This window comes from Lonchura striata, chromosome 2, assembly GCF_050655825.1.
Source record: "Lonchura striata isolate lonStrDom1 chromosome 2, ASM5065582v1, whole genome shotgun sequence".
In the NCBI taxonomy this organism is placed as follows: domain Eukaryota; kingdom Metazoa; phylum Chordata; class Aves; order Passeriformes; family Estrildidae; genus Lonchura; species Lonchura striata.
This window is the reverse complement of record NC_140704.1, coordinates 3,336,850-3,625,207: the sequence shown is the minus strand read 5'-3', so window position 1 is coordinate 3,625,207 and position 288,358 is coordinate 3,336,850. Positions and strand designations below refer to the sequence as shown.

The 288,358-nt window shown below is 40.4% G+C and overlaps 2 protein-coding genes and 1 long non-coding RNA gene across 14 annotated transcripts; 1 reads left to right on the top strand and 2 right to left on the bottom strand.

The window, feature by feature from the left end:
* Positions 1 to 58,083: 58,083 nt before the first annotated feature.
* ADCYAP1R1 (ADCYAP receptor type I) lies at positions 58,084 to 210,783 on the top strand. 11 transcript variants are annotated; one of them, XM_077789654.2, is made up of 19 exons: positions 58,084 to 58,224; positions 58,767 to 58,996; positions 90,210 to 90,370; positions 116,606 to 116,711; positions 144,708 to 144,815; positions 158,956 to 158,991; positions 159,602 to 159,643; positions 161,945 to 162,048; positions 163,054 to 163,151; positions 163,634 to 163,766; positions 166,432 to 166,585; positions 171,776 to 171,836; positions 177,132 to 177,201; positions 179,701 to 179,792; positions 190,783 to 190,836; positions 193,608 to 193,691; positions 198,925 to 199,054; positions 199,261 to 199,302; positions 202,294 to 210,783. In XM_077789654.2, exons 3-19 carry the CDS (start codon positions 90,320 to 90,322, stop codon positions 202,501 to 202,503), a joined length of 1,575 nt encoding a protein of 524 aa, XP_077645780.1. In that variant the 5' UTR covers positions 58,084 to 58,224; positions 58,767 to 58,996; positions 90,210 to 90,319; the 3' UTR covers positions 202,504 to 210,783. The 11 variants fall into 11 exon arrangements, with proteins under 11 accessions (XP_077645780.1, XP_077645772.1, XP_085418985.1 ...); XM_077789646.2 differs by lacking the exon at positions 58,084 to 58,224 and adding an exon at positions 58,348 to 58,486; XM_085562859.1 differs by lacking the exon at positions 58,084 to 58,224 and having other exon boundaries at positions 58,371 to 58,996; positions 193,611 to 193,691.
* LOC146768093 (uncharacterized) lies at positions 58,719 to 76,047 on the bottom strand. 2 transcript variants are annotated; one of them, XR_014950394.1, is made up of 2 exons: positions 70,239 to 76,047; positions 58,719 to 65,628 (listed from the first exon to the last, which is right to left on the bottom strand). It is a non-coding gene; the product is annotated as an uncharacterized LOC146768093 (long non-coding RNA). The 2 variants fall into 2 exon arrangements; XR_014950395.1 differs by having other exon boundaries at positions 58,719 to 61,934.
* LOC110474504 (vasoactive intestinal polypeptide receptor 1) lies at positions 202,866 to 242,843 on the bottom strand. Its single transcript, XM_021537953.4, has 13 exons — positions 242,546 to 242,843; positions 232,626 to 232,725; positions 229,203 to 229,310; positions 228,350 to 228,459; positions 225,914 to 226,011; positions 223,889 to 224,021; positions 223,306 to 223,459; positions 221,580 to 221,640; positions 220,681 to 220,750; positions 220,053 to 220,144; positions 219,620 to 219,749; positions 218,165 to 218,206; positions 202,866 to 216,075 (listed from the first exon to the last, which is right to left on the bottom strand). The coding sequence occupies exons 1-13, from the start codon at positions 242,741 to 242,743 to the stop codon at positions 215,887 to 215,889; spliced, it is 1,485 nt and encodes a 494-aa protein (XP_021393628.4). The 5' UTR covers positions 242,744 to 242,843; the 3' UTR covers positions 202,866 to 215,886.
* Positions 242,844 to 288,358: the final 45,515 nt, after the last annotated feature.

Here is a 288,358-nt window from a genome sequence, read left to right as displayed (position 1 = left end):
CTGAGTGAATGGGAATTCCCAGATTTCTAGGGCAGACCTGTGTGTGCAGGAGATTTCCAGTAGCATCAAGCCTTTATTTAGGCTGGTAAATCTGAAAGTATATTTTTTTTCAGTTCTCTCCAAATCTGCCCAACTATAGAATTAAGTTAACTTAAACCTGGTGCACTGACATCCCAGAAATTTTTTTAGTCTTTTGAGTCTTTTAGTCTGTTGCCCATTATCCTCCCAAGGATTTATGTAACAGCATGAGAAATGAGGTAGCAGGGTGGTTATCACAGTGTGAGCTGTCACCTTTCTGTTCATGGAAGTGGATGATGTTTGCATCCCGGGGTGCCTGAGCAATGATCCTGTTATCCCAGCTGACAGTAAACAACTGCACCACTTCTCTGGAGAAGCAGACGTGCTCCTGTGTGCCAGCAGGGTGCCTGTGGCTCCTGCTCCTTCACCCTCTCACACTGAGAGCTCAGCACTTCTGCTGCTGCTCTGCTGGTTGCTGGCTTCTTCCCACTGGAAAAATGGGAACTTTCAGTCAGTGCATCAGGAAAAAAGACACAGTGAGATATTAACCAGCTTCCAAAATGCTTGTAGATCTGTTTGATAACTTTTCCCTCTTCAGTGAAAATTAGGAAAGGCTTTAGGGATGTTTTTACAAGTTGGGGAGGTTTTAAACTCATTTTTTCATGCTTTCTTTCATGCCATAGCTGTGGTACCTGCTGAGCTGCAGTGTTGCTGACTGCTGGGATGGGTGGGGCAGGGAGGAATGCCTGGCATTAAAATTTGCTGTAGCAGGGCAGAGTTGTCAGCCTTTGCATTGTATTTACCCCGGGTTCAGCTGTCCTTTATAGTGCAGAGTTGCCCATGAAGCACCCACATTCCCATAATGTACAAACACAACGTGGCTCCTCTGGGGAACCTCAGTCCTGTTCCTCTGGACACCTGGCAGCTTGTATGAGTGATGTTCTCTTTAAACAGGAAAACCTTCAGAGGAAGTGCTGAGAACTGAGATGGAGCACTAAGGGAGCCACTCGACATCAATGTAGTTACAGCCATGCTTCACATTAAAGTGGTTTGCCAGGAGAAAATGTTATGGATCTGGGGAATCAGCTGGAGAGCTGCTAAAAATCAAAGAGGAGCTATTAGTGTGTAGCTAATAGGAAATTATTCAAATGTCCTCTCATCCACGTGGCATAAAACTTCCCTGGAAGGCTTCAAAAAGTGTTTGGATGTGGCACTTGGGGACGGGGTTTAGTGGTGAATATGGCAACACTGGGTTAACTCTTGAAAAATCAATGATCTTGGAAGGCTTTTTGGATTCTATGATCTGTAATCAGTTTTGGGATTACCATCTGACCCCTTTCATGTGCTACAACCTTCACCTTTTCATAGCATTTTGTCCTGAACATCAGTGAAGTGCCTGACAGTGGAAGTCAAAGATGTTTAGACACAGACTCCTTTGTCTTGAAACATCTGTAGCTGAGGGATGTTGCTTGTAGGTGCCTTGTGTTTTGGGGGATCTTGCATAGAAAGATGTAAGGTACTAGTTCTTTAAAATTTTCCCAGTTTTATGAGGCTCAGAAGAAAAGGAAACCACTTTTATCCATGACTTCTAAACACATGGCTCTCTTCCTTGTAGAACTCCCCTGAGAGCAGATGCATCAGTGCCCAAATACCCTTGAAAGGCATTTGCTCAGAACAGGGATTTTGACACAAACAAGATGTACTAAAGGAACCTGAAATCTTCCACTTAATTTAAAATGAATCTCACTGCCTGGGCTCTCCCCCTGATGCCTCCCTGCTGCTTTCATAGTCTCACCAGAGATCTGAGGAGCTCAGTGCCTCCAGGAGCAGCTTTATTCCTTGCCAGAGCTGGTTTCTCACCTAGTTCTAGCTCAGTGTGTGGAGGAGGCATCATCAGCCATTGCACTGTTCAATAAACTCCAGCAGGATCAGGAGAGGTGGGGGATTCTTTGGAGCAGCTATTGATGTTTCCTAGGCAATGCTGACAAAACCACACTGCCTCTAATTGGCTCCACTACAAATATTTACAGCTGTGAAAAGAAGTTTGCTGATCCCATGACGGTAGCCATGGTTGCCTATCTTTTTAGCTGCTGTTGTGCTGGTGAGAAACATGAATAGGTTGCAAGAATCCCTCTCTGGCTTTGTAGCAGGAACATTTGCTGACCCAAATGTAGAAGCCAATTAAGCTCTAAAGCTTCTGTGTGTTTTTCTGGTGAGCTTTGCCATTTGTTCTGTTTATTAGTGAAAAACCCAAAGCTAAAAACAACCAACATGGTGAGTGAGGGCTTGCAACAAATTCAGGGCTTGTTACCGTTTATATTGGTTGTGTTACCATTTTTGTTGGTTGTGTGGATATAAATAAAATATGATGTTTAAATATCATATCAATGTATTACTCTGTGAATCTGAATTCCCATGCTGGCAGTGTCTGTTTGCAGCCCTGTGTACTCAATCAACCCCTTGAAGTAGAAATGTGGATACAATATGTTCTAATATTTGTTCTGAAATTACCTTTCAGATTGGATGTGTACTTACTTCTCCTGTTGGGAGAAAGGGGAGAAGGTGAAATTCTTCTCAGTGGTAACGGGCACAAACAGAAATACTGGAAATTGCTTTTAAATGTAAGAAAAGATTCCTAACTATGTGGGTGGTCTAAGACTGTTACAGGTTTCCCAGAGTGGTTCTGGAGTCCCCATCCTTGGAGACATTCAAAACCTTCCTGGACACTGCCTTGGAGCAGCTGCTGTACCTAATCCTGCTTGAGCACAGTGGTTGGAGTAGATTGGAGCAGGAAACTCTGCCAGACTCAAATATTTTCTGAATATGGAGTGAAATCTGTGTCTTCTGTTTGTCTTCTTGTCCATTTTGTTTGATGTGTGTCTCATTTTAGATAAATAATGGATCAGAAGTCCTGCAGGAGGAACCTGCAGGCCCAGGACACACATTGACTCCTTCTTCTAATGGAAAAGGGCCATGCTCAGACTTTAAACTGAAAGAGAGCAGGTTTTGCTTGGATATTGGGAAGAAATTGTTTCCTATGAGTGTGGTGAGGCCCTGGCACAGGGTCCCCAGAGAAGCTGTGGCTACCCCTGAATCCTTGGAAGTGCCCAAGGCCAGGCTGGACAGGACTTGGAGCATCCTGGGAAATTGGAAGGTGTCCCTGCCCATGGCAGAGGAGTGGAACTGGATGATATTTAGGGTCCCTTCCAACTTAAGCCACTCTATGACCCCATAATTATATGAAATTGTTTGTTCTGCTTTCAAGATTCTGAAATAACGCCTCATTTTCCATCAGAGGAGTGCCCCTGGGGGTTGCTATTCCTTCCATGCTCCAGGCTTCAGAAAAAAAATCCCATTTTTCTGCTTTTAAAATCCAGCTGCAGAATTGCTTAGCAGACTTAAGAGCTTTGCTTGCTAATCAGAGACCATTAGATTGAATGTTTGTATGAGCTTGTCACAGGCACTGTGAAAGGCAAGACTTCACATTGACACTCAGAGCTGAATGTGTTTCTTTTCAATCAGGTAAAATGTGTGCTGGTGTTCGTTCCCCTTTTCCCAGGCACTTCTTGAAAGCAGCTCAGTGAATGCACGGTGAATTATTTACATCTGTTTACTTCCAGCAGAGCTCCAGAAGTTTCTCATGAGGTTTGTTCCTCCCTGCCCAACGCTGTGCTTGGATGGGCTCTGCCTGCCCTGTCTTTGTGTCACTGCTGGGGCTTGAGCTGAGATTGGTGCTGCTGAAGCCTCCACACATGGCAGGATCTGAGAGTTTTCTGTAAATATTTGTTGTCTACCCAGACAGCAGATTGAAGATTAAGGCTGTGTGTTGGTTTTGTATGGCAGCAATCAGCCAGGAAGGACTTCAGGAGTGATTTAGGATCCATCTACTCGGGGAAAATGTGAATTAGGGTTTAACTGGTGATGGGTGACCCAAAAGCTGCCTGTGTGAGCAACCATGATTTTGGTGGTGACTCAGAGCATGAAGAAATGAGATCATAACGATGGGTATCTCGTTAACTAATTAACAAGATTGCACTCCATTTTCCCCTAAGCTTCTCTTAATCTATTAATATGTCTAATGGCATTGGAAGTCTTAGGAATTTTTCACAGGACCAAAATTTTGTCTTGACTATGAGAGGCTGCATTTAGTTGCAAGAGTTCATTCTTTCCTTTGTCTCTTGGACTATCTACTCTGACAAGCAGCAACCAGAAGACTTTGGGAACCTAAAACAGTCATAATCTTTTTTTTTAAATTTAATTTATTTTCATTTTTTCTTTTGGGTTTTTTTTTCCTAATTCTGTGCTATCATCCAGATTCTTTGTTCCTCTAACTTGAATTCATTCCATTCAAAATCAAGACTTAAACTTGACTTGAACATCTCCAAATTACCCTTGCTGCTGGAAGTCCCAACTCTTCTTGTGTAATGTAAATGGAAATAGAAACCAATTTGACCAGAGGGAGAATCAAACAGTATTTGCTGAGGTATTGGCTTGCTATTCATTAATTCCCAGTTTTGATTCAGTATCTGCCATACGCTCAACAAAGCAAATACAGAAAATGTATTTAAAAGTTTAAAATATTGGGGAGTGAACTCAGCTTTAGATGCTCACAAAGATCCATTATAGCAATGGGATACCCAAAAATTTTGATTCAGGAGAAGAAAAGCAGTGTAGTGATACAGATTTTCACGTGTTGCAACTTGATATTTCTGTTTTGGTTGAGTTGTGATATTTGTCTTGAATTTAGATGTTAGAAACCTCTCAAATCTCACTGAGGCAAGACCACATGGAAGGGTGGTGTAATTTAATAATTCATAGAGGAATTTAATAACATCTGAAGGCGATTCTGAAAGATTCTGAGTTTGATGAAAATCACCTCATCTCACAATAGCAGAACTTCTCTGTCTTCATTTATAAAACAGACAATAAATACACTTCAGTGCACACTTGGGTTTTAGCAGCTTTTCAAGCAAGGTGATTTCAGTGCTCGGAAACCACCTTTTTTTTTCTCTTTTTTTTTTTATTTTTTCCTTTTTTCTTCTGTAAGAAAGCTCTGTGAGTGGGCAATTGAAACTAAAACCTGTTGTGGGTCTTCAGAAAGCAGAGAGAAAAGCTTTTGAAAAGCCAATGCCAAGTGGAGGCATTCCACAGCAGCACAGAGAGGCCTTTGCAACAGAGCCTTGCTTCCTGCAGCGAGGCAATCCTGGGAACCAGGGAAAAGGAGAACGATTTACAAACCACGGGAGAGAAATCAATACAAGGAGAGGCAGCATGAAAACCAACAGCAATTTTTTTTCTGACTCAGTTGTCTGAGCAAGGCCAACAACAACATTGGTGGAAAGACAATATGGTGTATGAACAGTTCATGGAGAGATGGGATTTTCCAAGCTTGTGGAACCAAATTGTTGCCTGCCTGCAGCTGAATTTCTACAAACACACATGAAAAATAAAAAAAAAAAAATCAGGCTGGTAGGAGAAGGCAGAGCCAGGTCCTGGGCTTTTTAGAAGACTGTTTTTTGGATGAGACCCTATACAACTATAGCAAATAGATATTACCAAATACCCAACTTTTAGAAAATTTAAAAATATTTATGTGCCTGTAAATACTTTTTCAGATGCAGTTTTTACTTCTGCACTCACAGGGGAAATGGCTAATTATGCTTATTAACATTTTTTACAAAATTTGTCGGATTATACCCTTTTCTGACCCGAAGATGGGGCAACTGAGAGGTGTTTTAAGAACTTTTATTCTATTTTCAGTCTCATGAGAAGAGTGAGACAATACAGATGTTATAATGCACACCATCACAATCAGAAGCCAACTATTTCCTAATTACAATACATTATAAGTATTTCTTGGCCAATCAGCTTTAGCTACACCATGCTTAAAATGCCTTAAAGCCAATCATCTAAAATTACCTCTTGTGGGTCCTATTACAATGTATTTTTTATTTTCTCTGCTTTCTCTAGTTCTATTTCTTAAAATATCTAATATTATTTACAAAGCTATCCTCTAAAACTTGTTTCTAATTTAATAATTTCTCTTTCGATAATGTCTATCCCATTCCATAGCATTCCTAAGTCAACATTTCTTATCTCAAAATTTACATATAAATACACAGTATGTAAACCTTCTGTCAAACTTTAAAAATTTTCTATAAATCCATTTCCCACAGATGAGACCCTTAAAAACAGTAGCCATGCAGTATGAGCAGCTTAATTAGGATAGAAACAATGATGTAAAACAGGTCTGGATCTTATCTTGGATACGTCCCCTTGTGTGCCCGGTGCTGGTGGTAGAAGTTCTGTTGCAGTGCTCTGCACAGATGTGGGGTAATGATTTCATTTGTGTGTCTTTCAGTCCTGTCGTTCAGACTAATCATCTCCCCAACTATTTATAGATTTCAGCTGCCAATTGGAAAACCAGCAAAGATGGGAATGTGAGAAAAAAAAACATCTTTTCCTAAGTGCCTGTGGACTGCAGCTGAATGCTTTAACTGATCTTGAGGCAGAGGTAGCTGTTCCCTTGAAGCACAAAAAAGAGTTTCCTTGACAAAAAAGAGTTTGTAGTAACACCACAATAATCCCCACTCCAAAATACAATTTTGAAGTTATCCTTCCTTTAGTATTATATATTTCCTCACACTTTTTCATTTAAGGACAATGTGTGATCTGAAAAGAATCATGCATAGGAGTAGTAATGAAAGAATTTCCCTCTATCATTGCAGTTGATGGGAAAATGCAAACATAAAGATGTTATTTTGACTCTTTTTCATGACTATACATTGTGTTTGCCAGGAATGTAATCGGATACATACAGAAGTGCTACATAAAAATGCTTTTATGCTATGTTCTTTCAAAGAAAGTGGAAGAGAATGCTTTTGGGTTTTTTTGTTCTGGGAAATTATTTTCAGGACCAAGGTCCAAAAATTACTGTTTTTTCTTCAAAGCATACCAAAATCATAGAATGACTTGGGTTGGAAGGGACCTTAAAGGTCCCTAGTTACAAAAACCCTGCTGTAGGCAGGGACACTTCCCACTATCCCAGGTTGCTCCAAGCCCTGTCCAGCCTGGCCTTGGACACTGCCAGGGATCCAGAGGTGGATCAGCTTCTCTGGGCACCCTGTGCCAGGGCCTCACCACCCTCCCAGGGAACAATTTCTTCCCAATATCCCATCTATCCCTGCCCTCCTTCAGTTTGAAGCCATTCTTCCTTGTCCTGTCACTCCAGACCCTTGTCCCAAGTGCCCCTCCAGCTCTCTTTAAACCCCTTCAGGCCCTCAGAGTGGCTCTAAGGTCTCCCCAAAGCCTTTTCCTCTCCAGACTGAACAAACCAAGCTGACAATCCAGAATGCTGATTTTGAAGGTTATCTTTTTGTGAAGGGCAGTGGTGCTGCACTGCCAGTCCCTGTCAGGACTTCAGATCTTCCTTGGCAAGTCTCAGCAGCTCTTCCCTAAGCATTAAACTTAAATATTGTTGTTTTGAACCTTTTCTTCCTCAACTGGAAGGAACAATCACCATAATTTCTATTGTTTACGTTCATACTTGAACAACTGGTACAGGAATCAGACCCAGTCCCTCTTCCCTCTTTGACTTTCCATTCCTTTCTTTGTTGTGTGACAAAGAAAGCAATAACCAAATCTGCTCATACTTACATTCAGTAGATCAGACCAAAAGTGGTTTAAGATCTTCTAGAAGCTTCTTTGCCTTATTGACACAAGTGTTTGGCACTAGGAGATAAATATGGTTTTTTTTTTATTTTTTTTTTTTTTGCCAGATAAGAGGGATAAGACTGAACCTGATTCTGGGACTGGGATGAAAAATATGAAAAATTTTTGGAAAGGCAGTCCAAGAGGGGAGATATATCTGCAAGAAATCAGCTAGTGGTGGTTTTTTGGGTTTTGTCAGGTTTTTGGGGTTTTTTTGGGTGATGTCCTGCTTAAAGCAGAATTAAAATTTCCCTGTTCTCTGCTTCTTCCAAAGAACTTTTCATGGCAGTAGTCGGGACTTATTTATTCCCAGTCAACGTGGGCAGCTTCAGATCTCCGGTGGCATCACCACCATTTCTATTTTTGCCTCAAGACACTACCACCAGGCTGATGAGTCAAACCAATAGAGAGGGGACCCAAATTCATCCAAAATCCAAACCAATGCATGCGAACCAAAATTTTGAACTTGGCCGTATAACCTGGCGCTTCTCCCTGCTGAAGTTTTCATTTCTGCCTCGAGAAGGTGACCGTGGATGTTGGGTTGAATCAGTCAATGGCTTTATAGGCACTGACTAAAGACCTCCTGCCTGGCTGTGGGGGGAGAAAGTTGATTATTTTATTAACTGAGAACTCAATGCTGTGTCACCAGACTTATTGTGTCCTTCCTTCTCTTAGAAGCTGTCTAGAAGTTCCCACAACTCTTGGGCTCAGTGTCTGATTATGTGACATGTAGGGTGGAATCAATTTATCCCAATTTTAGGATATTGAAAGTTCAAGGTCAGTTTTTAAGTTTACTTTAGAGACAGATTTTTTTTTTTTTTTGGGAATGAAGCAGTTTCTTTTTTTGTAAAACAGGTGATTTTGGACAAATCCTCCAAATCAGCTCTAGTAGTAATTATTCCAGTGACTATAAATGAAGTCTGCAGTGACAATTCAAAACAATTAATAAACCAGCTGTGCTGCTATTTTTCCTTGCTTGCCATGTCTGAATTCAGGAAAAACATGTGGATTAATACCTTTTTTGCTTAAAACTACTTGTTAAGCAGTCGAGATACACATGCCTTTAGTTCATTCTCTTTTCCAGCAAACGGGATGGTGATCATAATTTTATCTACTGATCATAATTTGTCTGCTTTTGATCATAATTTTACCTATTCCCTCTGCAGATCACAACTCCATTCACAATTTATATTGGGAATACCACAATAGGGGAAAATAGTAGATCTAACCAATTACCTTGTGTGTATGAACATGGAATAAAACTGACAAGACTTAATGATGCTCTCGACATTTCTCTTCCTGTAGTGGTGCTCAGTATTTTGTTTCTTCATTGTTTATTCATAGTGAGGAACATGTGTTCAATATGCAAAATAAAAAAATATGTGACGTGTTTATGAATTTAATAAATAAATATTTTTTTAAATAAGCCAAGAAAAATAAATGTAAAATTCATAAAAAAACTTAAATAGTTGCAAAATGTGTTTTTATTTTTAAAGGTACTCTGGATAAGTAGCCTTCACATAATCCTGTTGCTGTGCCAACATATCAGACTGCTGAAGATGCTGATTTGTCTGCTTTAAATATTATTCCTGAGCTCCTATTAATAGCTGTACTCATCAGAGAGATGAGTTGAGTACTAACACAGACAAGTGTGGGCTGGTTGTACAATCAGGCAGGGGAATGAGCAGGGCACACGCTCCCTGTGCTTCACAGTCAGCAGAGGCTTGTTGGGGACAGAAATGGGAAGGTGAAGATGCTCTCCTGTGCTGGTTTGAAAAGCCAGGTGTCTGCTAAGGAAGGCAGGAGCCTTCCTTGTAACAGAGAATGTAAACCCCCTCCCTCTGAATTATTATCATTTTTAAATTAAAATACTCTCAGGCAAAGATATGGGAATAGGAATAACAGTTCTTTACTAGGAAAATTAAAATACAAATGCAGTAGTACAAACAAAAAAACCCCACTGCCAGAGTCAGAGCAGGCCCTGGCAGCCTGTGGGTCAGGGAGGTGGCACAGCCCCATCCCAGGGTGGCTCAGCCCTCCTGCAGTGCCAGCTGTGCTTCTGCTGGAGCAGGATCCTGCACAAGGGGGGAGTTTTCCTCTGGAGCTCCGGGGCTGGGGGAGATGGGCCTGGGCTCCTCTGGGAATGCAGTGGGAAGAAAGCTGCTCCTCTGGGAATGCAGTGGGGAAGAAAGCTGCTCCTCTGGGAATGCAGTGGGCAAAGGCTGCTGTGCTGTTTCCAGGTCAGATTGTATCCAGGTAGGAATGCTTGGCTCCTCCCCTGGGCAGAGCATCTCCCCATGGGATGATGGAATTTTCTCAGCCATTCAGGGACACTCAGTGGCCATGGACAGAAGAGATCTCCTGGAGGGAGGATTGGCTGTGGGAGAGATAAAGAAAACTGTCCCATGGACAGCAGAGAACTGCCCCAGCTCTGGCAGATTGATTACTCTAACAGTAATTGAATACACACCCAGCTAAACCTGAGACATCTCCAAATAAATTAAGGCTCTGGCTGGAAGGATTGTCCACCTGGCATCCAACTAAATACTTCCCTGCCCTTAAAGCTGGTAACCATGCCCAAAGGATGTGCAAATCCAGGGAAAGGTGTGACATCAAGCTTTGGGATACAGCAGGTTTTTGAGCCTGTAGGAGGTTGTTTTTATTTTTCAGTTTAGTAAGAACACATCCACTCTTCCCATCTCCCCCATCCATGATATTCTGAGCCATGAGCTTCCTACCACATGTCTTCCAAAAGCCTTCTCCAGGTGCCTGTGCCAGTGCTTGCTGCTGAAGATCTGGTTTGTTCACTGCTCTGTGGGGCCACTCAAGGGTGGGATTCACCTGACTGAAGGTAGATGTCCCGATCTCAGGTATCTGCAGTGGGCTCATTCACAGGAAAGGACTGGTCAGCATCACCAGTGATTTCCAGGGAGGGATTTTTCTCAGCTGTGTGGAGATGTAGAGAACTCAATTACATTTAGGTGCTCTTCAAGCTGTAGGTTCAACACTGTAAATGAAGAGGCTTCTCTCTCCTTGTACATCTTCTTTGGGAATGTGTTTATATAATTCCAATGAAAAGGGCTTAGTGGGTTTGCTTTTCTCATCGATGAGAGTGCTTTTCTCATTGTCAACTAAACAAAAATTCCTCTGGGAAAATCTCTTTTGATTGTTAGGAAAGATAATTTTGCCTTGTAAAGAAATTAGCATTGTAAACATGCCTATAAATGTTTGATATGTGATACAGCTAAAGAAAGATTGTAATCTGAACCAGCATTATGTCAGGATTTTCAATCTGGCTGCAGGCTCTGTGGGATGTGGGCTTGAAAAAGACCACCCAAGTTATGGCTGAGAAGTGCTGCACATGATCTGGGAATGACTCCTACAATCCAGTGTTCAAAGAAGAGCATTACATCCAGCAATAAAAATACCAAAATTACTCCAAAAGTCACCCATTTGCTGCAGTGTGTTCAGGGAGGCCAGTAAGGGGATCTCCACCAGGGAGGGAGAAGCAGATCTTGGAGATCTCCCTTTTAGAGAAGCTCCAGGGGTGTCTTTTTTGATCTCTTTATGGCTTCATCCCTGCCTTAAGATCTGGGGTTTTTTGGTTTGTCTGTTTTGGGGTTTTTTGGTGTTTTATTTTTTTTTTATGGTTTTTTTGTTGGGTTTTTTTTTGGGTTTGTTTGCTTGTTTGTGTTTGGGGTTTTTTTTTTGTTGTTTTTTTTTTTGTTGTTTTTTTTTTGTTGTTGTTGTTTTTTTGTTTTGTTTTTGTTTTTGTTTTTTTTGGGTTTTTTTTTTTTTTATGGTTTGGTTTGGTTTTTTGGGGTTTTTTTGGGGGGCTTTTTTGTGTTTTTATTTCCAGACTTTTTCACTGAATGTGTGAAGGCTGGTCCTACTGTGGGCATCACAACACAGGCTTTATTGACATCTAGTGACATATCTGACATATCTTCAAGGCATGATTAGCACATCAAATGTTTCTTCCCCTGTCTGTTCCAATTTTTCATACCCTAGCTAAATCTCCCTATAATGCCTCACAAATTGAAATGCAGTAGGAAGTGATCTTTGTATTATTATTGTTAAAATGAAACAAAAAAATTAGATAAATGCATCATACCAAGGCTAAGTTACTATCCTGCAAATTAAATTGGATCCCTGGTTCATCCCTGGTTCACTTTGGAAATCATAAGGAATGGTTGTGGCTCTGGAAATAAAAAGCAGAAGCCTTTATTTTGGGGAGTTTAGCAAAAGTTGAAAGGCAGAATCTGCTGAGATAGTAAATGTGGTATGGTCCATAACCCAGATATTAATCCCAATGGCTCAGTGCTTGGGTTAGGTGTGTGCTAACACAGCATGGATGTTGAGGCTTTGTTTAGCAGGGAGCCCTAAGTCAGCCTGTTTGTCCCTGTTTGGAGCTACATTCCCTTTGTTCTCTGAATATTCTCCCTGCACAATTCCAGCACCGCAAATGCCTTGTTGGTATTGAGCAGGGGAATTCAATCTGTCCCCATGTATTGTAAATGCAGGTGAACCCAATGGGAAGAAATTACAATGTCTGACTCAATTCAGAAGGCTGAATGATTTCTTTATTGAAACTATGCTAAAATACATTAACATGCTATATAAAAGGAGGATACTAAAATTACATACTACTTTCTCTGTCTAACTCCAACACAACTCATGACCCTCTCTAGAGTCCAGCCCCAGGTGGGTTGGATTGGCCATCAGGCTCAAACAATCCTCACCAGAATCCAACCAAGCAATCACCCCAGGTAAACAATTCTCCAAACACATTCCACATGGGAAAAACGAGGAGCAGAAATAGAAATTGTTTTCTCTTTCATTTCTCTCAGTGCACCTCTATGAAAAATCCTGAGAGGGAGAGAAATGTGCTTGCCACACCCATGTAAGAAACAAACAGAACAGGCTCACAGCAGAAAACAGCAGCACAGGGAGGAGCAAACAAACCTGGGCACACTGACCCCACTTTATTCACTCTCTGCTGCTCCAAAGGGTTCTTCCTTCTCAATTCAGCCCAGAGATGAGCAGAATAAAAATACTGCTCCGGGAATATTGAAGTCAAGTTGTTCCTTTCTTCTGCTTCCTCTTTTGCACATTGCTTGGAAGAGGAAAGGAGTTGGAACAGGGCCAGGTGTCACTGCAGAGAGGAGTCCTTAGCTAGCAGGGAGCCTGAAAAACATTTCCTACAACCTGGTTTAGTTTTTTCTTTTTTTTTTTTTTTTTTTTTTTTTTCTGATGGGATTCATCTTCCCTAACCTTCAACATCCAATAATTTGGCATCTAATCCAAGCCCTTCATTATGTCTCTCTGGAGCTGATGCAGAGAGGCTGGATGAATTGCCCTCTGGGGTTACTTGTCTCTGTGTGTTGACAACAGTCAGCCTAAAAGGCTGGCTCAGAACAGACAGCAAACTTGTTGGCAGCTAAAATTAACAGGGATGAGTCCGAGCATCAGCTGCACCCCTGTGACTGACAGACTGACTCAGAGCAAGTCACAGCTCACTACAGCAATGGAAATGCTCAACAGGAACCTGTGCATTCCTGCCTCTGCCTCACTGTGTACATCCTCAGCTCTGCAAAGGCTGGATTTAACATATATTCTTTATGTACACTGGCACAGGTTGTCCAGAGAAGATCTGTTTGCCCCTGGAAGTGTTCAAGGTCAGGTTGGGTTGGGCTAGGAGCAACCTGGGGTACTGGAAGGTGTCCCTGCCTGTGGCAGGATGTTTGGAACTGGATTTTTTAAGATCCTTTCTAACACAAACCATTCTATTATTCTATGATATGCAACTTTTGGGGGCAGCTGATCAGACCCAGGAGCAAATCACGGAGCAAAGATGCATGGACTATGACCACATGAACATGGAATATAAATATACCTTCTAGGGACACCTTCTACTCCAAGCCCCATCCAACCTGGCCTTGAACACTTCCATGAAAGAAGAATCAGCTGGATCTGACATATTTCACACTTTGTAAAAAATCAATTATTTTGATGCCAGTTTTATAGAGTGTGCATAAAAATATGCTCACATCCACTGCTTCCTTTGGGTCCCTGCCTGATCTTCTCTAATTGTTCAAAGCTAGTACAGCACTGGGGCATAAAAACCTGATGCAGATGACAATAATGAATCACATCTAGAATATGATGCAAATGACATCACAGATATTTTGGCAGTTAAAATCAGCACTTGTTCTGACAGGTCCTTGTACATATTTGAAATGTTTTTCCTTCCAGATCTGAAGTTTTTGATCCAGAAATTCCTCTCTGAATTAATTCATGCTATAAGGATATTATTTTTTTCTAACTAATCCTCTCCAAGATTATTTATCTCATCTTGTTATATATTTGCAGACAACACTTTTAGTGTTGGAATGGGGGAATCTCTAAATTCCCTTATATCCTAAACCATTCTATGATTCTCTTCTCTTTCTGTTGGGTCTAGAATGTACCACAAGACATTAGAGGTGTAATATCTAGAGTTTAATTCACTTAGTGATTCATTTAAGCCTTTAAACTCTGATCTGAGGGAATTTCCCCCAAAACATTTTATTTCAAGTCTCAGAAATGCTTCCTTTTCTCCTTCAGGGTTTAAGCATTCACTTAAAGTCATTAAAGCACCTGTAGAAAGGATTATATGGAACAGGTTAATGGTGCATCATTTTTTGCTAACGATAGCTGTGACTCTCATTTTTAAATTGTAGGAGCAGTTTTAATTCCATACTGCTGCATATATAGTTTTAAGATAATTATATAATGAGTAGATTAAGCTCTTACTTGCTTATCATGCCTGAAGATACAATTTAACAATTATTTAATATTCACCTAATGTAGAACTGCCTTATTAGTTTGGTGCTGAGCAGCAAAGATCTTTCATTAAAATAAAATTTTCACAACTTTATGAAAGAATAGAATTGTCAGATATGTGAAGCACATGGTTTTTATCTATTACAAATTAGCTTGGTTTACTTAAAAAGAAAAAAAAACAAAACATGTGATGTGTATTTATTGGTACTGAGGCTGACTAAAGGGATCTCGGAACCAATCCCTTCCCATTTTTATGGGGTGTGTGGTGTGTGAGCTTCCAGCCATAGCACAGAAACTCCTCTGACACTGCCCGGTGACATGGAGTGACCAACTCTTTGCCCTTTGAACCATCCAAAAACACCTCTCTGAAGGGCTTTTCCACTCATATAAGGAGCACAGAGACAAAGCAACAGCTTCCCTAGTAATCACCTGAGGAGGAGAAACCATCTGTCTTGGTCTGAAAAGACAGGTGTGTGCTGAGGAAGGCAGGAGCCCCCCTTGAAATGGAATGTAAAACCCCTCCCTCCAAATTATCATAATTTTGGAATTAAGGGTCTCTCAGGCAACGATATGGGAGTAGGAATATAATTCTTTATTAGGGAAGAAAATAAAAATAAAATAAAAATGCAGTAATACTAAACATCACTGCCAGAGTCAGAGCAGGCCCTGTCCCCCTGTGTGTCAGGGAGGTGGCAGCAGCCCCATCCCAGGGGGGCTCAGCCCTCCTGCAGTGCCAGCTGTGCTTCTGCTGGAGCAGGATCCTGCACAAGGGGGGAGTTTTCCTCTGGAGCTCCAGGGCTGGGGGAGATGGGCCTGGGCTCCTCTGGGAATGCAGGGGGAAGAAAGCTGCTCCTCTGGGAATGCAGTGGGGAAGAAAGCTGCTCCTCTGGGAATGCAGGGGGAAGGAAGCTGCTCCTCTGGGAATGCAGGGGAAGAAAGCTGCTCCTCTGGGAATGCAGGGGGAGAAAGCTGCTCCTCTGGGAATGCAGGGGGCAAAGGCTGCTGTGCTGTTCCCAGGTCAGATTGGATCCAGGTAGGAATGCTTGGCTCCTCCCCTGGGTGGAGCATCTCCCCATGGATGATGGAATTTTCTCAGCCATGCAGGGACACTCAGTGACCATGGACAGAAGAGATCTCCTGGAGGGAGGATTGGCTGTGGGGGAGATAAAGAAAACTGCCCCATGAACAGCAGAGAACTGCCCCAGCTCTGACAGATGGCAATAGAACACACACCCTCAGCCACATCTTGCAACACAGGACACCATCTCAAAATTAATAAATACCCTTTTAGGTGAGGCAAACTCCAAACAGAGGAGGTGATGCAGGTGATCAGGGCACCACCATTTTCCCACTGATGCTCCACAGATCAATATCTGTTCTTCCTTCATGTTATCCTGCATGCTGTGCCACCTGAAAGGTACCTCCAAACCTCCCCAGGACTGGAGGGGGGTGCAGGAAATCAGGTGAATTCAATCCATTTCTTGGTGTTTATCTCTGGAGGATTAATGCCTACTATGAAAAGAAAAGCAAACTGAAACTCTGGAGTATTTCCGAGGCATTGAATGCCCAAGAAATAAGCAGAATTTCACATCCTCTGCTTTGAGGGCTTTATGCCAGGTAGGTGAACAAAAGTACACTGTGATCAATAGAGTGCTCGTAGCTCAGATTTTATATAAGTACATGGGCAAATTCTAGTCTGAGTGTTTCAGAATTTCAGTGATGTCAAGCACCCAAAGATTTCTGTAAAACAGGCACTGGGGTTCGTTTTTAAAGCCAGCCACTTGTATCAAAGAGTTCAGGGACATCTACTTAAAATTAAAAAAAAATCATCAAATTCATTATTAGCACAAATAGGATGAAGACTTTGCACTTTAATTGTGTTTCGGCTCTATCCAATCCCAGATGTGATAAACTGTCCTGACTTATTTTTAAGGTTCATTTGCTTTTTCTGCAATTTAGATTGTTGAATGAATCCATTAAGCAGATGACAGCTGTGAGGAAAGATCTATGAGCAGCAGGACCTTTCTTCTGATTAGACTGGAGCCTGCAGTCCTGATTTGTGTTTTACATATAAGTAATCTACTAAGCCATGATTCACTGACAGTGGCTAAAGGACTTAATTAACCAATTAATTCTAGTTTTATCCTTTCATAGAAGAATTTAAATCCTGGTGATCTATGGCCATACCTCTAAACCTTGAATAAATAGCCATGAATCAGCACAAACCAGGCCTGTCCTGTTTCTGTCCTGAAGGCACAGGACTTGTTGACTCAGTCATTTGTGCAAGCTAAGCCTCCCAAATCATGTTTTCTAGAAACAAAGAGGGCAACCCGAGCATTCAGAGCAGGAAGCACAAGCTAATTTATAAAAGGATTAACTTTGCTCCGTCACCCTCCCTGTGGTATTGCTGGATTTTCTGTGTTGAGATCTCTACTGCAGCTGCTCTGATTGCAATTCTGTCCATGTTGCCTCTCTCCTGCAAAGCAGGGGCTGTTTTGTGTTTATTTGGGTTGTTTTGTTTACCCCAGTGACCGTACACAGCCCCCTCTACGACAGATGAACGTCTCTTAGCAATGCTGGGGAAAATGGTGATATTCACACAGAGCTCTTTGGGAGGCACAAGTGCTGCTCTCCTAATTTTCCATGCATGGACTAAGTTGAGGGAGTTCCTCTGTGCAGAGGAAATGCAGCCCTGGGAGCTGCTGAGGGTGTTAAGCTTGGATCTGCCTGAGTGACCCTACAGGCACAACAAGTGTGGTGGGATTCAGCCAAAGATGAAAACAACTAAATTTAATTAAAGATTCATGTATTAGGTGTGTGTATCAATTCTCTCTGTGCTCAGTAGACATTGCAATCTGATTTATTTGTTTCCAATTTTGTGTCTGTTTGTCATATCCTGCCTAAACTTCATTTGATTTTCAAGAGGATGTGGATCATCCCTATCTGTGGTGGATCTGCCACCTCTGTGGGGCTGTCCAAGCTATCACAGCCAAAAAACTGGTGTAAGTAAATAAACCTAAACCCTGATCTGGGTAGTTCAGCTGCCCAAATATCACCCTTTCCAAGAGTGAAATTAAAAATAATCTCTTTGGTTAAAAATTTCTCTGGTAACATTTCAAAGCCCTGGCAAACATGGTCTTACTTCAGACCTTTGTTGATTTTTTCTGTTGGCTCATGAGAAATTATGACAAGGGAAGTATGATTGTGACTTTTTTACTAACCAGGGATGAATTTTTGGTTCACCAAACATAAAACCCTGTGAAATAGCCTAAATTATCTTATATTGTATGTGATATTTAGCAGTGCCATGCAGTAGTTGCATGTAATACAGCACTCAATGCCATGGTTTATTTGAGGTGTTGGGGCATGAGTTGGACTTGATGATCTTCAGGTTTCTTCCAATCTAGTGATTTTGTGAACTCTGTGAATTCTGAAGATTCTGTAAGAGTTAACTCTTAGCAATATTGTTCTTCTGTAAAGGCATTAGAAAAGGAGAGTGAAAAATCTGTATTAGTAGAAAATTCCAAGTAAAGGCTTTCTCAGGGTTTTTGAACACCACATCTCATCCTAACTCATGTCTCATCCTGACTTCATGATTGCTGTAAAATGAGTAAAGGGTTTCCATGTCCTTTTGTAACTGACACTGGAGTTTAAAGGATTATTTGAGGCACTGTAGGAATATTTTCTCTGCTCAGATGGAAGTTCTGTCTAACTCAGCATCGTGTCTGACAAAGTTCAAAAGAAACAGGGCAAACATGACCTTGTCTTTGTGGTATTCTTCAGCCATTTAGGGAAGATGCCATGTGCTTTTATACAAGAAAAGTGATTATTTGAAAGTATTGTTTGAATTCTGCAACTCGGAAGCTAAATAACCTTCCTCTGTCTGTAGCCTGAAAATGCATTTTCAGAGAAGAAAACAGAATTCCCCTTTGGTTATGTCTTGAAACTACCAGGACACCAAAGAATCCAAGAAAATTCTGATGGCAAAAGTTTAGCCTTTATTTTTTTCCTGTAAAATAAGATAACAACTAAGCCTGTCAATAACTGGTTATAATAGAAACATAGTTATTTTCATTTTACCTGTATCAACACTATCGTTGTGATTCCACAGACATTTTGTGCTGTCAGAATTTCTATTTAAAGTGTAGCATGGATGAATCTTTAGTAACCTTTTATTACTTATTTTTTTTTTCCCAGTACTGCAGTGAGAAACTAAAATCAAGATTATTTCACTGAAGGACATGAACAGAACATGGGCTCAGCTCCTGGAGATACATTCCACAAATTCTCAGTCATAATTCTGGGGTAGGACTTATATAACACTGCACAACTGTTCAATATTTGAGTTAGTATGATAGAATCATCTTAAATAACCATCTTAAATAAATAATAAATGTTCAATAACCACCAACAGAAAATATTTCAGGTTGTGCTAGCCCAAGTACCAATGACACCAACAGACTTTTAGGTACCCTACATATCTCCTTTTATAAATAAAAAGGGAGTCAGGAATGATCAGCCCCAAAACAAAGATGTACTTTTCAGGAGCCCACCTTGCAGTGGCTACATCTCATCTTTGGCAACATCACAACATGGAATTAAAAGAGCACTTTGACCACCCAATGTGGAAAATGAGGGAGCAACCTGAGTGTAGGAGTGGAGATAATGAAAGGAAAAGTTTCTTGTCAGTCACTGTGCAGAGATCATTAAGCAGAAAAGAACCTTAAAGAGATTTTTTTCAAGGCAAGCAGAGCAAAAAAAAAAATGAAATAAATTTGTCTTGAAACAGGGATAAAAGGGAGGGTTAGAATAAAAGGAAGGCTGGATCAGAGGAGAAGGGCTTAGAAATGCTTAGAAGAACTGCCCATACTGATGAGGAATATAAGGCAGGAAAATGTTTGTTCCTGGAATAAATTAATTTATCTTTTAAACTACTTGAATGGAAGTAATTAGGCTTGGAATGAAGTGTGAAGTGCCCTGAATGAACAACCTTAAACGTGTCTCCCACTGAAGTTTTGGGGATGGATCTCAGACACATGGTGAAACTTCACAGGCTGTCAGAGGGGAGCCTTTGTTCTGTGGAGGAGCACAAAAGATTCATCATTACTGTTCTACAGCCTGGTCAGGCCCAAGGAATGTGGGAGGGGACAAAAAAGAATCCACATCCTCAGAAATCAGGACCATGGTTGAATTAGGAAAGCTCTGTTCAGGTTGTGTCCTCTTTTTGGGCAACTTTGGCTGTATTATCTCCCTGTGAGCCCACAGTTAACTCTGGTTTATGGCAGAATGGGAAAAATTACCTTTATTATTTTCATAAAAACAGAGTTTGCAAAACTGGCTGTCAGTGAGAAGAGTTTCTTTTTTAATAATCCCCTTGCAGGGAGACATGCACATTCCACACCTTTGGAGCCTCCATGTTTAATTTCAAATCCATGATCATAGCATGGCCAGGATCTCCTCCAGCTGCATTTGTAGGGTTGAAAATGAGCAGATGCTCCAAGGAGATGCTGCCATGAGGGACATCTTCCAAGACTTCAGCTTAGAGCTGGTTTTCTGCAGAACAAACACAGAGGCATCACCATGCCAGCCACCAGCACCTGATCTCCTGTCACCACAACCACTGGCTCAGAATTTGGGGACAGCAGGTGTTCTTCCTGCCAAACAATGGTTTTAGTGATAGACCAGGCATCCTCTGCAGCACTGAGCCCCAATGTGATTGAAAAGCACACACTGCAACTTTTTAAAATTTCCGAAACAGGGATGAGTGGGAAATTGCTGAAATCTACAGCCATGGTCAATGCACCACATAGAAACAGTTAATTTTTCTGTACAGCAGAGACTGCCTTGTCAAACTTACTCTTTGCTGTGTTTCTAGGGCAACATCTCTGCTGCTGAGGCAAGGCATGAAGCACACAGTTCCTCCTGTTCCACAGGACTTTCCTTTTATAAAAATATTCTGGTTTGGACCCTGAGGGCAATCTCAGAGTTACCCAAAATTAGTGGTATGTTAAGAAAAGGTTATTTTAATTGTTTATTGTTCTTTTTAATTGTCCATAAAACCTAGGAAATTCTCTAGATTCAACTTACCCGCAGTGTCAGAGCTGCAGATCAGACCAAACATGTCCTAGTGCTCATTAATTTGAAAATGTGACAATAGATGGCAAAGCAAACCCAATGTTTTGTCATCTGTGCTACCACAGTTCTCTGGGGCTATTTGAATAATGATCATATTTATTGGGCCACTTCTTGTAGCATTGCTTCAGCTGTTCTTCTTCAGCTCTGTCTTGACTGGTATAGCTTTGTACTCATTAGGAATAATGAAATTCATTTAAAATATCTTTTATAGAAACCTAGAATGGTTTGGGTTGGAAGGAGCCCTAAAGCTCATCTGAGTCCAAGCCCCTGCCAAGGGCAGGGACATCTTCCACTACCCCAGGGTGCTCCAAACCCTGTCCAGCCTGGCCTTGGACACTTCCAGGGATCCAGGGGCAGCCACAGCTTCTCTGGACAACACATTCAAGTACCTTCATCTGTGGATCTCAGGCAATTAACAAGTATAAAATATTCTATTTTAATTCAGTGCAGTCTATGAGACTAATTAGCATAATGGCTCAAGAGAATTTTTTGATAATTGAAGGTGAGAAGGGACACCAATTTCTTATAATTCTGAAGGAAGAAAGTGCAACCAAACCTCCACAAAATCAGACCTTTCAAGTCCAAGACCAATATGCTGAAGCTCATTTACTCCAGAGGGGATTTTTGTGACTTTTATTATTCAGAAAGTATTTAAACAGATTCCTGAGATGGGAGACTTAGAGACATATAACATTTTATTTTTCTATTTCTCTTTCAGTTAATGAAACAGACATACAAAATAATTTCTAAAAACCAAGAGATAAATGGGATGCAATTAATATCTTCATATTTGCTGTTCCTGGTAATAACTTCTAGCTGAGTATTCAAAGCAATCCTGGTTCTAAACACAGTGAATGCAGTGGGTCAGGTAAATAATTCAGTAAATATTGAGGGTTTCATGTGGCAGCATAAGGAGCACAAGAGGACAGAGGCACCAAAGAATTTGTTTTACCCAGTCCATAAATAAGGGCTCATTTTTCATGTTCAGCTCAGCTCCTCTGGTGCCCCTTATCAGCAGTGTGTAAGGAAAGGCAGAATTTCAATCCCAAGATTTGCTCAAAAACAGTTGTTTACCAGCAGAGCTCAGGTGGAAAAAGCAGGCCAAGAAAGGAATGATGAATGCATGGACAAAACTGCAAACATCTGGACAGCTCTTGCAGTAGGATCTGCTTGACAAGAGCAGCCCAATATTTATGTCCCTAGCACCAAAGGAAGATTATCCTTTGCTATCTTTTCAAGGTGTATTGATCTCTTTTCTTCACACTTAATCACTGCAACAGCAGCAAAGCAAAATATAAACCTAAAAAATGATCAGAAAAACTATAGCTGAGGCTGATATATCTTTTTTTGTGATCTCTTTGAGAGAACTTTTCTGACAAATTCCAAGTTATTTGAGTCCTAAAAATTACCCTCGGGCTGGAAGTTTCTGAGCTTTGAAGCAGGATGTATGTAAATAAGTTTTTGTGGCAGAGTCTTTATCTGGAAAATGGATTTAATGATACTTTTTCTCTCTCTTTTCTTTCAGTTCTGATGCTTAAATGCTTATGTGGTGGTTCCTATGAAATCACTGGGACAGGATCAGGCTACTTGAGAGGCAAATAATATGTCTTTACTAAGTGACCATGTCAGAGTGTTATCTTTCCTTCTGAATGATCTTGTAATTATTATTTTTTTAAAACGCACTTAATGGAAAATGGGAACAAACGTTTCAGCCTTGGGTCTCATCTCAAGGTTGCACATTGCACAGAAGTGCTTTATGAAAACTCTTTTGTACCAATTGCAATTAGAGATAATTGCCAGCAGCCTGGCTGTTCATTTTCAGGAACTAGGTACAGGTTATCTCTGCTCAAAATGCCCATTTCATTGTGCCTGCTCTTGTATTTTCATAGCAAAGACCTCTCCAGCTTTACTTCAGGATGTGAAGGGATAATTTATAACCTGGCTGAACACAGGGCACTTAAAAATGCACACTGTGGAGAGCCCACTCCAGCTCTGCTGCTTGGGAGGTGAGAGTGGTGCTGCTGCATAAAATTAGATTGTGCCTGATCAAATAAATCCAGCTATTGATTCTACTTCATGAGGCCTGTCCTGGGGTGTAAGATACGGTTTGGGGTTGTGTATTTTATTTCTCATCTGCCAGAGGTGGGGCAGTTCTCTGCTGTCCATGGGGCAGTTTTCTTTATCACCCTCACAGCCAATCCTCCCTCCAGGAGATCTCTGCTGTCCATGGCCACTGAGTGTCCCTGCAGGGCTGAGAAAATTCCATCATCCATGGGGAGATGCTGCGCCCAGGGGAGGAGCCAAGCATTCCTACCTGGATACAATCTGACCTGGGAACAGCACAGCAGCCTTTGCCCCCTGCATTCCCAGAGGAGCAGCTTTCTTCCCCACTGCATTCCCAGAGGAGCAGCTTTCTTCCCACTGCATTCCCAGAGGAGCCCAGGCCCATCTCCCCCAGCCCTGGAGCTCCAGAGGAAAACTCCCCCCTTGTGCAGGATCCTGCTCCAGCAGAAGCACAGCTGGCACTGCAGGAGGGCTGAGCCACCCTGGGATGGGACTGCTGCCACCTGTGGCAGTGTTGTTTAATATTGCTGCATTTTTATTTTATTTTTATTCTCTTCCCTAATAAAGAACTATATTCCTACTCCCATATCTTTGCCTGAGAGCCCCTTAATTTTCAAAATTATAATAATTCAGAGGGAGGAGGTTTACATTCTCTATTTCAAGGGAGGCTCCTGCCTTCCTCAGCAGATACCCGTCTGTTCAAACCAAGACAGAGTTTCGGGAAAGGAACTTTGCTCTTTGTGGAACTTGAATAAAGCTACTCAATTCTGGCAGTATTAATTTGCACACAATGGAAAAGTCAGGTTGTACCTCCTGGACATCATGTGGGGATAATGGTGATTGAGGATTTTGAGATGATGATAATTAGGAGATAACTATCATATAGTATATAGTGATATATAACTATCATAACAACCTCCAGCAGAATGTTAGTTATTTTTTTCTGCCAGTCTCTCTGATATGCTATGAAAATAAAACCATTAACACAACCTGAAAGTGAAAATGCAAAATACATTTTTACCTGTTTTTATATCTCTACCTGGCTATAGAATCACTTAATCCTGGAGTCATGAACGTTGGAAAAACCCTCCAGGATCACTGAGTCCACTCTGCCAACCTCACTCTGCCAAGCCCTACCACAAACCCTTGTTCCTAAGTGCCACATCTAAAAATATGTCCACATCTACTTTCAAACACAATAGTACACCTCATATTTCTGCTGTCACTGACTCTTCAATGTAATTAAATTTCAGATCAATCTCTTACAGTTGTGAAAATGAAAAAATGTAGCAACCTTAAAGAACTTGAATGGGCAAATCGTGGAGTCATTATTATGGTTGATATTTATTTCTTTTACTTTGGAGCAGGAACTACTGTTTCCTATGAGCTGTACTTTAAGAAGAAAAAAAAGATTAAAATATTATCTGGTGAAAAATCTCTTACAAATGAGTGCTCAGGAAATGTAGAGTTCAGGGACAGGAATGAGAAATGGAGACACAACCTGTGACTAAGGTATTGGCAACAGAAAGGTGAAAATTCACATCCCTTTGTAAGTATCCTTTTATCTTTGCCCTTAGGAAAGATCAAAGGGAGTTTATGTTATTTTATTCATGCTCACAGCTTTACAAGTTGTACAAATATTTTGCCTAATGCAGTGTTAGAGCCCTTTGGGAGCTGGACTGAGTCCACTCAACACATTGCTCATGATAATTTTGTCCATGCTTTTTAATCTCTTTATGAAACAGTTCTTAGTCCTCAGGACAAATTCTTTACCATATTATTGTACAAAGCCAGAAGCCAAAGAAAGCAGTAATTAAACAGAAAATGAGCACATTTTTAGAATTTATTTGCATAAGACTTTTAGGAAATAAGAGCCTAAAAAATAAAGCCCCAAAGTTCACATCTTGAGCATTGCAAGAGCTCTTGCCATCATGACTTTCAGAATGCAACACTCCTGGAAGCTTCTAAGACAGATAGGTCCTGATTCCTGTCTTTAATTAATTAAAGATCCTTAAATGAACTGCCTTCTGCTGGGAATGTCCTTGAGATTCATGCTCGTTCAACACTGAAAATGGATAGCTTCAGTTTTTTGCAAGATGTTGCACAGTGAGGGGCAAAATGCAACCTGAAATTTATAGTCCTTGCAGTCACAGAGAATCAGTAACATTTGTGCAAAGCAGCTGAAGAATCACATTTATTTAATATAGAAAATATTAAATAAATTTAGAGCAAAATTATCTGTGTCTGCCTCCCTCTCTTGTGACATGGTGAACCTTTTGCTGCTCCAGTGCTTTATTCTGCATCCCAGTCAGCCCAGCTATTCATTTGTGCTTGGAAAGGATTATTTCTGTCCATTACCTCCCTTCATCTCCATGTGAGAAATATCAGATCTTGAAATCCTATCCACCCTCGATGCATGAAAAAGTTGCTTAATGAAAGCTTTAGTAAGACACTAATTATCCAGTTGGATTTCTGGCTTGTGCTTGAAGTTCAGCTGCAGGAGGAGGTTGAAAACTGCAGCACAGAGCAGAATCTGTGACTCTGGTTCAAAAGGAAAGGTAATCTACTGAGCAAATGCTTAAAGTCTGGTTGTGCATTTGCTTGAGGCTGCACACAGGTTGTGGTGGCCTGAGGAATCACATGTGGAAAGCAATCCCTTCATCATTGAATTTCCTCATTCAACCAAGTGAAATGTTTGCTGCATTCTTATCACTGGAAAGAGCAGTTAAAAAATATACAATCATCTGTTTTAAAAAAAATTAAGAAATCCTCTGTTTAACAGATAAGAGTTTTTATTATGTTAAGCTCTGCAGTTAATTAAATTTATGGTAATTTTAACTTACATGACCATACTATTACTTTTCACATAAAATAAAAATACAGAGAAGAAATGGAGTTCATGAAATTACTGAAAATGGCTTTCTTAATGATTTCATTCCAAACGTCTTTGGAGACAACCTTGATAGCATTTTGAATAGGTTTTAAATATTCCAAAGCAATAATAGAAGACTTAGCCCTACACTGTAAAGAAAGGGGAGATTATATAGCTAGAGAAATAAGGAGAACCTTTGAGGTAATTCTGATTTCTGTGTCTATGCTGGAGGAGCAAACATTGTAAGTCTTAAGTAACTGCTTCAGTTTAATGAAATTAGGAATATAATATACTGATAAATTAAAAGTATCTTGATGTGGTTTTAGCAACTTGAGGGAACATAGTAATTAAATAAATAACTTTATTTATACAAAATGAAAAATAACAAGTCTAACCATAGAAATGTTCAGCAGATTGTGCTGGTTGCCCAGGGGATTTAAAAAGAAAAGAATAAAGATATTCATTAGCAGAAGGCCTTGCAAAATCTGGTTTCTTTTCCATTCTGAAGATTCTCTGGTGTCAAATATTATGATTAAAATCCTGAATATCCAATTCTTCTAATTGCAACACCAGCTGTTGCCCATCTCCTCTTTCTTCCTAACCATCCTTAGCAGACTTTAATATCCTTGAAGCATTTACCTCCTGTCTAATGATGATTGAACCTGGCCAAGGTATTTGATGAATAGTGGGGACTGGCAGACACGCAGCAGGGTTGCAGAAACTTCCTTTCCCTTAGGAAATCAATTAAAAAATGATGAAGACTTGGTTTGTGCCTTGCATTTTATGTGCTGGTGGTGCTGGGCAGGTGAAAATGGAGCAGGAAGCAAAGTTTGCTATGGCATCTGAGAGAAAAGAGGTGTCCAGAGTTGTTTGGAAGAGTTGCAGGCCAGCAGCCTGGTCCAGGGGGAGGTGTCCTTGCCCAAGGCAGGGAGTGGGAGCTGGGTGGTGTTTGAGGTCCCTTCTAACCCAAACCAATCTGTGTTTTGATGCTGTGAGTGGGAGCTGGGTGGTGTTTGAGGTCCCTTCTAACCCAAACCAGTCTGTGTTTTGATGCTGTGAGTGGGAACTGGGTGATGTTTGAGGTCCCTTCCAACCCAAACCAGTCTGTGTTTTGATGCTGTGAGTGGGAACTGGGTGGTGTTTGAGGTCCCTTCTAACCCAAACCAATCTGTGTTTTGATGCTGTGGCTCTACTTACAGGCCAATAAACAGGAGGAAGTCCAGGGACTGTCTAGAGTGTGTGTACCTCCAAGAACATCTCACCTGAGCAAGAACTGCTTCCTAAAGTCCAAGTGAGGGGTGACTGAGAAGACAGACAGGTTTTTTAAGTCTCTGCCAACTCCTTTCAGCCATGGGAGCCCTGCAGAAACAGCTGCTGCCTTCAAAGCCTGACATTTCAGAGCTCACACAGCCCCGGTGCTGGGCAGCCCAAAAGCAGCTGCTCTGAGCAGCCTCTCCAGGGGCAGGGACACCTGCAGAAGGTTCTGTTTAACTGGAATAAAAAACTAAAAAATGAAACAAAATGGAGTGGAGAATCAAAACCTGTCAGACACATCTGCTGCTCTTCTTCCTCCTCACCTACGCTTCTGCAAAGTTTTCTGTCAGTGTAGTAACCATGTTGACCTTGGTAGGCTGGCTTAAAAGGAGAAGAAAAATGGAAAAGTTTATCTGATATTCAGGTGGTTCCCACCATTTCAGCATGGAAACACACATCCTGGGATGTCTGTGAAACAACCATTCCATTAGAATTCCTATACTGCTGTCTCAAAAAATGTTTATGTCTCCCTGTTTAGTCCATTTCTCAGGTGTGGATATTGCTTCCATTCCATTCCACTAAATAAAACAATCCCCAAAATACACAGAGTTTGGTTCATGCCATAGCCAGAGATAAAGATTTCCTGCTGCTTGAGACTCCTTTTGCCACCTGCATGTAAACAACTGTAATGATCTTGAAGGGTTGATAGCTTAATCTCCTGGGAATAGTAAGGGTGAAAGGAAAATGTCAGGCTCTGACAGTAATTGCATAAGTATGATTAAGCTAAACTGCTGCCTACAAACTTTGATTGTGGTACAGCAAAGGAAAATGAAAATTATTTCCTGCTTCAGAGCAGCATGGAGGGGAAAATACATCCTAATTTTTAATATACCAAATGATAGCGGAATGATACCTCAGCAGTTTGTTTATACAAATCCATTTGGGGATTTAGAATCATAGCTCAAGGAGAGTATTTTCATTGTGCATTACCCAGAGCCATCAAGGCTATAATTTAATTTGGGAGAATTGGAAGAATGGAAGGAAGAGGAAAATGTGGATTAAAATGGTGCTGTGTGTGTAAATAAAGCAGTGCATAGTGCTAAATTACAGAAGTATTAGGAGTAAACCATGATTGTTTTGGAAGATGTAGAAAAACAGCAGAAACATGACCTGCTTTTCTTTTTCTTCTCTATTCTGGAGGGCAATGGGAATATTTAGTTCAGTTCAGCAGTGGTTTCATCTGCCTTTGATTCAGCAGTGCTCTCATGAGTTTATCCTCTTCAGTCCAGATCCACAGCTCAGATTAATTTGACCCAGCACCACTGATTTTAATGGAATCTCACCAATTTATTCAGAATTTGGCCTGCCCTGATTTCTTCTTCTTCCTGTAGCAGTTTGTGGTCTCTCGTTGCCTTGAGTCTTTTTTTTTTTTTTTTAATTAAATATGTTCTTTCACAGCTTATTAAACCCTTTTTTTTTTTTTTTTTTTTTTTGCAAACATTTAAGGCAACAAGGGTTAATGTGTCAGGTTTTGCTTCCTGATATAAGACTTTAGGCTTGACCAAGGCCACCAGGGAATGACTTGTACAAATTGCTCATTGTTTCTGTGAAAAAACCTAATAACTTCTGAAGAATTCAGCTAATACATATCAAATAAATCCCCATGGTAAAACAAATGGTTGATATAAAAACCAGAACACACTCTCTGCTGGAAGATGAAAATAGTTCACAGTTTTACCCACTCTGATCAGCTCTGTGTGTGCTGGAATGCTCAGAATCAAATATTTCAGACAAAAGTGCAAGAAAACCTGAAGCTGACAAATGTAGCAGAGTTTCAAGTGTTCAAAGAGGTCCTGACCTCTTTTCCTGAAACTCTGTTATACATAAGTTTTCCTCAAAATTCTCAGCTCCTTATCCTACAAAGGGCAGCTGGGTTGATAAAGAGTTGGGAAAGTGCAGAAGCATTTGCTAATTGATGTATATTACACCTAAATTTTGCTTTTACAAGAAAGACAAATTTTCCACAGGAGAAACTTGTAAAATGTGAATATAAATCCAAGAAAAAGAAATCAAAAAGCCTGATTCAAGAAGAAAAGGTCAAAATATCTTTTTTGAGGGAGAGAAGAAGGAGAGAAGGAGACAATCTTGTCAGGGAAGAGAAGACTCCTCCTTTCCCTTTCCTGCAGCTGAGGTTTGATCTGGAGCTCAGCACTCAAAACCCCAAATGTCTTGGAATGAGGTAGTTAAATCCTTGGGCCAACTTCTGTGTGTCGCAGCATTCAAAATAAGGCAATTTTATGACAGTGTCATAGTCTGGTCATTTATCCAGCAACCTTTGACAGGGCTTGGAGCAGCCTGCTCCGGTGGAAGATGTCCCTGCCTGTGGCAGGGGTGCAACTGGATGATCTTGGAGGTCCCTTCCAACCAAACCATTCTGGGACCCCATGAAACATGAAGCATGAAGAGAGGTGGTATCACATTTTTATCTTCTTTTTCTGCCTGGTCAGGGTTGGGATTAAAGCGCTTGAGATGATATTTCATGTTCAATCTCTGATGTTTATTAATTCTCATCTATATCACAGTCTTACAAAGAGTGAGTTCTACAGCATTTCACTAGCAAGCTACAAAATGGCCTCGTATCTATCCCTACAAGGCCTTTTAAGGATCAAATGTCCAAGAGATTACACCTGAATTATTTTTACTTTTAACCCAATAACCTACCACCCATGCCTGCAATGGGGTCTTTTTATCCAATTACACAAAACCCAAACTCATGGAGAAGGAGGAGGACGAGGAGGAGGAGGAGGAGGAGGAGGAGGAGAAGGAGAAGGAGAAGGAGAAGGAGAAGGAGAAGGAGGAGGAGGAGGAGAAGGAGGAGGAGGAGGAGGAGGAGGAGAAGGAGAAGGAGAAGGAGGAGGAGGAGGAGGAGGAGGAGGAGGAGGAGGAGGAGGAGGAGGAGGAGGAGGAGGAGGAGGAGGAGGAGGAGGAGGAGGAGGAGGAGGAGGAGGAGGAGGAGGAGGAGGAGGAGGAGGAGGAGGAGGAGGAGGAGGAGGAGAAGGAACCTCTACCCCAAAACCTCCATCTTGTTTTATATCTAGTCCTGTATTCTAAACCCTCAAACTCTGAGTTTCCCAGCCTGTGATATCACACACTTCTATTCAAACTCCACCCCCACAATCCCAGTTCTGTCATTCCATTTTGGAAGCTTCTCCACGGCCTCAGGTCAGTGCAGTGTTCTCCTGGGGGTCAGTGCCTGGCAGCACAGAAAGTCTGAAATTCTCAGCAACCAGGATTCCAACAAGGTGGCACTGATAACCCTGTTTTATAAAGTGTTATTGGCTGGTCCTGCTCTCTTTCCTCTGGTGGGATTTTCCTCCCCTCTCCTCGGATGCCTGAAGTGCAGATGTGGGTGGGAATTTCATATCCCAGGGATTCCCTGACCATCAAGGGACAAACCCAGGCAGTTTTTCAGCATGGCTTATGTCACCTACACTGGATGTCTAACTGAGGATGAGAGGATTGGATCTCACTGCGCATTGACTGAATTGATCAGACCTTCTCAAGGAGCTCCGCAGGAGCAGCTCAGGCAGAAATGTCTGTTTTTCAGGTGCTTGTGAATACTAAAAGTAAATCCTTTTTGATAGATCTTGTCTCTTGTTTCTTTTCTCTCTTGTCTTTTCATCACACAGACACCCAAAATAAGCTTTTAGCCCAGAAGCTTCTAATTCCTTCTCTTTTCCCCCCATTTTTTCTCCTTCTTTTTTTTAATTATTAAAAAAATTATACACAAGACCTCTGTTACTCTGGGAATTTCTCTCTGTTGCTCTGGGAATTTCTCTCTTTCTTTTCCATATCCCCACCTAGAATTGCCTTTTTTTTTTTTTTTTCCCAGGACTCATCATTATTTCTACAGCAACCAATGGGAATTCTCAAACAAAGGATTGTTATTTCATCTGAAAAATCAGCAGCAGAAGCAGATCCATGACTGCAGCAGCGCAGGTACATTCTGCTCTCCCTTTCAGAGTTTTTGAGCATCCCTTGTCCTGTTTTATTCAAAAGGTATGATTCCAATGTCAGCCTGAACAAATAAATGTTTTCTTACTTATCCTTGCTACTAAAAATCTATAATTCAGTAGACTGTGGACAAAAAAAAAAGTCTCTTGAATGCTAAAATATTAACTTGAAATTTAAATGTGGACTTCTTGTTCAAATAAGCAAGAAAACTAAGGATATGGATTCCATCAGTATGGAATTATTTTAATCCAGTTTATTTTCTGATATGGTTGGGAAGGGGTAAGTTATGATGCTGGTGCCAAACATTTGTTAGACATAGAAGGTCTAATAAAAAAAACCCTACAATTTCACCAGAATGACAGTGAATGAAAAAATACTGCTTTCCATGGGTGAGGAAACCAGAGTGTTCCCAGTTGTTGTGTCATTTATTATATGTCTTAGAAGGGAGAGTGAAATTAATTTCACTGAGCTCCACAAAAGCATCCAAGCCACCTTCCTCAGATCCCTCCATAGTCACTGAAAGAAAAAAGGTATCTCCAGGTTGTGATTTTACCTAGACAAATTATATATAATATAAATTTATCCTGTAATATGAAGAACTAGATTTAAATGAATGCCCAAATTATATTTATTTTTTCTCCTTTAAACCCCAGTTCCTGTGTCAATATGCAGAGAGAAAAAAATTACCAATAATTTAAAAGGAAAATACAAGTTTTCCCCTTTCTTGATTGTCACAGAACATCTTTAAAACGTGATGTGATGTCTCTGTAGAAATCAAGAAGCAAAATACAAGGTTTTAACTGCTTTGAAGGTTTTATTATTTATTTATACTTGTGAGGGATTTCATACCAAGTAATCATATCCCAAGGAAAAAGTGATAGACAAAAATAAATTGCTTCAATTTGGGCAGGGGAGGTTTAGATTGGGTATTAGGAAAAAATTCTTCATGGAAAGGGTTGTCAAGTGTTGAAACAAGTCCCCAGGGAGTCGACATTCTTGAGGGCATTTAAATGTGGTACTTGGGGACAGGGCTCAGTGGTGACCCCCACATCACTGGAGTGAATACTTTTGACACTTTTTCAACTTCAGTTTACCAGATTTCTCCTAAAAAGTTTGCTCCTGGCATTTCCTGTCCAGATGGCAGCGTGGTGACCTGGCTGGGGACATGAGTGGGGACACGAGTGACAGATCAGGTAAAGGTTGGAGGGGGCACCCATTTTACCAGGAACAGCCATTGACTGTCCTTGTATGGCTTTGGTCATGGCAGTGGCAAATTAAATAAAAGAGCTGCTGAGAGGAAGCTTAGCTGGAGCTTTGCCCAGGGTGAAATTGCACGTACAATTGGTACGGGTCTGTGACCAGGGTTTGGGTGGTTTTGTGTAATTGGATAAAAAAGTCCCCATTGCAGGCCACAAGTGCCTGGTTATTGGATTAAAAGTAACAATAATTTAGGTGTCATTTCTTAATAGGACAGATGATCCTTAAAAGGCCTTGTAGGGATAGATACGAGGCCATTTTGTAGCTTGTTAGTGAAATGCTGTAGAACTCTCTCTTTGTAAGACTGTGATATAGATAAGAATTAATAAACATCAGAGTCTGAACACGAAATATTATCTCAAGCGCTTTAATCCCAACCCTGACCAGGCAGAAAAAGAAGATAAAAATGTGATACCACCTCTCTTCATGCTTCATGTTTCATGGGGTCCCAGAATGGTTTGGTTGGAAGGGACCTCCAGGATGGTGGATGAATGCTTTGAGGCAGTGCCAGGGCATCCCAAATGTCTGTGGTTGGAGGAGTTTTCACCTTCTGTGGCACAGCTGGCTGTGCTTGTTGTCACTCCAGTGACGTGCAGCCCAAATTGGCCACATCAGGACCAAAGATGTCCCATTTTACTTTGAATTGTCAGGAATTACGGCTGGACACATCTCCCATAGTTACTTCTCAACTGTTAAGGGGGTTCATCAGCAAAGATTTTGTGTGGGTCTGTGACCAGTGACCATGGGCACTTCTCAGAGAATGGGATGTGCTCATTTCTCAGCTCCCACACTTTCCATACATGTTATTAACCAGGACAAATTCATGAGCTTGACAGATCAAGCAAAAGACCCTTGAGAATCCCACACCTCTCCTTGATGCCTCAGGTTTGAGCTTTTCTATTTTTCAGATACTGTACTGTGTGGGTCTGGCCTTCATACCAGGGGATGGTGAGCTCTGTGCAGAGAGCAGGGAGACAAAACAATTCCTGCTCCAGCTGGGCACCAAGGACAAATGATCCAAACCTCAGCCCAGGAGCACAAACACCGTGGGCTGGAGAGAGAAAAACAAGCAGGATGGGATTGCCTGGGCTGGAGCTGGAATGGGACAATGAACTCCAAGGTGCCAATGGAGCAGAACTGATCCCAGGGAGAGCCCCGGGAGCGCTCGTGCATTTTGGGACCATTTTGGTTCATCTTGGGTGGAGCCCTGGCTGGGCTCTTGTGCTGCCCAAGGTGGAACCATGAAGGCATTTTAATAAATCCCTGCTTTATTCTTTAGCTCTGTCTGGTCTCTGTTCTAGGTCAGCCTTCAGAAGGCATCACCCTGAGCTGCTGAGGGAAGTCTGGCAGTGTGGAAACAAGGTGTGGTTAATTACAAAACACCCAAAAGCTTCAACAGAGTGAGGCCAAGGAGGAAGAAATCAAGAACAGTGAGAATCAGCAACAGGTTCCCTCAGTGCTGCGTTGTACAGTCTAAGACAGCATAAATCAGGTGCCAGACTGTTTCTTCTCATCACAACTTGGTTTTGTAGTCTGTGCGTATTTTAAAACAGAAGAACTTGGAGAAACATGCATTTTCCAGGAGGAAATGAGTAAATTAGAACTGTGGAGCTCCTGGAGCAGGTCCAGAGGAGGACTATGAAGGTGATGAAGGGGCTGGAGCAGCTCTGTGGTGAGCAAAGGATGAGACAGCTGGAGCTGCTCAGCCTCAGGAAGAGATGACTGAGAGGGGCCCATCCCTGTGTGTCCCTGTCTGCAGGGACCAGGCCCTGCTCTGTGGGGTCCAGCAATCCACCTGAGGAATGGACAGTGTCTGATCCCAGGAAATGAGGGAGAGTTTCTTCTTGTGCAGTGATCATGGGAAGGTTTGCTTCATTCCCAGGGATTGTGGTAAGGCAAGTGCCACACAGCTCTCTGAACCCTCTTTGTTTTTGTTTTTTAATTTTATTTACACTTGGAACATTTCTTTAGCACAGAAAATGTTCATTGAAGATGGGAAATGGCAGAATTTTGTCAGCCAGCTCCCTGCTGGATACATCCCATCCAGCTCCAGCACTTGTACATGTCCAATTTACCAGGAGCAGGGGTTTACTAGACTCCCAGATCCCCAACCCAGTGCTTAAATGTGCTTCTCTCTGAGAAGAGAGACATTTTTTTTTGTTCCTCTCTGAATCCATCAACCTAATTATTATGAACAGCTACAGCTGAGGCAAACATCATCTACAACATTTCAATTAATGCTCTATTGAAAACACTTAGGACTGCATGTATCCACTTCAACCTTCCCATCCAGTCACATTTTCCCCCTCCCAGCCTTTAAACAAGCCAGATGGAACAAAAAATTTTGTGCAGCAAACCTCCAGGTCACCACCTTGGGGCATGGAAAATGGATTAACATTGCACACAGCACAACAAAAGCTAATTTTGCTCATCTTTTTAGTCCCTGCTGAGCAGCCAAATCTGTGCCTGACAGAAAACAGCTCACAGTGACAAGTGGTTTTGTCTCTCAGTGTGGCCTGATGTTTAGCTCACCTTGCATGGTCCAAATATTTATTCAGAACCAGCATGGGTTGTGGATGCTGTTGTTGATGAAGATTGGGGGATTCAGTGGAATTTTCTAGTCCCAGCTGGCATGTAGCCCTCAAAGGATGTTGCAGACCCAAAAAAAGTCATGAAGTGAAGCTCAGCTTGGAAAGGGAGCTCCTCATCTTCCTGAAAGGAGGTTGGAATGATGTGGGATTGATCTTTTCTCCCAAGTAACAAGAGACAGAATGAGAGGAAATGATCTCAAGTAGCACCAGGGGAGGTTAAATTGGATTTTAGGAAATACTTATTCACAGAAAGAATGGTCAGACATGTGGCTCTTGGTGACAGGGTTTAGTGGTGGACCTGGCAGTGCTGGGTTAACATTTGCACTCATCAATTTTATAGGCTCCTTCCAACATAAATAATCCTTTGAATCTACAAAATCTCACCTTTTCTGGCTTGGGACATCACAGAGAATGCAACAATTTTTTCTTGATATGAAGGGAAAGAGAAGCATTGGAGCACAGCATATTTATTTTACACCAGAAAATTCCTTCCCTGAGGTAAAGAATTTTCAGATGAAGTGGCCTCTGTGCCAAAGCTGCAGACTGAAAGGGCCAAAGCTAAAGAGGAATCTGCTCCATCACCTTCAGATGATGTTTTGCACAGTTGGAAGTTGGGGATGAGCAGGATCCAGCTCAGTAAAAATGAACACTTCCAGACATTTCACCCTGGGGTGGGCACCAGATCTAGCATAGAGTTCTCATTCCTAAACCAAATTTCTTGCCCTGTCAGCTTCACAGCTGTGCTCCAAAAAATTCCTCCACATCCTGCCAGGTTTGCCAGGCTTCTGTGGATGCCTGATACCCACAACAGGTGAGCATCCCTAGAGCCAACAGGCACTTCCAAAAAGGTAAATAAAAGGATTTCTCCCCTAAAGTCTGGCAGGGTAAATCTTACCCACATCTTACCCTCATTCACTCCCATTCCTGCCTGTGTTTTGAATCTGTCCCTACAACATTGGAATAAAATTCCTGTTTGGTCAGAAGAGACAAAAACTTGCTTCTTGTTTAAGACATTATTCAATTCCCTAAATGAAACCAAGCTGAAAAATTAACAGTGACAAATGCAATTAATATGTTGGAAGAGCTGGTAGTTTTATTGTCTACTGGAAAAACTTTTTCATCCAAATAATGGAATGAATTTTTAAAATACATTTTTGGTGAAAAATTAATCAGTGGTACAGTTCTAACCAGCTTCCTTTTACTTCCTAGAAACATTTTTTTTTTCCCCATAAAATGGGGGGAGAGGGGAATTATTTATTTCTTTGTCATTCTAGGTCATAATTTCATATTTTTATTACACCCTTATCACACTGAGTAATTTGCTTGTCGTGGAAATGAGATATTAAATGCATTACAAGAAAATACTTGCAAGCAACATCTTACAATACTGATATTATTTTCTTTAGTGAACACCTTAAGAAAACCTCACAAGAAGATTAAATCAAACCTCTCTAGCAATTTCAACAAGGTTCCCTGATAAGCACAGAAACCCCTTAGACAACAGTGAAATTCACTTCTACTTAAGGACCCCATAAATACTACCAAACCACAGTTGGATTCTTTATCCTTCAATTATTTCAAGAAGGGACATGATATTGATTTTTTTTATTTTTAAATTGTAATGATGATGATCCCCAGTTCCATGGGGATGTACATCCCAAATAACCTGGTGTGCTGAAAAACCATTGGGATCTTGCATTAGAAACAAAGCTCTAGGAATTTAATGTGTGTTAAAAGTATTAAACTTTCACAAAAAATCATCTGTTCGTCTAATAAAGAGCCTTATCAAAGGGGATTAAGGAAAAAAAATTACAGAAAAGTTAAAAATTCAATATTAGGGCAGACTGAAAAATTATATTTAAAGAGGGTGTGCTCAAGGGCTCTGTGCATTAGACAAACCTTTTGAAAATCTTATTTTCCTCGAGAACAGGACTTGAGTTTGAAAAGAAGACAGAAGTAAGAGGAAGTTCTTCAAGGGAAAGCAGCAACAAGGTGCCAAAATGTAGAGACAGGAACTAAGATGATGACAATAAAAACTTCCTGTGCATGTGAAGTTGGCAACATAAATGTTATTTATAGAGCACAGGGGTGTCTGGAGTGCTGACCATAACTAAGCATTGTGCTGTCGATTTATTGGCAGTTTAATGAACAAAGTATGAAACCACAAAAGCCATTTCCTTCCAACAAACTTCCAGCCCTTTTGATTTGATGCCTATTCTGCACCTGTTTGTTCCCAATAAAAATGTTGTGCCCAGCATGGATTGAATAAAAGCACTCACTTCTGGATAAGGTTTCCAACCTTTTCTGGTTGAAAAGACACTCTTTTTAAGCATAGAATTCTAAACACCAGAAAATACTTTCAGGTAAATTTTCCTTTCAGAGGGAAATGGTGTTGGCAGCCATAATTTGAACTTTTCATGACAGAAAGATGTATGATAAATTGAAAACATTCCATAAAGGTATGACCTTTTTTTTTTTCAGACCAGGATAAAACAGGGGAAGAATGGGAGAGGAGAAATAATATGAGCAGGAAATAATATGAGCAGGAAATAATATGAGCAGGAAATAATATGAGCTCATGTTATATGGTCATAACTATAAATCCAAACCCTGGGACAGTAAGGTCTTAAGATCCATCAAGTTATTCTGCAAAGAGAGTCAAAAGTCTGTTGTTTGAAGAAAAAAAGTGAACTTGATCTCCAAAATTCACATGTGGAGGCCATCACCCAGAAGTGATGAAAATTCAGAAAGATTTAGAGTGACCTTCCCCTGTGATCTTTTGCTTGGGCTCTCCCTTGTGCTTGGAAAGAAGTTCTTGTAAGGATCAAGAGTATCTCATTATCTTGCTATAAATGTTCTTTTCAAAGACACCTATGAATAATTTGTTAGTCTGGTCAACTGGGGATCATGACCCATGCTGCTGATATTTAATATTGACTAATAACTTATTTGGAAATTAAATAATCTTCAAATAAGATTTTCTCTGTGTTCTACTGTTTCCATCATACCGTCCTAAAACGCCAGTGTCAGGAGAATTGAGGTGACCAGGCAGAGGAAGCCAAAATCTGCATTTCTTGTTTTCACAGGAGTTTTAGGAAACACTCAGCTCTCAGCAGTACAAAAAGCTGTGAAATATTCCTGCAGGCAAGGGACAGATAACCTTGTTTATTGTGATGTCAGGTTTTGCTGATAATGGCACAGAACACACACATTCCTCTAACAAAGTTAATGGGTTTGACAGAATGGCAGAACCAGTCTTGTCAGACACGAGGCTGCTTTCCTAATTAATAATTAATAGCAGCTTATAGGAGATTTAATAACACTAGCCAGTGACAGAAGGGAGAAGAAGTAAATGTTTAGCTGAGACTTTGAGATGTGTGTAAGTAGAATGGGCATTATCCAACTAATTCTGTAATTCCCTGGCATTCAACCCACTCTGAGCCCGTGCTCACTGATTTGTCTCAGCTGAAGCATCTCCTTCAGGAAGACATTCTATATTTATTTGAAGGCATCAGAAAGGATGAGTATTTGACTCAACGTGGAGTGGTTTACTGAGTACTAAAAACATGCTTTATTTCTAATGTGAACTAATCTGGCTTCAACTTCCAGCCACTCCTCCACTGTCTTTTACAATTAACTTGAAGATTTTATCAGGAGGCCTTATTTCCTTCCAAGATGTTATATTAATATATTATCTGACCATTATAAATCTGATCTAAGTCATATTGTGATAACCAAAATGGACTTCTTTATTTTTGTTGTTTGTCTTTCTGACCATGATTTATACAACTGAATATCTATTTTTTTCAATAGAAATATCTCTTCTGGATTATTCCCTCTTGACTCTTGGTAGCCACTGAAGAGCCAGTCAAAAGGGTCAGTGGAAACCAGGACACATTTTATCTCACCCTAAAATAAATATCTGAAATATCTTCACACCTGAAAAAGGCTATTCCTTCCCACTGACTATAACATGAGGTGGGTCTGACCTGTTCAGCAGCAAATGACAGTTTTGCACACGAGTAGTGTCAAACATGTTCTGTATCTTTAGTAATTTTTTTTTTTTTTTTCAGCAGCAGTGCACAAGGACTTGCAGTTTTCCTGGATGAATTCCACAGGAACAGTATAGAGAGCAAAAATAACACATTATTCTCCTCTTCTCACAGCCAATAACCACTCCCACTATTTTTTTTTTTTTCACAGACAAAGAGCATCACATTGTATCTTCTCTCCCTCTGCAACCTTTTTTAAATAACTGCTTGTCAAAACGCACACATACACACACACACTCTTCTTCCCTTCCTGACTGTCAGGTGTGGAGCTCTCCAAACTCTACAAGGAATCATTGCACTGGTCCTCTTGGGTTCAAGTGCCTCATTTGCTGTTATTTGATTATTTGCTGGGAAAGAAACATCATTTAGAAGTAACTCTTCTTCCCTCTTCCCATGAAAGCACAGATTTAATAATGGTCAGCATCATTGTTAATGATGGTCATTAGAGTTATCTTGTTCCATCTGTCTCTGGGCCTGCATTTCATCTTCCATCAGCTCTTATCAGGATGCTGCAGCTGTCAATTAACCTCATTATCTGCCAGGGGAAGATAAACCCAGAACTGCTGGCTCATGAGATATCTGCAGTGGCGATTGAAAGAAGATTTGGCCATGTGAAAACAACTTTGTTTACAAGTCAAGAGTCTGCATTTTGTATTGCAGCCCTGAGCTCCCTCCCTCCCTAATCAATCCCTGTGTGTGAGGCTGGGGATACCTTCACACTGTTTGAAATCATACTTATCATCAGTGAGAGGAGAGCAGCTTTCCAACCCTCCCTCTTCAAGCTCTTTTATTTGTTGGCTTATGAACTGAAATGCTTTCCACATCCTTAATCTCCTTTAATAGATTTTTAAGGCTGCCTGCTGCCAGTTAGGATAGACAGTTGAGGTATTTTAATGTTTATTATATTTAGAAAAACCTCCTCATTTTGTTTTAATGGGAATGACGTCTTTGATTCCTTCCAGACATCACCCTTACATCACTGAACCACTAAATACAGCAAATAAATGCTGGTACTACTCATGAATGATGTGAAAAAGGAAAAAATATAAATTAAAAAACCCCACCAGAACCACAAACCAAAGTTGTCTGGGCCTTGGGGACCCCAGGGAGCATTTTTGTGCCATCATTGCTCTGCCCTTCCTCACGCTGATCTGCACAGGCTCGTGATGTGCAGCTCAGGGATGTGGCAAGGTAAAGATAACAAGCCCAGCTTGAAACTGCCAGGAACCAGACAAAAAAAAAACATCTGTAACAAATGCCAGGCACTCAGGGACAGCCCAGCTTCCATTTGCTGTGTGTCAGAGCTGTTGGCTGTTCCAGAGTGGCCGCAGGGATAATTCCCTGATTTTAGGGATGATTTTTTTCACAGTGAGGGTGGTGAGGCCCTTGCACACTGTGCCCAGAGAAGCTGTGACTGCCCTATCTCTGAGTGTCCTAGGCCAGGTTGGAGCACTCTTGTCTAGTGGACATGGTCCCTGCCCATTTCAAAGTTTTGGATGAGATGATCCTCAAAGGTCCTTTCTAGCCCAAACTCTTCCCAAACTCTCCATCCATCAGCTGCCTGAGATAAAAGAAGCTCTTGTGATACTGGACACATTTACCAGGCCCTTGGAGGACAAATGGATATTTTTCATATTCTCCTGGTGCAGATTCAGGTGTACATGCCCTTTGCTTACAGTCTCACCTCTACCCACCTCCAGAAGGGTTTAGGTGTGGGTGAGGAGCTACTGCTCAGCAAGGTACAGCTGGATGTCACAAATTAATCTGTAAAATACTCTAGGAAGTGTTGCCCTGAATTTTAAAAGTGTTAAGTTTTCTTTTATAGTTCTTTTGAAAGTCTTAAAGTTCTCATAAAACTTCTTCAGCCTTCTGATCTGTTTACATATTTCTACTGGAGTTCTCATGCACTGTTCATGTAAATAATGATTGTTTTGCATTCTTCTTTGTGAGAAGAAATAATTGATACACTGTTGGTTTGACCAGTGGAGTTGGAGACATGGTAATTCCATCCTCCAATCCACAGTCACCTCTGGAATTCTATAAATACCAAATGCTCCAATAAAGCTTTCTCTTTTTTTCTCCTTTGAACTTACCAAGCATCTGTGTACTTACTTTGTGTCCAATAGTGACAGGGAAGAGGTGAAGATTCCCAGGCCTCACTGGAAGGCTGAAAAACTCCTTGAAGAAGAAATTTGCCAGAGTGAGAGGTTTAGAATCATAGAATCATAAAATCATTGAGGCTGGAAGAGACATCTGAGATCATCGAGTCCAATGGTTAATCCAACAAAATATTCAGAACTAAACCCTGTCCCCAAGTGCCACATCCACATGTCTTTTGAATAATTCCAGAGATGATGGTTTCACCACAGCCCTGGACAGCCTGTTCCAATGCCTGACCATCCTTTCAGAAAATAAATATTTCTGAATATCAAACTTAAACCTCCTGTGATGCAACTTGAGGCCATTTCCTCTCATCCTGACACTTCTTACCTGGGAGAAGAGACTGACTTCCACCTTACTACAACGTCCTTTCAGGGACTTTATTGCATTCAAAGAAATTAAACTCATTTGATTGACATTTCTTTGAGATCAGCATGTTCAGAATGCTCAGAAAGAAGAGGCTGTAGGAAAACATGTATGGAAGGAGCTGTTTTTCCAGTGAAGTGATGATGAAGAGAAGAAGTTGGGTCCCTAAGTTACACTACTGAGCAAATGTTATTTGATAAGACATGTTTTTCCCAGAGAAAATTTGCTATTCTCAAAAGCTGTCTCAAGTGTTGTGTATCCTCAATGACTTGGGTTCTGGAGTTTTGTCTCCCCCCCACCACCTTTTAATTAGCTAATGTTCAGATTATGCTGCTTCTTCCTCCCAGTCTGAATGTGATTAATTTGCAAATGCAGTTTAATTGTCCCTTGGACACACCAGCCACAGCCATTACACTGAACAGAGTGTGTTTGAGCCCAGAGGATTTGTTAGCATTGAGCCAGAATGAAGGGAGTGATGTTCCTGATGCCTTCAGGGTCACCTCTGGTCCAGGAGATTATTGGAGCCCACGTTTATACATCTGGAGGACCAAAGGCTCTTGGTAAATCCTTTCTGTTATCTGGAAGAGGAAAAAAAAAATAAAAAAAAACCACCTAGGCAACCTTCCTCCCTCCTTTCCTGGTCTTCCTCATAATTTTCCCCTTGGAAGAAAATGATACTCAACTGTTTTGAAGGGGTGTTTTCCATGCACATGGACCTGAGAAACCTTTGAAGGACTGGCACTGCGGCTGACACCATCATTTTCTGGTCAAGTCTTCATCCCTTCCAAATTTTCCACTTATTATTCCACTCTCTGTGCAGCCATGGATGTACAGTTCCCAATTTCCACACAAAATGTGACTTTGAACAGAGTTAAATCCATCTCTGGTTTTTTGGCCTCCCTGTCTTGAAGGTGGGGTTGGTATCATTATACTCTTCCTTTCCTGCCTCTGCAGTTTTCCTGGAAAAAATAATTTTGAATTGCTCTAAAATTACTTCTCCTCCATTTTCCCTGATCGTGGTAATTACACAGCTGAGATGTTTTTTAGGCTTAAATCTGCCACATAGCACTGGAGAGGGAAAACATACCCAGGGTTTCACAGATGATCAGATACTGAAAATCACTGCTGATGAAACACACTGAAGGAAACAAGGAAATTGGAAAACTGCTTTCTTGGGTTTTCTAGGCTCATTCCTGATGCAAATTAAACATGGGCAGCATTACTTCTGGTTTCCAAGGCCAGGCTACTTAGGAAATTCTAGACCTCTAAATGCCGTTTCCTAAAAGAAATGGCCTCTTTTTCCATGGGATGTTCAGGTGGGATTTCGGGGAGAATTTCTGCCTTGAAAAGGTGGTCAGGCACTGGAAGGGGCTGCCAGGAAAGGGGTGAAGTCCCCAACCCTGGAAGTGTTCAAAAAACAGCTGGACATGGCATTCTGTGCTATGGTTTGGCTGACATGGGGGTGTTTGGTCAAAGACTGGACTTGATCTTGGAGGTCTTTTCCAGCCTTAAAAATTCCATGAATCCTTACAATCCTTTTCTGGTCATCAGCAATCTCAAATCCATAAAACACTCCCCTCTCCTGCTGTTTTCATTCTCTACCACATTGACATTTGTGCAGGGAAAGTACTTTTCTATTTGGAATGAGTCAAAGCACAAAGGAAAGAGGGCATGGGGCTGTCAGAGCTTGACCTTGACCCTCTATCCCTTCTCTAACACTAAATTATCATGTGCTGGTGTGCTGCTTGCAGGTTCTGTGCTTCTATTCCCACACAGAGCTTTGCAGAGGAGCAGAACACAAACCCTGCTCTGGCTGCCTGAGGGCACTGCAGGGCTCTGTGCTGAACCATCTCCCAGGCACCGAGGGTAATAATTATTATTTCACCAACACTCTGTTTGTTATTCAGGAATCCCCAGGCTGTTTTTCTTCCCCTATAGAGCCAATTCCCACTCACATTGCAAATTTCTGCCTAGGATTTCTGAGGAGATGCTCTGAAGTGCTTCAAATGAGAATGATGGCTGGCAATTTCACTGGGAGACAATTCCATGCAATCTAAATGATTGTGTTAAGTCAGCCTGCTTGCCTGTCGTGATTTGGAAAGCTGTTTAAAAAAAAAAAAAAAGACCTGAAAGAGATGCCCACAAAAATTGCAGCTCTAAGGCTTATACTCATTATTATCAGTGCTGACTTTTCTGATTGTTTTTTTTCCTAGATTTCCAATCCATGATCATTCAGAGCAGTTCATTATGGCCCTAAAGTGTAAAACAGCAGAATTGATAGAATGATGGTTTTTATTGCTCTTAAAAAAAGAACTAGAAATGAATAAAAGGAACATTCAGAGGCTCTGTAGCTGGGTTGTATTTGTGTAGTTCATTGCAGAAAACTGGCTCCATGGCTCATTGAAATATCTTTCAGCAGAGCAGATCCTTCAGAATTATCTGGGACAGTCACAAATATATAGAAAACCAACTTCAACTTAGGCCTCTCCATGCTGATGGCAAAGCCTTAATTAAATGTAGGTGAACCTGGGCTGAAGTGTCCTGGGAAAATATCTGTGCAGTTAAAAGTCATGTGTGTGTAAGCATCTGCTTCCAAGAGATGGGGGAAAAACACTCTGCAGTTCAGAGTTGTGTTGTTGGTGTTCTCCAGGGCAGATCAGCACCACCACTGCCATTTCTAAATGGGGAAACTGAGGAAGAGAAGGAGGAATGAAATCACACCATCCTGTCACAACTTCAGCTCAGATTTTCTATTCATCAACACAGCCATCACTTAGAAAAAGGAATAACCTCAGCTTAATCCTTAATGTATTTGCAGGATGCATATTTATTGCTTAAAAAAAAAATCACATGGATAAGATGTTTTGGAAGATGAAATGGTGCTATAGCAATTTTGTAATATGTAAATTCCTGCTGCCTGTAGATCTAATGGTATTAAGTCTGCACGTACTTGGTGAAAAGCCAAGGATGTCATGGGAGACATCTGAGGGATGTACTTTGTCTTTGGCTGTAAAAGCACTTAAAATCAGCATGAGCAATGTGTATTATTACAGGAATTATTGACCTTATTTGCACTGGGTGGGTGTACATATGGAAGAGGAGGCTGTAGTGATAGTCCTTCCACATTTAAAAATGTAAACATTTATACTGCAGACATCTTCACTTGGTGGAATAAACTCAAAATTTTTACTTTCAGCAGAGATGAGCTATTTTAAGAATCTCTTCACTAAAAGAAAACGGGTTGAATCCCAGACTTGTATCTTTGCCAGCGTTTCTAAACCTTTCATTCACCACTTGTATGGATGGAGTAAGTTTGCTCCTGAAGGTTGTGAGACACTCAGTTACTGTGAAATCATAGAAACACAGAATGGTTTAGGTTGGAAAAGACCTAAAAAACATCCAGTGCCACCCCCTGCCATGGGCAGGGACAGCTTCCACTATTCCAGGGTGCTCCAAGCCCTGTCCAGCCTGGCCTTGGGCACTTCCAGGGATCCAGGGATAGCCACAGCTGCTCTGGACACCCTATGGCAGGGCCTCCACACCCTCCCAGGGAACAATTTATTCCTAATATCCCATCTAAATCTCAGTTTAAAGTCATTCCACTCCTATCACTATCTGCCTGTGAAAAAAAATCTGTGAAGAATGTCAAAAACAGCATCTTCAAAGCAGCAGCACAGGGGGGGAGAAGCCAGAGGAATGAAAAAGAGAAATGCAAACAGCTGCAACTGGCTGCAAAGATCAGAGATGATTTGACAAAGGATGCTGCAACCTTTGAACAAGGGTTTAGACTAAACTGAGTAGGAGAGGAATGAGGTTTTAAGGTAAGCATTAAGTGAATTCATGGTATGCTGATGGCATAAAATAAAAAGACAAAGAAGTATTTGTCTTGGGCATAGGCAGATCTCACTTTTGCTAATCTTGCTAGTGCAGGGAAAAAAAAAACAACTCATAAACCACCAGTTTTTAGGATGAGGATGTGTTATATCCACCTTCTGTTGTGTCAGCATCTTAGAATCAGACAAAGCTTTGATTGAACAAAGAGCAGAAACAAAGCTGGTATTTAAAATAAGCAATGTGTGAGGAACTATTAATTTCAAATGTAAAATATGTGCAGAGCTACAGTGAGTTCTGAGACAGTCTTGCTGTGACAAAAATACAAAAGAAGTTACATTAAACCCATTGAATTTATTCACTGTTTATTGTGAGGCTATGTAAAGCAAGTATAATTGATTAATAGAAATGGAAGTGAGACAGTTCCAAGATAAAACAAAGTGCTAAAGAATCATTTTTTGGGGAGCTTTTCCCTGAAGTGACACTGCACCATGTCTTTCTGCCATGTGAAATACGAGGCCTTTTGTTCTGCATGACTTTGATTTTTGTAATTAACTCATTCTCTGTTTTGCTTTCTGAAATAGGTATTTCTCTGTGTAACTCTAATAATGATCCTTGTTCCTGTTGAGGAACTGCCAAAATCAGGTTATCTACCACCTGCTTAAAAAAACTCATAAGAAACTCAAAAAGTGAAGTGATAAATTTCAGAATAGAGGAAATCCAGATCCAAATAAGAAGAGAGGGTAGTGGGTTTGTTTATTTTTCTGTTTCAATATTGTAAATTACCTCAAAAATAGGATGAATGGATTTTGAGAATGCAGGATATAACTGAGAATATTTTGAGAATATAGGAATGTCCTATATTCATCAGATCCTTTTCTTGTCTTAACCCATCTTCTCTTTGCCCAGAAAAGGTAAATTAGATGAAAATGTAAGAATCTTATGTCTAGGGTAATATATTTTGTTATTTTTGCCTTGACCTTTAGCAATTGCAGACTGATTAAAGCTGTCAAGTTGTAACATACCCTACTGAATTTATTTCAATATTATTAATGTTTCCTCTGGATAATCTTGACCTTTTTTTTTTTTTTTTTTTTTTTTAATTTTCCAATTCCTTTGGTTTTAAACTGTACTCTTGGTTTCTCATATTATATAGAAATTCATTCCATCACTGAAAATTGTCTCATGAAGTATTTCCCTTTGCCGGGGAAATATATTTCCATTTATCACACCTTCATATTCACCTGGAATTATCATTCATATTACAATTTATGCATTTATGGAAGTCAGTGATTTATTTTTGAATAAAGCATCTCCTTGAAGTAGCACACTTGTCTTAGAGACATCCAGAGTGGGATTCACCTCATCCACCTTTAGATGTTGACAATACAGGTTCCTTTAAAACCAGTGGAGACAAAGAGCACTTTTAGGATATGATTTTTCTCATTTATTTTGCATGTCTGCCTTGGGTTGATGTGATTCCTGCTCTGGTTTCTGGTGACTATAAAGGAGATTTCTGTGACTAGGAAGGGAAACAAGCTCAGCTGCAGGCACCTCCACTGCAGATACCAACCTTTGATTAGGTGAATCCCTTAGATATTACAAACCTTCCTCTTTCTCTGGTACTTTATTGCAGTGGTTACTTTTCCTACCTCTTTAAGATTCTTCTTCTTAAGGTTTTTTTATTTCTGAAATGCATTTGCTTGGCCTTTGCTTCCTAACTTTGGCTTTTACTTTTATATGTTTGACAGAGCTAGAGGAGAAAGTGTTCTCCTGTTGCAAATATTTTATCTAATTTATTGTTTTCATTATGTTCATGTTAAAGGAGATGAAGAGAGAAATTTTGGATGAACCTGCCTTTGGTTGTTTGTGCAGAATTTTGTGGCTGCCCCATTTCTGGAAGAGGGGAAGGGAAGGGAAGGGAAGGGAAGGGAAGGGAAGGGAAGGGAAGGGAAGGGAAGGGAAGGGAAGGGAAGGGAAGGGAAGGGAAGGGAAGGGAAGGGAAGGGAAGGGAAGGGAAGGGAAGGGAAGGGAAGGGAAGGGAAGGGAAGGGAAGGGAAGGGAAGGGAAGGGAAGGGAAGGGAAGGGAAGGGAAGGGAAGGGAAGGGAAGGGAAGGGACACCACAGTCTCCCTGTAGGAGATTATATTTTATATCAATGTACACTAAAATGCAGAGGGTTTTGTGCAGCATGGGAACAGCAGAAGAGACTTCTACAAGAGAAGGAAAATGATTTTTAGCTTTGTCATATTCCATTTAAGAAAACTAGCTTTCAGCCAAGTGCTGGGGAAGAAAATTTACCACAGAAAATAAAAAATACTGGGAAAAAGTAGGGGAAAAAAGAACATATCTGAAGAAACTAGCAGGTGCACTCCAGTGACATATTCCTTATTTTGCAGTCTGGTTTACTAAATGATGATAAATTACCAGCAGCAGCAGCAGACACAGCTACTCACTGTGTGTAAGCACAAGTAGGAGATATGGAGATATTTTGTAATGGCTAAAGCTTCATTTTCGAACCCTGATTTATCTTGGAAGTTGCTATTTCGCATATAAATTCTATATACATGCAGCACCCAGAACCTAAGGCAGTGTATTAACAAAAAAAAAAAAAAAAGTAATAAAAGGAGTAAGAAATTGAGACAATGAAGTTCTGAGAGAAAAATGAAACAAAGAAATTTTTCTCTCTAGATAGAAGATAATTCTCTCATTCCACAGAAAGAATTGCAGCAGATAAAACAGCAGAGGTGTCAGTTCCTCAAGAGAAAACTCCATGAGCTGCATTTGCAAATGTAGCCATGAGTTCCTTCCATTAAAACCTCTTCATGATGGCTTGGCTAACCCAGACTTGATGCTGAGGCCAATCATGGATCTTTGCAGTCCTCACTGGAGAGTCATTTGCTTCCATTTGGAGGAAAAGAGATTTTTTTAGTCTTCTACAGCTGAAATTTTTTCCACCTGTCCTCCTTCACCAGTGGAGAATCTCCCTCCAAAGTGTTTCATGAAGGAAGAGAAAAAGATGTAAAACTGAAGGTGTTTTGAAAATCAAAGACCTTGAGCTGTTGGATTATCCTCACCTCACCAGGAGTGCAGCAAGGAATGAATTCAAGACATCCTGTCAGAGAAATTAAAAGAAAAAACACCTGACTGCAGGGTTGAGGGAGCAATCTGTCTGTACCTGCAGATAAAGGAAGGCAGAACTGTCCCAAGTGTCAGAACCAGTTCATAAACCAAGAGAGTTCAGATGGGGAGCGCGACCTTTGGATTTAGACACAAGTTATTCATTAGCAATTTTAGTAGGAGCTGTCTAAGGAGGATGTATTGCATCTTCCAGCTGCTGAAAAAGGTGGCTGGAAGATGAGGGAAGGCGTGTGAGCGAGTTGAAGGTGGGAGCTGGAGAGATCAATGACCTCTTCCTCAAATCTGCTTCATTACTGTCTTTATTGTGCTTTCATTAAGGAGAAATTGTCTCAGCCAGGACTTGGGCCACAAACCCTCAGAGATCAATCTGCAGCACAAAAATCCTCAGGTGGACTCCCTTTCAATCATCTTTAAGCTTTGAAAGTGAGTATTTTTTATTGGGTGGCTTTTAAAGGAAGATTTAATAGATTCTGATAGGCATCCACACTCTTTGGATAGATTAATGCACCTGAGACTTCTTCTTATCAGTCACACTCAGATAAATATGCAGGAATGGCTGAATGCTTGATGGAAGGTTTTTTCCATGCTGGTTGGCATGCAGGAATCACAGACAACTTTCAGCCTTCATAAAACATTTATTTCTTCAAAAATTTCTAGTTTAAGCTCCTTATCTCACTACAGTCAATATCCATATCTCACTACAATCAATATCCATCATTCTGAGAACTGATAAGGAGAGCTGCTTAGGTCTGTATTTATTTATGGTTTCTTTTCTTCAGAAACAATCACAAATTCTTACTAAACAGGAAAGCTTTGTGTATATTGAGCTTTTTTATAGTTGTAGGTGGGAATTCAGAGTAATCAATCAATCTTTTTGAAGATCACTCATTATTGATATTTGGATTATCAGAGAAGGCACAGATTTATATTCCTTGTTATTTTAGTGCTGTTTTTTTCCAATTCTTTCTACAGAGTGTCAAAAACTTTGGTTGAGAAATAAATCTATGTAGTAAAGCTTTTAGAGAAAAAAAATGGTTGAAATTCTGTTCTGAGAAATAAAAAATGTTGGTAAATGTGGGGCTTTTTAAAATAAATATGTGTCTGGGAATTTGGAAATATCCCTGAGTTCTGGTGTTACTTAAGGGCAAGCCTCTCATTGTGCTATTTCACCACTCCTCCCGCAACTACCAGCCCCCAGACAAGAAAAAGATAACAGTATTTCACTGGAAATTTCAATTTTCTCTTTCAAACCTCCTGCTGACCCTCAGGGGGACATAAGTGACAGCTCAGATCTTGTCCCTTAGAGCTTCTCAGCATTTTGTTGTGCTTTCCATTCCTGGCCAGTGCTGCCAACACCCCGTCCATGTTCTCCTCTGTGTTCCTACAGACTGCCCAGAGAAGAGGTAGAGCCACCATTCCTGGAATTGTCCAAAAATCATGTGTACTGGCAACTGAGGACATGGCTCAGTGGAGAACATGGTGTTGAGTTGGTAACTGTGACTGGTGATTTGGAAGGTCTTTTCCAACTTTAATGATTCCATGGTTTTTAGAAGGCAGAAAACTTCACTCAGAGGTGGTTGTTCTTGGGTGTGAATGGTTGGAGAATTGGACTTCCAGGAACAAAGTGACTGAAGAGAAATCAGCGGGCTGGCTCTCACCTCAGCTGGGGGAAGCTGGTGTTTTCCATTTGGAAGTTGAATATCACCTCAGATATGACAACAGGAGGTTCACAGCCTCATCATGACAAAATACAGAGACCCAGCCTGCGCTTAAAGTGCAGTTTGAACAGCAGACTCCTTCCACACTCCCGTGCAACTGGAAGTTCTCATAGTCAGCTTTATTTTTTCTGTCAGACATAAAGAACCTTTTTGTGCTCTCTGAAACTCTGCATGTCTTTTCCTCCTGATAAAGAGGTGCAGTCAGATAACAATATACAATTCCTTCAGTGAATGCCAAGTGTGTAAACACAGTGTAAACGTTGTTGATCTCCCTTCCAATTTCAGTTTTAGCCAGCTTGTGGAAGGAGAGAAATTCCCAGATGCTTCTGAAATCTCCTGATGGTCACAGGAGGGCTCAATCCCCAGAAACAGAGGACATAGAACACAGAAATCCCTTGAAAATTCATCCATCTACTAAAGTGTGGTAAGATGAATCTTGGCCATGTAGTAATAAAGGAGTTATAAGCAGAACTGCAAGAATCCTGCAGCTTTCAGCTCAGATTGAAATGGACATTTATATAATAAATTACATAACACATTTTTAAGGGCATATTCATAAAATATATTCATCTAAATTACATATTTATCTGACAGTCAAGTGGAGTCCTTGGTGAATGGGAAGTCTCTTGGAATGGGAAAATGGGAAAATTGCAAATATTTTTTAAAAAAGGTAGAAAGGAGGACCCTGGTAACACCTGACACGTCAGCCTCACCTATGTGCCTGAGAAGATCACAGAACACATCCTCCTGGAAGCTGTGCTGAGGCTCCTGGAGAACAGGGCAGTGATTCAGGACAGCTTTGCCTAAGGCACATCCTGCCTGACCAGCCCAGTGTCCTTCCCTGATGGGGTGACTCCATCCGTGGACAATGGGAGGGATGCAGACATCAATTTATCTGTAATTCTGTAAAGCTTTTTGGCACATCTTCTCCCCAGCACCCTTCTCAGAAAATAGACAGAGGTGGAATTGAGGAGTGGATAAGGAATTGATCACATCCAGAGGGTTGTGGCCTGTGATTCAATGTTCTAATGGACATCAGTGGTGTCCCCCAGGGGTTTGTATCGGGGTCAGCACTGATGAAAATCTTCATTAATGACAAAGACAGTGACACTGAGCACAGCCCCAGCTAATTTGCAGCTGGCACCAAGCTGAGGCCACAGTGACCTTCCTGAAGGATGGGGCCATCCAGGGGGACCTGGACAAGCTCCAAAAGTGACCCATGTAGACCTCATGAGGTCCTGCAGGTGTTTGAGGCAACCCCTGGTATCAACACAGGCTGGCAGGAGAATGGCTTGGGAGCAGCTCTGTGGGGAAGGACTTGGGGGTGCTGGTGGGTGACAAGGTGTGACAACACAAAATGTAAGAATGTCTGCTCAGAGTTAGACCAGAAATCAGCAATTCTAGCAAGATTATATAAAGAATATTAGCAAGGGGAGAGAACTAACATAGAACTGCCCTAAATTCTCTCCCAGCATTTACTGAAAAGTGTTTCGGAAACTTTCTGAGCCAGAAGTGATCTCATGATATTTAATTGCCTTTATGGACTTTTCCTGCATGAAGTGGCTTTGAATGCTTGGAAGCTTCTAGCATCTGTCAGGTCATGTCACATTTTTAGTTTAAGACTTTTTTTGTTGTTTTGAACCAGGCCTCCCTGATTTTTATTTTTTTTTTTTTTGGTATCTTTCCAAAGAAAAGGAAGGACATGGGATGTTTTTTTTTTTTCCTTATTTACCTTATAAACACCATTTTTATATGTTCACACCATTTTCTGTCTCAGTAGTCTCCATTGAAAGTTGAAGGCTCCTAATCCAGAACAATTCCACAGGTATAATTCCCACAATGACTTTCTGTTGTGCCCTGTTCATCACTACTTTGCCTGGTTTTACTCTCTCAGAGGAGCTGACACACATTCTCTTCTGCTGACTCCCTTCAGTGGGGATGCAACTTCCATTGGAAGCATGATTCACGCAATGTAATTTCTTTAAACACTTGATTATGAATCACAAGGGGTTGTCAAAGGGCATCTGTAGATTATTTACCTGAGAAGAGGAAAGAACCAATTCTGTCTTCATGCCAAGCTGGAGCTCCAGAAAGAGGAGGGAGGTCAGGTAGGGAAAAGAATTCTGAATTTATTGGTGACTGTACTCTTGACTTCAAGAGCAGTGCGATACTGGAGTCTTGCACCTGAACTGTTCACTCTTTCAGTAGATTTTCTGGATCTAAAAAATCCTAGAGGAGCTGCAGGAGATGCATGATTGGATACAAGAATCAAGGGGTTTGTTTCAAATAAATTCCTTTCGGGGGTATTGTGTTCAAGAGCCTCCCATCCATCTGGCTTGAATGGAATTTCCAGCACTCAGCTCCCACTGGTGGCTGCTCTGAAACCTTCCAGCATCCTGAGGTGCACAGCTCTGTGGGGTAAACAACTTTGTGTTTGCTAAAAGGTAAAAGTGATCACACAACCTGCTGCTCTTCAGGTTCAGGGTTTGAGTCACTGCCTTTTACACAGTGGTGAAGACCTTCGTCTACCCACCAGGAACGTCCCAGGGGACCACAGCAGGTGAGGGATTTAGGACACTGCTGTGGACACAGTTCTAGGAGCAGAAATGTCTTCAAACAGTGCAGCTCATTGTCCTGGTTTGAAAAGCAAAACCAGTGAGAGGCTTTAAGTCAGAAATACAATTTATTAGGAAAAAGGGAACAAAGAACCAAATACATACAATGGCACAAAAGAAGAACCACTGGCAGAGTTAGAGATACAGCCTGACACTTGCTGGCTGGGGTGGTGGTAGCAGATGTGGTTCTGCCCAAGCTGTGCTCCTGTAGACTGATGGAGTTTCCCTCTGGAGGTCCAGTGCAGAGAAGGTCTCAGCTGTTCCTCTTGGAAGAGGGGATCTCCTTGCTGTCTGCACAACCCCGCTCATATCCTTGATGGCATCGTTTGGCTCCTCCCTCTGGGCGGAGCATCTCACAGTGGAATGCTGTGATCTTATCAGCCGTGTGGCTGAAAGAACAGCTCCTCCAGGAGGGACTGATCTGTGAGTTATGAGATAAGGAAAGAAAGGGATTGCAGCTGGAGGTGGTAATGGAAGACACCCCAATATTATAACCTAAGACACTCCTTTACATGGCTAAACAGGGAACAAGTGACTGCACTGTCTGCAAAATACTGCCACCAGATCTTGTCCTTGGGAACCAGGAAATGTCCCTTTCTGACTGTTGGGAATCTATCTGGTTGGTGGGAAACAACTGAAGAATATGCTTGCCAGAGGGTCCCACCTGTCATGAGGTATTTTTCAACCTCACACTGCACAAGAGAATTTTACTTTCCTCTGGGTCTCCTTTGGATGCCCAGCACAGCTTGGCCAACACAGCAGAGGATCTGCAGGCCAGTCAGGCCTGGCAGGGGGATCTCAGCGTGGGTGGGAGGCTGTGGCACTGTCTGGGGACATTTTTTGTCCAGCAGAGCAGAACAAGCCACGTGGGTGAGCCTCAACATTCCAGGTTTGTCAAAGCTGATAGTGAAAGAGGGATTCATCTCATTAACCCTTAGAGGTCTAGAGTGGAGAGAAACAGGCACATCTAGGACACAGATCCTTGGAGCTGCTTTCAGTATCTCCTTGGGCTGGGATGGATTGTGACTCATATTCCAGTGGCTGCACTGATAAAACCTGACCTTAACACAAAGAGAGGTGCTTGGCCAGCTCAGCCCTGGGTGTCCAGTTAATTAAATCACACCTCAGCTGTCAAAATCAAAGAGCAAGGACCTTCTAATAAAAAACATTTAAGCCAGTCTTAGCAAATATTCCCTCAACCAGCTTACCCATGTAGGAGGATGGATGATGGATGGATGGGAGATGGATAATGATGGATGGATGGATGATGGATGGATGGATGATGGATGGGTGGATGGATGGATGGATGGATGGATGGATGGATGGATGATGGATGGATGATGGATGGATGGATGGATGGATGGATGGATGGATGGATGGATGATAGATGGATGGATGGATGGATGAATGGATGGATGGATGGATGGATGAATGGATGATAGATGGATGGATGGATGGATGGATGATAGATGGATGGATGGATGGATGATGGATGATGGATGGATGGATGGATGAACGGATAGATGGATGGATGGATGGATGGATGGATGGATGGATGGATGGATGGATGATGGATGTAGAGGTCATCAGTAGGAACTCACACGGTTCCCTCAGGAAGCCTCCTCCTTCCCTCTCAGTGCCTCACACCTGTAAAAAATGGTTATTGTGCTTTACACACACTTAAATAATAAAGACCTACTTAACAGACTGCTCAGGAGGATAACAATAAAACACCACTTGCCTGCGAGTAGCTTAATTGTTTTTCTACTCATACAAATGTACTTCTTTGGGGAACAAAGTTCTTGGACAGCCTCTCCTCACTACTTCAGTAGGAAACCTGATACTAAAATCAGCTGAGATCATCTAAGGCAATCCAACTGCTGCTGGATATGGGCCACTAGATGATTCTCTTGGCCCACTGCCCTTCTCCTGGGAAAGATAGGGAGCAGATGTTGGATCAGCACATAATAATTGAACACCTGGGAGTCTTCTTCCCTGCTTAGCAAGCTAAGGCAGCATCTCACTGCGGGGCTTTTGAGGTAGGACTGCCATAAATCCTGGAAGTTTTGAGAGAACACAGATAGGATCTTGGATTTGTTTTCTTGTGGCTTTTTTGGAGCGGGGGAAGAGGTCCTTTAAGCCTGCAGAGAGAACAGATGCCTTTTTGTGGGAAGAACAAACATTTTGCTGTGAATTATTTCTGTCCTGCTGCCCTCATCTTTATCGAGTGCATCCTTAGGAATTTGGCCAGTGACAGTGAGCTGGTGGTGTGGGGGACATGTAGGAGGGAAGGGATGGCTCCAAAGGACAGGCTGGAGAGGTGGGGCTGTGCAAACCTTGTGGAGGGCAACAAGGCCAAATGCAGGGTGCTGCACCTGGGTTGGGGCACTCCCAAGCATAAAAACAAAAGGTTGGGCAGGAAATGGATTGAAAGCAGCCCTGAGAAGACCTGAGAAATGGTGAGAGGCTGGACAGGACCCAGCACTGAGCACTCCCAGCCCAGAAGTTCAGTTGTGCCCTGGCTGCATCAAAAGAAGGGTGGGCAGCAAGTCGAGGGAGGTGATTCTGTCCCTCCACTCTGCTCTGGAGAATTCCCACTTCAAGTGTTGGCTCCAGCTCTGGGATTGCCAACATAAGGAGGACATGGACCTGTTGGAGAGAGTCCAGGGGTGCACACAAATTTGATCAAAGGACTGGAGCTCTGGAGCAAGGCTGGGATAGCTGAGGGTGCTCATCTAGAGAAGAGATGCATCCACGGAGAACTCAGAGCCCCTTCCAGGGCCTAAAGGGGCTCCAGGAGAGCTGGAGAGGGACTTTGGGAAACAACATGGAGTGACAGGACAAAGGGAATGGCTTTAAACTGAAAGAGGATGGGGTTAGAGGGGATATTGGGAAGAAATTTTTTATGGGGATGGTGAGGCCCTGGCATAGTTTGCCCAGAGAAGCTGTGGCTGCCCTGCAATCCTTGGACATGTCCACGGCGAGGCTGGATGGGGCTTGGAGCAATCTGAGATAGTGGAAGGCGTCCCTGCCCATGGCAGGAACTAGATGATTTCTAAAGTCCCTTCCAACATAAATCATTCTATTATTCTATAATTATTTTCTTTGTGAGATGTGACTAGGGAAGGCGGCAGACCTGCAGGAAAATCCACAAAGCAAAGCTCTGGAAGTTCTAGTTGATTCCTTAGTCTGCTCCATGGTGCTGGAACAGAACCAGAGCTGAGTGCATTCAGGGCGTGTCTGTACAAGGTTTTCCCCAGAGGAGGCTTCTGTGCAGCCATGGGGCTGTGACTGTGCCAAGGCACTGCAGCAGGGCTGGCTGGGCTGCTGTGGGGCTGTGCCCCCCAGGCTGCTGCACCTGGGCTCAGAGCCACGGGGACAGTCCAGCAACTGGCACAGGGCTTTTCGTGCTGGAAAGGTCATGGATTTAGTCGATTTTATGACAAAATTGCCTTTTTTTTTCCTCCTTTGTTTAAAGGAAGTAGAGTGTGTTGGTTTTCTTAGTTTTTACAGAGATGGGGTAACTGAGAGGCGTTTTAAAACATTTTATTCTCAGTCTCATGAATAGTGAGACACAAGAGATGTAATGCTATTCTATCAGAATCTTGATTGCAATACCTTATAAATGTTTTTCAGCCAATTAGCTTTTGCTACACAATGCTGCTATTACTTCTAACATCAATTACTTATATTTCTTCTTCACATACTCCTTCTACAATGCATCTTTTGCAGTTCTAATTCTCTAAAATATCTGGTCTTTTTACAGTCATATTTTGAAACTTGTTGAAACTTATTTCTAGTTCAATCTCTCTCTCAAAAATGTCATCTCTAATCTCTATTCCATAGTCTTCTTAAATCAACATACCTTATCTCAGTGTTTACATACAGATGTACAAGACTGTGTGAACTTCCTGTCAAGTTTTAAAAATTCTTTACAAATCCATTTCTCACAAGGGTGAAGGCAAGGAGGATTTGAAATTAATTTATGTGCCATGCACAACAGAGGATGGGAGATGCAGCAAATGAAGGGAAGGGGTAAAAATCTGGAGAAATGGAGGCTTGGGGGAGACCTTATCACTCTCAACAAATCCTTGAAAGAAGATTGTAGCCAGGTGGAGATTGGTCTCTTCTCCCTGGCAACAAGCCCCTGGACAGGAGGAAAAGGCCTCAGGCTGTGCCAGAGGAGGTTCAGGTTGGACATCAGAAAGAAATTCTGATTTCTGATTCAGTGAAAGGGTGGTCAAGCACTGGAATGGGCTGCCCAGAGAAGTGGTGGACTCCCCTGGAGGTGTCCAAGGAATGACTGGATGTGGCACTCGCAGAATCACAGAATCACAGAATAATGAGGTTATAAGAGACCTCTAAGATCATCAAGTCCGACCTATGCCCTAACACCACAACTAGACTACAGCACCAAGTGCCAAGTCCAGTCTTTTTTTAAACATATCCAGAGATGGTGATTCCACCACCTCCCTAGGAAGACAATTCCAGTATTTTATTATTCTTTCAGTGAAAATTTTTTCCTAATATCCAACCTAAACCTTCCCTGACATAGCTTGAGACTGTGTCAGTGCTGCGCAGTTGACAAGGGGTGTACGGTCAGAGGTTGGCATCAATGACCTTGAGGTATTTTCCACCTTGTTCTGTGATCCTATGAAAAGATAAGCAGAGGAAAGGGCTTCCACATCAGGAAGATCCTAGGCATACAGGTGTCGTGGAATTTCAGGGTAATTAGAACAACCTCATTAGCAGGCAGCTGCTCTTCCAGCACGTCTCACAGAACTGGGCTAAGGATGGGGGCATTCAGCACCTCAAATTCCTGACACAGATCTGGGGGGCCTGAGAGCAGCAAAATCAGCGTGGGGCCAAGTGTCTCCGTGGGATATCCTGGCAGAGGACTCCTCTGGGCCTGCTGTTGTTGCTCAGGCTCCTTTATTTAAAAAAATATGTATATTTATATATATATAGAATCCTGGTCATTTTCCAGGTCTGGAGAACCTCCCTCCGAGCACTGTGCAGCAGGGAGCAGTGCCTGGATGCTCTTGTGCAGGGTACCTGCTCTTCTGCAGGTACTGGACACAGAACCAGCTGAACACCTCTTCCCCTGTCTCCAGCCCTCCCCGCAGCTCCTCTCCAGGCATTTTCCAGCAACAGGTGCCACTCCTGCACGGCTGTTCCAGGGGTCCCATGGCTCTGTGGCTCGGGACAGATGCTGCTGTTCTGTGCAGTCGTTTCCCTCTCTAGGTGTGCATTTCCAGTGGGAGATGAGAGAATCCTCTCTCCGAGCTCAGAGGGCTCAGCCTGGACACAGGCCACCAGCCCATCTGCACACACCATCAGCAAAATGGTGTTTCCAGCTGAAATTCCTGCTCTGCTCCCGCTCAGTTCCCCTCTCTGACAACTCCCAGCTACTTTATCTCTTCTCTTTGCAGTCAGCTCTGCAGGTCCGGGAGAAATTGGCTCGTTTCATCTTCCCTCGCATAGCCCCTCTCCCTCCCAGCAGCGATGCCATCCTCCCTCCCATCGCGGATGCTGCTGACCCTGTCACGCTAATGAAACAAGAAATAAAAATTTCTGGGACAGCAGAAACGCGGCTAAGGCGGTAAGGAGAAGGCAGATTTGGGGTACGTGGGGAAAAGGAAAGAGGGGAAAAAAGGAGAAAGGGTGTTCGATTCGGGAAATTTGATTTGAATAAATCCCTCCTCCCGCTCCTCCTCATTGGTTTCTTTTTCTCCTCCATATTAATGAGAGCAGCCAAGGAGAAGCTATTGGTTCCATATCGCTTTCCCTTTGCTCAGGCACTCGGGGGAGGAGGTGTTTGCATTTCTCCGCAGGACCAGCTCGCTTTGCAGAGCATTGTCTGGGTATGAGAATCACACACAGGCACAGGGGAGAGCGCACCGGAGCATCTCACTCCGGCACAGCATCTCAGCCAGCCTGAGCACCCCTCTCGTCCCGGCACCGAGAGCCCCCTTAAAAAAAAAAAGAAAACAAAAAACAGAGGGAAAAAAAAAAAGTTTTAAAATATCCCGCCTCCCTTCTTGCTTTTATTTTGTTGTTGTTGTTTGGGTTTTGTTTTTTGGTTTGTTAGGGGGATTTTTCTTTTTTTTTTTCTTTTTTTTTTTTTTTTTTTTTTTGATTTAGCGATGGCAAATTCCTTCACGGCCAGGAGCTGGCCCATCCCCTGAGCAAAGGCAGCTTGGACATGACCGGCAGGCGAGGGAGGAGGAATTTGGATTCCCTTGGGAGGCGCCGACCCCTCCTGCGGCCGGGGGGAGCCAGCGCGGGCAGCGGGGCCGGAGCGCTCCCCGCGGCCACTGTCCCCCCGCGGGGATGCGGCATCGCCAGCGCCGGGACGGAGCCCTGCTGCAATGGTGAGTCCCTCCCCGGCCTCCCCCAGCTCCTCCCGGGCCAGCCCCATCCCCCGAGCGCGGGGATGCCGCAGCCGGCTTGTCTGCGAGTGACATTGATCCTTGATTTAGCGGCTCGTCCCTCCTCCTCCTCCCCACGTCCTGCGAGCGCTTCTTCAGGGGGGAATTGCATGCGGGCTTCTGGAGGATGAGTCCTCCAGATAGGTTTGGCTCTCTGCAAACAAATCAATCCGGCTTTGCTGGCGGTGACAGGTTGAGGCGCTCGGTATGGGAAGCACGTCTGGTTTTAACACAATATGGCTGGTAAATAAAACCTGATTGCTAACAGCCCCGCCGCTGCTGTCGGCGTTTCCCAGCTCAAGGCTCCCGATGCAGCTCCGCATCCTCACCTGCCGCAGGAACTCTGATTCACCCTCCGAGCAGTGCAGCAGGACTGGCTTGTTTTGACTGTGGGGTACTAGGGAGAAACTGCGGTTCGTGTGCCTTTGACCTCTGCTGGGCACTCCTCCTTATCAATGCTCGAACAGCTGGCTCTGATAATACCATCTTCATGCCGAGCACATCTCCAGTCAGGGGCATGGCGCGCAGGACAGGCTCTTTCCCGCTGTGCTCTGAATTTAGGATGCGAAGCGTTCAGGTATGTGTTGGAATCTGAGGAGTTTACAGCCGGGGAGAGAACGAGAATGCAATAATGCAGCTTGCCGTGCAGAATTGGAAAATGCATGGAAAAAAAAAAAAAAAAAAGAAGGGAGATTTGATTAGTGACACACTGGTGTTTATGGTTGCATGATCATCCCACTTACACAGCAGCAGATCTGGAAGAACTCCCTGGAAGTCAGTGGATTTCTTCTGCGTCTGATCTGCAGGTAAACAGAATCTGGCCTTTAGCTTGAAGGATGTATCGGAGTAGCACTGGAGGTAGCTATAATAAGGAGAAAATCTTAACTAAAGTGAATAAGGCAGCAAAGTGATGTGATTCTTTCTCAGGGAATTATCAATTACCATCTGCCTGCTGCATGTTAATTACAGTGCAAGTGGTGGACTGGTACAGCAATATGTAACTGAAGCAGCTTGTTGGATTTTTTAATTTCATCTGTTGGAGTGAAAAAAAAAAAACCAACAAATGGATTTGCACTTGCTGTTGTTTGGGTACACAACTCCCTCACTCCTCTGCCCAGCCTATGCAGCATTGGTCAGGTACAGCAGGGAGATGCTTCCGTGGCTAATCCTAGGGAATGTTTGATTACTGGAGGTTAATGATAGCACGGAGGCAAACTCCTGAAAGTGCTCCTGGTGTGGCTGCAGAGAAAGAACGTGTTATACAAGCATCTCCTTTTGGCTAATGCCTAAGAGCCTGGAGCTGGCTTGGAAGAAGTTGTCCTGTAGGATGGGAAAAGCAGCGCTGGAATTTGGTGAATAATTAAGGAATGCTGGTCAGGGCAATAAGGGAGTTGGATTAGAGTTGATGTATCTGTTTGTGTGTGTGTTGTGGTCTTCCACTTTAATTCCCACCTGTTTCCTTGTGCTGTGGGCCAGGGTTGCTGCTTTGCTGTCATTCAGGACAGCTCCAATTGATCTTGTTTTGTCCAGGGCATTTATCTCAGGATTTCCGCTGTTTTGTTCTCTCCAACCAAAGACGTGTGAATGGCTGGGAGGATGACCACAGCCTTCAAGGTCACGAGGAGGGGGCTTTTTGTGGGATAAATACACTTATTTCTCTTTAAACAGGCTTTGTGCTCGCTCCTCAGCTTTAGCTTTCAGTCATCCATGGGGGTCCCTGCAGGAGCCTGGAGGGCTCCTTCCTTGCTGTGGGTTTAGGAATTCTGCTGCTGGCACGGTGGTGCCACAGCCCCACGGAGCTGCCCAGACCTGCTGCTGCTGCTTGTGAGGCTCACAAACACGTAGGCAGGAGCTCTGTGGTGGGATGCTACCAGGGAGAGAAAAACTGAGATTTCTGAGCTTGTGGGCTGCGCTGCTGAGCACATTCAGACCTTTGTTCATCACATCTCTCCTCGTCTGGCTGACTGAGACAGCATCCTGGAGATATTTTTTTCCTGGGGTTGAGTTCCATATGTGCCTGTGCCTTTGCTAAGTTGAGCCCCATGTCCCCGAGCTGATTCATTCCAATGTAGCAGATTCTGTTTGCCTTTCCTTCCTTCTGAGCACACTTAGTACAAACAGTCTAATTCCTAAATTAGCTCAGATTATCTTTTAATGAAACCAGAGTATCTGAGTTAAGAAGCGCTGAGAAAAAGTGAACTCAGGGCATGATCATGCTGCAACCCATGCTTGGTGGAGAAACCTGCAGAAATATCAGGTCCTGCAGTTAGTCTTGATTTAACAGAGAAATTGCTTCTTTGCCACTGTTCCCAGGAGAGGAAAACTGATCTGAGGATGTGGAAGTCAGTGGAGATGCTCAATTTTATTTCGTCCCTTTCCTTGGCCCAGAGAGTGCAGCCGCAATCTCTAAGTCAAGGAGGGGAATTTTTTTGTTGGCTTGTGTTTCCTCGTTTCCATTTCCTCTGCTCCTGTCACGTCCAGCCAATCCCATACCATCTGTGCTTCAGCACATACTGCAGTCAACAGGATTTTGGAGTGAATTTTCCACATCAGGACAGAAGTGGAACAGCTCTGCTGAAAGGGATGTGAATGCAGCAGTGAGGAACTCTCTCTTCTTTCTGTTATCCACAACTTGAAAGTCATCTTTGCTGACAGTGGCTGGTCAGGGTGAGCTGTGGCACCACTGAAAGAGGCTGTTCAGAGTATCCCTGAGGAGACTTTCCCAGTTCCCTTGGTGCTGAACTTGTTCTGTTCTTAGGGAATGCTTTGCATACAGAAAGGTGTTTGGTAGTTTTCCACAGCATTAACAAGTTCTAGAATTCCTGTGTGTGCCGTGGCTGCTGAAACGCTGTTTGGATTGTAATTGAGTGGGCACAAATATCTGGGGAAAAAAGGAAGATTTTTTTTTTTTTTCCAGAAGCTTTGTGGCAGAATGTCCACCCCTCACCCCATTGCTTTGCTGGTGTTTTATCCTCTGGCCACCTTTTTCTCTCTCCATTTATTATCTGTCTCCTTAGGCTTGCACTTTTATCTGCACAAGGCAAACTAGGAATGAGTATAAAACTCGCTGGGTCGTTCAAGCCTTGTTTATGTAACTCACTGCAGCTCAGTGACTGTGTCCCCCTGCAAGCTCTTATCTCCAGAGTAGCCAGATTAATAATTTCAGGGCTGAACTTCTTAGGACAAGATAAACTATTCCATCTCCTAAAGAAAAGGTGGAAGCATCACCACACAGAGGATTTAAAGCCAGAGTGGCTGTTGTGCTGAGGAACATTTCCTCAGAAGGGGTCCTACAGAAACATGCAGCTGTAGGGACTCATTTGCTGCTCTGTTAAATATAAATTCTTCAATTTCTCTGCCCTGGAGACACCCTGACTGTCTCATCCCTGCTCATTCAGGTGTCCTATCTTACTCCTTGATAGAGAGCTACCATCTGGAACTATTTTGATCTGTTTGACTGCCATGGTTTTCTTAAAAAAAAAGTTTTTAAAGGTGGAAAAACCTCTGCTTAATGCCATTGTTAAAAAAATACAAACCAAAACAAGCACCAAAATATTCAACAAATAACAATTCTAGTTTTTGTTAATGTAATGCATAACTCACTCTAAAACTCACTCTAAAAGGGAATGAATATGTATAGGTTCAAATTCTTCTTAATAATAATTATGGCAATAGCAATAATAATAATTTATTTTGGGAGTATTGATGTCTAAGAGCTCCTTACTGAACATATATTAAACATCTGCCAGGTCTGTTTTCAGGTTTGTCCATCCAGTTTGAGGCATTTCACAAGAAATGTCCCTCAGTCACAGTGGCTTTTGCACCCATTAGAGATGCTTGGGTCACAATTGCTGGAGAGCTGCAGATGGAAAGATAATTATGGTCTGTTATCTATGATTTGTTGGTTTGCTAAATGGAGCTGAGGGTTAGGGCAGGAAGAGATGTTTTAATCTATGTGGTGGGTTAATAGCCTGGATTTTTTATTTTTATTAATTTGTTGCTCAGAATCAGGCAAATTTTGCTACTTTCTTTCCCTGCAAGGGACAGTGCATTGTCTAGTCTGATTCTGTGAGGATTCCTAAGGTAAAAAATAATGTGTTGAAGGGAAATGTGACTGAATTAAGTTCTTGATTTCTGGGGAGCAGATTCATTGTTAAGTCCATCTCTGGGGTAAATCTCTGAGGGCTGGAGGATGTATAAATTCACTAATTCTCAAGAGGAAACTTCTCCCCAGAGGATCCCCTGGCAAAACTATTGCCCGTTTCACGTGGAGGGAAGGCTTTCTCACTCAGAAGCATTTGGCTGCTTGGAGGATGCTCATCTGCTCTCTGAAAGCATCTGAAAACGAAATTCTCACATGCAAGCCAATCACCCCAATTCACTGTGTTAGGAATGAGCAGAGTGGTTCACCTCATGCTGGAGTGGGTCAGATGAACACCCCGTGGAGGTTCTGGCAGCAGCTGACCCAGACACACATCCACAGTCAGCCAGACTGAGCCTTCCATGGTGTCTCAGAGGCATCCCCAGGAGTGAAATGCCTTTTTCCCCATCTTTCTTTGGGGGACAAGGCTGGTGGTGTTGTGCAAGCTCACAGATTTTGATAGCTGGCAAGTTTTATGCAAAGCTCAAGTTCAAAGGGAAGCCCAAGACTGCTGTGGTGGACCCCACATCTTCCTCACCCACATTTTCCCTTCATTCCATCAAGGGCAGATGCAGCTGCTGTAGAATTCATGCCACATGTCCCAGACAATATCCTACCTAGTTTGATTTTTTTAAATTATTCATTGATTTTTGAACTCTGATAGGCTTCTTTGGTGTATCAACACTTTCAACAACCTTTGTCCAGTTACTCAGAGGGATTTTCTAGCTGAAGCTGGGATGTGATTTTGTGGCTACACCAGCACAGGGACACATCTAGGACAGTGACATGATTTTCTGCAGGCACACACAAGCTGGCTCTGCTGTTCTCTGAGCCAGGCAGGAGCTGTTCAAAGCTCCAAATCCATCTGCTCTAGCCTGGATGTTGGGAATGGCTGCACTGGAAGTTGCACAGAGCTGGAGATGAATGCTGACCAGACCTCATTAGCTCAGGGTTGGCACCTTGTGAAATACATTTTGACCAGCTTGGAGCTCTTGTGCTCAGAACTAGGTGACCTAAAAGGAATCTTTTTGCCATGTATCAATAGCTCAGTGCTTTTTTATTCTAATGCTTTCACCCTCTGTCCTAAGCTAACAAAGTCCACTGATAAATAGACTTAACTAACATCTTTCTCCTTCAGTATTGCCTTTAAAATTATTTACTGAAAACCAAATAATGCAAAAAAATAAAAACATGAAACTCTCAGAACACATTGATTCATAGACTGCAGTTAAAGTTGGAGAAGGAAGGGGTACATTTGTTCACAGCAGAAATAAATTATATATGTTTGGAAAGGGAGTTTAAAATAGCTTAGATATCTTAACTCTGAATTCCTTTTCCTGGAATGGAAAGACTTTATTAAATAATAACATTTCTGTTTCTGCTCTTACTGTCACATTATTGAAGTAGGTTTTAGAGAAGGTGCTTTTTATTTCTAGCAAAAACATAAAATGACACAGTCATGGTCAAAAGTAAAAAACATTTCCTTTTAAAACAAAATATTTGTAATAATGACATTTTACATGCAACTGCATTCTTAAGTTGATGCAATTAGTACCAAAAGCCAAATATGAGCTTGGGCTTCATTTGCATCTAAGATTTTGGACACACAACAGAACTTTCTCTTGGCCTAGAAACAAATTCTCTAAAGAAGCCAGCACAAGTGCATTATTTAAAGACCCAAGTTAAAGTTAGTGAAGTTACTCATTTCCTGTGTTTTAGAGAGCTGGATCTTTGGATTCCTTCCAGGAGTTTTGTGCTCTAGCTTAAAATGCAGAGGAGATGAGAGCATCCGAAATACCGCAGATGCTTGAGCTCTTCATGACTAAGGCTGGGAATGTGTCACAGCTGTCACTGCAGCCTTGGATGGCACAAGCCAGGCTCATTCATTGGGGTTTCGTGGCTTTTGACAGCCTGGATGGGGTTTTTGTGCTGCTGAATGGGTTTGTGAGCTGAGATGATTACGTACAGTGGGTGAACAGCTGGAACCAGCTTCATTAGAGAATAGCTCTTGGTGGCTGCAGGGAGGGAGCAGAGAGGAAAGCCAATATTAGCCATGTGGAAATTGTTCCTCTGCATCATCCAAGCCCCTGGATGCTGCTCTGTGTTCTCCAGCTCTTTGTTCTCTGGCTTGTTGCTTGTTCCACAGCTGGATGGAGCAATGATTGTCATGGAAAAGAGCCTTCACAGAATACCAAAGTCTGAATTTCATTCAGAAGAGAAGGAAAGCACATAACAGCCTTTCTGGTGCTCCAGCAAGTTTATCCCTGGCAGATTTTCACCTCTGGTATTCATCTCATTCCCTTTCCTCTGTATGGAATTTGCAGGTCCCTTTTGCTAAGATAATTTTATGATGCTGAGCTGAAATGGGATCCAGCTCTCAGATCAAGACAGGTGTGGGTTTTGGAGTGTCTGCTGTATCTGAGTGCAGAAACTCCTGTTAAAATAAAAGGAGATTTAGGACATGATTCAGCCACTTAAACAGAGGCGTTAAGTGCTATTTGAGATCCCCTGGGGTATCTAAATCCATCAGGGATTTGTCAGTGTGGTGTTTATCTGCAGCACATCATTTCCCCTCTTCCTGAGGGCAGGTTAAACACCCTGGGGTGTTGCTGCACCAAACACCAGCATTTCAGATACTGATTCTGGCCTTGGCCAGTGCCCAGTCAATGTGGATAAATACAGTTATCTACTACAGCCTGAGCTCTGTCGCTCTTTAGCCCAAAAAGTCTCCCATAAATGCCACTGAGATGGTTTCATCTGCTGTCTGAGTCCTGTCCTAGCTTTCTGAGCCCTCCTCCTGGTGGGGTAGAATGAGACTGATCAATTCTTGGCCTCGGTGCTCTCACCAAACACACAAAGAATTGGCTGATTTTCATATATTCATGCAGGGTTTGAAAAATAGCTGTTTAAATTTCTGTCTTGGATCACTGTTAAGATACTAGGCCACAAAAGACAAAGACAAAGAAAGAAAAAGAAAAAGAGAAAGTGCATGTGTGTGTATATATATATATATATATATGTATGTATACATTTCAGGTGTATCTATTAGCTCCAAATCATTCCTGGAACTTCATTTTTGGGAGAAAACCTCAAGTCTACATTTGACTTTCTCCAGATTCAGCTACCACTGACAGCTCCTGGCTTTTGTTGCCCAGGTTGTTCTCTCCTTCTAGGGTGAGAGAGAACTTCTGGATTCTTTGAATGTTTGTGATTCACCAGCTCCAGTTAGGAGATTTTCCTTGTGACTCCTTTTCCCAGTTTCCATGAAATGTGATTCCATCTGCATATAGTTTTGCATTTTTAATGTGAAAAGACCTTTCTGTCCAAGTTCCAAAGTGCTGCTGGCTTTACTACCAAGTTGTTTCAGTTGCTCCCAACTCTCCTGTTCGGAATAAAAAATGTCAACTACACACTTTCTTTAGGGAAGTTTTAAGTGGCTTTTGTCTGCTTTCATTTTTCTGGCATGTCCTCTGTCTCCAGAAAATACAGAGGTGGGTACAAGGTGATTAAAGCAAAATATGGCCTATTTAGAGCAAAACCCTTCAAAGCACCCAGCTTTAATTCCTCTGACAGACTCAACATCTTCCAGGTCCTCTGGGGAGCTTTATGTGCATCTGTTTGGAAAACCTCTCATGAAACCCTCCCTGAAAGAAAAATGGTTTTTTTACCTTTCCAAGATCTATCTGGAAAAGTCTCACATCTTCGTAGCAGAAATAAAAATGGTTTCTCCAAACTAAAATCTCCCTTTTGACATAATATTTTGTCAAATTATTAATATTTTTTTTTTCCTGATGGATCATTGCATTGACCTCTTGCTTTCCTTCCCATTGTCCCTACTGAATTAGAACAAGGACATAATCTAGTTACTCTGTTATTTCCAAAGAGCTTCTGAGGCAGACCTCAATAAATAGATTATGCATATTTTCATGTACTCTACATTATGCACTACCATGGGTGTGACCCTTCGTCAAATCCATTTACAACCAGAAGAAATTTAGTGTGTAAAATATCATGGAAAATAGGGGTATGAAAGCAGAAACATGATTACACTTAAATCAGGTAATTTGGAACTCACAGTTATTTTCTAAAAGGGTGAGAAGGAAGTTCACCTGAACATTAACATGCAGTTCATTTCTTTACTGACTGCAGAAACTCTAACCTGATATTCTGCTTAATGAACTGACAGACTGTTCCATAATGAATGCCATTCACTGAAATGTCGAAGTTTAAAAAGGCTTTCGTTTAAACTAGGGGTTGTCTGAATTTTCTGGTAATCATATATAATTTTATGTAATTTCCTTTTTGCTTCTTTTATAACTACTTGCTGTAAAATACAACCTTTTTTATGTGTGCAGATGTTTGGGTGGAACTAAATGGTGTTTATTAAATGCTGTCTTTAAGACAATGAAACTTGTGGAATCCAGATTTCCATTCTTCTGATCCTAAATCAAGGTTCTAAAATAATTAATGGGATTGGACATAATTTTTACCTCCATTAACTATGGGACAATAGTGGGCAGTGAGTGCTGTGGAAGAGCCAGATAAGCCACACATGATGATCTGAAAAAAGAAAAGTTAACAGATCTCCCCATTCCATGTAGACTGGCCAGACTGGAAGGATATGCAGGTGTGTCTGAGTGCATGCATGGCCAGGATAATCCATATCACTCTCTTCAGCAGCATGTTCAAACTGGCATTTTATAAATCAGCTCTGAGAGCTTTAACCCAAAATATCACAGCTTCTGATTCACGGGCTGGTTTCAACATGCCAAATTTTTCTGTACTTGGCCATGTTCTTTCCATTTCCAAAATGCATCCCTGTAATGTGCTGCTGCTTCTGTGTGACTGAAAAATCACCACCTCTAGTGCTTTTGTGTTTGCATTTAGCCTGCAACAGGCCACAAAGCAAGACCTGTATTTATCATTTTAGTGCATTTTTAACAGGAATGGCAAAGGTAAAGAAGACAGACTTGCGGATGGCTGACTCCACCTTGTTCTTTGACATCTCTGCAATTGCATTCAGCATGGAACCAGAGAATCAGTCATGGAATCAGAGATTCTTGGAATGGTTTGGGTAGAAGGGAGCTCAAAGCCCATTCAATCCCACCCCTGCCATGGGCAGGGACACCTTCCACTGTCCCAGGTTGCTCCAAGCCCCATCCAACCTGGCCTTGGACACTTCCAGAGAAAGGAAATCCACAATTTCTCTGGACAGCCTATTCGAGTGCTCCACCATCCTCTGAGTAAAGAAGGCAATTATTCTCTAATGATTTCTTTACTTAAAGAAAGTAATAATTTCCATCTTTCCTCAAAATGCATCTCAGGTCTTTGCTTCCTTTGCTGCTGGAGGAACACAGACCAGGGTGCTGTCCCAACATCCTCCTGCCTTTCTTTTCAGTCCTTCTAAACATTTTATTAATCTTTGAGGTAATTTTCTTCTCCTCCAAGTTGAAGAAGGCTAAGAAAAATCACTGATGTAAGAGAACATGAAGAAAGAAAAAAATACTAATGTGCTCTAAATTGTACAGGTATTATTGACACCAACTGAAGCTGCACTTAGCCTTCAGCAAAGTTCTCATCTCTAAGAAAGATGTAAAATCCTCCACTCTCAGTGAAAAGAACCACAGTGATTTGCCAGTCCATTTGATAATGAAATGTGCAAAAGAATAAAAACAATGCACATTCTTCCCAGCACTTTTCACTCCCCTCTGTGCTATCATCATCCTCTACCCTTTTTTGCTGTGTTCCCTCTTTGTCCACTTGGCATTCAGGCTGTCCTTACCATGACTTCTGCCAGCATCACCATGATCTCCATGGCTGGAAGTTCTGTATTTTCAAGCCTGGTTTTATAAAATCTTCTTCAGGATCCCACCCTGTATTGCCTGTCTCAGCAGACTGTGACCCATGAGCTACAGCACAAAGCAGGAGGAGCACAGTGTTACCTACACTTTCCTGCTGTTTTTAGTTTTCCCCTCTGAGTTTCCTGTGAGCAGCTCTGGAAGGGCTCCTGTCAAAGATGTGCAATGAGCTCAGGGAAGGAACCCATGTTATTAACATCAGCACAGCTGAAATGTTTGTCAAGTATTTTCATCCTGCTTGTTGGAACTTGGCCTTTCAACAACACCATGGGATAAACGAGACATGACCCCAAGTTATTAATATGTCTCTAAGCAAATATTCTACTGACGTTCTTTGAATTCTTTTAAAATAAATCATTCCAAGGAATCAGTCTAGGTATTGAAATTTGGTTGTTCATTTGGGCATTTATTCAACGTACTGCTACTGTAGCAATGAAATACCATTGCAAAATCACAATGTCCTGCACGAGACACCTGGAGAGGTACACTGTGAGTAAATTTCTACAATATATCATTGCCATGGAATCATAGAATGCTTTGGGTTGAAAGAAACCTTGAAGATCATCCCCTTCCAGCCCCTGACAGAGGCAGAGACACTTTCAACTATCCCAGGTTGCTCCAAGCCCCATCCACCCTGGCCTTGGACACTTCCAGGGATGGGACATCCACAATTTCTTTGGGAAACCTTTTCCAGCACCTCACCACCCTCAAGGGAACAATGTCTTTCTGATACCCACTCTAAACCTGCTTTCATTCTATTTAAAATTATTCCCCCTTGTCCTAGCACGATGTGCCCTAGTAAATAGACTCTCTCCATCATATCTGCATAGATATAAATTTCTACACTGTATCTACAGAGCATAAGAATATAAAGTTCAATTAATTTATTATAAGATGTCTTATGCTGCATAATAGCTTCCCCCCCTCTTCCCCTCACCACTGTCCATTACAGGAGTCTGGAATGACTTGGTTATCTATAAACACCCACAAAGTACATGTTTGAAGGAACTGGAGGAAAATCCACTTTGATTTGTAAAAAACTTTCTTAATTCTCCTTATGGATTTACAAAACAAAGGCTTTCCATGTCAAGGATGGGACATAGGGTTAATAGATTTGAAGTAAAAAAAAAAAAAAAATCAAAATATTTCCTTCAGAAGTTTATAGAATTGAAAAGCGAGTACTTACTCTTCTCCCAAAAGATTTCTTAAAAGTGTCGCTGTCATTATCCTAAATTGGTAGTTAAGGAATTATCTGAGGAAAACTCACGTCAGAATTCTTGTGTGCTCAGACAGGCACAGACTCGTCGTCAAACATTTTTCAATTGCTTTGGTTTTGCATTTGTGCTTTTTTTATCTCCACGCTGCACGGTGACAGAAATTTCTGTTGTCTTCTCGAGATGAAATGAATCTCCCTAGATGAGGGGAAACTGTTTTCATTAAGATCTCTTCAGCAGAGGTGCATTTGCTTGACAGCACTGGCACGAATACCAATGAGACTGGAAAGGATGAGGAAGGCAGATTATTATTTACAGGGCTCTGATGGGAGGGAAACGGCAAGAATCTGCAGTAGCCTGGGAGAATCTGATCTCCAAACACTTTATGCAATATTTAAATAAGGTATTCAACAAATGAAGGCAAATAGGAGTTGCAAACATCGTGGCCCAGAGAGTGTTTTCACAAGCACTTGGGATGAGGCTGTTCTGGTTGGTGGTGAAGCAGTTTGGCAGAATGAACAAGAGTGATGGCAAAGCCATTACTTGACCTGAAGGCCAAGGGAGGTTCCAAACCTGGCGCATTTCACGTTGTAGTTCCAATATTAAAGCCATTTTCTTGCCTCTGCTATGAAACCACCACTGGTTGTTGTTGGCTACTCCTTGAGCACCCTCTTGTTTACAAAGGGGTCACTGAGAAATCACTTCTGATCCAAAGGTTTAACATGAAAGCAAAGGTTCCTAGCTGGCTTCACAGAGAGATTTTTACCCTGGTAGGGGATTGCTCTGTGGTTATTGATTTGTTGCCATTGACAGATGGATTCACTGATGCCCGGCTGTTGGCTTGGACAGAACAAGACCAGCAAAATGCTTTTAGACCTTAAGCACTTTTGGTCTGCACAGCTCAGAAATGAGAGTTAAAGAGAGCCAGATTACCCTTTTACACAAGGAGAAGGGGACAGACTGCAAGAAGATAAGAACACACTAGAAATAAACTTGTCTACAAAGACATGTTCTGGTTCTTGGATAAAAGTGCTTTAGTCCTCCAAGGAGCCTTTGAAGTCAGATCTGACAAGGACACTTGTCCATGGTATTGAGAAAATATTTTCAAATTTCAAATGTTCTGAAATTATTTTATATTAGTGAAACCTTTACACTGATTCCATTTAAACAGTTATCTTTACAACTTGGCCTAGTCTCCACTAATTAAAAAAAATATTCTGTTCCTTAGTTGCTGCCTGTTCTGTGCTATCTCTTTTCAATTAATTTAGCCACTATATGCTCCTTAGTCTGCACAGCAGAACTGGTGACAGGGAATATCTGCTCTGTGTCTCTTGCTGGAATATATTTCAGCAGAATTTGTTATCAGAATTTTTGGGTTATGAGGGACTCTACAACTGAAGAAAACATTGGCTGTACTGATGCTGGGAAATTGAACACCACTAGGGAACATCCTAAACTCTAGGAATTTGGTCACTGAACTGTTATTAAATTATTATTAAATGACTGATAAATAATTTGCATGTTGAATGGGCTTGTAGGTGAGCTGAGAGTCTTCTTTACAAATCCTGGGCTCAAATCAGAGCTGATCCAATCTTGTGCATCATTCCCAACAGGCAGTGTGCAGATGGCCACTCTGCTTGAAGGGCTGAAGAGGTTAAACAATTTCTACAAACCCATTTGCCTCAATCCAAACTCAGCACTCATCTCAGTCACTCTGTGTGTGGGGTTGTGTGAAGTGTAGCTGAAAAAAAGCACCCCAAATGAACAGACAGAAAAAAATTCTGCCTTGTGCCTCCCACATTCCCCAGCTCCTGTGCTATTCTAGCTCTCCTGGCAGTGCTGTTGGATTGCAGAAGTATCTTAAGGCAAAATCCCTCAGTTTAGTCATGGCTCTGTGCTTTGGTATTGCATGTTGTGGCAAGTCTGCATTATGGCTTTTCTGAGCATTAGAGTTCAAACCCTGCACAAAGTGTGGCCTCAGCTGAGACAGGGCAGGAGAGATTTCCCTTGGTGGACAGACCTGATTCACTGGAGATTGGGAAGTGTGCTGGAAGAGAGAGTTGGCTGCACATCAAAGAGCCTGTATACTCAACTTGCAGATTCCTGGGAAGTTGTTTCCTTAGTGACAATAACAACAAGAGCAATTTTAGAGAATTTTCTTCATGTCTGTTTTTAGTGCTTTGGAGGTGTTCAGAAGTCAGAGTACAACTGGCACTTTTCTTCAGAATGGTTATTTTTTTTACTGTGTTGTCTTTCTTTTCTCTTTTTGTAGCTCACGTTGACATATCAGAATTTTTGTTTATCACAGGGATCTGTCTTAAAACTGTTGGCATTTTTAAACTCACAGATGCCCTGAGAGCTGAAGGAACAGATCTTGCAGGATTTTTAATATGTCCAGTAAATGGTAGCAAGATGGGAGGTTATCACTGTGACATCAGTACTGGGGGCTGTGGAGGGTGGACATTCCTTCAAGCCTATCCTGCTGCCATGGAAGGGACTCACCAACCCTCAAAATCAGGCTTGTAAAAGGAAAAATTAAGGAAGTGAAATGGAAAAAAAAAAAAATCAACACAATATCATGCTTAAGAGAAAAATCTTGATAGAAGTCATCAACCTCCATATTTGTCAAAATCCACAGTAAATTTTGGGAAAGCATAAATTTGTAATCTTGTCTAGAGGGCGGAGGGAAGAAAATACCACAGAATCCCAGAATGGTTTGGGTTGAAATGGACCTCAAAGTTCATCTCATGCCACCCCCCTGCCATGGGCAGGAACATCTCTCACTATCCCAATATCTCCAAGCCCTGTCCAACCTGGCCTTGGACAATTTCAGGGGTGGCATATCCTTGCAAGAGAATGACCTGGAATCAGCTGAAAAATTTGTCGTAGCAATAAGACCAATTTTTCAGTCTTTTTTGAAGAAACCATGCAGGGCGAACACCACTCTTCATCCTGGCAATTAAAGACCCTGAGCACACTCGCAGGAATTTAGTTTTAATTTCCAAGAAACCAAGGCTGACTGAAACCCTCATGAAAATACACAGCCTGGGAGCTGGGAGAACATTCAGAGGTCACAATGTGTTGTGAAACTGAGGCAGAACATGGAAAGAAAAAGGTACAAACTCTATTATTTCTGAATTAGAAGGGCAGTCAGTACAGGCTTCATCTTTAACCAAAGACACAAAAGAGTGACTGAAGTCAAAATATGATTCATGGCATGGAGGTGTCAGGCTCTTTTTATTAACAGCAAAAAGAGACTAAAATATCTCTGCTTATAATTTAAACGCTAATAATTAACTTGGAAGAACTCTTTGTCCAGGAGCAGTGCAGCCAATTCACTAGCACCACATGATTCTTTCTTTGTTCAGGGCATCACATAATTCTCAATAAATTTCAATGTCATGAGCAACTTTGTTTTCCCTTCCTCAGTCAGGGCAGAGGGGCTTAGAACCTCGTGTGTGTGCATTTCCAAATGTGCTTTTAATTTCTGTTAAATTCTTAGACAGTAATTCTTAATTAAATTATGAATTGCTAGAAACTAAATCAGAATGAACCATATGGCATGGTCCAATATGGAAAAATCAATGGAAAAATAGAAATTAAAATGTATATCTGCCGCAACTCCACTTATATCCACTATAATATTTCTGAAATACCTTCCCCAGTTATAAAAAAAATGCCAAACTCTGTCTGCCAACTCAAATATCATCAGTCTTTTTTCAGGGTGGGGAAAATAAAAGCTAAAAATGTAAATGACAAACAGAAATAGCATTTATGGTTAAATATAGATTGTCCATTTGCTATTTTAACACTTCCATTTAGATCATTAATTTAAATGGAGATCCCTAATAATGAAGCTGCAAGGTTAATTAAGTTCTAAGTTCTGCTTTGGACTGCTTGTGCTGGTGTCCACATTTCACACCAGTGCTTTGGAGCTAAATTTCAGTCTCTCTTGTGAACTGTTCCTCGCTGTTATGCAACTCTATTTTCTTCAGAATCTCACCATTATTAAGTCGTTCCAGCCTAGACTTGAATCTTTATCCCTTCATCAAAAACCTGATCAGGTTTGACTCTGCTCTGCAACACGTGGCTGATAAAATCTGAGATCACAAACTGTGCACTGCATGTGTATTTTACATTAAACCACTTGATAGTATCTGAGAAAATGAAAGTGATTTTTCTTAGCTCCAGCCTTCCGGGCTCTTTTCATGGGTGAATCTATTAGAGCAGAATACTGAATTAGGAATTAAAAGATTTACTAGGTTAAAGCAGAGAAATCCCACATGGGATGCAAAATGATATGATGGCTATGTAGTGGGGAGGGGGGGAGCAAGGAGGGGTGAAAACAAGCAGCACAACAAGAGTTGAACAAATTAAACTGATAGTGCACCATTTACTGAGCATGATAAGAACACATCAATTAAATGGCAAATTAAAGAGCAGGAGAATTTGTTGCATATTTTATTACTGGAAAATGTTCCAGTCAGAGAATTAGAATATATGCATTGCTAAGACCCAGCTTCACCTGCTCTGTTAAAAATGACAAAAGGAATCTGCTGTTTGAGAGTTAAAATCATAAACATCAAGAGTAAGAAATAGCACATACGAAAAACAGGGGAGAAAAATCCCATAGGATCATAGGAAGACCTTGGGTCCATGAGTTTTGAAGTGTGAAGCTGTTTTGGAGCCCTGCAGCTCCCTGAAGACTCCAGAACCTCCAGCCAGCTCCACCATCTCATCATCACCTCCTGAATCTCCCTGTGAGCTACTGAGGAGAGTTCCCTGACCCGATTGTATCGCACTGGCCTTTGCTGGCAAAGATTTATTATTCCATAGAATCCCAAAATCATAGAATCACAGAACGTTTTGGGTTGGAAGGGACCTTAAAGATCATCCAGCTCCAGCCCCTGCCATGGGCAGGGACACCTTCCAGTATCCCAGGTTGCTCCAAGCCCTGTCCAACCTGGCTTTGGACACTTCCAAGGATTCAGGGGCAGCCACAGCTTCTCTGGGCACCCTGTTCCAGGGCATCACCGCCCTCTGAGTAAAGAATTTCCTCATAATATCCAATCTAAATCAACCCAATATTTAAATCAATTTACCTGGAGTAAGCTGGGTGAGGCAGTGATCCCACAAGGAGCTTGATGGGGTCTGGAAGTAGTGCAGCACAGATTGGTGTCTCTGGGCTGACTGGGGGTAATGTCCTTTCCATCACAGCCAGAGCTGGGGATAGGGGTGTCTATAGCCCCCTTGAGGTGTTTGAATAATTCCTATGGAATTTTTACCCACTTCATTTGTACAGAGGGTCAGCAGAAAGAAAGAATTCACATCTTCTAAGGAAGAAATTTCAGTTTCCTCTCAGATAATGCAAGCAAATGCCATTAACTTAAAAATAGTTGAAAGAGTAAAGTAGAGAATTTGTGTCACTGCCTTTGCTGGTGATCAGAGGAGGTACAGCAGGTACTTGGAGATAAATTAATCCTGTGTGGATCTGTAATACTGAGGTTACCTAGATGTGAAGTACTCAATGTCCTCCTTTCTCACTCAGGGCACTCTGCAGAAGTTGCTGCTTTTGTCTTCAGAGATGAAGATTGCCTTGAGAAGGCCTCTACATGTGGGAGTGTTTGGTTTGCTTTGGGAAACACATTAAAAAGGCAGAAGAAAGTGGAAACCACATGAATTTCCATTTTAGAGAGATGCTAATCTTGGCCTTTTGGACTGGAGCTGGATGACTGTCACTGAATAATTATTAGGTTTTATTCACCTGCTTATTTATGACCTGTAAGCTCTGGTTTAGGTTTGGGATTTGTTTCTTATTTCTTTTGCTTTTTGAAAGGGTTGTTTTCATGTTATTCTACATTATTTTTATTTTAAAACAGTAATTTAATAACATTTTTATTTAATAACTGTCATTATTTTCATTGCTGACTTGAAGATAACACAGAATACCACACTCCTTTGCAGAACATAAGCCAGAATTATTTTTATAAAACCTTCGATTATTGTCCATCAAGGAGGATTTTGTGATTGATTAGAGTCAAGCAGTGCTGGATAGAATTAAACAATCCAAAAGATATCTAAACCCATGCCACAACATTTTGGTTTAATCTAAGTGGGAGACCTACACACACCCAGAATGTGCAAAGCCTTACTGTAAAAAATATTCTCTGCCTCACACAGCATTTTCATTTTGTGGCTGTTTCTGAATAAAACAATCTTCAATAAAATACCCAATTCTCTGGACGTGTCTAATGGCAGCCAAGCTGTGCCCTGGAGAGTCCCCTGTGCACCATCCTATCAAGACTCCAGCACAAAATTTATTCTGCTTGTCCAAAAAGGCTCCCACTGTGCTGACTCCAGGTTATCACACATTTTGTTTTATTTGCTGAGAGGAGATCATTCTCTTCCTTTCCTTTCTGTGTCCCTACCCTGCTTTCCCCAGTGAGTTACATGTTTCAGAAAAACACACAAACTCATCCCATGCCTCATTTGCTGCAGCTGGCAGCAAACTCCAGGGACAGAAGTGAACTCTAGGATATGAGGGAGGAAATGCCATAAAATGCAGATTCACCTTTTCTATTGCATGTGGAGGATTTGTTTGGGGTTTGTTAGTTCTGGGGTGGGCGTTTTTGAGGTTTTTTTCTTTGTGAGGGATTTTTGGTGGTGGTTTGTTTTTTTTTTTTCCATTTGGTTGGTTGGTTGGTTTTAGGTGTTTTCTTGGAGTGGTGCCTTAAAAGAAAAGCTGGTCTTTGGTACAGAATACATTCTTAGGGAACAACAAGAAAAGACTGAGATGCCTGAACCAGAAAATGTTGTGAAGATAACTCAAAGTTATTCTGTGCTACCACTACCTAATTCCTAGGATTGCTTCCATATTTAAACACAATATTTGGATATTGTGTTTAAATATGGAAGCATATTCCATATTTAAGCATGGAAGTATATTCCATGTTTAAACACCTTGGATATTTCCAAGGTCAGCCAAAACACAGATAAACCATTAAAGTTTGTCCCAGGTTTTGCCAGCTGACTTTCACATACCATTGATGGTTTCTCCTTTATTTTCTGGTCCTGGTCCACCTTTAATCCCTCTCTTTAATTCTCTATTTGGATGAGGAAGCCTAAGGAGGCCACTTGAATGTTGCTCTGTGCCATCTGCAGCCATGAGGGTCATCAATAATGCAGCCTGCAGAAATGAGGGCTTTGGGACAGCTGGATTTCTTGTCTTAATAAATTGCATCCTTTGGAGGCTGCTGAAGTGGATCCCTCAATGCTGGAGGTCAGCTAAGCTCTCTCTTTCTTAAGCTACTTTTCTTTAGATAGGACATTTTCTTAGATAGGAAATTAGAAAGCGTTCTGATCATTTTTAAAAGTTTTTGTCAAATGCTGATCAGGGTGGGCAGATCCTGTGTTCCATGAGAAACCAGCCTGGGAAGTTGTCCCTGTCTACAGCACTGTTCTTGTAGTTATTCCAAGAGTTTAGAATAAACCCTCTCCACAGAGTATCCAAGGAAATAGGGGAATAATGTAAAACTGATACATTATCCACTATGATAAAATTGTGAAATCTTTGTCCTAAAGAGTTTCTAAAGGCTCAAACCTTCATTACCTGATGTACTTGAAAGGCACATGGTGATGATCATGTTTTTTTCAGTGCCATTTCAGCTGAACTTAAATTACATATTAAACTCAAGGTGGGTGCAAATGAAGACCTGAACAAAATTTATATTTGATCTGATGTGAGGAAGGTAAAGGGGAGGAGGTTGGAGCGACAAGAAAAAAACTGTTGCTAAACACATTCTTTAACCTTAATTTGCTGCCCACTATGAGATGCTGCTCATCAGCTGAGTGTAGCTTTGGCAACTTTTAAAGTTTGGGCTGAAACTTTTAATGTTGTTTCTCAAATCCTTCTCTTCCCTTCTTCCTGATAGAAAATATAGAGAAATAGGATGTAATAATCTGTTGTTTTGAAATACATAATTTAGGATAATCTAACATATGCTGTGAGCTCTATGGGATGTGCTGATCACATCTCAGGGACTATACAAGGAAATTATCTGGTGTTTGGAGGTGCACATTTTAATGAGATAACTCTCACCCAGGGCTCTGAAGGACCCCCATGGGGAGGGAGGCATTCTCACTGTGTCTTTGAGACATGACTCAACCTATTTCAAACTGAGCAGTGGGCACGCTGGAGAAGAAGGGATTTCAGCTCGATTGGATTTACGTGTTTATATCCTGGGTTTTACTGGGATGCATGACAATAAGATGACAAAGCTATCCAGTGGAAAGGAATAGCACTTTGATTGTTTTCTGGGCCACAGGGGATATTCCAGTTCCACATGACACCTAACAGCAAATGTGAATCATAGCAAGTTGGGTTGAGTCTGATGCAATGACCATCCTGTCAATTTATAAACTTCCTCATCAGACAGCTTCATATCTATAATCAGGGTTTCCAGCTTTTACTGCAACAGACACACCCAAGAGAGGAAAATTACCCATTTTTTTAGTTTCCATTGGCTCTTGTTCACACGGGATCTGTAGAGAAGATTGCTGCTGTAGTAGCTTGGAATTTGACAGAAGTATAAAGAATGCTATAATGGATACAACTGACATTTTCCAGTTGTGCTTTGATGAGTTTCTTTTGGGGTTTTTTTGGACACCTCTAGAATTAATAAAATAAGAAAACACATTCTTTATTGGCCAATGAGTTCTGCATGTACTTGTACATCTGTTTAGGTGAATATGAAGATGTTTTGATCCTTATTGTTCTGACCTTCCCAGGTATTCCCTTAGTGCCATATTCTGCCACCCTACAGAGCATCACAGGGCCAGCTCATCTTCTAGAACTCTCATATGGAGATCCATGAGCAGATAATGAAGATGAATATAGAGGTAGTCTTAATCACTGTCTGAAAAGAAGAATGCATAGAAATGAATCACTTCTGTTAATTTATATTTGCCTTTTTTTCTAGAAGTGGTAAAGCTACTTTGTTTATGATAATAGTGGAATGGTGAGTTATGAATTAAGATAAATATTTACATTGAGGAGAGGAGAGGAGAGGAGAGGAGAGGAGAGGAGAGGAGAGGAGAGGAGAGGAGAGGAGAGGAGAGGAGAGGAGAGGAGAGGAGAGGAGAGGAGAGGAGAGGAGAGGAGAGGAGAGGAGAGGAGAGGAGAGGAGAGGAGAGGAGAGGAGAGGAGAGGAGAGGAGAGGAGAGGAGAGGAGAGGAGAGGAGAGGAGAGGAGAGGAGAGGAGAGGAGAGGAGAGGAGAGGAGAGGAGAGGAGAGGAGAGGAGAGAGAAAGGAGAGGAGAGGAGAGAGAAAGGAAGAAGGAAAGAAAGGAAGAAAGAGAGAAGGGAAGAAGGAAAGAAAGAAAGAGAGAGAGAGAGAGAAAGAAAGAAAGAAAGAAAGAAAGAAAGAAAGAAAGAAAGAAAGAGAGAAAGGAAGAAAGAGAGAAAGGAAGAAAGAAAGAAGGAAAGAAAGGAAGAAATAAAAAGAAAGAAAGAAATTTTTTTCCCCTGAATTCTTTTCTCTAGACAATATTTTCTCTAGATTCATTTCTTTCTGTGTCAGGCTATGACTGCCCTTTGTGTCACAATTTCAGAATCACAGAATCTTTTAGACTGGAAAAGACCTCCAAGATCATCAAGTCCAGTCATTAACTCGGCATCACCAGGTTCATCACTAAACCCACATCCATACACCCTTGAAACACTTCCAGGGATGAATTTTCCTCATCAAAGTTTTCCTTACTGCAGAGACGTGAGTTTACTCCATGCTTTAAGGTGAAAGGTGGGATCCAGCTCTGGATCAGAGCCATGTGGTTGGGAATCTCTATCTATTAACACTGTGGTGTCTTCATGTGTCAGAGAAATTGGTTTACAAAGTATTTATATTATATGGAATCCTCTCAAAATTCTAAGTTTATTTTTACTTTCCTCCTCTCCCTGGAAGGTACTTTCATGGTGATGATTTAAATGGTCTAAATGCTGATGGTCTAAAGCTTTCTTCTAATTCCCAGTTTAACCTCTTGACCCAACAGCGACTTTTATTTCAATTGTTTTCCTTCCTCTTTAATTTGGTGCTTCTGCTGCTTTCAGGGCTGTGCCTATTCCACACAGGCTCTCCTGAGCTAATCAAGCTGATTTTGTGCTTTATTACCCCTCTGTTTGCCAAGATGAGTAGCACATTGTCCGGGAGCAAGGCAAAGCCATGTGCTGCTGAGGACAATTACTCCTCTTCCATCCACTGTGGAAGCAGCTCAGAGAGGTCAGCGTGGATAGAGATGGTTCCCTTACAGACAGCCAGATTTATGTGCCTTGGATTCCATCCCTGGTGCTGCAAGAACACGTGCTGTGGAAGGTCCTAATAATGTCCAAACGTAATGGGTTTATTAAGCACAATATGGGACACAGCTGGGAGCCCAGGCTGTCAGAAATGCAATAGGAAACAGGACAATAGGAAATGTGGAGGGGAAAAACATTGCACAGTTTCCAAGTGCTGATGCAGTGTCTTAACCTTATCTTTCAGTGTAGTAGAGAAGAGTGAAACTGTTAAAACAAAAAAATGGGATTTTCACTTCCCTGAGAATGGAAGAGACAGGATTATAGCCCCAGGCCTGTTCTGAGATACATTTCCTTGACAGTATTTGCTTGAGGAATCACAATAGTAGAGCTATCTTTTTCCCTACCCAGTAGAAGTTGGGAAACACATTATATCTGTCCCTTTATCAAGATGGGCTGGAGTTTGGCCCATGAAATCTTTTGATGTTGATTAGAAGTGTAGAGGAGGAGCCTGGATGTTGATCTGGGCCCTCACCACAGATTGTCAGCTCAGAACGCTCACTGAAGTACAAGCTGCTGTATTCAGAATGCCTCTGACTTTGCACTGGAAAATGACAAGGAATTGTACCCCTGAGGCAAAGAAAGATCATTGGATCATCATCTCTGAACAACTTGGCAATTTTTCCACACTCCCAAGCACCCTTTTCTCAACACCAAGGTAGTATCAGTCTGGTTTCTTCACACCACCTTGTATTTATTCCTTTGGCATCAGGAAATACAATCAGTGCCTCATTGTATTCACCACCTTCCAAAACATTTCCTATTTTTTAACTTTTGTCCTGCTCTCAGACAGGAAGGGTAGTCTTGTTTCCCAGGGGTGATAAGAGTTTGCTGTGCTGTTGCTGGAGCTCCAAGACTAGAGTCTTGTCCTTGAGTCCAGCATCAGCTCCAAGAACACTCCTATGGAGTCTGCCCATGCTAAATAAAGAGTGGAATGTTATCTTAAAGATACTCTTGGCATTTCCTCACAGCTGAGAACACCTTGCATGGAGCCTGGCTCAGGTCTGGGGAGCAATGGTGGCTTTATCACGGCAGTTTGATCTTAAGATAATCAGCTGAGCACATCAAGAGGCCTAATTGAGGGTGTTAAGAGTGGCATCATACTCTGATAAATAGAATATTGTGAATTAAGGAATTGTTTGGAAGGTACTGTCTGAGTACTGCATTTGGGAAGATCTTCAGAGACAATGGGAATAAAAGACTCTAGGACTTTTTAAAGGGTCCAGAACCCTTTTTTAAAAGGGTCCAGAACTGCATTTTCTGCTCTGCTCTTACTCTTTCTGTAAGAGATACCTGGGAGAGATGTCAGCTCCACATGTGCTGGGCAGGTTCAAAGCAGAGCTTGATGGACAGGTTACAGCACTTAAAACCTCCTGTGTGATCATAAAGAACAATATTTACACATCCAACTAGGGAGGGAAACTCAGACCACCAGTCAAAGAAAGCAAATTAATCAGGGAGCTCTTGCAAAGCATTGATATGCCGGGTAGAGAATGTGTTTTCCTGGTTGTGGAGTAATAATTCTGAAGGCCCTCGCCAAGCAGCACTTAAAGCCCTGCTGGAATGGAGCAGCACATCGTTATCTTTATGATCCCAGTATTAATTTCATATTAGCAGTGAAGTATCACATATACCACAGATGCTTAAAAAGGATAATTGATCTGCTGTGAAAAGGGAATCTTCTCACATTCGATTTTTTCTTTTTGGCTTTGCCTAATGCTTCCTGAATGTGTGATAGTTTGCACTTATTTCCCTGCATCGGAGTTTCTGTGGTCTTTAGTTAAGAAGTTTTGTTATTTCACCAGCGCTCTGGGGACATCAGTAACATAAAGGAACAATAAAACTGATGGATAATACAATAGGGAAAATAATGCCAATCAAAGCAAGAATTTTATTGATGATGCTATGTAGACCTGCCAAGAAAAACAATTTGGTGCCCAGGGAGGGATGAATTGTGTTCCATTGCCTCTGCTCTCACGAGTCTATCACTGCAAAGATGAGCTAGAAAATCTTGACCTCTGGATGTATGATCCACTCATGTCCACCTGAATTTTCAGAGAGCCTGAAGCAGCACCTCCATCAAACAGACATTCAGAGTTATTATGATGTCAAAATACTCATATATCCAGAAGTGAGGTGTCGTTAACCTTCAGTCTTTCATCATATCTGGACTGGTGAAGCAGCATAATATGAAGGAGAGGAATTGTTATGTTGTGATAATTTCTTTTATTTATAAAATTCAGGCATTTTAAATGGAGTTTGTTTTAAAAATATTTCAAGTCTTGTTTAGTTTTATACATATGTCCCAGAAAAGCATAAACTTTCAAAACTCAGGAAAAGCTGGGTTTTTTGACCACACCTATGAAGGAATGGGGTATAGATTAGGACTTTCAAAGAGTTTTTGATAATTTGCAGATATTCAAGAAATTAATCAGATCTTACTATAGTGTAAATTTGGATATCTTTCTTGAATTGGCTGATCAACACTTAATAAAATCTGTTTTGGAATAGTTTTAAATAGTTTTTTTTATATGTTAGGAAAATTCTATAAAAGTAGAGGACTACAAAATGCAGGAGCTGTCAGGTTATACAGAAGTGATAAAGAGTGTATTTTGTAAGGACAAATTATAATGCTCATATCTTCAGGGAATTTCAATTTAATTGAAACCACTCAAAGGAAAATAATAAAAAAAACCTAAAACCAACACTCCATCAAAATTATAATGGGGGACAGCTGAAGTAAATCATACATGGAAGTTACTAGGCTGTGTTAATAAAATTAACAAAGATAATACTGAAAGTAAGAAAAGACTTCAACATAGAGGGAAGTCAGGGCTCTGTTTTGCTTACCATTAATGCTTTGGTGTCTTAAACTTTGGGAATGGAATTTTCTGTGTTTGCTCTCATTAGTCCTGAACAAACAGAGGAAAAGAAATTTGGTTCTTGCAAAGTAGTAATTCACTTTGTCCAGTATTAGGCGTAGTGTCATAGAACCATAGAATGGTTTGAGGGAAGGGACCTTTCAAAAGTCACCCTGCCATGGCAGGGGCACTTCCCACTAGACCAGGTCCCTCCAATCCCCATCCAGCCTGGCCTTAAGGCATTTAGGATATAGAAATTTCTCCCTGAGGTGACCTTCATCTCCACTGACTGGAGAGAGAGCCTGGGCAGGCTGGGTTGAACTGTAAAGATATTTTTTATATGGCAATGCTGGTTAATGTCTTCGCCAATGATCAGGATGATGGGACACAGTGCACCTGCAAGAGGGTTGAAGGTTACACAAATTTAAGAGTTGATAGACCAAAAGGTTGATTGTGCTGTTGCTCAGAGGGAACCAGAGAGGTTTGAGAAATAGGCAGAAAGATGAATAAGAAAGAGATATACAAATTCCTGCATGGGGAGAGGAATAATTCCATGCACAAGGACAGGCTGGAAAAATCAGCTGCTGGGAAGCAGTTCTACAGGGAAGGATCTGAAGCTCGATGGACACAAAAATGGACCCTGAGCCAGCAAAGTGCCCTTGCAGCGTTGAAATCCAAAAGCATCATCAGCTGCATGAGGAAGAGCCTTGGCAGCACGTCAAGGGAGGTGATAATTCCTCTCTCTCAGCCCTGGAGTGCCTGGTCGAGAGCTGAGCTGCTGAGAGCATGAACACAGTGGGCTCTGTGAGGAGCCACAAAGAGTATTAAAGAATTACAAGACACTCAGAGACCTATGGCTCTTTAGCCTGGAGGATATTTGGGGGGGATTTTATCAAAATGTAGAAATCCCTTATGAGAGGGTGCAAAAGAGATGGATCCAGCTCTTCTCTGTGCTGAAAAGGGGCAACAAGCATAAACAGACACACAGGAAATTCAGCTGTAAGATAACACTTTGTTATTGTTAGAATATTGTAAATGCAGGCGAACCCACTGGGAAGAAATGACGATGTCTGACTCAATTAATAAGGCTGAATTATTTCTTTATTATAACCATGCTAAAATACATTAATATGGTATATAAAAGGAGGATACTAAAACTACACACTACTTTCTCTAACACAACTCATGACCCTCTCTCCAGAGCCCAGCCCCAGGTGGGTTGGATTGTCCATCAGGCTCAAACAATCCTCACCAGAATCCAACCAAGCAATCACCCCAGGTAAACAATTCTCCAAACACATTCCACATGGGAAAAATAAGGAGTAGAAATATAAATTGTTTTCTCTTTTATTTCTCTCTATACACCACTATAAAAAATCTTGAGAGGGAGAGAAATGTGCTTACCACATTAGAATAGTCAAATACTGAAAGAGGTTGATCAGATAAATTGCTGAGTCTCAACGTTTAAGATATTAAGAAACTGATTGAAAATGGGTTTTGAATAACCTGCTGTTGGACTAGACAATCTGCAGAGGTCCTTCCTATCTCCAGTTCGGTGAATCCTCTTTAGCAGTCATTCTTCTTGCAAAACTAAAAAATTGCATTAATTTATTTCGTACACAAATCCTCATGGAAGTAAATGAAATTTACTTCATAATATAATTCTAGTTCATATAGAAATATTTGGACACCTAAGCTCTCATTTGCATACGGGAATCTCAGCATCTGCAGTTTACAATTTCCTACTTTTGTAATCACACTTTTATCTTCACATTTAGAAAGGGAATTCTAGTAAAATTCACAGGTGTTTTCTGAGTTTTATGCAAGGAAAAAAGGAAAATCAAAATCCTATTCCTCCAGAACATAAAAGGATTATTACTGAGCATTGCTAACAGACTTGGAGATTCATTAACTAGGCATATTCTTATGTGCCTAATCCAGGCAGCAGCTGAATCTATTTCTTTCAGATATATCCATGCAAAATTGTTTTAGTGCTGTATCAGCTCTTTTAAGTTTTGTTTTCTTAAGCAGCAATTTTCCTGCACAGTGAAAAAACAGAGTCTGCCTGAATGCATCTGTCATGAATGGATATTTTTCAGCCTGTGATTCCACACCAGCTCACATGTTAAAACAATGGGCAGCCTGCATCCATCCTTGTGGACCGTTCTGTGAAAAAATTCCAGGTTGCTTGTTGACAACTCTTTCAGCAAAGGTGTGCCTCAGGACATTCATGTGCAGCTGAATTTTTGTCCTTTGTAGCAGTAAATCCTTTCTGAAAGTCCACCTTAGGCCTCCTGATGTACTGATCCTTTGAGTCCTGTTTTGTCATTGACAACAGACTTGGTGAGTGGGAGCAAGGACCTGAGGGACTTTCCCAGTGAAGTACATAAAGGGAGAATAAAAGTCTTCTTGGTTTATAAAAGAAAGTAGAGTCAGACTCTTGGCTGCTGTTATGCCATGAAGAAGCTTTAATTTCAGCAAATTTAGAAAGTAGGTAAAGAAAATCAACCCATAATATCTAAATGTCAAAAAATAATAACTATTAAAGACAGTGCAAAGAACACGATGTTCTTTGCCTTAGTAGGGTTGCTCTTTGTGGAGTATTTTCCATGGAAAGCTTTAGAGTTCTTGCTGTCTGGAATTAAATCTTCCTTTAGCTTTTCCGTTGCCTTAAATATATCAGCATTAATTTATTGACACCCAAAACAGTAAAATTTCTTCTCAATCCCTTGTGGAAGGTGAAAATTTGCTGGTTTGGGTTTCATATTGCTGATCTATATATTTCAGACTGGAGGTGGGATTACTCTGTCCAGATTTAGATATCCACAGTGTAGATGCCAACAAAGCTGGCTGCTCAGAATTCCTTTACACTCTGGGAGAGGAGCTGGGATTTTAAAGGAGATGGTTAAAATAGGTCAGACAAAACACTTCCTTCACATGTCTGCTTCTCTCTGTTGATATAAAAAGAGACTTGACAATGAGCTCATGTGTGAGGATGTCTCTGCCAGGTTTCTAAAATTAGGTGACATGTCCTAGGTCACCGAGGGGTTGATTTCCTAACTCTCCTCATAGTTGGTAAGCAGGAACGTGAGGAAAGGGCACTGTGCCTTTTAAATAAGTGATGTAGCTGGAATACCACATTTAGGAACTTATAGGAGAGAAATCATAAAATGCAGTGTGCTATTGAGTGCCTAAAGATAGAAAAATATCAGGTGCACAATGAAAGGTGCTCCAGCCCTCAGGAGAGCTGCTCAGGGAGCCGGAACACCTCTCCTGTGAATTCAGGCTGGGAGTTGGGACTGTTCATCATGGGGAACAGAAGGCTCCAGGGAGACTTTAGGGCACCTTCCAGTGTCTAATGGGGGTTAAAAGAAGTCTGGAGAGGCACTTTTGGTGTAGTGTAAGTCCAAGGGGGAATGGCCTTAAATTGAAGGAGATTAGATATTAGGAAGAAATTCTTTACTGTGATGTTGGTGAGGCACTGGAACAGATTGCCCAGAGAGGTTGTGGTGTCTAAGGCCCAAAATCTGCTCTAGTGGAAGGTGGCACTGTCCATGGCAGGAGGTTGGAATGATGATCTTTAAGGTTCCTTCCAACCCCAAGCCATTCATGATAATTACCTGTTCATATATTTTGCACCCAGTAATTCTCCACCCATGTTTACTCTTCATAGGGAAATGTTCTTCATGTCTCTAAGAAGCATTGGAGTAGCTGTGCATGGGCTGGTTGACTTTTCTGAAATTTATTCAGTCTGCAAAACCTCAGTTTCTCCTGTATGTTGTCAGAAGCTTTCAGATTTCCTCACGTGGGCAGGAGCTTGGTCATGGGGCAGGAAGAGAATGTGGTGGGAGGCCCTGCCTGGACACTGAAGTGAGATGAACTAAGTGATGAATCCCCATTGGATCATCACTGGTCTAAACCATTGTGGGTCAGCTGTGACATGTGTTGGTTTCCTTTCAAACCTCTGGCACACATCCCAGAGGACCACAACAAGGAGCCCAGCAGATCAGGTGGTTTTTTTGGGTGTGACCTCAGTACGACCTTGTAGCTGCCTTGCAAAGCCACTAAAAATCCTCTTTCATTCATGAAAAAAATTCCTGCATTTTTCATCCAGTGGGTACACTCTGCGATGCTGTGTAACAATTTCACCCATCTTTAATATGAGGACTTTTTTATCCTTTTGAGCAGTGATTTATTACCTTTTTATGCCTCCCTGGGAGTAGTCCCATCGTACCTAGAAAGGTTTCACTGTGTGGTTTTGTTCATTGGTGACATAAGATGGTACACTTGGCACTTGTGGGCCTCTCACAGAGGAGTTGTCCTCACCAGCCTCCAGAGACCTTTATATATGGAGAAAGAAATGGGAACTTGCAGCAGAACAAGTTTTGCCAGAGCTTTTCCAGCCTGCCCCAAAGCAACTCAGATGCTTTCATAAAGAATCTACTGTGGCACTGAAAGTGTTTCCAGTGGATAAATGAATTCACCTTCAGAGGGGATGAATTATTTTCTTAAGTCACTAGGTTACCAAAACAATGTTCTTTTTCTTTTTTCTTCTTCCTGTGTATCAGTCATGCATTAAATAAACTCCTGAAACCCACTCTGTTTTACCAACAATCAGCTGATTTTCAGATTCTCAGACACTTCAACATCCCTTTTGTTCCACCAGAGATAACTGAAGATTATTTTGATGAGCTGTTTATCCATAATTGAAAGGTGCAACCCCTTTGTTATTGGTTCTTCTGACTTCATTAATTTTAGTTACAGTGGCAGATGCAGATGAAACAACAACATGAAACATCAGTAATTAAATGACAGGATTTATCAGCCAGTGATATCAGAAGAAAATATAATAATTCAAGCTTCCCTTCCAAATCCAATATAATTATTGGATAATTGAAGTATTATTAAACTAATATAATTATTTATTTTTCTCAATCCTGAATGGTAATGCTTTATCAGCATCACCTATATATTTTTTAAAAGTTTCTTTTTCTGGTATAACTTAGCTGATGGTAGTTATTGGGGAAGTAGCTGGGCTTTAATTGGTGATAGAGATAACTACCCTTTAATTGATAATAGAGATAAGTAGCCTTTAATTAGTAATAGGTGGACTCTGAATGTATGTTTAACATTCATGCCAGGAACAGCTCAACAGTATAAAAGGTTCTGCTGCAGGTCCAGGGCAGAAGTTCTGGTAGCTGTTATTCCCTAATAAACACTCCAGTCTCCCTGGATGACACGAAGGCCTCAGCCCAGTATTTGGTGCAGGTTTCCATGACTACCTTGAAGGCAAAAAATGAAGTAGATTGTTTTATTTCCCCTGCAATATGTGAGAGAAAAACCATGAAATGCTTTGCAGATGTTCTCGTTGTCTCTTTAGAGGCTCCTTTGAAACTCAGACAAGTCAGAAAACAGCCACCCTCCACTTTTCAAACCGAGGGATTGCCAGGTTAAAGTAAAGAGTGTTCTAAGAGTTTGCCTTTTCCCCCAGGACATCTGAATGTGTCCTTCTCTTAGTCTGGCATCTCCCACCCTTCCCCTGCATTTGATCATTTCCTGATGTGTTATGGTGGCAGAATGAAAGGACAGAACACAACCTCCACACCCTCTCTGGCTTTTCTGGCCTGAGCTGCACACAGGAGTGCAAAGGATCAGGAAATCATTTCAAATCCAGTGGCTGCTAATGCATCTGTCTGGTTTTGTCTTGCTGCTGTTAATGGAATTCCAAGTCCTCACGGCTGAATGTCACCAGGGATGTTTGCTGTCCTCCTCAGCTGAGATCTTATCAATTGTCCATTATTTGATAAACCATCAGAAATACAGTAATTAAATTCACTGCCAGAACAGAGCATGAGAGACTGATCAAGAGAGGATAAAAGAAAACAGATGAGTTCAGACTGAACTTCATGAATCATTGTTCTCCCAAAATTTAGAGGGAGATTAATTTTCCTGTTTTATTTTTTAATTGAAAGACTCTCCTTTCTAAATGCTGATGTCCTGGCAGTGTGTTTCAGTCGGTATAAAACTTGTGTCCTTTGGTTCTAAAAGTTCTTTTACAAATCAAACTAGCATAATGAGAAATAAATCCAAATCTTAAAACACCTTCCCCCTAGTCCTTAATTCCTTCAGGGCAGAGGCCAAGCAATGGAAGCCACAGGTATGGATGACATTGTTGTTCATATAAATCATTCCTGATTATGTCCTGGATCAAACTTTACCTGGAGACTACAATTCATTCTTTTGCCCCCCTATTGCCAAGTTCTCAGAAAAGTTATTAACAAGCCTGTTAACAGGTTATTAACAGGTCTGGTAATGGATTTTGTTATATGGACAACGTATCTTGGGAGCTAGACCCCTAAAAAGCCCCCAGACAATTTTGTTTTTAAGACACTACTGAAAATTGTGAAAGCTGTGTGAACCACAACTTCAGAGATGAAGAAGAAAGGTCTTTTTTCTTGTTCAAAATAATCCACCCTTCCTTCTCCCCAGGTACAATTTAGGTGTTTGCAGCTATGGAACCTGTTTCAGCATTTCTTTGACAAAAGTTACTGATCACACAAAGTCATTTGCCTTTAAATTAGATATCCAAGACCACCTTTAAAATCTTCAAAAGCCTGGTTGATCTCTAATAAGTGCCACTTGCAGCTCAAGTGTTGGTTCTCTGTTTTTTGTCCATTTCTTTTTCATTCTCTCCGTGGTTTATGTATTTATAATAATTTTCCTCTCTTGTTGCAGAGATCTGAGCCTTGACGTGAAGACCTCAACCAAAATATCAGCAGAGAGCCTGTGCTTCAGCCCTAATCTCAGTGTTAACAAGCAAAACTTGTCCAAAATCAGGAGAGAAGATGGCCATCAACTGGAAGTTCTGCTTCTTCAGCCTCGTATTGCTTCCTGTGGTAAGGAAAAATGATTTTATTTGCATTGTTCTGATACAAATACATGTTCTCAAGGCCAGCATTTACCAAGAGGGAAGGATCTACTGCTGACACTAATTCTGGATTTTCCTGGGTGGTCTCATTGTTTGGGTTAAGAATTTCCAGCCTCCTTTGTTAATGAATTAGGACTGAGATCATTGCTCATCCTGAGAAGGGCAAGTCCATCCCTTGAGGGCACTTGCTCACTGTTTTTAACCAAGATTCAAAATGAAATAAAGTAATAATTAGAAAAAAAAAAGACCAAAACAAAATGAAACAAAACAAAACAAAAAAAAAACCCAAAAAAACCCCCAAAAAACCAAACAAAAAACCCAACAACAACAACAACAACAAAAAACAAACAACCAGCATGTCTTCTGTTTCAAATCCATTGGTTTAAAAATATATTTTTTTCCAGACAGAGGGATAAAATTAGAGATTCCCTTCATCCCCTCCATATGAAACCTAAACCTCGAGATATTCCAGGCAGTGCTTTTGGAGGCCTCCATTTTCAGAGGAGCAATTTTAAGAAACAATATAAATGAGCCTCTAAAGATACTAAAGGCACATAAATCATCCATCATCTTTCTGGAAATTCGACTCTTCATGAAGGTGACAGAGATTAATTTTCCCCACAAGTCTTTACTTACTAAACAACGTGCTTTTCCATTAATAACTCTGTGTTAACACGTCTGGGGATTGTCACTCTCCCTCTCCATGGTCCCTACACACAGTGACTGCACCTCTCCTCACATAACAGCCACAAAAACACTGAAAAAAAGATATTTTTTTCCCCTTTGTAGCTGTAAGGAGTCGTACACAAGCCCTGCAATAACCTCTTGTCACATTCAACACAATTCTGTGTTAACCATTGCTCACAAATGTGCTTTTCAGCTCTTCTCCAGGAGCATTGCTCACAGGGATTCAGTGACAAATAGCACCAGGATTTCAATCCTCCAGCTCATTCCCCTTAAAAGCCTTCTACAACTTCCATGCAAATGCCTCACACTTGCTTAATACGCAGATATTTTCACTTTGGTGCACTTTAATAGTCAGTATTTGAAAGAATTAATGACATTTAGTCAGTTTTATTTTAAAATGACAGCTGTTTATTGTGATGGTGGTGTCACCAGAGCATCTTTTAGCAGTTTTTTCAGAGTTTTTGCTCTTGTGTATCAATCATGTGGCCTGTCTTCTGCAATGCATAGCAGGCAGCACAGAGAACCTCTTTTAACTTTGGCACACAAAAATACATTTTCATTCCTTTTGGCTTTTTTTTAGAGTGCATTTCACTGCACAACTGAAATGTAGCATAATTCAGCTAAATTCTGGAGAACTGGGTTGGAATTGTACCATAGTTGTGTTCATCCAAATAATATAGTTCTTTACATACAAGTATATGGCTTTGGAAATTTTATCTAGAGCATGTGGCTTCACTCTTCCTTAGATGTCCAGGTCAGGTAGAAATTATTATTTATTGAAAACTGGATATGTTTAATTTTTATAATACATCTCTAAAATGACTACTGTAAACTTCCTCTAGCTAATGGGGAGGGGGAAAAAACCCCAAAATTAACCTGATTTCTGATTATAAAAGTTTACTTTTATAATCCTGACTATAAAAATTTAGCTCAAATTCAGATGTTGGTTTTGGACATAGAAGTGTTGATGACATGGATCCTACCCTAGAAGAAACTGGAAAGCTGAATTTCTGGCCATGCAAGCATATTTTTCAGACTGCAAACCAAATAATTAAATGATCAAAAGACAAAAGTAATTTCTGTTAAATGACCAACAACCTTCAATATTTCAATATTTTTAGTGCACAGCTCGAGACCCTTGAAAGGTGTCTCGTTATTTAGAGGTGAAGAGTTTTTAATTAAGGGAAATAAATGAACAAATCTCTTGAGCTCTCAGATGGGTGACCTTCCTGGCAGATGGAGAAGGACAGCAAATTCCCAATTGCTCACGTTTCAGGACATAACTGTGGTTGCTGAGCTGGATAATTAGTGATCAGCTCCAGCTTGTGGAAAGAACAGTTCTTAATAAAACACCAAACAGCAAACTGGAGCTAATAAGAAAAAATACCAGGTCTAATAAGGAAAAAACTGCTTTTTTTTTTTTTTTTTTTTTCTGCTTCTGCAAAGTTTGTGATCTTCTTTATGAATTTAAGGTTTTGCTGCAGTCTTTTGCAGGAATCCAGACATTGAATTTGACCATTTAACACACATGAATTTGTGTGTTCGCACACACAGAGCCTACCACAGAGTTTATACAATAATTTGTGTATAAGTATTCATTTCACATGAAATCCCTACATTTTTTTTTCACAGACCAAATTTCAGGAATGATATGCTGGTATTTATGTTTCTTCCCTTGCTGTCATTCTTTTGCAGTTCTTGTGGTAACACATTTCTCTCCACTGGAGCACACCCTTTCCCTGTGAACCATCTGTAATGTGCTGTGCTGGTGACCTCAAATTGGCACTTTCCTGTCATGCAGATTTTCCAATTTTCTACCAAGGGAGAGGATGTGACTCTTAAAAGAGTTAGAGTAATTGAAAGTCGTCTTAGACTCCACAATGTTCCTGGAAAAAACTGTTTATACACTGCTTTCTTCCAAGCACATCTGGTCAGATCCATTTTACCCACAAAAGCCTCCAAACTGATGTCCACATCCATAAACAAATCAAAAAAAGACAAAAAGAGAACCAAGTATGAATGGGAAATTCCAGGTGGCTTCAAGTATAGGCTCCAGCCAGACAGTAAGAATATCATACGCTGAGAAATAATTAAAAATGAACATTTTGAGCCAGTTCTAACTCAGAGTCAAGGACGATTCAGTTTTTCATGTTTTTTACAGGCTGCTCTGCATTAACCTAATCTATGAACCCTTCAGGACTGAAGGCACCATGATGCCTGCAAGGCCTTTTGTAGGGGCCTTTAGAGGAATTCTTTACTTTTTTGTGCCATTTAAGTGCTTTCCTGGATTTAAATAGCTGTGTTGCTATTTTAGCTGGTTTTAACCCATTTCTCTTGGCTCAACTGTTCCCAGTAATTTCCATTCTTTGCTTTGGATGAAACTGAACAACCTGGGATAGTGGGAGGAGTCCCTTCCAACCCAAACCATTCTAGGATTCCATTATGGCTTTAATTTTTTTTTTTTTCTGAATTCATTTTCACTGGCACTTTGATTGACTTTGCATTCTGTTTATCTGTGATAATATTGTTGTGTTGTTTATTTTTTTAATTGGAAAATATCAACAAAAGTCATCATAAACTTATGGAGAAGAAAGGAATCCTAAACCATCGTTCCTTTGTCTGGTTCCAAATGTACTTGAGAAACAATGAGTTTCATGACTCACGAAGTTGGCCTGGAGTATGAACTGAATTTTAAATGTAACTGCAATGCAGGTGTTCCAACTGTCCAGAATAATTCCTTCTCATGCATTTCTTCACCTAATACTTGGAATTTCTTGTGGGTGCATATTTAATATTGCTACACTTCAGTGTTTCCAGTGGCAGAATATTCTGTGTAATGCTTGATCAGCTGGGAAGGATGTTTTCCTTTAAAAAAGAGAGAAATATGGAAAAAGGGAAGGTGTAAGTGATGCCTCTTGTATAACAACATTGAAGTGTGATCTCTGAGTGAGAGTCAGGTGGGCAAACACAGATTTGGATGTGCAAGCAGCACGTCAGAGAGCAAAGAATTAAACCTGGATCTGATGGCAGTTGAGTAATTAATGAAGAGCTGAGGAGAGAAACTGAAGTGTTTGCTCAGGCCCTGTTTGCTGCAGGGGGGAATATTTCTCAATCTTGCAGGGTGTGAATAGGCTACAGAGCAGAGAACTCTGTATCCTCCATCATTCACCCCTGGCTGTCACTTCCAGTGCCAGGCTCCCTTCAAACAGAACCCTCTGTTATTTTTAAAAGATGAGGCACAGTGTCTTCAGACACAATAAAATTCTACAAGTTTCTCTCCCAGCCTGCAACATTTTTAAGCACAGCCCAAATGTGAGGCTCCTCAAGCACAGACATAAAAGCTTGGGTTGGTTCCTGCTCTTTGAGCAAACCATTTTTTTTTTCCATTCCAGGGTTTAATGAGAGAGCTTTTAATGAGTTTACCTGCCTGGTGATTTGTAGCATCTCATAACCCTGTTAGAGAAGTCAAGCTCTCTGTAGGACTGCAGGTTTCTCAAACACAATGCACAGTTGCATGCAACTTCTCTGTTATTTATGTAATGAAAATATAAATATTTTATATACAAACACAGCCAGGGGACTGCTGGCAATGTTCTCCATAGGAGATAAAGACTCAGCTAACCAAGGCATTAATGCTGCTGTAACTTTTCCATTTTAATAGGAGGAGCTGGTGCTGGGGGCAATCTGGAAAAAATAGCAACTTCTTAAAAGCCTTAAAATAGAAAAACAAATATAAAATAGAATAACAAAGTTTAAAATAGAAAACCAAAGTCTTTGGATGTGTAATACTGAGTAAAGCAGTTTCAAAGAGCAGGTTCAGAATTCTGGTGTCGCAAAAAATCATCTGAGAAAATCAGCATGGCAAAACCACAGAGGCCTTGGTACCAACCATCTTCAAGGACATTCCAGAGGCACAAAAAAAAGGAATCCAAGTCCCAGATGGTTGTTACCTTGTCAGTTAGGTGGGATAGGAGCTTATAGAGAGTGCCAGAGTGAGAGTGGGATTTCCACCTGACATATCTCTAAGTCTCTGGATTTTTTTTTCTGAGAAAACTCTGTGTTTTTACACTCCTGAAGGTGGTGGGAGCCCTGGAAATTCTCTGCCTGGTGCACTGGCACTTGTAACCTCACCTGGGCACCTCAGGTGCCAGTCAGAATGATTGCTGAAGCTAAAGAGAGACACCTGGTTAAAATGTAAAAATGTTTTTCATAGAATTATAGGATGGTTTCTGCTGGAAGGGGCCTTAAAAGTCAGGTAATATCAGCTCCACTAGACCAAGATTTTCAGAGCCCTGTCCAGTCTGGTCTTGAAGTTTTTAAGCTTTTAAAGCTGATTTTCACCAAAGATGAATGGCACGGAGAGAAAAAAAGTCTAAAAATACACATATTCTACCAAAATGTGGTTCAGAACACTGTGAACAAACACAGGTATCTACCACAACTTTCCTTTAGGCAGACAAGATATCTCAGTCTTATAAACGCAAAACAGCAGGTAACAAAGCAAAAAATAGTCTCCCTATATTATATTAAATGTTCCCCTTTTTTGCCCTCTGGAAGTAGCAATAATTTCTGTGAGAGGGAAATAAAATGATGACGACACTGATTTAAAGGCATTAATTAATGTAATTTTTTTTCCCCTGCTGGTTTTGCATTCACAAGCTTGCAGGAGGGTTGGATGAGCAGTCAATAACAAACTGGGCATAGGAAAGAGTTCTTAAAAAAGGAGGCTGTAAAAAAAAAAAAAAGAAAATCAGAATCAGTGATTTTTCATGTTGCTCAGCAATGTCCCAGTATTGCCACGGGGACCAGGAAGGTTCTTTTGTTCATAACAGCTCCCACCCCACAAACTCTGCAGACCAAACTTCCAAATTGTTGGGAAACCAGAGTTTGCCAGGCTTGAGGGGGCTTCCAGGGCTTCTTTTCCAAAGCAGTAACAGCCTGGCTGTTGTGCCAGCCATCTGTGGAACCTCTGAGGACCCTTAGAAATTACTGCCAGCCCTAAACCCCACGCGTTGCTGTCCCTGCAGTCCCACAAAACCCAACCCCAAACCTTTCTGTGTTTCCTTGGGCAAGGGGTGAATTGCTCGCTCCAGAGAAACTTGTGCTCCTGACAAGAAAGTTGTGTTTCTCTTAGATTTGTTTTCCCCATGTGGAAGCACAGATTTTGGAGCTGTGGATCCCATAATCTACACCAAAATCTGATGATCTCTGTGGTTTTTTTTTCCATGCCATATATTGCCAGCTTTGCCTAAAAGGACACCATGAATGAATGAGAGATGCCTCTGTAATTTCCTCTGTGTGTTCCACACATAAAAGAAGTCAGGAAATTCACTTAAAGCAATAATTAGCCCCCTAAATTCTGGATATCTGGGTTACAATCAGAGAATCCTGGAATGGTTGGGGTTGGAAAGGACCTCAAAGCCTATCCAGTGCCACCCCTGCCATGAGGGACACCTTCCACCATCCCAGAGTACTCCAAGCTTCATCCAACATGGTCTTGGGCACTTCCAGGGATCCAGAGCCACCACAGCTTCTCTGGGCAACCTCTGCTAGGGCCTCAGATGAAGATATTTATCTATATTAATATTTAATTTTGATTCTTCTATATTTAGTGTTCCTATGTACTTAGTGATTGACACCTCTAGATATTGGTAAAACCCATCCTAAAATCCCCCTAATGCTGTCCTTACTGCAAGGCCCTAAAAAAATATATATTTTTGACTAGACTTTGTTCTCTTTAGTTCTTAAAAGTCTCATTTTTATGGGGCATTTAGAAATGTTCTGTGCATCAGGAATAGATGACAGTAACTCACCCTTGCCCAATTGATTGTCTTGAATTTTCAGTATTTTGTGATCCATCTTGGTAGGGTGGTTTGTAAGGTTATGACAAATGCTGTTTATTACTGTTGGTTCCTGGAACACATTTTTAAAATTCAATATTAAATGTATGTTCTTGTATGGGTGAGGGAAGATGCCAATGGATCTTTGTGTCTGGAGTAAAAACAAAATATGCTAAATGCATCCATTAAATACTTCAGAATCATCATAAAAACACCCCAAACCCAAAGAAGATCTGTTTTAAACACAACAGGAAAAATATTTTCGCCATAGAACAACATTTAAAAAATATTCTGTAGCACTTTCATAGAATTATTGCTTCCAATAGAGTTCAAAGAATCCAATCTCAATTTAAACCACTTTTTCCCCCTTTTTTTTTTTTTTTTTGGATCTAAGATTTCTAAATACTTATTTTCTTCAAAAAATAAACAATATAGAAATGAACACTTTTTAACACTCCTCAGCTCTTTTAAAAAGGAACAAATGCCAGTTGCTTCTGATTTTTGGTGGGTTTTTGTTTGGGGGTTTTATGGTTTTTGTGTTGTTTTTGTGTGGTTTTTGGTTTTCGTGGGGTTTTTTGCTTGCTTTTTTTGTTTGTTTTGGTTTTTTGCTATCAATATGGCTTAGACTGTAAATCCAATCAACATGTTGAGGGAAAATAGTCTCAAGGAACATCTTTGAGGCAGATTTCATTTGTGCTGGGGAGTTTGATGGTTTCCCAGCCTTTGTACGTGTTCAGTGCTTGACCTCACTGCTCCAGCCTCCTCTAAATCTGGATTTCTCTGGAGGATTTCAAATTGATAAAGGATTTTATCCTTTATCTGTTCCTCCCTTCCCAATAACATATTTTCTCCAGTGTTTTTTTTTTCTTTTTCTTTGGGCTCCTTTTGGAGTGCAAAATTCTCAAAGGGAATATTAATTCTCTAAGAGCTTTACACAGAAGAAAATGCTTTATCTGCTGTGTCCTCTTTCCAAATCATTTTGCCCCACAGTCTCTGTGCAGCTCAGAATCTGTGACCAAAATATGTTATTGAGGGGTTATTTAGGCTAAATCCAGGCTTTGCTTTGGTTTGAAAAGTTCTAAAATAAGTTTGCCAATAATTTCACCCACTGATGATTGCATATTTGGGAAGGGGCAGTCCAGAGATTTTAATATGTTTGTTTTTTTTTTCCTGGTAACTACATCTGAACATTTCTGATATTTGACATAAAACTGGCTTTTAGAACTTTACTTTATGCTTTCTTGTTTGCTAAAGGCTTGCACAATAACTGATAATTCAAAATGTAGATTGGGTGGGATTAGAGATATGTTAAAGCTCAAGGGTAGCTAGTTGTTTCCACTTCCTCAGAGATATTAAAATATTTTTTTCCTGCTGCCCTCTGGCTCAGCTGGTTTTAGTTATTAGGTCTCTGTTAGCCAGTTATGATAATTTTCTCTATTATTTAAAAGCCATAAAACAAATAACAAATTTGCTCTGTAACAGCAATTAAATTCTCATGTAGTTTCAGTCTAAGTCCATTTTAGCATCTCTTCCAGCAACATGAATGTGTGAGATCTAAACCTTTTGGCCATCATATGTTGTTTATTGTGCCTGAACTCATTCAGGTGAAGAAACTGCATCTCATTTAAAATAACCATTGACTCTCACTGTGTATTTTCAGTTTAAATGAATTTACTGTTTATCACAAGTGGCTGTAGCTCTGGGAATTCCCAGGAACTCTTCATTTGAGATCAGCTCTGGGAGAGCCAGGAATTTTGTACAGAATTTAGTACAAGGAGTGGTTTGAAGGATGCTGAAGGGCTTTTAATACCCTTAGGACAGCAAACTAATATGATCACATACATGGAAATACATTGATTTTTCTATTCCTCCATGCCATCCATGTACACTTCAAACATGAATGTTGTAGGTCAGTTCAACTGAATTTGACAAAAATTCTCAGAAAAATTAAATTTCTAACAGTTTCATGTGAATGTTTGGGCAGAGATTTTTTTTTTTCTTATTTCCTTACAGAAAAATAAATTTCACTAAAAACGCAATAAACTTGTTAGACAGAAGAGTATCCAGACTGGAGCTCATCTTAGGACAAGGATTGATGGCTTTAAACTGAAGGAGGAGATATTAAATGGGATATTAGGAAGAAATTCTTTCCTGTTAGGGTGGTGAGGCCCATTTTTCCAGGGGTAAGGAGCTCTGTTTGACTCTTCTTGGCTTTCAGACATTCTGAGCTTTGTATCTTGAAATTAAATTTTTTAAAAAACGGGAATGTTGGGTTATGATTTCCATCTCCTTTGTAGCTCAAACTTTTAAAAAAATGTCATCAGTGGATCTGATGACCTCAGGTCATTTTTTAAGTGCACATCCCTATTTTTATGCCTTTCCCCACACATTTCTTTGTATATGGCCTAATATCTAAATTATTCTCACCCCCAAAATCCATGTCCATGGATAGCACATGGCAGAGCAGCTTGGGGACACCCTGACTTTTGCTGCAAAGCAATGCCTTCACTTTTGCATACACTTTTTCCTTCTCCACAGCACTTTATTTATTCTATTTATCCAGCTGTTTGCTGATTCTATTTTAATATTCAAGGGATTTTTTTTTCTTTGAATTAAAGCAGAAGATGGGGACAAAAAATAATAAAGTTTAAAAAATAATAAAGTTTAAAACAATAAAGTTTATTTTCACCTCCAGGTTATAACATGAATTCTGCAGCTATTTCATAGGGAATACAAAGATAGAAATGATACTACTTTTCCCTTTTCTATCCCTGGATTTTTGGCTACATCACTGTTAACAAAATCCAAAATGAAGCCTTGAGAATAAAAATCAGTATTTTAGGGGCAGATCATCTTGTACTGAGGACAGGTCTCTACAACATGACTCTGCCTGCAAAGGGAAAATTTGGGATGTTGTTGCTCATGGATCTGGGAAAAAAACCAAACATCAGCCAGCTGCAAAGGTGGCAGAAGCCATTGTAAAATAGCTGTTAAAACTGGGGAAGAATTAAATTCTATTTAATGTATTGCAAGGAAGAAAAAAGGTGAATTTGACAGAGATGTGTACAGGGATGTTTGACAGGAGTAACATTAATCTAGAGAAAGTTCTGTTCTCAGTACTGCTTTATGGCATTCTGGGGCACTGTTTGTATTATTCAGAGCTTTGTAATTTGTTTTTGCATGTGTGAAAATGTGAAATGTTTATCTGTTATCAAAGGTGTAATGTAGAAATTCTGAACACAGTTATCTCAGGGATCAAAGAAATGAGTTAACATACTGGGATCACCCAGAATAATCCATGAGGGACAATATAAAAGAGGTTCCACCAGTTTTGCTTTCAAATCTTTGTGTAGCTGCAGTATGACAGCAATTTGCTCTCCTGCAGAGGAATCCCTGCTCTGTTTCTCTCTTCAGCATGGTTTATACAGAGTATTTACACGTGTTAATGTTTTCTTCTGAGAGCAGGGAAACCAAAGCAGCCAAAAGAGCTGCTCCCACTTCTGATCCTGTCATTCTCCCTGGAAAACAAAATTTTCTTCCTTCTCTTAACTTCAATCTGAACAAATTAGAACATTACAACAATTTAATGTTACATTTTCAAGGACTTTGGAACTATGTTCTTTTTGTTGTTATTGTTGTTATGTTGAAATTCAGAAATAAGTGGAGAAGGAATGCTCTGCATGTCTTCATTCCATTGCACATGGCTGGATCTAGGGTGGAAAATTATGAGAAAATCAGAGAATTATAGAATGATTTGGGTTGGAAGGGAACTTAAAGATCATCCAATTCTACCCCCTGCCATGGGCAGGGACACCTTCCACTACCCCAGGGTGCTCCAAGCCCCATCCAACCTGGCTTTGGGCACTTCCAGGGATCCAGGGGCAGCCACAGCTGCTCTGGGCATCTGTTCCAGGGCATCACCACCCTCACAGGGAGGAATTTCTTCCCAATATTCCATCTAACCCTGCCCTCAGACAGCTTAAAATAATTCACTTTTGTCCTGTCCCTCCATCCCTTGTCCCAGGTTCCTCTCCAGCTCTCCTGGATCCCCTTTAGGCCCTGGAAAGGGCTCAAAGGTCTCCTTGAAGTCCTCTCATCTCCAGGTGAACACCCCCAGCTCTCCCAGCCTGTGCCTGAACTCCCTAAGAAGTAAAATTAATGTACATGGTGGAACTGAGTTTTCTTTCTGTTACTCATCAGCAATTTCTTTCTGAAATTCATCAGCAGAAGAGAAATTAGCACCTGGGTATGAGCAGGGAGGTGACGATGAAGAATTAAAGGTCAATAACTGAGAAATTCTGGGCAGGAATTCGTGTGAGGAAATCCAGCAGAAACTGAGCAACAACTTTTTCTGAGGTTTTGATTTATAAAGAACAAGACAAACTCAGGGCTGTCCTGCCAGGCAGGGAAGGTTTCCTGAGGTTGGGTTGCATTTTTTGTGTGGCTCTCATCAGGCACCACTGAGAAAGAGGCAAAATTTGGCTTGTGCTGCTGGGGTGGGGAATAGGTCAAGACACATCAAGGGATGTGGGAATCAAGGGTGGCTGAGGATTCCAGAACCAGTACCAGTGAGGTTATGCTGGTGTTGGACACCAGGAAAAGTTTCTGTCCCCCAGAGGTTTGTCAGGCACTGGAACTGGTTTCTCAGGAAAGTGGTGGTGGCACCAAGCCCAGCAGAGCTCAGGGAATTTTTGGACAATTCTCTCACCTGGTGGGATTTTTTGGGGTGTCCAGGGGCTGGACTCAGTGGTCCCTGTGAGTCCCTTCCAACTGAGGATATTCTGAAATTCCATGTCACAGAAGAAGTAGGATCTGGTATTTTTAAGCTCAAATAAGATTGGTCTCTCTTAGTCAACAGTCAGGGACCCCACTGATATGTCATGCACAAAAACCCCAGCAGAACTCTCACCTCTTTCTCTAGGGTGCCAAGTTATTGACATTTCTCCATCTTTAGCACATTAAATTTAGGAAGAGATGCTTGAATATATCAGCCAGCACTTTTATCTGTCATGTAGAGCTGCAGCCATTTATACTTTGGCTCTAAACCCTATTTGGTTTTTTTCCCCTTTCTTGAAAAAGAAAAATTGTCTCTTGTTTAAATATGCAAAAGGTTCTGATTTTCAAAGGCTGTGCATTGCAGTCAGCTGCAAACAGCAGAGCTGAGCCTTCTGCTACCCTGGGGATGAGCCCCTGTACCACCAGCTCTGCATTCACAATGTCCCTGTACCTGCCAACACTTCAGAAATGTCTTTTCATTAACTTTTTATGAAAAAAGCCTTTTTACTTTTCAATTTTTTTTTTCTTTTTACTTTTCATTAACGTTTTTTATGAAATTCAAAGTAACTGCTGTAAGAGTTGAGAATAACAGGACTTGTGCTGCCAGGTTAACAAAATCCATCCCGTTATTTACTTTTCTGGGGAGATTTCAGCGTGGCACAAAAGGCAGAAGATGCTGGAGCAGAATCTGGGTCATGACAAGGCTCTGACAGCGAGACCTGTGGCTCATCTGTCGGGGTCTGAAAGGCAGCCAAGCCCTGCTGGTCTGGTTGGAATGAAGTCACCTTTTAAGGGGGAGATGTGGTGGTAGCACCAGACCAACTCAATCCCTGCACCTTGTCCCTCCTTAAATCAAACCCTACCCTGCAGTGAAATAAGAGTAAAATAGGGATTTGAGGGTGGGTGTGCAATCTGGCACTAGGTTTGGTTTGGTTTAGTTTGGTTTCTAGTAATTCTGCAATGCTGTTTTGTAATATTCTGTAATGTTTTGTAATAATCAACATTTCTGAACTTTTTGAAACCCAGAGGTTCAACTCAGGAAATTTTTCTGGTTACTGGTAGGGTTTTCTAAGGAGGCCTCGTGACCAGTGCATGATAAATTCATTTTTGCACACTTTTATGCTCCTATCCTGATGCCATGTGAAACAAAACATTCAGGTAAGGAATCACACATGGATAGGAAATGCACTTCTTGCAGAATAAAGTTGCATTTTTACATCATGGTTCATAAGAACTTTGAGTTACAGTTTGTAATGGCAGAGTATTCTTTATACAGCAATAATAGATACTTCTCTTAACACATAAAATGTTAGGAAAAGTGAAAAAAATAGGAAAAAAATTGGAAAGAAAGAGTGAGCTGGATGTGTAACACACCTGCAGCAAGAACTGCTCTCAAATATGTTGTTCCATGCCAGTCCAGATTTTTACACAGTAGGTTGTCATTCCAAAATCTCAACATTTGAGGATCTCATCCCTTGGGAATGTGAATAAAATTATATTAAAAAAAAAAAAAATCAGGAGTGTTCAGGGTTGACTTCAACCAGGGAATATTTTCCAGAGTATAGGAAGGCTCCAGCTGTTAATAGGAAACATTTCTGGATATTCTGCCAAGGCTGTGATGTGGACCAGAGGTATTTTTTTTGGTCATTTGCTGTTTCATCTCTGTTCTCCTCTTGTATCTGCTGCTCTCAACTCCTCAGAAAAGGGATTGAGTTGGATGTGTCTGAATTTTTCATAATGTGTAAAAGTAAAAGCCCTCTAATTGTCACCCCCTTGTCTGAGATGTTCTGGAGTTCAGCTCTTGTAATTGGAGAAAGGAGCTGCATGTGATTTTGTTTCCCCTTCTCTCAAGCTCCTGTGAAAATGTCAGTAATTAATTACTGCTTATTTTGGTTTTATTGTGGCTAATACAGAGGTCCCTGCTGACTGTGAGTCTGGGCCTCTCTTTATGGCTTCTCTGAAATGATTTTGTGGTTTTATTGTTTCTTTGAAACGTCAGGGATGAGGAATTGAGGTTCAAAGTTATTTTTCATCACCTGTTCACTGCATGTCCTTGAGAGGGGGACATTTGTGCTGCATCCAGATCATGAGGCATGATCCTAATTCAGAGCTGAGTTTTTATATTATTTATATTTTATATATAATATATAAAATATAAATAATATTACTATAGTATCAGTTATAGGGTTAAAGACAAAGGCTAAATCTCCCACTGAAAGTCATTATTTGTTAATATGCATTAATGAAGACATTAAAACATTTAATGAGTTAAATACTATAAAACAGGTAATGTGTCTTCCTACTCTCAGTGCTGTCCAGGGCATCATTAAATGACATTAAATTGTCATTTTTGAGCTTACAGATGCCCAAGACAGAAATGCTGCATGTGGTTAAACAACAATGAATTACAAACATACCAAATCCCTTTCTGCTGCATCAGTGGGGGGAACTGTGTTGGTGGAACTGATCACTCCTCTGGCAGGGATTTATCTGCCCAGAGCTCAGTTCTTCACTGTCAGGATGCCACTGTGTACCACCAGAGATTTTGCTTTCTGAGAATTGCATTGAAATGTTTCTGTTCAAGAGTTGTTTCCAGATATTTAAATGCTGGTGCTCAACCATTGCCCACTGCTCCCACTGGCCTGATGCCTTGTGCAGGCTGACCTAGAGCAGAGGCTGGGCAGAGCTAAAGAATAAAGCAGGGATTTATTCAAAGGATCTCCTCCATGGATCCACCTTGAGCAGCACCAGAGCCCAGCCAGGGCTGCACCCAAATGACCCAAAATGGTCCCAAAATGCACGAGCGCTCCCGGGGCTCTCCCTGGGATCAGTTCTGCTCCATTGGCACCTTGGAGTTCATTGTCCCATTCCAGCTCCAGCCCATCAGTCCCACCCTGCTTGTTTTTCTCTCTCCAGCCCACGCTGTTTGTGCTCCTGGGCTGAGGTTTGGATCATTTGTCCTTGGTGCCCAGCTGGAGCAGGAATTGTTTTGTCTCCCTGCTCTGTGCACAGAGCTCAGCATCCCCTGGTATGGAGCTCAGACCCTCACACTAAAGCAGCACAGAATCTGAAAATATAAAAGCTAAAATCTGAGGCATCAGGCCTACACAGTCTGGGATGCTGAAGGTGAAAGAATGAGGCACAAATCAGAGTTTCCAAGAAGGAGGGTGGGGATGGGATCCACCAATGCTGGATCTGCAGCCACTTGAGTCACCTTTGAGATCCCATTTTCGTTACAAGCAGGAAATATACACTTACACTACAAGTCTTCATCTCTCTCTCTCTTTTTTTTTTTTTTCACCCTGATAACTTAAGTCATAAATATTGATCAAAAGCATTAACTGACTCTGAGGTGTTTCATGATGCTCCTCAGCAGCACAGACGTGAAACAGCCATAAAAAAAGAGATAAGGTGCCCACCAACAGGCAGACAACTCTGAAAGCAGGAACTCTGCTTTGCTAGATCACCTAATAAAAGTGGCATTAGTAACACTCTCTGTGGTATAAGCCCAGACTGAGGGATCATGGTGAATAATAGTGTTAGAGAGGAACAATTTGGAATTCTCTGTTTTGTGGAAAATTCAGTTGTTTTAATGTCCCTTGTCATCCTGCAGGAGTGTGTTAATATAGCTCAACTTTTTTTCTTCCTTATTTTTTTCTCTGTATTTGTTTTTGTTTGGTTTTTTTGCTTTTAAGGTTTTGTTTGTGTGTTTGTTTGTTGACGCTTTTTTTGTTTGTTTGTTTGATTTGGTTTGTTTGCTTAAATTTATTTTTTTTCCCTTGGAGAAAATTGCATCAACTTTTTAAAATTTTTTCTTAACCCTAAACTGGATTACTTGATTGCCACCTCATGGGGCCCCTAAGAGAGCTGGAGAGAGACTTTTGGCAAGTGACAGAACAAAGGGAAATGGCTTCAAACTGCCAGAGGATTAGATGGGATATTAGGAAGAAATTCTCTCCTGTGAGGGTGCTGAGGCCCTGGCACAGGGTGCCCAGAGAAGCTGTGGCTGCCCCATCTTTTCCTTTCTGATCCCTTTAGCTGAGCTCCATGCTGGTGCCCTGACACCCCATTCAGTCTTCAGAAAAATGTACTTTATTCCCCTCCTTGTGATAGTGAAATAGTGATGAAAGCTTCCAGAAACAAGAAGGAGAAAGAAAGGCTAGCTGAGAAAACAACACTATGCACAACCTTTTATGCAAAGATTTGATTCCTTTGGGGTTTTTTCAGCTGTGATTTGTTTTCATCCTCCACTTCAACACAGTACCCAACCCAATATCTCTGAGCATTGAAAGGAGAAGGAGGGAAGCTGAGAACAAGCTGAAGCACTCCCAATTACCACTGCTGTTATGAGCTTTTTACCTTCCTTCTCCAGTGGTCTCTCCATTCCTGGAGTGTTGCCCTGATTTTTAAAAGTGTTTTCTTTTATAGTTCTTTTGAAAGTTTTAAAGTTCTTTTAAAAGTTTTCTATACCTTCTGATCTTTATATATTTCTACTAGAGTTCTCACCCACTGTTCATGTAAATTAATTTTTGTTTTGCATTCTTTTTTGTAAGAGAAGAGAATTGATGGACTGTTAGTTTCACCAGTGTAGTTAGAGAAGTGACAATTTCATCTTCCAATCCACTGTCACTTTTAGAATTCTACATATTAAAGTCAGAAATAAAATTAGCTATTTTCCTCTTTTAAACTTACCAAGCTCCTGTGTTCCCATTTCGTTCCCAATAGCGACGCTGGAGCCACTTTGGGGAATATTGAAGTAAGAGCTGCAGCACGAGGCATTCACTGGAGCTGCCTGCAGGGAGGAGAGAAAGAGAAGAACGTGTGTGCTAACTGAGGGCAAATAGTTTTAATTTAATTAGCAGATTAATTAAAGCTTCCTCCCCTGGGCAGGGTATGTGTGTGTGGAAAGTGTTTCTGCAGCTTCTGCTCATCAACGTGTTCCTGTTCCAAGCGTGACTCAGATGGGGCTCCACTGAACTTGCTGGGAGCCTCTGCAAAACAAATTTCCTGCTGGGGACCTTTTCCCTTCAGGGTTTTGTTTAAAAGTAGTGAAGTATAAATGGGCAAATAATAACAAGTCATGACAAGAGCTTGTTTTGCAAATGAACGTGGCTCCAGCAGCATGACAGCTGCAGAGCTCCTGAAATCTTCTCTGTTTTCCAGTGTCCCCATAGAGAGAGAGCCCTGATGTCAGCACAGATCCCCTCAGTGAAAGGCCCCAGGAGTTCTTCACAGGGTGAAGAACCATTCAAGAATTTTTGGGAGCCTTGATTCTGCACACTTTTCACAGGTCCTGAGGAAAGCAGAGAAGGCCAGCAGCGTCCTGGGCTGGATGAAAAACAAAGGCAGTAGATACAGGGAAATGTTAATCCCCATCTACTCAGCACTTGATGGATCACCTGGAGCATCATAGAATCACAGAATGGTTTGGCTTGGAGGGGACCTTAAAGATTATCCAGTTCCACCCCCTGCCATGGCAGGGACATCTCCCACTATCCCAGTTTGCTCCAAGTCTTGTCCAACCCAGTCTTGGACACTTCCAGGGATCCAAGGGCAGCCACAGCTTCTTTGGACACCCTGTGCCAGGGCCTCACCACCCTCACAGGGGAGAATTTCTTCCTAAAATCTCATCTAAATCTACTTCTTCTGGGATATTACATCCAGTTTTACACTCCTCAATACATAAAATACCTCAGTCAACTGTAGGAAGTTCAAAGGAGGGACCCTGAGATTGCCTGTGAGGAGAAGATGAGGAAATTTGGCTTTTTTGCTAGGTGGAAGGAGAGAAAATTAGGGGCCAACCTTGTAGCAGCCTTGTGGTATTTATGAGGAGAGCATCAGGAGGAAAGAGCCAGGGTTCTCATTGTGATGTGTGGCAGGAGAACAACAAAATGTTGGTGTAACCTCAAACAAGGGAGGTTCATATTTGAGAGAATCCTTTCTACTCTTAGAATAAGTGAGCACTGGATGAAGTTCCACTGAGGGTGTGCAGTCTTCAAATCTTCTTCAGAGTTTTCCAAAATGCAGGTGGCAAAAGCCCAATTGGAATTAAGAATTCCATTGCTGCCCCTGCCTCCAGTGGAGGCTTGAGCTGGATTTTTCTGGAGGTCCCTTCCAACCTGAATTATCCTGTGCTTCCATGGGTCTCCCTGGAAGGCACATGTTGACGTAATTCAGGGAAAGCCACCAGAGACAGGGATGTCTGAGTGAAGGAAAAAAGTAGGAGAGACTGAAGCTTTAAACATAAAATCTGTAGACCAGGGAGAGAAGGGTAAAACTCTAGGTTATCTTTACATACTATTGATTTTGGGTTGCTCTGCCAACAGATACAGACTCTGCTTTAAACAGGGGACTCCTGTACTGCCAGTGCTTCCTAAAGAGTGGAAAAAGGTGTGCTTTTCCTGAAAATCCTCTGGAGAAATAGGAGAGGAGAAGATGCCTTTCCATCTGTTGCTGTTGCTGACAGAAAATACAGCTTTAAAAATGATGGTCTTCTTAAAGATCACCTGGAACCCCCTATTCAGAGTTTATGTGGAAATTTCAGAGTAACCAGTAGTTTTGCCAAGCAGAAAATACAGAAAATCTGGAAGCTGAAAAATTAACATCATTGTCACCTACAGGTTTACCTCTCTAGATCAGCAGTTCCACAGATTATATGAACAGCCTGTCCCAGATTGCTCAGAAATTAAAGTGGTTTTATTTCAGCTGCCTTGTTTCAGGTGTTCATCTGAATCTGAACATCTCATCCCAGATTTATGATGATATAAGTCCTCACTTCCCAGCCTGGTACGATGTGTCAAAAAAACAGATCCCACCCTCCAACTTCCACTCCAGTCATTTTTATGAATTGATTAATCTGAACTTCTGTGCTAAATCTGAAATGGTTACCTGAGGCTGGAGTAATAGGACCACAGAGGAAAAAAATACTCATTATTTTTCCCCCTTTGTCAATCCCAAATTCCAGCAATTTACATGTGCATGACTTGCCTGTAACCCCCATGCAGGAAATCTCTTGCTGTGACAGAGACTTGGCCAAACCCTGGATCCACGCTGGGCTGTTCTCCTGACAACAGCTCTGCCAGTGTCAGGAGCTGGAAGGTGTCCTTGGAAGAGATTGTCAGTGATATTTGCAAATCCTGCAGCCCTGACATCCTGCACTGAGGCCATGCAACTCAATCTTGCTCCATGCTAAAAGCTCTCAAAGTGGTGGGAATCTTCCCATAAAGTTTGGTAAAGGGGTAGAAACCCTGATTTGAACACCTAAATTCCCTTTCTTTGGAACAATTTGAAATATAAGTGGGAATTGTTATGCTGGCATGAGGTTATCAGCTTTTCAGGCTGGCATTGTCTTCTAAGGAGTGAAGGAAAGATCCAAACTGTGCCACTGGGAGTTGTACTTCAAAATTTTATGTTTGGAGAAGGAATTTCCAGGAATTGCTGGAAAAAGCCATTTTTATGCAATATAAAATCAGCAATCAGAAGGGCTATTAAACCCTTAGTTTCATCTCAAGCACGTTATGTCCAGCAGGATTTTTAATCACTTTTCCAGTGAGTGTTTCATCCTGCCAGTACAAGGCTTTGAGAAGCATCACCTGCTATTAGAGATAAAGGGATATGTTGGTTTAATCCAAGATGGTACTTCCCATGGAAGTGTCATGGAAGTCCTCAGCTGTCCTGAGAATGCTCCACAATGCTCAAAGAGGGGATTTACAACTGATTTCCAAGATAAGGCAGCTCCCAAAAAGATACAGAGAGGTTATTTACAAGAGCATGTGGTGACAGGACAAAGGGAAATGGCTTCAGACTGGAAGGGAGTAGGTTTAGGTGGGATATTGGGAAGAAATTCTTCCCTGTGAGGGTGTTGAGGCCTGGCACAGGGTGCCCAGAGAAGCTGTGGATGCCTCTGGATCCCTGGAACTGTCCAAGGCCAGGTTGGATGGGGCTTGCAGCAGCTTGCTCTAGTGGAAGATGTCCCTGCCCATGACAGGAAAATTGGGAAAATATCTCTTTACATCCCTCCCAACCCAAGCCATTCCATAATTCCATGATACTACAAAAATACAGTCCAGGCAAACTCAAAAATAGTTTTACTCCATGTTGTGCCACACCTCTTTTGTCCAGCATTCCCTTCAGAAGGCATCCATTGAGAGAAGGGAGCTGTTGATGGTGCTGCTGCTATTTTCTAGCCTGCAGTGGAATGTGCATCACTCCTGGAGTTTCAGAAGGTTCCCATATCTGAAATTCCCATCAGCCACTTGGAAAGGGACCCATGCCTTTTCCTGGCAGCATGATCTGCTGGTGGGTATTTTTTTTTCCCTCTGTACAATTTGTTAAAAGCGTGGTGTCCAAGCTCTGCTGCAGATTGTACATTTGTGGCTGGGATTGAAGGAGCTCCCAATGGCTCTCCCCTTTCACTCAGTGTGAAGCGATCTGAAATCACAGCACTTTGGATGCCATTTACTCAGGAAGGCAAAAAACGCAATCAAGTGGCAAACCTCGGACATTTCTGAGGACAACAACTTGTTGGGCTGCCAAGCCAGTGCTGTGGGGCCCAGCAATGATGCAAATCAGTTCTGGAAAAAAAAAATCCAGATAGAGCTCCTTCCCAAACCCCTCTATTTTTAACACAGCCTTTTGCAAGTCTTGGCCCTGGTGTGACCAGTTGAATCATTGCTTGGTGGGAACAGGGACTCAACGGTGTTGTTTCCATGACAAAGTGAGCCTCTTTTGGCAATGCTCACCAAACAATTTATCATTTTTGAAGCTAACTTTTCAATACTGGAAGTCATAATAGAATTAGTAAAATGTGTGCAACTGAGTTTGAAGTGAGTGATCTCATCTACCTTGTGGATTAAACTCCTCTCTTGAATTATTTTAGAAACAACACTTAGGCAAAAGGTGACTCACACTCTAATTCATCTTTGTGTTGATGTAAAACCATAGCCATGAAAGATTTAATGAAGATTTGCTGTTGTTGTTTTTGATTCTTATCTGTCCCCTCATTACCACTCTCATTGTCACAGTGCCTGATGTGGCATGTCCTGAATGGAGTAGAAATGTTCCCATTTACTTAAAAAAAAAAAGAAAAAAATCAGGACTTTACAGACTTAACACAAAAATGCAGAAGAGGAAAGAACAGCCAGTGGTACTGAATTGCCATTTTTGATCTGGTCTTTATAGAAATGCCAAGTGAATTCCCATCTCACTATCACATCATTACTAGGACTTCAAAGCAGATTTTCCTATCCTGGAGGTTCTCAGGAGTGCTGGGGACATCTCACTTCTGAGTAACTTTATGCAGAGAAATAGAGTTTTATGGCAGTTGTGAATATTCTTACTGAGAACAGAATGACCAAAATGGTTGTTTTTGAATAACTGAATGTACTCAAAGACAGTTCAGATTTTTTGGCTGGACTGTTCTGCATGGTTGGTGTGTATATATAATTACACAGAGCAAATTTATATAAACATATATGAAAAATATAATTATATATTCCAAATTTATTGTAAATATATAAGTTGTAATATAACATGATTGTTATTAATTTTACCATAATTCCAAGGGAGTAGCAAAGAGTTAAGTATTGGAATTTGCACAAAGCACATCCCAGTTTATATTTGTGGTGGCCACCTTAATAAAAACCACATAAGGGAAATGAAAACTCTGAATTTGTTGTACCTCTATAGTGTCCTGCCAGCTTCTTGTGTTCTCCCAGAACCAAACAGATATTGACTGTCTTTTACTGTCTGTGTATCTAAATGAATATACACATTTTCTAAACTGATGTGAGTCAGAATCACTTCCCTGAGAGTAATAAATTTTTCAAACACCTGTGAATTTCATGCACTATTGACTTGGATTCTTGATTTTTTTCTAGTATGTGTCAAAACACTCTTTAACTGCACATATCACTGATCTCTTCAGGGAAAGTGAGACCAGGCTGTCTCTGCTGAGCACAGGAAATTGCAAATATGCTTGAGGCAGAAGGGATGGAATCACAAGTTCTGGAGTTCAGGCTTACACTGCCTTTGGAATCGGGCTCTGCCTTCACTTATTGAAGCCTGACTTGGCAGGTTAAAGGTTCTGCCACTCCATGGTCAATGGAGAAACATCCAACCCCTGGATCCTTTCAGGAAAATGTGATAACATTAAAGTGGCTCTGCATTCAACAGACAAATCTTTTTGTGGGAAATGGAAAATTCCATGTGGAACTTCCACTTTCCAATGTGGGAAAAACAGAAACTTCCACAGACACGGGAGGGTTTCATTTGAAACCTTAGAAGAAGCTTGGATTAATGTAAAAATAAAGTACACAGATATTAAGCAGAAAAATCATAAACTTATATTTCTGTAGTTGTAAGTAAGAATATGCCTTAAGTAAGTAAAAAGATGTATTAATAAGATGGTGAAGGGTTTATAATGTAGTAATGTGTTTGTATAGAGCAAGCTAAGAGTTTAGAAGTTATAATAAAAGCATATGTGTGCATGTGAGATAGAAGCCCATTGGATAAAAGTATCCACAATCAGCAAAATTAGGTAAAGGTGATAGGTTAGAAAAGCAAAATAAACCCTGTGGCAACTGTCCATTGGTTTATAAAGTTCTGTATTGTCTTGTAACAAAGAACTGGTGGCTACTTTGAGCTATGGCCGACTGCTTGCTCCTCTAAAATCTCACAGCCTCTGAGGCTGATGTTTATCTGAGCAATAAATTGTTTTTTTTGTGGTCCTATCCCTTCAATTAAAGCAGAATAATAATGCCTTTTGTTATGAACAATTCAAGCCTTTTTGGTTTTCCCAGATATGGAATTTCTTGTTAGCAGGGATGACAGGCAGCTCCTATTCTCTCCTCTGACCCTGAGGCTGATGCTTCCTCCTTTTCTTTGCTTTCTGCTTCTGTTTCCACGTTCCCCAAAATTATTTTTTTTTTAAATCTGTTGATGAAGTGCTATGAAATGGCATGAAGATGGTGATGGGAAGTCACATTAGAATATTGTGGCAACAGTGAAAGCTGGAGGAAAGCTGCAGGGACAGGTGAAGCACGTGGCTCTGATGTTCTCTCTATCCACACCTGAGCTTCCTAAGCCAGAATTAGTGGGATACAGTTGACTAAATTTCATCAGTTTAGTCAGAGATCTCTGACTAAATGTGCCAGTATGCAAGGAGAACAGTAAAGTCTGAGTTTTAAAACTTTGTCTTCCTTTACAATCAATCAAGTCCTGATTTTTATACACCTCTAGTAAAGAAGATTAAGAAAAAAAAGTATAAATCATATTCTTTTGTCTTTTCAGTGTAGATTGAATCTAAATTTTCTAATCAAATTTATCTGAGAACAGGGGCATAGTGGGTTTCTTAATATTCTAGAGTGGAATCACAGAATGGTTTGGGTTGGAAGGAACCTTAAAGCTCATCCAGTTCCACCCCCTGCCATGGGCAGGGACACTTTCCACTTGGTTGCTCCATGCCCCATCCAGCCTGGCCTTGGACACTTGCAGGGATGGAGAAGCCTGGAATAACCTGGAATAAGCTGGTATAACCTGTTCTGTGTCTGACTAGCTTCCAAAGCCTTGGATGGACTTTGGATAAATATAGGCATCTATGTGTGGCATTTATCATCCACGATTTCAAGCTGAAGAGTTCTGCAAGTTAAAAGGAAGTGTGTGAAGAATAATTTCCTTTTTATAAGTCATGTCCTGCTTGCATAAATAATACATTATTATTATTATTATTATTATTATTATTATTATTACTACTACTACTACTACTACTACTATTACAATATTATTACTAAATGACAGCTTTTCTAATGTGTGCCTGGTGTACTGCACAGAAACTGCCACATTTGTGTGTTGAGACAACCCCTGGATGCTCCAGACCTGGGCAACTGTGGAGAACCTGCACTAACAGCAGAACTCTGTTTTTCTTGTTATTTCCCTTTATCTTTTTAAAAGATATTCTAAGAACTTGAATGTCAGCCAATGCAATTCTCTATCTTTGGGGATGCTTAGGGGATGATGTAGCAAAAGCCCTTATGTTCTTGGGAGATCCTGGAGATCTGTGACAGTTTATATTTTCCAGGCACTTGGGAGCCCTTAAAACAGAGCTGTGTTTGTTTTGAAGACAAACAAATCTAATATGGTTGTGCCTGATGTGTCCCTCGGGGGAAAATAGCTGAAATTTATTACTGGGATCTTGGAGATGATGAAACTGTGCAGCATTATGAGTTCCTACAAATGGCCAGGAAAGCTTTCCAGGAGAGATCAGCAAACCCTCTCTCTTCTTGAAATTGCAGTGGTGGCTTTTAACATTTACCAAAAAAAAAAAAAAAAAAAAAAAAAAATAGTGCAGATGGTTGAGCATCATCACACAAACAAAAGCACAACACAAGCACCATCAAACTGGATTTTTACATATCCACTGGTTGGTGTGTGTGGCTTAGAAAGGACCTTGCAGATAAATTTCATTCCAACCCCTGTCCTGGCAGGGACACCTTCTACTGTCCCAGGTTGCTCCAAGCCCTGTCCAACCTGGCCTTGGGCACTTCCAGGGATCCAGGGACTTCTCTGGGAACCTGTACCCTCACAGGGAACAATTCCTTCCTAAATCTTGCTCTGAATCCCCCTTCTTTTACTTTAAATCCATTCCTCCTTCTCCTGTCACTATCTGCCTGTGCAAAAGTTTCTCTCCCTCTTTTCTATAAGCCACTTTATGCTTATAAAGGAAGGAAGGATTGCTGCTGAAAGGATTCCACCTGCCTTGGGATTTGGGATTTGCTCTCAGGTTTTGCTGCGGGGCGCATCCCTGATCCACCCTGTTCACTCCATTCCCTGGGATGGGAGGGAAGGAAAGTCGAACTGTGCAGATGGGGAAACAAAAGAACCCAGAGTAGAGTAAATTTGGGGATTTCTGTCCCTGAGTAAATTAAATTTTGGGATTTCTGTCCCTGTTTGCTTGTCCCTGCTTAGCAGATAAAGGGAAGCTGGTCCCACATCACTTCCTCTGTGGTTTTTTCCATTGTCAAGAGTGAAGGAAATGGGATGGGAAATAAAATAACAAAAGTGCTTCAGTGAACCTCAAATATTAGAGTATTTATTACAAATTAATTTTTATTTTTTTGTTTTCTATTGGGATAATTAATTTTTTTAATATTGTGATAGGTTTTTGTATTATGAAGGGATGGATGGTTGTTAGGGGTTTTTTGGGGGGATTTGTAATAGTAATTATGAATTTATTTTGTGGATATAAATATATTTGTGGATATAATTTTTGTGGGAGTATTTATATGTGTTACTAATTTTAATTGCTTGAGAAATAATAGTCACGTTTAGTTTTGTGTTTAGTATGCTTGTAATATGAATTGTTTTACTAAGGTGTTTTAGAATGTGTATTAGTTTTGGTTGTTCATTGCTGATACATTTTATCTAGAGGACATTAGGCATTGGGTTAAAGTTTTTACAAGGTATTTTTTGGTAAATAACATGTTTATTTATATTTATTGGTAATGCAATAATAATAGTTATTGCTGGTTTTGGTTGAATTATTATTGGAGTATTGCAAGTTAGAGCCAAAATTTTCAGTCTTCATTATAATTTGTTGAGATGGCAGTTGGAAAAATTTAAAATCTAAGAATTTTTTTACTGTCTTTGTTTATAATCAGAAAGTCCTGGTTTTTTTTGTGAAATGTTAGTCATTCTTGTGGGAATATATTTATAGTAAGTCTTTTAATAAATATATTAATTTGGAAGTGTAATTCTAATTGTAATGGTGAGAATTACAATATCTCTATTGTCTCACTCTTCACATGAGACTAAAAATAGAATAAATTAATTAGAATAATAAATAAATAGAATAAAAATAAATAGAATAAATAGAATAAAAGAAATAAATAGAATAAATGAAACACCTCTCAGCTGTGCCATTTCTGGGTCAGAAAAGGACAAATCACCTTCAGCCAGGGCACTGAATTTCATGGTGTTTTTCACTGGGCAGGATTTGAACCTCAACCATGCCCCTATAAAATGATCTCATGAAATCTGAGGTTTTATTCTCCTTTAATTGATATTCCCTGGCCACTGTCTGCTATAGGATTGAAATCCTGTATTGATTTCCAGAAATGGGTCACATCCTAATTTGCTGCTGCTTTGGGATTGCCTGGATTGTGTTGGCTGCAATGTTCCTCTCATAAACTAAATTTTTCTTCCTTTCTTTTTTCCCCCTTTACTTCTTTCATGTAGTGGGCTGTACTAAAGAGTTAAAGATCAAAAACAGAAAAAAAAAAAAAAAGAAAATATTTAGATCAAGTCAGCATGGTTTATTTGACATTGTATTATTTTTGGCAAAAGAATTTGACTTGAATTCTCTGGAAATCAATAAAGGTAACACTGAGGAATGAACAGGGTGACAGAATAAGAGAAACAGCTTTTAATTTGGTTTAAATTCTAGAGGGATTTTAATGAATTGTGCAAAGACTCATAAGAAACTGGTGGAAGAACAAACCAAGCTTAAATTTATTCCTAATTATTCTTTAAATTATTTCTCTATTTAGACACACCCTTATTCAGCTTTATGTGAAGAAAGAATTCAATAAAATAAAACAAACATGTTAGAAGTAATGTTTTGACCTGGAGAACACTATAAAACCCCCAAATAATTGATGAGAACTTTAATTACTTAATTAGGCCTTCGACCTGCTAGAAGAATAAAAAGGAGTAAAAAAAGAAACAAGGGAAAGAAAATGAAGTTTGTCACAGGTTTTTATCAACTTTAAATTATATTTTTGTTTCTTATTCTTCTTTTTTTTTTTTCCCTTGCAGTGGGTTGTTAAAACTTACTGATCACCTCACAAACTATTTTATTTTTGTAACTGTTTTTTTTTTTTTCCCTATTTCCCCCCGTATTTCAGGTTGCAGCAACCCATTCCAACTGCATCATTAAAAAGGAGCAAGAGACTTGTCTGGAGAAGATCCGGAGGGCGACGGCCCTGAACCCTCTCAATGACTCTTCTCCGGGTGAGTTTCAGACCCTGCACCTCGAGCTGACAATTTAAAGTGGTTTTCACCATTTCCTCTGATGCCTGGAGGGGTTTGCAGCCCTGTCACAGCAAACACTTCATGGTAAGAGGAGCATCACTGCTGCTGAATGAGCTTGGGGAAATTAAAAACAAAAATTCAATCAATGCGGGTGCGTGAGAACCATTCCTGGTTATTATCAGAGGTCAGGAATTTGTTTCTCTACTCAAGGGTACAATACGTCTGCAAAACAAATAATATTTTTTTTTAAATAAATTAAAAAAAAGGATGGCTGGATGATTTTTTTTGCCTGGATGACAACAGCTCTGGGGACAGGATGTGACACAAAGTGCTGCTCAGGAGCAGCTCGTTTTCCTTCCTCATCTCAGCAATAATTTGGGTATCTCTCACATGATGTGAGGGATGCAGGGATTAACGTTGTGGTGTTTGTAATCTTGACGAAGGATACTCGTGCTTTTGCTGAGATAAGAAACTGAGGCAGCCAGCAAAGAAATTTATTGTTTAATATCCTGCCTTATTTCCTCCTGAGCGCAGCAGGAGCCGCCTGTGGCCAGCACCAAGGAGAGAAGGGCAAAGAATGACCAAGAAACTAATTGGAAATCAGGGTCCATTTACTGAGTCCTGTCCAAACTGCTTCTGCTGTGACTGGAATTGATGAAACCGCAGAGGAAAGCTGATAAAACACATTGTGTGTGATAAAAGAGGGGAGCTTTGTCTCCCCTTTTTCTTGCAGCAGGTTTTAGTGCAGAAGCAAAGGAGGTCAGAATGCAGGTGTCTGTGTTGGCAGGGTCCTCTAAAGCAACCTGGTTCTGCATTTTAGCTGCTAGGAGTATTTCCATCAGAGAGGAGGGTCCTGCTATTTATCTCATGCTTAAATTCATTTCTGTTCTGCTGCCCAGCTCTGGGCAGAGGAACTGTGGGGTGTGCTGGAAGTGAGGAAAGCTCAGTGGACCTTGGGCAGCTCATTCCACCCCCAGGGATGTGGTTTTGACCTCCTCTTCTTTCGACGTCCTCTTTGTGCTCTACACAAGAGCTTCCCAATTTTTCCCTGGTCCAGAAGTGTCATGAGAAAGGAAAAAGGGGGAAAAAGCCAATTTCTTGCCTCCTACCCCCAGAATGGTGATCATGAGACCTATTTCTTCTGCTTTATGCAATGGCTATTGTTTGGATTCAGGAATTCATAGAACTCCCCAGGTGAGAGGAGACCATTTCACCAGGCAGCTTTTATTTCTTCATCACCCAAATGCAGAATAACCCTGACAGCTGGGGACTATTCCCACTGAAATCCTCCCCCTGCCTGTTCCAAATGGAAAGGACAGAGATGGAGGAAGACCAGAGCCATTGGAAAATGCTTTTGCATCTCAATGGGATGAAATTTTATCACTCAGGCAGGAAGGGACTGGATCCTTTCAGGCTCTCACTCTCAGCAGAACCCAGCTGCTCCCTGTTCTGCTCCCCCAGTATTTGCTGAATCACTGGGAAGATTTTTCCCAGGCTCATTGAGCATCTTTTAGGTGTTCCCCACATCCTGTGGCAATGAGTTCCACAGATGATGTGGTTTAGACAAAAAAAAATAAAAATATCCCCTCCAAGAGATTAATCTTCCAGGGAAGGCTTCTGGTGTATTTCATGTTTGAAAGCCTTTTAATTACATGGATCCTGCTTGCTGGCTTTTTTCTCTGAATTTTAAATTATTTTTTAATTTTTTTTGTAGATATATTTTAAATTTATTTCATTTCACCTCTGGGATTACAGCATTTCACTCTAAGTCCTGACCACGAGACTCACCTTTTATTATTTAATGATATTTATTTCAAGCCAGATCCTGCCTACCTCATTCTCAGCAAAGCTTGATCTCCTTAGTTAAAGGATATCAATGAAATTCTATCACCTCCTTACTGCTTGAATTTGTGGGAGATGTTTCACAACAAAACTGCTTGAAGATGCAGTAACTCTCCAGAAATTAAGCAGTCATAAATTCAGGGTGTTGATTCCTCTTAAATTTCTCCTTCTGCACACAAATTATTTTTTATTTGGGAAAAAGGAAAATTTCCCCATATAATTATTTTTATATTCAGCCCTAAGACTTACTAATGATAACAGTGGAGAAATGTTATCAGCTTGTTCCTTTCAAAGAAAGAGAAAGATAGGGAATAACTCCCTTGCTTGTCAGAAACAGCTGAAAGAAGGAAGAAATCCCTCCTGACTGGTGAATAAAATACTGTTTATTCAGAGGAGAAGCACACAATTACCTCTTTGTCTATTCCTGCCTGAAAATCCCCATAGAAAAATTCAATATATAAATTTTTTGAGAATTTGTTTTTCCTCAGTGGTGCTGCAAGGTCTGAAATGGGATCATGAGCTTTTAGGAAGTCTTTAGGGGCTTGTGGACATGGTCAATTTGCTGTGACTTAAAAGAAAAATCTGCCTCTTGTGGCAGGTAACACAAAGAGGGTCAAGTACAGAACTTGGGTTTGGGACATGAACAGTCTCTGTATTCTGTATTTCTGCATGTGTTTCTACCATCTAGAATGATATTATAAAATATTAGGGTGCTTCTCCAAGGCACCTGTTCAGAGACCTTGTTTTCTGCACTGGCAATTCTCTGCCCCATCCTTGGGTGGCAAGAGAGGAAGAACAATCTGGTTCCTACATTTTGCAAGAATTCAGCTCTGCTTTACCCCCTTGCTGTGTTCAGTGAACACAAACGTTGACCAAATGGGGTTTCTGACGTTTCCTCCTTTCTCTCCCACTCTACCTCTCATGCCCAGATGTTCTGCTCGTTATTTCTTTATTCTTCACAGCAGTTTTCTCTCCTTTTGCTGCTGGGCCCTGCCTTTAATGCTTCAGAGGCAATGATTGCCTTGAGATTTTCTGTTTGGTTTATTTTTTTTCCATTAGTTTTATGATGGATGTTTCCTCTTAAATGTTTTAAATTCTTTAGGAAACTATATGAGAAGAAATCGGGGGCATGTGCTGACCCTATGTGTCCATTCCCGTTCAGTCATCACTAACAGCCTGAATAGAAAAGAGAATTTGAAGGAAATGAAATCTCAGCAGGACCCAGAATCTGACTGCCTTGCTCTGGAGGAGGAATTAAACTGATAAAGGGGAGTAATGAAAGCCAAAGGCAGACAAGAGAGGAAGGAGAGCAGTGATTACTCCATACTCAACTTCCCCAAGCAGTGGTGCCAGGTTATTTCTTACATCAGTGTTTCCAATTTCCTTTGTTTGAGTTTTTATCCCTTTCCTACTGTGGAGCTGCCCCAGCTTGTGCTGAACCCTCTTCTAGCTCTCACCAACCCTCCAGGTATTTTCTGCCAGATCAGAATTGATAAATCTCACTGCTGATCCACATGCACCCTTTTTTATTTCTATTTCTCACATCCAGACTCTTCTGACCTGTTCCCAGCCCTGGGGCTAGGAAAGACTGACATAGCAGTTACTCAGATATTAATGAGAGTTTCCTGGGTTAGGTGCATTTAGCAGGGGATTTATCTAATTAAATGTTGATACCTGCAATTGCATCTGCACTACAAATGAACAAGTTGCCTTCCTCAGTTTGTAGCTCTGGATGTCTACCAAGCAGAGCCTGAGACATAATTTATTTCATCCTCAACATATGTTAGATGATGCCTGTTTTTTCTCTCTGGACACATGGAATAAAGGATGACCATGTCAGATCTAAATAATCAAATTTAGGTTTCTACATTTGATTAGAAAAATCCCGCCTTTAGCTTCTGTCTTTATTATATTGACTAGGTCATGCTGGAGATCTGGATTACCCCAAAAATCTGCATTATGATGGAAAGAAGCCTGCTGATGAAATGGAGAACCATAGATTGGCATGAAATACTTTTCCCATCTGTTCCCTGTCTTGCTTTCCACTCTTGGAACCAGATATTCCAGACTGCCCCTTGAACGTGGCTCCCTCTCAAATAGTGAGAGAGTTCCTTGAGTGATTTGCATCTGTGTGTCTACAATTTAGTGTTGAAAGTGCCTAAAATGCACTGAGCTGGAACAAGCCAACGTGTGCCAAAAGTGAACCCAGCACAAGAATTTGAACAGAACAAGTGAAGAGGCCTCGTTGGTGATTATGTGATTCATGACTCACTGTCAAATCAATCTTTAACTTGCACCCCTTGTTTCCATCCCACTCCTCCTGTCCTTCCTCTGAAAAATATAGAGAGGAAGCAACATTCCCAGGCATGTCAAGGAATTGAAAGGAAATAAGGATTTGAAGGGATGTGATGATTCCTGCAAGGAATCACACTGAATTCTTGTTAAAAGTTACCCTGTAAATCAACAGGAAAGAAACTGGTAAGGGCACCAGGGGGTAGGAGATGGCAATTAGGAGGCAGCGTGGTGATGCAAGGAGAGATTTTGAATTATGTTTCCATCACACAAAGATGATGGAGCAGGTTTTTTTTTTTTTCAGTTTCACATTTTTTATTGAGTGTCTCATCAGCTTCTTGTTCTCTCAGAGCCTTTGAATTATCTGCTGTTATTTCCCCTGGCACCACTGGGAAGACATTACTTCACTGTGTCTCCCTTATTGAAGCAGCTGTGCCCAAGAACAGGACTAGGATTGAATCCAAGCTAATGAGTTCCTAGAGTTGGAAGGGCATAGATAAGAAAATGTCTCTACAACCAGAAAGTTTTCTCTGTGGCTCCTTGTAAAGTAGAATACAGACCTAGATCACTTTGATCCCTATGGATCCACCTCTCCTTGGGCAATGATGCTTTTTTTGGGCACTGATGGATTTATCCTTGTGACTCTGCATAAAGTGTCTTCTACTAAATTCATATTAGATCTGGTAGGAACAAGGAAGAATTTCAAGGGAGAAGCCAGGGGCATGTGATGACAGACACGGGGTCTGTGCTTATTTCTGGTATCCATTCTGTAGAGCCTTTGTCTGAACAAATCTCCTGTGCACCCTTTGGGACCCAAGCTGTGATCAAACTTTGCTTTTTCTCAGGCAAATGCAAGGAAAAGTGCTTCACTTACCTCTCTGTTCCAAGCATTGATTCATTCTTTAACTCTTTGCTGAATTTCTCTTGACTTTATCATCATGCTTTTTAGATTTTTTTGGGAAAGGGGGAATGGTTTAAAGTGAAAAAGGGGAGATTTAGATTAAATATTGGGAGTAAATTCTTCCCTGTCAGGGTGGGGAGGCCTTGGCACAGGGTGCCCAGAGAATCTGTGGCTGCCCCTGGATCCCTGGGCCAGTTTGGATGGGGATTTGAGCAGCTTGGGACAGTGGAAGGTGTCCCCATGGCTGGGGTTGGGAACTGGATGAACTTTAAGGTCCCTTCCCACCCAAAAAATTGTAGGATTTGGTAAGTTTGTTCACTGAATAGAGTGGATGAATTCATGTCACCTCAAAATGGGTTTTAAAATTAACTAGAGAGATCTTTATCAGTGCTAGATATTGAAACTGCATTTATAGTCAAGAGGTCAAAATCAGAACTTGGAACTCCCTGAGACAAATACTTACAGAACTTACACTTGCCCTGCTTGTGCATCCACATTCTGCTGAGAAGGTTGTATGATAAATGCCCATTTTTGTGCTTTGCCTATTAACACAATCATTGTGGAGGTCTGAAGTTGGATTGAAAGAATTCTGTTGGTGATAATGACCAAAATCTTCATTTTTCCAGGCATAAACCAAGCTTCTGGCTCCATAAAGGATCTTTTCCTTAAATGGAGCAGCTGAAGCTAAAATGATTGATGCTGACTTACTGTGAATTCAGCCACATCAGTAAAGCTGAAAGCCTGGAAGTGCATTGCCATTGAAAGAGTTCAGCATCAGCTTAGCAAGGGGAAAGAAAGTTGTCACAGTCAAACTACCCTGGAATAATTTAAGGAAAGGTTTTCTGCTAGACATGGGTGCAGACAGGACAAACCTCAAATGGATGAACCACCAGATTTCTTGGAAAAGCCTCCAGGATGTTTCTTTCTTATTCCTCTTTAATACACAGCCAAGCTGTATTTACCTAGATTGCCTGGGGAGGCAAACAGTACAATAATAAATTTTTGGTGAAGAATTCCTGGAAAGAGGGATTCAAATACCATCCACATCCTAGACATAATATTAATAGCAGATGAGCAGGGATATTCCTTTGGCATTGTAACCCCCATGGTGCTGCGAGGAGAAATAGAGTTTGTGTGATCCTACAGCTTTTTCTTCCAGGCCCAGCTGGATTGCCACTAGTCTGGGAATCTTTGGACTATTCTCAATCAGGGATCACAGTGTGGTTGGAATTGTGTTGTTGGAACCCTGGTTGCTGAGAATTCCAGACTTTCTGTGCTGCCAGGCACTGACCCCCAGGAGAACACTGCATTGACCTGAGGCCGTGGAGAAGCTTCCAAAATGGAATGGCAGAACTGGGATTGTGGGGGTGGAGTTTGAATAGAAGTGTGTGATATCACAGGCTGGGACACTCCAAGTTGAAGGGTTTAAAATATAGTAATAGATATAAATCAAAATGGAGGTTTTGGGATGGAGGCTACTCCTTCACCTTCTCCTTTGGGTGGTTTTGTGTAATTGGATAAAAAAGTCCCCATTGTGGCCACAGGTTGCTAGGTCAAAAGTAAAAATAATTTAGGTGTCATTTCTTAATTGGACAGTTTATCCTTCAAAGGCCTCGTAGAGAGAGAGATGGGGTTCCATTTTTAGTTTGTTAGAGTGAAGTGCTGTAAACCCTGATATAGAGTGACGTAGAACATCTGAGTCCCAACATGAAATACCACCTTGCAATTTAATCCCAACCCTGGCAAAAAGAAGCAAAGACTCCTTCATTGTGTGGGTTTCATTTTCAATAAAATAATTCCTAAATATAGTGCCTCCTTATCTTCAGAGCTCTGTGGTATCCGTGGATGAGCTAAACCATGGCAAAGAGGTGGAGTTTGCAGGGCCACAGGTGTGTCCTGCATCACCTGGGCACAGCTCTGCCCTGGGTTTCCCACAGGACAGGTGTGGTGACTTTGGTCTCTGCCGTAAGAATCTTAACCTCAAACCTTGCAAGTTCTTTTTCACTGATTTGTCTCCAGGCACAGAATTTGTCTCTCTGGGTTAGTGAATAACACCTCAATTCTCTGACCTGAACAAAGTCTAAACCCTGTAGAGCTGTGAATTTTAGGGAATAACACCTCAGATCTCTGACCTAAATGAAGTCTGAACCTAAATTAAGTAGAGCTGTGGGTCCTTCCTTGGAGCTGTTCCTTTCCAGCTCTGGATTCCTGATATTTGGGGATAAATCGTTCCCTGTAATAGCCTTTTTCTCTCTCTCCTGATTCAAGAAGAGGATGAGTTAAGTCCTGTGGATTCCCTAACCTGGTTAAAGCTTAGGCGAGGTGATCATCAGCCCGGGGATGGTCAGGGAAGATGACTCAGAGAAAAAAGATGCAAAAATTGCTGTAATGGGGCAGAAATTTCTATTATCTCCCCGGCAGCAGGAACACACTTTGGTTGTTTAAACAAGGACTGCCACCTTTACATGACCTGCTGATAAATCTGAGTTTAGTCATCTTCTCAGCATTTGCTGGACTTCCATTCAGAAAAAAAAAAGAGAAAGAAAAGTACTGGAATTTAATACCTACATATCTAAAATACCATTAGCTGTGAAACATGTGTATGAGCTACTGTTCCCATCCCATAGTGTATTCATTGTGATAATTCCCACCTGGTTCTTTCAAAGCCATTACTTTTGTCGTCTCCAGAATTGCCAGGAAGTCCTTCTGTAATAGGCAAAGAACATGAGTTAAGAGAAAATGAAAGGTGAATTAGAATTTGTCCAGGCAGCTGGGTAAGATAATGACTCGGATAAGATGAGTTTCTGGGAACCACATTGAATAAAAGTATTTCTCTGCAAGTAGTTTAATCATTGAAAAATGCAGGCTCAGGTTGCATGTTAAAATAATTAAGGCTGGAAAATAGCAACCATTAACAAATTTGGAAAATGAAAATATATGGCCATTTCATGTTCTGTTCAACAGAACATTGTTTCAGAGGTATTGGTACTTAAATTGAATTAAGGATAAGAAGTAAAGAAATGATAAAATTCAAGATAAAAAGCTAAAAATGAAATTTCCTCTCTGCCTGTCTGGCTCTTTGTTTTCATGTCAGGCAAGATGAAGGAAAAACTCTCACTTAATTGAACAGAATGGGATTTTTGTGTGTGGTGTGTTTAAAAATAAAATATGCATTGTTTACACAGTTCCACCTGTGAGATCCTTGTTTCTATGGTGACATCCAGCTTATTAAATCCTCTCTTTTCTTTGGTCCAGACTTAAATATTATCAAGAAGACCACTCTGACCATCTAGTTCATGGTATACATGATGATCTAGAGCAAAGGGAGCAGTTTATTTCCAGTTTATGCAGAGATTATTAAAGCATGAGGGTTTTCACCATCTATTGTTTACTTTCAGTGGGATTTTTCATTTGTGTTTTGTTTATTTTTACTTGGTCGGTTGCTTGGTTTGGGGTTTTTAATGAACATTTTCAAATACACTGCATAGTAGATGCAGCCTGGTCTAGCATAAAGTGTCCCTGCTCATGGTGGGGTGGAATGAGGTGATCTTTAAACTCCCTTCCAACCCAAACCATTCCATAATTCCTTCATTTTGGATGCCTTTGCAACTGATTTTACTTCTGAGATGTGGGTGCTTTTCTAATTCTTGCTGTCCCAAGCAATTGGGAGCAGCACATGTAATTGCAATCATGTTCTACCAGGCCACTGCAGTTAAAAATTTAATGATGAGCATCAATAATACCTAATTAATGAGTGATGGTTTAATCTGCAGTCATGAGCAGCTGGAAGCTGTGATAACATGCACTCATCAAATTCTTAATGTCTGTAGTACCACAGCTAAAAAAAATCCCCAAAAAACTGTTAAGGAGTCACCTGAATTATAAGTGAGTGATAATTAATATGTGAATTATGAGTGATAATTGATAAGTGATTTGTGATGGTCAACTCCTTTTAAACCACTGCTCTATCCCAGCAGGCAGCTGCTGCACTTTTCCATAGTGCTGAAAAGAATTTCCTTGCATGGAGATTGTGTTTTCCTAAAGATCCTGCAAAATGTGTTGTAGAGATGGGCAGAAACAACACACTGAGCAATGCATCAAAGGCTTTTTTTATTGCTGCATGTTCTCCTTCTTTACACAGACTCCAATTGGTTAGTAGCTGGTTAGTAGCTTTCTTGCCAGTTACCCTGTTGGTTAGTAAAAGGTATTTTTCTTGTCCAGCAGCTGGACTCCATGATCCTTGTGTGTCCCTTCTAACTTGGGATATTCTGGGATTCTGTGAGTTTTCCTCACAGAACTTGAGGTTTCTGTGCCTTAGGTGTTTCCAGCTTGGCTATTGCCCCAAATCTGCCCTCCCAGTCCAAGGACAAAAGCTGCTTTTTGGGGAGTGACTCATGGGATGCATTTTGAAAATCTGCTTTTCAGTGAGGACAATGTTCTCCAGAGTTGCCTGTTCCTATCTGATTCCTAAAGAGGCTGACCTGGACCAGAGGCTAGACAGAGTTAAAGAAATAAAGAAGGGATTTATTAAAAGGCCTTCAAAGGATACACCTGGGGCAGTACAAGAGCCTGGCTATGGCTCCACCCAAGATGGATTCCATGTCATGAATTTTCACACTTTTATAAATTTTGGTCCATTTCCATTTTGGGGTTAATTGTCCAATTACAGCTTCAGGTGATGCAGTCCCATCCTCTCATTTTGCTCTCCTCAATTCACTGTTTGTACTTTTTGGGCTGAAACTGCAGCAGTGTCCTTGGTTCTCAGGCTGGAAAAGGATTGTTTTGTGTGACTGAGATGTGAGGAGAGCTTGCTAACACTTTATGTGAAGTTCAGAGTTATATGCCAATGAGAACTTGCTAACACTTTATGTGAAGTTCAGAGTTCTGTACCAATGCAGTACAGAATCTGGAAAATGCAGAAGCTAAAACTTTAGGCATCAATCTATCCCCACAAAAACTTTGAGGGCCATTCAAATGTAGATGTTGGCAGTGGTCTATTAAATCCCACTCTGGAAAGCACATTTGCCAGGTGCTGCTTCCTTTGTTCACAGGAATGGTTGTCTGCTGGGAGAACAATAAAAGTGATGGGAGCAAGAATGGGCAGGAAGAAATCCCCAGGGCATCCTGTTGATAATTTTGAGGCTTTCTTTTGATAACTTCGATTGGAAGATTTTTCTGTGCCCACTTAAGAATCACCTCTTCACCAACATTGTGTTTCTGAAGGAACATTCTGACATTTATTTTAAATTGCTTCTTTTTCTATTTTCCTGTACTCTAGGATCACTTGGAAAATTCTAGCTGTGAATAAAATGTTATTAGACCAAAGACTCAGGAGAGTTTTCTTAGCCTGTTCTTACCATGAAACGTTTTTTTTTTTCCTGTGAGATTTCACCACACACTGATATTCTCACAGAGGTGGCCAGTGCTTAAAACTGCCCAATTGTACAATTAAATTTCTTTTTGCAGCTCCTTCTGTGCTACATCCACTAGTTCTTAATATACCTCACAAACTTAAGCCAAGAACTTCATTACAGGGAACTGCCTACTCAATAACATGCAGCTGAATAAGTGTAATAATTTGGACTCCTGACAGGCTTTGCATATTGATTTTTCCTCAGCAAAATAGAACTGAAGCAGAGTAAGTTAAATCATCTTCAGATGGACGAGCAAGTTACAGTGCTGTAACAAGTTTTTAACTGCTCTGCCTGCTAAGTGGTAGAAAAGTCTCTGTATATACTTATCTCAGCATGGCAAAAATGAGATAATTCAGCCCTATTTACCCTCAAAAAGCAGCTGCACAGTCACATTGATATATTCTATGCCCATGGCAGCGGAATTGGAATTAAATGGTCCTTAAGGTTCTTTCCAATCCAAAATTTTCCATAAATATCAACTCCCTGAGCCCTTACTAAGTTTTATTCTTTTACACAAAGTTCTTGGCCTTTTTCACCCGTGGAAGAACAAGGGAGGAAGAACTGTGGGTCCAATCTTCATTGTATTTTCTTGTAGTTTCTGTGCAGAAAAGGAGAATGAGGGTGGGGAAGGGAAATCCTTGGCTTTGCCCGTGAACTGCTGTCCAGCACTGCTGGCTCAGAGTGCACCTGGTAATTTGCTCCTGGAAAAAGGCAGGGAATGAAAAATGTGCAATTCCTTCCCCAAATTCCTCACAAGAGAAGGAGGCAACAGGGAAGTCCAAACTCTGTCATGTAATTTTTCCTGTCCTTTGTAACAGAAATGAAAGAAAAAAGAATTTGCATTTTGTTTTGGGGGTCATAAAGCTTAATATGTGGCAATATTGCCTTCCAGAGAGGAGAATTTTGCATCCTGTGCAAGAAAACAAATTAACTTGGCTTGTGCTGTTCTGCTTCCCAGATTGAGATTTCATTTTCTAATATGAGTTCCACCACAGAAACAAGTTATTCTGTGGTGCAGGAATTCTTTAGCAATGTCACTCTTGGGTTTAAAGGTGAGATTAATCTCACTTTAGCTGGATGAAAGTAGAATATTTGTTTAAAGTGAATGTGTAGGCTATCCTATGAAAGAAGAAAAATTTAAAAAAAGAAAAAAAAAAGAGGAAAAAATTGATTTGACCAGACTATATTTTATAATTATTTTAAAAAAATATATTAAGATACTTCAGAAGTAATTTAGAAGACTTTGTGCCCTATTGATGTGTCATCTAATTTTCCTTCATTTCCTATCAACAGGAATGTTGAACATTGGAGTCCATTTTCTTTCCAGTATAACCATTATTCCTGCAAAATAGTTGGAAAGGAGTAGAATTTAGAAAACTTGCCAACAAGACTTCAAATTGATTCGTTAAAATAAATGTTCTTTCCTCCTATTTTTCCTTTGTGAATTTTGCTCCCAGATGCCATGAAGGCTCACGATTTTGACAGCTCAATGAATGTATCATGTCTTATAAATTATTTACAGATGAATCAAAGCAATTACCTGTCTCTTGCACAACATTGTAAACATGGAGTTTAGAGGCATTTTTAGTTTTAACTTGAATATTTTTGAGCCTCAAGCCATGTGGAAATACCCAAAAAGCCTCATTTCCCAGCTAATAAAATATTTATAGATATGATCAGCTTGTTTTTCAAAAAGATCTTTGACAAGTCACACCTTTAAAATTTTGACGATTCCTTAAGTAAAAACATTTTTTACTGAAATGAGAGCAGTCAATCCCCAGCTGGCAGTGGAAAGGTTCTGCTGCCAGCATCAAGAACAGGTGGAATTCTGCTGCTCTCAATTCTATCTCAACTGAATCCAACAGGCATTTCTGTTTCAGGGAAGAGAACTGTGCTGGGCTCTGTATTTAGGGAAAAAAATGCTCCCCTTGGTGAAAAATTGCATCACTGGATGTCAGACATCTAAATTTTTGGCTAAATTAGCTGCTGAGTCTCCCAAGACTCCTTGTAGAGTTGATCAATACAGAGATTTACATTCGGTTTGCATATTAAAAAACCTTATTAAGGTGCCTTAATAAGCAAGGTGAGTCCCACTGAAGGTCTCTCCATAATCTCAGAAAGCTGAACTGCCTATTTCACTTCCCAGTCCTGGAAATCCTCTTATTTTCAGTGTTCTTAGACGTTATTTTGTTTTTCTTGTTGGTGTTTTGATTCTTGGGTTGGGTTGTTTGGGGTTTTTGATTGGCTGGGGTTTTTTAGTTTTGTTTTTTTTTTGGGGGGTTGTTGTTTTGGTTTTTTGGATTTTGATGGCTTTTCTTTGTTTTTTTGTTGTTTGTTTGTTTGTTTGTTGGTTTTTTTGTGGATTTTTTTGTTGTTGTTTGGTTTTTTGGTTGCTTTTTTGGTTAACCAAAGGGGAACCTTACACAAATAGCTGGACATTGGTTGAACAACACCATTTTCACCCTTCAAGAGCAGAGACTTGAGTCTTGAGGACAAGCACCTGCAGCTGCTTTTCTTATTGATCCTTTTCCTTGCTTTTCTGATTATCCTAAAAGCCATTTCATACTTCCATGGCAGCTTGCACTTTTGGTAATCAAGCCATACATTTCCTGCTCCCAGAGCTGCTGGAATTGATTGGTTTGTGTCCTTTTGCAGCAAAACAAATCGAAGGGAGCAGAGTGAAACAACACAAGTGCAAATCACAACCCAAACAAAAGGCAAGGCTGGAAGAATCCATCACTGAGTGACCAGCCAGGACCTGGCTGGAAAAATTACTGGACACAGAAGTCAATGCACAAGGAAATGCTTTAGAGGAGAAAAACAATTATCGGTGTGTGTAATGAGTATGCCCAAACCATATGCCAAGAGCAAAGCCAAATTGAAATAATGAGCACAAACAATTGATAAAATGCTCTGAAGGATTGCTGGGTGTATTTTAAGAACGTGCCTCATCCATATTCCCAGTACAGGAAAGGACTTGATTCTGCTCCAGGTTTTTGGCCATAAAAAAATAATGACTAATGGAATTCCACCCCTTCTCTGCTAACTTGCAAACTGCCCACACCAGAAACCAGTGTTATCACAACTGATTAATCCTGAACAGAATTAAACAGAGTGCTCCCAGTCAGCAAGGCCATTTCATAATTGTCTTCATGCAGGACAGACCAGAGTTGCTGATTTGTTTCCCATTATTCCACTGGACTGAGAACTGATAAAGAGATTTTCCAGTGGTGTGGTTACAGCAGATGAGATTTCTCACTTGGGTTATAAACTGAGTCTCTTTTTTGCACTTCCTAATTTTTCTTCTATCTGTATCTCAGATAGACTGTGGACAGATAAATCTATCTGAAGATAAATATAAATATAAACCTATACTATATACCTGCATAAATACACACCTACAGCTATAAAAACTTACATCTAACTGAGGTTTACATCAGGATTTAATTGTAAATCTGCTAAATAACAGAACACCTGTTCATTCATAGAATATCAGGAAGAAATTTATTATTGTCTTTATAAATGACACTGTAGTTATTGCTATCCATGCAAGGTAAAAATTCTCAAGTGACTGAAGCATAAAGAAGTTTCTGGATGTTTGTAACTCAAGCACACAGAATTGTGCCCTGTCATACAGGTTTTTTTCATGCTTTGTCCAGCTAATAAAAATGTCACAGACAATGAGAACTCCCCAAATTCCTTTTAGATACTTCAGTTATGGTTTCTTTTGCCTGGGTGCAAGGAAGGATCTCTGTGAACGCCATAGGTCCCTTTAGGATTATTTTCCATTTTTCTATAATGATTCCATATTCGTACTAAAAAATATTGATTAGATGTATGCAAATTTTCATAGTTATTTATTACTTCATATGGGAGGGTAATTACCTGCTCACACATATATGTGAGAAATACTACAGAACACTTTCCTTCCTACTTATCTTTAACTCTTTCTTATAGGAAAAGAGAGAGAAGGAATAATAATATACTTACTTAATTTTTATATTTCTATTTTAACCCATCTCTAAATTTTATAAATCAATTAATTTCTGCTTTGTAGCTGCTTTAGACATGGAGAAGCTTATTAGATCTTTTGGAATTAACTCTTTATTTGCAGGAGTAAGTTGTACGAAATTGAGGATGTGCAGGTTTGGGTTTTTTTCCCATAAATATTGTTAAAATCCACATTTTTTCCAAAATACTTCTTCCTTCAATGATTCCATTAATGACTTTTATGGAGGTAGTGACTAACCCAGCATTGCTGAAGGTTTGATCCATAACTCTGTATGTTGCTGTTACTGCTCCTGTAAATTAACCATAAATTGTCAAGTCTTCTTGGCAGCCACTTCCTATTTCTTTCTGTATCTTGCCAGCCTTTAGACAAAGAAAGCCAGACCCATCACACTTCTTCTGGTCCAAAGACAAGCAAAGAGGAATCACATTGTCTCTATTTATTCAGGTTTTGCATTAACACAACTGTAATTTTGGGTCTTCCTGTGGTTTTCCTGGCATTTTCCCTACCGTGTTCCTTGTACCTAAACATAAATACTTCTGACGCTTTCTATGCTGTTCATACCATTTCCAATGAGGCTGGATCACACTGAATTTGCAGTGTTATTTTTTTTTTCCACTCTCTGAATACATTGTTAGACTTTGTTAGACTCTGACATTGTGTTCCTGCTCAGGAGCATGAAATGCAGCATGTGCACGTCCCCGTAACAGGGGATTGCTGGACTGGCTGTTGATAACAGATTTATTTCCTTTGTTTCCTCCACTAGACCATGAGGGCCCACGAGCTCTAATAAGGAGTTGTTTGACTCACCATTAGAACAATTTTGAGGACACGTTATGGAATTTGCACGCTGGAAGAAATTAAGTTCTTTAATTCAGTCATTTCTCATCCTCTGAAGGTTTGAAGGAGTAAACAAGGAATAAATGCCTCTCAGGAGTGTCCCCACTGGCGTCACTCTGCTTACATCAGGAGTGAATTTGGCCCAAGATCATTTATAAGTTACCTTCTCCTACATTTTCCACTGAGATAATTCTATTTGTAAATAACAGAAGAGCAAGAAGGTGGGGAACAGGAGTCAGAATATGAAGGGGCAGCTTGATTTTACAATTCTGGAGAGCCATTTACTCTGGAGAGCCATTTAGAGTTCAGTGTCACAATTTCTTGTGGCTTGTTTGGTTGTGTTTTCCAGCTGTAAAAAAGAGCAGGAAATCTTCTTAACACCCAGAGATACCCTGAAACAAAAATAATAATAATTTGTAAATTCCTTTTGAGGGATCTTAATATATGTGCACCACAATTTAATTTAATTTCTGAAATTATCAATCATATAGACTTGAGGTCAGTTGCTCTTTTGAGTCATTTATTGCTTGCCTGTTTTCTTTGGTCTGTTTATCCTTTTAGAAACAAATCAAAATTCCTGACAAATGTTATTGACTGGGCAATTATTAACCACAGCCTTTGCCTGAATAATTACCATTGAAAATCCTGTTCTCTTCTGTTGGGATTTTTTTAAGACTCATACACAGAGACCATTTCAAGGTTTGTGTCCCATTTTAGTCCCACTCCAGTTCTGTTGTGAGATTAGTTAGAAAAGAACAAATCAAAGAGAGATGTTATCATTCTTTTCTTTTGAGACCGAAAAAATTTGGAGCTGTGAATTTATTACTGTGAATTCTCAAGGCTCAAGAGACCTGCTGTTAAATGTTCTCCTCATCTCCTTCCATGCCATTAAATCCTGTCTCCATTTTCAAAGGGATGCAGACTCCAAATTACCAAAAAAGACAGTTTGAAAAAAATTTCTATTTTCTCTGTCTCCATGGCAACTGTTTATCCCACAGATCTTTCCAGATGTCTTCTTCAGAGACCCATAAATCTCATAATGGACTAAATATCACTTCAAGGGTGGCAAAACTGTCAGTGGACTGTTCAGCTCTCCAGCTTGGGAAGATGTTTAACCTTTTTGGCCCTAGCTGAAAGTCAGTTTCACTGTGAGGCACATTAATACTTGTGGGAAAAATATATTGAATATATATAATATTTTGTATATATGTATTTATTTCTATCCAGCTACTTGAACACCACAACCAGTTGCATGCTTAGATAGTATTAATTCAACTATTAACAAAGACAGGCCACAGCTGAAAGTGCTCCACCCTGCTGTCTTTGGTCAATCCCTTTTCATGGCCAGGTTGTGGCCATAGGATGTGACCAAAGAAAGGTGAGGCTTTGTAGAAGAGCAACACTTTTTTATGATTATTTACCCATCTTCTCAAACTCTGCCTTGACTCTGCAACCTTCAGGCAGGGTTTTTTATGATGGTTTTCCCAGAAATTACTTTGAGCCCAGCCATGTAAATATTAAAATTTGTGGCAGTGTGATGTATGCAGCAGCTCCCTCTCCCCATCTGTCTCAGCCTGGAGAATTAATGAAAGAGAGAATTGAAAAAGTCCAAGATGCTGTCTCCTTCCCCTCAGAAGGGTGGGAAGTGAGTCAGAACCACTGCTGGGGGAGAATGGTGATGTTCTGGCTGCCCCCAAAAATAAAGGAAGCGAAGGGGGACTGTTTGAACCCTGGTTGCTGAGAATTCCAGACTTTCTGTGCTGGCAGGTACTGACCCCAGGAGAACACTGCATTGACCTGAGGCCGTGGAGAAGCTTCCAAAATGGAATGACAGAACTGGGATTGTGGGTGTGGAGTTTGAATAGAAGTGTGTGATATCACAGGGTGGGAAACTCCAAGTTTAAGGGTTTAGAATAGAGGAATAGATATAAAGCAAGATGGAGGTTTCAGGGCGGAGGTTGCTCCTTCTTCACCTTCTTCTCCATGGGTTTGCATAGTTTTGCATAGCTGGACAGAAAATTCCACATTACAGACTTTGAGGGATTAGTTATTGGGTTATAAGTGAAAATAATTAAGTGCAGTTTCTTCATGGGCTAGTTTAGCCTTAAAAGGCCTTGTGGAGAATGATAGTGAGCCATTTTGTAGCTTGTTAGTAGAATGCTCTAGAACTCAAGTTGTGTCAAGGGAAATTCAGGTTGGATATTAGAAAAAAGTTTTTTCCAGAAAGGTGATAAAGTTCTGGAATGTTCTGCCCGGGCAGGTGGTGGAGTCCCCATCCCTGGGTGTGTTTAACAGAGCCTGGATGTGGCACTGGGTGCCAGGGCTGAGTTGAGGTGTTGGGGCTGGGTTGGACTCGATGATCTTGAAGGTCTCTTCCCACCTGGTCATTCTGGGAATTCTGGGAATTCCATGATTTCTGTGAACTCACAACTTGTTATATAGATAAGAAGTAATGAACGTCTAAGCCTGAATGTGAAATACCATCTCAAGTGCCTTCAGTCTCGACCTTGGCAGGGGCAGAAAAGAAGCTGAGAACCAGCAGGGAGCCAGGTGGTCCAGCAGCTCCCTGTGGTCTCCCGTATCCCATGTCCTGAGCAAGGCTGGATTATCCCAGCTGCTGAGCCTGGCACTGCCTCGGCTTCTGGCAGCTTGGAAGTGTCATCCTCTCCCCCAGCAGTGATGGGAAAAAAAAAACCTCCTGATTTATTCTGTAATTTCACAGAGTCTCCCTGCCTCCCGAACAGCAAAACGGGGACATTCTCAGAGAGGAGCAGCCAATCCTTTTTATTATATTTAAAGCATGTTTAAAAAGAACAACAACTCTGCTCGATTTCCCAGCTTATTGGCTTTTTACTCTCCTGCCTAATTAGACAAAGAAATGTTCCAGAGGTTTTGCCAAATTGAAGTTTTCCTTTAAAACTCTTCAAAGATCACCTAAGGCCAATTGGTTGGCAGAACTTAAAAGACCCTGGAGGTTTTCTTGGATGAGGATTTTCTTGGCAGGTATCAATGCAAGAGGAGCAATAAGTGTGACCTTAGAAATAAATATCCTGTGACTGCAAAGAACTAAACAGCTTTAAAAGCAGAAAAAGAATTTACACTTCTCTGGTTGTAAATAACAGCTTCTGTAATTTAAAAGCTGATCTTTGCCATGTATAAAATCTTCAAGGAATAACAAAAGTTATAAAATACAGCATATTTCCTATATCAAGTATGATTTTTTTGTAATTTAATAACATTTATATTATATAAATGATTAAAATGATATATGATATATATAAATGATATAAATGATATTTATATTATTAAAATAATGCACTAAAAAACATGTTATTCCAATTAAAAAATTCAGTGTTTTGAGTGCTTTCCCTTTTAGTTTTTAATATAATCTATTGCTAATGCAGCGCATTAGAAGTGAAATATCTCAAATAATTTTTTATAACATTAACTTTTATTAATTAAGGTGATATTTTAAAAAGTTCTCTGCAAACAGTGCTGCATGTGGACTTCTGAGAATGCCATCCCATCAAACAAGTCACTTTACTGAAAATGCTGCACTGATGCTTTACAAGTCTCTTTACATAAAGAATGGATTCTAAATAATCATAATATAGTTCTGAGAAATGTTATACTGAGGCAGCAGCTGTCTAAGGACAGCTGATGGAAAATATTGAGGTGGGCTAAGTGCTGGTGAGTTGGATCACATTTTATTGTTCTTCACAAAACACTCTGGCAGAGAAACTTGGACTATACCTGTGGAATTCCTCTGATTCCAGCTGGTTTAAACTTAAAAATTGGACTTTATCTCATTGACTTTTCTAATTAGGGAAAGAAAATATGCATCTCCAGCTAATAGTTTATCTTAGAACAGGTTTCTCAGAGAAGTGGTGGATGTCCCATCACTGGAAGTGTTCAAGGCCAAGTTGGATGGGGCTTGGAGTGATGCCTCAGGTTTTAGCTTTTATATTTTCACATTCTGTGCTGCTTTAGTGTGTGGGTCTGAGCTTCATATCAGGGGATGTGAGCTCTCTGCACAGAGCAGGGAGACAAAACAATTCCTGCTCCAGCTGGGCACCAAGGACAAATGATCCAAACCTCAGCCCAGGAGCACAAACAGCGTGGGCTGGAGAGAGAAGAACAAGCAGGGTGGGACTGCCTGGGCTGGAGCTGGAATGGGACAATGAACTCCAAGGTGCCAATGGAGCAGAACTGATCCCAGGGAGAGCCCCGGGAGCGCTCGTGCATTTTGGGACCATTTTGGGTCATTTGGGTGCCGCCCTGGCTGGGCTCTGGTGCTGCCCAAGGTGGATCCATGGAGAAGATCCTTTGAATAAATCCCTGCTTTATTCTTTAGCTCTGTCCAGCCTCTGTTCTTGGTCAGCCTTCACAAAGCATCATGAGCATGCTGGGATAGTAGAAGTTGTCCCTGCCCATGGCAAGGGGTGGAATGAGATGATCTTGAAGGTTCTTCCCAACCCAAACCATTCCATGATTATGTGGTTCTGTGAGAATTAGAAACTTTCTATCAGTGCCCTCTATAACTGTCTGGGTTTTTTTGTTTGGTGGGTTTTTTTTTTTTGTTGTTGTTGTTTTGTTTGTTTGTTTGTTTGCTTGTTTTTTATTCTGTACACTCTAAAAGAAATTCAGAACTTCCTTTAGAGGTACACATAAAGCTTTTATGCTGATGAGGTGAATGAAATACCAGGTTAGACAGTACAAGGTGCTTCTCTGGACAGCAACAGCATTACTTGGATAGAAAAAATACTTCCTGTTGTAATAACTTGGCCAAATGACCAGATGAAAGAACAGACTGGGTTCTCATAGTTCCAAAATTTATCAGGAGCAGAACTTGAAGGGAAAATAACCCTTTCTTTCTCTTGTAACTTACTCTGAAATTCCAGTTGATGTTATATTTTTATTCTGTTGTGGCCTGGAGTTTCAAATGAAACTAAAGAATCCAAGAACCTCAGAATGGTTTGGGTTGGAAGGGAATTTAAAAATCACCTCATCCCACCCCCTGCCATAGGCAGGGACAACTCCCACTATCCCAGGGTGATCCAAGCCCCATCCAGCCTGGCTTTGGACACTTCCAGGGATCCAGGGGCAGCCACAGCTTCTCTGGGAACCTCTTCCAGTGTCCCACAGTAAAGAATATCTAACACCTTATCTATGCCTGCCCTCTGGCAGTGGGAGCCATTCCCTGTGTCCTGTCCCTCCATCCCTTGTCCCCAGTCCCTCTCCAGCTCTCCTGGAGCCCTTCAGGCCCTGGCAGGGCTCTGAGCTCTTCCTGGAGCTTCTCCTCTCCAGGTGAGCACCCCCAGCTCTCCCAGCCTGGGTCCAGAGCAGAGGGGCTCCAGTCCTGGACCATTTCTGTGGCCTCCTCTGGGTTCATTCCAGCAGCTCCACAGCTTTCTGTGCTGGAGGTGGGATCTCACCAGAGAAGAACAGAATCCCCTCCCTTGTCCTGTGCCCACCCTGCTTTTGGCTCTCTGGGGTGGGATTGCACAGTGCTGGGTCTGACAGAGCTCCAGGGTTGGTGCCCAACTCCAAACACTTCCAGAAACAACATTTCTGTGCAGGAGCTCCTCAAAGACACCTGCACTTTGAAATGTCAATTACTTCTGGAAATCATATCCCCATACCCAGGCCACGCTCAAGCCTTTATTTATTTTGGTATTTATCCAGATTTATGAAGGAACAGAAAGCTCCTATCTCATATTCCCCTTTCTCTGAAAGGCTTTAAATGTAGTGTGCCCTTTAGAAGTCATTGTGCACCACATAATTCAGTTTAATATGCTGGTTTGTTACATTACGTTTCCTTTGATATTACTCTCCTGAAGGCAATACGACCTTGAAGGTGATATTTTAAACCAATAAATGTGGAGAGGAACTGAAAATCAAACTGAATGCTGTAAGCCAGAAGGGTGGATTTTCATCTCAGGCCTTTATTTCTCTACATGAAAAATACAGAAGTCTAACATTTATGTAATTACATTTTTTTTCTTGATTTGCCAAGGGAAGAAATTTTATGCAAATTCTTGTCTATTACATCCTGTCTGTATGAATCCATAAATTTCACTGTTACTCATTCCTTTGCTCAGTCCCCCATTTTTGAAAAAGGGGTGCTGGATATAAGAAAAATATCAAAATAATAATTTTGATAGAGAAGCGGACAGGTAGGAATTACCCACTTTCTTTAGAGGAGGGAAGGAGTAAATAGGGAGTTACTACATGAGGATTTGCCATCTAAAAAAACATCTCAGCTTTGCACTTTCTCTTGCCAAAAATTTGTCAGGGATGAGAAGAAGTATTTTGCACTAGGGCAAGATGAGGACAAAATCTACAAAAAGCACAAGAAAACAGGACACAGATCCACCAAAAAGAGAAGTTTTTACACAGTTCTGGTGGCACAGTGACTCTGAGGTGATGAGGGACAACGGGCCCTGTTCTCAGGTGGTTTAAAATTAAGTCCATTCCTTCAACTCAGTGAACTTCACCTATGGGGCTGCCTAAAATCTGGTTTCATATCTACTCACGAGTAAACTGTGACTCTCAGCCCTAGACAGAGGAGAAGAGGAATATAAGAGACTGATGCCTAATGAGTTTTAGTTTTTTTATAGATTTGTACCTTTGCAGATTTTTAATATCTGGCTATAGATTTTCTAGCACTTTCTGACACTTTAGTACAGTAGTTACCCTTTCTCACACATTCTGTCACCTTCCTAAAATTCTGTTTAGTCTCAGGGACCCCTTCCACTATCCCAGGGTGCTCCAAGTCCCATCCAACCTGGCCTTGAACTCTTCCAGGGACAAGACATCCACTTCTTCTCTGGGCAAACTGTTCTAAGATAAATTATCAGCTGGAAATGCACATTTTCTTCCCCTGGTTAGAAAAGGCAACGAGAGAATGAGATTAAATGAGAGAAAGGCTAATTTTAGAATTTCTGGAGAGAAGACCTAGAATTTCTAGAAGAAAATAATTTCTAACAAGGTAATTGTCCTGTTTTGCACTAGCACTTGGGAGATATAACAAATTTTAGGGTTAAGAGCCCCTTGGAGGGCTTCCAGTGGGGAAGGGTGGGTTACCAGGGCAACCAGTCCATTATGGCATGTAATTTCTACATGTCCTAATTAATGAAACTTATAAAAATTGTGAAAATCCAATGCCATGCCTGTTCACAGGGATATTTTGAGCAACTGAAAGCTTTCATTAAAAGACTGGTCTTGATGTTATCAATCCTAATTTTGTTTTGAGTATTTTTCTTCCAATTCCAGGCAAAAGGACCATCAGCAATTTCAGAAGAGCTGTTTATCACTCACTGCTCTCCTGCCAGCATGGCTTGCTTTAGGGATTTTTTTTTTTTTTTCCCTCTTGGTGCTTGTCCAAAAATTTCAGGCAAGTGGGAGCCTTTCAGCTGCCAGGAGTAGCAGGTTAGGGAGAGTGTGAAATGAAAAATGAGAGCAAGGTTTTTGAGGACCTCTATGGAGGCAGGATGACTGGAATGTTTTTAATGCTGGGTATAATTTAAAAAATGCATCAGAACACTCTGCAATGATAAATAATTGTAGTTTTCTTGTTAATAAATTTGGCCCTTTTATGAAAGAGCTGTTCTTTTTTCAGTGGCTGCCAAGTCAGATCCATCCTTAGGTGTGTGAGGCACATCCTTCAGCTTCAACAATGTGGAATTTAAACTTGGGCGTCATGGGCTTTGCATGAAATTTATATAAAATCCACAGTATAAAACCCACAATCTGAAATTCATGTAGAAATTCACACAAAATTTCCATGAACATTGTGCTTCAGCAGAAAGGACTATGTTTTTTTTAAATACAAGTACAATGTGGATCCAGTCACAGGGAGCTCACAGTCTCAACATGAATTTTAATCCCCTTTTACAAGTTTGGGGTGGAGATACAGGGGTTCACCATGAGGGCTTTTAAAAGCAGCCTATGGGACATGTCCCAGCCCTCAGCTGGACTCCTTTTCCCAGGCCTGGGAAGTGTCCAAAGGAGATTGTGGAGCCACTGGTGATCCCTCTAACCAGAGAACAGAGTTGCTTCATTTCTACCCCAAAAGACCACACAGCACCTATACAAACATTTAAAAATGTTAATTATACAATCATTTAAAAACCATTTCAAAGGCAGCTGTCTAAACTAAGCTTTTTCTTACCCTCCTTCTACTGAGTGTAGTCAGTGAGAAGATGCAAGTCCACTTGCACAGGGTGATTCCCCACCAGTGCCACCTTAAAATGGGATTATTCCTGTCTGGAAAGTCTCTCTGTTTGAGCTACAGAGGAAAATTTGCTTTGCTGAGCAGAGCAAATGGGTGAGGAAAAAAAATTAGACATCTGAAGATACACTAATTCAGATTTAATATACAGTTGCATGATTTTGTGTTTCCTCAAAAGTCAGCAGCACAGAATAGGGTCTCCCAAGGGATCACCCATCCTTCAAAGGAGAGGGATGAATGAGTGGAATAACTGAATAAGTGGAAGCACTTCTCTGCCCATCCTATAAGATGGACAGAAGCCTTTACCCAGGACCAGCTGCCAAGTTCTGCACCACTTTCTGATATTTGGGGTGAATCCCACAGTGTTCCCCAAATTCCAGCTGCAGGTTGCAGAGCAGACATGGGAAGGCAAGGCAGGATTTGTGCTTTCTGCAAATATCCTTGGGTTGTGCCAGGGGAGGTTTAGATTGGATTATTGGGGTAAATTTCTTCACTGGAAAGGTGGGCAAGCATTGGAAGAGTCTGAACAGAAGAGTGATGGAATCACCACCCCTAAAAGTGTTCAGCAAACATGTGGATGTGGCACTTGGGGACAGGGTTTAGTGGTGGGCTTGGCAGTGCTTGTTTGATGTTCTAAGAGGGCTTTTCCAACCTTAATGAATCTGTAATTCTGTTATTGATTATTTTGATTCCAAGACAATCCATTAGCAAGACTGTGGGAATCCAGGGCTCCCCTCTGGCTGCCCTGGCAGGTCTGGGACCCTGGCAGGGGTCAGGAACCCCCCTGGACAGAGCCCCCAGAGACACTGGCTGTGATCTCTGTCCATGGAAAAGAGTTTTCAATCCTACAGGATGAATTACCAGCTCTGAGTGTTTGATAGCAGTAATAATTAAGTGTGGCACGGGTGCAAAAGTCAAATTTTAGGATTCTAGATGAGGGGTTCAAAGGGGACAAGATGGAGGAAATTGGGTGTGCCTTGTCCTTTTTCTCCTTCTTCATGCCCTCCATGTCTCACTGTGGTGTTGGCATTTTCTGTTGGTTCAGGCTGGGGACACACTGTCCAACGTAGGTGACAGATATTGGCACGTTCTTGTAAATACAGCCCAGGGAGTTTCTTGTATTTAATGTTTGTCACATCCCACTGAGGGCAGAGCCCCACACGCTGCCCTGCAGGACAGAGCTGGGCAGGGCAGCAGAACATGTGAGAGATAAACAGAATAAACAACCTGGAAACCAGCACAGACCAATTATGGCTTCTGCTTTGGCAGCGGGGCTGACAGACAGAGACTTTCTACAATCTCAGAATCATCAATACCTCAGATTCCAACACAAGACCACTATCTGTAATTTTTTTTTTTTCATTCCTTCCCACGTGAAATCTTATTCTTTAAAACTATTCCTTGTTATTACTGATTTCCTAAGTTGGTAAAAGCTAGGAAAATTTGTCCAGCTTCAATTGGAGTGTGTGAGGCACCTCTTTCCAAGGTTTCTTGGGCATCCCTACGTCACTGGGCAGTGGGGAGACCCTGCCACTGTCAGAGGAGACCCTGCTGGGCAGTTTCACACTCAAGTCACTTTGATTTCCGCGGGCAGATTTCACCCAGCAGGAATTGCTGGCTGCAGCAAGGTTTACAAATGTAGGGAGATTGTTCACGCTGCCCTTTATTCTATTTAATTTTTATTTTGTTTTACATTGTCACCCTTTTCTTTGCTCCTCTAAATCATTTGTTTCAAATACACTTTTCCAAGTGGGATCAGACAATGTTCTTATTGGTGGGGAATCCTTTACAATCTCCATCTCTCCCCTATTTTAAGGTAAATTACTTGACTTGCTGCTTCTCTCTCCCCTCTCTCCCAATGTCAGCACATCAGTGTTTTCTGACACAATGAACTTGTAATTTCTTTTTAAATGGGGCTGGTTTTTATCTCTGCATGGAATTACCACAAAATCAGCCACCTGCTATAACTGAATTTCACCCACACTGCCATGTGATATTTACACTCTGGATATTCCTGTTCTGCAGCCTGAGGATATCCTTGCATTTCTCTGGTTTGCATTATCCATTGCTGGATAATATTGGAAGACATCTTTGTTGAAATAATAATAAGAAATAAGGAAGTTTTTCCTATTCCTCTTCAACACAGTTAACTCAAGCAAGACCAACAGGTGTTTCTCCAAAGATGTCATTAACCACAGATTATCTCCAGCATCCCTTGTAAGCAAATGTCTCATTAACGTGGATGTTCACACATAATTTACTTTTGTACATAATGCCACACTTCAGTGAGCTATAAACCTGTTGCTGCACATCCTCAGATTTACATGGAAAATGCATTTCCTGCTGCCTGGACAGACAGAAGCTATCAAAGACAATAAAATCTAACAGCACTCAACGTGGTCGTGATTACCATCCTTAGTACATAAACAGTATCACAAAATTATAAAATCAGAATATCCTGAGCTGGAAGGAGCCCACGAGGATCATTGAGTCCAACTTCTGGCCCTGCACCCCAATGTGTCTACCTTGTGTTGAGAGAGTACAAACCTTTCAAACCCCAAGTTTTGAGACTTCTAGAAATATTCTAGTGAATTACAGCATTCGTGGGATGACATCCTCATCTGACAAACGAAACAATCTGGGATAGGAGTGGGAAAAGAGAGGTAGAGGAGCAAACGTAAAGGATTCCTTTGTTTTTTTTTCCAGCTTCTGTGATGATTTACTGAGCATTTTTGCCTCAATTTTATATTTTGGTGGGTCTTGTCATTATGATGTTGAACATCACAATGATGTTGTTTGACACTGACCTAATTCTTTAAACACCAACTTGCTCAGATCTGCTCTACTCACCACACGTGGTATGCTCAGCCTTATATTTTTATGAGAAAAATAAAACATAGGACTAGAAAAAAAAAAAAAATAGGACTGGATTTGCTACTGCTGAAGCTGATGGGAAAAAAAAAAAAGACACCAAATCCAGTCCTGAGAAGATCCCTCCTCCACTGATGGGGACCTGCTGAAACACCAGAGCTGGTGGAGCCCACACAGATTTTACAAGTCCATCACCCACATCTCGCTATATTGGACTCGTGCCAGGCAGAAAGTTACACTTGGAAGTATTATCTGCTTTTCCTAAAGGTTTTATTTCCCTTGGCATGCAGTCAAAGGGAGAGAATTTTGACAGAAAACCTCGTAGAAAATCGTGGAGCTGGAGGCTCTTTTTCAGTTGACAGGATTATTTGCTCAATCTCAACGTCAAATGCAAATAAACAATGGAAATATTTAGGTTTGGTTCTTTTTTCTTGTCCTGCTGAGGCAAAAGATGGTTTTTACTTGAGATTCACTCACTAAGTAATTTTATAAATATTAGTAGGAAATTTGAGAGATTGCTCTGAGTTTTTGTGTACACTGGATAAGCCTTTTAAGTTTGTAAGCTGGTAAAATGGTGAATTAAAGGAAGAATTTGCAGAATTACAGGAAGATTTATTCTTCTTGAAAGCCAGTTTTTCACACCTCTGGCACAGAGACCAGAAAGAAGCAGGAGCTGGGTTCTTTTACTGTATTTACAATAAATTTTAAATGAATTTTTCTTATATCTCAAGGGAAGACAGCTCCCACCCATAGTCCCATCACCTCTTCCTGCATTCATGTAGCAGGAAATTGGGATTTTTTAACCACTCAGACCTTGATTTCAAAGATTTTTACCTGAAGCCTCATCTTTGAACTGTTATTAAAGGCCTGCATCTATTTTTAGCTTATGCAAGAAATCATCAGAGGTCAAAAAAAATCCTTTTTTGACATTGTGAGTTTATATTCTCTAGAGTAAAAGCTGCAGTAAAAAGAATGAGTGATGTTAGGACAGTTCTTTGGTAAGGGAGGATTTTTCCTTAGAAAATAAGTGGGACAGAAAAGTGAATTTGTATATCCACTGAAGTGGCTGCAGCATGAAGCAGAAGCTGATTTTCAGTTTTCAGACAAATTCCAAAATGAGTGAGTTCCTAAACCTTCCCAAGGATTAAAGCCAACAGAAATTAATAGAATTTAATAAATTATATGATGCATAAGGGTTGTTGTTTTTTTTTGGGTATTTTTTGTTTTTTTTTTTAATTAACCCAGCACTTCTGAAAGATAACTAAATGGAAATAGGTTTCATACTCAAGGGAAAATTTGTTTCTGGCATGTTGGAGTGATTTAATTGGGAATAAGGAATGGCATCTTCTAGGACAATAAACTCTGGCCATTACTATGTGATGCCACTAAGGATTTTATGCTATTCCTATAAATGAAAAATATTTTTTCCCAGGGAATATGACACTGGTTATTATTCCAAACAAGAATATTTTTTATTTTAGAAGGAAGAAGCAACCACAAAGCTCAGTAACAGTGTGAGGAAAGGGATGGATTTCCACCACTAACATATTTTATCCCTCCTGCTCTTCCACAGGTTGCCCAGGAATGTGGGACAATATCACATGTTGGAAACCTGCAAGTGTGGGAGAAATTGTCTTTGTCAAGTGTCCTGCACTCTTCAGATTTATCATCTCTGAGGATGGTAAAGTATTTTCTCTTTCTTCTTCACCTCTGCCTGGTAAAACCTTGTGACCAGCACGAGTGTAAAACCTCACTTAGATCCTCAGGATAAAGAAACATCAAAATCTCTCCAGCTGGGCTCCAGTTATAAATAAATTGCAGAAAACCAGGATATTTGTGTGTAGATATGCACAGGGTGAGAGGGAAGGTGTGAAAAAAAAGCCTCCACAGACAACACAGCATGAAAATATCACAAATTTGAGCTGCTAAAGGGAATATTCTGCCCTTGGGTCTCACTGAATTCAGTGGGGACCCAAATCTGTGTTTGGGTCTTGGGGAACACGGTTGGAATCTATTTTAGCAAATATTTAAAATGTTTAAAATATGTTAAAATATTTAAAATGTTAAAAGAGCACGTTCTGCTTGTGCTGGAGGAGAACATAGGCTTGAGATGAGCAGTGAGGAGCTCCATGTTGGGGGTCAGGGGGGAATTAAAGATTTCTGGAGGGAGGCAGAAGTTCCATCACGCTTATTTTCATGGTCTGAGGAAATGAGACATAAACATCCTTCTGTCCCCGTGCTGGTAATTAACACAGATTGCTCCTTTTGCTCCCAGCACCCACTGCAGATCCTTTAATTAGCACCGTCCTTTGAGGGACAAGTTCATCACCATGGATCCTTTTTCCCAAAGTTCATTTTACCAATTAATTATTAATTTACAGCCTTGAGTCCAAAATCTGGGGGTTTTTTTGCATCACCACACACACAGAGCACAATTTTTAGGAGACATTGTTTCATACACAGCTCCAGGAATCCTGAAATCCCCATTTTTAACACAGCCATTCCAAGGCACAGGCATCACCAATGTCAACTAACCCGTGGCCCACTTTAGAAACAAAATTAACTCAGTTTGACCTATTCCAGGTCTTAAGTAAGTGGTTACCTGTTACTGGAAAAATTACTTTTAAATATAAATATATTTTAAATTTGAATTAATTATTTAAATTTTAAAAAATTAGATTGTTATTATATTATTTTATACTTACTTAAAATTTTATCTATTTAAATAAAATCAGGATTTTTATTGTATTTATTATATTTGCGGCTTCTATTTATTTAAAGATTTTATTTATTTACTTAAAAGTGTTTAAACAGAAATAATAAAAATTGTGTACATTGAAATATAATTTTCTTCAATAAAAATGAGATAGCCTTTAGAAGAGCAAATAAATAAATATATATAATATTATATATTATATATAATATATAGATTATATATACTAATAGATTATAATAGATTATAGATCATGTATATTTTATATATAATTATTATATATAATATATTATATAGAACATATAATAGATAATACATTGTATATTTTATATATATAATATAAGCTTATAATATAGGTTTATATATATGAGATCTATTTATTTATTTATTGCTCTATTTATTTTACCTATATAAAATCAAGGGCTGAAATAACATTTTAAAATATTTTTACAAGGATTTACAGATCTCCTCACACACTGTGCTTCCCATTTGGCCTGTGGCAGGGGGACAGTACGACCCTAAAGGAAGAATATTCCATCCAGTGGAAACATATGTCCCATTCCTTTATCTCCTCATGGGATCCCCAGTAAAAGTGACAGCTGTTACCTCGTGTAGGGCTGGGTTTGAGGGGGTTTTGCACATCTCTTCACCAGGAACACACCCAAGATTCATCATTCCTTAGGTAAATAAATAAACATTTAACCTGGAGTAGCTGGATCTCAGCAGATGTGGCTGGGATGGCACTGCTGACCCCAAGGTGGAATTATCAACATCCCAAAGTACCCTCCTGGCTGAATCAACATCGACTTTGCCATAATTGCTGCTAATTTTAATTAGCCAAGTGTATTTGTTCAATGTGGGTTTAATGAAAAAAGTCATATTTCATTATGGTTATTGTAAATGCAGGTGAACTTAATGGGAAGAAATGACGATGTTTGACTTAAAGTCTGAATTATTTCTTTATTATAGCTATGTTAAAATATATTAATATGTTATATAAGAGTAGGATACTAAAACTACATACTACTTTCTCTGACTCTCACACAACTCGTGACCCTCTCTGAGAGTCCAACCCCAGGTGGGTTGGATTGGTCACCAGGCTCAAACAATCCTCACCAGAATCCAACCAAGCAATCACCCCAGGTAAACAATTCTCCAAACACATTCCACATGGGAAAAAGAAGGAGAAGAATTAGAAATGGTTTTCTCTTTCATTTCTCTATGTGCACCTCTATGAAAAATCTTGAGAGGGAGAGAAATGTGCTTGCCACAGTGGAATTATCAACATCCCAAAGCACGCTCCTGGCTGAATCAGCATCAGCTTTGCCATCATTGCTGCTAATTTTAATTAGCCAAGTGTATTTGTTCAATGAGGGTTTAATGAAAAAAGTTACATTTCATGACGGTTCCCTAAATAACGGGTCATTACAGAACTATAATGTTTCTAAGACATGGATAATCACATTTTAGGGATTGTTATAGTGTCCTCTGGCTGCTGCACTGTTTCTAGAATATGGAGCTAGGCTGGGCATGGACACTAATATTTATTAATAGCAAAATCATTCCTAATACAGGAAGATTTTTATATGACCACAGATTAGTTTTACAAATGCAGCAATTACTTTAAATTATACTTTTAAAAATTTGTGCTCTGAAGCACTTAGGATACAACATAATCACAGGGCAATCACGGGGTGTGCTAATCTTAACGAGTGGGTGAGAAATATCTCACCTGGCTTTGGATATTTAAATTTATATGCAAATTTATGAAGCGAGCACGTGGATTTCTGGTTCAGTAAATAGAAATCAATGGGCACTAGTAGAAGATGCTTTCTCTGACCCCTCTAAAATGCTTGTCTGGAGGTGAACAAAGTCACTACTTCTTTTGTGAATTTCAGATAAGGAATCTGACTGCCTTTACTTGGGTGTCCGATTTCCATATAAAGTAAAAAAAATAAAAGAGACTACAAAAGAAAAATTAACTAACGAAGCTGTCATCTGGAGGGATGCTTTTTGGAAAAATTAGCTGTGTATTTAGCTAAAAATACCAGCTGTTCCTGGTTTTAATCTGCTCTGCTTTCACCGTCAATGCAATTAAACTAAAGAATAATTTCTGAGCTGCTGTCAACATCATGCAGAAAGTTCAAAGTGAAATTCTGTGTGCTTGGCAACCCTGCCTTCTAAAATTTCATTTCACCTCTCTGATCCTCCAGAATCAGAATTTTTCATTCCTTTCAGATGCAGGCTGTGAACAAAAGTATCATTCTCAAAATCTCTCCACTGGAGATTCTTTTTCTCCAATGGAAAAAAGCATATTAATTCCTGAGTCTTTTCTCATCTTGTAAAATAGAGATTACAGTGCCTTTCCTCCTAGATAGTTCCCAAAAATTAATTTTTTTCCCTCTTCCACATGGATTTCTTTGGTTGCTATCCATCAATCATTATTTCCAGCAGGAGCTGTCACTTCCATGACCTCTCTGTTGCACGTCACTATTTCTCCAGTGCCTTCCCAGCACTGGCTCCAGAAACACCCACTCCACAACAAGATGTGTTTAAAGCATTCTAAGGCATCTTTGCAGAGGTAAAAAGAAGAAAACCATGCCAAGCTGTGATGGTACCTTTCAGCAGGACACAGCAAGACCTAGAGATGGCCCTAACACAGTGATCTGCACTCCCAGCTGGAGAATTTTCTCTTTTTTGTTTTTTTTTTTTCCCCTTATTTTTTTTCCATACACAGATTATACTGGCTGGCAATGGAAATCTACAGAAGTAAAATCTTCTTTTCTTTGCAATGTTCAGCTGAAACATTCTGGAATGTATAAACACACTCAAAAGGATGAGGGAATGAAACTCAATAACCAGATCACAAATGAAGATATTTTCAGTCCTTTGGTTTGCAGTAAAAAATAATACAAGTTATGATTGACATCTTCTGAGCACTTCTATATGCTCCACATTTGGAAAACTTTTTCATTCACAAATGCAAATAATAAATATGAGCAGCTCTTACTGAATCTTCCAGCAATTTAGGTAGGTTATCTAGTGCTGAGGTTAGGACACTCCCTGCTACATTTACTACAAAACATGGTCCACTATGTGCAACAGAGAAAATTCTAATTGTTACCAAAGGCATAAAATATATCCTATATTGATACCAGGATTGAGGGTTCCTAATTAAAATCCAGAAGAATAAAGAATATAATCAGGTATCAGAGTTTAAGAAGGAATTCCATCCTATGCTCACATTTCGGAACCAAACTCTGCCTTGTTTCTTCTCTTGGTTGAACTCAGTCAGTGCTCAGGCAACGAGTTCTGTTATCCCAAGAAATTGGAAGTAATCTGCCACTGATCCCATTTAAAACACAGGGAAACACTCAAGTGTTGTGCTAATTAATTGATTAATTGATTCTGTAAGAACCCCAAGCCTCATAATTGCTGCGCTAAAGATGCTGAGGGTGGACAGTGAATTTTTGAACAGGGGGTTAATTGGATTTGGGAAGCAGTCTGTGCCTGAGTTTGGATGTTATCCCTGATCAATTAGAATAGGATGACAAGAGAAGAGTTAATGAGGAGGGAAGTGATGCTCTATCTTTTGTGTCCTTTCTGACGAAACAGTCCTGGTAAAGCCTTTAAAAACTGACATGGGAAAATGGTACAAAACCCCCAAACTGGGTAAAAAGACAACAAAAATCATTGACTTCCCAAACTGAAAGCTGTTGGAAATATTTGTAAGTTACAGTTTATATTAGTTTGGGTTATGTATTGATAGTTTTTTGTTTAGATAGGAACAAAGAGTGACTGGTAAAGATCAGGGGTCTCCTAAAAACAAGGATATCCCTGGAAGATTGTGTGCATATTTTCTACTGAGGTAAAAGATGCAGGGATTTGTTGTTACTGCTGAAATTAAGGTCAGCATTGCAGCAGAGGGAAATTGGAAATTGCATTAGCCGGTCAAAAAGGCAAAAGATCAATGCAAAGGTCCAGATTTCTCTTCAAGGATGTTTTGCCTGGATAAGTATTCCAACATCCTGCTTGGAAAGTTAAGGAAGGACAGCCCTGTAACCAAGTTTTTTCTGGAAAAAATGTATGACCCATCCCATCATTCTCATCATGGGAATAATAATAAGCCATTGGAGGTTATTTTGTTTGTTTATTTATTTATTTATTTATGCAACCAGGACTCTGAAACCTTTGTTTTATCCTTAATTTTATATATAAGATCCTACATAGCAGTCATAATCAAGTTCAGTGCAAAGGTTTATTTTATGTATAAATGATTAAAAAAATTGAAAAGATAAATAAATATAAAATGGCACTTTTTAGATAACATTTCCAGCTGGTTCTCATCCCTGGGCTTTGCACAAGCAATAAAGGCATAGGGTTCCTCCAGCTCTTCCAAAAAGAGGAGGACAAGCTATAATTAAGCCTCCATGGTCACAGCATCATGAAGTCCATCTGCAATGCAGAGAAAATGGGAGGAAAGAAAATGGGAGGAAAATGCTGTCATCAAAGAAGAGTAACTGCATCTACATTTCTAATCAAGCAGCTGAGGCCTCTCAGATGTTTTCTAGCAGAAAAAAAAAAAAAAAAAAGACATTTTATGGCCTTTCCCACCAAATTACGGGGACATTAGGCTCTGTGCCTCTGATACTCAAACGTTCAGGATGAGCAAGAGCTTTTCAGCTGAAGATCAAGTCCTTGGAGCTCTGCAGGGGGACATGCTGTAGAGGTCAGGGGAAAGCTGCAGCACAGCTCAAGAACTTTGTCTATGATCTAATTTGGCCTTGGGAAAAAGAAGATCCTACATCTTTGGGAAGAATGCAGGGGTGGAAGATGCTGAGAGCTGCTGAGTGGTTTGGAGAACACTTGGACTGCCAAAGGTAATGGATTGAAATATCACTGTAGGGACAACATGAGCAGATCCTTAAACCTTTCCTAACAATCTTTGCTCTGCTCATGTTTCTCTGCTTGACCCAAATGATTGGGGAAAAGAGTTCCAGGTGATTGCAGGATTTTAGGTGTGGTGGGCACACATTCATGCTTACCTTTGAGCGAGGCATTTTATTTGCTTTCTTCTCTAGGAGTTATTTCAGAACTGACAATCTCCGTTGGGCAATGTTTCAATTTTTTTCATGGTTCTTGTAGGAAAAAACTTTTGTTTTTCTCTCAAATATGATCCCTAGGAGACCCTTCAATAGTAATTGCATTGATCCTGCCCTCTGATGGATGCTCCTGTGACAGCCAGACTCAAAGGAAGGACTCACATAATGTTTAGATGATGCTTAGTTGCTATGGTGACCTCAGTCCACTTCGAGTTTCACATCCTTTAACAGGAAAGAGGAAGAAAAGAATAAAGCCATGATTTCCCTTAAATGTTATTGATCATACCTGTGAATCTGTCCTACCTTAGCCAGCCCTGTGTGCTCTGGCCTTTCTGTTCTCATATGGGACCTCACTAGAATTCTCCCATGATTTCTGGATCATGTCCTTGTGCCCTGAATGCAAACTGGGATATAGAAGAAATTAATTATGTATCAGTCTGTCCCTGCCTTTACTGCAGTGTCTTGCACAAACCTCTGGGTAAGAAGAAGCTTTTTCCTCTCATGGTGGGACAGATATCTAAACACAGCCATCCTCTGGAAATTCCAGTCTCTCTTGTCCTTTGTGGGAGAAGACTTAAAATCCAGGTGAACTTATCTTCAGGTAGATAAACTGGATTGAATGAGTTTGTCCCACAGGATCAGGTACTCAGATGTCCTTAGGCACCAGCTCTTATTCAAACACACAAATATGAAAAAGGCTTCCTAATCTTACCCTTGATTATTCTCTGCCCCAGTTTTCTTGTTTTCTAAATAAAATGAACACCTCTTCATTTTGTACTGTCTCTTTGTGAGCGTTATGTTCACAAATCCCTTTGTCAAGGTAAATGGAGCTCTACAGTAAATGATAGAATAATAGAATCCCAGATTGGTTTGTGTTAGAAGGGACCTTAAAAGTCTTCTAAATTTCACCCCCTGCCATTGGCAGGGACACCTTCCACTATCCCAGGGTGCTCCAAGCCCCATTCAACCTGGCCTTGGAGACTTCCAGGGATCCAGGAGCAGCCACAGCTCCTCTGAGCACCCTATGCCAGAGCCTCCCCCCCATCACAGGAGAGAATTTCTTCCTAATATCCCATTTAACCCTGCCCTCTGTCAGTTTGAAGCCATTAACCTGTCACCTCCTGCTCTTGTATAAATGACTTTTAATCTGTAGTTTAAAGTATTGGCTATGGGGCATGAGGCAGGAGAGACACAAAGCTCTGGAAATTGTTGTGGGAAGCACCTAACTCAGGGAAAGGTGTGTACACCTGTAGGGCCATGAGCTCTGTGCCCTTGCCTGCCTGCTACTTCCTACAGATCCTGATAATGAAACTGTAAAGCCCAAGCTGCTAACCCTGGATTAACCAACCAGCTATGGAATCAAAAAATGGTTTCTGTTGCACATTATGTTAAAGATCATCCAGTTCCTACCCCCAGCCATGGGCAGGGATACCTTCCACTATCCAGGTGATGCTTTGTGAAGACTGACCTAGGACAAAGACCAGACAGAGCTAAAGAATAAATTAGGGATTTATTAAAGGATCTCCTCCATGGATCCACCTTGGGCAGCACCAGAGCCCAGCCAGGGCTGCACCCAAATGACCCAAAATGGTCCCAAAATGCACGAGCGCTCCCGGGGGCTCTCCCTGGGATCAGTTCTGCTCCATTGGCACCTTGGAGTTCATTGTCCCATTCCAGCTCCAGCCCAGGCAGTCCCACCCTGCTTGTTTTTCTCTCTCCAGCCCACGCTGTTTGTGCTCCTGGGCTGAGGTTTGGATCATTTGTCCTTGGTGCCCAGCTGGAGCAGGAATTGTTTTGTCTCCCTTCTCTGTGCAGAGCTCACCATGCCCTGATATGGAGCCAGACCCACACACTAAAGCAGAAGAGAATCTGAAAATATAAAAGCTAAAACTGAGGCATCACCATGTTGCTCCAAGCCCCATCCAACCTGGCCTTGGACACTTGCAGGGATCCAGGGGCAGCCACAGCTTCTCTGGAAAACACAAAGAGCCATAACAAAGGAGCTGGGATGTTTGGATAATGAGTGTAGGATCATGTGTGTGCAGGCACAGGACTGGCAGAGGTCTGATGCCCCTTCTAGGGTCACAGCGGGCAGGGTATGGAAGCAGAACCCGTGTGGGGAGCTCAGAGCGCTGCAGAAAAGCTGCTAAGTAGCCTGCTGCTCCTGACTGTGGCTCTGCCAGCCGGCTGAACAGATTGCTGGAGCAGGAGAGCAGCAGGCAGCCATGGGAAGGCAGAAGAGGCTCAGCGTGGATGGATGCCGCGGAGACGGGTGTGAGAGCTCACTGGTTTATTTCGTATTTAGGAATTGAATGCAAAACTTCTAATCAGTGCTATATAAGGCAGGAAGGAGAAAATTAAACTCCTGCCTAGCCTGCTTGTTACCCACATAGCTGGACAGCAGGATAACAAGGGGGTGTAAATGCTTTCCACAGCCTCTCCCTGCCCCAGTGGCTGCGCTTTCTGTAGGGACACAATGTGCAGTAAAAACAGCGCAGGCTTTGCACGTTGATTTTAATGCTGTCAAAATCCAAAACCTTTTGGAGAATTACTTTTGTGGAGCAGCCCTCCGACCCACAGTACAGCGATGAGAACAACAGGACTATGGGAGAAGTGTGGGCAAGCCAATTCAGGACTGAACAGCTTTGGAAGCCTTTCATCCCCTCCCGCCCCGCCACTAATAAGGGACAAACGCTGGAACAAAAGGGTTAAATGCGAGTTGTGTTCAGATAAACAAAGCCACGGGAGACCAGGCAGGTGAAGAGCAGCCAGCACAGATTTGGCACCAAGGGGGACATCTAAAAGGCTCTGAGGCTCATCGTGCACAGGCTGGTTCTTGGCTTCAGCTTCCCCATCCCTGTCCACTTTAAACCAGGAGAAACTGCTGTCATCGAGTTTTTCATCAGTTGTTGCATAGTGAGGGGTGAATTATGAGTTCTGGGTCTCAGTAAATAGAAATCAAAGAGGACAGTCTGATAAATGTGCAAGAAAAGGGCAGGAAAGGTCTGGGTCTTTGCCACAAACTCTGTGGGGAGCCATTGGCAAGTCATTGGATTTTTTTTTCCCTCCCTCTTTTACCTTTTTTCTGCAGAAAACACAGATAAGGAGTATTTTCATTACTTGGTCTTTAGAACTGGTAACTCAGCATTCTGATAGATCTTCTTTATGATCTCTAAGCACTGCTGCAAATAACATCTAATTAACAATGTCAATTAAAGCATTAATTGTAGATTTGCTTCCCAAAGAGTGACACTTACTTAAGTCTGGTCAAACAGCAAATAACACAACCAGTCAATACACTGGATAAACCATCCTGAGTCAAGGAAAACAGCAGCTCCCTCAGGAGTTTATTGACTGATAAGAGCAATTATTGATTTAATAAGTGCTGTTCTTAGGCACTGTTTAGTATCTGCTCTCGTGTCCTTATTTCCATAGTTTGGGTTTAACAACATGTGAGAAGAATGAGGTGTCATTCAAATAAGACATAAATCATGGCATTTAAGATGTTACCATCATGGACTAATAGAATTGTAAAATGGTTTGGGTTGGAAAAGATCTTAAAACACAACAAAGTGCCACACCCTGCCCGGGACAGGGGCACCTTCCACTATCTCAGGGTTATTCCAAACCCCGTCCAGCCTGATCTTGGACACTTCCAGAGATCCAGGGGCAGCCACAGCTGCTCTGGGCACCTGTGCCAGGGCCTTCCCACCCCTTGAGTAAAGAATTCATTCCTAATAACCAAAGTAAAACTGCCCACTTTCAGTTTAAAGCCATTCCTCCTCATCCTGTCCCTACATGCTCTCCTCAAAAGTCCCTTGTAAATGTAACCCTTGAATTAAACCCCTGAAAAATATGTTTCCACTGGAAATGCAGATGAAAATCATATTTTATTTATTCTTCATTTCTGAGAGTGCAATGCATTTTATTGAACCATTGCATAGTTATATTAATGGGCTTTCTCTTCTTCATCAGTGGAGTCAAACAGACCAATTTCTCACTGTGTCCTAAGAGCAGGAAAACAAGAAGGCTCCTGGGAAAGCCCACGCAGTGAGGGTCCTGTAGTTCTGCCCACTCCATCACTGACAGCAGAATAAATTTATTGAGGTCTCTCTACAGTTTTGAAGGCACTAAGGTGAAAATATAACCCAGAAAAACAATATTTTGAGGTAATATTGAGAAAAACGAGAGTGTGTCTGGGATTCCCTACAACCCTCTAGATGCAAGGTCAGGTCTATGTAAACATGTCAAATGTTGTGCCCAAAGCAAATCCATTTGAACTCCATTTCATTCTCAGACATGTGAGGAAGCAGCACCAATGCCATGGATTTCTGTCAAATAAATATCCATATTTTGCTGCAGGATAGAGAAATCTGCACTGTCTGAGGGCAGGGCAGTAGCTGCAGCATGAAGGAATTCAAAGGCATGGGGTGGCTGTATGTTCCCTCATGTCCTTTTATATACACCTAATTATATATGTTATAAATAAATATAAATATAAATAATATAAATATAAATATAAATATAAATATAAATATAAATATAAATATAAATATAAATATAAATAATATAAATATAAATATAAATATAAATATAAATATAAAATTTGTATTTATATTTATATCAATATTTGTATCAATATGTATATTTATATTATATTAATGTAATAGCTGTTTCTATATATATAATTATCTATATATACAAAATATATAAATATAAAATATAAATAACCATATCTATTATATATGTGTTTATATATTTTAATTTAATATTATACATTATCTTTATTATATGTTTATATTTCATATATATATAATATAGAATAGAAATAAAAATATATACACATATATTTTATATGTAAAAAAATATATGTATTTAAATAATTGTATAGAAATACAAAAATATATCCACACACCCACAAATTGTATATGTGTATACATACACAATTTTATACGTGTTCATTTTATCCCAACACTCAATAGATGAACTTTGACTTTTTGTTGTAACTCAGGGCATGATGTTCAATGTAAAGTTAATTAACTTCCTGGTATCTTAACTTATTAATGAAAGTTGAGTTGATGAATCAAGCATAAAAGCCTGTACAGACAAATATTGTACTGGAACTTTCTTCAGTACATTAATTAAGATATAGATATACATTAATTCAGATATAGAAATACATGTTAATACAAGGCTTGCTTGCTACTACAAATCAGAAAATTAATGTTGTTAGAAAAGTGGATCCCTTCATAATGTCCAAACAGAGTGAAATGTAATCATAATTTCAGTATATATATGAAAATATTTCTATAACAAGCTTATTCCTTTCAGAAAAACTGCATTAATGTGTTTTAACTGTTATTACAGATGTCATGAAATTAAAAATTAACTAAAATTTATTATTTTAATATCAATGAAACTAACTGCTATCTATGTTTAGAATGAAATGATAAATTTTATGTCATGCTTTTTAGATTGTAGGGGGAAAATAGCTCCATTCAAAACATTTAAATTTAAGAGAAATGTCTTTTTCCCAGCCATCACTGTAATAAGCAGGAGTCAGGAACATCAGGCATCAATCTATATAATACTGGCCTGATCTTCCTCCAGAAAGAATTCAGCACAGCTTTAAAGTCAAATTACAAATGATAAAGGAAAAGTGGATTTTTATGAGGCAAAGGGGTTTTGGGGAGTTGTCCTTGCAGTTTTGTCTTCCCTGCTTGTGGGGGTCAGTGTGAGGCACAGGCTGCTGAGTTAGGTGACCTCACTAAGAGGACAAATCCCACCAGAGCTGCTGCCTGGAGTGGCAGAGGCTGTGAAAAGCACCATGAAAGAAGTGATAAGGGAGTGGTGGCTTTTTATTTGATCCTCTGATACACCCACAGATAAAAATTCCCACCCCACAACCTGACATCCCTGTTCTGCATTCAGATTTTAGCAACACATCCTGATTTTAGCAACAAATCCCTGAAACCGAGCTGCATGGCTGCTAATAAACCTGGGGTTTGGTGGATTTAGGAGGAAACAAAGGTCTCTCCAAACTATTCTGCAGAGCCGAACATACAAATATGCTATTATTTAACATTCTAATATTCTAATATTGACCATCACTGAACCCACCACACCATCCCTGACATTCTGCCAGGAATGTGGAGCACGGGCTCAGCACTGCTGCAGCATCTGCCAGCTCTGCAGCTGAACCACCTTGGCTGCAGGAAAATGTTTGTTCTTCAGAATTTAGAGACCTCCCCAGCATCTGCAAATACCCAGGAATTAAAGTCACAGAATCTCCTGACCTGGAAGGGACCCACAAAATCATCCTGTCCCTGCACAAAATCACATAAATTAGAGTCAAAAAATATCCTGAGCTGGAAGGGACCCACAAATCATCCTGTCCCTGCACAAAATCACATAAATTAGAGTCAAAAAATATCCTGAGCTGGAAGGGACCCACAAAATCATCTTGTCCCTGCACAAATAACCAGGAATTAGAATCACAGATTATCCTGAGCTGGAAGGGACCCACAAAATCATCTTGTCCCTGCACAAAATCACAGGAATTAGTCACAGAATATCCTGAGCTGGAAGGGACCCACAAAACCATCCTGTCCCTGCACAAAATCCCAGCCTGTGTATCCCTGGGAGTGGTGCCCAATCTCTCCTGGATCTCTGGCAGCCTTGGGAATGTGCCCATTCCCTGGGTCAGTGCCCCACCACCCTCTGGGGCAAGAACCTTTCCCTAAAATCCAGGCTAAATTCTTCCTGTGGAGGCCTGGGAGTATCTGGAGTAGGGCAGAGAAGGATGGAGACTGTGGGTGTTTTCAGCTTGGCTTCCAGGATCATCCCTCCAGAGTCCCCAGTGGGTTGGATGTGTAGGATTGATGTTTAATAATCCGTCAAAAATCACAATACAGCCTGCCTGATGCTTCAGATGAGTTTTCTATACTCTCACCATCATTTTCACATTAAACCCTCTTTTTTTCTGTCTTAAAAGTTATAAAAGCACATCAGATTTACTTTAGAGGAGACACAGAAAATCAAGGAATTTTAAATTATTATATGAATGATAAAATAAAATCCCCACATTTTACACCATGCTGAAAGGCCTCCTGTTATTATTTTATTTCTTTAGAGGCTTTCTCCTTTCCCATAGGATCAAAATCAATCTTTATTTGGATTTCACCTTTAACAAAACCCTTCTCATACAATTTGGTGAAGGTTTTTTCAGTCCCTAATTAACATTTGACCACCAGAGTTAAAAGGGAAACACCCTGATGCCCTGTGGCCACTCTGGAGGATGCAGAACTAAACCTAAATGAATTTTTAACCTGCTGTAGTGGCCAGTGAAGTGCTGGGAATGTTTTTTGAGAGCGATTTGCAGCAGCTCCCTGAGGCTCCTCTGTGCATGGTGCAGCAGCTCCACTCCCTGGCAGCTCCTCCTGCATCCCCAGTTGAGCCAAAATCCACCCAGGATCCAGGAAAATCTGATTTCAGCCCAATTCGGATTAAACGTTGTGCACAGGAAGTTAGGAGGCTGGTTTGGCATCATTCCAATAATTTAATTTTTTTTTATTGGAAGAACAAAACGAAGGGAGATTTCTAATGTAAAGCCAAAGTTTTGACATTTCACATTGTGATAGTTGTGTTTTTAGGGTATTAAGCACCATGGGTTTGGACACAGTGGTTTGGAAATGTGTGGGTCTTCCTTACTTCAAGAAATTCCCTTAAAAATAATTTTTTAAAAATCCACAAAAATGCTCCTACATCCATTTTTCTTTTTCTTCCTAGAGTCTGATGAAACATCATGAAACCAGATATTCAACAATATCCCATCTTCTGAAAATCCTTTTCCACACATAAATATACAGGACTAATACAAAAATAAAGATTATACCTGCAGGTCTCCTCTGGACTACATCCATTCCTTTTATGGAAGTCAAACTTTTATGAAAATTAAATTGCAACCTATTATCATTATGAATTAATTATTTTCATTCTATTTGCAGGTTGGGAAGTGGATAATTTGGGGCAAACCCATGCAGGTAAGATCAGTTGTGCTGCCTCTATCCTTGGAATTTCTGTTCCCGAAAATTGTGCAGACATCAATTTCAGATTATTAAAAAGTTGTCTGTGTATCAACAATTGTGACAGTGATACATTGGTACTTAACTATAATATTTGCACAAAAAGTGAAATTAAAAATCTCATTAGTCTTTATAAATCAATGTGAATTTTCCTAAAGCTACAAAATTATCTTATTTATAGCAATTAATTACTGCTCTTTGTCATTGATGGATGGAAACAATTTTTCATTAATTCTCTGAAAACTGGTCGTATTTAAATGCCCAAAGATTATAAATGTAAATTCCTATAGAAATCATATTTGACTTCTATATTTTTACAATAAAATGTGCCCCTGTTTATTGTATGTGTTTTTAGTTCTAAATGTAGAGGCTCAGCTTTGATTTAAACTCTCAAGTAAAGCTGTGTTTACTTCCTGAGAAGGCAGCACCAAGTATTTATTGCCTTTGGGCCTGATCTAAACAAATAAAAATCAATTGCACTCCATTCACTGCTTTCCACTGAGACCAGTTCGGGCTCTAATAGAAAACACAATCAAAACAATTTCATACCCAATTTCCACTTTTCTAGGTGATTATGACCTGCTGGAAAGCACAGCCCAGTCTCTCCTAGGTAAGAAACAGAACCATGGAAATTTTTGTCTCTCTTTTTATTTATCTCTCTGTTAAAAGAGAAGCTCTCAGATTTTTTTTTTCCTGCATTTTTGGTGCTATTTTCTAATCAGTTCTAATTGTTATGACTTATTTTCTGCTTTGTTACTTCTAGAAATATTATGAAAATTTATTCCTCCTCTATGAAGTCTTGCAATCTAAGTAGTGTGCTGCTATAAATTATATCTACGTGCTTAACAGTAATTATTAAATGGTGTTAAAGGAAATCAGGACCATGACTCAGTGCTTTTTTTTCTCATAGAAAACTAGGGATGAATGTGCAAGAGTAATTTAACAAACTTTGCCGAGTAATGCAATCTTCTTAAACAAATGCTGTGATTAAAGAGATATATTCTGCTGCATGGATGGCAAACAGATTCTCTTAAATAAGGTTAAAAATAAGGTTATGAGAGATTAAACTACTCTTAGAATGCAAAGCAGCACAACTTTAATAGCAAAGAGCAAACCCAAAACATGGAAATTTCCATCAGTTTTTGTCAAGGTGCAACTGAAACTCCAAAAAGTGAAAGTTTGATTAATTGAGGCTGTTCCTTTGTGCTGAAGAGGAAGAGGTGCAGCAGCAGCCCATCCTTATTTTTTTGGGAAAGCTATTGAGCTTTGGGACGAATAATGGTGCTTCAAAAGAGCCCCACAGGGGCTGTCCTACCTCAGGCAGCTTTGTAGGTAAATGAGTGTCAGGAGGTTCTTCCACTTCTGCCCCCAACTCTTCATTCACAGTATGGTTTTAAAGCCTAAACTTATTAATGAAACCATTTAGGAGCTGCTTCTTATATGAGATTAGCCAAAAAAGGTATTTAAGCCAATATTTGCTTAAAATTGTTATAAACCAGGATTGGAATAATTAATAGACAGAGGAAAGTGAGAAGCTCTAAATTCACTAACTGAGGTCATTCTGGGCATCTGGAGGTAGCAAAGTGTGGGAGTCCAGGGCACTCCTCTGGCTGCCCTGGCAGGTCTGGGACCCTGGCAGGGGTCAGGAACCCCCCTGGACAGAGCCCCCAGAGACACTGGCTGTGATCTCTGCCCATGGAAAAGAGTTTTCAATCTTACAGGATGAATTACCAGCTCTGAGGGTTTGATATAAGTAATAATTAAGTTAGGCACGGGTGCAAAAGTAAAATTTTAGGATTCTAGATGAGGGGTCCAAAGGGGACAAGATGGAGGAAATTGGGTGTGCCTTGTCCTTTTTCTCCTTCTTCACGCCCTCCATGTCTCACTGTGGTGTTGGCATTGTTCTGTTGGTTCAGGCTGGGGACACACTGTCCAACGTAGGTGACAGATATTGGCACGTTCTTGTAAATCCAGCCCAGGGAGTTTCTGGTATTTAATGTTTGTCACATCCCACTGAGGGCAGAGCCCCACACGCTGCCCTGCAGGACAGAGCTGGGCAGGGCAGCAGAACATGTGAGAGATCAACAGAATAAACAACCTGGAAACCAGCACAGACCAATTATGGCTTCTGCTTTGGAGCGGGGCTGACAGACAGAGACTTTCTACAATCTCAGAATCATCAATACCACAGATTCCGACAGGAAAGAACACATTGCCATGAAGAGAGGGATGGGAGAGAGATTCCCAGTCCACGTTCCTTCATTTTCTGTAGACCCTTTCAACAAAGTCACTCTGAGATCAGAGCTGGGCTTGGAGATAAACGAGTGGGATGTGTCTTATCAGGAGAGGCATCCAGCTGCCTCTCCATGGATATACAACCCATGATTATCTGAGATATTCCACAGTATCCTGACTAGCTTCCAGCACCTGGACAAAAAAATCATGTTACTCTGGTGTTTCTCACCAGTCCCATGCATGTCCCTCAGATATAAACCATTAAAAATAGCACAGAGGGCCTACTTTTAATCACTGCACTTCCCCTTTGGCTGTGTGGAGTGGAGATACCTTCATCAAAGCTGGAGTCACCAGATGCCTTCTTGAAAGAAATGGACATTTAGCTGACCCCTGGTTTAGGAGAGTGAGATTTTTGGTGGCCTGGAGAAATTTAATGTATTGGATAAATATTTTTGCTCTCTGGTGACCAACTGTACTAATAGCCATCCATAAGTGCCTGCTGTTGTAGGAGTGGATCACTGAAGACCTCATTAAATTTCCAGAATTAAATCTATGCACAGGCAGATAAACAGAGCTACCAATAGAACTGTGGGGTTTTCTTTGCACCAAGGAGAGGGAAGGGATGTCCTGGTGTTTTTTTCTTGGGATCTCACATTCCTGCTTGCCCTTGGCACAGGGGACATCAGCAGGAATTGTACTGAAGATGGCTGGTCCGAACCTTTCCCTCATTATTACGATGCCTGTGGCTTTGATGAGAACGAGACAGAGTCTGATAACCAGGTGGGAATTAATCTCATAATTAAAAACAAATGAAGTGGGGAGGGGGGAAGTAGCAGACTGCTCTCTGTCCAGCCTACTTGTCATTTGATAATGATTAGAACAAACAATCAGATGTACATGGGTATTGGAATAAATCACACAGACTCCATTTTCTTCATAGTGGAAAAAGCCATTCTTCATTCACATAACTCCTTTTTATTCAGGAGTTATTTTATTTTATATATATTTATCCTTTTATTTACTTGTGTGGGAGACCAGTTGGTCAGTAGTTTTCTTGCCAATTACTTTATTGTTTATTAACAAGTTGTTAATCTGTATTGATTGGTCACTCAAACTCTTGGTGTATATGTTCAGGGAAAGCTGTGAGAGATAGTTTTCAATTTTCTATCTAATGGTGTAAAAAACAGTTTATACAGGTGCAAGTTGTTTTTCACCCAGGAATAGATTGTTATGTTAATAAATTGCTCCCACCAGGATTGCTTTCACATGGGAACTTGCAAAGTGCGAGCTTGCCTTAGAAGAAATGGCAGGCTAGCCAGAGCAGGCCTGATTTTATGAAGCCTTTCTTTATGATTTTTCTACCTTACTGCAACACATGGGTAGAAAACTGTGAGAAGTGAGATCTGAATCCTTCCTGGGCTTGTATTGAATACTTATAGAAGATGAGCTTTTAGTGTTGTTATAGCTTGGAACTTCTAGAATTGCAGGCTAACCCTCAATGGTTGTCCCTGTTGATAAAGAATCTCTTAGCCAACTGTTTTTTTTTTTTTTTCTATAGATACTTACTTTAAAAAAACTGATAACTTTTGCTAGCTCACTGATAAATAACCTCATGGTGTGCAGACCCAGCCCTAGAGCAGAGCTTGATGCACAGTGAGATCTCAGAGGAAATGAGGAGAAGCCAAGCCGTGCAAAGACACAGATCCTGCCTCTGGTGGCCCCTGCACGTTGGCAGCTGTGTGGCTGTTGATGAACCCTCTAACCCTGTGGTTTTTGCCTCCCAAGGATTACTACTATCTCTCGGTGAAGGCTCTGTACACGGTGGGATACAGCACTTCCCTGGTTTCCCTCACCACTGCCATGGTCATCCTGTGTCGCTTCAGGTGAGTGGAGACACCACCAGGGAGCTGCTCAGGGCCCTGGAGGAGGGAAGCTGGAGCTCAGCTGCCCTAAACTGAGTTAGAGGTTTTCTCTTTAACCAGAGATAGAATAATAAAGGGAAAATCCTCTAGCTGAGTTGTTCCTCCAGCTTGGGCACACTCCAGAAGTCACATTTCAGCAGAGTGTAAATGTAGCAGGAGAAGTTGTGGGTTTGGCTTATGAAACTTCACAAGCTCCTTTGGGCTCATTCTGTTGTATGCTTTATGTTTCTCTGCATCTTTTTACAATAAAATCCCCAAATCCTCCTCTCTCTCAGGTTTAGGGCCAGTACTAACACAATCTTGGCTTAGATGTTGCTCTTCTTTGACCCAAGCTGCTGTTGTAAAGTGCGTTCAGGCCCAGTATGACATTTCCATGAAATAAAACTGTTTTCTTCTGTATTTCTTTTTCTTTCCCCCACCTTCCCTTCCTATTTCCTCTCCAGGAAGCTTCACTGCACTCGGAATTTCATCCACATGAACCTTTTTGTTTCATTCATCCTCCGTGCAATATCTGTGTTCATTAAGGACGGGGTTCTTTATGCTGAGCAGGATGGAAACCACTGTTTTATCTCCACGGTGAGTCAAACTGGAACCAAATCCTTTTCCTTCACTTTTTTTCAGCTCAAAATAAGGAAAAGCAGTGGGGCAGGCAGAAGTCTGTGGAGTGTCATGAGTTATTAGGGGAAAAGGTAGTTGGTGTTTAACTTCCCTCCCAATTCTCAGCCAGACTGAATGTTTCATCTCATGATGTCATCAGTGTCCTTCAGAACAAAGAGACCTACAGGTTTTATTTTCTGACTCTGCCCTGATTGTTCCTCACTTTCCCAGATCTCAGTGATAGGTGGGATGAGAGCAATTTCCTTCATCTGAAGGTCTGGTTTTTCTCCAGAGCCTCGTTTGTTCTGGATGTCAGGCAGAGCCACGTGTGAACAGGGTGACCATTCAGACACGAGAATACACCTGATGGCCACACTCTCAGAAAATCATCAGCATTACCCACATCTTTGTCTCTTAAATATGGAGTTTCGTGCAGAGCACTCTTTCACTGATGCATTTAGCATTTATTATGTGTAAATCCCAATTTCTTTCATATTGAAGGCTAGTATTTGATATGATAAATCAGCTGACTGGGTGTAATTATGACAGAATTACAAACTGAGCTCTCCTTTATCCATCCAGTTATGAGCTGAATTCCCTGTGAGTCACTTCCACAAGGCAAGTGCAGCTGTGGAGTTTCTTAGTCAGCCTTTTCTTTGTCATTTAAACTAGTTTTTGTTCTCAATTTTTTTCCACAAGAAAGCTGAAGCCAAGTTAGGTCTGTAGTTTGCTCTTGCCACTCTTCCAGTGGTGGCATCTGCCTCTTTGTTTGGAACCACTTAAAGCACAAAACACATTAAAATCAGACATTTTATGACCAGAACTTCAGCCTGGGTAGAGCTTCCATGAAGAAACTCGAGATCTGATGGTTTAAACACCTTGATGGTAGATTTGACCCAGAGGATGAAGTCAAAGTGGGAGCTAATCACTGACTCCAGCAGGAGCTTCCATTTTATACACAGTTTCTTCTCAGATCTCTTGGATTATGCCCTTTTTCCTCACACAAAGCACCTATTTATCAAATTATACCCTTTTCTAACTCAAAAATAAAACAACTAAAAAGCTGTTTAAAAACTTTTATTCTATTTTCAGTTTCATGCAAAAAGTAAAACAATACAAATACTATAATTCACATCATCACAATCAAAAACCAACTATTTCCTAATTACGTTATATGCATTTCTTAACCTATCAACTTTACCATACTATAACTACCTTAAAACCAACCATCTAAAATTAGCCCTCATAAATCCTGCTGCAATACATCCTTCATAATACTATTTCTACAAAATATCTAATCTTATTTACAAAACCACCCTTTAAAACTTATTTCTAATTCAATTTCTATCTCAACAATATCTAATGTCTTCCATAACGTTTCTAAATCAACATTTCTTATCTCAAAATTTGCATGCAAATGCATATGCTGTAAATCTTCTATCAAACTTTAAAAATTTTCTACAGATTCATTTTTGTAGGACTAATGGCATCTCACTGGGGTGCAGCACTGGAAAGATCAGTATGTTCTACTCTCCCAGAAGCTTGGTTGTCACCTTAGGCTTTTTTCACAGAATCAATTAGGTTGAAAAACCCTCTGAAATTGAGTCCAACCATTCCCAAGCACTGCTAAATTCACCACTAAATCACAGCCCCAGGTGCCACATTTCCACATCTCTTAAACAGCTCCATGCATGGTGACTCCACACTGACCTGGACACTGTTCCAGTGACTGACAACCCTCTCAGGAAAGAAATTTTCTTTACTATCCAAAATAAACCTCCCTGGCTGTAATTTAAGACAATTTCCTCTTGTCCTAGAATTTGTTACCTGGGAGAAGAGACTGACCTTGTTACCACCTTTTATCAGGAAGTTATAGAGAGCAATCATGTCTTGCCTGAGCCCCCTTTTCTCAAGCCTAAACAAACTCAGTTCCTTTTAAAAGAAGTTTATATTCTATTTTAATTTTATTCTGGTTTTATTTTTATTCTATTTATTTTTCTTTTCAATTTTATTTTTTTAATTAATATCTTATTTTAATTTTATTTCTAGTTCTCATTTTTCTTTAGTTTGCTCCTCCCCACTCCTGTCCATGAATGAAAGCTCCTATCTTTATTTTTTACAGCTGATCACTCAGCCTCCTTTCTCCTCACACTTATTTCCATTTTCTGTCCTTGATGATGAATGGCAAGGAAGTGCAATTCCCAGCTGCACACAGGAAGGTTCATCCTTTCAGATCCCACTCTCAGGGCTTTCTACAGCCATCCAGCCATTTCACATCCTTCTCTGGGTTTCTCAGTACACAACTGGATTTTTTATCTTCCCTGCATTTAATCCTGGAAGGGGGCTTAAGTCCAGTAATTGGTGTTCAGTGGGGCTGTGAGCCCTCAGCAGTACAGGACGTGCTCAAGCTGCTCTGAAATGCTCCTTGACCACTTCCCACTGGTAAAATTGGCTTCCTCCCATCCAGGCTTTGCTGTTTAAGTGATACCTGCTGTTCTTCACATCCTTTAAAACCTTTACCATTAAAAGTGTGTAATACCAGCACCATCTCTTTCCACTGAGAGATCTGCAGAGGTTGAAAGCATTTTTTTCTGTTAGGCCTAAGCAATGCAGAAATAACTTTGTTCTTCTCCATCCTCTGCAGGTGGAATGCAAAGCAGTGATGGTGTTTTTTCACTACTGTGTCATGTCCAACTACTTCTGGCTGTTCATCGAGGGGTTGTACCTCTTCACATTGTTGGTGGAAACCTTCTTCCCCGAGAGGAGATATTTCTACTGGTACACAATCATTGGCTGGGGTACGTGGCACTTCTTGTCTCCAGCGTGTCTCGGGGTGCAGGGTGGCTCCACAAACCACGTGTGGTATTTTCATGTCAAGTTTCAAACTATGATTTTAGTCTTGGTGATGTCAAAATTATGTTGGAATGATTCTGGAATCTGAAATGCAAGGAACTCTCAGAACTTTGAGCCTGTAAGCCAAAGCTCAGAATTAAACACAGGATTTGATCTGAAACCTTGGAAAAGGCTCCCAAACTGAGATGCTAGAAGTGAAAATGTGGATTTATAATTTAAAGCAGAGACATGTTAAGCTAAGAAAAGTTTAGAGCTTTAGAGTTTAAGTTATAGAAAAAATAAAAGTAGTTACAGAGGTAAACAAGAACTTCAGAATGCAGCATTGTAGGTTTGTGTGTCATAACATGATTGGCCAAGAAAACTCACACTGTAGCATGAGACCATAAGACAAAATACTTAAACGTTGGGTCAAAACCATAAATACTCTTGTTGGTAGTGTTTTATTGGTCAATAACTCCTTAAAAGGTCTTGTAACTAAGGGACTTATGTCCTTCTGAGCCGTGCTGTAACAATGTGAGCCCAAGTCACCCTTCCTGCCTGTGTAGAGGATAAGACAACATCATTAAAAATAATTCAGATTCCTTCCAAAATTCCCCACAAGTGAATTATCACAGCATAGAAGTACCACTGCAGCCCAGCCCAAGCTGTGTTGTGATTTTTTGTGTGAATAGAGTTGCACTGAAATCTGGAGGACACCACATCTCTTGCAGAGGTGTAATCTGCAACAGAAAATTGCCTCCTGCAAGATATGATCTTAACATCAACTCCTTCAGCCTAATCAAATCTGTAAGGCTAAGTCTAGTCCATTTTCTAAGGCTTCATTTGTGCCTTTCTTCCATATAATAACTAAATTGAAAATGTATTCAAAGGGTATTCACATCTGCTTATCCTACCTGGATGGGAAATAAAAACTTGCACTGGGAAGGAACAATATTTATTTCAGAAAAGCCAGTTAAATGATGATAACCATGGTAATTATTTTTCACTCTGGCCTTCTGGATATAAATTGATTCCTGTGATGTGTTAATGCAGGCAATTCTTTGCAGATGTTTTTTTGTGCAGAAGTCAGATGGTGAATGCAGAAGGATACATTCATTTAAAATGTTCCCTGAGAATGTTAAACTCGTTTTTTATACTTGCAGACACTTTTGAAATAGAAATAATCCTGTATATTCATGTGCAAAATCGACACACAAACCCCATGCCTTAAACTACTCTCCTTTGAAGAAACATCCTTATGTAGCCTGAACCTTCAAGAAACAACAGATGGTCTTGTTTTTTCCTCCTGAAGCAGCTGTACACAACCAAAATTTTCATCTCCTGGCAAAGACTCCTTACAGTAGGGAGATAAAATCTTTCTAGAATGTATAGAGGCAGAGAAGGTATAGCGAGAAAGGAGTCAACAAAATATCATAAATAATCTGTACCATAAAAAGGCTGTTGGAAATGGATGGTTACTGGAAAAGGCCCTTGGAAAAGAAACTGTTAGAAAAAATGTTCACGGTTCCTTTTGTACCCTCCACAGCTGTATAATCACATAATAGCTGAGAGAAAAGTGTGTTTCCAAGGAGAAATTGGGGTTATGTATATGGAAACATGACAATTAGAAAAGAAAGCAATGCAAAATTGCAATTTGTAAAACCTTCCTAATCAGAACATAAATCAGAGGTTGAGTTCCTTTAAGTTTGCACAAATTTCATATCTGTGGATTTGTCTGAATGTAAGAATACTGAAAACCAGCTTATATTAACTGACTTCAGTATTTTTTTAATCAGTCCTTGTAATGAATAAACTGACCAGATGGATTCATTCTGTAATGCAACCTCAAAATATTTAGTTTTTAGTTGAGTGCCATAGATAAGAACTGGTATTGAACTAAACACTGGACTTGACAGAATCCCAGAATGGTTTGGGTTTGAAGGGACATTAAAGATCATCTACTGCACCTCCTGCCATGGGCAGGGACACCTCCCACTATCCCAGGGTGATGCAAGCCCCATCCAGCCAGGCCTTGAACACTGCCAGAGATCCAGGGGCAGCCACAGCTGCTCTGGGAACTCCATCCCAGCCTCTTCCTGCCCTCCCAGCCAGGAATTCCTTCCCAATATCCCATCCATCCATCCCTGCCCTCTGGCAGTGGGAGCCATTCCCTGTGTCCTGTCCCTCCATCCCTTGTCCCCAGTCCCTCTCCAGCTCTCCTGGAGCCCCTCCAGGCCCTGGAAGGTGCTTTGAGCTCTCCCTGGAGCATTTTCCTCTCCAGGTGAACATTCCCAGCTCTTCCAGTTTTCTCCCCAGTAAACGGACTCCAGCCCTTGGAGCATCTCTGAGGCCTCCTCTGGATTAATTTCAGCAGGTCCATGCCCAGCTCCTGTTGGTGGACACAACACTCAAATCAATCCAGATTCAAAGCAGCATCAGCAATATCCATTAATAACTCCAGATTTGGATGGTTCTGGTTTGTTGGGTTTTTTTAATACATAATTATTTTCCCATCTCCCACATGATTCACAGTTCCCCTGACCTGGTGGGAACACGTGGCAATTTGCAAAGCCAACAGAGGCAGTTCCAGACTGTGGATTCCATCCCTGGAGGGGAAAAGCAGCCCCTCAGCTCAGGGCTGGTGGGGAGGGAGCAGCACTGAAGCAGTGAGAAACAAGAGCTCAGCACTTTGCAGCATCTGGATGTTGATCTATTTCTCTAAATGTGCTGAGACCTCAGTGTCTTCATCTTGAGGGATTAATGAGAACTACATATGGGTCTGTTGATCCAGGCAGTTTTTTCTTCCTAAATCTGCAATATGCTGGTGAATTCTCTGGATGGACTGATGTCTTCCTGAGCTCTCTGCCAATGCCAGCTCCTAATGATGCCTCAGGTTTCAGCTTTTATATTTTCAGATTCTGTGCTGCTTTAGTGTGTGGGTCTGAGCTTCATATCAGGGGATGCTGAGCTCTGTGCACAGAGCAGGGAGACAAAACAATTCCTGCTCCAGCTGGGCACCAAGGACAAATGATCCAAACCTCAGCCCAGGAGCACAAACAGCGTGGGCTGGAGAGAGAAAAACAAGCAGGATGGGACTGCCTGGGCTGGAGCTGGAATGGGACAATGAACTCCAAGGTGCCAATGGAGCAGAACTGATCCCAGGGAGAGCCCCGGGAGCGCTCGTGCATTTTGGGACCATTTTGGGTCATTTGGGTGCAGCCCTGGCTGGGCTCTGGTGCTGCCCAAGGTGGATCCATGGAGGAGATCCTTTAGTAAATCCATATTTTGTTCTTTAGCTCTGTGTCCACCCTCTGTTCTAGGTCAGTCTTCAGAAGACATCACTAACTCCGGGCAGCACAAGTCAGCAAGAATAAATCTCAGCCTTCAGGGCTTGTCTGTTTCCTAACCTTCCTCAGAAGCTGAAAAGGAGGCGATGGAGGGATAGAAATCTTTTGATATAAAGAAAAGTAGTGTAAGGATATGTATATTCATACAGCAGATGGTTCAAAGCTCCAAACTGATCTGAAACATGGGGGTTTTAAATGCATTTTTATGATACATTTAGTTTTATTTCTGCCTTTCTGCACATTTTACAGATTTGGAATGCTATTCATAACACAAAATTTATATAGAGGAAACTAAATAAAGCATGAGACCCATGTTTTATAGAATCAAAGAATGGTTAGGATTGGAAGAGACCTTAAAACTCATCTCATTCCCACCCCCCTTCCCTGGACACTTTCAACCATCCCAGCTTGCTCCAAGCCTCATCCAGCCCAGCCTTGGACACTTCCAAGGATGGGGCACCCACAGCTTGTCTGGACAAATACTTGATATTTAAAGGTTAGTTTGAAAAAATTAAAATTAAAGTTTGATATTTAAATATTAATCTTAACTCCTTTAAGGGCAGAAAGCATTTTTTCAGTGTTTCCTAGGTATTCACCTGTGAGAAAAGCAGACTTCAAGTGAAATTTAATATGCATGATTTCTTCTCCCCAAAGCCTGTCATTTTATTTCTTTATATCATTTTCTTTTCAAAATTTTCTCTGTGCTGTTGTTTGAAGGAGGAGGGCTCCATCAGTCACCCAGGTCTAAGAGGGGTATTTTTATTTCTGATGGTGGAAATATGATTAGACAGAAGCTCGTCTAAGTGGGTTCAAATGACTGACTAATTAATGTGAGATCAACACAGCCTTGCAAAATGTATTAAATATAATTTTTCCTGTCAACTCACCATAGTCTTGTTCACTGCTGGGAGCTGGGGTTATCAAGGTCCTTGTTTTGTTTGGTTTTTGGCACTTTTCTTTCCAGCACTTTTTTTTTAACAGATGTCAGCAGTATCTTAGTCAAAGATTTTATTTACCATACAGTGGAGATTCAACTTACCCAGGGTTGTCTTGAAAAAATGCATTATTTTATAAAAATATTTACACTGGGAAAAAAATAATCACACTTCAAGGATTTTCAGAAAGGAAAATAAATCCAGGTTTCTCAGTGTGTTTTTACTGTTTTAATTAAATTTGCATTTTACATGCATTTTTTGAAAATGAAGAAATGTCTGAAATAGGAATTAAATCCTTACTCCAAGACTTTTTTTGGAGTCTGTTGTTTAGTTCTGGTATTTTTTAAATGGAAAAAATTAGATATTCCTGTGAGCAGAGGAAACTTCTTGTCTATGGGTTTGTTTTGGTTGAATAAGTAAAGAAAAACTGGTTATTTACACAGTTACAGAGAAAACATATGCAAATCATTTACAACAAAACCACAGAAGAATACACAGAATCCAATGATGCCATTCCAGCTCAACATCTGGCACTGCAATTCTTGCATGATCCCAGTAGCTCTAGACATGGATGTGGTTGATTCTCCTCTGTCTAGACTTTGTTTTATTCTTCATGCAGCAAAATGCAGTAAAGCATTGAGCAATAATGACCTGGCACGGCATCATTCTTTCCTGCTCCCACTTTTGCTCCTACAATCCCACCCCAGACTGGCAGGGATTTTTCTGCATCTCTGAATTAACTCAATAAATTGGTTTATCCCATGCACAAGTGCTGCCAGGAGAGCAAACCTCAGTGGAGAGGTTGCAGAAATGCTCATTGCTGAGTATCAAGTGTGTCTGGACTATTCATGTGTCTCTGTCTTGTCCTCTGCAGGTACCCCGACAATTTGTGTCACTGTCTGGGCAGTGCTGAGGCTCCACTTCGATGACACTGGGTAGGTGCTTCTGGGTGGGAAATGACTTCAGGTGCATCCAGCACCATGGCAAGGGTGCAACAGGAGTGTGGTGATTGGAGAAGGATCACAGAGGGAAAGAATCCTTTAGGTTGGGAAAGGTCTTCAAGGTCACCAAGTCCAAGCTGTGACTGATCCCCACCTTGACCCCAGCCCAGTGCGAGTGTCACCTCCACACCTTCCCTGGACACCTCCAGGGATGGTGTCTGGCTTTGAACAGACATATGTCTGCTAAGGAAGGCAGGAGCCTCCCCTGAAATGGAAAATATAAGCCCCCTCCCTCCAAATTATTATAATTTTGAAATTAAGGGGCACTCAGGCAAAGATATGGGAATAGGAATAACAGTTCTTTATTAGGAAGTTAAAAATACAAATACAATAGTACAAATTAGAAAAAAAAACAAAAAAAAAAAAAACACCACTGCCAGAGTCAGAGCAGGCCCTGGCAGCCTGTGGGTCAGGGAGGTGGCTCAGCCCCATCCCAGGGGGGCTCAGCCCTCCTGCAGTGCCAGCTGTGCTTCTGCTGGAGCAGGATCCTGCACAAGGGGGGAGTTTTCCTCTGGAGCTCCAGGGCTGGGGGAGATGGGCCTGGGCTCCTCTGGGAATGCAGTGGGAAGAAAGCTGCTCCTCTGGGAATGCAGTGGGGAAGAAAGCTGCTCCTCTGGGAATGCAGGGGGAAGAAAGCTGCTCCTCTGGGAATGCAGGGGGAAGAAAGCTGCTCCTCTGGGAATGCAGGGGGAAGAAAGCTGCTCCTCTGGGAATGCAGGGGGCAAAGGCTGCTGTGCTGTTCCCAGGTCAGATTGTATCCAGGTAGGAATGCTTGGCTCCTCCCCTGGGTGCAGCATCTCCCCATGGATGATGGAATTTTCTCAGCCATGCAGGGACACTCAGTGGCCATGGACAGCAGAGATCTCCTGGAGGGAGGATTGGCTGTGGGGGAGATAAAGAAAACTGCCCCATGGACAGCAGAGAACTGCCCCAGCTCTGACAGATGGCAACAGAACGCACACCCCCATTTCCAGTCTAAGAGAGATGGGGACTCCAAACCTCCCTGGGTGGCCCTATCCAAAATTCAAAAACCCTTTTAGTAGAAAAATTCTTCCACTGAACCTTCTGTGGCACAACTTGAGGCCATATCCTCTTGTTCTGTTTTATCCTTTCATTTCTCACATCCATTTGTGTACAAACATAATTTAGGTCCAGAGTTCAAGTACTCTTCTATTCACAGAGTTACAGTTTGATGTCTGTGCCACCACTGCACTGGGGAATTCCTAAAAGATTCAGGCATCAAACCTGTAAACCAGCAGCTGACCCCATTCTCTGCTCCATTGAATTATTGGAGTCCAGGATATGGTTTGTCTCATCTTACAATGGAATTCCATGTAATTCTCTGCTTCTTTCCCACTGATTGTGCAGCAAGATGAAGTTGATGAGCTCAGCTGGAGAAATTACTGGATATAAATCTAGTAAAATGAAGGAAATCTGCACAAAGCATTGCTGAGCTTTGATTTGCCAGGGCAACTAGGAGTTTAGCTTCCCACTGAGGAGGGTTTTCCATTAATTTTTCGGGGGAGATGAATAGAGGTGAAACAGAAATCCACATTCTGTCTTCTGTGTGGGAAAAAAAAAAATTCATAAAGAATTCAAAAGGGTAGGTCCTTCCCAAATTGTCTCTTTTGGTAAGAGAAAAAAAAACTGCAAATATCCTGTTCTGAAGGACCAGAAGGAAAAGCTGCTCCCAAAGCTGGACCTGCATATTTTGGTAGTCAGTATCTGCTCCTGTAGAGCATCAGGTGTGGCAGGTAGGAATGGATGTGTATTTACACCCTGAAAAGACAAACTTGGCAATGATTTTTCATGAGAGCTATGCTTGAGTCTATGTAATGTTAGAAACAATGAGGCAGACTGAGTAAAATTTCAAAAATCAGTCAGTGGTTCTTTGAAAACACAGAACTGAGGGAAAGGCACTCTGTGCCTTGGAAATCCCATTTCCAAGTCATTGAGGCTTTTGCTTTAATTTTGCCTAATACTGGAAATACCTCAATGCAAAATTTCCACGAAACTCATTGGTTTGTCAGGTTTTCTTCATCCTTGTTCATTCAGACTCTCTCTGCAAAGCAAATAAAGCCTTTCCTCCACTGGGGATCCCAGAGCTGTGACCAATGTTCTATTTTGACATTAATACAAATTAAATCATTTATTTCCATGCAAGACAAGCCAGAAACCCCTGTTGTGTCATTATTAGGATTGCAGCTCTGGCCCTGAAAGCACTAATTTCTCTTACAAGTCCAAACACCTCTTGCATTTTGCAGGTAGGGAGAATGTCATTTGCAAGGAAAAAGAAGGAAAAAAAATCCTATTATTTAGAGAAGCTATTTAGCATGCAAGACATTTAGACAGGTTCTAGCTGAGAGTCTCAGTGGTTACTTTTTAAAAGTCAGCCAGCATTGTTCTGGGAGTGGGGGAGAAACCAGCATGAGCCCGAAAACGTAGTGGAAATTACTGAACTGGAAAACCACAGTGGCAAAGGCATGGACTGAAATACAGGCTTGGAGCCTGAGTCCCCTTCTGCCTGTTCCTTATAAAACTGGCAGAGCTCCCTCGACTTCAGCTCCTGATTTCCATCACTGTAAGTGACAGGATTGAGGAGATAAATGCAGCTGTCTGTTGATCCAGAGCTCTGCTCCTGATTTAAGTGGAGTTATTCCAGACATGCACCAGAGATCAGCCTCTGGCCTCTGCAAATGGAATTCACATCCCTTCCCCAGCCCCATGGCTCCCTTCCCTTCATCCATCCTGAAAAAGAATAATTTCTTTTCATCCTCCATTGTAGGGAAGCATTTGACAGAAATTAGGGAGCTTGTTTACGTAGTGCAGAAAATTCCAAATGTTCTGTCATGCATTCCCACTTTTTTTTATCTGGGGAGGAGATGGTGGTTCCTTCCCTCACATTTATCCTGCACGTGTCACAGGGACTGGACATCCTTGAAAGTCCTTGAAAAAAAATCTCTGTGAGATTGATCTGATTAATTGTTGACATCTACAAGGTGGAAGTCGGGAATTGAGCTCCTGGAAAAACAGGGGAGTGGTATAAGTGGAAGAAAAGGTCTAAGAAGAGGAGAAGAAAAAAGCAGAGAGATCTAAGAATAGGACTTTGTAGGGGATGATGTATCACCCCAGGGTGCACATTTAAAGTACCTCAGTGTGGGAAAAAGAAACCCAAAACAACCTCCAGGGTCCTCTTTGTCCAAACCAGGCTCTGGGATAATTAACTGGGCTATTGATGTCTACAATCCTGATAACTGAAATTAGGTGGATTCGTATCCCTGTACTTCTTCATTCCTACACAGACAAATTGCCATATGTCAATATCTACTTTTACAGCTAAATTAATAGGAGAATTCACCAAGATTCTTCCAACATTGGTCAATTCACTAAAGACTTTCAGGGCAGATTTAATGTCCATCATAAAGAGGTTGAGCTCTACAAATAATGGGTAATTTTCAGTAGACAGAACCTAACTTATATATGCATAAAAAGAATTTAAAATATAATTGGTGATTTTCGGTCCATATCATTGTTGATCACTGACAAAAACCCTGATTTCCAGACTGTGGGTGAAGAGATCACTCTGAACATTTTCAAATATTTTAAGTTGGGTATCCAAAGTGAGATAACTAAGAAATATTAATTTGTGCTTGGAAATCTCAGTCATCAGCCCCTTAGATTGTGGGTGATTTCAGGCTTCCGTGGTATGCAAAATTACATAATTCTGTGTAAATTTTCTCACTTCTCACCAGCTGTATCATACAAATCCTTATTTGTATGCTGGTTTATGGGAATCCAGTAAAATATTGTTGATTTGAAATTAATAAATATTGTTCAACTGAAAAGAATGAAAGAATGAAAAGAATGAGAAAGAACAAAAAGAGTGAATATTGTTCAACTGCTAATATAAGTTTAAATGAAATTTCTAAATCAGGCATCACTCAGCCATTTGGGATTTCTCTCACACACACTTTGATGATGGGATTTTAACTCTGCTTCCTCACTTTTACATTTGTATATAGTTTTGTTTAAAGGTTTTCACTTTTCCCCCAGATGCAACCATTTAAATGACACTGAAGTTGTAGTAAGCTCTCAAGAGACCAGCAGTGTTTTATTCCTGTATGTTCTTCCCAACTGTTTTTTGGCATTTGACAAATGCACCATGACAGCCTCTGCTGGGACTTTGGCTCATTTCCCAGTGGGAAGGAAAAACTCCTTCTCAGAACTGCAAGTACAATTTAGACAGATTTCCATGATTTTATATTTTCTAGGGAGAAAATCAAGGGAAGAAAATGGAGGCAAATGAAAGAAATATTTTAGTTGCGAAATTCTTGATGACTTAAAAAAGTCACAAAGACATTTCTCAATAATAATAGTAGTCATTATAATAGTGTAGCAGGGCCTGGAAAATAAGATTATTTTCATTACTATTGGTTTTCTAGCTCTAAAAATGTATGTTAACATTAAAATTCTCTATGAATATAAGCCATATATTTGAATGTTCAAGTGCACCTGTGTGAAATAACCTTCTGCAGAATCCTTTGGTGATTACAGAGGAAGATTTTAAACTCTGGGGTAGAAATGTCATTTTATTTATAATTACTCCCTAGCAACAGCTTAACAAAGGAGCTGACCCCAACTATTGCCCAGTATTTGATCCTTCTCAGATGAATCCTGGATAGGACTTGCAACTCAATGACTGGAAAATCATTCCAATATATGAATGCAACCAGGATCCTGGTTGTACTGGAAATGTGTAAAAATCCTTGTGTCAGGGCCAGAAACCAACATTCATATCTGTTAACCTTAAAAAAGTAAGTGAGACATCAAACTTTGGAATAATCATCCAAAAAATCCCCATCCATTGATGTATCAATTTTTTTTTTTTTAAAATGACAACTTTACAGTTGTATTATAGAAACACAGTTAAAAGGTTTTTCCAAATTATCTAAGCTGTTTAAAAGGAATGCCATCAAAACTGCCACAAAAAAAAAGAAAATTCTTTTACTTCCAAATGATTGTGGAAAGGCTGTAAAAGAAATCTGCAATAAGACAAAGTAAAGAACTATCACTTTGAACTTAGATAAAATAATTTAGCTGTAAAACCAATCTCTCACCTTCTGGCCCCTTAAAAAAAAAAAAGTTGTAAATTCATTAATTTCATTGTTATGTCTTGTTTTTTTTTTTTCCTTCTCTTCTCCCATCCCATTCTTTCCTCCACGACTGCAGCTGCTGGGACATGAATGACAACACTGCCTTGTGGTGGGTGATCAAGGGTCCCGTGGTTGGGTCAATCATGGTGAGTAGCACGTGGAGAAGACAATTTCTCAGCTCTCCTGGGGACAAATTTAAACATCTTCAAATACTTTACAAACTGTGCTGCACCCTTGTGCTGGACTGGTGGGCAAATAATCTGAATTTCCATCGTTTGCCTCCCACAATGCCAAGGAATTTCATTATTAAGAAGGATTAATATAAATCAAATGATGGAGCACTACCTGCAAGCAAAGGAGTTATTCAGTTAAACACAGACACAAATGCTAGAATTAAGACCCCAGAGCTCGTGGAACATTTGTCTGGGGCTGGCAGAGGTGTCATAGGATGTATGGAAATTCTGGACCAGTTGGGGTTAAGGCCAAATGGGACAATCCAGGGTATCTAAAACAATAGTAAATGTCAGTGACCAGGAAAATGCATCTGTCTGATGAATGGGATTAACTTCACAGCTACATTTATTTATCCAATATTAGATTTAAAATAGTGCTCGATCATAGTGCAGGATGCTATATTGCCAGCAAGGTGTCTGAGCTCTCTTTAATTGATGGAACTCTTGGATCTGGCTTAAATTTTGTCAGATACCTGCACGTGGAGGACTGAGATGTTCCAAAGTGCCCTATTTGGGCTTCACAGAATAGCTAAAATTGGAAAGAATTACTGGAAGTCATTTAGTCCAACCTCACTGTTTAAACAGGATTCCCTAGAATATATAATTCAGGATTGTGCACGGATAGATTTTGAATATCTGAAGAGAAGGAGATATTCTGGTGCTCCAATTTTAAATTTTAAATTTTAGAATTTTAAAATGCTGTTGGGCTTCTGCATTTAGGAAAATAAATTGAGCCCCTGGACAATATGGTCAGTGGCACCTGAAAATCTATCAGGCTTGCCATATGTAAGTGTCTCATTATAGGTATTCTAAGTTTCTCTCCACACTCCACAGACATAATTAAGCAGGTTTTCAGTGGGTTTTGTGGGAATTCAGACATCCAGCTCACAGATAACCAATAAAACAGGAAGTTTTATCAGGTTTGGCGTTTCTCCTTTGAAATCTTCAGATTCTCTGTAAAGTCCAGCAACTATCAGATAAATGAAAGGAAATTCAGCCAATTTCATCACCAAAACAGAGAGGGTTTAATGATCCAAGGTTTTTTTCCATGTGTGAATTTCTGTGTTTTGCAGGCACAGTCTATGAAGGATCGTGTTCTGCTTGGGGAATCAATTAAACCTGGTTTCTGTCAAAGGAATTAAAAAACCAAGCAACCAGCAAGGGACATCTGGGCTTCTCCAGCCCTTTGTAGTCCTCAGATCAGACAGAAATTGCTGGAAGATGTTCGAATTCTGGATGCTGAGAATTTTAGACTTTCTGTGCTGACAGACTCTAGCTCCAAAGCAAGCATTACATTTGACCTGAAGCTGTAGAAAAAGCTTCCAAAATTGATTGATGACACTAGGATTACAAGTGTGTAGTTTAATTAGAAGTGTATAATATCACAAGGTGAAAAACTTAAAATTTGGGGTTTAAGAATACAGTAATATATAGAGAACAAGATAGAAGTTTTAAAACAGACTAGTCCTTCTTCTTCACCTTCTCTGTAAGTTTGAGTAGTATTTTGTAATTAAACAGAAAAGTCTGCATTGTGGACTTTAAGTGATTAGTCATTAAGTTAAAAGTGAAAATAATTTAAATGTCATTTCTTAATTAGATAGTTTAACCTTAAAAAACTTTATAACAAGAAATAGTTAACCATTTTATACCTTGTTAGTAGAATACTACAGAACTCCCTACCTGTGAGACTAACATAAATAAGAAAAAATAAACATTTGAGTCAAGTACCTTCAAGTATCTTCAATCCCAATCTCAACCAAAAAAAAAAAAAACAACCAAAAAAAAACCCCAAAACCCAACATTATACATTATAATGGTGCCCCATGAAAGGATCAAACTCACAACCTTCAGATTATGAGACTGATGCTGATGCTCATGTTCAGTTCCTGGTCTCCTTATATGAGATTTTATAATGGACCAACTTAAATTTCCTCTGTTCAGGCTCTAAGAAGCTGAGAGCTGAGGAGTTGGTGACAGACTAATCTCAAGCCAAAGCATTGAAATAAACTGATTTTATCATTCTCCAGGTTTTTAAAACTGAGAGAAACACTTAAATTGAGAAGTCTGTTGGTCAGAATGCCTTTACTCTGGAGTTCTCTATTTTATGACCTCGTCTTTTTTTGTGCAGGGATCTTTCTTTTTACTCTGCACAGGTTGATAATAAAAAAATGTAGAAACTTTTCCATTTATGTTTCTCTTCTCTTGTCTTGAAACTGCAGAAATTCTGCCTCATTTTAGCTGCAGCAAAGGGAATAAGACCCTTGTATACTTTCCACATTACTCCTGACCCTGTAAAACTTTTAGACTGTAGATTGGAGAAAAAAAAGGGAATGTAACCAGCATGTCTCATTTTCATACTTTGTAAAAGTATGTCATTGTCACAATGTTTTCCTTTTTTTTTCTACCCCCCAGATAAACTTTGTGCTTTTTATTGGCATAATTGTGATACTTGTGCAGAAACTCCAGTCACCTGACATCGGGGGCAATGAGTCCAGCATTTACTTGTAAGTACAAATAAAGCAGTAATCAATTTAAATTATTGATATACACATAGGAAAAACCCATAAAGTAAAAAAGAAACCTCAGGTAAATTAGGTTAATTTTTGAAAATATTTGCAAGGCCTATTAAATTATTTTGGTTGATTTTTACTTTAATTTTTCAATCCATCAGCTGTGTAAGTGCATTTTAATGCCAGCTTTGACATTTCTTTAAAAGGCCCATTAAATAAGCAGAAATACATGATTAAAACCAAACCCAAAGCAAATCTAATGTTTTTACATGTCAGTTATCTGAAAATTAACATATTGATATAAAAATTTTTATCCTTATGGGATGCTTTGCTGTGCTTCATAAGTTCCAGGACATGGTTCAAAGTTCACTGAAATCAATGAGATTTGGTGAAAAGGTTTAATTAATTTTAGGTTGAATTATAGTGTAGGCAGATCCCCTAGACCTGCTTATGTCCATGTTTCCTGTAAACTTAAATACATTCCACTTAAGCCAAACATTTCACACACACCCTTAAAATTGTTTTCAAATGCACATGAATCCTAAAATTTTCCTCTAGATGTTTTCAGCTTGGTGATTTATATGTTTTTTTAATCTGGAATCCTTTTTATTATCTTCCACCTCATAAAAGGGTAGAGGTTGGCCAGTTGAGGTGGTTGTCATTATAATTTTTGTGTATGCAGTCATTCTGCATATAAAAATTATATAATCCTCTGGAATAACTAGGATATGGGGCAGCACATCTGGTGTTGGCCTAAACACCATACACATTTGGTTTTGGGGTTTTTTTGTGAGCTTGAGTGTTTTATAGCACACATAGACACAGGTAGTACTATTTAATTTAGTACTAAATTCCTGACGAAAATAGGCAAGCTATGAACACCTTAAATAAAACTAAAAGATGTTAGGGTAAAGTAAGAGGTGCTTATTTGGTGGCAAATACAATTATCCAGTGCTTAGTTTCACCCTAAGTAACCACAATTATAGTGTAATAATGTCATCCATCTAAATGACAATTTTCAGGGAAAAATATATCCTCCAGCTGCCTATTTTTCTTTCCCCCCTGCCCCCCCACCCGTTATCAAGTTTGAATTTGCATTAAATAATAATATTTTCTACATCAATTTTCATGTCTGTAGCCAGACATCCACTTACTGAAAGCACTTCTCCTTTCATCTTGGTCTAAACTATGTTTCCACAGTCAAAAATGATGTTTTAAATTGATTCTGTGGGTGGATTTAGCTCAGAAATACAACTGAGGATGAGACTTAGTGACTAGGTTAACTTGTGCATGTTTTGCCTAGGGCTTGCATGAAGGCTTCCCATGGATGTTCTGCTGGGAAGCCATCCCTGAGTTCTTAGATTTTAATTAACACCTGAGATGTGCAGAGCTCGTTCTGAGTCTGAATTTTTAAGTGCATGTTGGGTGTCTGCTGCACATCTCACGTATGAAGCAAAGCATGCCACGGACTCCAGAGATTTAACTGGATTATCAAACACCCCGTGTCATCTTGGATCAATATGGTGACTGGGTTTTGCTGGTGTTTTTCCTATGTGTATAGCTAGCCACCAAAACCAAGAGAAAACATCATATTTTCTGTTCCATTCGCTGCCATTATTTTTTTTCTCATGTTTTTTTTTGCAACTTTTATAACCGGGTGTGTATAAATCGATCTCGCATTGATGTATGTGTTATGGAGTGGAGTGTTGTTTATCCAAACAGATTTGACAGCAGCAAAGTTCACACAGGGACGATAAAAAGGAATGAAATTGATAATTCTCTGCAGATATACACCAGACAGAGTCAATATTTGTGCACACAAACCCTGTAAAAAGGGAGCTTGTAAGGAAGGAAGACGATAGATCATAATCTGGTTCTGTCACCATATTGAAATATCTCACATTTAGACTCTGGCTCATATTAAGTATTTTCCATGTTCTATTTTGCTGTTTCAAACTATTGTAGCATCATTCCATCAGACCAAATTCCTCATCCAGATCTTTATTCCAGAACATCTTTAAGCACTTTCCCTTTAGTAGGTGAGGAACGGTGAGGTTGAGGAAGGATTTTCAGCCTGTTTCTGAAGGTAATACCACATGGATCTGCAGCAGGGATTATCAGTCTTCCATTTTTTTTTGAATAATGCTTTAGACAGCTGTACTTCCATCTTCCAAAAAAAAAAAAAAAAAAAAAAAGGGAAAATTAAAGACCCCAAAAACTTGGCTACTGACTTTGAGCATTATTTATTTTATTATATATTTGGTACATGTTTAGGTTCAAGTTCTTGTAATGACTATTTTTGTTAGAAAAATCTACCTCTTCTACTTCATAGACACAGTGGTGATGGTTCTGCAAAGCGCTTAAGGCTGTATTTGATTTTTAAAACCCCAGGGATGGGCTTAAATTCAAAGATTAATCATATATTGCTACCACTGTGCATTCATTATTAAAATCTCCCACTGGAGAAGTTGGCTGGGAGCTATGACAGGACCATGGCAGAACAGAGCACTGCAGGGGAACTGAGGTTTAATTAATGCAGCGTAGCCACTGGAGAATTCAAGATTTACCTTAAAATAAATCAAACAATCATTTGTATCATTTGCTGTGCATTACCAGGGCTTTACTCCCATTAAAAAAACTAGACTTCCTCTCTAAACAACCTGATCATTGTGTGCAACAGCCTTTGCCTTTAGGCTGAAAAAAATTTTGGAACACGTTGCTAATTCTTCACAATTTTCATGGAGTGGCCAAGTGCTTCGGTGGTTATAAACTTCCATTTTGTCCACTTGTATGTTCAGTCATTCATCACCAGTCTCATGCCTCCCCAGCCTTACCTCATGCTTTTAGTTTCCCTTGGAGCTGCCTGCATGCTGCTGAGACCCCAACATCCCACCAGGTTCTGGGAGAGGAATCACTCCATCTTTTTTTCACTGATGTTTTTGAGAGAAGCTCCTCTTTACTGCTGAAAATATTGGGGATCTCTAAAATAGAGATTCATCAAAATGTCTAAGCAGCTGAGGTAGGAATTCAAAAAAAGACACAGAAGACACACCTTTAATGATAATTTTAATTCTATTATTATTTTGAGTTATTTTTCTAAAAAACTTTCACACTTCCTTCCAATAGTCATCATAACCATGAGTTACTTTTTAGTGTGAGGAAAGCTAAAGATGTTAGGATTTTTTTTCTTGAAACATGTCTTGTTTCAGTTAATCTTGTGTCAGTCCTGAATAATTCTGCCAAATTAAGCATTGAACTGAAGCAAGATCAGTAATGCAAATGGAATAGATTTTTATCTGAGGAACAAGTTCTGAGAACCCCAGGAGGTGGGAAAGCATAAAGAGCTATTGATTGTATTCTTAGAGTATTTAAGACAGCTATTACTGAAGTTCAGGCAGGTTTATCACCTCAGCTGGTAAAATACACAGAATAATGTCCCATGATTGCAGACATAAGATGGTTTGGGTTGGAAGGGACCTTAAAATCATCCAGTACCACCCTCTGCCATGGGCAAGGAAAACCTTCCACTATCCCAGGTTGCTCCAAGCCCATCCAGCCTGGCCTTGGACACTTCCAGGGATGCAGGGGCAGCCACAGCTTCTCTGGGCACCCTGTGTGAGGTCCTCATCTCCCTGAGTAAATAAGTTCTTCCTAATGCCCAATCTAAACATGCTGTCTTTCCTAAATCCATTCCCCCTTGTGTCTTGTCCTATTTAATCTCACAGTACAAATGACCATGTCCTGAATTGGTGCCTGTATTTTCCATCCAGTTATAAATTAATTAACATGATTCCAAACAGAAAGAAGACCCTGATTTTTTAGCAATTTTCAATTGCAGTTTGTAAATATCAATGAAGGCTGACCTAGAACAGAGGCTGGACAGAGCTAAAGAATAAAATATGGATTTATTCAAAGGATCTCCTCTATGGTTCCACCTTGGGCAGCACCAGAGCCCAGCCAGGGCTGCACCCAAATGACCCAAAATGGTCCCAAAATGCACGAGCGCTCCCGGGGCTCTCCCTGGGATCAGTTCTGCTCCATTGGCACCTTGGAGTTCATTGTCCCATTCCAGCTCCAGCCCATCAGTCCCACCCTGCTTGTTTTTCTCTCTCCAGCCCACGCTGTTTGTGCTCCTGGGCTGAGGTTTGGATCATTTGTCCTTGGTGCCCAGCTGGAGCAGGAATTGTTTTGCCTCCCTGCTCTGTGCACAGAGCTCAGCATCCCCTGGTACGAAGCCCAGACCCACACACTAAAGCAGCACAGAGTCTGAAAAATAAAAGCTTAAACCTGAGGCATCAGAAGTAGCAGATTATTTAGGGATAGTTACCCCATATGCTGAGAGCCAAGGAGCACCACATCAGGAGTCCATGAATTAAATGGGGTCTCACAGTCCTGGGGACGGCAAACACATTCACAACCCTACAGTGGCTGCTCCAGCACATTTAGAGGAGCCCATCAGGCCCCCATTATTTGCATGGATTTATCATCTATTAGTTTCTTCCCTGGAATTTTAGGAAATTGAAAATAAATTGATCTGGCAAGCCTTCACTGTTTTTACCATGAAAAATCCAGCGAACAGCATGTAACCTGGTATGTCAGAATCTCTTTTCAGGCATCTTGGTTTTGGTCAAGTTGTTGTAGAGAGAGTACATCACCCCCCCAGAAAAAAAATAAAAACCAATCATATTTCTAAAGAAATGCCTACACAAAGCTTAAATTCACACTGTTATTTTCACAAGCATTGTTGCATTGCTGAAATATTCACTCTAGAGAGAAAATCATCAGCATCACTACCATAAAACACCACTATATTTAGTAGGTGCATGACGTAGATGCATGCTGGAATAACCCTTAGGATTAAAAAGACCCACACATTTCCATCATATCTTTGTTTTTTCATTCATTTTCAAGTATCAAGCACATATAACTGAAAAAAAAAATCTTTTTTTCATTTTATTATGATTTCCAGTTTATCACAACTGGTATAATTTGGGAGGGGGAAGCTTGTTTCTGCTTTTGCTTTGACAGATTCTTCATAAATTTTGTATCACATGTTGAAAGCTCAATGAAAAGAAAATAAACCCCACATATATATCTAGCTAATTCAGGTCTACGTCATTCCTCCAATCAGCATCTTGCTGGAAAGAAAGGAGAATCATGGCATATATCATAGGTAGGTATGATTTTACCTATGGTGCAACCTAGAGGGTTTAGGGCAGCGAAAGCAATGTTGTAACAGATGTTTTGGTAAACAACACTCCTCTAAAATTCACCTCCAAAGTCACTGGACACGCAGTGATTCATTCTGCTACCGCTTTGTCTTGCTGCAAGTGCTCAGACTGCCAGAGTTGGTAATTTATTGACAGGGTCTTGGTGCCAAAAGGCTGATTTTTTGGCAAACAAGTGGCAGATGTTGGATGGACAGTGTGTTCTCTAGGAGGCCACTGCAATTTCTGAGCCCCAGGTACTGCCAGCTGGGTGCTGGGATGCCCAACGACCCAGCAGCAAAAGGAACTCATGTCCTTGGGTTAATCCTTTTCCACCACAGGAAAATACACTGGGAAACACAAATGATGTTCATTTGATGTCAGTGCATGATCAGCAAGGACCTAGTGCTCATTTCTAAGGAATGCTTTAATCGACACTGATTCTTGATTCCTTTATTTAAAATTCTAGAAAAAATGTGCTCAGTCACTACTATACTTTTCATGTGCATTGCCCAAGGCAAATTATTACTTTGGGTGCTGGTTTGATTTTTTTTTTCTGGTTGTTTTTTTTTACTTTGGAAGTTTTGGGTGGAAAGGATGGGGGTGTTCATTTGTGCCAATCTCTTCAGGTAGGGATTGAAAAAATCTGAGTGTACTCATTAGGAATGTAAGATCATGCAGGCTATATACCATAATTAGCATGAGTGTAATTAACAGGGATTTATTGATTTTCAGATAAAATAATCAAAACCCCTGTTCTGCTTTGACTTCTTATCTGTGGTTTCAATTGATGTAAAATTAAACAGCACAGAATATTTCTTGTCTTTATAATGTTCCTGGGAGCTATTATTGCTACTGAACAACTGAGAGCAAAATGCACCTAAATCCCTCAGGTGCCTGTGGCAAGAACAGGAAGGTGAATTTTTGGTTGTCACATCTACTTTCCCAACCTAAACACTGTCCTGTCATCCAGTACATCCTTTACATTCTTATTTAAATGATGATATTAGACCTAAAACTCTTTCTGCCTGGAAAGGGATTTTGTAATCTCATGGGCCACCAGCCAGATGAATATTCCATAAGAGCAAATCAACATTTATAAATGAAATACCATTCCATTTCCAATCGTACACAAGCACCTGTCCAGAGCTTTGGCAGGATCTGATTTTGAAATCATGCATCACAAATCTTATTTCTTCTTGTTACACCACTACCTGAATGCCACATGAAAAACGGTTCTGCTTCTATTATTTGGAAATTTTTAGAAGTCAGATTTTAGGGTGCAAGGCCTTGGCCTGCACAGGTGGTGTCTGTGTGGTGGAGGCTGACTCCTGTCCTTTTTCCTCTTGCAGTAGTATTGAAAAATAGGCTGACTTTGTCTTTAAACACTGTTTCTGTGGCTGTAAGGCATTTTCATGGGAAATTTTATGGTTTAAATGGATATACAGACAGACAAAAGGATACAATGGTGATTTTTGTTGTTGATGAACTCATGAGATTTTGAAATCTGCCTGGGTTTCAAACATAAGAATTCTCCAATGATGACTTAAAATTTCTCCTTGGCTCCAGGATCTTTGGCCGCCCAAAAGAACAAAGTTCTTTGTAAACAAGTTGCATCCTAAAAGAGCAAAGCACAGACTTTTTCCCCCCATTTGTCACATGAACAAGCCATGAACTGAAAAAGAGCAATTTTGCATTAGAAGAGAAACCACTAAAAGATGTTCCTTCTCTTGAAAGATCAAGGAGGCATGCAGGTTAGTGAGGGAGAGAATAATGCCAGGTTTTATCCAACACTGCAATTCTCTTTATTTATATATATATTTTTTTAAGAAAACATAGTAAAGCTTGCTGCACTCTCAGCAGTTCTATCAAGGGTTGGATTAGCCCTAACAGCCCTGTTTCCACAGAGTTTGAGGCACCAAAAAAAGGCTGAACAGTGTTTTGTGAGTTCCCATTGAAATGTTAGCGCCACGTATCTGGAAATTTCAGATATAAACACTTTTCAAAAACAGCGCCAAAGCCATCATGGCTTGATTGCTGTAACTGGTGTGGAACAGAACTCAGAACACCCAGAGGCTCAAGCCAGAGGGATTTATACATAAGTGCTTGCATCTGGAGGGTGCCTGTGTAAATATAGGATTTTGCCCACACATGTGCTGTCTGAAACACTTTAGATATCTAAAATTGTTCCAGCCTTGCTGCTTAAAAGGCCACAAATACTTTAGCACTGTGCACAATATAAACTTCGTATTGTAAAGGGAGAGTGGCTTCACTTCGCTAAATTTGCTGTAACCTTGTAAATTTTGCCACACACTGGAGCTTCCTGATTAGCAAAAATAAGGTGGCTTTCAGGAAAAAAAATGCAGAATGGATCTCAAATGTGGTTATGAAGTTACTGCACTCGGTCAGAGTGAAAAACTTAATTTTGATGTGTATTGATATGCTTCAGTTGTTATGAAGATCAGCAGGATAGGGAACGTCCAGTGCCCAAGGCCACTCAACTTTTTGAATTAGCCATGGATTTGGGTGCAGGATCTTTTATCAGAGCAGCTTGCTTAGATCCTGGGAAAAATAATGGGTTTGGAGAATCAGAAAAATGTTTAGAAATTTCAAATTGAGCATTAACTTGGGAATATCCAAAGTAGACCATTCTGGCTGCCTGTCCTTTTCCTCATGCATTGCTCATGTCTAAGTTTGCTGGTTTGAGTTCACTGTTAGACTGAAAGGGATAGACCTGAATTTTCCTTTGTCCCCAAATCAGTTTGCACCTCTGATTCTTTGAATCAGTTACTTAATGTAAAGGTGAAGGTGGAGCTGAAGCAATTGGTCATGCAGCAGTTAATGTGAGACTGCAGGAAATGGGGAATAATTCTGACATCTCTGGTCCTGAACGTGCTTTCAGTTTATACCAAAGCTCAATGCCCACCAGAAACCAGTGTCTTCCACTTAGTTTTCCCCACCATTTACACTTTTGCTTCTATCATGTGAGGACAACAGGAATTTACTTTCCCCTCAGTGTCTCTGTTTCTTCTTGTCATTGATTTCTTGTGTCTCCCTTCAGCAGCTGGCATTGTTTCACATCCAGTGGGGTTAGTTTTACATCTGAAGAATTTTTAGGATGTACTCCAAGCAAGTACACAGCCTGAGGTAGGGAGGGGACAAAGGAGATGGTGCAGAAGGTTTTTTTGATCTGGAAATACAAATTTCTTGTGAGGACCGTGTGACTAACAGTGTGTGTCAGAGGAACTGTGTGGTGCAAAGCAGGTAATGAGGTTTCTAAGAACAAACTCTGCCTGCCTTGGAGGGTAAAAGAACATCCTCAAAGGCCACGAGGCTACAGAGGCTTAATACAAAATGCAGTCTCAATGAAGGCTGTTGAAACAAATGCAAACTACCTCAAGACAGGACCATGTGTACAATACTTATCACAGTCTTATTCCCATCTGCATCATTACTGAGGGAATCCCAAGCTGTAATTCCTCCTTATATTTCCAAAGAAAACACTGGATTTGTTCAGCTAATTAAGTGTCTGCAAGCCCAAGCTTTTTTAACAAAGGGAGTGCTCTCTTTTTTCATGAAGGAGAGTTGTAGAGATGGGTTGTACCATGAATCTGCAGGGATATTGTAGAACATGTAAGGCAGGTGAGTCAAAACAGTGTAACTGAAGCTTCAGAGCTGCAGATTATATAAACCCAGTGTAGTTATAGTGATGCTGAGCTCTGCCAGCTGACAGGAGCCAAAACCTGTCTGCAATGCTTGAAAATCCACTTCTTGTGTCAGCCCAGGACAATAATCACTCTGTGAGCTTTGCTCATTTGCTTTCTTTCACAGACAATGAGCTAAATCCCATTCTCCAATATTTATGCCTGCATTTGGATATGCACATTCTTCTTTTGAAACAGTAAAATATTCAAAATGTTAAGTTGTGTAAGAATCTCATTTGGCATGGTACATTTTTCTCATTGAACATTATTCTCATTTTTAATTCTATTGTCTGCTGCACCTCAGTGATGTTACTGCACCTCCAACAGAATTATTCCACAGTGCATGACTTGGATTTGTGCTCTGCACTGAGAGACAATAACCCAGCTTGGGAAAACAGGAGCTCCAGAATTAATACAGGGCAAGAATCAGGAGACAGAACCTCGAAGCTACAGTTGTTTTTGTTGGAAGAATTCTGCTCACTGCTACCAGCTTTATTCTCTAGAGCACAGGCATATTAGGCTTAATCTCTTCATTATTTAACTCCGAGTATAGCAATGGTGTTCTCCTTTTTATATCCACTCTGTAGAAGTTAGAAAAGCCAAGAATGAGCTCTGTAGATAGGATTTTTGGCTTTCTTTAACCATTCAGTTTCATCTTCAAGCCTCAGATCTACTCAAAGGTCAGATTTACTGGACAAAAAGTTCCAGACCAAATTCATGTTTGTTAAACATTTGTTTTTAATCACAGCATTAATCTGTGAGCAGTCATTCAGCTTCAGCTTCTTATTTTGGTGGCATTAGGAAGGGAAAGTAGAACTCTAGGTAACAAGTCTAAGAATTTGGGATTTGTTTTCCATTAAGGGCTAGAGTCAGAATTTCCTTTATTTTTTTTTTTTCCCCATGAAGAGCAGAATATTTGTTATACTTTTAGCAAGACAGCAGGGGATATACGTGGTTGAATAAAACAATCCTGCAGGGCTACTTCAACAGTCAGTAGAGACCTACCCAGTCCAGAGAAGAAAATCCTTTTGTACATTTATTTAACTTTAAACAAGATTAAATCTCATTTTATGGCCTGTTTCTCACCAGTCACTGCCAAGCTGGCATGGGGTGGCAAGGAAAAAGGCATGCAACTAAAAAAAAATTAGAGGAGATACAACTGAAAGACAACTTTGCTGAGGAGCACCTGGGCTTACTCTGGATGAGAGGGTGAATGGCTCTGCCTGCGCAGAGCTGCAGCCGCTGCAGTGGGATGGGATTGCAGAATCTGTTTGTTGCTCACAGAACAAGCTCTATTTTCCAAACTGCTCCATCTGATCTGTGTAAGGGCGTGGGGTTTGTAAATGTAGTTGGTGTTTTGAAGGGAAAACAAGTGCAGCTTCAGGGAATCTTCAGCTCCTGAGCAGCAGGGAGAAGCTGTCACCCAGCCTAGAGAATTATCAGCTGAGGGGAAGCTGAGGGGTGTGTGATATAAATAATATCTTATAGGGATCCACTTTTCAATTTTTTCCTCTCTCTCCCATACAATCTCTCTACTTCCACTTTGGTTAACTTTCTACTGTATTTTCAATGCTTTATTTCATTGATTTGTTTCTGCATTCCTTCTCCTGCTACTGCACAGCTGCCAATCCTACTCATGGTGAGGTTACACAGAATTACTCAAGCAGGCTGCACAAGATTGTTCACAGGGAGCAGTTGTAATTTGCATGAATCAAGGTCTACCTTTACTGCATTTCCTAAAGGATTCCCTTTCAGCACATTCAGAGACAAGGCACAAACCTCATAATTCCCCGTGTGTTGGTAGCGACCTAAATTCAGAACCCTGACCATTTTCATTATGGATGTACTTGGATAATGCAGCATAACCTCCTTCCCCTTGATCAGCATGCTCATTTCCCTCCTCTTAAGCACCTCTGAGACATCTGGAATTGAATTACAGCTCCTTTTGCCTCAGATTTGTGTTCTCTCTCATCTGCATTGATACGTCCAGGCGTTCGGTGGCCTTCAGCCACATCATCCATCTCTCATTTCATCCCGGGAGTGTTTAACTTTTTCTTTCCCCTTCCACCCTAGCACCCTCCCTCTTCCTCCCAGATGCAGCTGCAGTCCCTGCCCAGGACACTTGCGGTGAGACTCAGCTTGTTTGCCTTTAGCTGTCTAAAGTCTCGTGCTCGATCTGAGCGGTCCAGTCGTCGTCTATGGTCACTCGGGGCCACCGGGGCACCTCCGTCAGACAGAGCATCCCCTTGTGCCTTAGATGTCTCTGTCACACAGGCCAGCTCAGCCTGGAAGTCCCTGTTCTTCCCCTGAGTGACTTCAAGGTGATAGCTCAGTTTGGAACCTGTCTTTGGCACGTGGAGTTAGATGTGACCGACTCCGTTCTCTGTGTGCCTACAGAGGTCTGAGGATCCTGCCCTGATTCGTGCAGTGTTTTCATAGCCATGCTCTCATTTTAATTCATTTTCTTATATTTGTCTATTTTTTTCCTCCTTCATATTTTTTTTCTGGTTCCTGCCTCCTCTGTCTCTTCTCTCTTTCTCCCTTTCCTTCTAACAACATCTCTACTTTGAAAATAAATAAAAAAGTTTGCAAAATAAAAGGGGTAGGAGAAAGGAAAGAAAATGTCTATAAATTCTGTACTCTAAAAACCTGGGGTACTTTACATCATCTAAAATCAGAGAGTTTACTCTACTGAAATTATTAATGGCAGAAAATAAGTGTAACAGCACTAAAATATATTAAGGTTTTCCTAAGAAGTGCTGGCATTGTATTCCATCACAAACCTGTGTGTCACTGTCCCCTCAGTGGGTGTGGACCAGCAATTAATCCATAGATCATATTTTCAAAATCAAGTCCGATTTTTTCAATAATTCTAGTAAATACCAAGTGCTGTCATGTCAGGTCTATTCACCAGGAAAACCTATTAAAAAATCAATCCCTGTCAAATGAAACAGGGCATAAGCAGTAAAGGAAACATGGATGGGAATTTATTTCTAGATTGCCATGGCAACATTAGGTATATCATCAAAGACCTCAAACCTCTATAACAACCCACGGCTAAGACTTTTCAAAGTGATTATTGATTTTTTCGATGTTTCCTTTTCAGGTTTTGTACCTTAATATGCCTCGTAAGTGCTTCTTTTCAACACAGGCTGAGCAGCCCTCTTGTGGTAAAAATTGGTCTGAGAATTGTGTTTCAGATCAAGTGATCAAAAAAATGAGTGGCCCTCAAAATCCATAGTCACTTCTGAAAGCCTCAGTCACAATAAAATGGAACTATCCCCAAAACCTCTTTGCTCATTTTTGATCAGTCTAAGCAGACGAGTAATCCCAACTCAGCTCTGTGAAAAGCAGGTGGTACAAAAATCTAGCACAGAAATTCTAGTGTAAGAGGAGCAGTCATTTTCATGTTTACTTCCTCAGCAACATCCAAAAAATGAAATTCATTTTATGAGTTGAAACACAGTTACTATACGCATGTGCTGGATGTGTCCATGCCCCAAGACTGTATTCTTTCCGACTCTTATACTGTAATATTTAATAACAACACAGTTATCAGGCTTTAATTATCCAAAAGGAAGCAAAATATAACTCCAGTAATGGGGATTGACTTAAAGGAGTTAAAAGTAGGGGGAAATTAATGTTTTCAATTCATCCTGGTTTACTGTTCAGATTACAAATTCCGTGAGTTGCGAACACAAATCTTAGATTGTATAACAGAAACAGAGTTGGGTTTGTTTGAACAAACTTAAATGTTTGCCTTGAAGGCAATTGCTTTAAAAATCAACTTTTATTATCCTTTATATTAATGGAGATTTAGTTAGGGTACTCAGTGGTGTTTGGTATTCATCTCATCCTACAGTGGACATCTAAAATAGGTCAGATGTACCTGGCCAACAAATGTGTATTTCTCTCTCAACTGTTTATCCTGATGATGATTCTCAGGGTCCTAAGGATGTCCATTTTGCTTACACATCTGTACTGTAAACCTCCAGCCTCTCCTGAGGTGAATCCCACCAAAACAACCACATGTTGGAAACAAAACAAAAATTCTCCCCTTGAAAGATGACAAGAAATCACTATTTTCAATTTGCATGTTTTTCAGCCCAGATATAAAATCTCTTATAGGATCCCTCCAAATGTCTCCATGTTTCAGACTACCCTTCTGAGTGACTGATTTAAATGAGCCCCTCCTGGCTGGTTGGAAAGGAACTATTTTGTTCTTTGTTCCTAGAATCCAACATGCAGGGATCAAAGTCCTGCTCCACAGTGTATGAACTGCTGCTTTGATGATCACACTGTCTTAGCGTGTGTGACAAAAAAATAAGTGGTACCTCCAAAATTACCAGCCAGACATTCAGATTCCATACTGAGCTCCTTCCCCATCACCAAGGAAGATGGAAAAACAGCTTTGGTGTCCTTACTAGAACTCTGTTAAAAAGAAGGGATCCACACTACAACAAAAATGAGGAACACCTGATGGAATTAACCTTAGATTGATCCCCATCCTACAAGTTTTTGTTACTCTCTGATTGTTCTCCATGAGCATGCAGCCAGCTTTCATTTAATCTATTGTTCTGTGAGCCCCTGAACAAAACCAGACCGAGCAGGTCCTGTGTATTTTGGATGCGTTAGCGCTGCCCGCCTGCCCTCAGGGTGTTTGAGTTTTGGTTTGTCCGTGAATCAGCACATCACAACGGCCAGCACCAGCCAGTGCACTTTAATTTTTATTTAATCTTTTAATTTCTGCTTCAGTCAAGCAGCTGGTTCGTGCTGTGACTCCATTCTGTCGTGTCCGCTTTCCATCTTTGTGACGTGTCTCATGAAATGTGTTGAAAGTGACCTACCTTGGCCTGTTCACGATATGCTGAAAAAAATGCTAATCTTGTCATATTTAGCAGCTGCGTTCAGAAATGCTACTGTAAGCCTAAGAGGGCTAACCAGCACTCTTGCAAGATGTCAGAACTATCAACCATTACCCTGTAAGTGTACGCACTCCTGTGACATTACTGTGTGTGTGTGACGCATGTTGCAGTTAAATGAGTGGATGAGAGCAGAGGGGAAGTAACCAGAGAGCAAAGCATTCATTTAGTTCTTGTTGCATGTAGAATTTTTCTTTCTTCTTGTTATGTGCCTTTGCCGATGCGCTACGATCGAGGATTTTAAGGTTGTTTTATTTTTTCTCTTCCTTTTTTTTTTTTTTTTTTTTTTTTTGGTAATTATGGCTGATGCTATTGATGGTTTTTGGGTAGTGCCTGTACAGAATTAATAGATGCTCTTTATTGTACAGCAAAGAGGTGAGCACCTTCATATTGAGAGAAAATGGTTCACCTGCAAGTTTCCTAAAAAAACTGGGTGAGGTTGAGTCAATCAGACCCTCAGTGGGAATAAAACGTCTTTTGTCCATTGAACTGAATGAAGTTAATTTAATAAACATCCAAAAATGAGGAAAGGCTAAAGTTGACCTAATATCAAAATTAATTGTATCCATCAGAATTTATAGAATCATAGAATCACTAAGCTGGAAAAGACCTCCAAGATCATCAAGTTCTGTCCAATTTTGTCAAATATCATCAAATATAAAATGAGGCATCCAGAAGAGTGAATAAAAGTCATTCAGCCAAGAGTTGTGTGCATTAATCACTATCCTATAGTTCATCTGACTCCTTGCTCCTTGCACAAGAAACCCACAGATTTTCACAGATTCATGGAAATATTAAGGTTGGATAAGAGCTCCAAGGTCATTCTTTCATTTTGTTTAGATGAGGTGCAATTTCAGACATCTGTAATATGTTTTCTGATGATCTGTCTCCTGAATTTCACAGCAGTTCATAAGTGTGAATCAACATTCTCTGAGCTGTCCTGTCACACAGACCCAAGACTCCAGGATTTTGCTAAGGAATATTTAGTAGCTATATTCAAAACCATTAAGGAAAAAACCATTTGTTTGTAACTTAACTCATATATGGTTATGTTTTTTAATTAGAAAAAAAAAATTAAAGTGAATTTTATGTGATTTCATATATCTTTGAGGTATTTAAGAATTAGAACAATGAAGATCCTGAAAAATATTCAGTCAACAGACTAGAACTGTGCAAAAGCAGATGGAAACAGAGAGGACAAAAAGGAGCAGCTGTGTCTTCTACACAGAGAGCAGCTGAAGACTAAGAATAGTTGGGTAAAACTGGAAGTTAGGTTTAGGAGGAGATAGTTTGAAATATAAAGTTCACTGCCTAATGAACATCCTGATGCAGCCCAGACATCCTGTTGGGCCTTTACAGAGAACCAAATTTTACATTAAATGCAGTGTTTCTGAAAGATGGGAGACTGATAACTCTCTAAGGTGAAATCCTCTACCTAGTCAAGGGCAAGAAGAGTTCAGCCTAACAGGAGGTATTTAAACCTATGTTTTTTGTGTCTGTTGAAGTATAAAAGTCTTGGTAAGCTTGCCTGTTTTTCAAGTCCTTGGTCTGAAGATGTGGTTTATGCATGGGAAAATTAAAACTCTGGAATAATTCCGGTGTTACCTCAGGTGTTTTGGAAATGATGCTGCAGACCTAATTAAATTTTGGAACAGATCTGTCAGGGAGATTACTGAAGTTCCTGAAAGTCACTTTAATATTTTCATCATTTTGTGATAAAATAGATCTTTCAGTTTATTAAACATGAACTGTGTCGAGCATTTCATTACTAATGACATCCTGTGCCTTTGTGGTTTGCTCTTTATCCTTCAATTTGAAATACTGTCACGATTTTTTTTTTTGCAGAGATTTATCACAGATGAATGATGAATGAACCTTTGGCCAGAGAAATTGGGTTCCTCTAATCTAAACCTCACAAATCTACAGGGCAGAAATTTGTGTGACAAACTCAGTCCAGGTTCCCTTTGAGGTCAATGGAGAGATTTAGGATGTGATAAGAATTTCCTTAAGGGCAGAGGATTTGTCCTTTTGTGTCAGTGATTCTTCTTCATAAGGGACTTGAGGTCTGCTTTTAATTTACAAAAAAATAGATGCCATCATTACAGATATGTCACAGCATTAAGTTAATCAATATATACAGAAATATTCATACTCAATACCCACAGGGTTTTCAACAGAAGTCACCTTGTGTTAAAAAAATAACTGTAGAACACAAGAATTAAGTTTTTAAAGTGTATTTTTCTCTGCATTGACTTTAGAGACAATTTAAAATAATTTCATTATCAATATCTACGTTATGTATATCCAAACCTCGGTGAGGTGAATGTTGCTTTTAAGGACTACACACTTTGATGTCTTCATTGAAAAAAATTATATTTGATCAAAGTATATTTCACTTAGGACAGCTTTTAAACTGGGCAATTCTCTTACTTTAGAGAGACAGGATTAAATGGGAAAACAACAATATAATATTCCTTTAAAATCTATGGTTTCAAGATTTTTTCTTCTTTTTTGATTTTTTTCTCTCAAATAGGTTCAGAAGTTGAGACTTCAGCAATCTCCTTAATAAATGTGGATGTGCAATGGAAAAATAAAAGCATGATTCTTTCAAATACTGGTCAAATTAGACAACGTTCCTACGTAGTGTTTCTTTTAGCATAAAGTTCTAATTTCATTGCTCCATAGAGGAGTGAGGGAGAACAGAGGACACCTCTATTTGTTTGTACTAACACTTAAAAAAAAGTCCACATTCATATCCATGTTACTGGGGAAAGTCTTATGTTTGAAGTGATTTTAAGGAAAATAACAGCTGGAAAACAGAATGTCAGCCTCAACAAAAATTGATATTCAAATAGCTTTTTCTTTTTTTTTTTTAAGTAACCTTAAGACTTTCCTCTCCCTGTGGGAATGTGAACAAGGCTTTTGCCAGACCTTTTGGAGAACATTATCTTCCAAACATCCGCCTAAACAATTACTGTCCTCAGAACTTCTAGATTCATTCCCCTGAGTTTTTTGCCTGTCTGAAAGAGTGGGGGAAGAAAAGAGGATTAATATCTTTGGCTGTTACACACCTGAGAATTCCACTGTATCCTTTAAGATTTTCATTCCCTGTTGCACATAAACTTATACATCTCACAGGACCTGCTTTTATTCTTCTCTCTTCCTGATGCTCTTGAAAAAAAAACAATTTATCATCATCCACACAGACATTAATGTCTCTCAAGGCTTTTCTTAACATTAAAATCTTCTTTATCTCTTTATTTATCTTAATAAATAATTAATTAACTTCAGATTATGTTATTTAATGTGTTTTCTTCCTCACTTTTATGACAATATTGAAGACAACACCTCAAATAAGCTAATGATGGCATTATACTTCCAGATCCTAGAAACTAATTGTGTGATTAATCAGGTATGATTGATGCCAGAAAACTGACAATAAAAAAAGACTTCCTCTGCATCTTCCCCTGAATTAATCTCCCAAGAGTGCAGTGAGACAGAACATATTAATAGACAATTCTGCTCTGACTTTTAGATCAAAACAACATTTATCCTTTTGTTGTTGTTGTCATTAAGTCTGAATATAAATGATAGAAGATATGGAGAGATGTTTTTTTTGTCCAGTTTATTGCTTTTAACTTGATTTTTTTTTAATTCCATTACTAATTTTAAGACACTTATATTCTCTACATCCCTTTTTTACAGAGATAACATTGTTCTTTAATATCTTCCTCAAATTTCTGTTCCTTTTTATTAACCTGATTGCATGTCCATGGAGAAAAAGGACTAGAAAGGACTCCAAAAGTTCTTTTACACTTGCTCACTCCTGTATAAATTACTTTTTATAGAGATCATCAAAGCTGGACATTCTGAATGCTCTTCATCACCCTGTTCCAAGGTGGTTTCTCTCTTTTCAAAAGATTTTGGCCAATATCTTATTATATAACCCGCAAGAAGAGTGTTCCCTGTTTTGTGGGGTCTTCCACCAAGACGTGAGGCTTGGTGTTCATCCAATTTATGGCTCAGGTGTGCTTAGTGCAGTCTCCAGGCAAGAGTTGGGATGGATTTATGGAGCTCAAGGTCTGGCTGAGGGACACCAGCACTGCACCCATGTCCCATTCCCAGATCACTACTGGAGATAATTGCACTCACAAAATTCTTGCAAGTGTGTTAATTAAGTCTTCTAAAACAAACACAGCATTTGGGGTTATCACTGAGCATGAATTAGCAAATTCAAATCTGTCTGCAATGTACCAAATAGATAAAAGCAGAGGGGACATTTAAGTTTGAGCAAATATGCAGTTCTTTGAAAAATCTTTACAGCTTTTTACCTTCCTTTGTCCTCCATCCTTCCTTTTCACTTACCTGAACATAGTCAATGATATTCTTCCCCTCTGAAAATGTCCTGGAGGTTTTTTAGGTCACTTTGTTTGCCTTATTTTCAGAAAATTTGTTTTCTCTTTGCTTTTTTTTTTTTTTTTTTTTTTTGCTGCTCAATCAGTGACACTCACCAAAACACACACAAGTCTTTTCTGGCCCCTACTTTGGGGCTATTTCACCAGTAAAGTGCTCACATGTAAAACATTTATTTTCAGCCCTTTTGTTTATATCGTCTAAGCTTAATTTCCCTCTGAAACCTCTTTATTCTGAAGCAGTGAAATAGTTAAACAGTGAAATCGCACTTAGGTTTCCAACTGTATAAATTGATACCAAAATCAAATCTTCAGGAATGCTTGTGAGTACAAGAACATGAAGGGGGATTAACTTTTATATGGCTGTTGGTGGTTATATCAGATTTTTTTTTTTTGTTTCTTTTTGTTTGTTTGTTTGTTTGGTTTTTTTGCTTTGCAGAAACATATTCACACACACACACAGAAATCAACAAAAAGAAATTATTTCAAACACTCCACCGGGATTAAGCAATCGGGTGAGAGGTTTATAATTGTACCATAGTAGCAGTCTGAACCCCTTAGAAAAATTCCCCTCATTTTTTGGCATGGGAGGAGAAAATCCCTTCTTTTAAGAATGCAAATTAAAATAGCAGCAGCGAGAATTAAGCATAATTAATGTGCCATTACTGTAGCAGTGTGAAGAAGGGGGAGCAAACTGCAGTGTGTGTGCAAACAGGCTTTGGGAGCAAACAGGAATGTTGCATATTTGTTTGTATAATTACGCGGCGTACGTATTTCCCAAAAGTCTGTCAGCAAAATATTTTCTGTGCTTTCTTCTTTAATTAAAGTGCAGGTTGCTAATTGCAAGGCTGCATTAAAGTTCTTTCCCTCTGTTGTGACAGGAGACTGGCTCGCTCCACCCTGCTGCTGATCCCTTTGTTTGGAATTCACTACACGGTGTTTGCCTTTTCTCCTGAGAATGTCAGTAAGAGGGAGAGGCTGGTGTTTGAGTTGGGACTGGGATCCTTCCAGGTGATTATACACTGAATTCAGCTTTCCTTAGAAACAAACCTCTGCTCTTTATAACTACTTTGCATGCACAGTTCTCAGAGTGTGTCTCTGCTCATTTATGTGTATGTTGGTTTTTTGTTTTTGTTTTTGTTTTTTTCACTCCAGCTATCTCCTGTCATTCCTTCAGGATTTGAATTACTTTTTTTTTCTCTCTCCCATTTCCCTAGGGTTTTGTTGTCGCTGTTCTCTACTGCTTCTTGAATGGGGAGGTAAGATTTTTAATATTAAATGTCATTCACCTGTCATCCACATCCCATTTTCTTGTGGGAGTAACTGTTGTTCCAACTGTCCATTCTAACTCATCATCTACCATAATCCCTGATACTTTAGTCTGAATCTCACAATTCTCAGAAAGAAAAAAAAAAAAGAAAAAAGGATTTGTGATCTCTTTATCAAAACAAAACATTGGCCTTACCAGAGATGATGGCTCAGATTAAGGCTTCCTGGCAGGGGTAAGATATATACAGGCTTCTCCTGAAATGTCATCCCAGGTACAAAATTTTGCACTGGTTTTATTGAATTTTGCCCTGCTCTTGCCAGCCCAGTCTCCCAGCCTGTTCAGCTCTCTCCAAGAGGTCTGACATGTCTCTGTCACCACCCAGTTTGGAGCCATCAGCCAAACTGGTGATGGTGCTTGCAATCTGAGATTCATCAGAAGATGGTGAGGGCCTGGCACAGGTTACCAGAGCAGCTGTGGCTGCCCCTGGATCCCTGGAAGTGTCCAAGACCAGGTTGGATGGGGCTTGGAGCACCCTGGGGTAGTGGAAAGTGTCCCTGCATGTAGCAGGGGGTGGAAGGGGATGACCTTTAAGGTCTCTTCCAACCCAAACCATTCCATGCTCTGTGTGGGGCCCAGTATCCATACCTGGAGGGCACCATTGATGATAAAGTGCCAGGCTAAATAAAAAACCATTGTTCACCTCTCAGTGTGGCCTCCTTCCCCTCTTGCAGATCATCAATCCACTCTAAATCTTTCCAGCTTTCCTGGGAAGAGGCTGAGGGGAGCAGTGTCAAGCCCTTCACTGAAGGCTGAGTTCTTGGGCACCACCCAACTGGTGCCAGCTTCTCTCCTGAGCCCTGCCACCCTCACCCCTACACACACACAGCCCAAGGGTGTCAGATGCCCAGAGCCATCCCCCAGACACCACCTGGGTGCCTTGCAAGCCTCACACTCCTCTCAGCACACGGCATCTGCTGCTGGCCACATCTGTGGTTTCTCTGGTTCTCCTGTTCCAATCTGCATTTCCCTGCCTGTTTATCTGACTGAACGACGCTGTTGAGGCAGGACGGGAATGAGGAGACTGAGTCAGAAGGTTGAGAGAGTAAAACTCTGATTTATTTCAAAATGGATCACTCTTTATACAGAGCTTCGTGCAGACCAACTCTATTGATCCTGAATTGAAAGCAACCCACCCATTGGTGCACAGTGTATGACGCACAGTGGTAGAACTTAACTATAAACAATGTGATCAACAAGAGAGATAAAGAACTATTTACATTCTGTTCAGAACTTTCTCAAGCTTCTGCCTGGTTAGAAACTTTCTGTTTCTCTCTTTGACTGAATCTGAGACTGACAACTGAGTATCTGAAGTCATTGTTTTCTGAATTGATGGAAAAGGGTTCTCTGCTCAATGTTGCCTTAAAAGGAGCATAGAACATGTAGAGTCCATTCATTCTCTCCTCCACTGCAGCACATCTTTTGTGCAGCCCAACATTTGGAGTCTTTTCCTAAAATCAGCTTATTTTCTTCTTTCCAAGGGGGCTGACTTTAGGTATAACCTGGCATTACTGACCTCTGTACAAAGAGGTCTCAAACTCCTTAATCCAGGTGACTTCTCAGACAAACCACAACAATCTTCAAGCTCATCAAACAAATTTATGGGTTATCTTTGCCCCTGGGCATAGTCAAGATCTCCTGAAGCCCCTTGGAAGGAGTGGGGGGTGGTTCTTAGCCAAACCAACCAGATTAATGAAAGCCATTTTCCCTCTCAAGATATCAGAAAATGGTAATTAGAGAATGTCTTGTGCTTCCACTAAATTTCCTACAGCAAGAAAATGTTTGGAATATCACACTCTTCCAGATGCAAACACTATTCTCTTTTCACAGAGAAAACATAACTCCATTCTCTATCTGATTTATAAATATCTATGTTTTAGATAACTTTAACCCAAATAGGAATTTTTAGGTCCTAGAAGGAGAATGTAACCAGTTGGATTTTTCCTCCCTGTAGTTTTTGTCCATACAGTTGAAGCCCTTGTTTAGCATTTTTATCTTATCCTTTTTAACAATATTAAGCCTAGAAATCCAGCAATGACTGTTACAGCAGCTGTAACAGTGATACAACGACTGTTATCTCTGACACAGCAGCTCATTGGAGACTGGAAAAATATATTGGGAAAACATCTCTACATATCTCCTTTTTCTTACACTATTTCATTCAGAAATATGATACAGGAACACGTAATCAAGTAAATGTTGGCCCAAGCTACTATAATCGCTCTTATATTAAATCTTTACTACTTATATTAGTTATACACTTGTGCACACCCCAGCAGTGTTGCCAGGAAACTGGGAAAGACTGAAAAGTAGAAAAGCTGTGGGATTATTTACTTATTGCCTAATTGAACTTCTGACCTTGGATTGTTTTACTCTTGGTGATTTACTGTGGGTGCCAATAAAATAAAATAACCTCTTAAGAAAAGGAGGGTGGCACAGCTGTGCATTAAACCCAGAGCTGGTCTGCTTGGAGAGGATCTGAAAGCAAGAGGCAAAATTTTGTGCAAACATCCAGCCATTAATGGCAGGTGAGAAAAGCTGCCTCTGTGGACAGGGTGTTTCAATATTATCCAGCACTTTTTGACTGCTGGTTCCTTTGGCTCCTTACTGTATCTTTGGTACTGGCCAATGATGAAAACAGGCTGTTTCTTCCTCCAGGTGGTGTTGATTAGGTCTTCCATGCACCTCTGGGCTGATCCTAAATTATCTGAAGTTAGACACAGAACCTGAGCTGGGCTGTAGCTCCCCGCTACATGCCCAGGCCTCTTCCAGCTATGGAAAAGTAATTTCAGATTTTGCTGAACTAAGGAGTTTAATAATTACCTTAAAAACAGTTCTGTTGAATTGTGGGGTTTTTTCTAATCTTGATAATTTGTCAGCATGTCCTCGAGCGGCTAAGTACATAAAAAATGACCTTTTGAAGTTTCTCCCTAAAGGTGCAATCAGAAATAAAGAGAAAATGGAGGAGCTGGAAAGTCAACCGGTATTTTGCTGTGGATTTCAAACATCGCCATCCTTCTCTAGCGAGCAGCGGAGTGAACGGGGGGACACAACTCTCCATTCTGAGCAAGAGCAGCTCTCAGATTCGGATGTCCAGTATAAATGCAGAGAACCTGGCGACATGAGCAGCTGAGGAGAGCAAAGGAACCAACGAGCAAACCAAAAACCATCCCTTGAAAAAGAAAAAAAGGAAATAATAGTTTTGGTGGTGGTGCAGGTCTCACTTCCTCTCCTCTCCTCTCCTCTCCTCTCCTCTCCTCTCCTCTCCTCTCCTCTCCTCTCCTCTCCTCTCCTCTCCTCTCCTCTCCTCTCCTCTCCTCTCCTCTCCTCTCCTCTCCTCTCCTCTCCTCTCCTCTCCTCTCCTCTCCTCTCCTCTCCTCTCCTCTCCTCTCCTCTCCTCTCCTCTCCTCTCCTCTCCTCTCCTCTCCTCTCCTCTCCTCTCCTCTCCGTTTCCTTTAGTTTCCTTTCCTTTTCTTTCTTTTTCTTTTCCTTTCCTTTTTCCTCTCCTTTTTCCTCTCCTTTTTCCTCTCCTTTTCCCCCTCTCCTTTTTTCTCTCCTTTTTCCTTTCCTTTTTTTTCCTCTTCTTTTTCTTCTCCTCCCCTCGCCTCCCCTCTTCTCTCCTCCCCTGAGGTGAAAAAACAAAGGAAATGTGTAAATATCTTTTTAACAGCCACTGTAAATACCCAGCTGTACTCAAGGCCAATAATGGAGAATGTTTAAAAGACAAACAAGAGGCCAAACCCACCCACTCAACTATTCCCATTTCAGAGCATCTGCGAGTAATCCGTGTCCGTCCAAAGTAACAAGTGATTGCTGTGCAGTTGTGATCCTCGGTTGCCAAACTGATCCTACTCTGTGAATGGACATGACCGTTGTCATTTTTCCTCTTGGTTTCCATTTTGGGTTGGACTTGCCTATTTTTGTTTTTCCGTAGTCCAACATGTCTTAGCCTGTCCCTGTCGTCTTTTGGCACATGAATCTCTGCAGTGTTTCTCTTTGGAGTCTTAGGATGGAGCTGACGTGCTTGGGTGATCAATCCAGCTGATTCAGGAGGATCTCCGGAAAATTGAGTTCGTGGCTGGATTCAATCAGACATTCCCGATGGATTTATAGGAACAGCTGTGCCAACACAAAGCTGCACATCAGTGCAGGAACTTCAGGCCAGAGCAGTGGGACCTGCTGTGCTTTTCTGTACCCAGGGACTCTCCCAGGAATGCTTTCTGTTCTAGCTAAGCTGTGAATTTTCTAAAAGGGCCATGCAGTTGAGATATAGCTCTATTTTTGGCATCGATTAATAGATTGAGCATTTGGATTCTTTGAGTAATACAAAGAACTGTCCCTCCCCTCCCACCGTAAGAGCAAGAGGCAGTTCCAGGGTGGCCTTTCCCTCCAGATGACCTTGAACCCTCTCCTCCAGTGGCCACACGTGGCGTGGGTGTCCTGGGGGCAGTGCTGTCCCACAGAGCGCCGTGCCTTTGCAACCTGGTTGACTTTCGAGGGCTGACTCTTCCCTGCCAGGGCAAAGAGGCACGAGAAGGACATGGTGGGATCACCCTGGAAGGGAAAAAAATCACCTGCATTTGGTGAGGGAAAAACCAACTAAACCAAACAGCAGGATGGCACGGAAGGAAGGGATAAAGACTTTGGATGACTTCCCACACCTGCAGTTCTCTCTCTCTTGGAATATTCTGTTTGTTTCACCACCAATGGTCTTACTGCTTTTCTTGGAGAGGAACTCGAATGTTCTTTCAATCTTTGCCTTGTAGTTAAAGCCACGACTGCTACAAATCTACTTCAACCCAATGTCAATGATGTCAATTCTTATGAGTCCTTATACAGCGCAAAAAAAAGGCTTCGAGGGCCGTCCTAGCGCTCCCTTCATCTCGGATTTATGAATTTATAAACTGAGAAATATATATATATATCAAATATATATATATGTGCGTGTATGTGTATGCATATATTACAAACAAAGATGAAAATGGCATTTTAAATATGAAGTTTTGAACTGAAACTAATAGTAACCAGGAAATTCAAAATTCAGGCTTGTTCTTTGGTGTTAGTTGACATAATCATAAACTAAAAACAGGAAAAAAAAAAGTGAAATACTTGGAATTTTAGTGTCAGCTGAGTGTGAGCTTTTAATTTCACTGGTTTTTGTTAGTTTAAGTACAAAAAAAAGAGTTTTGATGTCATTTTAAGCAAAGATTTTTAAAGATAATCCTAGTTTACTTATTTTTAAAAGGAGAAAAAAAAAGAAAGGTCTCAGAAAGTTGTGCAAGAAATATTAATTATAATAATACTTAACACTTATATAATCCTTTATGGGAATATTCTGCTCTTGGCTGGAGCCATCTAAATGAATGTAAATTTTATTCAAAACAGACAGAAATGTTGTTTGAGGTCATATTGGTACAGGATCATGCTCTTAAGAGATGGGGACAGCCCTGTCATGTGAAATCTGCCGTGGCACAGAGGACCAGCAAAACAGGTGAAACCACTTCCATTGTACTCCAGGTTCATAAGCGGGATTTATATGATCCAAACACCGTTTTTTCCCCAAGTCAACAGCACTGATTTGCTGCTCTGAGAGCAGAATTTGTTTCCCTCTTTCCCCTCTGCAAAAGTCAAAGTGTTTTTAACTGATAGATTGGCCCTTCGTCCTTCTTCAGATGCTTCTTAAAGCTATTTTAGAATGTTTCTCCAGGAATCAGGTACTTTGCTATCCAGACAGAGTTGGGGAAAGGCAGATTTATCAGGTAAATGCATATTTGGCCATTTTCTCTAGAATGGGCTTTCACAAGGATTATATTGCCAAAACTGTAGATGTATTATTGTTATTATAAAAAAAAAACAAACAAAAGCTATTTTTTTGCATGAATGGCTATTAGCCAGTTTTCAACCATTCATAAATTAGAACTGTGGATAAAAAACATGTCAAATAACTGCCTCTAGCTGGAGGCTTTTTCTTGCTTCAGTCCAGAGCAAGAAGGTGTTTGGATCTTTTTTTTTTTTAATTTATTTTTTGCTGTTGTTGAAATTTTTCTGAGCTTACTTTGGGGTTTTATTGTTTTCCTGGCCTTTCTAGAGTGCTCTGCAATTTGAGTTGGTGGATCTCAGTCCAGTGCCTTGTGGGCAAATGTCCACATCACCAAAACCACCCTCTGACCCTGCACACTGGAGACCAGGTCCTCAGCTAAATTTAATCAGTACAGAAAACTGCTGGTATCGTTAGAATAAACTGCTTCACCCGGAATTGGGATTTGGCCTAAGCACATTGCTATTACAAATAATTTCTGGTGGTCCCATTTAGAGAGTCCATGGATGGAAAAATTGGGAAAAGTTGGATTTGCTCCTTAATTTCTTGAGCCAGTGCTTAGGAATTTGGAGAGCAGTGGAGGGGAAATTTCTACTGTTGCAGACCTTGTGTTTCTTGTTCAGTAGAGAAATGGAATCTGTTCACCAGCACCGAATTTACCAGAAGAAATGGGATCTTCAACATATTAAATAGAAAATATATCATTTAAAAAAAAAAAAAAAAAAAAGAAAAGAAAACAAAACCTTCTATTATGATTTTATTTCTCTGAATAAAAGTGTTGATGCACTGGCAGATTTGGCTTTTCCTGAGTCACTGGAAGTTTCCAAGTGTCCCTGGAAGGAACAGGTCACACTTGAGGTGGACACAGTTATGGGATCCAGACTCTGATGCCGTGGCACAAGTGAGCTCTCCACAAATCTCTCTGTTGAATGTAAGCTGCAGGTGCTGGCCAGGCTTGGCCACCCCACAGTGGCTGTTTTCCCATTTGCTTCAGGAGGGAAGAATCCAACAGGCAGTTTGCTTCTCTGTGTGTGTAAATATCAACTGAGTGTAACAGTGCTTTGTTTGATTTTTCACTGTGAAATATATTTTGGAGCTAGAAAGGCTGTGTTATTAAAAACAATACACAATTAAACAAACAAACAAAAAAAACAAACCCAAGTGTGCAGTGCTCCTTGAGCCATTTTTTTTACCATGTCCATAATGTATTTCCTGTCTAATTTTCTTATTTTGCTTTTATAAATGTACAGCAAACTTTTTGTGCTGCAGGTTTTGTGACTATTTACTGTATCTAACCACTGTTTTGATTATTGACTTGTCAGTGTGGAGTGCTGGTACTGCAGGACAATTCACATCCCAAAAAATGAAAACTACAACCTAGATTGTAAAGGATGAGGCTGTTTCATTGCTGCATGGTGATGTCACCTCCTTTTACTTTCACTTTTAGTATTTCTGGAACTCAGAGCCCGGGGAAAGAATCTTTAATGCTTAATTCTGGGAAGTTTTGAATCACAGAGGGAAAACACCCAAGTTCCTCTGCATCATTCACATGCATAATTTGAGAACCAGGTGTTAAAATTGAATGGTGGGAGAAGGGATGAAGGTAGGTGAGACCAGAGGAAAATGCAGTTTGGAAGTTAAATCCAGACACTTTATTGGGTGTTTGGCTGCTCTCCTTCAGCATCTGTCTCTCATTGCACCTTAAGGACAGTGCCCTGCAATGACAAGGCTAAACAACAACCAGAAGTGGCCATGAACTGATAATTTGAGTTTACCTTTGCAAACATGACTTGCCCTGGACTCTCTCCATCATCAGTGGCAAGTGGGAGATACCTTCCACAAGGAACTGAAGTTCACAGAATCAACAACCAAGGCTGGACGTGACCTTGAATGACAAATTTGGTCCAACCTTTCATGAGAAAGGGAGCCAAGATGAGTTTATCCAACACCCTGTCCAGTCACCTCTTGAAAACTTCCCCTGATAGGGACCACAGCTCTGGGGAGGTTCTTCCCATGAATGGCTGTTCTCACTCCAAGAAATTTCTGTCTTATATCAAGATGATCCCTTTCCTGGTGCAACTTGTCACTCTTGTATTCTCCATGTGGATCCTTGTGGAAAAGAGAACCTTCATCTTCTTTCTGACCACTCTTTTAGAATTGGAATAGTTTGGTGAGGTGGCCACTGAGACTTCTTTTCTCCAGGGAAAAATTCCTTTAACTTTTCTTCACTGTTCCCATTGTCCATCCCCCTGATGATCTTCATGGTCCTCCTTGTGACCTTCTCCAGTCTGGCCACTTCTTTCTTGCGTTTTGAGGACCAGAATGGGACACAAGAGTGAGTTTCTTGGACTCATGCTAAAAACCTGACCATGAGACTCTGATCCTCCTCAGCACTGACAGAAGGATTAGTTGCCATAATTTGCCTTGCCCATTATATTATAAAATTGTGGCTTTTCATAATATTTTCCTATCAAAGGTGGATGAAATTCCACTTCTGAATGGCAGGGTAGATCCAGTGCTTGTATATCAAGGGACCTCTGGTCAGCTCAAAAATTCAGGGTTTTTTTTCAAAAATCCCATGGAAAAAAAGACACTAGTAACTAAAAGTAGTCAAAGCCAAAATGATCAAGAACAAAACATATTCACTCAATATGAAGGAAGCTTTTTAATTGCCATTACTTTAGTATTATTTTACTCCATTCCTAAATTGATCACCCCTCCTTTTAAAATTCAGCATCGTTTTTTTCACCTTCTCTTCCCACTGAAGAGTTACTGCAAAACATTTTTGGCAATTAAAAACCTTTATCTGAACCTGGAGTTGAAATAACTCCTGCCTCATTTGCATTCCTTGTCATACTGATCTTGCCTCCAGTTTCCTTCTCTTTTCCTGAGACATAAACAGCTTTATTTCAGATGAAGTCTACAGTTTGTCTTTGATCATACAGCTGCAAGATAAGACTAAAAATAATCATGCTATTAAGCTGCATTTCTCTCAGCTCTAATCCAAATTTGGGCAGCAAAACCAGTGCAAAGAATCAAATACAGACAGACATGGATTCATTAAAAATATCAGGAAAATTACCTAGAAGAAGCCAGCCAAGCATCCTGGGGGAAGAAGGAAATAAAAAAGGAACAATAAAAATGAAGAGAAAGATTTCCAGTTCTTGAAAGTGCATAAATGAGATTTGGGATTTGAGCAAATTTTGTTCAGCCAAATCTAAAAGGAAAATAACTCCAATATTTTGCTTTTCTTCTTGCAGTTATAATCTTGCAAGGGAAGTTTTTCCAATCAAATAGATGGGACACACATTCAGTCAAAATACTGCAGTAGATAATCACTAAAATAGATTAAAATACATTGATGGTGTCAGTTTGGGAGGTTTCAGTGCTTTTATCTGACACTACTACTAAATCTCTACTAAATGTGGCCTGAGGACCATACAAATATCCAACTTTACATGATTTTTCCAGTCCTGACAGAAACTAGTTATCAAAATTTCCGAGTTATAGCTAAAAAACGTGGGTTTCAAGAGAGTTTCAGAAACAATTAAGTTTTCAGTCTGTGGCCTGTGGAGGCTTTAGAGCCCAGAGACGGTTTCAGAAGTGTCCATGGATGATTATTAAGAAAATTAAGTTCACTCTTTGTATAGCAATGGATTCTTTAGGCTATTGAAGAGTTTTAGTCCTTTCTGTATTTATGCAAAGGCTCCCACAGATCAAAAACCTAGAAAATTCAATAAATTAAGATTTTTTTTTTCCCATAAGATTATGTGATTCCATAATACCAGAATTTCTCTTTTATTTTCTGAGATCTTTCTCATGTGGGCAAGGTTTCCAGAGCAAGGTGTGCTTATATTATTAATGTTCTTTGACCTGAGCAGAGCTTTAGCAGCATGGAAGGTCTAAAGGTATGATGAGAACAGGATGGATGGACACCACATGTCATCCTGCTTGGCATCCAGACAGAATCAGTGTCTGCTGTAGCTCCTAAGTCATATCTGTGGATATCTAAACTCACAGAGTGGGATTCAGTCCAAAGTCAGAATTTTTTCATCCTTGGGCTCCTGTTTTTGCAACTGTGGAAACTTACATAATGCAAAAATGCAACCAAATATCTGCTCTGGAGTAGTTTTCTTCATTGGGAGTTGAATATTAAGGGCTGTATTAGATGTGTCCCTTTCAACATCTGGAACTACTGGCATTAGTTAAACCTCTGGAGTTTAACCTCTGGAAGAGATCTTGAGCAGAAGGTTCAGGACACACCCACATCTCTTAGACACCAAAAGTGAAGATTTCTTCCTTTAATCTTGTTTCTCCACTTTGCCTTTTTGTCCACAGGAGAGAAATGAGCAATTTTAGAGAACAAGCATCAAATATTTTTGATGTCTGCTCCAGGGTGAGATGATTCACACTTTGCAAGTGGCTGTTTCTCTCCTGCAGGACATCTCCCTGGCCAGATTAGAGACAGATGCTGACCCTGAGGAGGCCTGGATAGAAATGAATTTTCCCTGGCAAATTTGCCCCGTCACTATTGTTCTGTCTCATGCATGCTGAGAAATTATAATCTTGAACAGCTCTGAGCTGGCTCCTGTTGGGTGTTACCAACCAGATTTGGGGAAGGTGGATGTCTGTTAAAGAGTTAGGAACTCTCATGGAGAGTTTTCAGGACTCTTTGTTCTCCCTGTCAGATTGTGTCCACACAACCAGCACTTCTGTGTCCAGGAACAAACCACAGTAACAAAAAAATAAAACAGAAAGGATTTTACCCTCTGATTTTTGCAGTCAGGCACATGCAACCAGTTCAGAATTGCATTTAAGAACAAGTTAGGAGGATGTGGAGGATGCGGTAGCAGCTGAGGATGCTCTGATGTTAATGATGCTCCGTGTATATCTGTACTAAAGAGCTAAGTTCAGCTAAATACACATTGTACTTTGTGTATGAAAACACACCAGCAGAGCTTGAACAATGTCTTGAACCTCATGGTCTTTCACCTTCTTATGATTCAAATTGCAATTTCCCATTGGCTTTCTTTTGGGGAATTCATCCATGTGAAGAATTACTGTGTGATATGACACTGTGTGATATGACACTCTTCAGTGTCTGAAATTACTTAGGCTTCTGCATATGCCTTTCCCAATGGACTTTGTGCTTGCAGAGAAGTCTCAAGAGGCCTTTGTGTATCGGTATAATCTGTAAATAAAACAAATATTTGGTGTGTTCATTCTCTTTCCCTTCTACTTGTCAACTTAGTGGCAATGCACCCTGCTATAGCTCTGAGAAGAACCAAGCTGTCGGATGGAAAGCTGTATTTTGGCTTTTGACTGTGTCAAGGTACAAAGTTACTGGCCTGTTGGGTCTAATACTGACCTTTTTTGGTCAAAATTGGTTTAATTGGTAATGGGATCTGGGGTCATTCAGCTTTGTTACGAGGTGGAAACACAGATATCAACTGCTGCTTTCTAACCTTTTTTTTGTGTTTTGAGAAATTGTTTTTAACATGTATACTGCTGTAGATGACACAATAAATGTATTATCATTTTGTAAAAGTCTGTTCTGATATAAAACTGCACCAAAGAGAACTTTTTGTCTGTGAACTTACAGGGTAATGTATTCTTTTCCTGAAGTAGAAGCTTTTTGGGCTAAAAGGGTTCTTCATGGGAAGGAAACCCTGGAATCTTCTGGCAAAGTCAGTTCTGGACCAGCCAGGGGTGAGGTCTTTGTCTTGCAGTGTTACTTCTCCATAAACCACTGGTGTTTATCTCCCTGCATCAATATCAGACAGGACTGTGGGCCAACATCACCAAACCAAATGTAACACACTCTCTTAAAAACCCCTGTGCCTCTGGGTTTGATCCACGGGAGACTAAATATTATTCCTACAGGGTATAAACAGGAGCATAAATTCTGTTATCCTCAAACAAAGACGTTGCCAGTGGCCAAAAGTGGAAACATCTTGGTCTCAGTAACACCAGATGTGCTTCAAGGCTTCCTCTCTTTTATAGCCAAAGCAAACCTGAAGGGTTTTATCATCAGGGTCATTTTTAAAGCAGCAAATAAAAATTTTTAAAGGAGAACCAGAGGACACAGTCTCAAGCTGCACCAAGGGAAATTTAGGTTGGATATTAAGAAAAAGTTTTTCATAGAAAGAGTGATACATTTCTGGAATGGGTTGCCTGGGGAGGAGGTGGAGTCCCCATCCCTGGGTGTGTTTAACAAAGCCTGGATGTGGCACTGGGTGCCAGGGCTGAGTTGAGGTGTTGGGGCTGAGTTGGACTCAATGATCTTGAAGGTCTCTTCCAACCTGGTCATTCTGGGAATTCTGTGAAGTACATTCAAACTCCTAAAACAGAGGATTCCACAGAAGATGAACTATTTTTGATATTTTCCCCATCTTAATCCATCAGTTGCCATAAACCTTTGCCTGTCCCTCATGAATCCCACACACAGGCTGCATCTTTCAACTCATTGTTTGGCCAAAGTACAGGTATTTGTGGCTGTGTGCTTTGATGGGAAAATGGACATACCTTTAGTGAAATTGAGGTCAGAGATGTGTCAGGGAGCAGCAGGGCTGGAGATTTCCACCCCACAGCATCACTGAGGCAGGGCCTGGGAGCAAAGGGAGCCACGGGCACATGGGGGATTGGGAAGGACAGGGCAGACCTACATATTTTCATTTTTGCTATGTTTCAAATCACTGTAAATGCCCTTCACATGGATTTCCACCTTGACCTGAGGTGGCCTCAGCCCTTTTTTTTTTTTTTTTCAGGCTGGATACCTGGGCACAGGATGTGTCTCCCCTTCCCACCACATGCAGAATGGCTGCACCAGTCAGTATCTCCATAATCACAGAAATCAAATCAAAAAGCAACTGTAAAATAGGGAATCTGGAAAAACTCCAATTTTTAAATGTTTTATGTAGCCTAAGTGATTTTTTTAGGCAGAGAAAGAAAAGGCACCTCCAAATGTTTTTTAGCTACTCTACAAGCCCCATTTAAATATTCACTAATTCAAAGACAAAATAAAACACAAGAGCACATTTGCTCCTAATCCTAGACACCTGATTTCAATGAGCAGAACTTCATTTAGCCAAGGAGCAACTACCTTGAATTCAGTTGTGTTTTCTGCAATTGAACAAATCCTCCTCATATACTCAAATAATTCTTGCTCTGGGTGCATTAGGCAGCCTCAGGGAAGTTTTCAATGTGCAAAATAGGTAAAGCTGCCTGCTTGAAGGATTTATTTTAATTTGGAGCCAAATCAATCAAACTTTCTGAAAAAAAAAAAAACAAAAACATGCTGACATTATCAGAAATAGAAATCTACTCTCAATTAAAAATTTCAGTTACCTTAGCCAACTATCATCTTTGCTTCCACACCATAAAAAACAGCTGGAAAAGTAGATTTTGGTCTTTTCAGGGTGTAATGGAGTTTGTAAAGGGGTTTAAAAAGATTTCTTGGAGAGTTAAACTCTGCAAAAGACAGCAGGGGATTAGAGGAGGAGAAAGCAGCTGATGTAATTCAATGATCTCTTGCAGCTGCCCTTTGGGAGTGATTTAAAACTCGTTCAGGAGAGGTTTGGGAGCCCTGCCTGGCTCTGTGGGCTGCACACATCCCGCTCCAGGAGGTGGCAGCGGCTGCACACGGAACACACAGAACACTTCAACACGGCTGGGGATGCTGTGTTGCCTTCCCAACCTTGTGAGCAGCAAAACATCCCTGCCCGAAGCATTCCCGACTGATAAACACACCCACGCGAACTCAGGTGTGTCACCAAAAAGGGATCAGGGTTCTTTTCACAGCCCAAATCAAATATTTCTCCAAGAAATTGTAGCACTTCCCCAGGATTATTAACGTTTTATTTTATAAAGCTTCAAATGAAATATCCAAACTGGCACAAAATTAAATGTACAAACTCAAATGAAATACCCAAACTGACACAAAATTAGATGGACAAACTCAAATTAAATATCCGAAAATATACAAACTCACAACAGCTGTAATTGCCACTTGCATTTTATAGATGTACATCATACATTTTGTGGACAAATTCTCATTACTCTGCTCAGCAACAATACACAGGAACTGAGGTGACTTTTATAAGTAAAGCTGATAAAAAAGTCAGAATAGACAAAATTACTTCATACAACAAACATATGGCATTGTGACTGATGGGTTAAATGCCTAATTAATAAATAAGTTAATTGAATTATATTTATAGAAGCCTGGACAATTCACCTCTGCTCTAACAGAACTAGAGATGAAGCACCTAAAATCAGCGAAGAGATTTCCAGGAGTCAAATGTCTGCCGACCTAAATAATTAACCAAGAGCAGAGCAAACTGAGGGACTGGAATACAGTTTTTTTAAAGTTGAATTGATCTGGGACTCAGACAGTGAATGGCAGGCTGTGTCCTCCAATCCAAAAATGCAGGTTTTCCTGGGAATGCTCCTGTCTTGACACATCTCGGGTACCTCCTGTGCCTTTTCTTTGCTTTTGGAGAGGTTGAGGTGGAGTCCAGCTCAGTCCTGATGGAAGAGGAAGTTCACCCAAAAAATAATGGTGCAAAGATGAAATCTTTGCCATTATCAGCAATCCTTCTCTGGCTCTGATTATTATCTGAGCTGTCATGTCTAGTGTTGTAAAAATTGCTTTTGGAGATCTGGAGGAGAAGAAAATCCATCTGACCATCAGCAAAGGATCTCTCTTTGAGGTGTCCCATTGAAATATGAGACCAAACAATTGCATTTTTTCTCCTAACACTGCAAGAAGAAATTATTCTGACATTGCACAATGATGTGCTTGTCTTTGTTGAAGGACCTCAGCAACTTTCTCAAGGGCTTCTTGGGCCTCAGGTGTGAGGCTTCTGGGAGATGTAATGTTTTTCTTCTCTCAAGAAGTTGAAAAATGGTGCAAGTTCATCATTGCTGAGCCCCAAAATTGGCCTGATCCCATTGATTTCTCCTAAAAGCTGCTGCAAATCCTGTAAATTGCTGACATTGGTTCTGAGTTGTATATTCTGTGGCCTAATTGTTTGCTCTGGGATTCTCCATGTCAAGTATTTCCAAGGTGAGATTTCTTGGACTTCCAGTCCTGTATTTTGGACTTCTGCAATCATGCTACAGGAGCCTCTTGAATTTCATCCATCCTTCAGTTCTGTCACTTCACTGGGTGTGGTGATAACGAGCTGAGAAATGCTGGGCAGGACTGAGATTTCAGTCCTCAAAAAGCAAAATTACAACAATTTTGTAATTAAAAAAAAAAAACAAAATTACCCTTTATTTGGGTGTCTCACTGATTGATCTTCCAGGTTTTGGATGTCTGCCCCACAAAACAATATCTGGGCACTAAGATTAGGTCTGTAAATCATTCTGAGCACAAGGTAGCCCAGCTGGCAGCTGGCATTGGGCTTGCTCTGATTTATTCCTTCTTACATCATCTGCCTAATATTTGGCTTCTCCATATTTCTCTTTGGACAAGAAAGGGTTTGGGATCTTCTGGCCTAATTTAATCTCTGTGCAGCAGGTTTAGAAGAAAAAAAATCGAGCAGGTATTTTGTGTCGTGGTTTGAGTTTCCTTTTAAAGCAGATTAGTGTTCTAGAAGTAAGTGCTTGTCAGGTGTCTGTGTTTAATTTCCATTAGATTGTCTCAAGACATCTCAAAACAAGTACTAAAACACCAAAAATCCTTATGGCAAAGCTTGGGCAGCAAATAACACTTTCAAATGATGGTTAGGAATCATGGTCTTGGAAACTGGAAATTTTGGAAAATGCTAACAAAGATAGGACAAACATTCTGGGCCTCAGAGGAGTTAATGTTTTAGGGTTTGGTGGGTTTTGGTTTTTTTTGTTTGGTTGGTTTTTTTTGTTTTGTTTTGTTTTTGGGGTTTTTTATTTGTTTTGTTTTGTTTGCTAATCCGTCATTCACTTTAGCTCAAAGTCTGGCTTTTCACAACAAAACAAGGGTGTTTTATGCTTCAGGAGAGAGAGAACCAGGGTTGTCTTGCAGATCTGCGCCAGGTGAGAAAAGCAGCTCCTGCTCAGGACAGGGAATTTACAGAAGGCTCCTTGTGGGAAATGGAAAGACAGAAACTTCCACAGAGCCAGGAGGGTTTGATCTGCAGCCTCGGAAGGAGCTTGGATTGATGTAAAAAAAAAGTACACAGACATTAAGTGGAAAAATCATAAATTTATGTTTCTGTGGTTGTAAGAATCTGCTTTAAGTAAGTGAGAAGCTGTACTGATTAAATGGTGAAGGGTGTATAATTTAGGGGTGTGGTTGTATGGAGTAAACTAAGAGTTTAGAAGTTGTAGCAGAAGCATATGTGCAAGTGTGACAGACACCATTGGACAAAAGTGTCTGCAGTACAGGAGAAGTAAATAAAGCAAAATTGGTCAGAAAAGCAAAATAAACCTTGTAATGACTTTCTATTGAGTTAGAAAGTTCTATATTGTCTTGTAATAAAGAATTTGTGACTACTTTGAGCTATAGCCAGTTGCTTGCTCCTTTAAAATCTCACCGCGTCTAAGACTGATGTTTATCTGAGCAATAAATAGTTTTATTTTAGCCCAAAAATAACCCCATCCCTTCATTGTTAGCAGCGAGTGCTCCTGACACTATGGAAAGCCACAGAGGATCCAGTTGGCCACCTCAGGGGTGGAACATTGCAGAGTCACAGCTGCTGGTCCTGCTGGGGCCCCTCAGACAGTGGTGACACCATCCTGGAGCACAGAGGTTCTCCTCTTGGGGCTGATTTTGTCCAGCAGGGAGAGCTGAGTGACGTAGTTGACTGGGCTGGTTTCTCTGGACAAAGCCCCGTGTCTGTGGGTGAAGGTCAGGTACTCCTGGTACTGCCACTTGCACAGTTGTTTCTTCAGCTCAGTTTGAACCTACAGGAAGTTACAAGCAAAAGAGGAAATTAAGGTTTAATGAGCACTGGAGGTAAAATGTGCCCAAAGGTCTGCCTGAGTACTTAGCCCAGATAAGCCAGGATTAAGCTTTAACACATTTTCAGAAGTATTTGAACTCTTCCTTTATTCCTTCTGAAAAAAACGGATTTAATTTTAAAAATTCAGGGGATGGCATGCAGAAGTACATTTGGCCATCGGGGCAGGTCACTGGCAATATTTATCATTTTGGTGGCCCCTGTTCTGCCTTAACTTTCCCTGTTAACCACACAGGCAACCCCTGAGTACAACTTCATGGATGGGTCTCTGGATCTTCCAAGAATCAAATAAATAAGAAAGATTTCCTCCACCAATCCAGGATTCCAGCTCTATCCCAGCAAACTTAAGGCCCTCCAGCACTCCTCAGTTTCATCCATACTCATAACACCTTGCCTGGAAGCAGCCCAGTCTCTCACATTGTCACAGACACTCAAAACTGAAGAAACACACACAGAAAATAATAATTAATTTTTATGATTGCAAGGAACCACAACAGATGCACTGCTGAGTGGTAATGAGTGGCCAAGCTGCTCCAGGAGCAGTTATCCCTAAGAAATGTGGAAAAAAGCCAACCCAGCTTCATCTTGGGCCAGAGATCAGGTTCTGCCTGTCCTGTTTTTTAACACCTTCTGGATTTCTGTGTTGTGAGGTACAATATGCAAGCCATTAAAAGGCTGTTGAAGCAATTAAAAGGCTGCTGGCAAGGAGTCTGTGATACAGAAGGCAGGCTGGAAGTAGAGCTTTCTGTATTCACAACTAAGTGTTGAAGGCACTCTCTCAGAATGGCCATTATAAATTGTTTTCCTAAGTAACAAACATATTTTAGGAATTACTCCTCCTTGGGTTGGGTTACTTGCACCTTGCACCTCCATTTAGCCATTCCTGGGAGGTGATGGAGTGTGTCCATTGAAGGACAATGGAGGGGTTGGAGAGTAAATCCTGTGAGGAGCAGCTGAGGGGCTCAGCCTGGAGAAAAGGAGGCTCAGGGGGGACCTTCTTGGTCTCCACAACTCCCTGAGATGAGGTTGTAGGTGGGAGTTGGCCTCTTCTCCCAGGGAACAGTCTCCAGTTGTTCCAGGGGAGGCTCAGGTTGGACACCAGGAGGAATTTCCCCATGGACAGGGTGGTCAGGCATGGGAAGGAGCTGCCCAGGCAGGTTTGGAGTCCCCATCCCTGGAGAAAACCAAGGAAGGTCTGGAGGTGGCACTCAGTGCTCAGGGCTGGGGACAAGGTGGGCATTGGGAACAGGTTGGATTTGGAGGGCTTTTTCAACATCAATAATTCCATGCTTTATGAGAATTGTCCAAGTTTGAGCCACTGCAGAGACTGAGACACTTTAGTGTGTCGTTCTCAACAGATTTATTCACTTTTCTGAGGATGAGATGCGGTTTTATCTTGTCTTTTTTTTTTTTTTTTTTATTAGATTTGTTCATTTCTTTTGGGGGAAAGTGCCAGCAATTTAGTGAGTTTTTTTAATTATAGGCTCACTACATTCAACTGCAGGGAGTTTACCCAAATTCTACCAGTGTTATGGAAGCAGGAAAGAAAGTATTTGAACAAAAGTCCTGATTGCATGAGCTGACCAGGAAAAAGGGAAAAAAGAGGGGGGGAAAAGGGGGGAAAAAAGGGGGGAAAAGGGGGGAAGAAAAAAAAAGGGGGGGAAGGAGGAAATGACGAAAGTCACCATGAGAAAATAAATCTAGAGAAAGTGAGAAGCTCTACAAGCTTTCAACTGAGCTATCATCATGACAGCTATCAAACATAAATCAGGAGAAAACTCCCCTGACAGGAATCTCAGCGACCATTTTTAAAGGGTCATTGCTTCAAAGTTTATTTTGTGTCCTCCTGCCAGAACTGCATAATACAAATAAAGTCAACGAAGCTACCAAGGGACAAAAAAAGATATGGGGATGTCATGGTTTCAGGAGCAGATCAGAGACAGATCTGTTCTGAAAATAGGAAAAGAAATTAAAAAATGAGAGGGAACTGTGAGTTTTAAAGGTTTTGATAATCTCATGTACTTGCTACTCACCTCTGCATTTGAGAAGCAATATAAGAGAGCAACAACAAAACCCTAGGACAGGGAGGGTAGGGAGAGAAAAAACAGGGATTTAAAACCTAGAATCAATAAGAGACATCGAGTTTCATTCACAGTGTGTGTAAGACAACAAAGACTGCATATTTCCCAGTTTTCTATTGGAGTTCAGGCAGTGTGACACTATTTATTGAGTGTTCATAATAGAATTAAATTTCTCCGTGGACTGGTGACATTTTATATTTATTATTGCCCTTGTACAGAGGCAACAAGGATTAACTTGCTGTTTACTGTATCCTACAAATTCTCCCTCAGATAAGGCAAGCATGGAACAGGGATCATTTGCAACACGTGTCAATGAGGACAAGCTGTGGTGGGGTACAGGGAAAGGGGATAGGAAAAGAAATCAGATGTTCAGTAGAAAATATAGAACACACAGGCCTTGACACTCTCAAATCCGTGCTGCTGTTCGGAGTAGTTTAACAGCAAAATAAACAATGAGATATTAATATGGTTCATTACTTCTGAAGGGTAAGGGCAGAGCAGATGGTTATGTACTCTTATTTATCACCTCTCTTATCATTATTTCATGTGAAACCATTTTCAATCAGTTCACCTTAATCCACAGATGGGCTTTTGTGGTGCTCTGTCATTGTTAATCAACAAACATAGATATTTTATTTTATTTATTTGGTGATTTTTCATATGAAGTGTGAAAAATGCATATTTTATGATTGGCTTTTCACAAATTTTACGATGAAAATCATATGTGTAATGTTAGTAAGTTATGTTGTATTATTTCTCTTAAGTAGGATGTTAAATATAGTTTTAGGTTCCAACATAATGTTAAAATAGAGACTATGTATGTGGGGGGAGTTTTTTTTTAGGAATGAGATATTCGCTTTGAGGAACACCTAAATCTTGCAAAGGAGAGGAATTTATGGTTTTCTTATCAGAAGAAGTTAATTTCTTCAGGACTTGCTCAGGCTCGAAAATACCATGGGGATTAAAGGAAACAGTTGACATAAACAGACAGAATTTGTTGTTTAAAAAAGAATGTATGCATAACCATGAGAGATATATGAATATGCAACAAGTGTATTGTTTTAAGGGTTATTCCTTTGTTCACAAGGCATGCTTTTTGTGACTTAGTGTCTGAGAGCATCCAGTCATCTGTAATTCTTTGCTTTTTATTGTCTTGCAATTGTCCTAACTCTAAACTTTATTATTCTAATTGTATTAAAAACCAAGTGATTGGCGTTTTTCACATGGAGTCTGACCTGGAGATTTCAAATAATAAGGGAGCAAGCAACAGAAGAGCTGATGAAGGAGTGAGATGGGATATGTGCCTTGAATTTGGATGCATCAATAAATCCTGCTGTAATAGCCAGCCTGAAGGGTGGTGGTCCAGACCAAACATCTCAGGGCTGTTAAACCTTTTGTCCATCTTACCTGAAATGAGCCCAGGCCCAGCTCGATGTAAAGCCGAGCCTCCAGACCAGTGCTCTCTGGGAAAAATGCAAATACAATGTAGTGCACCCCAAAGAGGGGGATCAAAAGTAACGTGGACTTTGCAAGTCTCCTGGAAAAGCAAGAATTAAAGAAAAATGCACTGTTAGAAACAGGAAACGGTGGCAGCAACTGTATGTTGGAGCATTTGAAGTTTCATGCTTTATTATTTTACTTTTCCCTTTGTTCCCAATATATGCACCCCACCCTTTTTGCCCTGAAGTAAAAATGACAGGTGATATTTGGGCTGAAAAAGAAAGTTCACATTGTCATTTCTTTCTATTAGAGAGGAGTATAACATTCTGTTCTCCTACCCATAAATTTTTTCTTGCAGCAGTTAGAACAGGTCAATCCTAAAAGACCCAGAAATACTTACACAAAATGGCTTGAATGGCTTCCTCCTCCCTCCTGGGATTTCAATTTAAGGACTAGAATCCTGATCACATTAATGAATATAATAAAGTTAATCTGTAAAGACAAGACAAAATCTGTTAATTTACTACAATCTAAGACATGCCTCTAGTTGATACAAAAACTAAAAATCCCCACTTTTAGGAACTGCACTGCTATAAACCAATGCTCATCTCTTCTCAGCTCAGATCAATAGCTTTAGAAATAATAATTCTATTTTCCACCAATATATAGTTGTAGATAAAAAAATTGTGAAAGTTACGTTGAATTATTGTAGACCTACAAATCTTAATATCTTTTTATGTCTGATATTAATGCCTTGTACTTCTGGTCAGAACTTTAAATTTATATTTTAAATTTAGATTTTAAATTGCCTAAAAAAGTCCCCCCATTCTCATCATTGTTTATGACAGGGATTATACCAGATACAGACCTAAAAACCAGATTGCTCCCTCCCTAAATTCAGGTGGTATAAATCTGTGCATAAGGGAGATTTTTCTTGTCTTAAGTCACAATCATAAGAACTCATTTTAAAAGCACACTAGGTAAAATTATCTATATTCAGAGACTCGAGGGAAAATAAAAAACCTTACTAATACAGTCAGCAGGATGGGGCCTTTGATGATCCATAACACCACTGCATTTTCATCATCATCCCAACATCTGGAACAACAAACAAAACTAGGGTTTTTATCTGTCCCATGGGAGCTCCCCATAACACACAAAAACACTCCTGCCACGGGAAAGGAAAGTGGTGGACTCTAAGTTTTAAATCACTATCTAAATGTCCCTGGTTTCCCTGTAGTCTCATATAAAGAAAATTTAACCAGCAAGAATCACAGATTGAAGAACCAAAGCAAAGTAAAAAAAAAAAAAAACAAATTTGTATTTTTAAGCTTCTTTCCTGCTCTTCTTACCACTCTCAAGTAAACTTCTTATTCAACTCTCCTGAGTTTTGAGCAGGTGGGTATAAAATAATATCTTTTCCACCTGATATGAAATGATCTGAAAGCCTTCAGGATAGCTTACAGCAAACAATCTTTCTATCCAGGGCTCAAGTTAAAAGATACAAATAAAAATAAAACAAAATAAAAATAATTAAATGGAAACAAAAGAAGAAATTACTGGAGACAACACTGATTGTTTGAGAAGTTCTCATTTGAAGAGTTAATTATTTATAGTTGATTTATACAGAAACAGCAATTTTTTTGAAATACAATTATTTCAAGAACTGAGCATTAGGGAACTTAAATGAAATTACAATATTTAATATAATATTTCCAGGTTTTCTTACCCCATGTATGGACATAAAATCACAAAACTTAAGTGTTCTCTCACTTATATACAAGCTGTAAAATTAAAGCTACAACTTTGAATCATGAGAGTTTTTCCCCCTTACCTTTTTCTGTACACTTTTTTTTTTTCCCCTCAGAAAAACAGAACACCATAAAAAATAGGAATTTTTGTGTTCCTTATCCCAGCTCTGACTTACCCAGTGTTCTGCTGATGGATTCGTGTGAGGACCCAAGCAAACATCACAGCAGTGGGAGCTCCTGAGAAAATCAACAGGAACACAAGAACTGGTTTGAATATCCTGCCCCATGGGATCTTCATTCCAATAGGTTCACAGTGCAGCAGGTTGGATTAAAACTCAATTTATGGGTCAGACAATTTTCAATAACTTCATGAAAGAATTTAATTTAATTTGCAGTTCAGGGAAAAGAAAAAAGAAAGGACTAAAAAGGGCAGGAGAATGAAATCATAACAAAGGAGAAGAGGGGATGTTGTGAAACTACATTTTCAGAAATAAATGTAAAGAATTACTTGACGGTTTGGATAGGAATTACAAGCACTTATGAAGCTGCAATAAACATTTATTTATCCTTCATCTTGTGGATTGTGGCCAACAAACATCCTTTGCACAGCAGCTGGAAGAGTTCATAATTTTGTCCTAAAGATTCTACTAATCACCCCACACCAACCAGCTGATAAGAATTCCATGAAAATTTAACTGAATCCAGTGATTCCTAGCCTCACTTTATCACTGCTTATCCTTCTGTCCTTCTACATTTTTGACTGGGTTTTTTTTAATGCCTATAAAGCAGAAATTGCTTTTTCTCTCCTCCTGTGGAATTGAATTTCCAAAGATAAGTGACTTCCAAAACTGCCACAAAAGGGACTCTAATGTGAACCAGGTGACCAGGTGACATTTTCCCTGATTATTCTATAGAAATATAGAGAATTTCTTTCTAAGTATCATTTGAGATGTGTGGGAAGGGCTCAGAATTTGTCCTTCCAAATTTCTGCCCTTTGCTCAAGTCCTTTAAACTGGGACCTTGTTAAACTGAAGTTGGCTTTTAAATTGATGAAAATAAATATTTCCCTCCACATCACCTAAGATGTGAGTTACCCCTGAGGTATCTCTCACCTTCCATTGATTGCAGAAGGAGATGAAGATTACCACATTATTAATTGAGTTGTTTGCTTTCTTATCTCAAGTTGGCCATGATTAATCAAGGGCTGAGAGTCTATTTTCAGACAAACCTATTTGGAATAACTCCAAAAAAAATTTAATTACATTAAATAAAGTCTAAAATCTGAAGGTGAAGGATAAATTAATATTTATTCAGGATAATTTGGATTTCATTTTTAAGTCCAAAAATGTCATTGTAACTACTCATTTCGGTGCCTGCATTTTAGATCAGCCAAGGTGAGACATGGGAATATCTGAGAGTCACAATAAACAATTCTGAGCAGTGAAAGAAATTTATTTCACATTCCTATTCTGAATATCAGAGATAACTTCAATTGCTGTATAACCTCAAAAGTTTCCTTAAAGTCAGGAGATCTCTGAAAATAGAAGAAAAATAAAATTGTTTGATTCCTAGGTGTGGACTGACATTATTTAATCTGTCAAATTCTGCTTGCTAAAAACAAAAGGCAACTTAGTCATCCAAACTTCTTTAGTCAGTGGAGGAATTTAACATATTTTTAGGATATTATCCAGCCACATCACTCATCCTCTTGAGGCCTTGACTATTCACCACCATGGTGCAAATAACAAAGATATAAAAGGGAATAAAATGATGCAGCAGTACTGGATGAACAGAAAAGTGTCACCTTTGACAAGCTCCTTTTACCTGGATGAAATACAGATTTTATCCAGTTCTGCAAGCATCAGAAATACTGAAGGGCACAAAGAGGAAGGGAGCACTAACCCCAGCCAGTAAATATGAACCACCACACAAACTTCTTGTTGGAAACAAAGGTCAGCAGCAGCAGGGTTTGCAGGTAGATCCCTTCTATGAGAAGCCAGAAGAAATTGGCTAAAATACTGAATTGGAAGAAGGCCACAGCAGCCTTACAAGCAACCTGGAAGTGCAGAGTAAAATAAAAAAAAAACCTTTTAGGCTTACTCTTGTATGGCTGGTTTCTATAGAGCTGTAGGCAAAATTCAATGCTGCCACACAAAATGAAGAAACAACAAAATTTCCATAAGTTTAAGGTTTCATAATTTAAATTGACTTTATTTTAGATTTATGAAAGGGAAATATTGGGGGGGTTTATCTCACAGATTAAATTCTTTATGGTGGAAATTGTTAGAGCTTCATTAGAGTCAACAGACATAAATATCAAAGCTGAGTGCAGGCTTAGCACTTGGTCTTTGGGTTTACATAATACTGTTTGTTTAAAGATTTCAGTTTTAGCAGTAGGAGAAATAGGATGAAAATATCTCCCTGTTGCCTTCAGGCAAAGAATTAAATGTTCAGTCAGGGGTGAGAGAGAGGGGAAGTTCAGTACCGTTGACATGAGGCAGTGGTCCATGGTTTCATCTGCAAACAAAACAGCATCTTTGGTGAAAACAGCAACTGCTCTCAAGATAAAGGAGACAAACAGGTGCATGTGGATGTAATTTCGTGTGCAGTGGAATTTTCTGGCATGGAAAGAGAAAAATAAAAATTGTTCTTTGAGAGAAGTGTCTCACAGTCTCATCAAAAGTCAAACAGGAGCACACAGACACCTTGCAAAGCAATAAATGATCTGTCACTATTTGAGAGGCAGCGAGACAGGAGGGAGCAGATAATAAAAATCCCAGGATAATTGTCCTTGGATCACCACACATTTAAAGGCAATGCCAGAAGCAGAGAGTAACTGTGGGACTCTTGGGCTGGATTATAATACCTCTTAATTATTTTTAATATTATTTTTGTTAAACAAGCTTGCATCAGGATTTTCAGCCCCTTTGTGCCAAAGAAAGGATTGAATTGTTGTCAGCCACATGTGATGGGATGGCTCCAGAGCATTGCCCTGAACTGAATTAATCTGAGGAGGAGCAGCTGAGGGAGCTGGGAAGGGGCTCAGCCTGGAGAAAAGGAGGCTCAGGGGGGACCTCCTGGCTCTGCACAACTCCTGCCAGGAGGGGACAGCCCGATGGAGCTGGGCTCTCCCCCAGGTAACAAGAGGAGAAGGCCCCAGGTTGTGGCAGAGGAGGTTGACACTGGATATTAGGGAAAATATCTTTATGGAAATGGTTGTCAATACTGGCACAGGCTGCCCGGGGAAGTGGCTGTGATGCCTTGAGTTTTAGCTTTTGTATTTTCCAGATTCTGTACTGCATTGGTACAGAACTCTGAACTTCATATAAGGTGTGAGTAAATTCTCATTGGTATATAACTCTGAACTTCATATAAAGCATTAGCAAGCTCTCCTCACAGTTCAGTCACACCAAGCAATCCTTTTCCAGCCTGAGAACCAAGGACACTGCTGCAGCTTCAGGCCCAAAGAGTACAAACAGCAGGGAATGGAGGAGAGCAAACTGAGAGGATGGGACTGCACAACCTGAAGCTGTAATTGGACAATTAATCCCAATATGGAATGGACCAAAATTTATAAAACTGTGAAAACTCGTGTCCCAGAATCTGTCTTTGGTTCATTTTGGGTGGAGCCTTGGCCAGGCTCTCGTGCTGCCCAAGGTGTATCCTTTGAAGGCCTTTTTAATAAATCCCTACTTTGTTCCTTTAACTCTGCCTAGCCTCTGTTCCAGGTAGCCTCTTTAGGAATCAGTTGAGTCCCCATCTCTGTGGGAATTTAAAACACACTTAGCTGTGGTGCTTGGGGTCATGGGTTAGTGATGGACTCAGCAATCCGGGGTTAATGGTTGGACTTAATGATCATAAATGTCTTTTCCAGCCCAATATTCCTGCGACTCCCTTTCCCTAGACTGCCCTGTGCACGTTTTGCCTTGAGCTGAAGGAATCTCCCTCAAGGTTTGGACACATCAGCCTCGAGCTCCTGGGTCCCTCTGTAAGGGCCATGACCTCTGAGACTGCCAACCCAGCCAGGGAGCTGCTCTGTGCTCTGCTCAACCAAACCCCAGATCCACTTCCTAATAACCAACATAATCAAATGAAGCATTGAAATTTAATTAAATCTCTTTTCTATAGCTTTCAGTTATGGAAACAATGGCCTTTCACAGAGGGAATGGACAATTTAAGAATTGTCTGGTCCCAGGACATGGGACAAAGTTTCTGAAGAGTTTGTCCTGATGTGCACTGTAGGAATGATTAAAAAATGTTAAGATTTAGCTAAAATTAGAACATTTCCATTGTATGGTGTCATTAAGTAGATTAAGAGAGATTGCCCAGCTTGATTGTTTTAACATTTGAAACACTGCAGCACGAGTAGAGAAGGACCCATCACCAAAGGAGTTATGTTTTAGAATGATTAGAAAACAACCATAAAAAAAAAAAAAAAATCCCACAAAACAAAAGCACAGAGGATCTGAGAGAAATTGTCTTCAGGCATGCTGAGAAAAAGCCCATTTACCTGAAGGCAGCGAAGACAATTAGAGCTGTAATGAGCGAAGTCATGGATGCTGCATAGCCAGCGGTGTAGACACACCAAAATGCAGAATAATAGGATTTCTGTGGGGAAAAGAGACACAGCCCAATGCAGGGGGTTGTGCTGGATGCACCCTGGGGTGCTCATTCCACTGGGACACATTTTCCTCACTCAGTCCCACAATCTTTGTTTTTCATGCTCAAGTTCTGTTTCAGGATTTTCCCTCCACCACTAACAAAAGTGTATTTCCTTTATTAAGTCCTACTTAACCCCACACAGGAGAGAAGTTTCACAGTCCACAGGCTCACATGACCCCTCTGAGCATATTCTGCAGGAAAATAATAACTGTGATATATAAACACTTTTTCTCATGTCAGTGCATAAAAACTCTGGAGCAGTGAAACATTCTGGTGGGAGATTTGTGAATCTGTTACTTTAGACCTGGGTCAAATTCAATAAGTATTGATTTTCATAAACAGCTATAGCTGAAAGAGAAATCCAACTCTCAATTTGCTGTCGAGAAAGCTGAAAAATTGATAGTTACATCAGGTTGTGAAGGTAATTAAAAGCCAAGGAAATCACCTCACAGTCCTTAATTCTCTGGACAAACAATTCATTCCTTCCTGTATATTGTAGCACTGTAAATTCTTTATAACTCACTTGTTTTCAATTAAGATCTATATCCTAACAAATCCTAATCCTATATCCTAAGAAAAATAAAGCTTGTTTTCTTGGCTTTACCTATGCAAATTTTATTCTGATTCACTACAAAATCACCTAATTATTTAAAATCCCAAGACAGTAAATTCTTTGAACCCAGGCAAATTTCCTCCTTATAAACCCAGTGGACACTTTGTTCTCTAATTGATCCCAAATCTGTTTATACAAAAGGCTGCAATTCTAGATTGCGACAACAAATTAGCAATTTTAAATAGATCCATAAAGAGATCTTGTAACCCTGACATGATTTGAATAATCCTGGTGTTTCTGCAATAGCCCTGATCATTTATACAGTATTTTAAAAACACAGATGAAAAATAGAAAAGAGGTTATTTAATTTAATAATAAAGTGTTTCAAATATTTTATCTGGTTTTGCAGGATGGATTAAGAAACAACAGTAAATATAAAGGACATAAAAAGTGCTCACTGCACATACAAAATACATAGCAAGTGGTTCTATTAGGACAAAATTGAGATTTTCTACTCACTTCCCTATGTGTGCAGTGTAGCAGAGATTGCTGATTTTATCTTCCTTTTGTAGTCAAACATTGCGGATTTGACTGGAATTACAAACTAAACACAGGCAGAGCACAGACAGCAGCCCTGTGCAGAAATCTGCTATCATTGTGAAATAGAAATATGGTTGCTAGCTTGATTTTAGCCCAGACCAGCCAGAAATTACACCTGGCTTAGCATAATCCAGGGACTGCTTGCAGAAAACCCCTGGGGAGTGAATTTAGCCCTGTGGGAGAAACCCATGGGGGCTGGAGATCTGTGCTCTAGAATACACATCCTTTTATGAATTTACATCCCTCTGAACTGTTCAGATTATTTCCAGCATCTTTCTAGAAGGCTTTTAAGTGGTTGTTTAAAAGTATTTAATTTAAGCGCATTTTCTAAGCATTTGTTTAAGCTTTAAAAACATTTATTATGCCCCAAAGTGTAAAGTACAAATATTCTTATTTTTAGGAAGTCAATGAGCTCTAGATATGAACACCAGTACGATGAGAAGGAATCTGTAAATTTAAATCAAATCAAGATGTGGATGTGAAAGAAATTCTGAAACTTAATTGAGCATGAACGTTGATTTTCAGAGAAAAAAAAATATTCACATCCTGCTCCACTGAATAGCTGAGATACAGTGTGGAAATACTCAATGGTATCCAAGAATTCCCTCCTAAGGATGTGTGTTGACCACCAGGCTATAAAGTTAAGAAATATTTTTTTCCTATGACTCAAAGAAAATCTGGAAAAGAATACAAATAGGAAATTTGTATTTTGCAATTTTGTAAGGAAAATTCTGGAATTCTGTAAGGAAAATTCCTTTGGAATTTTGTGTTCCTATTTGTGATCCAAAGAAATTTTCCCTGAAAAAAATCCTTGAGGACTGATGGGTAGGGTTTCCCCAGGAGATGTGTTCATGATGAGGATTTACATCACCTCTGTCAGAGCCCAAATCTTAGTTTGGACAGGTGAACTAAGCATGAGTTTAACCAAGAGGAGGCTTTTGGTTGAAGAGGAAAATCCTGACTGCTGCTCACTTGCTTTAGGTTAAGCCTAATTTGTTAAACAAGTTCTAAGTATACCGAAAAGGTTTGGGTTCAGCACTGAAAATGGGCAATTTTCAGATGTGTGGAGCATCCAGCTCCTCAGGAGATGCTGCTCTGGAGATGTTCAGGAGCAGGAAATGAAACTCCCACCTGATCCTCAGGTCCTTTACTGGAGCCTTCATCAAAGCCACAGGCAATGGTGTACGGTGGGAATGGCTCTGACCAATATTCCTCCTGTGTACAGTTCCTCTGAAGGAAGCCTTCAATGGGAAAACACAGCAGAAAATTAATTAGGGGTGCTGGTGCTGCTGTTCTTTAAGTTTTGATGAGTAGCAACAATTTCTTATTACCCCTTTGATTCCTAAGTTAGGGACTTACAGGTTGAGTCATGTTCAGTAAGATTAGCTATAAGAATGGCAATATTCTCTATATCTACCCTTTAAAAAATTGAGAGACATGTTCCCAGTCATTTCAAGATGCAGTGGGACTTGTGCATTTCATGTGGGAAATCAACTCTGCAAATCCATTCCTTCCACAGAGGAAATCAAATCGTGTATTTACACATATTTTGGGATTTTGGGCAAGCCCTGAGCCCTCTTTTCCAGTCTGGAAGCTCCATACAGGTTTTAATCTTGGTCTTACTCTGACTGGAGGATTGTGTTGGCTGACCCCAGGAGGTTCTTTCTAATATTAATTAATGTTCAGTTTTATAAATCATTGATTCTAGGACATATTCCTTAATAAATTCAGCAGCATGGTGCACTTGTCCGTTGTATTTACATCACCAAAGGGATCAAACAATTCAGTAGAGCACAACACAAAACACAAGAGTGTCAATATTGACCCCAAGCTGAGATGTGTATCTGGATAATTACTGAATGCTGACTGACATAAGAGCATTGTAAATCAGGAAAATATGAAGGAATCCTCAACTACTAGAATTCATTAAAAATAAAATTTAAAAAAAAAAATAGGGATAAGAATAATAGGAAAAAAATCTTGCCAAGGGTACTGGTGAATTCTTCAAAAAATCGTGGGCAGGGAATTTTAACCACTTCCCCAAAAGTGGCTCTGGGCCAGCAGGTTAAGCCATCCCAATCTCTGGCACATCCTGTAAAAAAAAAAAAATGTCTCTAAATAAAGAAAATCACAGAGAACATCACACATTTGATCTTCCATAATGAGATTATCTGTGGCTTTCCCACTCATTCACATGCAAGAAGAGCCACAGCAGGACGTGCAGCTCTGCAAATGAAAGAGTGGAATGTTGGAATGTTTTCCTTTTCTCCTTGAATGCATCCTTGCTCACACTTGGTATTCCAGCTGGACCTTCCCCTCCTTATCTCATGGGAGAATATACCTGAAATTCAAGCAGACACAACCTGAAAGTCAAATTAATTGGAGCTCTTTTCTGTTGTCAAAACAAAAGCCACCGAAATAAAAGTATTGAATAATGATTAGCACTTGAGATTTCTCATTACTCCTTTCTCATTACTTGAGATTCCTCATTACAGAGTCCAACTGAAATGCATCAGACTTAAAACTCAGTCTTAACCTCTTTATTTCGTGTTTAAAAATCTACCAATTTCACCTGGCTTATAGGAAATAAGGGCTGAAGTCCCAGTCTTAGGCAATCAATGGCATTTTTGTGATTGATTTCCAAAGGGATTAAATTCATCCCAAACTAGAACATCTCATCATTATAAGAGATTACCCTCACCGGGAGTGGGTCTGACTGCAGAATTCATGAGGTTCCCTAAAGCAGAGACTGCTGGCTGATGACACGGGTTGTGCTACAGGCTCTGAGCTCCCTAAAAAAGGTTTTCAGAAGTTTCAGTGAATCACAGCTTTGTCACAGCTGCATCACACTGAGACTTCGAGCTGTTGGCAATTGGGCGTGGGGGTAGCACAGAAAAAATCCAGCATGTAAATGTGAAACAATAAAAAAAAAAAAAGCATCAGGCTCTAACCAAAACTAATCTCTAGGTAGTCATAAGGGGGATATAAAGCAGAGGATTGGTTTGGAAGATGTTATTTTCTTCCATGATTCTTCTCTGCTGCCTCTGGGATGGATGACGAGGCAAATCTGAAGTTGTCACGTTGAAATGTGGAAGCAATACTTGCCTGTAGCTGAGCAAAGTTACTGATTTTCAAAAGGATAGTCCTGAGAATCTCCCACAGCATTATCCTCACATCACCCTCGGGAGGATGAAATTCCTGGTATACCCAATTTTCCAGGGAAAAGATAGGCCCTCATTCATTAGCTGTAATTTTAATTGCCTCAAATATGTCAGCTAATTTCAGCTACGTTCCCTTTGTCATCAGCAGAAAGAGACAGAGCCTTCCACAGCTGATTCATCCCAAATATTGGTGCCTCCTTCCTGAGGACAGGATGAATCACACCCTGCAAATACCTAGCTCTCACTGATAATTGCAGCCTAAACTGCTAATTGTCAAATTTATGAAGCCAGGTAATATCAGTCCCACTTAGACATGCAGTGGCCCCTACATTTACACTCAGCAGCTGAAATGGTCCTTCTTAGAAAAGCTTGGCAGATTTGAGGGGCTGGGTCTAAAAACCTCTTTCACTTGGCAATGCGGAGCTAAAAATTCTATTTGTATGACCTTGCACAGGAACAGAACTTATATGTCTTAAATCTTAGAAATTATTTATTTCCAGTCTCTTCTACAGTTTCTAGCAAAGCAACTGCTGAGTGCAGGGGCTGAAAGGGAATTTTTCATGCCAAGGTTCTCAAGAGCCTGGTGGTGTCCAAGTCACCTGAGACTCCACCAAGACAACTGCAGTAGGAGTTGACACTGTGGATATTTAAATCTTGTTCAATAATCCAAGAATTTTGAGATAGAGAAGGAAAAAACAAAAACTGGAGTTAGGACTCTATTCATATGACCTATTTTACACATCTGCTCCAAAATTAGAGGAATTTCACCCTGAGTTCTGCTGGTGGCATTCACTGGACACTTCTCTGTACAAGAATAATGTGGAACTACTTTAAATTAAAATCTCTGTCACACAGACTGATTCCAGCACAGATTCTCTGTGACTCTACAAACTGTGATCCCTCTATTTGTCTTGCTGAGCTCCTGAAATCTGAAACACAAGCAATGGACTTTTACCTATTTAGTGTAGCTTTATACTCCAGATAAAATATTTCAGATAAATTAAATTTAAATTAAACTTAAATGTTATTCACAGTTTTTAGATTTCACAAATTTACCAATAGGCCAAAAATTCTTTTTGCAATTTTTTCCCAGTTCTAATATTGAATCCAAAACTATATTGAGATAGGCTGTAAATACCAGAACAGACATTTCATTAAAGTCTTTCCTTGTCTGGAGAATAAAAGTTGGAAAGGGGAGCTCTGGGAAGCTCAGAGTGAACAAGGTTGAAGATTTTTAGAAAGCTTAACAGAACTCTCAGGAATTTTTATTTCTTTTGTTACAAACAGGATTCTAAAATCACATAATTATCTTTGTGTTGAAGAGGAAGATGCCTGGAATGACATCCAGGTAACAATTAATTTTTGAAAATGCCTAATTTATACCAGAATTTTTTGCGGTGGTTTACTGTGTGTTGTAAGTGCAAAATGTGTCCAAGAGGTATTTTGAACTTTATTTTGGATTATTCAAGTCCAAAAGTGTATAAATTAAAGTCCAAAAGTATAGCAAAAAAATTATTAAAATGTGTGTGAGAAATAGAACCAAAATAAAATAGGAAACTAGAAGAGGAATATGAAACATGGAAGTGATTGGAAATTCTAGAATAACATGAAAGACAAAGGAAATATTTTGGGCTTAAACTCTGATTTTCACCAGGCTGCAAAAGGCAGATTTCCAGGTGGTTCCAATAATTCTATCCCAAATGCATGAGGTGTCTTTGTCCCACAATTCCTCTGCAGAGAACAAATATCTTAAAATTCATAGAACTGAAAAATCTTCAAATTTTTCTAAAGAAAGCTGACCAGAATGAAGTATGACAGAATTTTTGAAAGGGTCTGAACATTTTGGAATTCCATGTTATTTCTAAGCATGTTTCCAAAACCCCAAGGGGGACACCTTACACAGCTTTCTAAATATATTTACAGGCTTTGTTTTGTGTTCATTTTAGTTTTCAAAATTTGTATCAGGCAATACGCTTCTGAACACCACTACAATAAATCTTTACAAGCAAACAAATAATGTCTAAAATTGAAAAAAAATGTAATATTTTGAAGAACTAGGATTTTCTTTAACTTTTTTTCCCCCCAAAGGATATTTCTACCAGTTTGGAATGATTCCTAACGTGATACAACTTCAGTAGGGTCTTCAGTACCTTCTGTGGGAGTTTCTTTGGGGTTTTGGATGTAAATAAAAGCACTTCAGTAATGTGAGACAATCCAAGCCAGGGGATGCCCATCAAGACATTTACCTTTAGGATCAGGTGAGGCAGATTCGTTGTGTTCTGAGCAGAGAGCCTCCTCTTTGACCACCTGCTGGAATATTTTGCATTCTGGATGGATTCCCATAACCTTGGCAGGAGAAAGACAAAAAAACAACAACAACAAAAAAACCCCAACCAACCAAAAACCAACAAAACCACAAAAAAACCCCAAAAAATAAATTAAAAAAACAAAAACAAAAACAAAAGGAAAAAAACCACACACACAAAAAAAAGGAAGAACTTCTGTGATTATCAGAAGGAGAAAAGCCAGTTTTTACCTCATGGTTTATATCTTGAGGTCTATGAATGTGAAAACTCCAGCTGAAGTTATTTTTTGGTTTTTTTACAAATAGAAAATATGCAGCACCTCCTCTCCAACCTGCAGCACCAATATCCTCCAATGAAGGATATTTTTATCCTCTTTCCTTTGCAGTTGTTTCCCAGAGAACTTAAATAATGGTCACAGTTTTTGGATTTTCACATATTTCACCAACTGGCCAAAAAGTGGATGAATCCACCAGCTGTGGGATTATTTACATCAAGTCTCCAAAGTTAAATACAGTCTGACCACAGAAATATTTCTTTTCCATGACCGAATTAAAATTAAATACATTTATTCAAAGAATGGTAGTCTTGGCCATAATTTAATCTGAACGATTGAAAAATTCTCTGGATGTGTTATCTGAGGTTGTTGCACACACCTTAGACTGAGGAACTGCTTCCATTTTAGCAAATGGAGAAATGAGAAAAAATTAATGACTTGACTGGGAATCTTAGGGAATTTTTTTCTCTCACAGATAAATGGAAACCTAGTTAGAAGTTGTTGAATTGGGTCTAAATTAATCCTATTAATTACAGATATTTAGTCCCATTTATTGCCATGTATTTTGCTTGACCTCCATCTCCCCCTCTAGAAAGTTTCATGCCCCCTGTAGTCCTGTGTCATCACTCCTGTAATTGTGAGATGTTCTTAATGATCTTTATTATGTTATCATTAATGTTCTTAATTAATGTTCTTAATAATCTTCACAACCCCAAAAGAGCTTCCTCTGCAAAGGCAAAGGAATTCTGAGAAAGAAACTACATGTCAAGTGTCTACACTTGATTTATCTCAGCTTCTTTTGCATTCCTTAGGAATTTCAAAGATGTCTCAGTCCCCCAATTACATCTCAAGGATGTAAAATATCTCTCAGATGTAACCCAGAGTCCAGAAATGTTGGTGCTGTTTGGGATGTTTGAAGGTATCTCAGCCCTTTTGTGTAGACTCTGCATTAATTTTGTCAGCCCCGTGTAGAAGTATCAAATGCATTATTTGAAATCTCAATGTGTTCTCAAATGCTTCTACACACCCATTTTTAGGAAACTGAATTAAACTGAGTAAAGAAAGCCACTGAACTGTGTTCAGATATTGGATATTGAATTAATATTGGGATATTGGGATCTCCAAGACATAGAGAGTCTTATGTGGAATAGAAATTATCTTGTTTTGTTTGTTTTGTTTTGTTGCTTGCTTCTTTCTAGCCTATGCTATTTAAGACAAAGCTAGGGGTTCAGTTAGCAGGGATTTTAATGGACTGAAGATTTTCCAACAAGTTTTTGAGGAAGACTGTAGGCCCTTTTAACCTCTAATGACTTGAAAAAGTCAGTGCAGATGTAAACATCACTTCCTTATTGCCTTTTCAATCTCAGAAAACTCATTTATTCATCTTCAAAATGTTTTCAGTGAGCAGAGCAACCAGGACTTCTTCTAGCTTCCACAGAAATGTTACTGGAAGTTACGCAGACTATTCCATCTCAGCAGTGATATTTGCCAAGGGGCAAAAATTAGAGCACAACTTTATCTTTAAAAACCTTTAAAAATTCTGCCTACATTTGGGTTTTAAAGTAGCATAGACAGACTTGTCCTAATTATCAGGCCCCAAAGATGGTTCATCCATGATAATATTAGAATAGAAAGAGGATTAGGGGCAATGTTTGAAAAGAAAGTTAAGATATGGTGCTTTTTTTATGCCTTATATTACTCCAGTGGGGATTTCAAAATACATTTTGCAAATCAGCATTAGTGACTCCTAAAATAGTACTTTTTGCTCTTCAACTATATTAAGTCAATTCTGAAATGAAATTTTTCAGGTATTAATAAGATGCCTGCTCATCACTTTACATTTAAGCAGACATTTCACTTTGCAGTTTGCCCACATAACAAATGAATTCTCTGAGTAGATGCAACAAAATAATTGCTCCATAAATCTCTCAATATTTCAGTTCATAAAGGTGGATTCAGCTGGACAGGAAAATGCCTTTCCTCTACTTTCTGGAATTCCTGGATTCTGTTAGGGTGATAATTTTTCATTTGGAATATTCTTAGGTTTGGTGTTTAAAAGTCATGGCAGTTTGAGATGATGCTCTACCATCTAGTCTGAGTCCTCTGCCAAAAGGTTATGCTAAAAGGCATAACCCAAAATGCAAACTATTGGTTTCTCAAGGTGAGGATTGAAACACTTGAGATGACATTCCATGTTCAGACTCAGGTGTTGATTATTTCTCATCAGTGAAACAGCCTCACAACCATGAGTTTGGCAGCTTTTCATTAGCAAGGCACAAAATGGCTAACTACCTCTTGTTACAAGGTCTTTTACAACTAAACTGTCCAATTAAGAAAGAACACCTAGATTATTTCCCTTTTAACCCAATAACTGATCCCTCAAAGCTCGTAATGCGGACTTTTCTGTCCAATCACAAAACGTCACCCAAACCCATGAAGAAGAAGGTAAAGAAGAACAACCTTCTCCACCCTAAAACCTCCATCTTGCTTCATATTTATTTCCATATTCTAAAACCCCCAAACTCTTAAGTTTTCCACCTTGTAGCATCACACAGTTTTAACCAACTACACACCCATAATCCCAGTGCTATCAATCAATTTTTGAAGTCTTCTCAATGGCCTCAGGTCAAATTCAGTGTTCTCTTGTGGGTCTGTGCCTTTCAGCACAGAAAGTCTAAAATTCTCATCATCCAGGATTCCAACATCTCCCTCTCTTGCTTGAAGCATGAACACTGCACTGACAACTTTGTCAAACATCTGTCAGACACTCATTCGACCACATATTTCACTTAAACTATCATCTAACAAAAATTCTACATCACTGATTCCCACACCCAAAATTTGAAATGTCCTAGAAAAAAAGCACTGAGGAGTGGTTAAATTAACTCCCACCTCATGCCAGAAAAGTTGGGAATCCTAGAAACACACAGAATCAATTCTGAAAAAGAAATCAGATGGAAGAGTTATCTTTTCTCCAAAAGTCAGTCTGAGAGACACAGGCAGGTGGAATGAGGGACACTGAGGGAGTGTGCCAGACTCCTGCTGCTCAAATTAAACTGCATCTCCTGTCTTATCTCCCTTGGTAAATCCATGCCTGCTGAACCAGAGCTTCAATCACCATTATCCATCAGAGCTGTTGGGAAAATGGAGTTCTTCATTTGCAATGGCTGGAGAAGCTCATACCCCACCCCTGGGCAGGTGGTATTGCCTTGGTTTTGCACTCAACAGAGAAATTGCTAAAACGGCTCCATGTAAATGGAGTTACTCTGAAAATGTGGTAAATCATCAGAAAAAAAAAGATTTCTTGTGGAAATCCTGATCCACTGGTAGCGATACCCAGAGTTTGGGAAGTGCTGGCACAGGGTGCCCAGAGAAGCTGTGGCTGCCCCTGGAAGTGTCCAAGGCCAGGCTGGACAGGGCTTGGAGCAGCCTGGGATAGTGGAAGATGTTGGGGTTGGAACTGGTTGATCTTTAAGGACCTTTCCAACCCAGCTATTCTGGGATTCTCTGATACCCATGGTGGTACTGGAGTAAATCCCACAGACACTCATAGGTAGAGCAATTAACCACTGGCTCAGAGTTGTTTCCTTCTGGGTTCTGGATTTGGGGTAGGCAGGACTACACCTACAGGAGCCCAGACATGTAATCACAGGCCAGTGAAGATATTAAATATCACTGACACTTCAGTGCTTGAAAATCAACATCAAGCCCTATTTTAGATGTAATCCACAGGCTATTCCACCAGAAGTCAAATGGGGCTGGTGTTATTAATTTATAACCATGCAGCCTCACACAAAATAATCCTACTGTTGGACAGTAAAAAAAGAAAAAAAATTATACATATACAAGAAATCAAGAGCAGTGATGATGCTTCAATTCGTTGGTTTTCCTCAGGCTTTGAGAAGAAGAAAGACATAAAACCATTGTATAGTTAAAGTAAAGCCTTGTGGGCAGAGCATTGTTGTGATTTGTTGTCTCTGCCTTATTTTCTGTTATTAATCTCACAGTGTCTTCAGTGAAAAGTTTTTGCTCTGATCTGCCTGCAAATGTTGGGCGATGGGGCTTTCTAAAAAGCAGGAGCTCTGCATTTGGTACAGGGACATTTTATGACAATTTGGGAGGCATCTGCTCAAAATGTCATTTTTGTAGGAAAAGAGTAGCTCCTGCTCACCATAAAAAAAGGAAAATTTAGGAATCAAAGCAGAGCAGAGCTTTCTGAGGCAGATACATCCAATCTGGTACAGTGTTCCCTGCCACAGCAATAAGTGTAAGAGGCTGATTTAAGATGTTATTCCTTGGATCAATATTTCCCAGTATCTCAGCAATAACCTGGCCTGACCCTGAGTCAAAATCACAGTGGGGTGCTTTCATTCCAAGATTCACACATAAAACTTTGAGATTTCAGGAAATGTTGTGGACAGTCCTCAAGGAATTGAGCTTTGCATTCCCGAGCATCATAACACAAAGGGATATTTTTTACTGGATTGAATGTTACTGACCAATTTGAGTCAAGTTCACAGGGGTGTTTTGACTCCTTATCATGAAGACAGTCTTGCTTGGAACACAGTGAACACTAAAAAATTACCTATGACAACCATGAGCATGCTAAAAACTTGAGACAGTTTAGAGGCAGATTTTGGGCTTGCATTTAATTTTATACTTCGTTCTGATCACATCTTGTAAGGTTATTGCACTGAAACCTTAAGTGGCTTATTCACTGAGAGCAGTATAACATTGTTTTCTATTTCCTCTGTTCCATGATAGTTTATTTATTTCCTCAAATCTGCACAGAAAAATCAAAGTAATGGTACTTTGGGTTTTAATATACTTATGTTGGGCAACAGGAGATTTAGCAAGCACTGGGAGGATATTTATAGCAATATCCTCACGCCACACTTCGTGCAATTTAATTAAAAGCAATCTTTCCTGAGAGTCCATTCAAAAATGGTGCCCCTAAGCTGCTGTGGGGGTAGAAAAACTATAATTTAGATGTCACACAAAAGACAGATCTTCATCATTAAGAAGTTCATTAGCACACTTGGGGAAAAGTAAGGACATTTTCTATGCTCTCTGAAAATTAGGGAAGTGCTTCAAAGCTGGGCACTGAATATATTATTCACCTTTGAAAAAGCAATTCCACGGGATCAAAGAGCCAGCAGTAACACTCAGCCTTTTTTTGAAAATTAATCAAAGCTCGAAGAATTGGCTGAGTTCATTGACAAGATGAGAAGGCTTCAAGAACTTGAAGGCTCTTTCCAGTGATCTGTTTCAGCTTCCCATGCCCTGCAATCCTAAAGCCTCACAAATAGGTTTTACGTCAAGTACATAAATCATTGACTGAGAATATTCATCACTGTTCTTTCTGCCTCTGCCTCCTCAGCTTGCATTCACTCAGATCCCATCTCAGATATGCTCTGAAATTAATCCTCTGCTCCCAGTCCCTACTGTCTGTGCTTCCCCACTTCTTCTGATATGACTCTGATGCCTGAATATTTTAGTTTTCCCTCACACGGAGTTGTCTGCCATTCATGTCACACACAGATTCACACCCTGGAGGATTAAAACTCACCTGGTATTTTAGAATACTGAAAAGCACAGCAAGGACAACTCCTGCATCCCCATTTTTAAGTGTGGAATGAAGTGTTCAGTTAGTCCTGAAAGTTGGCCAGGATTGCCAAAGACATCAGGCAGGAGAATCAGGATATGCTTTGAAATACACACATTTTTTCAGTGAAATTTTAATGGGCGGGAAAGGCTTTTAGGATGGAGGAAAAAATAAAAAGCTGAAGAGAAGTTGAACAACATACAAAGAAAACCTCAGACTTTTTCATAAACTTCCCAGTCTGTTGAATGTGTCCCATCTAAACCTTCCCTCTGCCTAGCTCCTCAAAAAGCCAAGTTCCAATTAAAAATCTCTGAGCCTGGGGAGTGCAGGACACCGCAGCTGATTTTCACATGTGATTTGGAGGGATGTGGGGCCCACCCTGAGCTCCATGAGCTCCTGTCCATCTCACAGCCACGTTCCCAGTCACTTCCCTAAAAACCTTCCTGTCCAAGCCCTGGCCTATGAGTAATTCTGGGATATTTATAATGCTATGTGCGTAGTGTTGTGTCCCGTCAGAAAAGAAGAAACCATAAAAAATAAAGATTTCTCATGCAGTAAAACTCTCAACTCAACTCAGTTGCATCCATCTAGGTTTTTTCCACCATCCCCAAGCCACTGTGGGCTCTGAAAAGCCCCAGGTGACCCCAGCAGGGACAGAGCTCCAGTGCCCAGCCCTGAATTCAGCTCTCACACAAAGTCCTGCCCTCAGCCTCCAGCCCTGACACCACCCTGATCCCAGAAGCTTCCAACCCCAAAGCTAAAACCTCATTTCCAATCTTTTTCTTCAGCCAGTAAAACAGATTATTTCATGAGTCTTTTTGGTTGAAAATGACTACCTAGAGGATATTTTCTGTGTTTGTTTTCTCTCTCTAACTCGATTACCTATGGAAGAAGGGAAACTGAGACACTGATTGCCTCCCAGTCATTTAGAGGAACATATTTACATATTTTCAATATTGTTTTCAAGACATTGAAGCAATTCCTGAATGCTCTTCTGTGGATTGGACTGTATTTATATGACTGTGTTTAACTCCATAACCTTACAGAGAACAGCACTTGCTATACATATTTATCCATGTATATCATTATATTTATTCACTCATAGGTATTCTTTATGAGAAAACACAGCCACACTAATTTATTTTGTTTATGAATGCTGTGTAATTAGGATTACCTTGAGAAAAGTTAATTTATCAGTGCTCTGCTAAATTGGGTAGAGCATTTAATTATTACTAATGCTTGAGGAATAAAAACACTAATGACTGAAGATCCCCATTTTCCACTATTGCAAGTATTTCTGTAAATTAAAAAGAAATTTCTCTTTTTTTGGTATGATTTTTTTTGCAGGTGGGATTCATGTTATCTAATCCCAAAGTCCTGGAACCTGGAAGTCAAAGTCCTACAGCAAGTTCATTTAATTGATCTGTATCCCTGGGGTGTTTCCATCTCTTCCCTGTAATACTGAAGAAGGCTCAATGACTAGCTTTAGACCAGATTCCTAATTTTAGACAGTTAATTGTAGATGATTAATCTAAATTCCTCCATCAAGCCTCCCTTAATGATCAGTGAAAGCAGACAAGGGAAGGATTCCTCCTCCTTTGCTCAGACACCAGTTTGAGGACAGTGACTGCCTGTACAGGAGCCTTCATTAACTCCCTCCAGGCTAAAAAAAACCCTAAAACCAGATTATTCCACACATCCAGCTCCCCATGGAGAGGAACTGAAGGTCTGCGGGGACCAGGGTGGTAGAGGAAGCACAAATTAAACACAGAAATTGAGACACCCAGCTTAGTTTTACTGGGAGCTCAGCATCTTGCCATGGGTTTGGATCCATATGTCCATTAGCACAAGAAATGCTTTGTTGAAGGGATTGTACAGCTCAGTGGTGACCCACCTGTGTTTCCATTCTCACCTCCATTCATTAGATCAGACTAAAGCCCTTCCCAGAAATGGGAAATATAGCTGTTTGCAGAGGAAAGCAGTTTAGCACAGCAGGGAGAGCAGTGAAGACAAAGTCTTTTCTGCTCTTTGTCCTCTGCTTCCTGAGACTCTGAACTCTTTAAGACAGGAAAAGTCATTTTCAGGCATTTCAGCCTCCTCTGCTCTCTGTTCCTTGTCACTTACCAGTGAATGGTAATTCTTTTAGTGTCAAGGACTCTATTCTTCAAGGCACAAATACATCCCTGTGGAGCTGACAGGAGGTAAGAGTACCCAGCTCCACAGAGGAAGTTTTCAGGATTAGCCCTCTGCTTTATTTTCATATCTGATTAATAACTTATTTGCAGAATACATACAGGAATTATTTCTCTGCTCAGACATGATCCTTTGGAACAGGAGGGGATTATTTCCTCAGTACATCCTGGGGGACTCAGGCCTTCCCTGACTCTTCCACTGAAGATGCAAGGAGACCTAGATTGAGCCACAATACCCCACTGACACCCAGAGCACTGCCTCTCACCAGACATGGAGCTGATGCTCATATTTTGAGGCCAAAAGCTGTGTAGAGCACGTAGCTTATAGAATTCCTCTCGTTATGGGCACAGCCTGCTGCAATATGCTGCAATATTAAAATGATGTATGGCAGCCCCCAGATGTGCACAATCCATCACTCCAGATCAGCTCCACTCTGCTGACAGCTGCAAGAATGAGCTGTGCCTCCATTAGGTGTAAAAAAGGCTGGCCCAGATGCCAAAAATCACTTTACCTGCAGCAGGCTAAGCCTTTAGGCTGCCTGGTTTTGCATGAAAGAAGATGATACACATGATAAAAGCTACACTGGTGAGCTTTGCATAGCAAGGACCCACAAGCTATCCCTTCTACATAAATCTGTGTGAATACAGAGGAAACTACAAGATCCAGGGGTTGTGCAGGTGAGAAAATTTACATCCCATCCCTCACTAATTGGAAATGAAAGGTCAGGATCAGTCTGGATTTAGGCTCTTGCAGTTATCCACAGAGGAAAGCAGGCCCTAGAGAAGCCCCCACTCCATCTGGCTCTCTCAGGACAAGATGGAATGTTTCTTGGGAAGGTGACTCTCTCCTTCCTGACTCCTGCTGAATCCCAGCCCACGCTGAACACTTCACTGTGAAATGAGTAAAGTTTGAATTAATGAGTCCCTGGTAATCACACCCAGAGGAAAGGTTCCAAACACTTCCCTGAGGCTGAGGATTGAGGGCAAAGAAGAGAAATTCCTGAGCCTGGATTTGCACTAATTTTTGTTAAGCATCCCAGGCAGGAGCAGTGGTGGAGTGTGGAGGTCAGGGAGGGATGGCTGTGCCTGGATTATGTCCCTGTGCTCATCCATCTTCCCTGATGTCCAGTGGCACAGGCTCACCTGCTGCCCTCAATGCACACAGACACTTTGTGCTCCTGCTTGGTGACACTGGAAACCTTCAGCTCTGAAAGCACCAGAAAACTTCAGCTCTGAAAGCACCAGAAACCTTCAGCTCTCAAAACATCCCTGCCCTCTCAGAGAGGTAAATGTCCCCCATCCATCAGGAGGAGCAATTCTTTTCTAGCTATCCTCTTTGTCCTGCAAAGTTGCCTTTCTCAGGACAGCTGGGACAGCGACCTGTCCCCTTCTGTCTGTCTGAAGCCCTGCTACAGCCACTCTGATTTGGGAATGCTCTTCTGTCCTCTGCAAACTTCAACTCTAAAGAATGGAAATGAAAAGTCATTTATCAACAGCATCTTGAGTTTGGAAAATTTTAATGAAAGGAGCTTGGTCTACACATTAACTCAGGGATATTTTTTATTTCCTTCCCTCTAATATCGCTGTCTCATTTTCTATTTTCTTCTTAATCTTTTCATCGTTTCTCCTTTTTTCTGCCCCCTCCCCGTTAGGAGAAAAGTTACCCATCTCCTGCGGGCTTTCCCCCACCCCGGCTGCAGCGGGGCAGCTGCGGAGCCATCCAGCTGTGGCCGGGAGCCAGATGTGCGCTCCCCCCCGCGCCAGCGCTTCCCCGGCGGTTCTCACTCACCAGCGGGAGCAGCAGCCAGCGCAAAGTTCTCATCCTCGGCAGCAGCCGCCGGGTCGTGCCGCTGCCTCTGCCCGTTGTGATGCTGCCAAAGCCGAGGCTCTGCCCGCCCCCACCTGCCCAAGGCCCGCCCCGAGATCCTCCGAGCTCCCCGAGCATCCCCCGGCAGGACGGGAGCGGAGGGGAAAGGATTCCCGGCATCGCCCGGGGATGCTGGATTCAGCTCCAGGCAAAATGCTGAACCGCAAAGCAGCGAGCTGGGACACCAGCGTGGCTTTCAGGGTGGGTTTGGAAGCAGAAATTGTCTGTGCAGACAATTGTCTGTGCAGACAGATCCTTGGAAAACCCTCTTGGTTTTCCAAGGATTTGGGTCTGAGTGGGTCTGGCAGCATGAGGTTCCCTTTGGGACACTTAGAGATGGAATTTTTGGGTTTTAGCATCCCTAGCCTCTCAGAAGGAAAATTTTGTGCTATGACAGAATATCCTCCACAACTCGAATAAGATCTTTTTGGTCCTTGTGTCACAAAGATGTCTTGGGTTCAGGTTAATTTCTTGGTGCTAAGAAAGTTCAAGTTTTTTTGCCTACAGATTATATTTTTTTTTTTTTTTTTTTTTTTGTGGGGAAAAAAAAAAAGAGAAAAAAAATTAAATGTCAGGGCTCATAAGATCCAAGCACCAGCTCTCTTTTGCCCCATTGAATATTGCACCAAGATATTTTCAGGACCTGAGAGAACCAAAATTATGAACTTGACAAAAGCAGTTTTCCTTGATCAGACTGAAGTGCTGTTTCATATCCTGTTTATCATTCATTAGTTCCCAGTGGTGTTGAGCACAAGTTCTGTACAGTCAGAGGAGATTCCAGGCTTACATAAACTACCCCAAAATAGGCATTCAATGCCATTAGAAGAAATATTTATTTCTGCAGCTTTCCCCATAGGTGTACAGCTCTGCAACAAGTCTTGTGTCTGGTTTTCCAGCTCCACCTAAATATTTCAGATATGCAATAGATAACATTTGTAACCAAATTCTTGTTTAATCTGCTCTTTTCTATATGTTTGTCTTTCATTACTGCAAAATGGCACCTAATCCCTGACCTGCACAGCCTCTGATGTTACTCCGAAAATCAAATTTGTGAGAAAACTTCGGGGGAAAAAAATATATCTGATTTTGACTTTTTCCCCATCTGTAATGGATAACTTAAAACTGTGGCCACTTTCAGTAGTCAGCAATGTGGTTCCTGTCACACTGGAATAATTTTTAGGATCCCATTACAAGGCAGTCAACACATGCTGTCAGGCAGTTCCTATTTCTAATGCAAAGAAAAAAGCAAAGTGCAGACCTGTCAATCAGCCCCAGGGCAGGTACAGGTCATAATCCCTGCTGAACTTTATTCAACCAACTCGAATATCCAAAATGAGAGAATAACAGATTAATTTGGGTCAGGGGATGGAGCTCTGCCCCCAACCCTCTCCCAACCCTCTCCTCTTACAACTCAAATTTCACGGTCAGGAATTTGTGTTTTAAAGGGAATTGCTCTCAGGAGCCACACTGTAAACACAAAAATACCACTGAAGGAACATGTGTGCCATTCCAGCCTCCAATATTTCACCTGGATTCTATTATTTAATGCCTTGAAGGTCACTTAAATGAGGATTTTTAGGTTCTCACAACCAGCTTGGAGCAAGCCCAAGTGTGAACCACAATTTTTTTGGTAATTTTTTTATGTAGTTTTTTGGCAAGCAGTTTTTAGGAGAAAGGATTGCCTGATGGAGCAGATATGGTCTCTCAGTATTTGCTTTCTTATACATTTTCACTCCTCCATCTGCTTTTCCTATCCCATCTCCAGCTGATCAAAAAAGCAGTCTACATTCCCGTCCTTGAGATTTAAATTATTTACCTGGAAATTCCTCTTGTAAGAATATTTTTCCATCCTTATAAGTAAATCAAGCCTGGTTTTATGGGTTTTTGTAACATCTCACTGTAGTTAATATTATAAACCTCACTTACATTAAAGTCTCAAATTTCCTAAGTCATCTCACATCCCTTCATTACTTCAAACACATCCTTAAAAACTTATTTAGTCTAAATACCAATTTCTGTTCATCATATTATTTTGTGTATTCATTTTACTCTTTGATGTTTCTCTGTATGTACCCAAAGCTCCAATAAGGAAAAAATGCAGGAAAAAAAAATCATACTTATTTCTTGTAATATTTTCACACACTCTGATGCATTTTGATACTTTTTGTCACAAAATAGGTCCTTGCCTGATAAACTGCCTATAACTAAGCATTATTATTATTTTTTTTTCTCCAAGAATTTCAGGATAACTCATCAAAGATAAGAACCACATTTGTTTTCCTGCTGCTCCACAACATCAACCTGGGCTCAGAACACACCAGATGTGCATAAAAGCGTCCTCTTGTTAACAACAACAAGCCATTGTGTTGGTATGAAACATAATCAATGAGGCAACAGACCTGAGATTCCTCCTAATCCCCCTCATGGATATTCTGAATCAATTGGTGCCATTTAATGAAAATTACTTGACATTTGCTGAGCACCTTTGTGGAAGCTGGAGAATGGGGTTTCAATACCATATGTTACCTGAAAATGGGTTTTTCATCATAAAAATCTTCCTGAAATGCACCTGAATTTCCTCCAGCAGCACTTCAGGCTGGAAAATAGGGTACCCCAACTCCATTCTGCAGCATGAGCCATCAGCCAGAGCATAAAGGTCAATTTATTGACATTTCTAAACAATCTTTTGACAAATCTGACTAAAGATGCAAAACAAAAAGCCCTGGGATTATGAGAAAGAGGTTGCAATTACAGAGAGCACATAATTCAGTGCTCAGGCAGAACATGGTGTTACTGAGAAACATATTGTGACTTTAATTAACAGCAAAACTTCATGGTCTTAAAAAAAAAGGAGGGTATAAAATAAGGATGGAGGTTTTATTCCTGACAGTGATCTCTGTGGGGTGTTTGAGACACAGGGGTGAGAGCAGGAAAATCAAACAACTGAAGGCAAAATTCTGGGTGTGAGATACTAAAAAGGGAAGGCACTAAATATCAGACAAGTGCCTGGAGTTGCATGAGGATAATTTGTCCAGTTGATGTTCTCTGCAAGCCCTCCCTGTGCTATCTCCTCACTGGTTTTTTAGGATAAAAATTGACTCCTGCCATGTCCTGTGCCCATTTTCTGTTACTGTTCCTTGGCCTGGCCCCAGGGACACCTCCAAAATAAAGACAGAAATCACAGACCCTTGAATTACGTGGATTCTGTCCTACTTGTTTGATCTGTAAACTTAATTTCATCCAAGTACCTAAGGTGCTTTGTGCACTTGAAAAACATGTCTGATTGGTACTCATCTTCCACAAACATACTATTTAACTCTTTTAAAAATAAACTCCTTTAATCTTTTCAGCACTAAAAAAAAAAATCAATCTGTCAGCAATCCATTCTCTACTTCCATTGTATTTTATTCAAGAATAAGCAAGTCATTTTTTCCAACCTAAGGGAAGTTACTTTTCCCAGTGACACACAGTGAAATCTTCATTCCTATTAATAGTCTCTAAAGAGTTGACAGACCAGCTGTTCTTGTTCTCAGAAATTGTTTTATGCATTGTATTATTCATTGGTTTTCTTCCTTTCCTCTGGCCATGTCAACTCAATTTCAATTCTGTTTCTTTTCCAAGAGGAGGAGAAATAGGTTTTTATTCTCTAAAATGCAAGTTTAAGACTAAGCTTGCTGCCTTTCTTAGGGCCAGGAAAATATTCATATTTCTCCTAGGTACAGATTGAGTCTATAAAATCAAATTTGGGTAAGCAGGAATAACCTGCTTTTAACATCACAAAAGTCTAGTTATTAACGTATACTGGTCTTTGCTTCTTTTATGTTTAAAAGAGAGAGTCATGGAATCCCAGGATGGGCTAGTGTCTTGGTTTGAAAAGACAGGTGTGTGCTAAGGAAGGCAGGAGCCTCCCTTGAAATAGAGAATATAAACCCACTCCCTCCAAATTATCATCATTTTGAAATTAAGGAGTTCTCAGGCAAAGATATGGGAATAAGAATAATAGGAAAAATAAAAATAAAAATGCAGTAATACAAAACAGAGAGTCAGAACATGCCCTGTCCCCCTGTGGGTCAGGGAGGTGGCAGCAGTCCCATCCCAGGGTGGCTCAGCCCTCCTGCAGTGCCAGCTGTGCTTCTGCTGGAGCAGGATCCTGCACAAGGGGGGAGTTTTCCTCTGGAGCTCCAGGGCTGGGGGAGATGGGCCTGGGCTCCTCTGGGAATGCAGGGGAAGGAAGCTGCTCCTCTGGGAATGCAGTGGGGAAGAAAGCTGCTCCTCTGGGAATGCAGTGGGAAGAAAGCTGCTCCTCTGGGAATGCAGGGGGAAGAAAGCTGCTCCTCTGGGAATGCAGGGGGAAGAAAGCTGCTCCTCTGGGAATGCAGGGGGAAGGAAGCTGCTCCTCTGGGAATGCAGGGGGAAGAAAGCTGCTCCTCTGGGAATGCAGGGGGCAAAGGCTGCTGTGCTGTTCCCAGGTCAGATTATATCCAGGTAGGAATGCTTGGCTCCTCCCCTGGGCAGAGCATCTCCCCATGGATGATGGAATTTTCTCAGCCATGCAGGGACACTCAGTGGCCATGGACAGCAGAGATCTCCTGGAGGGAGGATTGGCTGTGGAAGAGATAAAGAAAACTGCCCCATGAACAGCAGAGAACTGCCCCAGCTCTGACAGATGGGAATAGAACACACATCCCCAGCCACATCTTGCAACCTAAGACATTTGGGTTGGGAAGACTCTTAAAACTCATCTCATTCAACCCCCTGCCATAGCAGGGACACCTTCCATTATCCCAGGCTGCCCCAAGCCCCTTCCAACCTGGCCTTGGGCAGTTCCACAGATCCAGGGGCAGCCACATCTCCTCTGGGCATCCTGTGCCAGGGCCTCCCCACCAAAATGACCCCTTTTTTCTATACTTTCCCCTTTGATTATCCCAGTTTCTCCAATGAGACTGCAGAGGGGACTCTCCTTACCTCCCTACAGCAGTATTCATCTCACCCAATCTCAAAAAGTAAAAATGTAAATGTAAACTGATTATAAACTGATTATTCCAGGTTATTTTCACAATCACAGGCACTGCTGAATGCAGTCTGCCTGACATGATTTGGATGTCTATGGAGGACTAGATAATGATTTCCTCAGGGTGTCCTCCTCTCCACCATCTCTGAAAGGAGGGAAGGATGAGAGCTCAGCTCTGGGTGTTTGCTCAGGGGGTGACATTCCACACACTTCACACTTTGGGTTACAAATACCTAATGCAGGCTGGGTAAAGTGAACTCCCACTGTGGGTAATCACCAGCCTAAGCTAATTAGTAATTTAGCCTTCCAGTTCGTCTCAGAACCTTGTTTGTGCTGCCTTGTGGTAGGAGACCCTGTGTCCAAAGCCATCCTGACTCTTTTAGTGACTTCAGAGGCAGATGTGAGGTGGAGTTTGTTAAAGACATTGGGAAGTTTAGACATCAACATTTCTGTGTCCAGATGCAAACTGGACATTTCAGCTTACTTTGGGGTCAATAATCACCTAAAAGGGAACATTTTAGTCCATTGAATGGTTCTTTAGAATGTATTGGCCAAAATCCTGCATAAATTCACACACTTCAAGACTCAGTTGGGTTTCCCAATAAGAGGAGACCATAACCAAATAAGATCCTTTATATGATATAAACAGCTGTGGGTTTAATTATTTGCAGTAAGGGGTCAGCAATTAGATCAGGCTCTGTCCCATGGGCCCCAGCCATGGTGCAGAAGGAACAGGCAGGAACTGATGCCCAAGAAGTTCCACCTGAACATGAGGCAGAACTTCTTCCCTGCTCAGTGTCTGAGCACTGGATTGTCCAGACAGGGTGTGGAGTGACCCTGTCCTGGCTTGTAAGATCAGCATCTATTCTATTTGCCATCTGTTGGAGGTTGGGCAGTTTTCTTATCTCTTCCAGGAACAATGTCTCCCTCAGGGGAGATATCTTCTGTTCATGGACCATTGAACGACACACTGCATGACTAGTAAAGTTCCATCATCCCATTGTGAGATGCTTCACCCTGAGGGAGGAGCCAAGCATCCCATCCTGAATAAAATCAGCATTTTTTGGGACACCAGGGCAGCCCTTTGCTGGATTCCCAGAGGAGCAGCTTCTTCTCTGATGGATTCCCAGGGGAAGACCAGGCCCATCTGCTCCATCACCAGACCTTCAGAGAAAACTCCACCCTTCTGCAGATCCCCGCTCCAGCAGCATTTCATCTGCCCCTCCAGGAGGAGCAGCCACCATTTAACTGGACTATTACCAACACCCTGACTCCTCAGGGTGTCAGGTTTCTGACTCCATCACTAGTTTTGTTTGTACTAATTACATTTTGTTTCTTTTTATTTAGTTTTTTCCCCACTAAAGAACTGTTCTTCCCATTCCCATATCTTTGCCTGAGAGCCTTTTAATTTTGAAATGGTGGTAATTGGGAGGGAGGGGGCTTACCTTTTCCATTTCACAGGAGGCTCTTGCCTTCCTTCACAGACTCCTGTCTTTTCAAACTAAGACAGCCCCTCACTGGAGATATTCAGAAGCAATCTGGACACAACCCTGAGTAACCTGCTCTGGGGAGTGTGCTGGAGCAAGAGGTTGGACCACACACCTCCAGTCTCCCTTCCAGCTTTCCCCAGTTTGTGATTCCCTGATTTAACACTCTCAGGAGCTGCCAGCTATAACACAGGGACACTGAAGGTAGATCAGGTGGAGGCTGCCTGGGCAAAGGGAACCAGATTCCTTTTTTGTGGAGAAATGAATCAAGCCCTGAAATCAAATAAGATAAATCCCAGCCAGCCCAGATAGCTGATTTTGGCTGACTTTTCCCATTCATCTTCAGTAAGAGGAATCCCTTGCCATGTGTTTCTCAAAGATGAATTGAATTGCAAAGCCTGGCTTCCTTTATCAAAACCTCCTTACCTAAACCTGTTGTCCCCACCATCCCAGGCTGTTTTTTCCTCAGTTTATGGAGCTTCTTGTGTAGTAGTATCATCTGGTGGAAGATTCCACTTCCTCTATTTAAAGTAAATTCTTTGATTTCACATAGAGAGAAAAAAATAGTCTTTTGATGAGGGGAGTTTATCATAAGATTTTTGTTTCTTGCTTGTTGTATTTCTGCATATTACAATGAACCAACAACTAAATCTTCCATTATTTATGGTTGGGCTCACAATAAGAAAGGATTTATGTCTGTGAGTTTACAAGAACATTGTGACTCCCTTATTAACAAGCTCAGAACATATAAAGAATCACAATGTTTATCCTTGAGTTTTCTGGGTGTGTAAAATACCCACTACTAAGAGAAAGCTGTTTCTGTGGCGATTTTAAAGATGGATGTCAATGCAAACACAATTTGAAACTACTCTGGGAGGGAAGGTGACAAAACAGCAGATTTGTGACAAGATCTGACTCAGGAGATCTGTGGGATATCCAGAACTTTCCTGTGGGTGGGAAGCCAGAGTGCTGTGCTGCCAAAAATTATGGGAGATCAGTTGTTTCTGTGCCTTCCTGTGTTACACTTCGCCTTAACCATAGAGGAAATGTGCTCAGCTGTGTTATTGATGAGAAAAACCTTTCTCGGAACAATGAACAGCAGAACTTTTCCACCACTGTTTTCCTTAAAAAAGCAGCAACAAAGTTCTTGATGTGTTCCTGTTCTTCCTGTCTTTCAACATCACCTTTTTATCATTTCTCCTTGGAACCACAGCTTTGTGGAAATATCCCGCTTTGCTCAGTTTAACCCAAACCCCAAAATGCTGGGAAGAACCAGATACCTAATAGCCATGGGACTGTGTAAATAGACCCATCTAGGGGGGTAATTAGCTAAGGATTGATTGCCTTTTAATTAGCTAAGGATTGCACACAGAGCAAGATTGCAAGATGTAAATACTCCAATTTTTTTTTTAATACATGTAATTTAACGTAGTGGTTTTGGTTCGTTAATTTTGAGATTTTGTTAATTTTGAGATTTTGTTAATTTTGAGATTTCGTTAATTTTAAGATTTCTTTAATTTTGAGATTTCGTTAATTTTGAGATTTCGTCAATTTTGAGATTTCTTGGTTAATGTAGTAAAGATTGTGGTGGGTTTGGTGTTGGTTAATTACTAATGTATTTACTTTTTGTTGTGAGATAGGATTAGGAGAAAATTAATGTAAGCTTAAAATTTTAAAAGAGTATAAAGAAAAATTGATTAATAGTAACTAAAAGAAAGAGTAATAAGAATTAGAATGAAACTTTTAGAATACTTCTCTTTTTTATATTTTTTTTCTCATTGATAATGTAAAGAAACAAACTGAAAATTTTAGTAAGTTTACTTTTTTTAGAATAATCTTTAGTTTACTTATGGAGAGAAATTTGGTTTGCTTAGGAAGAGAATTTGTTATGAATATTAGTAAAACAATGACATCTAAAAAAATTATAAAATATCTAAATAGAAGTAAATACAAACACAAGTCTGGTGTATTGTCAACCATCATTCCTCACTGATTCATTAATTTATCCATTCATCCCTGGTCCTAGAAAGAATGAGGTTTTTCTCTCCTTCTTCAGGTTTTTTGTTGTATATATGTACACCTGAAATTTTCAAGCCATATTTTTATTTATAATGAAAGAAAAAAGAAGAGGGTTTGCTTAAGCATCTCTTTTTAATGAAAATTTTCTGATTTTTATTTTACCATTTACAACTTTCATTTTACCATTAGGCCAAACAGATCCTTTATCCAGCTGCATTCCTTATGAAAGAAATCCAACACATAAATCCTTTATGTGATCTGCTCACTGGAGACTCATTATTCTGAGTGTTGGCACCTCGTGAAAGAAGAATGAAAGAGAAAGGAAATCATAACAGGAACCAAATTTTTTCCCATGAAAGAAACTTTGTGAGCTCAAAGCCAAATACTGCAGGCTGTACATAGGGGAAAATAATTGATTCAATTTCTGAGAGGGCAAAATGTTGTAACTAAAGATTTCTGAGTCAGAACCCTCAAATGAGACAGAATCTTGTCTTCCAGGGATGAAACTTTCTTGTAGGTCTCCAGCTGAAGCTGTAGTCACCAGAGCACTGGTATTTGCCCAGAAATGTAATTACCTCAGGGAAACAGGAGGTTTATCAGTCTCTGGCATAAAAATCAAAATCAAAACCAGGGAATTCAACCAGAAAGTGGTTTTGTTTTTTAGAGAACAGTGCCATAGCAAGTGTATTACACAATTATAATCAGAGAATGAGCCTGCTTCCTACAGTGTAGTACAACAGTGTGTTGAATAATGTGAGAAAATTCTTATTGCAAAACCCCAATGAAAACAGCTGGGTGAATGCCACATCAGCCTTAGGACTGATCTGTACTGAAAAAATCTCAAATAGAATGTACAAAAAACCTAGCTCAGTGTTACAACTGATTTACACTCAGGAGAGCAGGAATAAATAAATGTTCCATGAAGCACAGACTGGGGAAACTGAGATTTAGAGCCTTTGCCTATTGTGTTAAATTCCTTTATTTGTGAAAAATTCCTTTTATTTTAAAGACAGTTTTCTTTGCCTTCCTCTTCTTCGTCCACCAGTATGTCAAAAACTGTAAGAAAAACTCTGGAATTATAGTAGTCAGGCCAGAAAACACAAACTCATAAATTTCCTATTGAAAAGGGATAATTACATTTATATTTTTAACAGAGAGCTTTCCATGCTGAGCAGTTTGTCATTTCTACATATCCACTGATCTCCTTTTCCTGGTAGTTGATTTTGTATAAAGAGATTTTAATTCTCCCAGATGAATGATTTGGAAAATTGGTGAATAATTCCTGCATACTGATAAAATAACTGTGACTTGAAGCTTCAGGCACATGGTACCTTTACATGTTCTGATCACACCAACTTTGTTTATACTTTTGGTTTCCTGGTGCAAAAATTCTAATGATTATTTCAATATTTGGACTTTTCTTGTGTGTTTGTGTGAGTTCATGGAAGTGGTTATTTCCCTGAGTTTTCCTCTCTCCCAGGAAAAATGATAGTGAAAAATGAAATCGGAAAACAAGATAATAAAGTCCCTGCAATGGTGGTGGTGAAAGAATCCTCTAATCTGTAAGGAGAGTCAAAATTTACACACAGGGCAACTGAAATATCAGAAATTCAGGATGGTGATGGTGCAAACAGATTAAAGAATGAAATCAGACACCATCCTTTACAAATACTTAATTTTAGCAGCAGTCAATATTAATTCCTAGGGCCAAATGGATCAACAGGCACCCAAATGTGACCAGCTGAGCCTAAACCATTGTGCTGAAAGCAACTGACCAATGGAAAAAGTCATGAAACCATTCTCAGATTTGGCCCAGAATATTTTTCAGGAGCTGCTGAGCTGCAGATTTGCTGGAAATCAGCCAGGTATTCTTGGAAGGATCACGGCATGTTTGTGGTGCTCTTTTACCTTTTTGCTACAGCCACTCTCAGAGTGGTTTTCATGTTCTAAAGCTTTAAAAAGCAGGAAACAAACAAAGAAAACCCTCACCCAACAACCAACCAACCAATGTATTTTCTCATTTTAAACATTTCAGGACTGGAAGGTTGATTCTGCTATTGAAATAAAAGCTTGTGGAGCAATAATGTTTTATTGTAATGCTTGCCATTAAGAGACCCTGATTTTTTCTCTGAGATGTTATTAAGGGAATAACAACATAACAACACTCCTATTTACACTTGCTGCTGGATCTAATTCTGGCAGGAAATACTAACAGCAAATCAAATTACACAGAGGTAGAAGGTGGGCGAGGATGAATGAAGAAAGCAACGTGGAGTTTTCCACATTGGCAGTTTATTCCCGGAATTGCTTTTCGGGCAGGGAGATGAATCCTGAAAAGAGCCATGATTACATCCTTGGCCTGAGCACACATCCCCAGAGCTCTTCCTGGAAGCTTCAGCACCTCAATTCAGGTCGAAAGGAGGTGATTGGTGGGTTATTTCTGCAGCTCCTATTACAAGAGGTATAAACTATCAGCTGCAAATAAAATTCTCTTCCCAGAGAGACAAAAGCAGCTCCCGTGGCCTCTGCTAATTAATAGATGGCAGCGAGCTTGGCATGGAGGCTTTAAATGTGTCCTCCTAATGCAGGGCTCGTTGTTATTATTGTTTCCCCTCCTGACAGGGGAGGTTTATTATAGTGGAAAAGCTACCAAGGTAGAATCACCATAATTAAAAAGACATTTCATGGAACACGAGGCAGCAAGAGCGAGATTGTCTTTTTTTTTTCTGCTGGCTAAATGTGAAAATACTTCATGGCCTGAGGTTCTTTCATACTGAAGGTGAGACAGTGCTGTTGGTTGGGAAGAAAAAGGGAAAGAGTGTGGAAGCCCAGGCACCACAGAACTGAGATTTTTGAAGTGGAGGAGCAGGAATGATTGGTTTTTCATGTTGCTGTTGTTTCTTAAAAATGGAAAATATATCAGCTTGGCCTGGTTCAGTTTCTTCCCTTCCAACACACCACTGAACCAGAAAACCCAAACCTTAATAAAGTAGGAATAGTATGCTTAGGTTGTATGAAATCTCCATTTTTTAAGTAAAGTTCATGGAAAATCCCAGCTTGCCTGAGGTAACATGGTTAATATCAACACTGTAGAAAAGAAACCATCCCCAAAACCCTCTGTGATATTTTTGTCACCTTAATTTATCTACTTATTTCTCTACAAAACTAGACCAAGTAAGGAGGGGCCAAATACTGAAAAGTGTTAGAACATGAATGCTACACTTATGTGAAAACAGAGGCAAGTCAAGCCCTTAGAAAGGTGTTTTAAGCTAAGAAAAGAGCAAGGAAATCAATGATTTATTTGTATTCAGACCTTAATAGAAGCCACATTGACAGATTTTAAATCTTCCTTAAATTCTTCTCCTTCATTATGGAACCCATACAGAAATGTGGCTACACCAAGAAATGTCTTTGTAATGCACATTTATAAACATGGCAAGTGTTTGTACAAATCCAACTCTTTAAAGGACTGCTGCTGCATAAATTTTAATGAGAATCCCATGACAAATGATAAAAGAACAGACAAAATTAAGTCAGAAATAGAAGAATTCTATATAATGCTTGGGTTTTGTTCTTGGGGTTTTTTTACTTGTTGTGGGTTTTTTTTCTTTTGTTTTGGGTTGGGGTTTTCTTTGAGCAGAGAAAATTACCTTATTTAAAAAGATATATAATCAGATTTTATTATTGTCTGGGCTTCTGAGAAAGGATAGAACATCCACAAAAATTGTTTGCTCACTCTTTGAATCCAACATTTGCAACCAGACCAACAAGGTGATATTTGGGGAGACACTGTGATTTCTGCATTGCTCATAACTGCCTCAAAGTATTAATATCATTCCCATGGAATATCCAAAGCTAAACCTGAAGCAGTGGAAATTGATTATTTCCTCATGAAATCACAAATCCTGGAAGAGGCAAAATGCCACCAGACAAAGGCAGTATGTAATTATAAATTAAATGTTCTTTCATTCTCACCCCACTTTCAAAACAATCTTAATCCGTTTTTCTTAACTAGTTAAGAAATTTTCCAAATGGGTGTAACTTTTTTTCTCCCTAAAATGCCATGATTTTATGTGTGATTATTATGAGGTTTTTTTCCATACAGAAAGTTTAAATGTTTTACTTAAACCCTCCAAGTCTAAAAAAAATAATTATTTCTACAGTGAATCTGATAAAATAATCCTTTTTTCTTTTCCCCGGGCAGCTACTTAAAGAATAACTCAAGTACCCAAGGATGGACATCTGGCCTCACTTGAGATTTTTGGGGTCTGGTCTTCAGCAAAATGCAGCTTTGTAAATATAGAGAGTGATATGGAACATCTGAAAATGAAATTATTCTGTGAACACTACAGTGGTTTCATGGAGGATGAAATGTGTGATTTCTCTATATCTGTGTGCCCTCAATGGTTTTCCCCTCCAAAAAATTGAAATCCAAAGTTCCACTTCAGTCACTCTTGAGAAAGTGACAGTCCAGATGAAATAATAAAAATAAGATTTTATTGAGTGGAGCATGAACTCTTCATCACTTTTTATTGTGCATGAACAGTGCATGAGACCAACACTTGGAAAACACAGAAATCACATGATAGTTCAAATTTTCTGGCTCATTTTCATCAAAAAATAAAAAAATCCTTCACTGTTCCACTAATCGCACATCTACCTTCACGATTCTGGATCTAAAAGATCTGAACACTGAGTAAAAGGTGATTTTTTTATGCCCTGCTGGCACAGGAAAAGATCACATAGAACTGTTGTATATGTTGGTAAATAAAGCTTTGCCTGTCAACAGTAATTTAGAATTTGGTCATCACATTTTTATAGTTTTCCTTTGAAATGCAACTCTCTGGAATATATTAATATTCTTATGAGTATCTCTAGCCCTTGGAGACATCAATTTCTTTCAAAACTCTGGAGAAAAAAAATAAATAAAAGGACCTGTAGCTGCAATGTGCTAACAATTCAACCCTTCCCAGAAGACCAAGCCCTTTTCTACCCTTGCTAACTTCACATCCTTTGGTTCTTGGCTTTTTTTCTCTCTCTGTCAAGGTCGGGATTGAAAGCATTTGAGATAGTATCTCATGTTTAGACTCAGGTGTTTATTATTTCTTATCTATATCAGTATTACAAGGTGTGAGTTTTGTAGTATTTCACTAATGAGGCATAACAAGGTATAACAATGACCCACTCTCCTAAAGCTTCTATCTTGTTCTATATATCTTACTATATTCTAAAACTTCAAACTCTTTTTTTACTACATAATTTTACACACTTCTAATTAAATCACACACCTAAAATCCCAGTTTTATAATTCAATTTTAGAAGCTTTCTCTACAGCCTCAGATCAACTACAGTATTCTCTTACACGTCGGTATCTTTCATTTAAAATTCCCAGTATCCAAGATTCTGACACCCCAAAGATTTTCCTGGCAGAATTTCCAACTCTTTTCTCTCCCTCTCTGGCTGTGTGGCACTAGATGGAGCTGCAGACCTGCTGGAGGTTCCGTGCTCCATCCCTCTCCTCCTGCCTGCAGAGGGACCCCGAAACCTTCCTATCTCCCACCAGCCCATCCAAGCCAAAATTCCCTCTGGAATTTGGAGATGTGGCACAGGCAATGGCATTGATTAAGTCCCTCTGATTTCTGGTTGTCTCAAAGGGGAATTTTTTTTAAAATTTATTTATTTTATTTTTATTTATTTTAACTGAGTTTTGAGAAATGTGAATTATTGGAAGTAGGTAGAAATGGGATGGTCAAAGGTGAGCAGCAAATAGTTTGGGAATGTTTTTGTGTTGTGGTGTAACCAAACTGGCAAATAAGGACCAGGCAGGCCCTCACTCCATCCTTCCCCTGAGATGGGAAGAAGAATCAGGAGACTAAAAGGAAGAAAACTCATGGGTGGAAAAAACAGATGGTTTAACACCAAAAAAAGCAGGAGTCCCATTCACAAGCAAAGCCAAACAAGGAATTAATTCCCTGCTCCCCATGGGTAGGCAGGGGTTCAGCCACCCCTGGAAAGCAGGGATCCATCAGGTGTAACAGTGACTTGAAGGCAAACATCATCACTCCAAATTCCCTTTCTCCTTCTCCCCCAGGTCTATATGCTGAGCACGTTATAAGGTGTGGAATAAACCTCAAATCAATTTGGGATCCAAGCTGTCCCAGCTGTGTCCCCTTAAAAACCTCTTGTGCACCCCCAGCCTCCTCACTGGGTTAGAAACAAGCCTGAGGCTGTTCAACTCAGGAATAACAAAAAATCCCTGTGTTACCACAGTCCCACAAAGAAATGCAAAGAAAATGGAATCTGTGTCAGCCAGACCCTGTGGAGGCTCCTGAGCCTACTGAAGAGAAGGCAACGGCAAAGTCCTGGGAAGATGCATGGCTGAGCATTCCTCAAAGGATAGGGTGAGCAAAGAGGCTTCTCCCATGGTGCTCTGCAGCAATATGTTAATTTATTCCAGTTCTGTCCCCCCATTGGCCCGTTGGCCTTGCCTACCACTTTTACCCTTATATGTTCATGTTCTAGAGAGTTCTCTCTTTGTCTTCCTGTTGGTTTCTGTGACCTCGCCCATCCACCTTGGCATTCCCTATGGGTCCCTTCCCTGTGCCCTCAGACCACTGGATCCCTGATGCTCTGCTCCATCCCCTCTTTCCCTGGATTTATACCCTGGACCCTCCTTTTTCTGAGTCTTTGGCCCCTGGACCCCTTTAGTGTCACCTGAAATAAAGCTTGGTGGTGCTCCATGCCTGGACCTCCTGTCTCTTCACTGCCGGGCTGCTGCGTGTGTCTCTGTGTGTCAGTGTCTGTCTGTCTGTCTGTCTGTCTGTGTGTGTGTGTGTGCTGGTGCTCTCGTGGCTCCTGCCCATTGGCACAAGACCCTCTTTGAGGAAGGTTTCATCCACCAACACCCTGTGCAGAGCAGGGCTTTGGGATGCTTTCCCCAGGTCAGGAATGCAATGACAGGATTGCTGAAGTTCACAGAATTCACAGAATTCACAGAATTCACAGAATTCACAGAATTCACAGAATCCCCAGGTTGGAAGAGACCTTCAAGATCATCAAGTCCAACCCAGCCCCAACACCTCAACTCAACCCTGGCACCCAGTGCCACATCCAGGCTTTGTTAAACACACCCAGGGGTGGGGACTCCACCACCTCCCCGGGCAGCCATTCCAGAACTTTATCACCTTTCTGTGAAAAACTTTTTCCTGATATCCAACCTAAATTTCCCTTGGTGCAGCTTGAGGCTGTGTGCTCTTGTTCTGTGAGTTCCTGGAGAAAGAGCTCAACCCCTCCTAATCACAGCCACCTTTCAGGAGCTGCAGAAAGTGATAAAATCACCTCTAAATCTCCTTTTCTCCAGGCTGAGCACCCCCAGCTCCCTCAGTCCTTCCTCACAGGGCTTGAGAAGCTGCATTTTGCAGAAGCACAGGAGTCAGATGGATTTCTGCTCACTGCTTCCCACCACTGATGTGGCTGTGGGGACAGCCCTGAGATGCCATCTCAACACCTCTGATATTCCATTCCCTCTTTTCCTTCACTTTTCAGCAAGTTTCAGCTCATGTGGTCTAACACTCACTCTCAGCTCCTTTGCCTGTGCACAAGGTCTCCTGAAATTCCAGATGTTCTCCCAGACAAATAGCAAACCATCCCAGAATTGCCCATTCCAAACCAAAATGTTTCCTTGGTCGTGGCTGCTCATCCTTTCTAGAGTTCCTGGCAAGTAGTTAAGGGAACTTGATAGGAAATGGAGCAGCTTCAACAAGGGACCCACAAGGTGATCAAAGCTGTCAGGTACCATCCTAATAACACCATGCATGATGATAAAAGTATCCAAAATGGTGATTCTACAGCAATTTTCAAAGTATTTTTCCCATTTCCAAGGTAAATTAGGCAGATGCACTTTCTCCTTATCCGCATGGGATTAGATTTAATGCTCCTAGCAATCCATATACCTTGTATAAATCATTATCCAGAATTTAATTTTATAAAATATGTCTCTGTGCATTTTTATCCAATTTTAGGCACACATTTGTTCATATTTGCCTTCCCTTGAAGATAAACTCTGCCATGTTTACTGTCTATTCAGTCATTAATTAGTTAAGAAAATTAATCTACTCCACTGCTCTGTCTATCACTCTCTGAAAGCCAGACAAATATGACAGCTCTTGGGGGAAAACTGTTTTTTCTTTTGACCTTTATTTAGAGTGATTTCAAGTTAATATTTGGATTAATGTGTAGGAATCCTACTTTTGTAGTGCTCAGGCTATTTTTTTTTCCTCTGAGTTCATCTGCAGCGGGTGCCTGCCTTGATGAGCTGCAGGAGGTCTGGCTTTGAAAAGGGCAGGTTTGTGAGCAGCTGCCTCACATGTCCACGCTCTGCTTTGTGGCTGATGGCAACATGAAAACCTGACCTTGGCCAGCAGCAGGATTGCTGCTGGATTTAATGGAGCAAAGCCTGGAAAGGGAGGTGGCACCTTTCATTGGAGTGGCAGACACGAAGGGGAAAACCAAAGCACGATCTTTTCTTCATGTCTGAGAAAGCAGAAGCCACAATGTGCCACCTAAACTGAGCTTGGGGAACTGCTCTATGTTTAATTTTGTGTTGATCAGGCAGGATACTACTAAAAGGAGACCTTGGGAAAAGGGAAAAAAATCAGTATTTGATGTGTAAATATTTCTTTATTTACTTGCTGATTAATTAAGTGTCTGGAATTTTATTTCCCCCTTAAAAAAAAAGCTTTGTTTTTGTTATCTAATTGGGACTAATCTATTTAAATCAGCACAGCTTTGGTCTCCAGGCTAGGCCACCAGGCTGGTCTGTACCAATCCAAGTGGTATTTACATTCCTGGGATGGAAAATCCCTTTGACAAGGAAATAACAAGGGAAAGGGAAGGGAAGGGAAGGGAAGGGAAGGGAAGGGAAGGGAAGGGAAGGGAAGGGAAGGGAAGGGAAGGGAAGGGAAGGGAAGGGAAGGGAAGGGAAGGGAAGGGAAGGGAAGGGAAGGGAAGGGAAGGGAAGGGAAGGGAAGGGAAGGGAAGGGAAGGGAAGGGAAGGGAAGGGAAGGGAAGGGAAGGGAAGGGAAGGGAGCTCTTTATGTGTGAGTTTTTGTGTTTTTTTTCTGTTTGTGTGTGGATGGAGATCTTGTCTGTCTTTGGGACCCTTCACCAAATCCTTTAACTTAATAATCTTGGCTAATATTTGGAGGCTCTTTGATCTCCCTTAAACAGTAGGGAACTTTATTTCCTTGGGAGCAGTTTTTCTCTTGGAGCTGTCTGAACATTAAACAGCAAACCCCATCTCTGAGCAGTCAGTCCAGCAGCAAGTTCATTTTATCAGGCTAATTAAAGGAACAATTTAATAGGCTCACACAGGACATGCTCAGAATGCAAGGATGCTGCAGTCTGTGGGGAGAAGAATCCATCAAAGGAGTTCTTCGGGAGGGAATATGGCTTGGTTTGTTAAAACTCTGATGGCACATTTCTGCTCTGAGTGCTGGATCCTTCCTTTAAACCTTCCTTCAGAATGCTTTGGATCTCTTTCATTTAGCTGCTCACTGCTGAAGTAGAAAAATATCCTGTGCTAGGAGCCTTTCCTCATATTAAAAAGTGATTTTTGCTTTAATGCTGGGTGACCACTAATGGCAGAGGGAGCAGAATTCAGGCCCTAATTATGAGAATCCCATGCTGTGACAAGCAGTGGTTTTGCTTGCAAGCAAGCAGGGATGTTTCAGTCTGGGGGGAGGAGGGGGCTGGCAGAGGATGGTGCTGAGCAGAGCTCAAGCTGATGAGCTGAATCCATCAACCAGCACAGATGATTAAAAACAGACTTTAAGTCTTGATTTCTAATTTTCTTTTAATTTTGTAGAGCTTGCTGAGATGTTTCTGTTCAGCCATTACCATTTTAATGCTTCTTTTTCTTAAGTGAAAGCAATTTTGAAATTTTGTTGCTTTTTTCTTTCTTTCACATCTCCCTCATGTTTTCAGAAGGCTGATTTTTTTTAATGAAGATGTAATACTTTTTGCTGTTGAGGATAGAGTCACAGAATGGTTTGGGTTGAAGGGACCTTAAGGATCATCTTGTTCCACCCCATTAGCAGGAGCACCTTCCACTATCCCAGGCTGCTCATAATTAGGGATTATTTATAATTTTTTTTCCAAAATAATCCTAAATACATATTCATTTTGAGAAGTAGAATGAAAAAGCAGAACTAATGTGCATGTCAGCCCTTAGTGACAGGGGCTGATCTCCTCCTCAGCCCCAGGCAGTGTATTTGTCCTTCCCACTGCTTTGATGCTTCTTTCACAGGAGCTGACAATTATTTTATCTCCAGATGTTGGCAGACGTCTAGTCCAGCCTGTGAAGTGGCCACCAAGCAGCTTTTTGCTGCTGTTACAAAACAAGATACAAATTTCTTCAGTCCTGCAAAATAAATCTCAATGTAGGACACAAAGCAACATCAGATACGTATTTTAGAACAACACCGAATGTGCCCTACACATTAAGACTGGGCAGTTTAAAGCCATTCCCCTTTGTCCTGTGATCATCAGCCCATGTAAAAGGCCATTCCTCCTGTTTGAAAACCGTTTTTATTTACTGGAAAGCCAAAAAGAAACCTCCCTGGATCCTTCTTTTCTCCAGACTGAGCAGTGGCAGCTCTCTCTGTCTCCACAGCAGAGGATCTTATTGCTCTTGCCATGACAATAAATAGCCTACAAAGTTTCTGTTTTGTACAATGTTCTCCCAAACATCTGTTGCTTAAAAACCAACACAAGTCAACTGCAGATTTTTCTCTGCCATCCCCACTCGTTAAGAAACATTAGAGCTGCTGCTAATGGCTCTGCCCTTTTATTTTGCTCTCATTCAGAGCACTGGGGCTCCTGTGCCTTTTTGCTGTGCAGCATCCCAGCTGGTGACCCAGATTAGCTGGCTTGCTCCCAGCCTTATCTCATTTCTACCTCCTTGGGACAAAACACCCACTTTTGATAAGGGCATTGTATCCCTCCTGCCCTCTTGGGAGCTGCAGGAACTTCCCAGCATTAGCCACAATTTTTTCCCCAAGTGAAATCCTGGGGTGTTGGAACCCTGAACAGTGAGAATTTCAGACTTTCTGTGCTGCCAGGCACTGACCCCCAGGAGAACACTGCATTGACCTGAGGCCATGGAGAAGCTTCCAAAATGGAATGACAGAACTGGGATTGTGGGGGTGGAGTTTGAATAGAAGTGTGTGATATCACAGGGTGGGAAACTCAGAGTTTGAGGGTTTAGAATACAGGAATAGATATAAAGCAAGATGGAGGTTTTGGGGCGGAGGCTGCTCCTTCTCCTTCTCCTTCTCCTTCTCCTTCTCCTTCTCCTTCTCCTTCTCCTTCTCCTTCTCCTTCTCCTTCTCCTTCTCCTTCTCCTTCTCCTTCTCCTTCTCCTTCTCCTTCTCCTTCTCCTTCTCCTTCTTTCTCCTTCTCCTTCTCCTTCTCCTTCTCCTTCTCCTTCTCCTTCTCCTTCTCCTTCTCCTTCTCCATGGGTTTGGGTGGTTTTGTGTAATTGGATAAAAAAGTCCCCATTGCGGGCACAGGTGGTTGGTTATTGTGTTAAAAGTAAAAATAATTCAGGTGTAATTTCCTAATTGGACAGTTGATCCTCAAAAGGCCTTGCAGAGAGAGATGGGCTCCATGTTCAGTTTGTCAGAGTGAGGGGCTGCAGAACTCAGGGTTTGTGAGGCTGTGACATGGATAAGAACTGATAAACATCTCAGTCCCAACATGAAATTCTGTCTCGTGCATTTAATCCTGACCCTGGCAAAAAGAAGACTCGACACTGGGGAATTTTCAGAATAACCATTTTCATCCCTGGAAATGTCCAAGGCCAGCCTGGAGGGGGCTTGGAGAAACCTGGGATAGTGGAATTGTCTCTGCCCAGGGCAGGGGGTGGAACAAAATGATCTTTAAGGACCTTCCCAACACAAACCATTCTATAATTCTGTGATATTAAGGAGCTTTAGACCTGGTAATTTGTGTCTGTCTCCTAGTGAGGCTGAGGGAGGGACAGCAATGATTTTCATCCCATCACTGCAGTGTGGACACTGTTTAATTCAGTAGATTCAAACTGAGCAGCCTTCAGCAGACATCGACCACTCCACTGCTGTGTATCAGCCCCCACATCCAACTTTGGCATTTAGATCCCTCAGCTTGATCATTTAGACAAGAAAGTGATCTTTGCTCTCCATGATCTTTTAAATTATATTATATTATTTTATATTTTATTATATATATAATTATATATTATTATTTATCATTATATATAATATTATATATTTTATTATATATATTACATTATATTATATTACATTATATTATATTATATTTATTATATTATATTATATTACATTATATTATATTATATTTTATTATATTTATTTTATTATATTTATTTTATTATATTTATTTTATTATTAATTATATTATATTTATTATAAATGAAAAAAAATTAACTAGCTCAATTTCCAGATCTTCCTGAGTGTTTTTTCCCCTTCAAGCTGCATTTAAATCTCTGACCCAGAGATCTCTCACTTGCAGCTCTCCTCAAATATTTATATTCTGCCCTAGCCAGAGGTTGTGCTTGTTCCCTTCCAGGTTTGAACAAGGGTCATGGATGATTAGTGTGTTGCAATCCCAAGAATGGATTAATTACTTTTTTCCCCCTTTATCTCTTGAACAATAATACAAAGATATTTCTTTACAGGCAGACCTTTGCCGTAGTCAGGTTTTTGGGTGTTTGCTTTGTTATTCTTTGCCTTTCCACGCCCCTGAGTATCTGCCATAATAAATCCTGTATATGAGAGCAAAACCTGCATGAATCTCAGTAAAATCCCTAAGGATACACAGCACTCTGACCTTGGGCAGGTAAATTTTATAGGAACCAATCTGGAGCTTGAATTTGACTTTGACATCTCTCTAGAAGGACTTTCTTAGCCCTGCTAAGATCACAGCACATTATTTACTTGGGGTTTTTTTCCTATATTTTTGTGTCTTCTTGGATAAAAACACTTTGTTTTTTGCTGGGTGAAAAAAATAAAAAAGTAACTGCAGGATTTAAAATGTGGATGATGAAAACCCCTGCAGCTGAATTGTTCCAGCCACAGGGTCACAGGGCACATAGAAAAAAGACTGAGTAGTGTGCTATTTTCATCAAATGATGCTTTACTGACATGTTTTTCAGAGAAAACCAAGCCTGAAGGAAGCTTTTCTGAGGCTGAGAACAATTAATAAAGGATATAAAGCTGGTATTAAGGTCCCTGGAATGATGGGCACACCTCCTGTTAAATTGGCACATTAAATATCCTTCCTTGCACTCTAAATTGGGCCCCACGTGAGGGCATCACTTGGCCTGCAAGTCCTTGTGGCTTGCCCCTAAAACTCTGAATTTTAAAACTCTAAAACCTCTCCTCTAAATTTCATTTAACTTTTTCCTAATATTTCTGCTATTTCTTATTTATTCGAATTAAAAAAATGCTTGGGGCAACCTGGGATAGTGGAAAGGGCAGCAAGAGGTTGGAATGAGGTAGTCTTTAAAATCCCTTCCAACCCAAACCCATACCTTCAAGCCTGGCTTTCTTTTCTTAAACCTAATTAGTTTTTTTCCTTAGCTTTAACTTTTTAATGTTCCAAATCAGAAGCTGCATGTCCTTTCCTATTCTACTTTGCTTCTCTTTTTAATATTGCTACTGATATTGACATTCATTCAATTAACCCACCCTCAATTTGATCTTACTAGATTGATTTTTCTGTTAACTGAATGGAACACTGGGAAAATATTTGTAGAGCTAAAATAAATCTACAGGGACTTGCTGGAATATCCACACAATTTTCATGTAGTTTATCAGAACTGTCAGTTCTTCTTATCTAATTCTGACACTTACATGACCTCATTATAAAAAGATCTGAGCATTTCAGGCTTTTTTGATTTATCTTGACAGCTTCTTTAAGAGATGGGGACATAATATGATCCCTCTTTTACAGCTGGCTGAAACCCATCCTGTATTTCTTAATTTCTTTTAAGGAATGTTGAACCTGCTGTGTTTCTCTGACTCAGATATTTAGGGACCACAGGGCAATTAAGAAGCAGATTTCTTAATAGTAACTGGATTTTTAAAAAATACAATAGTGAAACATGTGGAATTCTTTGGAAATAAATTGTAATCCTGGATTTAAAAATCCTGGAGTTTTTTTAAAAAAGGGTATTTTGGAAATGGACTTTAATAATTTTGACTACTCAGATCTTCTAAAGCTGCATAAGGAAGCAGTGCATATTCTTTTAGGAATCTGGTCCTAACTGATTTCCACAGAATATTGTCTGCAATTACTTTAAAACTTCAACTTCTGCTCCATAAAAATTAAACAAAATTATGACAACACTTTAAAAAGTTAATACAGTTTTTAGGGTTATTAAGCTGCTTCCAACAAATTTAAAAAAAGGCAACTGTCTCAACTCGCTCTCCGAAACTGTAATTTTGTGGAAACAGCAATGAGGTGACACATGGATGAGAAGGAACTTTCATTACTATTTCTCTTTTGAGAGTGGACATCAGACCCTTCTCTCTGTGCCTGTTTCACCCACGTGCAGCCCTGGCTGTTCAGTCCTTGATCAAAGAGAAAAAAGATTCACAGCAGTGCCTGCCTCACCAAAACACTGATTTTTAACTATTTAAAGCTGTTTATTGTTTCCCCTATCGGGCTCAGCACACTTTTTCTCTAATATCTCACCTCAATTAGTGGTTTTTAGCCTGCAAATTCCTCATCCTTGAAGGTGTGTTTTCAGTGGCTGCACAGTGAAGTGCAAATGAAGTTTAAATATCTCCTGCAAATCGTTGGCATTTTGGGGTTAATGGTGGAGGTTTAATCAGCTCTTTTATTCCTTAAAAAAAAACTTTTCTACACATTACTCTTTCTTTTTTACTCTGTTACAAAAATTGCTTAGGGGGAACCTTATAATTTTGAGAAAATTGAGCCTCCACAGCTGCTGGAGCTGACAGTGTCTGACAAATCCTTTTCCTCTGGGGTTGTGTCAATTATGTTGTTACAGAACATGCTGAGCCTGGATCCATCCCAGGTTTTTTTGCTTTTTTTTTTTGACATGTTTCTAGCAGTTGTCATTTGCAATGATGGATGGAATGGCTGCATTCAGGCAGCGCTTTCTATAGAAAGTTGTGCTTTTTGGAGAAAGATCAGTGTTTAATTGCAGGTTGGAACCATTGTAGCCTTTTCTATTAAGTGATCCAATAATGGGATAAAGAAGCCTCTTAAAATCTGTAGCTCATGGGGTTGCTGCATTAAATAAAGTTTCAGAAAGTTACAGAGCTTTTTTCCACTCTGAAGAGACTTAATTCTTCTGGTTTTTTCTCTCTTTTATTTTTTATCTGTTTTGGTGCCTTGTGAAGGCTGACCTAGAACAGAGGCTGACAGAGCTAAAGAATAAAGCAGGGATTTATTCAAAGGATCTCCTCCATGGATCCACCTTGGGCAGCACCAGAGCCCAGCCAGGGCTGCACCCAAATGACCCAAAATGGTCCCAAAATGCACGAGCGCTCCCGGGGCTCTCCCTGGGATCAGTTCTGCTCCATTGGCACCTTGGAGTTCATTGTCCCATTCCAGCTCCAGCCCATCAGTCCCATCCTGCTTGTTTTTCTCTCTCCAGCCCACGCTGTTTGTGCTCCTGGGCTGAGGTTTGGATCATTTGTCCTTGGTGCCCAGCTGGAGCAGGAATTGTTTTGTCTCCCTGCTCTGTGCACAGAGCTCAGCATCCCCTGGTATGAAGGCCAGACCCACACACTAAAGCAGCACAGAATCTGAAAAATATAAAATCTAAAACCTGAGGCATCCATTTTATTTTCCTTAATGGTTTCTTTTTCTATCACACTTTTGTGCTTTGCTATTTCTATTTCTGTAGCTGATAATATTCTGATTAAATGTATTCTGTGTAATAGTCTAAGTATTCTGTGTAAATGCACAGGGCTTGATCCCATCAATACCTTTAATTTCATTTGGCTTCCTCTGGTTCTTGGGGGTAGTTGGAGCCTGGGATCAAATATATCCATCAATTCCTAAATCAAATATGACATTTTCAGCCAAGCAAACTCTTCAGCACCAGCACAGATTTGATTACCCATGCAGCTAAATGATTACATTTTTAACCTGGTTTTGGCCACACATTTCAATCAATTCCTGGATTTGTTCACATCAATTAGCACAAGCCATCAGTGATTTTCAAGAAGCAGTTTGGATGATTTCCTGATGGGAGGGAATGGATTTGTCCCATTTTAGGTCCAGTACTGATGGGGCCACAAAGTTTGAGATGCAGCAACTCAGCACAGCCTCCAGAGACCTGCAGAGAAGAAATTTTAGGATTGATGATTTCAGACTGTCACAGGTGTCTCCACCAAAGCTCATGTTGACTTCACAGTCCATGGGGAGAAAAGAACACTTTTTCCACCCTTTTCTGACTTATTTTAAACTTCTACAGTAGGATGAATGAAAAAAAATGCAAAAAAACATGTGAAAAGTTCTACAGCTCAGGAAAGAATTGGAAGGGACCCATCAGAGGTGCTGCAGTGGAGTCTCACACTTCCCACCGAGGGTCTGGAGTTGTTTCTGTGACACAAATTACAGCCAAAAAGTTTTTTTCTCAACACTATTTGGAAAGTAAGGAGAACTTTGGGAATTGTGACCGTTCCTTGGTGCTGCCTTCTGCTTGGAATTGAAACTGGTGTGTTTTAGAAAGGTGTTTCCTCAAAAGCTGCTCCATTTAAAACATCAGTTAATTTGGATTGGGAAGAAATAAGGATACCCATCTTTGTTAAAGGAATTTTCTGAGTCTCTGCTTTATGTTTGGAAACAGTCTAAGGTATTTTATTCCTTCTGCAGCTCTAATTGTTTTAAAACATACACAGCACTGGACCCCAGGCCACCAGAGTGAAGATAATTCTTCAACAAAGCCTCAGGAAACAAATAAAAATTCTTGCAAAATGTGCTGTTGTTGGATACAATCTTACACTGCAGTTATTTGTCATCTCTGCATGCAATTGCATTTTTCCTGTGACCTTTTCTATTCACCGAGAACTAAAATTTCCTTAGCTTGCTCCCTTTGAAATTTCTGTTAAGTGCAGAGATATTAAATCCAAAATCCAATTTCTTGGCACCTTTTCTAACCACTAATGTGAGAGCTCTGTGGCTTCTCATGGTGTTCCCAGTTGGACTATTTATTGTCTCTATCAGGTCTCTCCTCTTGGCTTTTTCACTTCCTTTGTGAATTCATGATGGCATTTAAACATTCCCAAAACATTAAAGGTGTTAAAAAAAGAACACTTCCACTTTAGTTTTCATTTGGAAATGTTACAGTGGTTCCTGAGGTAAAAAAAAAAAAAAAACAAGCAGTGATTTTCAAATACATAATTTTCCTTCCTTGGTCCAAGGAAAAACCACAAAAAATAAGTGCTCTTACAGTTAATATTTGGAATGGCAAAGCATGACAAATTGGTGAGAAAACAGAATATCACATTCATCTAAAATCCTGTCAATCAAACAAAAAGCCAGATGCTTCTAAAAAGCAAAAATTTATGGTTCTGTTTCTGTGGATAAAGGAACTTCTACAACTTCTACCTTAAAAGCAACAATACAGGGCTCTTGAGAAATTTCATATTTATTTTTCTTGGCTTACAGCAATTTTTCGTGTGACATTTGCAGTATTACCAACCTTGGTGAACCTGACTCAATGTTTTCCTTCTGGTTTTAAACCTTCTTCATCAGGAAAAGCTTTTAACACAAAGGCCTCTTCAGCTCCTCTGTTACCTTACCAAGGACACAACAAATTACCTGCACCACAAATGATCCCAGGAATTTTATAAAGGTCACCATCCTGCTGTGGATTGGGATACAAAGCTGGGAAAGTTTAATTAAGGGAAGATGTGCCTTTAACCATATAAACACACACCCTTCTGATCTCTGGGGACACCCATAAAGGGAGGATATTCAGGCTGGATTATCCCTTAAATCCCAAAATCAGTGCTGTGCATCCTCTCTCCTGATGCTCTTGCACAGGCATCTGTTGGAGTTCTGGGCACAAAACATTGCAAAGAAAGAATTAGAAGTAACAATTTTTTTTTTTTTCCACAGCAATATTTTTACAGAGTAGGTAAACAGATATGGGCTGTCCAAAAATTTCCACAATCTTGCATCCAACAGAAAATTGTACCCTGCAGGGAAATCATTTCATTTTACCCATTTGTCTGGCAATATTTGCAGATAATAAATGCAAGATTCAATGACTGATATGAGCCAGGAAGCTGCACATGACTTGAATGGGTCAAAAAAGGCCATTTCAAGTAAAACTGGATAATTTACAGTGGTGGAGGGAGTTTATAAATCTGTATTGGGAATTGGTTCATGGTAACCCTGTTGCCTGCTAAGATGCATCAATGGAAGATAATTCCAAGTGTGGGTGAGGAAGGCTCTGTTTTGCTCCAAGTTTACTCCAAGCAGAGTTAGAACCAAGGTTCTCCCTTCTTCTTGAAAAATTTGTCAGCAAATCTCAATAAATAAATGTTCATTAACTCCTTAATTTCTGCTGGCAATCTTAGTCTTCATGTTCTGGGCATTTTAAGAAGTTGGAGATTTGAACGTGGTCTATAAATGTCCATCATTTATTGATCTAATGAGGGAAGTTCTTTGATGAAGTAAGTTGGATTGAAATGTTGAGATTCCTCTCGTTTGGCTTTAGGGATCTGCAGTTGTTCCATGGATCAGCTGTTCCCCCTGGGAAACTCCTGGAAAGAAAGGAGCACTTCCAGGGAGGTTCATTGTGGCATTTTGGATGCTCTGGTCACGTGAATTGTGCCAGAGACTTCACTGATGGGGCTGATTCAATCTCATGAAGGGAGCACAGGGTCAAAACTTAAATTTATTTTCATTTAGTCAAATTATTTTACTTTTTAATTCTTCATATCCATGAAAAAATGAAGAGAAATTATGATGCTGCTGCATCCCTGTTCGTGGACATGTTGGTTCAACCACCTCGGAATTCAGGGAACAAAATTTCAGCCCTTTTCACTCAGAATTTGATCTTGGTTTTGATTCCCAAATGAATGCTATGATTATTAGGCTGGAAGTGATTCTCTAGGATGATATTTTGAAAAGATAGTTCAGCCTGCATCTTGAAAACTCTATTTTTTGATGTGGAAATAGTTTTATATAATTCTGCCTTTACCAAAAGAGATGTCTGGGAAGAGCATGGGGGACTCTGATTATCTTACTCAGTAATTGCTTTTATAAAGCTCCAATAGAGATATTCTGAGTATTTATCTATGCATTAGCCTGATGTGCTTTTGGACACCGTAGGGAATGGAGTTGATCTGTTCAAGATTTTTATTTTGCTTCAGTTCTGGAAGTGTCTCAGACTCTGGGCTGTCAGGGAGCTGATGTTGATTGTTTTATAGTGCAGGAATATTAAATGAGCACTAGAACCCCCAAGTTACCACTGCTGGTATTTGTTTGGCTGATATTTGCTCTGTAGGAGACTTCGAGCCAGACCCTGAATAACTACAAATTGGTGTTTCTCCATTTAATTCTTAATTCTCTTTGCAAATTGACACAACCATTTAGCCTGTTAATTGATTCTTCCCTGCATCAGTTACTGCTTAAACCAATGTTTATGTAGCAACTATGAGTCAGCCAGGCTTCATTTGGACCTGAAATGTTTGTTTAATTGAAGTTTTTTTCCTTTTTTTTTTTTTTCATAGATGTAGTTTACATATTTAAAGAAATAATGAAAGCTCCATGTGGCCTTTTCTCCATCACTAATTTCACACACCTAAACTGTCTTTGAAAAGTTTCTCACTGAAGAGATGTTTCCTTATAAAGTCACATTAACACCTACAGGTGTGACAGGTGGTGAGGCAAAAATCCATTCCTGAAGAACCTTTGGAAATATTGCCTGGAATCAGATTGTGCTGATCCTCGTGGATCCCTCCTGATCATATTCTATAATTCCTATCTCTCAGGCAATGGCTGGCCAATTAACTAACTAAAACCCCAAATCAATCCCTGCAAGTAGCAAGTAGATGTTGCATAATAATAATAATAAAAAAGTCTGATTTGCAATAATTTAGAGATTTGGAAAAGACAGATGAGAGGAAGGAGGATATAAGAGATTTATTATTCCTTATCAAGCTTGCAGCCTAATTTTACCGATCAGAATAAGATGTTGCAAATCATCTGATTGCAGTTTCTGCCCTTAAATGAGTACCAGACTTTAGAAACTTAATAATAGCATGTTTCTGAAGATCTGGGACTAGAAAATTTTCCCAGAAGTTATAACAACAGCAGTCTTAAGGAAAATGTGCATGGCTGCATCTGATAGGTTTTGCTCCTCATTGCTGATATCAAGTACAGAGCAGAGTGTACTGTAAATCAGAAAAATTGAACACAGTTTCTTAGAAGGTATTTCTGTGCTCTAATTCTTACAGGCAGCTGGGTTTGATAGTTGTCACTCCATGTGGGAACTCAAAATGTCTCTTAGACATTTTTAGAGGTTCCAGGCCTTGGTCAGAAGCATTCTAGACCCTGGCAGACAGCTGAAAAACAGCTGTGATTTTGAGTTTGAGCCATGGAATGAATTACCAACTTTGGAGGTGGAACGAGCAGTCACAAAAGGTTAGATAGTATAGTAAAAGTAGTTACAAAGTAGAGGGGAAATTTTTTTAGTATTGTACAGGGGGGTTTTAACACATGTACAGGGGGGTTTTCACTTTGTACATGGGGGTCAGAAGTTCTAAGATGGAAGAAAGTGGGCTGATCCTGTTCTTCCTCCTTCTTTTTCCTTCCCTCCATGTTCTTGGTGATGTTGGCACTCACAGATTGGTTTAGAGTAGAAAAACACTTGGCAACGTAGGTAGTAGGTATTGGGGAATAATTGTAAACATGTTATATGTAATATATCATATAAAAGATAGCAGCAGCCCTGGGCGGAGAGGGAGACGAAGAAGACAGCAGATAGAGAGGATGTCAGGGTGTGTGTGCCTCTACCCAGGTCACTGATCAAATAGCTGCAGTCCAAGAACATAATCTGTTAGATAACTAGCAATAAACTGCCTTGAGACCGAACAGCTAAAGCCTGCGGAGTTTTTCTTTGGAAGCACGGGTTGGAGGAGGAATTTCACCACCACATGAGGCCCCAAAGGAAGGCCGGGGTTCTCACAACTCCACTGCTCAGAGGAAAAAGGAAATCAAATTTCACAAAACAGCCCAGGGAATCCCCTCCTCTGCCTAAGGCAGCGTGGCCAAATGTAAACTGTGATGCCTTGTGAAGGCTGACCTAGAACAGAGACCAGACAGAGCTAAAGAATAAAGCAGGGATTTATTAAAAGGATCTCCTCCATGGATCCACCTTGGGCAGCACCAGAGCCCAGCCAGGGCTGCACCCAAATGACCCAAAATGGTCCCAAAATGCACGAGCGCTCCCAGGGGCTCTCCCTGGGATCAGTTCTGCTCCATTGGCACCTTGGAGTTCATTGTCCCATTCCAGCTCCAGCCCAGGCAGTCCCATCCTGCTTGTTTTTCTCTCTCCAGCCCACGCTGTTTGTGCTCCTGGGCTGAGGTTTGGATCATTTGTCCTTGGTGCCCAGCTGGAGCAGGAATTGTTTTGTCCCCCTACTCTGTATGAAGAGCATGTATCCCTATCCCCTAGTATGAAGCCCAGACCCACACTCTAAAGCCGCTCAGAATCTGAAAATACAAAAGCTGAAACCTGAGGCATCAACTGTAATTAACTCTGGCTCCCAGAATTCCTCAGAGCCTGAGGCAATAAAACACCTCATAGCTGGGAACTGCAGTCAGTGCTTATTTTGCTCTGTAATTGAAATTTTGTTCTGTGGCCACTCCACTCCACTGCCTGTTGGAGGAAGAATTGGATTTAAAACCCCTCTGAGAGGGTGGCAGGACTCTGGGCTCCTTTGGCCATGTGCTTGCAGTGTTTCAAATGAGCCATTTCCATTCTTCTGAACAATCAGCCTGGACAGGAAAGCATCCATTAGGGATGAGCCACCTCCTGATTTCTCCCCATGATGGAGACAAACTTGGAAATTGCTCCACATTAAATCCAGATTGACAGAGTGGTGCTGTCAGGGAGCAAGCCACATCATTTCCCCAACAATGAACCCCCTCTCCTATGGAGTGTGGGAATGAAGCTGTGGGGCCAATTTAATCCTTGCAGAGCTCTGACTTTATCAGCCTACACCTTATTATCCCTCTCACTGCTGGCTAGAGCTTGCATTATGGGCTTGTCTCTCCAGCAAGGACTTGGAAGGATTTTACTGAATCTTGGGCTGCTGTCAGGCTTCCCACTGAGCTGGGAAACCTCAGCCAGGTTGGGTTTTCAGTTTCCCTCCCTTCTGCAGGTGTAAAGGCAGGCTCTGAGGTGGCTGAAGACACTGTCCTTGTCCAGTGGTTCCAGATGTCTCCTTTTTGTTAAGGATTGGATTCCACTTTTGCAGCAGGGATTGGATTCTAATTTGAAATACAGCTTCTAATCCCCACATTTTGTCTCAGAAAATTGTTTTCTATTTGCAGCAACTTGTTGAAGTTGTGCAGCTCTCTTGGTGCAGGTTTCCATCAGCTTTTTGTGGTACAAAACACCAGCTTTAGCTGTTCTTGTTGGTCTTAGGTTAGATGGTGTGGCTGAGGGTGTGAATTCTATCACCATCTGCCAGAGCTGGGGCAGTTCTCTGCTGTTCATGGGGCAGTTTTCTTTATCTCTCCCAGAGCCAATCCTCCCTCCAGGAGATCTCTGCTGTCAATGGCCACTGAGTGTCCCTGCATGGCTGAGAAAATTCCATCATCCATGGGGAGATGCTGCACCCAGGGGAGGAGCCAAGCATTCCTACCTGGATCCAATCTGACCTGGGAACAGCACAGCAGCCTTTGCCCCCTGCATTCCCAGAGGAGCAGCTTTCTTCCCCCTGCATTCCCAGAGGAGCAGCTTCCTTCCCCCTGCATTCCCAGAGGAGCAGCTTTCTTCCCCCTGCATTCCCAGAGGAGCAGCTTTCTTCCCACTGCATTCCCAGAGGAGCCCAGGCCCATCTCCCCCAGCCCTGGAGCTCCAGAGGAAAACTCCCCCCTTGTGCAGGATCCTGCTCCAGCAGAAGCACAGCTGGCACTGCAGGAGGGCTGAGCCACCCTGGGATGGGGCTGAGACACCTCCCTGACCCACAGGAGGTCAGGTCATTTCTGACTCTGACCGTGTTTAGGATTTTTTTTTTTTGTACTTTTGCATTTGTATTTTTAATTTTGCTATTAAAGAACTGTTATTCCTATTCCCATATCTTTGCCTGAGAACTCCTTAATTTCAAAATTATGATAATTGAGATAGAGGGGTTTACATTCTCTATTTCAAGAGAAGGTGCCATCTTCCTTAAGAGACTGTTCAAACCAAGATATTTGGCCATGCCTTCACTTGCCTCTATTTCCTGCCATTTCCTTTTTCTTTCTACATCTCTTAGATTAACCCCTTCTCTGGTTGCTAATTCAAAAACTTTGCTAATTATTAATATTTAAGGTAATAGAAGAAGATTTTAAACCATCTCTTACCTCCCAGGAAAATCTTAAACCACTTTTTCCTGACCCACTTCTCTTAAAAAAAGATTCTTGCATGAATACATCTGCTTTTATTCTATATTTTCTCAACTGAGAAAAATTCTCAGCAGAATCTAACCCTTATCACAGGGTCATTTAAACCCAAGATCAAGTCCAGCTTTTGACCAGCCCACAGCACTGAATGCCACATCCAGTCAATTCTTGAACACCTCCAGGGATGGGGGCTCCAGCACCTCCCTGGCAGCCCACTCCAAGGTCTAACAACCCTTTCCATGAAGAAATTCCTCCTGATGTACAAATTTTTCTCCCAGTTTCTGACCATTATGTCTCTATGCCTGACAAGACAACAGCAAACTGTCGCCTCATGTACTTGTAGATGATGATAACTCTTTTGAATTTCTAAATGTTACTGTAAGAAGCCAATTTTAACAGAAATGCCTCTCAAAACCCTGAAAGAATTTTACTTCTGGCCAGTGTTTTCCTTCATTTGGATCTCATTCATTGCACTAGATAAGAGGATTCCCCTCTGTAAACTCCCCACTTGTAAAGCCCATTCTTTATGTGAATTATGTCCCCAGTTCAGTACTATTTAAAAATAGATTCTTGTGGAGCAGAAATTGTTGCAGATGAACTGTAAAAAACAGTTGGTTTAGCAGTCTGATTAATTTTTTTTTTTTTAAAGATAATCTTTTAGCACTGGATCACACAATTTCAGTTGGTTCTGCAGAGGTTCTATGGATTGTTTGGTGTGTGTGACCAAATTATGCAGAGCAGAGGTGAGTGGTGCAGGTGAAAACTCCTGCTCTGAAAACCCCTCTTGAGACAAGTTTTTAACGTTGCATGAAATTGATCCAAAATACTTTCATTTCAACAGTCAGAAAAAAAAAAAAAAACAAAAAAAAAAACTGATTTTTTTTGCATGTCCAGATAGAAAGAATATATCCCTTTTACTGGAATATTTTTTATTCCATATTTGGTCACATTTCCAAACAAGAATTTCAGTTCCCTACTGAATAAACAACAACATAAATCAACAATTACTCTCCCAAACACACCCCAGATATGTCATTTAAGGACAGACCCTTCCCTCTGAGCCTTTTCATTTCAATTCCTGCCTCACACCAATCTAAACCAGCACCAGCCTATCCGTGCTGATGGAGTTGTGCCTGATTTATGATGTTGTGCCACCAAAACCAAACTGGAAACCTATAAAACTTGTAATTAATAATTTGGGCATGCAATGATCGATGTAACCTAATTTTTGCAAGTTATTTTACTTGGAGGAATAGATTAGCATGAGTCAATCTTGTATTTCTTCAAGATAAAAATGACTGCAAGCTCTTTGCTGGGTGCTCATGGCACTGGAGGGCTCTGCAGCATTTCTGCACATTTCTTAATATTGCTTTTATTCAGATTTTTCTACTCTTTGCAAACCACAGTAATTAATTTAAAATGTCACCAAGAACATGTAATTCCAGCTCCCTTGGCATTGACCTTTCAGCCTCACACTCCTATTTTTCCATCCTCTCTGAGACAACAGAGACACCTGATCCACTGCTAATGTTTGAGGAGAAAAATAAGATTTGACATCAAATACAGCAAGGCAAGGATTGTGTTTGGACTTTGTTCTTCAGCCTTGATGGCCTTTTTTTGTCAGACAATCTCCATCCAACTCATGGTGGCACCAAATCCTTATTTCTTCTCAAGAAATTGCACTGGATGCTTCATTTTCCTTCCTTGAAGGACAGAAACTTCCAAGCTCTGTTTCTGAGTTGTTGGAACAACTGCTGTGGGTTTGCTCTGGTAATTCCACTTCCCAATTCCCAGCTGGAATTTTTGCTATGCTGTAATCCTTTTCACCAGTAGCCAAAGCACTTCTGATTTATCCCTTGCCCTATTTTCATGGACAGTTGTTCTGGGGAGTCTTTTCATGCCATGGTGTTTCATAAATTATATTTACAAATGTAATTTTCTAATGTTTATGTAAAAATTGTTGTCTTCTGGAGCAAAAGAGAAGCACTGGACAGTTCTAAACCTCCCATATACTTTGGCTCTAAAATTACACATTTATTCAAAATTCTGTCTCTAGGTGAAATCTCCCAGTGCTTGCACCAGCCCTACCTGAGTATAAGGGGATTCCAAACTCCTTCTCCCTCTGTCTCATCTTCTTATGCATAAAGCATACATAAAAAATACTTTTGAAAACTAGACTGCCTTTATTTTATTATTTTATTTTATTTTATTTTATTTTATTTTATTTTATTTTATTTTATTTTATTTTATTTTATTTTATATTAATTTTCCAATGCACTCAGCTTAGCCTAGGTGCTTACAACTCAACCAGTGGCAGAAGTTATCAAGAATAGACAAGATAAAAGCTCGAGGCCTTTTTGTGTTTTCAGACAGACAGATTTAGGACAAGCTCGTGTTACTTCTGAGGTCTGCAGGGTTTTCTGCAAAACAGGTGGTGTTTGGTTCTGGAGAAGAAAAAATAAATTGGTTTCCACAAATGCAATGGAACCCAAATAACCTCATCAGATAAATGAGCCTCAGCTGCTCCTAAGGCTGTGCTAGGAGAACCCTAACCCTGACCCTAAATAAATAAATATTTGGAACCCTGATTTGAGGGTGAAACATCACCATGAGGTAATGGGAGAGGAGTCTGGGCCTTAGAACAGTAAGGCAGAAAGAAGTTTTAAACTGGATTAGAATATTACATTTGAGAATACAAATTAGTAGAAATATAAATAAGTAGAAATATAAATAATTCTTTCTTTTACCATTCTTCTCTGCCACCTGGTAGTTTTTTTTTTTCTTTTTTCTTGAGGAGACACCCATAAACTAAATGTTTCAATAAACAGCAAAAAGAACTTCATAATTATTATGAACATTTTTATTAAACTGCCCCCATCTCAACAACCCTGCTGTGATTGCTCCAAAATCAATTACCTTTTCTAAATTAGCTCTGCCAAAAGCTAAATATACTCCTATAAAAATCAGAATGAGAATTGGTCTTAGATGGGATTTTAGCATGGTTTGAATACTGTTGTGATGAGTAATTTTGGGACAATGTGTCCCATTTGGATCTGCAGTGTAATTGTAAAAGCAGGTTGTGCTAAAAGAGGTAAAGAACTGGCAGTTCAGGGAAGAATTCCCAACCAACCCCTCAAATCCACCCCTTAATTCCATGTATTGCTGGTCTGCATTAATTGCCACTTTACTGAGAGAGAGGAAAGAAAATCCCCACAAGTGGCAAACTGCTAGAGAAGAGTATTTCTGTACAACACAGCAAAATTCAGATCCTGCAGAAAGCAAGAGGCAATAAATCTACAAATCCTGTGGGAACTAGAGCCCAGGAATGGGGATGAGAGCTGTTATTATTGTTATTATTGCTTTCTTTAGCAATAAGATCACAGGCATTTAAATTCGTGCTCAAGGAAACATTTGCAGGCTTGAGTGTAGTAAAAGTGGTTTTTTCCCTGTGTTTCAGGTGTAATTTCCCTTCACACATGCACCCCTTTGAAGTGTATATTGTATAAATTGCATATATATATTTCCATAAGGTGAACAATGCAGTTACCAGGTTGTAGCTGGAGACAAAAACCTTTTCAAGACATTCCCAAATTATTTCCACTACTGAATTCAGCAAATGACAAGTGAATTTCACTCAATTGGGCTAAAAAGTAGTGTCTGAGTTGAGGAAGTCTGGGACCAGCAAAAGACCCTAAATAAACAAATAATGCAACTTCTTTGGTATTTCTCTGGTATGTTGCTATAAATGAGCAAATCTGTGATCCTCATATCTTCACCAAACATTGGAATAACCTCGTTGTTTTTTTTTTTTATTTGATGTTGAGAAATGTACTAACAGTGCTGACTTTGCCTGCAAAATTATCCAAAATTATCCACTCTACCATGGGTATTTGTGTTGATGAAATTCTCTCCCTGGTTTATCTGTTTTAAGCTGTAGATGATGAGGGTTCTGGTTCTACCCGAAAATAAAGGAAGATAAACTGGCTGGTAGTTCAATTCTGTTACATATTCATGTAGGCAGGTAAATTTTGTGTATTGGCACTCTTCAGATTTTCAGAGGTTTTCCAGATCTGGAGTTGCAAAAGAGTGGAGATTGTTAAAAAAAGGCATGTTTGATAACAATATTTAATTACCTTGGAGATGAACCCTTTGTAGTTTACAGTTTCATGCATTTTACAGGGTTTTGTTTGCTTTTAATCCATAGAATCCATGAGTTAAAATACCAAAGTTTGATGAGCATAAAATTATATAGAGTTCATAAATGTCTGTGTTGTCAAATCTCTTTCTTTTCAAAGACATCTCTTCAAAACTGCTTTCAGCTGAACTGCTTGATTGGAAGAGGATTAATTCCTGCCCAAGTCAAATCTAATTTGTTTTCTAACAGATCACATAAAACCAGTTAGAGATGTGTGAATTTCTGGGAGGATTTCCTTTCTAGAGACACTCAGTGGCAGCAGGCACTCCTTAGAATCCCACACCATGGCAGAGAAAAATTGAAATATTAACAAAACCTGGAGTTTATATTGCATTGTTCACTTCCGAAACACTTGGCAGAGGTTGCAGATAACTGAATTCCTTATTCTGCTGGGGAGTCAGAGGGTGAAGGGTTTGTGCTGGAAACAGGAATGCAAAATTTAGGGAATCTAGCTTTTGATTTAAGAGCCCCAAACCTGAACTTGTAGCACTGACTTGTCCCTCTTTCTCCCAGAATTTAAACAGGAAGGAAAGTTGGAACAGAGGACATCTCCTTTCCTTCTTTATTTTGCTACTGGCTTGTTGGACACTTTGGGTAGGACATGGGGTGTGTTTCTCTCCCTGTCCACCTTCCCTGTCTTCTGTACTTCATCCATACAGGCACACTAAGCTGCCCCTTAGACATCCATGGAAAACACAAATCCAACAAAAAACTCCCACTAGAATACCCCCCAAACCCAAAACCAAAACAAAAACCCCAAAATAAAACAAAAAAACAACCAAAACAAACCCTCCCCTGATTCATTCCAAGGAAACAACAAAAACCCAAGCCAGTTTCTGCTGAATTTAATCATTTGGTGTGGAAATGTGGGAATGTCCTTGGATACTAAGAAATAACCTGTCCTGAGATGTCTGCAGGGAGCAGGAGATGCCCTTGCTTGTTTATTTGATGAGTTAATGACTGAGGTAACATAATTTATTGGGGTAGCTCTAAAAAACTGAGAAATATTCTCAGATTCTTTCACAGTGTTTGAATTATGTGACAGCTGCTCCAGCAAGGTGCTTTCCTGTCTCATCCTTTGTATTATTCTTTTTTAAATATCAAAAATTAAAAAGAAAAGGAAGTGAAATTTTAAGATCTGGAAGATTGTGACCTCTTGGATTTTGAAGAAAGATTTTTTTGTTGCTGTTTTTTTATAAATACAAATACTGAAAGAACCTGATCTAAAATAAATATTCAGTAATCAAAGCTAAAAGCAAAGGCACATCAATCTTCCTACCCTTCCTTTTTGGACTCTGTTGTCCTGTTTTATATGCTCAAAACCACTCTATCAAGATGAATAATTTGAATTTTGATTGACAGACTTTTCAACATCACGTTTTATTTCTGTTGGTATTTTTCATATTTGGCAGTATTATCACGCCACCAGGAGAGGAAGAATTTCACTTTTAGCCATGCTTCAATGCTGCTGAATCAGAACAGCCAAAAAATACCTTCCAGCCCATCTGTCCAAGGAGAAAAAGAATCAATTTGAAGCTTATTTGTGCACAAACTCTAAATCACTGAGTTACAGGAAGCACAATATCAGGTTCAGAAACATTACTTCATTATCAGCAGCTTCCATTTTTTGCAGTCACAACCACTAAAAATGCATCAATTGAAAGAAGAATGCGTTTGGGGGAGCTTTTGAAAATAAGTTGTGGGATTTTTGTTCTTAATACTCCCTTGTTAACACTTGAGGTTTTTATTACATTCCAACATTTATTAAGCTTCTGTCTCCAATAGTAAAAGTCCTAAGTTTTGTTGGTTCTTTGGGTGGCTTTTTTTCCCCCTTGGAAAGTTACTGTTTCATGTTATTTCATTATTTCAGAAACTGATGCTTTAAGAAACACAAACCTCTGGAGCCTTGAGGAAATCTTTTGATTTCATCCCAAAAGCAGGAGCATGTCAGGCTCTGGCTTGATCTCCTGTGGCGTTTCCAGTTTCACGGTTCCATAATCGCGGATTTTGCTTCCCAACGCGCAGAAGAAGAGCCCAGAGCCCTCTAATGAAGGGAGTGGGAGATGTCAGTGAGGCAAAGCTCAGCCCAGGGGTCAGAGCGTGGCTTTGCAGCAAAAAAGTGATTCAGGAGTGGCCTGGGGACCTCCCGTGGCATCACTGAACCCCCCATGACATCAGCTCCTGTGCACCCAGCACAATTCCCAGTTTACCTCCTCTTCCAGCCCCACAGCAAATCCAGTTCTTCAAGTTCTCCCCCAGATCAGCTTCAGCCCTCATTAATCCCTGCATTAAAGCAGGATGCTGTGGAAATATTACTTTACTCCACTGCAAGGGAAACTCAGAGCCCTCTGCCAAATACTTTCCCAGCTTCATAAAATACCCCACTGAAATAAATGATGCAAACCCTGCAGTGAAACATGGGTGTACCTTTATGAGAGATTCTTTACTAAATAGAGTTCTGAAACCTTTAAAAATATATATTTTTTATAATACATTTGAGGGAACGTACGCTGTCTCAAATTTAAATCAATTTTAGAGCACACTATTCCCAAGATGTGGCTGACTGGGAGACTGATCTTCATGGCTCCAGTGAGTAGGAGGAGGGGAAAGCTACAGACTGGGAACCTTCTTACATATTTAAAAAACCTAACTGCTGTCTCATTAAACCTTTAAACAGTTCAGGGTTGATTTTCTGAGCATTCAGTATCTTCTTTTACCAGGTATTTATGTACATGGGAGAAGCAGACTGAATTTTCAGACCTAGGATGCTGGGAAATGTATTTATGCTCATTTAATGTTGCTATATATCATTGGAAAAAAAACACAAAAACGCCTCAACAGAAAGATTTGCATCACCAGAAGAAGCCTGGTAGATACTAATGACATCATATTTTAGATACAGAGGAAAAGAACCTTCCAAACTGAAGAAATGACTGTATATTGTTTTTACAATTGAGTTTATCCCTACTTTATTGAATTTCACAACTCAATAAAGTATGCAGGGAGCTTAAAATATTAAAATGGAATTTTTGGTGTTAGAAAAATTATAGTTTGCTATTTTATTTACTTGGATTAATTAATCAACAGGACCAACACCCTTCAATAGCTGTGTGAAAACATTTCATTTTTAAATAATGCTGGGTGCCGTGTGGTTTTTCAGCTTGCACACTGACATTAATAAAACTCCTCCAGGCCATGATAAATTATATTTTATATGCTATGGTGTAAGGAGCCAAAAATAGCCTTGATAAGCAAACAGCAAAAGTGAAATACAGAATATTTAAAAGATAACAACAAACCTTTGGCACTATAGATTATAAATGGCCATGGAGACCATATGGATTTTTCCATCAATTCTTCCATTGCTTCTTGAAATACTAATTTTTAAAAAAATCATAGAAATGGAATTTACCTGTCCATGTGTGGCTTGTTTTGTGTCTCGGTGAATGGAGCAGTCATGTAGGGGTAGTGAAGTGCCACACACTTTTCCCTCTGTGGCCAACAGACATCTCTCCACTCTAAGAAATGGACTCTCCAGAGGAACTCCTTTCATCCTGAAATAGATATCTTGCACAGCTGCTCAGAGGTTGGAGGCCTGTTAAAATGAAAAAAAAAAAAAAAAAAAATAGGTTTTTAGGATCTTATTATACAATAATGTTCACGTGTGAAATTACATCTCTCAAACTACTTTGCACCACTGGCTTTGGTCAAAGGGGTCTCTGTTGAAAAAGACCTTAAATTAAATCTGGTGAGGCTTCCCAAACTCTTCAGTTCACATTCTATAATCCAGCTGCTCCTGGTCACAGGTGAGCCCTCCAGCAGATCTAAAATCCATCTTTATCAATCATATTAATCACGTGGAAATCCCTCCTAAAACTCAGCCACCTCTACAAGACTTTCCTGCATGTACATCTCAGCATCCACTGGGAAGTTTGTATTGTTTGTTTGCAGACATTTCTTGCTCTCTTCAACAACTTCAGCATTAGATTGCCTGGAAATCCCTGAGTCACTTGTCCCAGAGTGTTCATCAACATATTAACCACGCAAATTGGTGGGGGCTGAACAGGGTATGTCTGGGGGAATCTCCAGGAGTGTTTGAAATCCCCATGATGTGAAACACTCTTTTAAATTGTTGATTCTTCAGTTGTTGGAATCTGTGGTATTGATGATTCTGAGATTGTAAAGTCTCTGTCTGTCAGCCCCGCTGCCAAAGCAGAAGCCATAATTGGTCTGTGCTGGTTTCCAGGTTGTTTATTCTGTTTATCTCTCACATGTTCTGCTGCCCTGCCCAGCTCTGTCCTGCAGGGCAGCGTGTGGGGCTCTGCCCTCAGTGGGATGTGACAAACATTAAATACCAGAAACTCCCTGGGCTGGATTTACAATAACGTGCCAATATCTGTCACCTACGTTGGACAGTGTGTCCCCAGCCTGAACCAACAGAAAAATGCCAACACCACAGTGAGACATGGAGGGCATGAAGAAGGAGAAAAAGGACAAGGCACACCCAATTTCCTCCATCTTGTCCCCTTTGGACCCCTAATCTTGAATCCTAAAATTTTACTTTTGCACTCGTGCCACACTTAATTATTGCTTATATCAAAAACTCAGAGCTTGTAATTCATCCTGTGAGATTGAAAACTCTTTTCCATGGGCAGAGATCACAGCCAGTGTCTCTGGGGGCTCTGTCCAGGGGGTTCCTGACCCCTGCCAGGGTCCCAGACCTGCCAGGGCAGCTAGAGGGAAGCCCTGGATTCCTACATTCAGTCAGTCCATTAGTTACAGTTTTGTGCAATATCTCAAAGAAAGCTGCTCCTCTGGGAATGCAGTGGGGAAGAAAGCTGCTCCTCTGGGAATGCAGGGGGAAGGAAGCTGCTCCTCTGGGAATGCAGGGGGAAGGAAGCTGCTCCTCTGGGAATGCAGGGGGCAAAGGCTGCTGTGCTGTTCCCAGGTCAGATTGGATCCAGGTAGGAATGCTTGGCTCCTCCCCTGGGTGCAGCATCTCCCCATGGATGATGGAATTTTCTCAGCCATGCAGGGACACTCAGTGGCCATGGACAGCAGAGATCTCCTGGAGGGAGGATTGGCTGTGGGAGAGATAAAGAAAACTGCCCCATGAACAGCAGAGAACTGCCCCAGCTCTGACAGATGGCAATAGAACACACACCCCCATTTCCAACCTAAGACAAAAGCTCTTTCTCACTCTCCTGTTTTTCTCTCCCTAGTCACTCATGTACTGCCTGACAAGGAACGATCTTGTGCATTATTACTTTTTGTTTGTTTTTTTAGAATTATTTTCTTTGTTTTGGCCCATGATTCCAAAGGAAAAGCAGAATTACAGAAGACTAAAATACATGACAGGTTTGACAAAGACAAAGGACACATAAAAGCAGCAATGAAAGCAACTCCAATCTTGAAGTCCAATTGAAGGCAATGAAAAACTAAAAGGATCTTGTTCTCTCTGGGGTTTCATTTGTCACTTTAATTCATGTCAGGGAATAAATATTAAGATGTTTTGTGTGTGTATTGGCCAATTCAGGTCACCAAGTGGCTCAGCCCAATGCCAACACTTTTCTGAGACTAACAGTCGGTCCTTGCTTCAGGCAAAATGAATATTTGAGCCACATTTTGTGCAGGTATTTCACCTACACCAGATTTGCATGTCATGGTTTGAACTTCTGAAGATTATCTCATTTCTGGTTCCAACAGTAAGGAACTCTTAGGGTTCTCATTGTATTTTTAAAGGAAAAAAAAAAATTAAAGTAATCCTAATTGTTCTTCCAAGATTAGTTTTCAAAATCCCTTATTAACACAAATACATATTGAGATTTAGAATTTATCCCTCATAATACACAGCAGACAAAGATTATTGGGAAAGGATAGTCGAAATAGAAAGTATAACTGGGAACTCTTCAAGGCTCTAAAATAATAAGTGCACAACATCCAAAATGGGATTCTTGCTACTTTTTTTCTTGTTCTCTAACCTCATGAGGTTTTCCAAATGTATCAGAGAATAATTTGTGCTTCTCAGTAAGACAAGTATAGTAACAGCCACCCCAAATCTGATTTGTATGGTTTAGAAGCATCATTCTAAATGAGAAATGCAGGATCTATTAGAAGTCATGAAATAGGCTGCAATTAGGTTTGAATTTTGAGTACAATATTATCTGCAGGAGGTTTGTCAGTGCACACATTCCTTATCTGACATTAAATGTGATTTTCTTTTCCTCTTGGTCGAAAAGACAGAAGTTACCTTCCAGCAATGATCAGGGATGTAATTTCTTCAGCAAATATTGTTCCTTTTTGCAGGTATCAAGACATGTTCTCATTTTTCCCTCAACTTTTACTCCAGCATTAAATTTATATTCTCCATATTTCAGTAAATCAAAAAGCTTCTACTATTTTTGATATAGCTGAAAAGATCTTGCCTTCCTGCGCTCTTTATTGCTCATTTTATTTATTCATAATTGTGTTTCAAACAAGATTATTTTTATCACATTGAACTGTGCATGCATTCAAGCTTTAAAAAGGAGTAATTACAACTCAGCTTCAAGTCTCAAAAAAGTTTTGATTAAGACATTGCAGAGTTCTGAAAGATGAATTTTCTTTTTGCAAAATGCCACTCATGTTAATGACTGATTTTGTTCATTTTTCTGTCTATAATAATTTGTCATTCTTAGCAATTAATTTCTATTTTCTTTCATTAGAGACCAGCCTTCAAAAATGCCAATGTTTACGTTGGAAATTTGTGGAGTGAACAGAAAAAGATGAACTTTTAGTGAGTGCATTGGCAGAATGGGAACATAAAGCTGCTACTAAAATTGATATACTTAATGTCGTACAAGTGGGACTTGCTAAGAATAATTGTTAAGGAAAAAGAAATAAGAAAATGTAATAAGAAAAAGTGTTATTCAAAGTCCAGTAATCTCTCTGAGGTATATTGTAATGGAAAAGAGCAACTTTTATTTTTTAATCTCTGCATAAATTTGATTTATGCCCAGTAGACTTTCAAAATCCAACTTGGACCACATACCTAAAATTTTATCTTGCTAGAAATTCAAGCAGTGTTCAGTGTAGGATGGGAAAATATCCTGAAATAAGTCTTAGAAATGCACACAGGATCTTTTCATTCTCTTTTCCAATGCTACTTAATCCAAGCCCAAATAATACCCAGATTGGCAACTATCCCAGCATCCCAAACACTACAGATAGAGCACAAGGAATTCTATCCATTAATTCAGCACCCTGGGTTAGTGGGAGGTGTCCCTGCCTATGGCAAGGGATTGGAGTGAGATGAGCTTTAAGGTCCCTGCCTCCCAACCCAAACTATTCTGTGATTCTTTGGTTTTTGTTTTTTGGGTTTTTTTAGCTGGAAAGTATCAGTTGAGGAAGTTAAATCATTGTACAAATTTAATTTTGCTTTGTAATTCAGTTTGAGGAATAAAAATAACAAAAATAATTGTGTAAAAAAAAAGCTGAGTTTTGGTCCTCATTACCATCAGTCAATAATGATGCATTTGGACCAATTAATTTAATTCTAAAACGGTTCCTAAAACTCTCCTGGAAGCATCCTAAAAAAGACTGGGTTTGTCATTAATTTCAAGCAGACACCTGAGTGTCATTAATTTCAAGCACACCCACCAGCTGTGTGGGTTTGGAGTCTTCAGCACTGGATGGAAAAATGTCCCACCAAATTTACCAAAGAAATTATTTACTGTGGAGCTCCACCTAAATTCTCCTTGTGCCCAGACTGGCCTGACCCACAGTGATTTCTGCAGCCACAGCTGCTAAATATAAAATTAAACATTTTAACCCTTTTTATCAATTCATTTCCAGCTCAGTATTAACCCTCTTCACTTTTGGGTGCTGGACTGTGACAGACAAGAGAATTTAAAACATTAAAAAATGTAAGGTAAAAAGACTGTATTGCACCTCTTATTTATATACACTGCTGGATCTGGCAGTGTGAAGTTTATGGTTGAACTCAATAACCTAAAAAATCTATTCCAGACCAAATGATTCTATGATTATTTACCTCAGGTTTCCAAATCCTATAATTTTTACAATTTCAGCATGGGTAGAAAATTTTATATTGCCCAGCATTGGAACCCTAATGTCTCCTCTCAAAATAATAACACAATCATATTTTTTTTCCTGACATGCTGGTAATAGTTTTAGCTCATGAGAGATAAACAAGTTTTTTGCCTGACCTTTTCTCCCTCTTTTTTCTTCTTTTTCCTTTAATTCATGAACTCTGAGTAACACACTGTGTTTCCTACTCAGACCTAAGCCTGAGAGAACGAGGAAATATTTTCTTTATTGTTCCAACCCAACCCATTCCATGATTCTCTGATAGTTTCAGTACATTTGGTGTTGAACTTTTGATACTTTTTTGCCTTTTCTTGTTTTGTTTTGATGAAGGTGTTTTCCAGACTCCGTGTGCAATTCTAGAGGCAAACAGCAAAATTTTTTCTCGACATCATCTTCATAGAAAGATTCTGTTGTACAAAACAAACAAATCAAATGCCTGGATCAGAAAATCTCTTAGCACATGCCAGTATTTGCAATAATAAACACGTCTCTTGGAATTACCCTGGATATTACACAGGTGTCCAGGAGAAAAGCAGGATAAATTTGAGTTGCAGCATCCCTGAATGCCTTGGCAGCTGAGAGTGCCAGTTCATGTTCCTGGATCCAAGATATGAACAAATTATGGTGAAAGATCTCTGGGTTTGCCAGGATTTTCTGTCTTTTCCCTTATTTAAACCCTTTCAAATTGACAATGGGCCTGGCATAACTTCACCAAATGATTTATTGAGAAAAAACATATAATGGTAAATGTTTTTAGCCATTGTTAATCTTCATCACACATCAGGCCCCAGCTCCATCCCTAAATCTAGTCCAGCCCTAGTCCCAGTATCCCCATGACAATGAAAAGTAAACTTATTATTCAGAGCCCAAAGCAGAGCTAAAAATAACCATTGCTGTGAAATTCCAATAATCAGGGATATATACCTGCTCTCCTGGACTTTTCAATTGAATCTGAAAGGCCAAGCTGGAAAAACAGATGTCCAGGCTGGCCAGGGGAATGGGAAACTCTCCAGGAGTCAGAGAATGTTTTCAGCCTTGAAAAATGAAGACTGAGAGGGAACAGGCTGGGTGAAAGCAGAAGGAGAGAGATTAAAATGCAAAGCCACCGAGGGTCGGGATAAAACAGGTAGAAATGGAATATGAATGCATATAGAATGAAAATTACAGGATTTGTGGTTTTCAGGGTTTTGTGACAGCCTCCCAAGAAGAAGAGGGGAACAAATGCCAGCTGCATTCAAGGCATGGAACAATAAATTTTTGAAGGGAAT

Bases quoted from the DNA above. Each gene is read 5' to 3' on its own strand.
- ADCYAP1R1 (XM_077789654.2), top strand. From the start codon at position 90,320: ATGGCCATCAACTGGAAGTTCTGCTTCTTCAGCCTCGTATTGCTTCCT. The intron at 159,644-161,944 runs GTAAGAAACAGA...CCCTTGGCACAG, and splicing joins CACAGCCCAGTCTCTCCTAG to GGGACATCAGCAGGAATTGT. The intron at 163,152-163,633 runs GTGAGTGGAGAC...TTTCCTCTCCAG, and splicing joins GTCATCCTGTGTCGCTTCAG to GAAGCTTCACTGCACTCGGA.
- LOC110474504 (XM_021537953.4), bottom strand. From the start codon at position 242,743: ATGCCGGGAATCCTTTCCCCTCCGCTCCCGTCCTGCCGGGGGATGCTC. The intron at 228,460-229,202 runs GCAAGATTTTTT...TTCCCATTGAAG, and splicing joins AGAATTCACCAGTACCCTTG to GCTTCCTTCAGAGGAACTGT. The intron at 216,076-218,164 runs GTGAGTAGCAAG...AACTTCCTGTAG, and splicing joins ATTGCTTCTCAAATGCAGAG to GTTCAAACTGAGCTGAAGAA.